Source organism: Haliotis cracherodii, unplaced genomic scaffold, assembly GCF_022045235.1.
Source record: "Haliotis cracherodii isolate W230 unplaced genomic scaffold, xgHalCrac1.p SCAF_23, whole genome shotgun sequence".
Taxonomy (NCBI): Eukaryota; Metazoa; Mollusca; class Gastropoda; order Lepetellida; family Haliotidae; genus Haliotis; species Haliotis cracherodii.
Window position 1 is genome coordinate 3,102,893 of NW_027266279.1, and position 288,358 is coordinate 3,391,250.

Below are 288,358 nucleotides of genomic sequence, written 5' to 3' on the forward strand. Positions count from 1 at the left end.
ATGTCTGAACTACCCAAGCTATATACAGAACTAGCTTACCTGTGAATTAGTAGATTTGTGCAAGTGCTGAAGTTAACACAAGTATTTAGGAACATATATGTTAAATATTTAGGTTAGCTTATTAATTTAATTCATGTTTGGTTACTATGATGATACTTTAAAATCTAACAATATTCTATTTACAAGCATACTGCTACATACACACAAACACACACACTACACACACAAAAACACACACTACACACACAAACACACACACTACACACACAAACACACACACTACACACACACTACACACACACAAACACACACTACACACACACTACACACACAAAAACACACACTACACACACACTACACACACAAAAACACACACTACACACACAAACACACACACTACACACACACTACACACACACAAACACACACACTACACACACACAAACACACACACTACACACACACACAAACACGACACACACACACACACACGACACACACACACACTACACACACTTACAGCAGCATACATTGTCATTACACAAAGTTGCCTGAGGACTATTATTAATCATCCTAAAAAATGTCGCAATCAGACTGCCGTGAAGCAACACGGTTGAATTTGCACCAAACAGCATAACTAATAAACTTTCCAACCTGTGACCAGAGAGGGTTGCACTTGCAAATATATGCAAGTACTCAGTCTTTGGTTTGGTACTTATACTGTTAATAATAAATATAAACATTGTATTAATATCTCTTTTTTAAACGGGGGACAAGGGTGGCCCAGTCGTCAAAGGCGTTGCGATTCGCTCAGCCTGGTCCCCTGGGAACCAGGCTGCAATTCGCTGTGCAGAGTTGCGTCCCTTAGGCACGCCAGAAACCCATGATTGTGGGTTCAAATCCCAATTCGCCCCGATTATGTTTCTCGGTTTGTCAGCACCATACCCGTGCTCGTTGGTTTCACCAAAGTGGTAAACGTCTGAAACCTGCATACCTTCGGGCTTTCCTCCCACAGAAAGCTGACACGCCGTGATATTACTGAAATACTTTTCAAAGCGGCGTTAAACCAAACTGACTCCCATGTAAACAATTTATCCTGATGGAAAAGTGAACAGATGACGCAATTGGCGAAAAATGTTCACTGTCGTGTCCAATAATAGTTTTCTTTTTAATAAAATGTAATTACATCAAATTGTGGTATCTGTTGGGTTAACTTTCAAATCTTGCTGCATATATCCGGGTTGATTACCCATGTTGCTTTGGTCGCTTTTTCCTTTCTCGCAAATTTTCATTCCTGTTGATGTCATTAGTGTGTCAACATTGAAATACATTTGGTACATGGTCTTTTGGTTCTCTCTTCAAACGAAAACACGGACATAAAGACAGTTTATCATAGAAATAGACATACAAGCGTGAAGATCCGGGGTAGAATAGGTATTCAGCAACCCATGCTTGCCCTATGCAATATTCCAGCTATATGACGGTGGTTTGTAAATAATCGAGTCTGGACCATACAATCCAGTGATTGATGCGATGAGCATCGATCCACGCAGTTGGGATACGATGACATGCATCAACCAAGTCATTGAGCCTGACCACCCGATCCCGTTAGTCGCCTCTTCCAACAAGCATAGTCGCCTTTACAAGTCTAGATGTCACTTACTAACATGTGACCCAAATACGTCAGAATAGTATTTTCTTTCTGCACTCGACAGCAGCACAATATCCAGAATAAACGTATCTCGCAAAATAAACAAATAATTGAGTAAACATTGTATTCTGTCCTGTGTACTGTCCTTTGTATATAAATCATCCACTCAAGCCGCTTTTGAAAAGGCCGGTTGATGACTACCTTTAAGTATATATGCCGTGATAAATCAGTTCCACTGGTAGGAATATGGCATTTCCATTACATTACAATTCCATCAATTACACAAAATGTCATATAGCAAGTACTTTATATACATATAAACAATCAGAATTGTCTTGTATTCCAGGTGTGATGAATAAAAGTTAATTAACATTCTTCATCTGTACATGTACACAGATCAGAAAAATAAAGTAATATATATATAATAATCTAATCTGGATTCAAGGAGTGGATCATTCCAAACAGCTGTTCGTTACATTATTTTGCATAACCAATTGTCTCGCGTTTCTGTGCGATGATTAACCGACCAGAAATATCTACTACACGCATTAGCGAAGCCAACAATAACTCAGGTAGAAGTGTATCTCATTATAGTGAAGCGAATCGGGGGCTGCCCCTTAAATTGGTGATATTGATCCACCTAAATTTGAAGACAATTGGTAGGGTGAGGTGAAATGGGGGTATAACGTCGCGTTATTGCACTTACACTTCGCAACGTGTGTATGCGCGCGCCCGATCTGTTTGTACTAGTCCGGTACTAATACCGGTTTTATAGTACTAGCCTATGAGGTATTATGCCGCAGTCTCTCTTCCCGTGACAAGGGAGTTAGCTGACTGGAAAAGTCAAGTTTCCACCCTTACCGAGCTTGGCTGGAGTTTCTGGACTCGATCGTAGCGCCACCATTGGCTATTACGAGTTATGTCCCTTCTGTACATGTCCCTCCTATTGACCAATCAGATTCCACCTCTCCTATCACTTGCTTTGCTTCAAACAAACTTTAAGACGATCTGTTCGATAATCAAGATCTATATTGTTTTAAAAAGGGTCTTACATCGCGAAGTGCATCAAATCATGTGAGCACCTTGATTAAAAACATGATATGATTGGGAAAATATCGGTTGACGCTAAGTTGACGGTACACATGCTTTGCAAATCCTCGGATGTCGATATCGTTTCGTGATTGTAATTGGACTATGGAGAAACTCGTTAGTCCAGCCAAAATATAACTCCATAATTCCAGCCTAATTCGGCAAGGGTGGAAACTGGACTTTAATAGTCAATTAAGTCCCTTGCATTGGGAAGATGACCCCACTCAGACACAGTGTACAACATCGAGCCGACCAGGTTTTGTTTTACCCCCTAACTGCAGATCTCTAGGCAGGGGAACAACAATTACCATGTTTTAACGTCTTTTGATATGACGCGACCGGGAATCGAACCACCGACCTTCCGCTCTCCGGGCAGACACTTTAGTCAATAGACCTTGGTGGCGATCCATTATCGGAAGCAGGCATCAGAAGGGCACCATGTCACACATCACCCAGGAAGCCACAGAATGTTCCGGGAACTCAAGTCTTTAATTATTTAGAATTCAGGGTCCCTTTCCACAAATTTTACCGCTCAGATAATAGAAATTCCCAGTCTTTAACACAGACTTACGATAGTCGTGCTAAATTCGGAATTCTACATGTTCGTCCGAAATCATTAGATATTATTCTGTTTCTGTATCCCCTGTTTATAAGATAACATTTTAACATTCAGGATATTTCAGTTCTCAAACACTGCAACAAAGACAGTAACGTGCACCAAATAGGCCAATCTATCAATAGATTATCCTTGTTAAAGTTCTCGGATTCGATCTAGTATGTTTCAAATCGGAAAGCAAAGCCATTCCCGAACGGGGGGAATGTATAGAATAAAAACAATGACGTCATAAATGATAAGATCATAACAGGGCGGAGGGGTGAGAGGTCATTTATACGTCAGATCAAGGTTCGTGTATATCCGTCGTTACGTTTCACAGCCGGGCGAGCAGGTCCGCCTTCGGTGATCAATAGCTCAACACGGCACTATATTGCACTTCATGTAATAATGAGGAACAAGCTCTTTGGGGAAAGGAGGGGTCTATGTGGCTGAGCCCTGCCAGTGTGTATGCGTGTGTCTGTTTATGTGTCTCTGTATATGTGTGTCTGTTAATGTGTATGTGTGTGTGTGTGTGAGAGAGAGAGAGAGAGAGAGAGAGAGAGAGAGAGAGAGAGAGAGACAGACAGACAGACAGACAGACAGACATAGACAGAGACAGAGAGACAGAGCGTGCGTGTGTGTACAGTGTGTTCGTGGGGTGGGGTGGGGTGGCTGTGTGAGGTGGGGTGGGGTGGGTGGGTGGATGGATGTGTGATTACGGTGGTATAAGCACCATCAGCACGTTGGAAATGCACCAAGGATGAGTTTCACAACCATGTTGGGAATCGAACCTCAGTCTTTGGGCGTGACTGCTTACTCCATAACCCAACCAAACCACCATTAAACCAAGTATGGATCGTCTCCGTCAAGTTAACCTCTCTTACATTGACGATAATTATAAAAACTATCGTTGTCAGTCAACTGTGACGTCATAAAATGCAACTGATCGTTCGTGTAAGAAAGAAATTCCCATGTATGTGTTTCCGAGCGGGCATACACGAAAGAATTGAATGTGTAGTGTTTTATTTCTTTGCATACAATGAGACACATAGCTTTTCAAACCCGGGAACATTCCAGGCGCGAGTGGATTCCCGCCTCCCGCGCGTATGGTAAGATACGATGATACAGGTGATTCGGTGGTCATAATGGCTGTCCTGAAAATCACCTGTCAATACCAACTCTCAGCTGTGACCTTAACACCATTCGGCTGTCTCTGACGCGAACCGTATTAAACTGTTGTTTATTGTTTCTATTTGTTTTTGCTATAAAAATGCATGTAATTTCTGTTAAGCATCCAATAACTTGTCTTCAAAAACTAGCGTCATGTTATATAAACTTTATGTGGCAGCATCTGGTGTTTACGGTAAAATGCAATATCCCTTTTCCATTTGCTGCCAGAGGTATAATGTGGGTGGCAGTGTGTTGAGCTCAATATAAATTCGTCTGTGCATTTACATATGCAGACATTCAAATATAGTTATGGTGTCTATTTATTCTATTCAAATAAAGGAGTTTGCTACGAATCAGAATTAACTTCTAACTGGAAAAGATGTTTTCCTGACGTTTTGAGACAGATGGGCGGCATTACGTATGCTACCAGGCCTTCCAAATTGTATTGGACACAGTTCATAATAACACGCGTGCCTGTAACCACTATTGTATAATTTGATTGGGTGGCTATTCCTAGCGTCGTGTCATTCGAACTGGACTTTGGTGTCGAATGGGTCAAGGGCCCCGTTCCAAGCGCTGCGACAATCCCCCGTGAGGATCGGGGTGAGAATAGGTCTTCAGAAACATATGCTTGCCCTTAAAGGCGACCGTGCTTGTCGAAAGAGGCGACTAACGGGATTGGGTGGTCAGGTTTGCTGACTTGGTTGATGCATGTCATCGTGTCCCAATTGCGTGGATCGATGCTCATGATATGAATCACTGGATTGTCTGGTCCAGAGTCGATTATTTACAGACCGCCGTCATATTGCTGAGTGTGGCATAAAACAACAAACAAACTAACAAATAAACGCAACGACTATCGTAAGCCTTTGTTGAAGTATGGGGAGCTCAGCCTTAGCGCTAAGGTCACTTTGTGGTTCGAGGCCCAGGGTACTTATCATAATGGAATGGACATATGATTCGCTGGATAATCGATGAATTGTTTACCAGCTGTGGTATATCATATAAATATTCTTATAGATTATTTTTATGTATTCGGAACATATCCGTGCATCTCGAACTGTGTATGATACATTTCAGAACAACAAACTCAATTCTTTATGCAGATAAATACAACAGCTTTTCTAGGATAAATAAAATTGCTTACAATGTATATTTCGCAAATATAGTACTACTTGCTTTTGAACGAGCCTGTACTTATCGGTGAAGCATGCGTGTGACAACACATGTATTCACAGGTAAAAATGGTACTTAATTGTGAACTGCACTGTACTTACCGACGATGCGTAAAAAAACATTACTGCAAGTACTACTGCATTATAAATAGCAGACACTAGCTTGAACAAGTTGGGGAGGCAGTCAACAGTAGTCAGGTGCTTTCCTCGTCAGCGATGGAGGCACAGACGTTCATGTTGTGGTTTCAGTTGGACCGGGAGAGACTTGCAGATCACGAGAACGGTAGTGTACAGTTATATATCCATTGACTCTACTTTCACTCAATAACTTCACATCGATTGTCTTGAACACTACTTGGATAGCAAGCCAGCGTGACATATTATATGTTTCTGTGTTTTCATGTCATTGGAGTTGAGTTGGACCAAGCCCTTATTATGGTGGGTGGTGCGCGGTGATGAATGATTAGATGCAATGCCTGAGACGCGTGTGTGTGAGTCTGGGTTGTAGCTCTCCCTGGGGTGTAGTAATATGGATGAAAGGTGGAGGTTGAGTGATGCAGACAGGGGCGTGGCAAGTTGTGGTTCTTGTAAGGGTGAAGTAGGGTGGAGGTTGATGCAGACAGGGGCGTGGCAAGTTGTAGCTATTGTAAGTAGAGTGGAGGTTGATGCAGACAGAGGCGTGGCAAGTTGTGGTTCTTGTAAGGGTGAAGTAGGGTGGAGGTTGATCCAGACAGGGGCGTGGCAAGTTGTAGCTATTGTAAGGATGAAGTAGGATGGAGGTTGATGTAGACAGGGGCGTGGCAAGTTGTAGCTATTGTAAGTAGGATGGAGGTTGATGCAGACAGGGGCGTGGCAAGTTGTAGCTATTGTAAGGATGAAGTAGAGTGGAGGTTGATGCAGACAGGGGCGTGGCAAGTTGTAGTTCTTGTAAGGGTGAAGTAGAGTGGAGGTTGATGCAGACAGGGGCGTGGCAAGTTGTAGTTCTTGTAAGGGTGGAGGTTGATGCAGACAGGGGCGTGGCAAGTTGTAGTCCTTGTAAGGGTGGAGGTTGATGCAGACAGGGGCGTGGCAAGTTGTAGTCCTTGTAGGGATGAAGTAGGGTGGAGGTTGATGCAGACAGGGGCGTGGCAAGTTGTAGTCCTTGTAAGGATGAAATAGGGTGGAGGTTGATCCAGACAGGGGCGTGGCAAGTTGTAGTCCTTGTATGGGTGAAGTAGGCTGGAGGTTGATGCAGACATGGGCGTGGCAAGCTGTAGTCCTTGTAAGGATGAGTATGGTGGAGGTTGATCCAGACAGGGCCGTGGCAAGTTGTAGACCTTGTAGGGATGAAGTAGGGTGGAGGTTGATGCAGACAGAGGCGTGGCAAGTTGTAGTCCTTGTAAGGGTGAAGTAGAGTGGAGGTTGATGCAGACAGGGGCGTGGCAAGTTGTAGTCCTTGTAAGGGTGAAGTAGAGTGGAGGTTGATGCAGACAGGGGCGTGGCAAGTTGTAGTCCTTGTAAGGGTGAAGTGGAGTGGAGGTTGATGCAGACAGAGGCGTGGCAAGTTGTAGTCCTTGTAAGGGTGAAGTAGGGTGGAGGTTGATGCAGACAGGGGCGTGGCAAGTTGTGGTTCTTGTAAGGGTGAAGTAGAGTGGAGGTTGATGCAGACAGAGGCGTGACAAGTTGTAGTCCTTGTAAGGGTGAAGTAGAGTGGAGGTTGATGCAGACAGGGGCGTGGCAAGTTGTAGCTATTGTAAGGGTGAAGTAGAGTGGAGGTTGATGCAGACAGGGGCGTGGCAAGTTGTAGTCCTTGTAAGGGTGAAGTAGGCTGGAGGTTGATGCAGACAGGGGCGTGGCAAGTTGTAGACCTTGTAGGGATGAAGTAGGGTGGAGGTTGATGCAGACAGGGGCGTGACAAGCTGTAGTCCTTGTAAGGGTGAAGTAGGCTGGAGGTTGATGCAGACAGGGGCGTGGCAAGTTGTAGCTATTGTAAGGGTGAAGTAGAGTGGAGGTTGATGCAGACAGGGGCGTGGCAAGTTGTAGTCCTTGTAAGGGTGAAGTAGAGTGGAGGTTGATGCAGACAGGGGCGTGGCAAGTTGTAGTTCTTGTAAGGGTGAAGTAGGATGGAGGTTGATGCAGACAGAGGCGTGGCAAGTTGTAGTCCTTGAAAGGGTGAAGTAGGATGGAGGTTGATGCAGACAGAGGCGTGGCAAGTTGTAGTCCTTGTAAGGGTGAAGTAGAGTGGAGGTTGATGCAGACAGGGGCGTGGCAAGTTGTAGTTCTTGTAAGGGTGAAGTAGGATGGAGGTTGATGCAGACAGAGGCGTGGCAAGTTGTAGTTCTTGTAAGGGTGAAGTAGGATGGAGGTTGATGCAGACAGAGGCGTGGCAAGTTGTAGTCCTTGTAAGGGTGAAGTAGGATGGAGGTTGATGCAGACAGAGGCGTGGCAAGTTGTAGTTCTTGTAAGGGTGAAGTAGGATGGAGGTTGATGCAGACAGGGGCGTGGCAAGTTAAAGTCGCTGGATGGAAGTTAAAGGGGAGGTTGATGCAGACAGAGATGGGCCCGGGGAAGTTGTAGTTGAAGATGCTGAATGTTGTGCAGGTTTATAACACCCTGGCAGGTTCACGAGACTGTGTATTGTGGTAAGGTGAGTCTTCACTTGGTTGACGTGGCTGAGCGGCTTTATAGTGCAGAGCAGGTTGACATTTTTGCTTGTTACACCTTGCTGTGAGACACTCTCATGGAAAACAAGCAGGCAAGGCTATGGGTAGAGATGGGCGTGCAACGACTTGCATTGTGATATTTATCATACAAAGAAACGTGCGTGTGGTGAGATCATGTGTAACGCCGCACTTTGCAATATACAACTATATGGCAGCGGTCTGTAAATTATCGAGTCGGGACCAGGCAATTCCATGATTGACATCATGATCCACGCATTAACCAAGTCAGCGAGCCTGCCCACACGACCCCTTTAGTCGCCTTTTATGACAAGCATGGGTCCTCACATACAACCCGCATCTACACCGGGTGTGCTGGGATCAGCTGCCTCACGAGGATCATGTCGATAAAACTGCTTCAATTATTCATGCATGTACCCAAGTAAACTCATTCTTGAAGCTTCTTCATATACTTACTCCAGGTTAAATGAGACCCCGGGGATACATAGTTTCATTTGCCATGCTTCGTAAAACATGTCGTTACTCATATAAATCAGTGCACACTTACTAGTGAGTGAGTGAGTTTGATTTTACGCCGCTTTGAGCAATATTCCAGTAATATCACGGCGGGGGACATCAGAAATGGGCTTCACACATTGTACCCATGTCGGGAATCGAACCCGGGTCTTCGGTGTGACGAGCGAACGCTTTAACCTCCAGGTTACCCGACCGCCCCGCACACTTACTAAATATTAAGCTTAAAGAGAGTCATCGAGTCATACTAAAACCTGTGAGACCTAAAGTAACACGTGGTCTAGAAATATAACTTGACAATCGTTTTTCGAAGGGCTTCACCAGCCCTTGTGAGGGAAACCTTTTCCCAGCGTCTTGGAGCTCGTTAACACGAGCGGCCCAGACTTATGTTCGCGAGTTTTTATTCAGAAACGATTACCACTTTAGAGAAACCCACGAGCACGAGTATGGTACTGACAGACCAAATAACATAATCGGGGAGAAGCGGGATTCGAACCCACAATAATAGGTTTCTGCCATGCCCAAGGGACACAACTCTGTACAGCGAATTGCGGTACTGAAGACGACTGGGTCACTCGTATGTGAGAATGAACTTCCTGTAGTAAACAAAATATGTTATATTGTAATAATCGCAGGTTGTACAGGCCCTTTGTAAGCAATACTTCGACTTATGATGAAGTTACAATCATGTCTTCTAAGAAGGAATGCATCAACCTAACGTGCCAAACTACCTGTACTGTATATAACGTCTCAACAGTATGCATTCTCATAATGATGCATGTTTGTAACTCAGTATACTCGGCCTCACATACAATAAGCCCATTTCTGGTGTTACAGTCGGGATGTTGCTGGAATATTGCTAAATGCGGCGTAAAACCACACTCACTCACACACTCACTCACTCACCGACCCACCTTAAACTTAAACTGGGGCCTTCTTTCTCCTATTAATTTCAATGTCCTAGATTAAAAGAATCTTACACTGTCACACAACCCCTCCCCCACCCTTCCCCTTACACACACCTGATTGTGTGTGGCTTTATTTGAGTGCTGAGTTTATTATATGGCGTTTTATCCAACTTGCAGACTAAATATCTCAATTTGTGAACTTATCCATACTATTAATACAGTTCCTACACAGACCTGTGTTATATATGTTGAAAATATAATGCTGACATAATGAGATGTTTTTCATTTTGTTCCGCCTATCGATAGTCTTGAATTATATCGATATCAGCAGTGCAATTGAATATGGACGAGGACAATACTTCAAAGAGAAGTGAACGACTCAATAATTGGTATTGATATCTTGCAAGACTATCGATACTAACTATTGATTCGTTTACATCACATTGATGTGTTACCCTCGGCCTATGTTCAGTGGCACTGAAGAAAGTTGGATGAATCACTGCGCCCCTCAGTACTTTGAACCCTTGTTCCTGTTTCTTCTCTAGAGATATTATCTCGAGTCAAGACGCTGCCAGGGTTGTTTTGGACAGGGACGTGGACGACAGCGGCGGAGAAACATCTCGACGCCGGTGGCGTCCTGTACACCACCGTCAACAGCGATGGAAGGTACGTCATTTGCAGTGTGTCTACCAAAGTTGTGATGAGTGTTGTTCGAAACCGCTATTTTGAATAAAAAGTGAGTTCGGTTTAACGCTGCTTTGAATAGTATTTCAGTAATATCATAGGATGTCAGCTTAACGTTGGAGGTAAGCCCGAAGAGATGCCGGTTTCAGCCAGGGAATGGTGCTGACAAACCGAGAAACAAAATCGGGGCAAAGCGGGATTCCAACCTACGATCAGAGGTGTCTGGCGTGTCAAGGGGACGCAACTCTCCCAGCTAATTGCGGGCGCCTTGGCCGACTGGGCCACCGGTACCCCCCGATTCAGGATAGATGTGTTACCTGCAGAATACCGAGAGGCCAAATTTGCTCTGATCATGAACAATTATTGATAAGTGACTAAAAATAAACACATTGCTTGGCTTTACAGCTTACCCAATGCACCGCGTGGTCTTGTGGATAGAGCGTCTGCCCGGGCAGTGGAAGGTCGGTGGTTCGATCGGCCGTGTCATACCAAAAGATGTTAAAGATGGTACTTGTTTTTACCCTGCCTGATGCCCAGACATAAGTCCGGACAAATATAAGGAGACACCCACATGTATGGGTTTATTTGTGTGTTCGGGGCGGTCGGGTAGCCTTGTGTTTAAAGCGTTCGTTCGTCACGCAGAAGACCCGGGTTCGATTCCCGACATGGGTACAATGTGTGAAGCCCATTTCTGGTGTCCCCCGCCGTGATATTGCTGGAATATTGCTAAAAGCGGCGTAAAACCATACTCACTCACTCACTCACTATTTGAGTGCTGAGTTTATTTGGCGTTTTATCAAACTTGCAGACTGAATATATCAATTTGTGTACTTATCCAGACTATTAATACAATTCAAAATGTATTAGAAAAACCAAAGAACATACTTATCAGAGATTAGCCTGGGTAGGAGTACCAATTCTAAACACATGTAAAAATAGAAGCACTCATAACATTCAAGTTTCCATGCAACGACGTGTTAAAACAAAATTTCAGCGTTGACAATAAGTGTGTTTTATCTCACCCTTCAAATAGGATTGGGGTAGAATGAACAACCTGATGATGGCAAGGTGATTAATCCGGACGCACAAACTGGAAGCTCATTTGATGACACCTGTTTCATACCGAAACTAGTCACGGCCAAATGGGGTCACCATTTTTTTAACCATCGGTTAATAGCATAATGAATGACATAGGTATATATGTTGGTTATATTCTGGTTCCCTGATTACAGTCAAGTCCCGTTAATCCTACATCGATGATTGCATATGATTATGTCGGATTAACGAGTATGTCGGATAAACTAAATTAAGTTGTATCAACGTTCGTGATCGAAAATCGGACAACTACACGATAGATATAAGGATTCAAACACGTAATACAAAATATAAAATAAATATTCATATTGCTATGTTACATTGTTGGCGGAATATGTTTTCTAATCAAGCAACCTCAAAGGTTTAACACAAAACAACTGTTACGGACTGTGTGTCTTAATCAAAATACTTGAAAAGGCATAGTATTTAGTTAAATTGAAGGCTATATTTGCATCTTTTTCGTGATGTATTGTCTGGACGCTGCATGTCTTATTTCAAGCCATGTTCGAGACGTTATACTGCTGTGTGATTTTGATATGCCGAGTGAGCGAATTGTTATTGTTTAATGCCGTAGTCAGTCTGCAAATGACCTAGTCTGGACCAGGCAAACCAGTGAAGCAACGATTAACGCTGTCGATAAGATGATATGCAAACTACAATCTAGCTTTGTCGATCCCCAATTTAGCCTTTTACAGATTATTATCGGAATAAACCTGTAGATCCTGACAGAACAAGGGGACATAACTCTACGCAGAGAGTTGAGGCGCCTCAGACCACTGTGCTGCTGATGTGTATGGTATATATTTGGAATCACGTTTTAACCTGAAGGTGTACTTATTATTAAACTTTGTAAAGCAGCAATAGTCATTTGTAGTTTGAAATGTATAGTATCACTTTAGTCTGTGAATAATAAAATCTGGACCAGGCAAACAAGTGACGAAAAACATGCGCAACAAACCTCACAATCGGAGCATGATGGTACTTTATAGGGCCAAGCAATGGAGAACCCTCCACTTTTCATCGCAAGTCAAGACGGCCTCCGTCGTCAAGTGGTAGAGCGTCCGCCCGGAGAGCGGAAGGTCCGGGGTTCAATCCCCGGCCGCGTCATACCAAAAGACGTTAAAATATGGTACTTGTTGTTACCCTGTCTGGCGCTCGGCATTAAGGGGCTAAAACAATGACTGGTCGGCTCGGAGTCAGTATACTGTGTCTGAGTGGTATTTACGAGTCGTATGTTAAACTGTGGCATGGTATCTCAGTGAGCTTGCACTGAAAATCGGCATCAGTCGGGACTAGTACACGCAGCCACACAAACACACACACGTACATGGACATCGCTATATAAGTGCAATAATCTTGGACGCAACTCCATTTCACCTGAAACACAATGCATGTTTCAGCATTACCTATTGTAGACAGATCGTTAACAGTCCGTACTAAATATAATTTAGATTGGATGGAACAACCGACGTGACATAACTGACATATTATGCCGCGTCGCGTCGCGTCGCCCCGCACCACTCCACTCATTTGGGCGTAGTGTCCATATGGTTCATTTAGTTCCTTTGGAAGAAATACAGTAAACTGACATAGCTACCGTATGTAAAATACATGTTCTACCAGTTCAGTTACCCTTTCGCGGCATGTGACTAATCCGATGTGTTTCATATAAACAGTTCATTGTGACTGTTCATTTATGTTCATTTATAAACTTCAATACGTACATGGCGAAGGTATATAAAAACATGTCTGTGCAACCCAAGACAATTATCTTGCATATACGTTCAAAAGTCATCTCAAGAAACCGGTCCTCTGAATAGGCTGCTGCATGAGTTTATACATTTTCACATAGAATAACCGAGCCATTGAAATTAAAGCAAGATATTCACTTCAATAATTCGATAAAACAGGGGTTGCCGAGGTGTGTCGCTATCTGCATTTAATTTTCGGGTATTTTCTTCATCAACATGTTTGTTAGGCCTCAACAAATAAAACATTTGTTCCGCGGACACGAATTATTTTGAACAATTGATTCTTTCTGCATAAGGGGCCGACAATTTGACATCATGTGTTTAGGTTTGTTTGTTTGTTGTTTAACGCCGCACTCAGCAGTATTCCAGCTATATGAGGGCGGTCTGTCAATAATCGAGTCTGGACCAGACAATCCAGTGATTGATATCATGAGCATCGATCCACTCAATTGGGATATGATGACATGCATCAACTAAGTCAGCGAGTCTGACCACCCGATACCGTTAGTTGCCTCTTATGACAAGCATAGTCGCCTTTGACGGCAAGCATGGGTTGTTGAAGACCTATTCTATCCCGTGTCTATCTTCACGGGTATATGTGCGTTGGTTGGGAGGGCGTGGGATCTGTGATTTTATCCCAAAAAAATGTCCCAGAATGTACTTGAGGGGGAGTATGCTCGGGTCAGTTGAAAGGCCCAGTAAATTTTGATTCAAGTTATTTTGAGACTGTTTAGTTGCCTGTGTCCAAGGGCGTAAGTTTCGGCCCTCGGATTGTAGCTCAGGGTGATGACGGAAGACAAAACTCAGGGGTGAAGTTTTAAGACGACAGCAGCCATGTTTATTGTTGATGGTTTGGAATAAGTCGAAAAGGTACATGTTGACGATAACGTGACAGAACGCACACCGGGACCGAGTGGCCAATGTTCCCGGGCGGAGACTCGCTCTGTCACTTACCTTCTGGCTGTCTCCCTGACTGTTGTTGTTGTTGCATTAGGTGTTTAAGAGGTCGCCTTCTGCCTAAGCAATTTCGGCTGATCTGTCCCTCTTTGGGACTCCAGTGTGTGAGAAGGGTACACATATCTATTGTGAGTTCGGTGTTCACATAATTTCCGTTTTTGCATTGATATGATTTCTATTTTCTTATATTGATATGATTTCATTTTTATCCTTGGCTGCTCTGTTTATATACGTTCGAGCAGCTGTCCATCTCTCAGAAATAGAGTTAGTTTGGCCTTCGCTATTGCATCTCTTGGCTTTAGGAGATCTAACTGCAATTCTTGTTTTAACCTAGCCCGGTCCCTGACTGACCATGTCTGTCTGTTTTGTAGAGCGAGGTAGTACGTAACGTGTGGCAAGGTCATTGTTCCACGTGTCTGTATATACGTAACATCCGGCGACGTAAGGAGGTGTCAATTGAAATTTATAGATAGCGCTGGAGGGGCTTATGATGAGAGGGGATACGCCGAAAGTTTGCTGAATAAATTAAACAGTCAAAGGTCATAGAATTTCGGTGCACTTGGAAACATATTGAACCAGTAAGGTATTTAGATAAATGAAATGTTAAATAAGTATTGAAATGGTCTGCACTATTTTAAATAAAATAATTGAAATGGTTTGCACTATAACAATAGAAACCTCACATTGTATTATGCATTTCCATCTCGCCCATCATAACCACAATTCAAGCGTCTAGATCTAGACTTAATATGGACCTCCTATCGTGAAGGACATTACTTTTTTAAGTTACCAAGTTGGTAGATGAATACTAAAAGTGCGTTTCTATTCTTCAGAGCCTTGGCGAAGTGATCATACGAGTTGTTGCACCATCACTCGGAGGAGATGTGGTTTGGGGCGCCCCGCGTTAAAACCTAACGAGGAACGCATACAACCACATATATCCCGAGTGATGCTAATTCAACGAATTTATCCTGCCGGCATGTTTCAATTCGCCATTGTGAAGGAATTCAAACGATGTGAAAGCTGTGCGATTGAGTTCAGATTAACGACACCGTCTGCTTTCGTATACAGTGCAGTTCGCTTTCAATACTTTCAAAACAACTTTATGCACCAGTGATTCAATTTATTTCAAGTTTACTGAAAGATAAGGTGAGACGAAGCTTAGGTTTGTAGATATATACATCATATAGCCAGAGAGAAGAGCTGGGGTTTTAAAAAAATAATAATAATAATAAGTTTTTGGAAATGACATATTTCTCATTAAAATATCAGCTAAATGCTATTAAAACGAGGCCAAGGTTAAACGTAGATGTATTACGTTATTGTAAGCCTTACATTTACGTGGATATACATGTACTCATTTTTTGGCTTCTAGTTCCCTTTTCAGAACCTTATTTTTCAGGTAACAAAGGGGGAACGATTTCAAAGAATACACTGTGACACGTGACAAGTTTATTTGCATTTGAGGCCATCTGTCCCTAAGTGCTGCATATACAAACATGCGTACAGTGCGCTGTTTCTTAACAAATATATCAATAAGGTGCTTACCTAATTTATCAAAAGAAGGATTAGTATAATAACAGGGTGGCAAAAAGAATACACTTTCAAATATCGTGATAAAAAACCTGTCCCATCAGCATTATTTCCGAGCGAATACTTCATTTTTATATCGTGTCTTTCCTCATTAATAGGGGCGGTGGCTAAGAGGTTGAAGCGGTCGCTCGTCACGCCAACCGCCGCCCGGGTTCGATTCCCCACATGAGTACGATGTGCTAAACGTCTTTTCTGCTGTCCCCTGCCGTGATTTTGCTGGAATACTGCTAAAAGCGGTGAAAAATCAAACTCACTTGCTCTATCCAATTAATCTGATAGGCCGTGAAAGAACTGATGCACCATCTTATTTGTCAGAAAGTTTACAATGAAAGAAAATTTGGTCAGGAGTCGTCGGTTTGAGATTTAGATAATTTAGTCAGATGTACTTCGTTGAAAATAACCCTGTGCTTTGAGAGAGTATAGTTTATATTCATCACACATGTTGCAGCCACGCCGTGATTAGGCTGTTTCCATCCGGGCTCCTCACACTCGATCTGCAAAGACTCTCAGCAATACAGCTTCCAGACAGGCCGTACAGTTCGGTGAGTAAGTGAGTTGGCGAGTGAGTGAGTGTATAGGTGAGTAGGCGAGTGGGCGAGTAAGGACTAAGTGTGTTAGTGTGTGGGTGAGTGTGTGTGTGTGTGTGTGGGGGGGGGGGGGGGGGGGGGGGGGGTGAGTGGTAGGTGGGTGGGCGAGTGGGTGAGAGGGAGACTGGAGAGAGTGGATGGATGGGTGGGTGCGTGAGTGTGTGAGTGGGCGAGTGAGTGTATGGGGGAGTGGGCGAGTGAGTGAGTGTGTGGGTAAGTGGTGAGTGGGTAGGTGGGTAGGTGGATGAGACAGTTGGTTGGTGGGCATGTAGGCGAGTGGATGGGTGGGGGAGTGGTTTGGTGAGTGAGTGAGTGAGTGAGTGGGTGGATGGATGTTTTTTGTGAGTGGATACGTGAGCGGTTGGGTGAGTGGCAGGATGGGTGAGTGAGTGAGTTAGTGATCGAGGGGGTTAGTGAGCGGGTGAGTTGGTATATGTGTGTTAGTGGACAGGTGTCATGGTGGGTGAGTGAGTGAATGTGGGAGTGGGGTTGTCTGTGAGTGGGTGGAATGTATTCATGAGTGGTCGAGTTCAACGAGTTCTGAAAATGTTGCATAACGGATTAAAGAGTTTTATACATTTGTTTGTCATCCGAGCTCAGTTCATGCACTATAAAAGAATATCGGGACATCCCCAGCACTTGTATTGGCTAAAAATAGATTCATCGGAAATAACTATGTGGTTCTGTGTTTCAAATGTTCTGTATGATAATAAGCTTTTCAAGAGGAAACGTGTTCGATATTATGGCAGCTTGAGACTTTCATGTGCACATAAGATGTAAATTCATGAATGATTACTTTAGGTGACACAAGTAATGTCTTTTGAGCGTGTGACTTAAATAATATTATCACATCGGCAATATTTCCGCCATATTTTGAGGACCTTTGCTCTTGGACCTATATTAATAAAAAAAACTTCCCTCTCACAGAGACTGAACTAATATTTCGCAATAAAACGACGATATATATGACATTTTCCGACGTTCGGGTAAATTCCTAGAGTGGATCTGAACCGGAATTACACAATATCAAGTGAAGAACGGATGACCTGACCGAGTCTGTTATCTACCCTCAGGCGCCCCATATCTGGAATATTTCTGACTGTGGCGTAAAACTACACTCGCTCACTCTTCACGTGCCCTTATTCAGTATTGTGCACTGTATGACCGTTTATGGTTTGTGAAACAAGTCGTTTAAATGCTTCAGGCCTGCTAGTCTATACAGTATGTAAAAGGTTTATGTGGCATGCGTTCTGCGTTAATAAGCGACACAGTCAATTAAACGTAACGCTGCATCAGGAATGGCAGTGAGTTTTTCTGATGTACGGATCTGTTACGGTTACAAAGAATACAATCGTATTCCCTCGACATTCTATAGCGTTCCCGCGTTAAACAACTGCCTATTCTTACTATGAGGTGGTTGGGTAGCCTAGGGGTTAAAGCCGTTCGCTCATCACACCGAAGGCCCGGGTTCGTTCCCCATATTGGTAGAACATGTGAAGCCGATATCTGGTGTCCCCTGTCGTGCTATTGCTTGAGTATTGCTACAAGCTTACTCACTTGCCATACCAGGTGTTTGCTCACTCGCGTTCCCTCGTTTCAGGTTAATGGGTGAGACTGGTTTAACTCCGCTTGGAACAGTATTTCAGTGATGTAATTCAGTTCAGCTTCATGTCTGAAGCAAGCCGCAAATGATACAGGTGCTGACAAACCCAGAAACATAATAAGGGCGAATCGGGATTTGAGCAAGGATCACAGGTTCCTGGCATGCCAAAGGGCCGCAACTTTACACAACGAATCGCGGTGACTTAAACGACTGGGCCACCCGTAATCCGCGAGGGAATATTTTTTTGATAGAAGCTACCCTTAACAGCATCCCCGTACCCATGTTTGTGAAAGTTCCATTTATTGACGCTTTTAACAGTGTTTCAGTTATATTACGGCCTGTCAGCTAAATGGGACAGGAAAACCCAAAGTGATGCTGGTCTTAGATGTTTACCACTTTGTTCAAACCCATGAGTAGGGTGCTGACAAGCCTAGAGACCCGTGAAGATCCGGGGTAGAATAGGTCTTCAGCAACATATGCTTGCATTAATAGGCGACTATGCTTGTCGTAAGAGACGACTAATGAGATCGGGTGGTCAGGCTCACTGACTTGGTTGAAGCATGTCATCGATCCCAGTTGCGTGGATCAATGCTCATGATATCAATCACTGGATTGTCTGGTACAGACTCGATTATTTACAGACCACCGTCATATAGCTGGAATACTGCTGAGTGCAGCGTTAAACAACAAACCAACGACAAGCCTAGAAACATACTTGGGGCAAACAGGGATTCGAACCCACGATCATAGGTTTCTGGCGTGCCCAAGGGACGCAGCTCTGCACAGCAAACGTGTTATATGAAGTTACACATTGAACTTTAACACGTCTAACGAACGTCACATGACATTTTATTGGAGTTACTGGGCTCCTTAATAAGCTTCTCAAAATAACACGTTCGATCGTCACACCGAAGCCCCGGATTCGAATCCCCACGTGGGTATACTATGTGTGAAGCCCATTTCTAGTGTTTGCTGGAATATTCATTTGCTAAAAGAGACGTAAAACCATAGTCACCCACTCTCACAATAACAAAAGGCATTGCCGAAATGGCGACTGCTCTAATTACTCTCAAACTAAACAAAATATAGCTAATTAAAATCACATGTTTTGTTTCAGGCTATAAAGCTACGGTTGGAGCGGATGAAAAAGCATCTTGGCAAATATTGTCTGTTGGCCAAAACGTAAGTGATCTCTCACCAGCTTTACACCCGTGAAGATCCGGATTAAAAAAGATCTTCAGCAACCCATGCTTGTCATGCTCACGTTCGCTGACTTGGTCGAGGCATGTCACCGTATCCCAATTGCGTGGATCGATGCTCATCATATCAATCACTGGAATGTCTTGTTCAGAGAAGATATTTTACAAACCGTCGTCATATAGCTGGGACCGCCTCCGTCGTCTAATGGTAGAGCGTCCGCCCGGAGAGCGGAAGGTCCGGGGTTCAATCCCCGGCCGCGTCATACCAAAAGACGTAAAATATGGTACTTGTTGTTACCCTGTCTGGCGCTCGGCATTAAGGGGCTAAAACAAGGACTGGTCGGCTCGGAGTCAGTATACTGTGTCTGAGTGGAGTATTCATGTTAAACTGCGGCATGGTTTCTCAGTGTGCTAGCACTATAAATCGGCATCAGTCCGAACTAGCACAAGCAGCCTCACAAACACACACACGTACATGCACGTCGCTATATATGTACAATAATCTTGGACGCGACGTTAAACACCATTTCACCTCACCTCACCTCATATAGCTGGAATAGTGCTGAGTGCGGCGTTAACAATCAAGCAAGTGAAGCAAGTAAGCAAGCAAGCGAACAAACAAACACACTTACAAGCTTTACAATCACAGTTAGGGACAGGTTCCCCGAGAAATTGAAAGAGCAGCAATTCGCTGAGCATGATTGTGTCCCTTAGGCTTATCCGGATCCGCAGAAGTTGTATTTGATTACTACTTTCTCCCGATTCTTTGTTTGTTAGATCGATGACATTGTTCTCATGGGTCGTAAACATATCCGACAAATCGGGCTTTCCTCACACATTTATCTGCCATGTGCTGATGCAACTAAAATAATGCCACGTGACACCCGCTTGACACCCGTAACCTTGGTGAGATGGATGTGTCTCCCCTTAAGGAATCTTGGGGATGCTTCTGGATTCATTTAAGCCATGTGCCCAATTTCCACTCAGATTCTCTGCTTCAGCGTGCAAACCATCACATTTTCATCATACAGGTCATTCTGTTCAGGTCACATACCTGTGTACAATCCCTTATTATTTCAGTGTGCAGTATACACTGTTTAGGCATACAAACCATCAGTTTCAGCACCAACCATCACTGTTTCAGCACCAACCATCACTGTTTCAGCATAATACTTCATTGTTTCCGAATGAAAACCATCTTTGTTTCAAAATAAAAAAGAACCCATCAGTTTCAGTACAATCCATCACTGTTTCAGCATACAATCACTGTTTTAGCATGAAAACCATCATTGTTTGAGCCTAAAAGCAATCCTTGTTTCAACATAAAACATCATTCTTCCAGAATAAATAAAACATATTTGTTTCAAAATAAAGATCTTCAGTTTCCAAATACAAAGCAAATCATTGTTTCAAAATAAAAGCTAGGTCTATCACAGTTTCAAAATGACCATTTTATCACCATTTCAACACAAAACATCACTTCACGAACAAACACAATTAGCATACACAATTTACACAATTATTTCATACAAAACATCAGTGTCAGCAAACAAACAATCACTGTTTCAGCCTCACATTCCTGATTGTTGCAGCATTCCCGTCCCAGTGCACAGAAGCTGCGAACCGCCATGGCCGTACATGATAACGGGAGACGAGAGAATCATTGAAAGAGATTTCACAGAACTGGTGTTTGAAACTAACTCCCGTTGGCAAAACATAAAAATCTTCAAGTCGAAACAATGCGGCAACGTGCTGTACCTGGACGATGACGTCAGTAAGAGAAGATTGTTAGCATCTTGAACAAACAGCTTCTTAGGCCATCGCCTCCGAGGCCTAGTGGTAGAGCGTCCGCCCGGAGAGGGTCCGGGGTTCGATCCCCGGCCGCGTCATACCAAAAGACGTGAAAAGATGGTACTTGTTGTTACCCTGTCTGGCGCTCGGCATTAAGGGGCTAATACAAGGACTGGTCGGCTCGGAGTCAGTATTCTGTGTCTGAGTGGAGTATTCATGTTAAACTGCGGCATGGTATCTCAGTGAGCTTGCACTATAAATCGGCATCAGTCCGGACTAGTACAAGCAGCCACACAAACACACACGTACATGCACGTCGCTATATAAGTGCAATAATCTTGGACGCGACGTTAAACCCCATTTCACCTCACCACCCACTCGGGCAAGGCAACGTAACTTCAGCACTCAGCACGGAAGGCGATAGCACTATAGAAAACGTTTTCTATTTTATTCCAAAATAGTCATGCGCATGTTGTTTGTGGGATATCCAAACATTGTTGAGGGTTTAATTCCCCACAAGAATACAATGTGTGAATCCCATTTCTGGTGTCCCCCGCCGTGATATTGCTGGAATATTGCCAAAAGGGGCGTAAAAACAATACTCACACTGTAAACCACAATACATGTTTTCACTCATTCTTTATGTGTATCACCTGTAGGCGAAATTATTTTTTTCAAGCATTTATTGGAAAATTATTTTTTATATAATATTTCCCTCACCGTGTATGCTACCCGTCGGCTTGTACTCGCAATGCATCGATACATCTCTCACGCCTTGTCGTGTTCCAGTGATAGGCGAGAGCGACTTGGTGTACACAGAGACAGTGCTCGGCCTGGACAGAAACGACTTCACCGGTAAGACGGTCCTCATCCTGGGGGGCGGGGACGGGGGCCTGCTGCACGAGCTCGTCACGAGGACCAGACCAGCCTTCGTCACCATGGTAGAGATATCCTTGTTGTGGTTATTTAATTTCGCTTATCCGACATTATCCATGGTAGTGTTGTCCAATTTCAGAAGCTTTCTGAATCTTTATTGATCGTAATTGTTAACGCTTGTTGAACTGATTTGCCTTGACTTTAACATATTGACGAAGAAGTTATGAAAGCATGCAGGACGCACATGCGCAGTATATGCGGAAGTGCATTGGACCAATACGAAGGAGAGAATTACAAGGTAAGTCAGTTACAGGTCGTTCTGTTACTTAGTGGGAAACTTTTTGGAAGATAGTACTAGTAGTCGTAGTAGCAATAGAAGTAGTAGTAATAGTAGTAGTAGTGGTAATGATAGGTGTAGTAGTAGTTACGGTAGTAGTAGTAGTAGTAGTAGTAGTAGTAATAATAATAATAGATTTAGTTGTAGTAGCAATAGAAGTAGTAGTAATAGTAGTAGTTGTGGTAGTAATAGCTGTAGTAGTAGTAGTAGTAATTGTACTAGTAGTATCAATAGCTGTAGCAGTGATAGTTATCGTAGTAGTAATTGTATTAGTAGTAGTAGTAGTAGTAGTAGTAGTAGTAATTGTACTAGTAGTATCAATAGCTGTAGCAGTGATAGTTATAGTAGTAGTAATTGTATTAGTAGTAGTAATTGTAGTAGTAGTAACTGTAGTGGTAGTAGTAATATTGTCTTTTGTTTCGTAGTACCCATGTCAGGGTACCATGACATCCAATCAGCCTCATTTGACTGCGGCGTAAAACAACTACAACGACGACTGTGACTTCAGTAACGTCTCCTGAGCACTGCGCGTCGTTATTGTATGTGAGTCAACTACAACGACGACTGTGACTTCAGTAACGTCTCCTGAGCACTGCGCGTCGTTATTGTATGTGAGTGAGTGAGTTGGGTTTAACGCCGCTTTTAACAGTATTCCAGTTATATCGCGGCGTGTCAGCTTAATGTGGGAGGAAAGCCCGAAGTGATGCAGGTCTCAGACGTTTACCACTTCGCCGAAACCCACGAGCACGGGTATGGTGCTGACAAACGTTATTGTATGTTGCAGATCGAGATAGATGACTGTATCAATTACATGAAACGTGCTACCGAAAGGAATGCTACGTTTGACTACGTGGTAAACGATCTCACCGAATTCAGCGTCGACAAGGAAAACTACGGTACAGTAAAAAGCATCTCTACAAGGCAACTTGTTGTAAATATCGTTTTCGGGGGCACGGGTGGCCCAACCGTCGAAGGCACCGTAATTCGCTGTTCAGAGTTGCGTCACTCTATTTCGTACTGCTTGTAGAAAGCTATTTATGTTCCCTTGACATTTGATAGTACTTGCCTCTCCTATAACAAAATAGTTATTGAACCTGGTCGTATATGGGTTAGAACCAACCCCCGTGCAAACATTGTAAATCTAAACGCTGACATTCACTTGAAAATGAAATGCAGGTTTCACTTGTCAGTGGGGATTTCTCTGACAGGATAAACTTTATACATGTATCTAAGCTTGTTAAAGAGCCGTAAACCATTCGTACATTTATTAATCAAAGAGAACAATGGCGTGGGTGCTGTATGTATCACACCTTATATTTACACCAAGAAGACAAACTGAATACTAGAAACCATTAATGTCAACTGCGACCCGTAAATCATTTGCACTGAACGTATTTTGGATTGGAGGTTTGTTTATTTGCTTGCTTGTTTGTTTAACGCCGAACGCAGCAATATTTCAGCTATATGACGATGGTTTGTACACAATCGAGTCTGGACCAGACAATCCAGTGATTAATATCATAAGCATCAATCTACATATTTAGGATACGATGACCTGCATCAAACCAAGTCAGCGAGCATCCGATCCGGTTAGTCGCCTCTTACGGCAAGCATAGTCGCCTCTTGCGGCAAGCATAGTCGCCTCTTGCGGCAAGGATCTTCACAGGTCTCTGATTTTAATGAAATACTGTTCGAAGCGGAGTTAAACCAAAAGTCAGTGGAGGGTTTACAGCTTTTGGATCTTCGAACCGAATATTAACACAATATTTATTTTACCCTCTCTGTCTTAATCACCTACCTCCAAATTCGCTTCTGGGTGTCATCAAAAGTGAACTGGACCAAAATGGACCAAAAACGAAAACCGGTAACGGTTCGGAAATCAATTTGGCGGCCCCAAAAGAAACGAACTATTTCTGTGATATGTAACATTGTCACTTCATTGACTTATCTTGCAGGGTTTGACTACGATTTCGCCACCTCCAGTGTGAATCTGGAGTTGAGCATCAGAGTTCTCTCCCCTGAAGGGAAGTATTTGGCACGGGTAAGTACTTTGTCACTATTGAAAAGAGCAAAGAAAGATATTTTCGATCTTGAATCCTTATGCAAAATTCCAACATGGTTTAGGTGAACAGACTGTATGTCGTCTGTCCCCCAGACTCTAGAGCTAGAGAATAAAATATAATGGAATCCAACCCAAGTCTATTGTTCCGGGCTCCATTTTGAGTTTACTTTATATTTTGAAGATGTATATTTGTAAATAGATAACCATAGTTATAAAGTATACTGGGTGCTATTTCAATTTCTTGTATTAAAACAGGGAAACACGACCAGCTGCACAACCTACGTGGCTGAAACCAAGAAAAATCTTCAACGACTGGGCCTGGTGTTCGACGTATTTACAAAATATGTCCCATCATTTCAAGAAATGTATCCTTCAAACAAAACACGGCCGGTATCAATCTCATAAAAAAATCAATCTTAATTCTAGTCGCCACTAAACAAACATCCGACAATCAACAATCATAATTAATCTACCCTTAAACGACCACCAATAGGGTAACGAGGACCCTGGTTTATTCAACCAGTATGTTTATCAGTTTCTGGTTTCATGACAATGCTACTTCTCCAGTTCAGGTTAATACGGGCTGCCAAAGCGCCACAATTCGCTACACAGAGTTGCGTCTCTTAGGCAAGTTCGTATCCGATAATCGATAGTTCGAATAACAGATTCCCCCCAGTTATTTTTCTTGTGATTCAGCACCATATCCGAGTTCGAGGGTATCACCAAAATTGTAAACGTCTCGGACCTGTCTCACTCCGGGCTTTCCTCTCACAAGCTGGCATGCGGTGATATAACTGGAATACTGTCCAAAGCGACGTAAACCCCGACTCACTCACTACAAAATTGTACTAATGCCTTAACTCTAAACAGCTATTGTTTCTTTGAAGCGTGGAAAGAGAAGGCTCCATCTTAGACGGCGCCGAGAAGGTTGTGTTGGTTTGTTCCACATAATAATGAAAAAGAACGTCCCCTGTAATACCTCATACAACGAAATCTGCAAAATCCCCGCACCATTCGTGGCGATGTTGGGAGCTTGCGCAAAACGCGTTAACCCTTCCGGTCATCCCAGCCCTGACTGCTGCGCATCGATCTATGCGCAGCTGTCATTCCAGGGCAAACCGGAAGAGCATAATCGGAATCATTCCATTCAGAACCATTCGTGTTATATTCGTTTAATGTGTTTGTCGTTGGGTGAGTACTTCCGTCAATTTACGCAAAGGGCGAACAGTGATGAATAAATGTTATTCTTGTGATGTACAGACAAGACCTGAATGTCTTTTGATATCACGGAGTCGATAAAGGTTTAAAACTCCGAGGATGGATAAACTGGATCAGTGTTGATATCAGTTTATATTCGGGTTGGATTGTAATTATCATCCAAAATCATTCTTCCATCTCTTCGGTTTGTAAACAGTGATAACCAGTTTATGAGTTAACTGGTACAGCTAGCCGGCTTCAGTGGCAGAAAAATCAGAGATGTCATTTGAATATGACGGCACAATGGTCTGCAATGCATTGTGATGCAATTTCATTGTAGCAGTATCTCACCAAAGCAATATCTCTTGTGGTCGCCCGTTTGTGAATGATAGATGATTCGAAGAATAATTTCGTACTGTGAATAACAAGTTTATCATTTTATTGGCATTCTTAGGGTTGGTATTAATAGCTAGACTAAGTTTATTTCTAGACCTTTGGTCGATATAACACCTTCGTATACCCCTCGTGTTATTTCGGTTATAGACTTCCATTGTTAAGTTGATTACAGCGTTTATACCTTGATGTATTAAAGGATTATACCTTAAAAATTAAATTTGATATGTTCTACCGTGGCGTTGAAAAATACCAGATTCCAGTTGGTCAAATGCCAAATATGTCGACCACACCACCTTTCATGAATATTCGCTTGACACATATCTGTATATTTCAGCGTAGCAAACACTCACAAAACATTATGCACAGAAGTATATAAAATTAAACATTGGGTCAAGTAATACTTATTCAGGTAAATGAAATACCTTTCTCGCAGACGGGCACCTGCCAGTGTCTCTTGCTTGCCTTTATCATAGCGGCACTAATACAGAGTGTATAACATTTTTTTTCAATATAAGCAAACACACTAATATAATATTTGCAACTTTCTTCTGCGCACTCGTTTCAAAATTCAGTTTTTCGCCGTCATATCAACAGGTGACAAAGGCCAACATTAGACGGCGGCATTCGACGACTTTTCTAGTGCCCTAATGTCCAATGGGAGCTGCCCCTAACGTTCATTCTCCAGATACAGAACCAGTGAAAATAATATATTTTTAATGAGAGCTTCCACTTTAAACATCATCATTCCTTTGTTGAATTGTGGTGCTTTAACAACCTTTAGTTGTTGAATTTCTTCTTTCACCATATCTTTGGTGATTTGAAATATAGTAGTTATATTTTACCGTTTGGACGGTGGCTGCTTCGTCTAGTGTTATCGACGCCCATATTGCCTACTGTGATATAACTTATATATATCACGTTTTGTCTACCTTTTCTATATTTCCTTATTATTGGTTATGAACAATAAACAGTTTTCACGTTAAATCTGCATGTTATTATTTTCAAGTGAGGTGAGATGAAGTGGAATAACATCGCGCTCAAGATTATTGCACATGTAGCGACGTGTGTGTGTGGCTGCTTGTACTAGTCCCGACTAATGTGGTTTTATAGTGCTAGCCAAGTTTTTGTTATATCACTTAAATGCCCAACACCGGGCAGAGTAACAAGGAGGTCCATCTATTAAGGTCTTTTGGTTTGACATGGCCGTAGATCGAAGCACCGATCTTCCGCTCTCCACGAGACCACAAAGGCTGTCTTCAAGCGAGGTTTTCAGTTAAGGGGTCTCAGTCGACAGCTGTTAACCAGAGGGTTTGATGAGGGAGCTTTTACCCCGCTTTTAACCCCGCTGCTGCAATTTCATAGTGAAGGACACGATAAGGTCTTCACACAATATGTACATTCTCGGTGGTCTATATATTGACATGAAAAAATCACAATATAGATTTTGTTTACTTTGTTGAACTTGCCTTGAATTATGTCAGTTACGATCAAAGACGTCTTCGTGTACAAGGCCCAGAAAATACCGCAAAATAATGCCCCTTTTTTATCTCCCGCCGGGCCAGAATGGCCGAAGGGGGATTATGTCGTGGCGCAGTCCGTCCGTCCGTCTGTCTGTCCGTCCGTCCCACAGAGGGTACTAAGCTTGTGAAATCAACTCCTCCTACAGTTTTCAGGGAATATCCCTGACACTCTACACACAAGATGTCGACATGTTGATGATACGCATATCGCAGTCCCGTTACGTTTCGACTAATTTTGACAGAGTTACTGCCCCTGTTTTACGGAGCTTCATTTGCCTAATTGTGAGAGAGGGTACTAAGCTTGTGAAATCATCTCCTCCTACAGTTTCCAAAGAATATCCCTGACATTCTACACACAAGATGTTGACATATCGCAGTCCCGTTTCATTTCGACTAATTTTGACAGAGTTACTGCCCCTGTTTTACGGAGCTCCATTTGACTCGTTAGAAAGATTCATGCGGGGGATGTTGTGCTCTCAGAGCACTCTTGTTCTTAATACATTTACAAGGCTGTATTTCAATACATACATTCGGTCGCGAATGAGAGCTACATTTTCAACCCCGACTCTCCACTGTAATTATCCAGGTTAGAATTGATCTTGCGCAACTCATACTTGTCGTTAGAGGCGAGTATCGGGATCGGGACTTGGTTGTCTGGACCAGACATCCCAGACATCACGAGCATGCATCAAACATGTCACCGGGTCTGACCACCAGATACAGTCAGTCGGATCTTAAGTTTTTGCTATATTAAAGCTATTATGACGGCGGTCTGTGAATAAACGAGTCTGGACCAGACAATCCAGTGATTGACATCATGAGCGTCGATCTACGCAGCTGAGATACGATGACATGAATCAACCAAGTCAGCGAGCCTGACCATCCGATCCCGTTTGTCGCCTCTTATAAGCATAGTCGCCATTTACGGCAAGCATGGGTTGCTGAAGACCTATTCTAACCCGGATCTTCACGGGCTATGTACATGTAAGAACAACAAAAGTACAAGTTTACCGTCCTTTTGGGTCCGAATTCAAACTGTTTTTCAAAGCTTTCTTCGTCCAGATGCCTTTACAAAATCAAATGTTTCTCAGGTCTCTTAAAATAATTCCCTGTACAGTTGACAACAATAACGATAGTATTTTCTTCAATTTCTTCTTCCAAACGACTTTTTCTTCGAAATAAGAGGCGCGTCACGGATCCCTCGTCAACAGGATACCCATGGGTAGATAAGACAACATCCTATACAACGGCAACTCTTCACATTCAAAGGAGGATGCATCACTTATTGAAAATATACCAATCCCAATCCGGTTTTTGATAATTCTTACTAATTCTTTGAAAATGTGATGTGGAGCGAAAACGTTGGAAGGCGACAAAGGAGAAGTGACGAATCGGTTTTTGTGTCGCTGTACAAATGCTATGTCACAACCAAAGCCCATTTGCCTGTAACACGGATATTACAACTGCAATATTTAAACACCGTGACCTCTGGTGCTATAGTTTATACTCAGAATAAAAAAAAACTAAACTAAGCGATGAGGTGCGATGTGGTGTTAGATGGGTTCTAACTTAATTTTTTTTTGAAAATAAGAGCGTGTGGTATTGGTCTTATGGTACACACGTGCACGTCGCTATAAACCCCATTTGGACTTCACAATTTAGTATGCTTCAGAAAGGGAGGTCCATTGCGGTACGGTACGGTGCGGTGCGGTGCGGTGCGGTGCGGTGTGGTGTTAGATGGGTTCTAACTTAAAATAAGAGCATGTGGTATTGGTCTTATGGGATGTATATATTTAAGTCAGTGATGTGCGTGTGTGCGCATGTGCGTGTGCGTATGAGTGTGCTGGGGAGAAATTGTCCTAGAAAAGGCATTTAAAAAATAATTAGTCTTCAGCCTGTTCAAAAAAGGAATTAGCTGCCACAACAAATACATTGTTGCTTGATGGTTTTAATTCTTTTTATTTTATTTTTTTAAGGTTTTAATCTAAGAATATCTGGCCTCCATCTAGTATGATTTGTACATTTTAGGTAAATAAAAGCCAAGAGGTGTATAAAAGTCAACTCTGATGATGATATCAACGTGTTTCGCAATCACCCGATTTATCCGGTATTTACCACAAACAGGATTTAACTCGGAAAATGTACTTGAAACTTCTCGCTGTCATCGTATATTGAATATGATAAGCTGAAATTTGAAACCACCTTGATCTATTGTGTGCCATGAGTATATATATAAGTCTCACGCGTAGAATTTACACAGCACGGAGAGGGTTTCAAGGTAGTCGAATCGTGTCCAATATTGTATTGATATGGGTATCGTTCATCTCATAGCGTTGTTGGTTATTGCTGGTCAGGCGAATGTCATCAGTTGCCATGGTTACATGTTTGATCCCCCTGCACGTTCAAGTATGTGGCGGCAGAACATCGCCGGTGCCGTCGTCAACTATAACGACAACAGTTTGTTTTGCGGAGGGTTTGGGGTAAGTTGGGTTTTTTTCATTATTATTATTATTTTATTTTTAAGGGGACGTTGGTATTATTTCTTAATCCATGATTTCTGGGGTAGATTGTGGTCCGAGACAGTGAACAGAATCCACTTGGTTCGTTATATCACTGCGTGTCAGTTTTCAATTAGGGGTAATTAAAGGTGCCAACCCTATTTTGGGAGGCGTGATACCGAACTCGGTATCCACCCATTTGTCATCTTCCCGAGGCAAGAGTGTTAACTGACTTTAAAAGTCCAGTTTCCACCCTTGCCGAACTAGGCCGGAATTCCTGATCTCGATCGTAGCGCCACCAGTGGCTATTACCAGTTATGCCACTTCTAAGCCTCTCCTACGGACCAATCAGATTCCACCTCTCGTATCACTTGCGTTCGCTTCACACAAAATGGTGGGACCAAGACAGGGCGATCTGATCGATAATCAAGACCCATATTGTGATAAAACGGGTCTTATATCACGAAATGCATCAAATCACGTGAGCACCTTAACTATAAACATGAAAAGATTTGCGAAATATCTGCTGACAACGAGTTGGCGCTGCACATGGTTTGCAAATCCTGCAATCGACCAAAATCTGCATGACACTCTACGAACCGGATTTCGTTTTCGGTGCACGATTTGAATTGGACTATGCATAGACTCGTTAGTCCAGCCAAAATGTAACTGTAATAATACCAGCCTAGTTCGGCAAGGGTGGAAACTGGACTTTCATAGTCTGTAAATGCCCTTGCCTCGGGAAGATGCCTATTTGTTAGACAAACAGTGGTTAGACGGCTTAAAACAACATTTCCAGATGTATGTACAACTAAGTACTCACCTGTTACTGTAGATAGGTAATGGGATAACATAACGCCGTCTTTGTCTGTATCTTGTTTTTGTGCTCTCAATTCTATACTTTGAGATTAAATAGAGTTTCTGTCTGCGAGGGTTCATATTCTACTTTGCGTAACCATGCCATGCCGATACGATCAATTTCATAGTTACCTTGTTCTTGCTTTAAGTGTTTAAGAGGTCGCCTTCTGCCTCAGCAATTTCGGTTGACACGTCCCTATTTGGGACTCATGTGTGAGCACAGGTACACACATATCTAACATTTCTGGGTTTTTTATTGATAATATTTCTTTTTTCGCTGGAAACTGAACTTTGAAAATCAGTTAACTCACTTGCCTCGGGAAGATGAGATATCTAGGACAGATAACGGATCAAACTGCAATTCTTGTTTCATCGGAGCTCTGGCTGGGGCATGGTATTCACATTTCAGTAACAAGTGAGCGATGGATTCAGGTTGATTGCTAGATGGGCATACCTTATTATTTTGCTCTTTTTTTACCGAGTCTGAGGCGTGAGATAACTCCTTCAACATTCCTTTCATTTGAGTCAATCATCAGTACCATCAATGTGGTTGTGTCATCATTGTATGCTTATGTGCAGGATGCTTCTTTAAGTGGCAAGTAGAAGCTTGTATGATATTCATGAGCGATAGTTCTATATGGGTGTGGGGTACGGGTGGCCAAGTCGTGTTAGGCGCCGCGATTCGGTATGCAGAATTGCGTCCCTTGGGCACGCCAGAAACCTATGAATCCCGGTTCGCCCCGATTATGTTTCTAGGTTTGCAAGCACCATTCCCTTGCTCGTGGGTTTCACCGAGGTGATAACGTCTGAGACCTGCATCACTTCGGGTTTTCCTCCCACATTAAGCTGACACGTCGCGATATAACCGGAATACTGTTAAAAGCGGCTTTAAACACAACTCACTCACTCTATATGGATGTACTACTTGTTTATAACCTAAGTTTTGTTAATTTCAAAAAATTACTCAGGTTCGCATCAATTTCTGGCAAGCTCTCCTCTCACTAAAGCGATCCAAATAGGACTGTCCCACTACAGCTGCGAGTGTTGTCTTACCTGATCCACATCTCGACGCGTGAAGATCCGGGGTAGAATTGGTCTTCAGCAACCCTTGCTTGCCGTAAAAGGCGACTATCCTTATCGTAAGAGGCGACTAACGGGATTGGGTGGTCAAGCTCGCTGACTTGGTTGATACATATCATCGTATCCCAATTGCGTGGATAGATGCTCATGATATCAATCACTGGATTGTCAGGTCCAGACTCGATTATTTACAGATAGCCGTCATATAGCTGGAATATTGTTGAGTGCGGAGATAAACAACAAACCAAACCAAACCACATCTCCACTGTCTAACAACTGGCTGTCTAACAAATGGGAGACAACCCCGAACCCTGGCGAGTAGTATTCCGGATGCCGCAGTGCTGTACGCTTAATGCCATCAAATGTTTGTTTTTTCTGGTACGTTCATGCCAATGTTTCACCCTCTCTGGAGGAAGTGAGTGCACGCTGATCATGTGTTCAATATGCAGTGTTGGTAGCCACGCCCATGCTTGTCATAAGAGGCGACTGCGCTTGTCGTGAGAGGCGACTAACTGGATCGGGTGGTCAAGACTTGGTTGATGCAGAGACCATATACCGAATATGATCTCTGGTTGATCACTGGATTGTTTGGTCCAGACTTGATTTAGTGACCACCGTTATACAGCTGGAATATTGCTGAGTGAGGCGTAAACAACAAACAAATGTATGAATTTTGGGCCTTAACGCGGGGGTTCGATCCCCAGGCCGCGTCATACCGAAAGACGTTAACAGATGGTACTTGTTGTTACCCTGCCTGCCATTTACTGGGAATCTGTTCTACTCGAGAACAGTGCGAGAAACATGAGATACTCCGCCTGGAAGACTTTCTCGTTTACATCGTTCATGTCTTGTTTTACCCCTGGTGCACAGTACCCAATGTTTGTCGTAAGAACCAATTTAAACATGCACCTGAAAAGATCAATTCGCTGCCATCTGTTTCAGGTACTGTGGAATGTCAACAACGGCAAGTGCGGTGTTTGCGGGGACCGCTGGGATAGTTTTCCACGCGACAACGAGGCTGGTGGCAAGTTCGCCAAGGGTATAATTGGACGGAAGTACACAACCGGAAGCAGCGTCGCGGTAAAAATTAACCTGACAGCCAATCATAGAGGGTACTTCGAGTTCCGGTTGTGTGAAAGCAATGACGTCACCAGCCCAGCAAGTCGTGAATGCTTCGAGCAACATTTATTAAAGATGGCGGACGGAAGGACGAGATATCACCTTGACGCTGGCACTGGTGAAAAGGTCATCCAGGTGTCTCTTCCGGCTGGGGTCAGATGTCAACAGTGCATATTGCAGTGGAAATATAATACAGGTAGAATATTATTTAGTATAATTACCGTTTGCAGCTTCTTATGTTACGTCGTAATAAAATAGGTAATAATACAATCGTGTACATTTTTTGTAAGAACCAAACGTATATATACTACTCAAAAGAAGTTAAGGATCACCCGATTCTGTCTTATTGCTAAAGTTAATCTGTCGTGAAGATCCCGGTTAGAATGCGTCTTAAGCAACCAATGCTTGTCGTAAAAGGCAACAACACTTGTAAGAGGCGACTAACGGGATCGGGGGGTCAGGCTCACTGACTTGGTTGATGCATGTCATCGTACCCTATTGCGTGGATCGATGATGGTGATATCAATCACTGGATTGTCTGATGCAGACCCAATTATTTCAGACCGTCGTCATATAGATGGAATATTGCTGCGTTAACCACCAACCAGACAAACATGTATTCGTGTACCTGTTCAGGGGGTGTCGACGGATATGGATTTATAACATCCATTTCGTGTGTTGTAATTTTCACATGTGTGAAAATCTATAACCGGTTGTGCATGACCTTTTCCCATGTGTAACTGTTCCTGCCCAAATGAACCATACATGATGTGTTGCAGGGAACTTCTGGGGGTGCGATGCTGCGGGGTGTGGCCTGGGCCGGGGCAGACAGGAACAGTACTACAACTGCGCCGACATCGCCATCGTATAGTGGCCATCAGGGATATATCAACATCGTATAATTGTCGCCTGGATATATCTACATCGTAGTGTGACCATCTTTGATCTATCAACATCGTAGAATGAGTGAGTGAGTGAGAGTGAGATTGGTATAACAGCGCTTTGAACAGTATTTCAGTTATATCATGTCAGCTTAATGTGAGAGGTAGCCTGAAGCGATGTGGATCTCAGACATTCACCACTTGAAAACATGACCTAGGGATATATGAACATCGTATAGTGAGCATCTGGGATATATCAACATCGTATAGTGACTACCAAGACTATATCTGACGTTTCAATGCCATGAGTGCGGCACACCGGGATAGCCAAAGGTTGTAACAGTCACAACCAATAAAACAAAAAGTGTCTCATGTATGCGATGACCTTGTTTGTTGTTTTCTGTAAACAGTGTAGTAATTAATATTGAATATCCGGTTTTTGTATTTGAACACTTCAAAACGAGAGTGAAGAATCTCACTGACCGAGACAAATAAGATTATGTTTTATAGTGTTGCTTATGTTCGCATGCAAAAGCCGACAAAGAAGATGCGATCGGTAGGCGATAAGGATGCAGGATCGTTTCGCGATAGAGGGACGCGATCCGTTTGCGATACAGAAACGGAGACGGAACACAATAAAAAGTCACGATCGTAAACCGTTCGCGACAAGAGGCGCGAACTTTACGCGATAAAAAGCTTCGATCTGTATGCGATAGATAGGCGCAACAGTTACGTGACAGAAATTCAGGAGATATACCTTAAAAAATGGTGTTATCGGAAATATTAAAGAAAACATATATACAATTGTCCGGGTTCTTTACAAGTTACAATACAAGCAACACACACTATAACAACCAAATCAAATGGATTTATATAAATATCAATGCCTCGTGAATTGAGAGAATTCAAGAAACACGCATGTCAACACGTATACTTGTTGTTAAATTAAACTTTTAAGTACGCATTCAGACACCACGGAGGCGGTATGTCCTCAATAAATCTTACCGTCCCCTTGCTGTTTGGATGTCTAATGAATAACGTGTTTACAGTTCAAGCAATTTTAAGGTGTAACATTGATAAGAATTTGAATGACTTCATGTTCCCACGAGCGTTTTAACATTTATAAATCAGCAAATATGACATTAAGCTTGAAAGAATAAATGCATTGACTCACCTCGACAGTTTGATGTCCTCATTGAATGTTGCCGCTCCCAGAGTGTCCGAATCCGAGCCTTGCGTCGCCGTCAGTTTCTTTGAACAAATATAATTTGAATGAAAAACAGTTTACAATAAAGCAGGTTTTCAGAAATTAAACTGTTGTGAATTTGAATGTATGACTATTTAAGCCATTTGATGAATTTGAGGGAAGGCTTCTTTTCCAAGAATAAAAGAAAATATTTGAATACGCATGCATAGGACTTGAAGAGGCACTTCGTATTCGCAAAACGTTTTTACATTTAAAAATAAGTAACCATGCATTTAAATTTGACCTGGAGTTACGCATTTACACACCTCGAGGTCACTGTAACACACAATCTCAAGTGTTGTGGAGTCATCGTTGCACCTAATCCCCAATGCTCATGGATTGTCTGGTCCAAACTCGATTATTTACTGGCATCCGTCATATAGACATCTTCCCGAGGCAAGAGTGTTAACTGACAATAAAAGTCCCGTGTCCACCCTTGCCGAATTAGACTGGACTAACGAGTCTATGCATAGTCCAATCAAGATCGCGCAACGAAATCGAAATCCGGTTCATAAACTGTCGTGCAGATTTCGGTCGATTGCAGGATTAGCAAGCATGCGCACCCCCAACTCCTTGCCAACAGATATTTTCCAATCCTTTTCATGTTTTTGATCAAGGTGCTCACGTGATGCACTTTGCGATGTAAGACCCGTTTTATCACAATATGGATCTTGATTATCGATCAGATCGTCTAGACTTGGCGCCGCCATTTTGTTTGAAACAAATGCAAGTGATACAAGAGGTGGAATCTGATTGGTCCACAGGAGAGGTTTAGTAGGAACATAACTCTGATGGCGCTACGATCGAGCCCAGGAATTCCAGCCTAGATCGGCAAGGGTGGAAACTGGACTTTTAATGTCAGTTAACTCTCTTGCCTCGGGAAGAAGTAAAATAGCTAGCAAAGAAACAAAACATATTATACTCCAATGCAAAATTGAATTCAGATGGGGCCATTTGATGATTTTGATGAAAATTAATGTGGTCCTGCTGTTACCGGCCCTGGTTTGGCTAAAGGTCTTAAATGTAATTTGTTCATGATTAACTGACATATTATGTCGCCTTCGTTTATTCTCTTTGATTTCCACATGTTGCAAAGATTTGAGGGGGGGGGGGGGGGGGGGGGGGGGGTGGTTAGTGTGTGTTAGTTAGTCGAAGAGCTAATTTGCAATAGGAGTCTTGAAATTCAGTAACGTAGCTCGCCAAGTGTTCGGAAGGTTTTATTCTGTTGGTTTGATGGTCCGGGGAATGTTTCAGGCTTTTGTACAGCATAATTTTGATATTAGTTTTCAGTGTTTCTGTTGAGATATGCTCTGAAATGGTGTTTAGATTGGAGTTCGTCGGTACGCACATTTTCTTTTGTTTGAATGCTTCTGCAACTTGCGATACAAGAATTTAAAAGCAATTTCCCTCCAGTTCAGAAACAACAGCGGGCACTTCCGTCCCAACTACAAGCCCTTTCGGCCAATCTCGCCCATTTCCGTAACCGCAAAGAAGATTTTTCACGTATGTTCTATTTTTGCCGATCGTGTTCAGATGGCCACAATCCCTGTTACCAAAAGAAGCGTCCCACAATCACCAGCGTCATCAGCATCATCACTTTCTTTGATGTGTCAATAAAACTACAGTTTTGCCCTAAACCTTGCGAGGCTTTACCCTACGATAAGTTATTATATCCAAGGTACAATTTAGCCCTTAATTACAGGTGTTAATTGGTGTTAATTAACCGGAGTGTAACAGTCGTTACCTCCTCACCTGTACCACGGTAATCCCCTCGTTCTTGGTGCTGACAGACTGGGATGTTACGAGAGGTACAAGGTCAGTACCCGAGGGCCTTGGATGAATTACCGTAGTTCTCCCAATGAGCACAAAGAGTTTTCTTTCGTTGATGGCTGTTTATTCAATCACCACAAGATTGATCACCAACTTCTGGTCACGATGGTTTAAGGACTTTAGCCGCAAAGCTTCAGCCCTGGCCGAAATACTGGAGGTGTAAACTGGTGTTTTTCAGAGTCAGGTCGAGATCGTGGTGCTCAATTGGGATCCTCCAGTCTCCCGAACCTTGGGTCTCCCTGTCTTTTTACCCCCCAGCCTACGTCAAGGTTTTACCCATTTTTTCCTATTTCATTGGTCAAACACCTTTCCCCCCTTACCTTAGGTCGTTCTTCCCCACTCTTCTCTAATAACCAGAACCTTATTCGGACTTACTATCATGTAACTCCTCACCCTTTGGAATTCGGGCTATTTCCACCCCCCAGACCATATATGTCCAAAGTCCCTGACGTTCCCGTACCTCCCAACTCTATTTTACCCCTCTATCTATTTTTCATCTGGTAATCATTTTTCGTTAATGTATATCCCTCGACCTACTGCCCTCATCCCTGGATTCTGTAGCCCTCGACCTACTGCCCTCATCCCTGGATGCTCGTGGCCAGGCAAGCTCCCGTAGCCTTCAACTAACCAGAGCTGCCTGTATTATACATATACATATTCCCGACTTACCGACCCCAACTCTCCCTCTTGATCTTTTATAGAATCAGAATGTATCTTAATGCTTATTACTTACTTTAATTATTTGTTAATTATCTAAATATATATTACCATTTTATGCCTATAATAATTATACCCAGGAAAGTACGGACGGGGAGTTTATATAGTCTTGTATTGTCTCACTAGTATGGGTATACATATTCCATACCCCACCTCGAATAAACATTTAACTTTTCCATTTGATGTGATGTCAAGGTGACCAAGCGAGCAGAAATGACACAAGCTCTTCACACATGTGCGTCCTTTAAACTTAAATAGGTTCCAAATGCCCAGGAGTCATGGGGGGCGCAGTCGTCTAAGGCCAGCAATTCGCCGTCCCTTTGGTTTAGCAGAAACCAGTGTTTGGGGGGTTCGAGTGAGTGAGAGGGTTGGGTTTAACGCCGCTTTTAACAGTATTCCAGTTATATCAGCGCGTGTCGAATCCCGGTTTGCCCCGAATATGTTTGTCAGCACCATACCCCTGCTCGTGGATTTGAAAGTGGTAAACGTCTATGACCTGCATCTCTTCTGGCTTTCCTCCCACATTAAGCTGACACGCCGTGATATAACTGGAATACTGTTCAAAGTGGAGTTAAACCCAACTCCCTCCCAATGATCATGTCTCCAATGCAGCCATGAAAGTATCCTGACAACAGGGGCTATTCGGGGGAGGTTCAAGATCGATGCCTTGAAGTTTTACTTTTCGATCTACCTCCCCTGACCTCTACCAACTGTGTGACGCCGCGATATGACTGGAATACTGTTAAAGCGGTGTTAAACTCAACTCACTCACTCACTCTATCAACTGTACCTGAAGAAGCTTCCCCAACTAAGACCGAATTAGATATCTTGAACCAGTTCTGACTTATGCACCAGTGTGTTTTCAGAGATAAATATATCAAACGCGAGTATATGTCTGTTTTGAACCACATACCCGTTTAACAGTGAACTGATTCTGTTCCCCGATATCCAAGAGCAGTCAAAGCGAACAAACTTAGGGTCTGTTCGTGTCAAATTAAAATGCTACATACTCTCGTGTTTTCACGCACTAAAAAAACGCACATAAAAATGTTTTTCGTGCACATTTTTCTCAAAAGTGATATCAGGTGTATAATATATATTTTTTATTGAAAACAAAATTGATGCGGGAGGAACGCTCTTTATATACAAGACACACACACACACACACGCGCGCGCACACATAAACACCAAGAATATCAATTGGGCACCCATTGAACTCGACTCTTTAGACACTTGCTGTATTGCTGATCCTCGGACCTCGGTGACGTCATTGGTTGAAAATGCTCTCAGTCACTGGTTTGTCAGATCCAGACTCAAATATGTACACCCACGTGATGTAGCTGGAATAGTGATGGCTGCTGAGTCCTGATGCTGATGACAAAGTATTCTTGTCTCCGATCTCAATGTGTTTTTTTCGAACATGCATTGGTTTATTAAGAAGTCATTTATCTTTTAAGCAATGGTTCACGTTCTTTCTCGTGAGAGCTACAACCGTATACATGGATCATATTGAAGACAGGTTCGTATAGCTTTACGTTCGATATGAACGCGGACTTAACTGTTAGTTTCGATTGGCTTCGGCTTTATTGGTAAATACTAATGGGATCAAATATGGGAGCACGCGTCAATAATGCAGAATTGATGTGTGCAATACCATTGCTTCTTATCAACCAAATAGATCACAGGGATCAATATTCGTGCGTATTTTCAAGAACATTGTCAAAGAAAGTTGTCCATGGGAATTCCGGGGTAGAATTTAGCCCCAGAATCCTATGTTTATTGAATTTATGGATCGGGTAGTTAGGCTGCAGCGGAGTGAGGTGAGGTTTAGCGCCGCGTTCAAGATTATAACAGTTACATAGTGACGTGCACGCATGTGTGTGTACGACTGTGTGTCTGCTTGTACTAGACCAGACTTATGCCGGTTTTATAGTTGTAGCCCATTGAGAGATCATGTCGCAGTTTAACATGAGAAAGTGTAAGGACTCCGAGCCGCTCAGTCTTTGTTTTATCCTCTAATGCGGAGCGCCAGGCAAGGTAACACCAAGCTCTCCGTGTAACACCAAGCTCTCCGGGTAACACCAAGCTCTCCGGGCAACACCAAGCTCTCTCCAGGCAACACCAAGCTCTCCGTGTAACACCAAGCTCTCCGAGTAACACCAAGCTCTCCGGGCAACACCAAGCTCTCCGGGCAACACCAAGCTCTCCGGGCAACACCAAGCTCTCCGGGTAACACCAAGCTCTCCGGGCAACACCAAGCTCTCCGGGCAACACCAAGCTCTCCGGGTAACACCAAGCACTCCGGGCAACACCAAGCTCTCCGGGTAACACCAAGCACTCCGGGCAACACCAAGCTCTCCGGGCAACACCAAGCTCTCCGGGCAACACCAAGCTCTCCGGGTAACACCATACTCTCCGGGCAACACCAAGCTCTCCGGGCAACACCAAGCTCTCCGGGTAACACCATACTCTCCGTGTAACACCAAGCTCTCCGGGTAACACCAAGCTCTCCGGGCAACACCAAGCTCTCTCCAGGCAACACCAAGCTCTCCGTGTAACACCAAGCTCTCCGAGTAACACCAAGCTCTCCGGGCAACACCAAGCTCTCCGGGTAACACCAAGCTCTCCGGGCAACACCAAGCTCTCCGGGCAACACCAAGCTCTCCGGGTAACACCAAGCACTCCGGGCAACACCAAGCTCTCCGGGCAACACCAAGCTCTCCGGGCAACACCAAGCTCTCCGGGTAACACCATACTCTCCGGGTAACACCAAGCTCTCCGGGCAACACCAAGCTCTCCGGGCAACACCAAGCTCTCCGGGCAGACGCTCTGTCCACGAGACAACGGAGGCGATTTCAAAATTATGAACCCCGTTTTAGACTTCTGAGTAGAAATGTTATCATTAGTCTATGCTGCATGGTTGGAAGAAGACAGGTTCGCTTTGTGTGACTGGGTGGATTGTTAGCCATCATGCATCGACGGCATGGATTTGCCACGTCCAACCAACCACCGATTTGCCAGATCCAGACTGGATTATTTCCAACCCGCCGTGATATTTGAGTGAGTGAGTGAGTTGGGTTTAACGCCGCTTTTAATAGTATTCCAGTTATATCACGACGTGTCAGCTTAATGTGGGAGGAAAGCTCGAAGTGATGCGGGTCTTAGACGTTTACCACTTCGATGAAACCCACGAGCACGGGTATGGTGCTGAAAACCCAAGAAACATCTATGGCTAAATGCAGCGTTTAACATCCTCTCGCTCACTCAAAATTATGTCATAATTATGTGATGTCATTAAAATGCATGATTATCACCATTGGTTAATCTGCATGGTACTTCTGTTATTTTGGTTTTGCTTGTTACTTTAATCCCCCAACCTAGATCTTACCCCGTGGGGATTCCGGGTTAGAATAGGTGTCACCGAACCTTTGCTGGGCCCACTTGCACAAAGTGGTCTTAGCGCTTAGATGATCGTAACTCCCATACTTTAACATAGGCTTACAATAATCGTAGCGCTAAGATCAGATTTAAATCAGAACACATCGTCACACACCCCTCCAGAGAAGGTCCAGGTTATGCCTGTCGTAAGAGGCGACTTACGGGATCCGGAGGTCAGACTCGCTGACTTGGTTGTTGCATGTCACCGTATCCCAAATACGTAGATTCGATGCTAATGATGTCAATCACTGGATTGCCTGGTCCACACTCGATAATGTACCTTCTGTCGCCTTATAGCTGTAATATTGCTGAATGTGGTGTTAAACAAAAAGCAAACATCGTTCAAGGACAGCGTGGGCTTGTGCTCATAACATCAATCAGACTCGATCATCTACATACTGCCTTTACATAGCTGGAATTTTGCTGACTGCGGAAATGCGTTAAGGAAGAAACAAAGAAACAAACCACATATCATCATCAATATCAAAGAATAGATAGAAACAACAGACAAACAGGAGTGTGAAAGTTTATTCAATGATATAATAACAAAGCAAATTGAGACTTCTCTGCGATACCAACGTGACATGACAAAACTAGATTAATGAATATTTACACATCTCAGTTCCTGGCTACTGCAACCTCCGACATATGTCTGAAAGTGACACAACGCTGCAACTACAGTTTAAAAACAACTCTCACTATCAGAACAAAATGTTTCTTGTGTTTCTTGTGAAACTTAAGTGATCAACGTGCATATTACTCTAATTTACTTATATATCCTAAAATGTGTAGTGTTTTGCTGTGACGCGCAACCTTTCAAATTGGTTAGGGGTATAGAAATCTTCATGGACCGAAGCAACCGATATGATGAAGAAAAGGACGAGTTTCGTATTTCAGGGTAGACATGTCACTTCGATTTGTTTGTTTTACAATGTCATACAATATACTATTTCTCATCACCTATTGTTTTGTCAAAACTGATTAAATTTTCTGAGTCATACATTTTACAACGTTTGTTCGTAGCCAAAATACAAGCGTAAGTTCACGTGAATTTGTCGTGTTTCAATGTCAATATAATTGTCGGGGTGGTGGCATTAAGTGCCCTGTTTTTTATACGCTGCAGTCTTACACACAGCTCACACCTGGCCCTATGCCTAAACATGGTCATAATTAACCGGTGTGCACACTGTGTGATTTCGCGACACAAAGTGTGCACACCGTTTTTTACGACTACACTTCCATAAACGCAAAATAATATTGAAGTGAGTTCCTATAAGCAAAAACCTTAACAGTAATAACTTCACAGACTTATTTACATAAACATTAAAAACTGTAGACCACGATACGAAATTTAAGCCCCGCCTACTCGTGAATCATGAAACAGTTGTCCGGTCGTAGGCACGGCAGCCTAATTTTGCTCAGTCTTTTGGAAACATCTACGCAAAACCATTGCTTCGTTAGCCAACCAAATGCCATTTAATGATTGCAGTTTATCAGTTACCGTTTGTTTAGGATCTGGCCATTTGGTATTGGGGTGGGGGGCTCTCTTCCTTACTGGAGAAAATAATTTTGTGGAGGACGCGAGGTCCTTGTAAACCCGAGGGAGAAGTCTGGGAGTGGTCGCGTTTGATCCTACTCATGGACTGTAAATGTACACCGTTTTTCAATAACGGCTGTCTGCATTCGAAACACGGCGAAATGTCGAGAAGCTCCTGATCCACAATAATTCTGCACCTTTGGCACGTGCACGTAAGGTCACGTGATAAGAACCACATGGCGTTTGAAGCAGCGTTCCGATAGAAAGCAGTCACACAGAATGTCCGACGACGAGGGTATGTTTTTGACCCAATTTGTGCCGACTGACATTACTGAGCATGACCGTAACTTAGATGATATTAATATGCGTTTTCGGAATCCGATTACAGGGAAAATTGGCTAAGCGAGTATTGTTTTGAGGCGCCTTCAACAATATTCCAGCAATATCATGGCGGGGGACACATTGAATGGGCTTCACACATTGTACCCATTGTCTCAGACCCAACCCCGCACCCGAATAATGAATAGTTTGTCAATATTCTTTATTCGTCTTATTATCAACCTATGTCGTATCAATGGTATCTTCCTTGTACTATCAAATGAAACAGCCAACACCCAAAGAACGTAATTGATTGACACACACTAAACAATCCGTTATGACCGAATAACTAGACAATCTGATCAAGACCCACAGGGTAACCAGGGAAAGTTTGTTTGATTTTATTAAGTTCTTAACGCCACTTAGAACAGATACATAACCGCGTTTCAGCTTAAAATGAAAATGCCCGAAGTAAGACAGGTCATAGACGTTTATCACTTTCGTGAAACCAATTATAGGTTTCTGGCATGCCTTCGGGACGCAACTCTGCACAGCGAATTGTTGCGCTTTAGATTTGTTTGTTTGTTTTACGCCGCACTCAGCAATATTCCAGCTATGACGGCGGTCTGTAAACATTGTAGTCTGGACCAGACAATCCAGTGATTGATATCATGAGCATCGACCCACGCAATTGGTATACGATGACATGCATCAATCAAGTTAGCGAGTCTGACCACCCGATCCTGTTAGTCGCCTCTTACGACAAGCAGAGTCGCCTTGGTGCTTTAGACAACAGAACCATTATGTAAATAGTTTGACGCATGCCTTTTTCGGTTTTGCCGGTGTCGTTAATCTGCCAATTGACATTATAATTCGAAAAGTGTAGCCAAACAGACTAAACATGACCATCATGTATTCTTCGAATATTCATTTCTTTTTTCCTAAAACTTCAAGTGACACAATTACGAAATAAATAAGAGACCAGAGAAATTGACAAGACACCTCAACATGAGGTATGGTAACGAGAAGGCTCAATGTATATACTACATATGGAGCTGATACCCACAGATGACTGAAGGTAGTTTCTGCACATCTAAGTAAAAACAAAATATCACAAAGCCACAAACAAGATATAAACAAACTTTCATTTTTGGCTTCGTATTTCTTCTAATATACACAGGACGTCAAAATGGAGACCGGGTCGACTAAAACAATAAATGAATGCTCCCCATTCACAAACCATATAACTAGTCCCTATTGTACCGGGAGGAAAGAGGTGGGGTCCCGCTCCACAAAGCGATTTTAGTGTTAAGATAACCATTACTCCAATACAGATCGCTTTGTGGAGCGGGGCTCTTGTAGGCATCAGGTCTCCAATCAATGACGGAAGCGCCTATTAGAGGAAATACGACAAACAATTTTCATCATATTTGTCTTTCATTCACAACACACGCTATCTGTCCTCTTTTCGGCCTGATCTGAAACTTTCCCAGAAAGGCAAAACATGAGGCGTTAATCTTTAAACGTAGGAAATAAGGAATTTGTCACCCTGGTCACGTGATGTGCGCAGCTCTGGTCACATGACCTGCAGGATTTCGTTGCAGATACGAATGTTGACAGTTTGTGAGCCAGTTTGTTTTAACCTTTGTCATGGTGCTACAAAGTCACGTATGCTTACAGTTACGTATAGTAACAACTTTTTAAATCAAGACACGCTGCACACACTAAAACACTTAGTGAATATTGCATTACGCCGTCTCAACAATATTACAGCTACTCACGGCCTCTAAAACAGACTCTCTTTAACTCAGTTCCATTGTGGACGAAATGAAAATTAATCATCTCTAAAAGAAATTGAAACTGGGGTGAAGTTTTTGCAAGTATGAATAGTGCTCTGGTGAGTCGCCCCATTGCCATCGATTTGTCAGACTCATGCTCTGGTTTCAAAGTGGTAAACCTAAGGTCACTCATGGAACTGACATGTCGGGATATAAATGAAATACTCCCCCATGCAGCGTTAAAACCAACTAAACCACTCACTCACCCATCGGGGAGAAACAAATGTCATTTGTCTGTGTTCTATTTATATCTGCCAAGAGGAAGGATCAACGTTGATTATAATTTTACTGTTTTACCTCCCCGCCCACCAAAAGAAACCCCAGAAAAACAAACGAAAACAAAACCCACCCCTTCTGTGCAGACAACCTCCCCAATTCCTCGTGCTTGCCACAAGAGCCCACAAACGAGTATTGGGTTGTGATAATGTATCACCTTGCTGACTGGGTATCTGAAGCTGGTTCCTATCTCCCATGCTGTCGAACACGGGTTTATCTGGCCCTGAATTCATCGTTTACAAGCCGTGGAAGGATATCGTTGAGTGTGGTGTAAATATTCACAATCTCCACGTCAACGAGGCCACACAGGAGATACCCCGAAATCAGTTCGTTATATATTCGAAACACCCATGTAAAACATAATACAACTTTTAGAGGATTGGAATCTGCTGTGTGGAGTGAATGAGTGAGTTGGGTTTTATGCCGCCTTGAACATTATTTCAGTAAAATTACGGCGTGTCAGGTTGAGTGAGAAGAAACCATTAGTTGATGAGGGTCTGCGATGTTTACCTCTTGAAACCCACGAGGACGAATACTGACAAACCGAGAAACACAATCGGGATGAATCTGGCATTCGAAACCACGATCATATGTGTTTGTCACGGCTTAGAGCCGCAACTCTGCACAGACGACTTGGCCACCCGTGCCCCACTAACGTTAGGGCTGCATATCATTTTCTGTCACTACCTACACGGATGATAAGTGATGTTAATCCCACAATCCTGATTCACACTGAAATATCAAATAATATGTCCCTGCAAGACTAGAAACACAGCAACCAACGGTTTACCCTTGAGACAGAATTCCCACGAGCACCTCTCATCCTCAGCACGACATTCTCTAAAACCATGAAAACAGTAACAATGACGAAGAATAGAAAAATAATGTCACAAAAACGTTGTTTTCTCTTCTTCACATGACGTCAAGAGTTTGGTGATGGTAGGCGGAGTGACCTCGGTAGATGTTTCTCGAGACAATTCACCACTCGATTGAATATTTGTGTCTTGTCCACAACCAAAAAGCTCACGCTTCGCTTGAGCCGACATATTCTGTTGAGCAGGAGGAACACAATTTTCCGATTGTTCTGAAGGTTTGGGGTCACTTATGTGTCCGAGGACTGGAAGATCCGATGCAACCTCTCCAACGACGGAATTTGTTTTCATAAGCCGTCTGTCCCTCCTTCCCATGGGTGAGGAGTCCACAAGCGACATGCTTCTCATCATAGAGTGATCTCCCCTTGATGAGCCCGCTTGGGCTACCGTTGATGCAGCTATTCTGTCAGTGTTCGTACCACTCCCGTAATCAAAGGAGTTTTCGGAAAAACTGCGAAGGGATGGCATGGGAAGTGGATTCAGTCGGGGATTTCTGTGGGATGGGGTATCATTGAAAACCTGGCCGTGTATCATAATTTCCTCAAAATGGCTGAGGCCATTGGAATACTCCGTTTGGTTTCCATAAGCGTATGCCGGATTGTTTGATGACAAGCTGGAATCTGATTGGGTCAGTCCAAAGTTGGATGCCTCAAATCCAGCATTTTCATTGGTGGTTGAATCTAATGGGATAAGCATAGTTGCTTCATTGGTTCCGGGAGAAAGTTCGGGTGATTGGACAGGTCTCGTCTGTCCATCGGCAGTTGAAGACTTAGGGGCGTTGTTGACTAGGGCGTCTCGGGCTTTCTCTCTTTCAGTGATAGGTACATTATTTACTTCTTTAACCTTTGGACAAGAATCTTTTACAGGGAAGTCCTTGACGTTTTCACTGTCACCATTTACCATTGGTGTTTGTTTATCTAACGGGCCTTTGTTATTGAGTATTGTTTCAATATACCCTTCATCGGAAATTTGTCCAATGTCTATATGATTGTCGTCACTGTTCACCAATAGGGGACTATTTTCCTTGTCGTCTTCGTTGGTAATGGGTGGTTTGGCATTCTGAAATATACATCATAACATATTATAAAGCAGGGTCATTTTGTTAGAGTTATCAGATTAATAAAATATCAATTTAACCTGTTAAACACAACATACAACTCAAAATTTAATTTTAGATTTTGCACTTTTATAACTGATATAAGACAATAAACACATAATGTAAACGGACGTTTAAGTATTACAATCCATATATGACAAAACAGTACCAACATTTTCTTAGAGTTTTACGACACAATGTACAACACTGCAAAATGAAACTGCAAGATTCTTAAGAGTGTTTTCAAAGGTGAATCCTCGATTAACTATCTATTTTTTCAAAGTTTGAAAATGAATTTGATTGTTATTATGATAGTTGACAAAGACATTATTTTGTTTTGCAAATGTTTCAGCAGGTTTCTCTGAGAATGGCCATGGTGGTTTTGCGTTTTCGGCTATATATTTTGGGATTGTTTACTTTTATCTGTATGCTATTTCTGGCATCTGGTCGTTTTGATTTGATTCCGCACATTAAACACTAACTCTTTCCGATTTTTGAAATTTGCGTCCCAGAGCATAAATAGTTTTGTAACAATCTGTAGATACAATAAACGGGATACAAATCCTGTGAAAACACTCATTTAAAACATCAAACTGAACTCAACATATAAAATGTGGTGCACAAACCGAACAAAACTGTAGATGTGACTTAACTGAAAATACATTTCAAGATGGGTTCTAAGGCTGAAAGAATATCAAGGTCTCCGTCTCTTGTTGCATATCAAAACCTGTCAATAAGATAATAAACAAATAAACAGATGTCAAGTTTAAAAAACACTTATCAAGCAAGTCAACATGGGTGCAGAAATACGAAAATCGTCACCAAAGATGCTTGTCTGAATTGATAATAATGTTGGAGGATTTTATACTAGCGCTTCCGGAATCCCCGATTTCGCACTTCAGTTTATTTTATTTTAACGTTCCATTTGTATGGCGCTTTTTTCCAAGCTGAATATCATGTACAAAGCTCATTACTACCCCAGTCAATGGATCAGTGTGAACTCCTATTTCATCAGCTCTCTGGGGAATAATTAAATTTTCGTTGTGTTCATTGAAATTTCTGCATTTTGATTTGCTGAATTGGTCACGTGTTATTGCATTCATTTCCCAATGAATGTAAAAAATTAAGCCACGCCCATCGAGGGGCACTACTTTTATTACTGTGAAATGTCGGGGAATCCCAATATTACAGTCGAGGGAATTCCTTTTCTGCTAACGTGTATCGTCATGCACAGGACATTTAACGACTTTCATGCATATTCATCGAAAAACCGATGTGCAAAACTTTGTAAGAATCCGCTACGCGGATTCATTCAGTCTGCACATCGGTTTTTCGATTCATACCTCAATGAACCGAAAAAATACACAGTCAATCCTTTAATATACTATGAAAAGCTGCCTTTGAGGCGCTAGAAGGTGAGCAGCCACGTTGCTATCTCCTCCTTCCCGATACCATATCATTTTCCATGGAATAATGCCACCGGCCACTTATGACAAAAAGGAAAAGGGTTAGGCAGCGCCTCGTCTTAATTTTCTTATTTCCAAAACTTCCATGTATGTTTTTGTAAATATCCCCATACGATATTGATCCCAGTTTGATGAACGTCTTAAATATCACCATTATGTACTCAGTGAAAGGTTAATACGGGCACTGTATTTCCCCCCTGAAGATTGCCTTATCATATGATGCAAATCAGTGTAGAAAGGGTTAAATAAATATTGCCGTGAAACAGTTACAAAACATATTATGAGATAATCGATCTCTGTTTTGAATTTCAAGTTGCGTAAGGCACTTTGTAAACAAATTTGACGTCACAAAAGTAATACAAGATACGATTTTTATAAAAGAAAGAAAAGAAAGCCATTTTATATGGAAATACTTAATAAGAGGTGCTGAACATTTTTCCCAGGTGGATTCGTTCGCGGTATCCAGTGCTGCCATCAACGGGGAGGAGTTTGAAGGTAACAACTGTAAGTCGTATCTTTGATCACGAGTTATGTAAAATGTGTTAATGCTTGAAGTGAAGATAAGCTCCGGCAAATAGTTCTTGTCCACAGACAACTCAAAGGCAGTCATCAAGGCTGTTTTTGACAAAAGCCTTCGGTGTTATGTTTGTAAAACAGAACACGGGCCAGTAGAATATTTAGTCGAATAAATTGTCTGTTTTGATGGAGTTACATTGTGATGGTCCACTCTCCTACCCAGAGTTCAATGCGACCCAGAGTTCAATGCGACCAGCACAGTACCTGTTTCAGGCAAGCGCCATGTGACGATTCGTCACATCTTACATAGATACTGTATGATACATATATAAATTAACATGTCACAGAATGGTTAACTTTCATTGAGAAAATATCCTAAATCGTTAAAAACTATTTCCATTTGCGTAGTTATCCTGTCTTTACATTGGTTGTACGGCTCCACGTGCTGTCATCGAAGCCCTATGGAGAGCTAGCGATACAGTCACTTTGATGTGTAAATATGTATTGTCATGCAACTCGCTGTCGCAGTGGTAGTAGCATATTTACATAATTATGCAAAACAATATGCAAAGCCCCCCTAAAAACTTGCATTTGTCCCTTCTTTTCTGATTTCTGAAACGCATTTGTTTACAAACAAGTGAAAAGTCCGGTCACGTGATATGCAAATTAGCCTGTGGCAGCGTTGTAACCACTGCGCCGGGTTCTGTGTGATGTTCCTGGGCCATGTGATACTTTTGGTCTTCTATCCGTTTTGTACAGCCCAATGACTATTTTTAAGTTCTGACTGCTACTTCCAGGGCATCGAATGTCAACACCCATGTCAACTATTTAAGCAGCACACTTGATAAAATTGTCAATCGAAATGAACCAATTTAGACAATATTTTCGTAAAATGACAAAACCACGCCCTAAAACGGGTTGACATGGATGTTACCTGGAATTCATTGCAAGGAAAATGGACATAAATCGATTCAAATGATAAACGCTTAAATATATCTGTGAACTGATTCGAATAATAAATAATGTGCAGAATCCATTTTCCCTTCCGTTCTAATGATAAAATATGATCGTATTTTAGCGTTAATCTTAAAACATTGAATTTGAGGAATGAATCTAGGTACATCTCAAAACGTGAAATTGTATCTCCAGTCTCCATCATCTATCTCCGTATTAATATGTATATTCAAACATGTCAGACAATATTACAAGTACAATTACATCTACACGACTATAACCCTCATTGTCATTGAAACCAATATTTCAGTATCATAATCTTTCTTTAATTTCTGTTCATGATTATCGTGAGTTTTCTTAAATTTCAAAGATCAAATCATTTCTTAAATATTTTTAAAGAATACACAATTTCATATTTCTTAATGTTAATAATAATTTATCAGTTTGAATTTATGTTTTTTTAATTTACAAAACCTGTTCAGGAATACAAATCAGCCAACCGTTAATAACTATACCGTTAATTGTTTCTTCTATGAATACTATTGGTAAAGGTTAACATACCCTCAATGACATTTTGGAGCTTCAGATCAATTTATTTCAAAATTAACCTGGTCATAAAATTACCTTTTAAGGGAACCCTAACAAAAACATGGTAATAGCTACTCATCACTGTTGGTCCGTAATTTCTTTTACCCATGCGGATACAATATCTGAAGTCCTGCATCCCTTTGTCATACAGCAAAGTAATAAACGTCAAAACGGTCATTGAGAAGCTCTCGTAAAATCTCCAGAAATGTCCCAGCATTGAAATTTCCGCAAGACGTTCCGTCCAGACGCATTTCTGTCACTTGTAATCGTATTCGACTTGAATCATATGTCTCGCGGCTCAGCTGTGACCTTAGACTTGCTAATTCAACTTGGGCCTGTCTAGTACGGGGCTTTAGGTGTATACCCGACCCTCGTCTGGCTTGCAGGAGATTGCGGCAACATGACACTGCTTATGCTGCAGACTGTGTAATGGGGGATAGAAATCGAATTATCAATATGAAAATCAGAGATTAATATCTGACGATTGTCAGGATGGTCTCCTACTGATGCAGTTCCTCGAGGCAAACAATTTCAAACTTTCCCTCAGAGTTATCATAAGGAAATGAACAGCTAAAGTTTTGAAAACTAAATTTGTTGATGTCTGGTCCTAAGTTCTGTGAGGACTGTCAGTGTCCCAGGCTACGGCCAACTAAAAATGGGATTGGCTGGTCACAATGGAAGCTGAAATAACAGTACAAGAGGCCTGTTTCAAAAAAACAATCTCAGCGCTACTGTCCAAAGTCTTTGTAGGCCAGTGGGAGTATGGTCGGGGCTAGGACTATCTGACAGTCACACTGATTCACTAGACAAATGACCCTATGGGCAATATAGTCAAACCAGGTATGCAGTACATCATCCTTGTCCTGAGAGTCAACTGAAATAGGGATTTGGTGGTCATGCTTTGTGACATGAGTGATTGCATGTCACATTACGCTGGCAACATGGGATGTTGCTGTTGCTTTAGTCACTAACTTGGTTTGTTTGTTTGTTTGTTTGTTGTTTTATGCCGCACTCAGCGGTCTGTAAATAATCGAGTCTGGACCAGACAATCCAGTGATTGATATGAGCATCGATCCACACAATTGGGACTGATGACATGCTTCAACCAAGTCACCTAGCCTTGTACAGCAAGCATGGGTTGCTGAAGACCTAATCTAACCCGGATCTTCACAACTTGCTTTGGACAGAATTAATTATTTACATGTTGCTGTGATAGGCTGGAATAAAACTGATTGTCGAAATAACAACTGTCACTATACACAGGTTTTTAACATTCTTTGAGAAAAACAACTATATTTAGAACCCAATATAGTGGCTCTAGCTATCTTAGTTACCAAGATATCAAGATTCTACCTTACAAATTTCATCCCTTCTTGAAGATGTCGAACAAAGTTCACTGCACAATTGCCAGGAAATATTCGTCAGGACCAGTAACTCAACCTTAGACAACTTGCCTAACCTAGCCCTTACTAAAGTAATTAGAGATTATTTAAGACAGCACATTGTCTGTATTCTCATAGAAAAACTTAAATTAACAATGAAATATTTGTGGTCATACCCAAATGTTCACACATTAGTTTCAATGACAACATAAAAAATATGTGCTTCAATCAACGACAACAGTCATTAACAACTACATCTACTACATCTACAACATTGCTGATGATGGGGGGCCATGTGACCTGTACCTTTCTCCTTGAAGGGTCGTCTTCTGGACACTGCAAGGATGCTTGGGATACCGTTGGTGTGGAGGCGTTGGTGGTGTCTGACGGAGACGTCACCACCAGCAAAGGAGTTTTATCAGCATAAGCTTTTGGAGAATTATTCCTGGAATTATCGCGAGAAGACTGGCTGGCAGGATACTGGGTACCCGTGCCTCTGCCTGTGAAGTTGCTCTGTGAAAACAAAGAAAAAAGGGTCAAGGCTGCAAGACTGTCCTTTTGGGATTCTGGCTAGAATCATCCATGATTATATTTCTAATTTGAAAAATACCCTGGCCCCAATACCCACTACGCCATCTTAATCAGGATGGAATGAGCCAATTCCAAGAAAGCCATCCAATCAAATTACACCGTTCTTTCATGATTGAAACAAGCAGCGGTAAAAGATGTATTCCAATTCATCTGGGAATGTCTTGAGGCATAAAGACTTCACTGCCAGGATCTATTATTTGGAGGTTCAATTCCAAATAAATATCTTACTCTGTAAGAACCATGTTCATGTGCATGGGTTTCAACAACCTGGTTGAGATCATTGACATGTGCAACTGAAAACTGTTCAAACTGCAGTGTTATCCCAACTCACTCACCAAAGTGGTTAATATCGGTACTTCGGCACTCTTTGGCCTTTTTGCCATAATTCAAGCTGACATGCTAAACAAATGAAATATTGTTCAGGGCAGTGTTTAACACTATTCAAGCTGACATGCTAAACAAATGAAATACTGTTTAGGGCAGTGTTTAACACTATTCAAGCTGACATGCTAAACAAATGAAATATTGTCCAGGGCAGTGTTTAACACTATTCAAGCTGACATGCTAAACAAATGAAATACTGTTTAGGGCAGTGTTTAACACTATTCAAGCTGACATGCTAAACAAATGAAATATTGTTCAGGGCAGTGTTTAACACTATTCAAGCTATCATGTTGACTAAAATACTGTTTAGGGCAGTGTTTAACACTATTCATGCTGGCATGATGACTAAAATACTGTTTAGGGCAGTGTCTAACACTATTCAAGCTGACATGATGACTAATATACTGTTTAGGGCAGTGTTAACACTATTCATGCTGGCATGATGACTAAAATACTGTTCAGGTCAGTGTTTAACACTATTCAAGATGACATAATGACTATTATTGGTCTAGATGCCATGCTATGATCACTGAAGTTTTGTTCAGGGCAATGTTACACCCAACACATTCACCAAAGTGTACTTCAGCACTCTTTGGCCTTTTTGCCATTATTCAAGCTAACATGTTAAACAAATGAAATACTGTTCAGGGCAATGTTTTACACTATTCATGCTGACATGATGACTAAAATACTGTTTAGGCCAGTGTTTAACACTATTCAAGCTGACATGATGACTAAAATACTGTTTAGGCCAGTGTTTAACACTATTCAAGCTGACATGATGACTAATATACTGTTTAGGGCAGTGTTTAACACTATTCAAGCTGACATGATGACTAATATACTGTTTAGGGCAGTGTTAACACTATTCATGCTGACATGATGACTAAAATACTGTTTAGGGCAGTGTTACACCCAACGCACTCACCAAAGCGGTTAATGTCTGGACTTGAGCACTCTTTGGCCATATTGCCAATATTCACGCTGATAAGCCGTAATAACTGAAATACTGTTCAGGCCTGAGTGTTAAACCCAACACACTCCCACACTCACGTGACCAGGGTATCCCAGGCTGGGGTGACATCGATGACCATCACTAGCACTACTGAGGTTGACCCACCTGGACTGAGCTGGATTTACTGAGGAGAGAGTCCCTGTGGATCTGCTCGTTGGAAGGGGTGGAGTTACGCAACGCTACACTACAGCTACGGAATGTGGGTCGACTTGCCTGTCTCTGCTGCTGGCGGTAACGCTTGTAGTAGTTCCTGAAATGTGGATAAGCTCTTTATTACGTGCCCGTGAAGAGATCAATTGTTTAATAAACATACAGCTGTATTACACATTGTGTGCTTATGTACTCTCGAAACATGTTACACGAACAAATATTGAAAGCTCTCAACATCCCTTGGCTTATTTAATGACATTGCTTGTGGAGATGATAGATCGCTGAGAGGAGCTTATGCAGGCTCGATGACCCCAGCAACCTTGTCGCTAGGCTGACGTCATATGGCAATGTTTCGATCTTGCAACAAAATTCCACAAATTACATCATCGGGTATTGTGACGTGATTGTAAACTTTGAGGTGCAAGGCCCCGTTCCACAAGGCGATCGTATTGTAGCACAACGACAGTCGTTAGTCTCAGTCAAAGTATGCGACTTCCAATATCCTTAGTGCTACGATAATTTTGTGGAACGGACGCCTGAATTCTAATGGTGAACCGTTGTATGGTATTAAATTCATTCGTTTCAACTTTTGATGGGTTTGAAGTATTATTCTGTTAAACTCGATTGGATAATGCTGTGGATCGTGAAGGTGTCGGCCAATTCACACTCAACAGTATAATTCTCAAAACTTTATAAATGGCAAGTAATAAATATAATACTAAACTTGCTCCCATGTAAAACCAATTTTATGAGACTCGTGAATAGTTGTGGTATCTGATGAGCGTTCACTCGTCAGATACCAGAACTATTCACTCGTTTCATAAAATTGGTATTACACAGGAGTTCGTTTAGTATTCTATATTTATCATGTAATGGATAATGTTATCCATGCTTGCAGTAGTTCCTGGAATGTGGACAAACTCTTTATCATGTAATGGATAATGCATCTCTGCTTGTAGTAGTTCCTGGAATGCGGAAAAAATCTTTACCATATACTGGATACCGGTAATGTTATTGATGCGAAAATTTTGGCATCATGATCCAATAAATATGCAAATGAGGTCACTGAGCAGGAACTACTTTTAAGCCCCATACATCAACTCATTGTCTGCTTGATGTTGTTGTTACTGTTCCCATTATGTTAAGGTAGGGGTTTCCTGATGTGGGGGGATTCTGAATTAAGACAAGCATTGCTGCAAATAGTTTGGCACTACATAATTAACGGGACGATTCACTCAAACATTGGATTCATACACGGTTTCTAAAGTTAATTCTTTGAGTGAAAATAAGTCTTAAACATAAACTATTGGAATGATATTATATGATAAAGAGATTATTTTCCTCATGGGTCTCCATCTCGTAAATATCATATATCAGAAATAAGAGATGTATTATGATCGCCAAAGGCTCTCATGATACAATATTTATTCCTAACACATGATATTTGAAATAAGGAAATCATGACAAAAAATCTCTACTTATAAACCTCATTTGATACAGATAGTATTTATTATGGACTTATTTCCACTTGTGTTACTAAGTACCCAGTATTTAGAAAAAGCAAAATACCTCAACGCTGACAAGATGTCATGCTTAGTTTTATGTATTTTAGTCTGTCACTTGAAATAAGTATTGATGACAGAAAAGAAACATGCCAAATCCAACAAAAACATATGATATACAACTAAAAAGACACCATTTCTTTCATACAAGGCAGATTAACTGTTTAATCTGAAAGAATCGGGTGTTCTTCTGAAAAGTGTATATTGAACAGCTTTGTAATTCAGACAAGCTTAATAGTGGACATGATTTCTTCAAAATTTCTTAATCAGGCACTTTAATAACATTGTAAAAGATACCCCAAAATATTTTTTAAATCCTGTCAGAAGATTTTAACAAATTTGTATTTGAAAAACTTGAAAAACAAGTTACGACAAGTTATGATCCAAATTTCACATGAATCCTGTACCTGATACTTGTACCAAGAGGGCAGATGCATCGGCAAAACATATTTGTTTATCAAAGAAAATAATCACCAGTGATAAAAACTAAACTTAAGGTCATGTCAAGATGCGATCACTGCAGTTCAACCTCCTCGTTAACAAGGGCTGCAGATGGCTATTTGTTTCTTCAAAAACTTCAAAAGCACGGTGGTATGTGATAGAAATTTCAAGATGGCCGATCCAGAAAGTTGAAGAGGATCATGATGAGAGGGCTTTGTTTGTTTGGGCATCACTCAAGTACGAACTGTTTCATCCAAAAAACAACTTGATACTTTTCAAAATTATCTGATCCAGAAGGAAAAAAAGAAAACAAAATGTCCCCAGGTTTTAGCAAAAAGAGAAATTGTTCTCTGGACATGATGGCTGTTCCTCTATTCAGTGACAGTGACCGAAAATATATCCTTTAAAAATTACCCTAGCCCTATGATGCCAGTGTGGGTCCATTAAGGGACTGGGAGGTAGCAGAGTGGATCAAGTATCCCCATGCCGAAGACCATGCAGGGTTTGATTCCCCAAGATCTAAAGTCTTTTCCTAGTTACTCATGCTGTCCTACTGTGATTTCCTGGAATATTGCTGAAGGGGTGAAAACTCTCTCACCTGGCGTTTTGATTATTGCATTACTGTAACAGATGTAAATACCATTGAAAGAGCAGGTCCAAACCAATAACCATGACTGCAACAACACTATGGTTAGTTTGTTGTTAAGGTCACAGTCAGCAATATTCCAATATTCACAGCGGCCTGTTGTTGTTGTTGTTGTTGTTGTTGTTGCATTAGGTGTTTAAGAGGTCGCCTTCTGCCTAGGCAATTTCAGCTGACCTGTCCCTCTTTGGGACTCCTGTGTGTGAGTAGGGTACACATATCTATTGTGAGTTTGGTGTTCACATAATTTCTGTTTTTGTATTGATATGATTTCTATTTTCTTATATTGATATGATTTCATTTCTTTCCTTGGCTGCTCTGTTTATATACGTTCGAGTAGCTGTCCATCTCTCAGAAATAGAGTTAGTCTGGCCTTCGCTATTGCATCTCTTGGCTTTAGGAGATCTATGACAGATAGCAGATCTAACTGCAATTCTTGTTTTAACCTAGCCCGGGCTGGGGCATGGTCTTGACATCCTAGTAACACAGCAGCCTGTAAAGAACTGAAGTATTATGGGCAACAGCCCATGGGTTAATTGACAAGCAGCCCACCAAGTCACCGAGTGTGACCACCCAGCTAGTCAGTTGTCACTTACACAACAAGCACAGGACACGGCCCATATCAATCGAATGCCACTTTTGTCTGTAGCATTGTATGTATGTTGCTATCTCATTGTAACCTCGTGAGAGGTACTACTTTCAAGTGAGACCTGCTGAAAGGTTTTTCATTTGGATTGTAAACCTGCTTGGAGGTTTTACCTTTGAATTGTAAGACCTAGGTTTTACAGTTGAAGTGTATCAACTGCCTTATAATATGCATGTTATGCTGAATTTTGACTGGTTAAAAGTCACAATCTTTTTCACAAGGAAATTCCATGATGTAATCCACTATTTTCCCACAGAGCCACTGGGGCAGGTGATGAAAGGGTGTTCAATCTTACATGTCTGCATGCTGCACATAGTCTTTTTCTTGCACGCTGTCACCAAACTTGTTTTATACTATGACTACAGTATTGTTTTACTATTAAGCGTCCTGTTGCTTTTTCCTTCTTTCTGGTATTTCTTGCATGTAGACATTTTATAAGTTAGTTAAAACACTCTTCAGTTTTAGCTAAAAATGTAAAACCATTGCAATATCCTTTGATGCTAAATCCACTTAGCTGTTGTTTTAACTGGGGGACCATCTCATGAGCGATGTTACCATGAGAGTGGGTAAGTTTACCAACTTAAGTAAGTGATGTTTCATATTAATTAGTGAGCGATGGTATTTGTCATGTCACTCATATCAGTTAATGTCAAATTGGTATGTACTTTAAAAGGAAGTGAGTCGTGATACAGTTCATTCTCTTGCTGAAATGGGGGGGCACGGGTGACCCAGTCGTCTAAGGCGCCGCAATTCGCTGTGCAGAGTTGCGTCCCTTGGGCAAGCCAGAAACCTATGATTGTGGGTTCGAATCCTGGTTCGCCCCGATTATGTTTCTAGGTTTGTCAGCACCATACCCGTGCTCGTGGGTTTCACTGAAGTGGTAAACGTCTGAGGCCTGCATCACTTCCTCCCACATTAAGCTGACACACCGTGATATGACTGGAATACTGTTAAACAGCGGTGATAAACCCAACTCACTCACTCACTCTCTCAGTTGCTGAAATGGCAGACGCACAACTATAGGTGTACGCTTTCTGACAATGCAGTGGCAGATATCTGTGTTGCAATGGCTTCATTAATAAGAGAAAAGCTGATGAACTGATACAGTGCTTAACTATGAATGTATAAATAACATGTATGAAGAATTTGACTGTATGTACCGTATTCGACGTAATAAGCGCCCCGCTCTAATAAGCGCCCACTGCGATATTTGCTAATTTATTGGCAAGTGAATAATCCCAATTAGCATCCCTTCCGATTGATCAATGTACACAAGACTTATTCATTCATGTATAATACGCACTCGTGTGTTATATGCACCCTTAATTATGGGCAATTAAATTCTCGAATATAAATTGTCGTATATAAACAGTTCAGACTGTCAGCATAAACCACAAAATTTATCTTTTAACTCTGTTTTTTCCACCAAAATAATATTCTAATAAGAGACCCCTATTTCTAATTTTTAGAGTGCCCTGTGCGCTTATTACGTCGAATACGGTAGTTTGCAAAACATAATAATGAAATAATGATTGTACATCAATGTATACGCCCATGTATGGTACATAACAAAACATCAAATTTGGTAACCTTTAAATATTTACTATTTGCTTTTGAGACGACCCCCTCTTAATCCAGATCAAGCAGGACACCTGCATGACTGATTTAAAAAAAACATTGGAGGGGATAAGTGAAAATTCAGTTGATCTACATCCAGTGAAATAACCCTTGGAGGCCCCTTGGGGTCCACAGAAGTATTATGATTGACAGTGGATCTGGTTTAATGTGGTGCTACCTACCTCACTCGCAGGATGCCTGCAATTAGGAAGAAGGTGCCGATAATGGCAGAACATGTGGATATCACAACCAGCTGTGTCCGACTGATACCTGAAACAGAAGTGAAATACTTGTAGTGACATCATCTGAAATGCTGAAGTCAACAGTTGGAGTGACATCATCTGAAATGCTGAAGTCAACAGTTGGAGTGACATCATCTGAAATGCTGAAGTCAACAGTTGGAGTGACATCATCTTAAATGCTGAAGTCAACAGTTGGAGTGACATCATCTGAAATGCTGAAGTCAACAGTTGGAGTGACATCATCTGAAATGCTGAAGTCAACAGTTGGAGTGATATCATCTAAAATGCTGACGTGTAATTCTTGGTGAAACATAATGCTTGCAGTGATATCATCTGAAATGAAGAAGCACAGTACATGTACTGGTGATATTGTAATTGCAGTATTCTAGCATTGATAATATTGTAAGAAACTTATGTGAAAATCAGCAAGACAAGTTAAAGTCGTACACACATCTTCTGGCCTTGATGTAAACAGTGCACTTTGTGTTCAAATTGTACATATTTGTCTCCAGGTATAACCGTGTTAGTGTACTGTGTCACTTCAGGCTTAAGATTTACAGATTGTGGGTTCGAATCCTGGTTCGCCCCGATTATGTTTCTTGATTTGTCAGCACCATACCCGTGCTCGTGGGTTTCACCGAAGTGGTAAACGTCTAAGACCTGCATCACTTCGGGCTTTCCTCCCACATCAAGCTGACACGCCACGATATAACTGGAATACTGTTAAAAGCGGCGTTAAACCCAAGTCACTCACTCACCATTAAGATTTACAGGCCTACTTCAACATGCATGTATTGTACTGCTGAAAGGAAGTAATGAACACTAAATAGTTTCCTATGATTGATAGTTAGTCTGTCATAGACAGGTCAACATGACGAAAGTCACATGAAACATTGGGATGTTCTTTAACTTCTTTCGATCTAACTGGTAATTGGTTACTTTATCTAAATTTTAATGATACAAATATATATAAAAGCTCCTGTTGTGAGCTTTTAACAAAGTATATTTTGAAAAACTCGAAACACAAGTTGTTTTAAATTTGTCAAAAATTTGATATAATTTTAACATGAATGCTGAATCTCATGCTGGCTGGGACCAAGAGGTCAGAAGTATCAGCAAAACAATTTTTCCAAAAACTTAAATGCTGTTCAAAGGGCATTAAACCCATCTCACTTTCTCTTCACAATATCTCAGGTTTCATAACACAGAAGTGTGACCAAAGTCAACTAATTTGGAGAGTAGTGCTGGTCTGATTGATTGATCTAATCAATGTCTGGTCGCTACACGTCCCCGATCGATTAATAGGGATGTCTTAGGATTGAGTTGGGTTCAGACGGAGAAGCAAGTGTGTCACATGAATGCCACCTTTCCTGTTTGTCACGACAGTTTATGTTACTTTGGTGATAAAATAGCAACAAGACAATAAATTTTATCAATCATTGGTTGATTGTGGGGACTCTGTGCACTAATGAAACAGGAATACAATAAAGATAATTGTATCCACTGACTGCTGGCTGGTTGAATATTTACATGCAAGAATGTGTGTGCTGTGTGCGTGTGTGTTCGCGTGTGCGTGTCATGTGCAAGTGCATGTGCATATGTGGGGGTCACGTGCGTGCATTTATGGTGAGTGTGCATGTGTGTACATGTATTGTGGGCATGTATACTGTGTTTGTGCTTGTGCATGCATGTGTGTGTGCATGTGTGTGTGCATGCAGGTGTGTGCATCTGCATGTGAGTGGGGGGACTGTTTAGTGGAGTTTCTCTTATAGACCTCAGAGCATAGACCTGGAATCTTGTTCAAAGTGACCTTACACCAACTCACTCACTCACTCACAGCTCCAGCAGCCTGTGCCCATCCACTTTGCACCTCAAAGCAAACGCGAAGAGAGTTGAAGGTTCCTTCCAAACTCATGGGTTCCCTTGTACAATGATTTTGACACATACAAAACTGTATTTCAGGGACTAAATATTACTCTCGTTGGCAGAGATGCAGCACATCAGGGCATACCATTTGGATGGGGCAATCTGTAGTCTATTGGTAGAGCATCTGTCCGGAGAGAGAAAGGTTTCGATCCCCGGCAGCGTCATACCAATAGATGTTAAAAGATGGTACTTGTTGCTACCCTGCCTGGCGCTCAGCATTAAGGGTCTTAAACAAGAACTGGTCGGCCCAGAGTCAGTATACTGTGTCTGAATGGAGTGTTCAGCATAGTACCTGAGTGGTCTAGAACTATTAAAATCGGCATTAGTCTTGACTAGTACACGCACACACGCACTTGAACATATTCACGCACACAAACTTGAACGGGACATTAAACCCCATTTCACCTCATCTCACTTACTATCTTGGAGAGGGGGAGGAGGAATGATGCCGCCTAATGTCAGGCTTCACTGGAATTGGGATGAACATTCACTCACTAGATCAGCACCATTTGACAAACTCTCTTGTTGTGGATGGTGGTGTTTGTATGTGGCGTTTAATGATATCCAGGAACTTGTTTGCAGAGTAACTTAATATGAAATAGTTTTTGCACTGAGTAACTTTTTTGCAAATCTAATCAAGCATGATTTCATTTAAATATTTTACCCTTTTTTTTTCAGGTAGCTATTTTTGTACAGAATTATCATCTAATCCACCTCAAAATGGAGCAGGCTTGCAAATAAAACATTCAGCTTTGGTCATCTCGATTCAGTTGATCCATGAACCGAAAACTACAGAAGAGGGTCTTACAATGAAGCCGTCAATTTGTCTTGGCTGGGGGAAAACTGGTTGTTATGATACTGAGTTACTCGTTTACAGTGAGTTAAACATGCACAATTGGAAGCCATCCAGAAATAGAAGTAATATCATGGTAAAATGTTAATTACAAATTCTTTCTGCAAAATGAAGTTAAGTTTTCCCTGTTTGCTTTAAATGTCCATAATTCACCAGAATATCAAATAAAAGCAATCTTTGTCAAATATTGGTGAAAAACAAGACCCTAATCTTCCATTACCGGATCACCCATCCCTGATTTGAAACCCAATGTTTTAAATGAAAACAGAGCATCTCATCCTCCCACAGGCTTTGAAGACCTGGTGATTGACAGGCTTTGAATAAACGAGTCATCTTCACAGTCCGTCCTGAGATTATTACGAGACAAAACAAACCGCTTTTGACAAAGGCATTCAAATTCAGATGGCAAAAATAAAACGATATCAACTTAACTGTCGATAATGCAGCTGATTAATTTGAGGGGGGCTGCCTTTGATCCTAGTTTGATTGTGATGCGTTTCGACATTGGTTCGGCAAGTCAGTATTGATGGAAGCTGGCACAGGATCTTGGGAATGTATTTCCATCAATAAATGATGTGATACTTATCATTTGGATGAATATCATTCAATCCAGCCTGAAAGTATATTTAGGATGTTCTGTAATTTGTTGAAATTGAAAAAAATCGTCTGTGATGTAGTACAAACTGTTTGTAATTGACTTTTGCCTTTCATCTTCAGGGACAAATTGAGGCCCCTTTAAGCTGTTTTCATAACAGAATATTATTAAATGTTTTCGTATTTGTGTCTTCTATCAGATGTTTGCTAAATATACACCATTACCTTTGATGCTGTGCATACATTGACTGCAGTGCTGGTTTCCTGATGAAACATTTCAAGAAAATATTCATCTTTGTGCTTTCATTCAAATATTTGGATTAAACCATAAAAACAATAACGTTGGATTTGGGATTATCCTTCTATGTTCTTGTAGCAGCTTTAGAACCTTCGAAAGATTTATTCTCTTTTGTTTTATATCATGTAAAGTTTGTAACTACAATTAGTTCCAAGGACAACATCACTAAGTGAAGAAGAGAGATATAGCCCTGATATTTGCTGTGTAAAGAGGCATGGTTCAAATTCAGGATGTATGTTGCACTGGAACAACACACAGAAATCTTTAGTTTGTTTCTTGTAAACGACATCACACAATGCTTGATTTAATCCTAAACTAAATTTCAAGAAATCAGGAAGTGGTGTTTTATGTACACTTATATTTCCAAAAGGTAATTTCCAAATATTTGTCTCTAATACATCACCATCGAATAACCATTTCTTGTTTGTTTCATTTTTCGCTGTCATCAAACATGGACGTATACTTTCAATGCCTGACAGTTCAGTTGACTTATTTAAACAATACGCCATCATGTCATCACAGCATCAACTCTCCTGCTCATGGTTGACCTTGGCTGATCAACCTTGACCTAATTATATACATCACTGAATAAGTCATCAAGCTGAACCATATTTCAAAGCCAGAAATCTATCTCATTTGACACTCACACAACGGTTTTACTCATCACCATAAATATTACATCAGGCCGGTGACAGTGACATTTATAAAGACCCAAACTGCATACCATTGTATTTGCCTCCACCAGTCACAGACACCTTTTGGATCAGCCATTTATATTGCTGTGGGGAGTCTAGAATTTTGGCTAGAAATAGAATATTTTTCCATCATTGCTGTGACGTACATTGTTCTTGAGAAGGAGGATCAGGACAAACAATTGTCTTTGGACCACAACAAATGTTTTCAGGACAATTGTATTTTTCATAATACTTAGGGAAAATTATTTTTTGGCCGTACTTTCTGGAACAAATTGCTGATATCTTCAAAAATATCCAAGGAACTTCTGCTTCCTCTGAAAACATCAAATTGACCATCCCTTAAAGTACAGATCTGAACTTTGGACAGGATTCTAAACCCTGATGACTTGACATCGATGTGATGACTGTTCCTGGTGTAAAGCGAACCCCTTGCCATGTCTCCCTAATGGTAACTTTATCTACAGAACTGTCAAACATCAGCCCTGAGGGACACATGGCTCAATCATGCTGTTGTAGCGTGTGAAGCGTAATTTCCCTGTTACAAAATGAAAGACATGAATTTTGTATGAGTTCCGGCATCATGTGCTTCTCCATTTGCTGGTCCTGAGGCTGAGCTTGTGGAAATCACACAGGACATGAAGAGATTTCCATCTATAAAGCTCCTGAGTCCAGGTTGCTCAGCTAATCTGGTGAAGATAATGCCTAATTAATATTGTTGCTCAAGTCATTTTGTTCAACACATATTTCTCAATCAATTTTGTTCAGCACATTTTGCTTAATTTTGTGAGGAACATATTGTTTAATTAATCTTGAAAGATCATGCTTAATTGATATTGTTTCAAAGATGTAGCAGGATGTAGCAGGATTTATATTGTTCAACATAACTGATATTGTTCTGTGCAGCAATAAGTTAAATATCACAACAACCCGAAATGCAAAATTCTTAAAATGTTTCCTGATTGGAAAGGTGTTGCTGCATTGTGGACTGCCTTGTGAAGTGGACTTAATAAAGGTCAGTAAGCCAGTCACAGAATTTGTTTGTTTGTTGTTTAACGCCACACTCTGCAATATTCCAGCTATATGACGGCGATCTGTAAATCATCAAGTCTCGACTGGACAATCCAGTGATTGACATCATAAGCATCGATCCACAAAATTGGGAAACGATGACAAACATCAACCAAGTCAGCAAGCCTGACCACCTGATCCCGTTTACAGCGAGCATGGGTTGCTGAAGACCTCGTCACACAGAGTCATTGCATCAAATAAAGATGGATATTTATCAGATGTCTATTTTGATTTAGGGGGTACGGATGTCCTTGGGATTGAATGCGCCTGAATTATGTCCCAGGTGAAGTCCTTGTTTTTCTGGAATACTGGCAGTATTCTTACAAGCATGGGAGTCATTAAGGGCAGGTCGGTCAGAGGAGCTGGCTGTACTTGTAGTATAGTTTGTTTGTTTTTCTGGAATACTGGCAGTATTCTGACAAGCATGGCAGTCATTAAGGGCAGGTAGGTCAGAGGAGCTGGCTGTACTTGTAGTATAGTTTGTTTGTTTTTCAGTTTAACACTGCAGTGTTCAAGCGATATGACTGCAGTCTACAAATAATGAAGTCCAGAACAGACAATCCAGCAATTGTCATTGTGAGCAACCATGCTGCAAGGGTAAAATGACATATCAACCACATCACCAAGTCTGACCAGCCAATTCAATAGGTTGCCTGTTGTGATCAGCAAAGGATGCTGGGGAATAATTCTAACCTGGCTGATTGTGTATGATCATATCCCCATGACATGGATCACTGCTTACAAAATCACTGAATTGTCTGGTCCAGATTTAATTATTTACTGGGCACCGTCTCATACACTACTGGGGGAATATTGCTGTTTGCAGCATTTAGCAACAAACAAACCAACATAACAGGCTGCAGTAAAGTCGCTGGAATATAACTTACCATACTCAGTGAAACGAAGATGTTACGACATCTTGGAACATAGAATATCTTGGTGCAGGTGAGGTAAATAGCACAAACATGTTTTTGTTGACAAGTTATTGATTATTCATTCATATGCAAAAATAACTTATAAATGCCACACATGAATGTGTAAAAAAGTAAAATAAAATGCATCCATTTTCTACGTGACTGCATAGAAAGCCATTATCGACAGTCCTTTTCATGGAGCCTTGTTCAGCAAAGGCATGTCAGGCTATCTGCTTAAACTTGTTGTCAGTCCTTTGAAGTCGTCACAAAAAGACTGTCATGGGACTCTGACATCAAATTACAATTTCCACTTCACAAAAGAAGAAGCGAGCAGCAGAAAATTTCAATTGTAAAACACTGTCTCTTGAGACATGTGCTTGCTGTAGTCATTTAAGACGACAGATGACTTAAGTCTTGTGGAACATGGAACATCTGAGGGAATATGGTCTGGCATCTAAATGAGTTAATACATTTTTACGATGCTGCAATATTCAAGCAGTATCATGATGTGGGACAAAAAGAATAAATTTTGCTCATTGTACCCACGAAGGGTCTGTCTGAAGTGACCCCCCCAGGACTATTCTCCCCGGTCAGGTCCCATGGCAAAGCTCCCCAAGTCAAAAAGGATATTTAAGGAAAATATTGTAAGCTCAAGAATGAGCATATCTTTTACCGAAACCTAAATTCATAAAAGATATTTGCTGAAGAGCATGAGAGCGTGATTTTTGCTCCAAAGGTGTGAGTCTAACGCCAGATGCACGAGAGTTGACAGGTCTGCAGCTGAAATGTGAACTGGTGGTCAGGCCCTGTGACTTTCTGTTCGTGTGTCATTGCACTCTGAAGGTGGCGGTTGCTTTCAGAAACTAGTGTGCCTGGTCCAGATACATGCTGCAGAGATTTTAAGTTTGGTGCCAAGTTGATTGAGTGCACGTCTTCATACCCTGACAATAGTCGCTGCTCATTATATCAACCACTTATTTGTCATGGCCCAAGCTTGAATATTTACAGGATTTAACTTGAATATACTTATCACTGGTGCAACAAAATTTGTCAGTCATGATTCTTGGTATGTCAATGCTTGCCATAAGAGGGCAACTGACGGGATCAAAAAGGCGACTGTGTTTGTCGTAAGAGGTGACTAATAAGATCGGGTGGACAGACTCGTTGACTTGGTTTATACATGTCATTGTATCCCAATTACATGGATCGATGCTCATGATGTCAATCACTGGATTGTCTGGTCCAGACTCAATTATTTTACAGGCCACCATCATAAAGCTGGAATATTGCTGAGTGCATCATAAAACAAACAAACAAACAAAACTGATAGCTGAATGTCACAGACAGTATAGAAAGTCATGTTCTTACAAGTTTCAAAAGTCAGAACTTGACCTTTGGAAATGATCACCAGAAAATGTTTCAAATGATAGAGCACTGTACACTTCATCAACACACGAGGCATTGGGGATCATGGTGGTCGCAGTGGGATGATCTCGGAGCAAAATATTACACTCACAAACATGTGCTAGAGGAGGGAAAGCACTTAAGCAGAGAATCTATTATGGTAAAGAGCAGCACTGTTGCCCAGAACACAATAACTCTGATTACAGCCCCAAAGATCACTTTGATGTTGCTTCTATCTTAGAGGTGGAGAAAACTCAAGGACTGTCATCGTAGAATCCTATTCTATTCTGTTAGATCAAAACAACCCACTGTACTGGATTGTCAACTTAGGCCTAATATACTACTCAAAACAAGTTAGGGAACACCCAATTCCTTTATATTACTGTAGTAAATCTGTCATGACAACATAAATATACAAATATAATTTAAAAGAATCAGTTGGTCCTTAACATTGTTTTAGTAATATATTTTTTAAGTTGATTTTTTGGACTGAATAACCCCAAAGACAATTATTTCCTTGGTTTTACAACTACAATTTTACATAGAAGTAGAATACTTAGTAGTTTTTTAGCTAAAAAAGAAGATAAATAATAATATCAGAGGTGTAATGGTTCATCAAACTGTCAATGGATTGTGATTGTCCAGGACGTTCTTACCCTCCCTTTTAAAAACCAAATGTAGGATGTTGTAGGCAGTAACATTGACTGAGAGAGGATTTTGACATTTTAAAAATGCTGCATCCATCCTTGTCATCCTCATTGATACAGATTAAAACTCCTTGACAAACCTCAGACTTTTGATATGAAAAGAGGGTGAGATTCTCTACCAGTCAACATCAAACAATCCATACAGTAGATAATGAGTGACAGTATTGGGATATACCAGGAATGGTACAGTTGTGAGAACGAAGGGCAAGATGAACTTACATCTTTGGTAGTTTTGTAGTAATTTGTTTCAAATCCATCAAAGATCAAATCCGGACAAATCTGTACCCCGCAAAATTCTTAAAGTAGGGATACATTGTATCTTGATTTGAGTGGAAGGCAAACCAGTAGACTTGCACAAGTCTCTAAGGCAATAATTATTTGTTTGATTCACAATTTCCATATCATATAAACAATAGGAACAAGTTGTCACTGTAAAAGATCTAGACTTGCCTATTATAAGGAGAGGATTATTATACATCCATGGACATATCATTAAGTATAGCCTTGGAGTAAGGCTAGCCAACCCGTCGCCTCATTAACTGGACAGCCACAGAGCCAGCAAACATGGGACATGGATGAAGCATGCACTGTTCCCATGAATCCCCTGTGAATCCCAGTGAATCCCGCTACTTAAGCTAATGGAAAAACTAAATCTCCCAGCTACCCAAGCAATCCATAATTCCAGTCATGACCATAAGAAGAAATTTACTTTGACATTTTTCACTCGAAATTATTAAGTAATAAATTCAAAAATAATCCTATGCCCTGACCGATCTATATGAAGGACAAGCTTCTGCCATAACGTTCGTGATGCTCAAACTTAAAGATATTGACAGGTGATATTTATCAAAGATGACGAAAGAGCAAACAACTGTTGATATTATTTTTTGTCTTTGCATATTTGCCTATCAAAGAAGGGACGCCAAATCAAGAACTGTTTTCTTCTATAAAGCTGACCATAAAATGTCATAAGTGCTTCTGTATAATTCTTGAAAACGAAATTCTTATTTTTGGCACCAATTCTCAAACTCAGTCTCAATAAGTATCTCTTAGAAAAGCTAACTTCAGTAGTTTCTAAGAAAACTGACACGTGAAGATTTCGGGGTAGAATTGGTCTTAAGCAACCCATGCCTGCCGTATAAGGTGACTATGCTTGTCGTAAAAGGCGACTAGCGGGATCGGGTGGTCAGGCTCGCTGACTTGGTCGATGCATGTCATCAATCCCAATGGAGTGGATCGATGCTCATGACATTAATCACTGGGTTGTCTGGTCCAGATTTGATTATTTACAGATCGCTGTCATATAGCTGGAATATTGCTGAGTGCGGCGTAAAACAACAAACCAACCAACCAAATCTAAGAAAACTTGTCCCTGTTGCAGACACAATTCACTTTGTAAAATAACATGGCCATAATTGTGTATGCTCAAAATGTAAAAACATGTCACAAGGGAAGTAACTTTGTTCGAAACTTGGTGCCCTAAATTATTTTTTACCCAGTCTTAACAAGTATCTCTTAAATAAGCACGCAAGCTGTCGTTCATGTAAGATGAGTTGTTTCTGTGAAATGTTTTCCACATTGCAGACACAATGCACTTAGTTGAAAACCACAGACAAGGGCCACAACTCAGTAAAAAATAATTTATGGCTCCAATTTTCAAACAGTCTTGACAAGTATCTTAAAAAAGCACGCAAACTTTCATTCATGTAATTTTCTAAATTTGTTTTAGAAAATTTGTTCCCATTTCATGCACTATGCACAAAGTTAAAAAGCACGGAACAAGGGCCATTACTCTGTAAAACCTTAATTTAAGACACCAATTTTGAAATCATTTAAGATCATGACTAGCAAATTGTCAGTGAGTAAAATTTTATCCCAATTGCCTGGATTGATGTTCATGAAATTAATCACTGGATTGCCATGTCCTGACTTGATTATTTACAGACCGCTGTCACATAGCTGGAATATTGCTGAGTGCGGCGTTAAACAACAAAGAAACAAACATACAAACCTGGTCACAACACAACACACAGAGTTATCTGAAGCAATAAAGACATCACATTACCCAACATTGCTGCCTTATCTGACAAGCAGAATAATGCACTAAAAATCAGTGTTCCCAAGGATAAATGATAGCGATTTCAGCCCGTCACGTTATATCAACTCTCAGTTTCCAAATGATGCATTTACGTTTGTCTGACAAGTGACTGAGGATCAATATCCGAGACGTAGATGGCATCGCATGATGGCTGAGACCTAATTTCTGTGTGTATGTTGTCTGACAGGTGGGTGAGTGAGTGGATGGGTGAGTGGATGGGTGAGTGGATTGGTGAGTGGATGGGTGAGTGAGTGAGTGATGTTTGATCCCTGTTGGATTCTGGGGCAGAATAGGTTCCCAGTACCCCATTTTTGATCCCTGTTGGATTCTGGGACAGAATAGGTTCCCAGTACCCCATGTTTGATTAATTTTGGATTCCGGGGCAGAATATGTCCCCAGTACCCCATGTTTGATAACTGTTGGATTCTGGGGCAGAATAGGTTCCCAGTACCCCATGTTTGATCCCTGTTGTATTCTGGGGCAGAATAGGTCCCCAGTACCCCATGTTTGATCCCTGTTGGATTCCTGGGCAGAATAGGTCCCCAGTACCCCATGTTTGATCCCTGTTGGATTCCTGGGCAGAATAGGTTCCCAGTACCCCATGTTTGATCCCTGTTGGATTCTGGGGGCAGAATAGGTTCCCAGTACCCCATGTTTGGTCCCTGTTGGATTCTGGGGGCAGAATAGGTTCCCGGTACCCCATGTTTGATCCCTGTTGGATTCTGAATCATATTAGGTCCCCAAGCTCCAATAACCATGCAAATGTTAAGGTATTAATAAACAAATTAGGACAAATCTGTGATTTGAACCCATGATCATAAAAGATTGACCCCTGCACAGCTGGGCCACCCTTGCCCCTTTAATTCATGAGCTCACACAACGGCACCTCCAACTTGCTGTAGTAACACACCATAAGCTTCATGTCTTGTACGTTTTTATGAATCCTGTCTGAAGAGTTTGTTGTTAGAATTATTGGACATGAATTGTTCCTTCATATGCATTTTCAAAGGTAAGACATATATATCATATCTATAATGAATTTACAAGAGTTACGCACAAAAACAACAACTGAAATTAGAAAATAAGAAAAAAAGTGACATCTGACAATGATTCTTTAGGCCAACTCTGTTTTACAATTACCTGAAATATAAAAAAACACCAAAAGCTCTTTCTACCGCTCTTCCTAAAAAGTGGTGAATAATATGTATCAAAATCTTTATTCTAAAAATAACCACAATCAAATATCTTCCGGTGTGTTGCCATATTAAACTTGTGAATTTCATGGTTGTGTATTGCTTACAGCAAAAGTGTAGGGGTAGTCGTGCAATGATCATCTTGTTGTATTTTGTGACAGCACTGTGTGATATTGGATATTGAGGGCAAAACGTAATTATGCAGGTGTTTTATCCATTTGCTGTTTTGTAGGATGTTGTATCCAGATATGCATCCAAATCATTTTAGTCTTTTCAGGGGGGGTTATGAAAAAATATGCACGGACATGGGGAGGGACATCCCAAAATTTGACAAGCATTACAGGAGGGTCATTATTGTCAGTATATTATCGCATCTAAAACCTATTCCAAAACTGCCATATTCAAGGCTTTTTCAAGCCTGTGCAAACCTTGTAAAACACATGGCACATTTATGATGCTCTTAGCCTAGACAGTCTGAGACATTGTCTGTGTTGGTGAGGATGTTGTGTGAAATGAGAACCTTGGGACAATCCGAGACATTGTCTGTTTGTAGCATTGGTATCATCAACTGCTAGATTGATAAGCCAATATCAGTTCCTGACTAACAATATGGGTTTTGAATAACTTTAATTAAATGTGCTTGTCTGCCTTTAAAGGGCACCTGCTTATTATCCACATGGATTAAGAAAGGGAATAATAATATTATGCCTGTGACAAGTACATACTTCATTACAAAATTAGGAATGATGTTGAAATGCCATCCAAATGTCAAACATAGAGTGACAGCTAATTAGGTAATACATCCACTTGTTTGACATTTGTAGTCCTGGGCTTGACATTTTTGAATAAATGGAAAATATGATTGATACCACAACTTTTGACAGGATATAGCCCTATTTTCATGGAAGGGACTTCTTGTGACTGAAGGCTTGGATATGTTGTCAGACCAATAGTATTGAATATTAAATATCCATGACAATGACATCTTCAGTTTCATTCTGTTGAAGTGCACACTTAATATGTTCTTGAGTTCTGAGTTTCACGATGTTATGAAATATCTTTGTACCTTGTTAAGTATTTCCACTTCCAGCACAGCTCAGACTATTGATCTGAACACTAATCTTCATTCCCAGACAATTTACAAAAATGTTCTTATTTTCAAAATGACGGCAAAAAAATCTTCACTTGATGAAGAAAAACTCAAAAATATTTAATGGAAATTTTAAAGTGGCAGTTTATGATGCATTTGTCAGACGTTCTGTCTATCAAACATGAAATCGGAGTAACTGCAAAGACAAGGTACAGTTCAACTAAAACAAAAGAGAATACATTTGGAAATATTTGTAACATCTTGAAGCATTCAACAAAACATGATACATGACACAATAAGTTTAGATTTTTCTCAATATTGCAAGAATTTAACATCCATCATTTCTCCCTGTTTGTTATTTTATCTATCTAAGCTTGGTCCTTCTTCAATAGCATCATGGAAGGCATGTCAATATTAGACAAATTAGACACACTATCATAAGCCAAGAAGACTTTTTATTCTGAATCCCATTTAACATTTTTCAATCAGTCAGATTGCTGCACACATTCCCATTTCTTTTAAAATTCAAGACAAGACAAAGTTTAAGTTTGTGAAGGAGCTCTTGAAGATTTTCAGCTTTGTAATATGTTGCATCTGTGCAATGTATCTTATAGCCTAGCCTTATATATGCTTGTTCTAATGTAAACTTTCAGTTCTGGTGTTGAAAAACAGTAATTTGATAAGAGTTGTGCAACCATTTTCAAAGTGTGATAAATCGTACTTGTATCTATATTCTAATTTTGCAATACAAAATTACCGAGACTCGCTGTCCTAATATACTGGTGTGTCAATTTTCACTGACAGCCCTCCTATTAAGTCTCACACAGGAAGAGGAAAACTTGCACCAACTGGGACGTTATACCTCATATTTGTATATGAAAAAAATGGCTTTACCAATTCAATTACCTCGACCAATAATACATATTACAGCAGTACCATGAGAATTCCATTTTGATGGATTTCCTTATCTGTTCCCAAGATCACCTCTAAGAAGTCGAAGCATTATTGCTTCCCCATTGAATTATCATGTCAGATTTTCACTAAAACAGTGATCATGTATTTTTATTCACTTGCATCCCTACATCCGTGTATCGCTGCATCAATACTTTCTGGCACAGTTACGTATTTCCCTGTAAAGAGGTATCTGTGGCACTGAGATGGGGCAGCATTGTTTATACAGTGATCTGCGTCAATACCGTAACACCTGTTTCTGCAGTCAATACGGGAGGTTAGTGGTCAAGGTTGCTATTTACATGGAATACTTGTTTTATCCGATGCTGCATGATAGAAAATGTCAGATGTACGACTGCAGTGTTTATGTCTATTTCTGTTTCTGTTCTGAGTGATGCAATGTCAAATCTAAGAAACAGATAGTGAGTGTGCTTAGACTAACATCATGTCTTCGAAATCAACATAATTTTCATAAAAAACTCAGTTGTTGAATTATCTTAATAAAGTATAATAAAAAGGTGCCAAGAGACTTCATTTTCAGAACTACAGAAACTGCCATAGTCTAGACTTGCCAATATTATAGACTTGCATGGGCTGTATTAGATATATTTGTTTAAGGGTCTGCATGACAGACTTTCTGTGTCTCTGTAGCTCATTAAATGATATTAATGAATTAAATCATAAAATTCATTTCCAAGCTTAAGTCATATTTAATACAGATTACGCAACGACCCTTTGGGTATTACAGAGCACAATAGATCCCCATTACTTCATATGAATAACACATGGACGAGAGTTGTATCCTAACAAGTTAATATTACATAACCTTGCATCATCACCAACTATATAGGTCATGATAATGCAAGTTCATGAAGAGACCAGAATAAGCACCACACCTAATTATGTCATTACAATTATTTTAAAAATCAACCATTTCAGCACGATTCTTTGATCCAAATAATAACTTGCTGATTGAGAAATGACTTTCCTCATGAAAAAAGTAGTGTAGAAAAGTGTTCCACATGGTTTGGGGACATCAATAAGTGTGTGAAAGACCAAACTACATCGTGTGGTAATAAAATCATATCTCATCCTGATATAAGAAATAAAACTCAAGTTGGTAGGTTTAATGGCTCGTATCACACAGAACACTGACTCCATTGGGAGGGAGCTTCCAAACAGGGTGATACACTCTATGGCTTAATTAGCACTTGCTTCCCCTGTATGAGGCTTGATATCATTCTCATTACTAAATATTCCTTGCCAAGCTTTATGAGAAATGCCAACCGTAAATGTAATTGAAGGTGGCATTAATGGAATTATAACACACTGTAGCAGATTTATGCTATCAATCATTTTGGAACAAGACTTGGATTTTTACAGCTTCACATAAAAGATAAATTCAATAGGGATCACGTCTCTAACCCTGGCCCTTGGTTTATCATGTGATTTGAAATCTTGCCTGAATACCTCTGAACATGGATGAAGCACCCCTTTTAAGATGACAAGTCTCTTCATCTTGCTCAAAGAGATATAGATAATACCGGTTATATTTTAAGGTTTACAGATGTTTCTTTATACAGTTCAGGCAATACGTTTTTATAATGTGGTTAACAGATCAATTGATTTTACAAAAATCTAAAGTTACCAAACCATCCCCCAAAATACATGGAGTAAATTGCAAGACTGTTTAACCCAAATCACTCGCTCACAGATCTGCTGCCCAAATTTTAACAAATCATTCACAGAATTGAACAGACAGTTTATTTTGTCTGTTTACCATAATTTCAGAACTGAAAATATCAACAAAATTAGAAAGTTCGGGAAGGGAAGTAACTCATTGAATTTTCTTTTTCAATTTTATTTTTTATTTTATGTTTTCTAATTTGAATATGGACAATTTTACACATGAAGTTGCTTTACAAATACTTTGTCTTTGAGATGGTTTAAGTATATTGTTCTTTGTGGAGAATTTGAAATAAAAGTGGCGCCAGTTCTGCGGATTGTCAAATAAACTAACCAACTTAAATTGACCAGGTGGTCAGACTTGGTGATGAGGGTGGTATAGCTTGGCACCATAGCCATATGGTGTGGGACATAGCTCACTCATTATCAACTCCTGTTTTTGTCTGGTCTATGGGATGTTGCAATGTAGAGGGAACAAATAAAAGTATCTGTTTTTATTTTAACTATGTAGATTTGAAAAATATATTAACCTGAGCAATTCCTGAGTTTCAAGGAGTACCCAAAGTAGTGAGTGAGTGAGTGAGTGAGTGAGTGAGTGAGTGAGTGAGTGAGTGAGTTGGGTTTAATCCAGTTCTATCACTGACAGTCAGCTAAATGTGGGAGGATTTAAGCCCAAAGTGATCCATCCAGGTCTCAGATGGTAACCACTTCGGTGAAACCCATGAGCATGGGTATGATGCTGACAAGCTTAGGAACATCATTGGGCCAAACCAGGATTCGAGCCCACTATCAAAGGTTTCTGTGACTGCCTGATGCAACCTCTTGGCCGGGGGAGTCTTCTGAGTCTGTTCTTGATGCCGTTTGAGATGTTCAAGCTTGGTCAATAACACAGTCGAGCACGTGTTAAATAGAGACTCCCTGGACAACTTCTGTTTAGAAAACAATTCTTCCAACATACTGATGGAGACACTAAAGGGGTCACCTGTGGCTGGGAAGGTGTCTTTGGAATGTCCCAGAAGCTAACGGCTCACACCATGACGGTCTTAATTGCCACGTGGAGATCTAGGTGGTCGGGAGTTTTGACTGGGTACAGCTGCTGCAACCATGGCTACTCCCTGTTGTTGTCTTGCCGTGTGCCCCATACAGCATCCGGATTGACTTTTGGATGATGACAGACAAGGCTCGTCTTGAGCCTGTCGCCCATGCGGCCTCTAAGCCAGGGGATTCTGCTGAGCCTGTTCTTGTCAACATCTTCAGAGTTGTTGGTTTGGGTGACAGCAGGATGAGAGGTATGGCAGGGACAATGGACTTTGCCTTCTTGATGGAGTCTGTCATCTTGGTGCAGGTCGACTTAGAGTGGGAGACACATTGGTAACAACTACCGGGGTATATTCCTCTGTACATCTCACATCACAGCACTTCCAGCAAGAACCATGAGGATACCCCGATCATAAACTGACCATACATCTTCCACATGGCAGGCAGGCCGATGACGCCAAGCCGGATTCACAACACCACCCAGCTATATTCTTATGAAACAATAAACCTACAACTGGGGATGACTTTCTAATTTAGTGGTATTACTACAAACAAGAAAATACTGAAAACAAGCTTGTCTACAGTGTAAAAACACTACCAAAGTGCAGGAGAAAACGAGACTGAGAAGTGAGGTTTTCTCACCATGGCAAAGCTGTGAGCTGCTTGAAGCTATTGTGGTGACAACAAATTATATATTGTTGACAGTGAAGGGGACTTTTGATGAAAATCTGGTGTTTTAGTTATAGTGTGATTGCAGCTAAAATACAGCAATTTGGCAATGACATAATAGAGGCTGAGGATTCGTAATATTCATAGGTTTCTGGCATGCCCAAGGGACGCAACTCTGTAGAGCGAATTGCAGCACCTTACACGACTGGACCACCTGTACCCCCTACCCAAAATAATATATGGAGTGATTCTATTCAGAATGAGGTGTAATCACACAATTTCATATCAGGTTCGCGTTATATCCATATAATGCCACTTGAATCAAACAAGCTAGGACAGCCAATAGACCGAGCTTGAGCCCCCTTTTAAGTTCACAATTATTCACACATGTGTAAGTAGCTGAGAACCATTTCTGGGTAAAGGTGATGGGATCATAATCCTCTGGGGTCACATTTTCTACATCAGTGTTACAGATGAGAAGTGGCTCCGGTAGTAACAAGCGTAAATGAACTAGAATACTGTTTGTTATTACTTGAAACCAAAACTATTACAGGACCAAGCTATTACATCCTCTCCATCCAAGGTCGTCTGTACCAGGTGCACTTAGATACAGTGACCTACATACGGTGAAATATGGCCACTTGTCGATAACTTAAACACTACGTCGCTAAAAAAAAGTATCCACGTCTTGCTCATGACAAGGTCTCCACTGCAACCTTTGACTTTATAAGATCACTCACAAACATGGGACTTGATTCAATTGAAGAGGACAGTACTACACAGTTTGACATGCTCTTTTGTACTGTTAAACAAATTGGTCTGATTTGAGTTTGTGTCAAAACCGTAGATAGAGTAAAAAGCCTAAAGTCTATATCGACCATGTCTAGGGGGACACTTTTAAAAACCAGTGGTTTATAGTTTTCACAGATCCTTATAAAATGAAAATTGTAAACCTATAGAAAGTATGTTCTGTGTTGTGATTGGCTAATTTGGGTCACATGACCAAATGTCAAAGGGTGAAAATATGATTTGCATTCCCTGAAGCAAGCGACCGAATCACTCACAATCACGCATGTTTTTTTCTAAATAAAACAATAGGTTTACAATATTGATAAATACTATGTGTGTGCCTAATTCCGGGATTTTATCGAGTATTTGCATCTTGGAAATTTTCATTTGAGCCCCTCAAGCTAACAGTTTCGGGTCTCGAGATGAATTTCCAAGATGCAAATACTCGATAAAATCCCAGAAATAGACACACACATAGTATTTATCTTCTAAAAGGACCCCCAAAGCACTATTTTCTTATTTCTGGAGAATGAAAACTTTTCTCCAAACCACAAGCAGTTGTGCATACAACAAAAATAGTCTCATCAAAGAGTCAACAGGAGTCGATAAAAGTTTCCAAGGCTTGCCAAACGGTTTTCAACTTTTATAAGCGATTGTTCATAGGTTTCATATCAAAGACACAAGGGGGAGATTCTAAATATCATCCAAAATCTTTTTCAATATGAAAACAGAAACAACTAAGGCCTTGAGTGTGAAAACTGGGGTGTGTTGCATAGCGCCAATCACTTGCAAGTGATGCACAGCGATTCGCCTTACAACTGGGTGCTAACTTTCAGCCGGTTGCAATCCTACCAATCACTGACTGACATCGCTACCTCCTCAAACCAAACTTTGATGAGTTTGACAGCGGAACAAGAACTGGATCAACGGGGAAATGAGAAAAGGCAGCTAACACCCCATCATCCTCAGTCTGCTCCACATCTTCAAAGTAGTCATAAATTTCATTGGTTCGTCATCGGGCCTCTTCTATAACGTTCTTCATTAGGGCAAGGCAACCAAGCGGTAGTTGCGCCACCATATAAGAAGAGTGTGCAAGCGCTTTGAGATGTTGCAGACGCTGGGATGAGCGATTAATTTGCAAACTCTTAGCGATTCAGGGCTTGCAACGGGCCCCTACGGATTATCAGCTTCAATGGCTCAGAGATAAGTGATGTCATTTGATTGTGATGTCATGGAAACTGATGATATGACAATGACCTGCAAAGCATTGTCATGCAATTCATTGGAGTGATAACTACCGTGAGACATTGCTTGAAGTGTTATTAAAAAATAATTGTGTACGCAGGTAGAACAATGGTGTATGAATGACGATGTTGCCCATTGTGGTGATATGTTAAGAAAGGAAGAGGGTCGAAATGGGCTCAATAAATTGGGAGTGTACCAATGTTACAAACAAGTGTATGGGACAGAAGACTGTGTTTTAAATAACATGCCCAGAAACTACATTATGATATTTCACTCGACACATGGAATATCCTTTTTATTACATATTTTTGTGTAGTTGTCTACTGGAAAATTTAAATTTCATTACAAATGCAAAACCTTGAAACATAAATTCTTCTGGTCAAGTAACAAAAATGGGGCTTTGCGAAATGAACATTCTTGATTGACGAGTTAAATGAAGGAAACATTTTCAAGAGAATAACAAATGCCAAGAAGCGATATTAACTCTATAAACGACCGTCTATCATTATTTTGCCTTGTCAATGTGGACCTAACATAAAAAGAAAGTCAACATGCAGTTTGTGTACAGGCTAGTCAATTACGACAAAGGGAGACAATTTAAGGGGAGGTAACTCTTGTATGACAAAAGTTCTGTCAAAGTGTTATGTTCACTGCTGTGAAATATCAAGTGTTATGTTCACTGCAATGACAATATCACATTTCTCAACTTCGGAAACTTTCACACTGAAGTATATCATCAAGATCAGCACTAGCCAAGGTCAGGTGTGGCATGGCTCCTATTTGAAAGGAAACCAGTCGGTATGAGGGTATACCTGTCCAAAATAGAAAGTGTTTTCATTGTTATGACAGCGTAACTCTCTTTAACAACTATATTGTTCAGTCTCAGAATCTGTTAGATAAACCTGATATTGACAATCTTTGTTTTATATTCAGTGATACCAATGTGTGTTTTATATTCAGTGATGCCAGTGTGTGTTTTATACTTACCAAAGTCTGCTTTTTAATTCTTAATCGTAAAAAGCATCTTTTAGATTTTACTGTGTCATCCTTATAGCATATCTGTACAAATTTTATGATAATTTCTTTATCTCTCATGATTCTATTGAAAGCTATACAATCTATCAATGCTTATTGGTACAAAGTTGTTTTATTGATGTAGAGAAGTGAGACAATTATAAAGTATTGTCTGTCTGTGGACATCAGTTTTCGATGATAAAATACCGGTAGGCTAAATTGCTTGATTATCATGAAGATTCAGGTTAAATTCACATTAACAAGAAAAAGTATTCTGATCAGCGACACAAAGATCCTATAAATGTAATTATTTTACTTTGCAAATTCGTAATTTTTAAATATAGATATTCAAAAAAGGTACCGAACTTCCAGTTTCTTAAAAAAGAGATTTACAAATATTACATGCTTACAAAATACACAGCCCTCATAAGTAATAGTATTGATAAATTCTACAAGTTTTGGTCATCTTGTCATCTTTTGTTTCCCACACAATAATTCTGTTCTCAACTTGTGTTTACTGCCTATGTATTACATTGTATAGCCCATGTGTAAAAACGCAACAGTAATAAAAGGCTGAATGAAACCAACACTGCACACATAGCAACGTATTCATACAACTCTGGAAGAACAAAGCAAATAGTCCTCAATAGATTTATCATTATATTAAGTGTTACCACCTACCAACCAGGAAGTAACATCACGATCTACTTTTCCGTTATCAGTAACTTCCTGCAGAGATGCTTCTCCACATGTGAGTGATTTGGTTGAGTAGGTTAGTTGTCCATTGTAACGATTTGGAGAATGTGCTGTAATCTGATTGGTTGAAAACATTAAATGTCACTGGATCCCAGAAATCTTTCTGACTTTTCACTCAGTATGTTTTCTTGATATATATTTTTTCTCAAAGCCAAATTTGAACAACATTTGCCAATCAGCTTTGCAAAATGGATATCAGTTAAATATAAAGTTTGATCAATATTTGTCAGAGCGACTTCTTTTAAATTGTGTTTTTTCAGTCTGTTTACCAGGTGGGTTCAGTTGTCACTGAAGCATGTGATGTTATTTATTGTATGGGATTCCACAGTGAGGCCATGCCAGTCTCAACTTGGACTTACACAGTGATGTCATGCCAGTCTCAACTTGGACTTACACAGTGACGTCATGCCAGTCTCCACTTTGACTTACACAGTGACGTCATGCCAGACTCAACTTGGACTTACACAGTGACGTCATGCCAGACTCAACTTGGACTTACACAGTGATGTCATGCCAGTCTCCACTTTGACTTACACAGTGACGTCATGCCAGACTCAACTTGGACTTACACAGTGACGTCATGCCAGACTCAACTTGGACTTACACAGTGACGTCATGCCAGTCTCCACTTTGACTTACACAGTGACGTCATGCCAGTCTCTACTTGGACTTACACAGTGACGTCATGCCAGTCTCAACTTTGACTTACACAGTGACGTCATGCCAGTCTCCACTTTGACTTACACAGTGACGTCATGCCAGTCTCCACTTTGACTTACACAGTGACGTCATGCCAGACTCAACTTGGATTTACACAGTGACGTCATGCCAGTCTCCACTTTGACTTACACAGTGATGTCATGCCAGTCTCTACTTGGAGTTACAAAGTGATGTCATGCCAGTCTCTACTTGGAGTTACAAAGTGATGTCATGCCAGTCTCAACTTGGACTTACACAGTGATGTCATGCCAGTCTCTACTTGGAGTTACAAAGTGATGTCATGCCAGTCTCTACTTGGAGTTACACAGTGACGTCATGCCAGTCTGAAGCTGGAGTTACACAGTGATGTCATGCCAGTCTCTACTTGGACTTACACAGTGACGTCATGCCAGACTCAACTTGGACTTACACAGTGACGTCATGCCAGTCTCCACTTTGACTTACACAGTGACGTCATGCCAGTCTCTACTTGGACTTACACAGTGATGTCATGCCAGTCTCTACTTGGAGTTACAAAGTGATGTCATGCCAGTCTCTACTTGGAGTTACAAAGTGATGTCATGCCAGTCTCTACTTGGAGTTACAAAGTGATGTCATGCCAGTCTCTACTTGGAGTTACAAAGTGATGTCATGACAGTCTCTACTTGGACTTACAAAGTGATGTCATGCCAGTCTCAACTTGGACTTACACAGTGACGTCATGCCAGTCTCTACTTGGACTTACACAGTGATGTCATGCCAGTCTCTACTTGGAGTTACAAAGTGATGTCATGCCAGTCTCTACTTGGAGTTACAAAGTGATGTCATGCCAGTCTCTACTTGGAGTTACAAAGTGATGTCATGCCAGTCTCTACTTGGAGTTACAAAGTGATGTCATGCCAGTCTCTACTTGGAGTTACAAAGTGATGTCATGACAGTCTCTACTTGGACTTACACAGTGATGTCATGCCAGTCTCAACTTGGACTTACACAGTGACATCATGCGAATCTCTACTTGGACTTACACAGTGATGTCATGCCAGTCTCTACTTGGAGTTACAAAGTGATGTCATGCCAGTCTCTACTTGGAGTTACAAAGTGATGTCATGCCAGTCTCTACTTGGACTTACACAGTGATGTCATGCCAGTCTGAAGCTGGAGTTACACAGTGATGTCATGCCAGTCTCAACTTGGACTTACACAGTGATGTCATGCCAGTCTCTACTTGGAGTTACACAGTGACGTCATGCCAGTCTGAAGCTGGATTTACACAGTGACGTCATGCCAATCTCAACTTGGATTACACGGTGATGTCATGCCAGTCTCTACTTGGACTTACACAGTGATGTCATGCCAGTCTCAGCATGGACTTACACAGTGACGTCATGCCAGTCTCAACTTGGACTTACACAGTGATGTCATGCCAGTCTGAAGCTGGACTTACACAGTGATGTCATGCCAGTCTGAAGCTGGACTTACACAGTGATGTCATGCCAGTCTGAAGCTGGACTTACACAGTGATGTCATGCCAGTCTCTACTTGGACTTACACAGTGACATCATGTCAGTCTCAACTTGGACTTACACATTTTTTTTAAAGTTAACTCTTAATTATGTTCCCATTTCATTACAAAAAGTATATCAGATTAAGAAAACGTAATTAATCATTTTTTTACATGTACACTTACATTTCATATGCAGCAAAGTTGACATTAGTTTCACTAAGTGTAATATATTACACAGCTCTGTCACATTGTGGCACTTTGTATCAAAGAGTTAATCAGTTCTTCAGCCCCCAAATAACATTTATTGAAAGATGATAAATTAGATATCATACATCCTTGATGATCTTATGTATCAAATCTCCATTTTATTTCGATAAATCCCCTGGACCCATTCATCAACAGGGCTTCATTTCGTAAGTGACACCACCATCTCCTTAGTTCTTCAGCAACCCTTGCTTGTCGTAAGAGGACGAACAACGGGATAAGTCAGGAATAATATGCACCATTCATTATTCATCATGAATTCTATATTTAGTCATTGAAGTATAATATTATGCATTTGTATTATTTATCATCTTATATAACATGTCATATTTGATTCCATAAACAAAAAAATACAAAATACAATACAGATAAAAAACAAAAAATATTGTTCGACTGTCATGTGTTTATATACTAGAATATATGTATTATCAGTGACATGGCATCTTTTGATATAATATATCCATCTAAATCATACAAATGACAATACTACAAATAAAAATATATAATGAAATTATGACGGACATAAAATTTGCAGTGTCTTGTAAATAACACACTAGGGCTGGGACGGGTAACTCGGGTACTCGGGTACCCGGGTCGGGTGGGTACTGAGGAGGACCCAGGTACCCACAGGACTACCCGGACCCGTGGTTAGTCACATGATATATTGTTTTATGACAAAAATTATCTTGAAAATCTATGCTTACATGACAAGTCACTAATGTTCGCATTTCTTTCTGACTATGTTCCCATTCCTTCTGACTTAAGCTTTTCTTTTAGCTGCTGATAGTAAATCCTTGTGAGCAGAATCTGAATGCTATGAGTCAATATTTCTAGTTTTAAGAGATTTTTACTGTATTACTATTTATCTCCCCTCGACAAGAAATGGAATAACGCCTATAAAATCTACAGTTTATGGAATCTGAAGATTTTATTTTGGCTGCTGATAGTAAATCCCATTTCTAACTTGTGAGCAGAATTACTTAGTCACATGACTGAAATATGTTTGAACAAAGCTAATAAAACTTCAGTCAACTTCAGTGTATATGCATGACCACATCGTTTTATACGTGTATCTAAAAAGCAGGTGATATATTGTTCAATGACAAAAATTATTATTATACTCTTATTATACTTACACTACAAGTCACTAATTTTAGCATTTCTTTCTGACCATGAACCCATTCCTTCTGACTTTTCATATGGTTGAATAAAGAGATTACTAAAGTCAACAAATTCCCAAGCGGACATCTTATATCTCTTGAGACCTACAGGGGGTACCTGGGTAGGGTCAGGTAAAGGGGTGTGTGTGTACCCAGGTAGGGTCGGGTAATGGTGTGTGTGTGTGTGTGTGTGTGTGTGTGTGTGTGTGTGTGTGTGCCTGGGTAGGGTCGGGTAATGGGGGGTGGGGTTACTCAGGTGGGGTCGTGTAATCGGGGGAAGGGTACCAGGGTAGGGTCGGGTAATGGGGGGGGGGGGGTTACCCGGGTAGAAAATGTAGACTCATTCCAGCCTATTGCACTCCTGTATCAAACATGTCCAGGTCCTTAATTGCCTACTCCAGGGTGATAATCTGAAATCTGACAATGACAGACTACTTTCCTGATTGTGATTCATTGATAAGTTTCTCGTGCTTCTGTTGAATTCAGTGTTATAGTGTTTAATCAATGTTCTTTGATCATATCTACTTTGTATTATCCCTACTGCCTTGATAATCCACAGATATGGTCATGTACTATTTACCTTACAACTCGTTTCAAAATGTATCTAACTTGCCTTCACTCGTCAGATGAGTTTTGAAACAACTCATTTTGACGCAAATAGTATCTGAGATCAACTGATGGAGCGATCTCTATTTCAGTGATGAGAAAAGAATTTAAAAGTAGTTTCATCGAGAGTTGAGTCCCTCGGAGAACTGTTTCATCAAAATATGTCTGCTATTCAAGTGATGAAAAAGCTTGGTCATATATGGAAATCATTTTCAACTGAATGAGAGATAATAAATATTGTTATCTAAAGATTGTGAAAAATAATATTTGCATACTGGCTATCAGGTTTTGTTTGACAACTCAATAGTCATTCCCTGATTGCAAATAAAAAAATCAAAGTCAGCTACTAAATATCTGCAAATACAGGCTTTGTGAAATACACGTTACTGGCATAAAACACACCAGAAAAGCCAGCGCCAGTTAAATGTTTAATGACTGCAACTTTTAGACGAACAAATTACTCCATATGGAATGCTGGAATATCAATATTCAGACACTCATTTCTCCAATAATGTCTCATGGTTTAAATCTTATTAGAAAGCCAAGAATACAGTGATCATATTCGGTACAAATATTGACTTGCCTCATTCATTGCTTCTATTCCAAGATACTTTGAACATATTTATGAAGAAATCATAGCTATAGATGTCTTGATGGATGTCACTCAAATATTAAAGACAATTAAGTGGGTTTATTACACATTTATCTTATTCACTGTGATAAAAGACATGAGAAATTGACGTCTTAAACAGCAGATCATTCATCATTTCTTTGATGACTTTTTGCAGGAGACGTCTAGAATCTTACATCATTACACGTACTGTGCAACAACCTTCTGAAACCTCTGCTTGCGTTTTCATGGAAACAGTCTCATTAAATGTGATTTTCTTTTCAATCGTTTTGTCTCTTCAGACATTAATTATCAATGGTTGCATGAACTCTCCAATCACTGAAAACCTGCCTTGTGATTGAAACTTTATGAACTGTTTTTTGAGTATAATTTTTTTCAAATTGTGGTGAATGTTAATAAGTCTCACAAGCTGTCTACCGCCTCCATGGTCTAGTAGATAGAGCACCTGCCTGGAGAGTGGGAGGTCGGTGGTTTGATCCCCAAAAGAGGTTAAAAGATGGTACTTCTTGTTGCCCTGCTTGGTGCTTGGCATTAAGGGACTAAAACAAGGACTGGTCAGCTCGGAGGTAGAATATTGTGTCTAAGTGCGGTATCCATGTAAAACCTGAAGCATGGTATCTCAGTGGTCTTGCACTATAAACTGTAATTACTCACGCATGCATGCACCAACACAGGCACCCACATCCCTGTAGCAGTGCGAGAAACCCACCTCACAAGTGCTTGCTATGTGATATACCGGTTGACTTGAAATTTGGGTTTCTTTAGTAGGGAACTACCCATCCTTGATTAATTAGTGTACTTTTGTCCATTCAATATTGATAAATACCCCGGACCTATTCACCACCATTGTCTCATTTCAGAAGTGACTTCACCAACTCCATCACTGTTGTCTCTTACTTCCCATAGAATTTCACAAACCGACGAGGGAATTTCACAAACTGATGAGGGGGTTTCACATTTCTGAATTTTATGAACTGATAAGTGAATTCACACTTCTGAATTTCACAAACTGATAAGTGAATTCACATTTCTGAATTTCACAAACTGATGAGGGAGTTTCACATTTCTGAATTTTACGAACTGATAAGTGAATTCACATTTCTGAATTTCACAAACTGATGAGGGAGTTTCACATTTCTGAATTTCACAAACTGATAAGTGAATTCACATTTCTGAATTTCACAAACTGACGAGGGAATTTCACATTTCTGAATTTTACGAACTGATAAGTGAATTCACATTTCTGAATTTCACAAACTGATGAGGGAGTTTCACATTTCTGAATTTCACAAACTGATAAGTGAATTCACATTTCTGAATTTCACCAACTGTCGAGGGAATTTCACATTTCTGAATTTTACGCACTGATAACTGAATTCACATTTCTGAATTTCACAAACTGATGAGGGAGTTTCACATTTCTGAATTTCACAAACTGATAAGTGAATTCACATTTCTGAATTTCACAAACTGACGAGGGAATTTCACATTTCTGAATTTTATGAACTGATAAGTGAATTCACATTTCTGAATTTCACAAACTGATGAGGGAGTTTCACATTTCTGAATTTCACAAACTGATAAGTGAATTCACATTTCTGAATTTCACAAACTGACGAGGGAATTTCACATTTTCTGAATTTTACGAACTGATAAGTGAATTCACATTTCTGAATTTCACAAACTGATGAGGGAAATTTGAATGCAGGTTCAGAGCAAAGATGTAGCGGACAATGGGTCCAGGCTATTTACCAAAGTAGAATGGAGATGTAATACGCTGGATATTCAAGGATGGGAGCCACCTGTTTTCCATTGTTATTTTGCTCGAAGCCAAAGCAGTATTTTAGGAGCCAACACAATTCCACCAATTCTAAATGCAATTCTTCCCATTCATGTATCTCTCATACAAGAGTGGCAATATTATTACCGAGTCTAAACATCACGGCATGTTATCCTGTGGGGCATTTGCCAAGTTTGGGAGACCAGAATCCTCAAGTCCACATTGCCCCCAGACAGGGGGCGCCAACCGACATGCACCACGTGGGTCCCAAACCAGTCTCAACAATGGTCATAACGCACCTAGTGGTTTAAAGCGTAGATACTGAGGTTTGGTTTTCATTATGTAGTAGTGTTTGAAATAAAACAAATTGCAAGGCTGCCACTAGACTAACCTCTAGTTCCTGAAATGAACATATCGTACAGAAAAAACAGTTATTCAGTTACCTTAATAAAGATATAATAAAAGGGAGCCCAGTGACTCTCTTCATTTTCAGATACTGCAGTAATCTAGACTTGCCAAACATTATAGACTTGCATGGGCTGTATTTGATATATATTTGTATCAGGGTCTGTAAGACAGACTAGGCTGCCACCTGGACTCACAGCCTTCAGAAGCTGTAGGGGCAGTCGGGTAGCCTAGTGGTTAAAACGTTCGCTCGTCACGCTGAAGACCCGGGTTCGATTCCCCACATGGGTACAATGTGTCAAGCCCATTTCTGGTGACCCCCGCCATGATATTGCTGGAATATTGCTAAAAGCGGCGTAAAACCATACTCACTCACTCACTCAGAAGCTGCAGACCCTGCAAAACTGTGACCCATACCCATTTAAACCTTTGGGCTGAACACAAGATCTACCTGCCACAGGCCTATGGGCAGGCGCTAATTTCGAACACTGCCCTCTCTGTCGTCTAGGCCCTGCAATGTGCTGCACAGAATCTTTGAAGACATTCAAATACTTGGAAGTTTGATATTTGATTGGGTATACCAAGAGTATTACAACACTATAACAAATTTATTTGCTGATATAATAATATTATGATTCTGGTTCAAACTAGATCACTGCTTACGTCTTTGTGATCAGTCTCACGAGAGCTTCACATTCACAGGAGTCATTTCCACTTGACTTATAAGTATTCCATGAATCTCCTGTTGGGGAGGAGAGGGGGTGGGAACTTACAATAGCGAAGTCCCCTCCAACATTAAGATGAGGTTCAGCCTACCCCAGAACTTAAACCATAATTGCAAACTACTAAGCAGACTGTGTATTCGGACAGGAGAGCATTCTGCGTGCAGGAGAATTCAATGTATCATCCCTAGGGAGCTGAGAATGCAAATTGTGTGTACACAGATCCATTGACCAGGGTAATAATGTGACACTTTGAGCACTCTTTGCGGCGTGGATTTGGTGCATAATATTCACATTATTATTCCATTGAACAGAGGACTGCGGTGGACCGTGACGCATGGAGTTCATTCTGTAGATGTTTTCATCACTGCACCAGGGGCACAGTCGTCTAAGGCACTGTTATTTGCTGTGCAGAGTTGCATCCCTTGGGCATGCCAGAAATCTATGATTGTGGGTTTGAATCCCAGTTCACCCCGATTAGGTTTCTAGGTTTGTCAGCACCATATCCGTGCTCGTGGGTTTCATCGAAGTGGTAAACGTTTAATACCTGCATCACTTCAGGCTTTCATTCCACATAAAGCTGTCATGCCACGATAAAACTGGAATACTGTTAAAAAAGGCGTTAAACACAACTTACTCACTCACACATCACGTACTGCACCATTTGACCCATGAACAAACATTCAACCCTTGAGGTTGTCCCCGACTACATGAATTATGCAGATCCACGGGCTCAGTTGTTAGGTCATCATTTAAATTTTGTTTGTTTGTTTGTAATACTGTCATATCGTCCAATTTACGACAACAATTATCTGAATGAAAATTTAATTCCAAAGGCTAATTTCCCTGGAGACATGACATCTATGTGCCTTGAAACACTTAATTGCCTTTATTCATAAGATGCTCATCCCAATTGTTAATCCCCTTTGTATTGTACATCGACTGTCTGCCATCCTGAATGAGATGTGCAAGTATGTCACTGATGAATTACTGTTGTTTATATTTATGACTTACTAAATGTCAGGTGATCTTGACCATATAAGCCTTGGTCCAGAGACGAAAATCAGAGGGAGAAAAGAAAGGTCTTACCCTTAGCCTATCTAGGGTTAGCCTGGGTGCTCCGGGGCACCATGACAACAACCACTTCTACGATGTGTTAACGTGGCACATAGTGTGTTTTGTATGTATATATCTACATGTATAAAGTAGAACTGTATATACCCCAAGCCATCGTCTCCTAGTTGTCGGGGCACAGGTGGCCCAGTCGTCTAAGGCCCAAACTCCTGGCCCCTTCCCCAGGAAATCAAATGGTTGCTCCCTTACTGTAGGCTGGACCCCCCCTGCGTCATACCAAAAGATGTTAAAAGATGGTACTTGTTGTTACCCAGTCTGGCGCTCGGCATTAGGGGGCTAAAACAAGGACTGGTCGGCTCGGAGTCAGTATACTGTGTCTCAGTGGGGTATTCATGTTAAACTGCGGCATGGTATCTCAGTGAGCTAGCACTATAAATCAGCATCAGTCCGGATTAGTACAAGCAGCCACCTACACACGTACATGCACATCGCTATGTAAGTGCAATAATCTTGGACGCAATGTTAAACCCCATTTCACCTCACCTCACCGACTGTAGGCTGGAGATATTTATTGGTACATTGTACTTTTGTAGAACTATCAGTCCACCTGATCAGCAACAAGTTTGATTTATTTCTAACACTGCAATGAATTTTTTCCTCAAGTGGAAACTGTGGGATTACATGCGCTTGAGGAAATTCTTACAGGAAAGGCATTCATTGTTACAGTTCCATGTGATTGATGATAATTACGAGTATTTTCTGACATCACCATCTTAGTTGTTTTTATGGCACAGATAAAAGATTCAAGTATGAAGCGAGCTGGGTTTAACACCACAGTATTACTTGATAGTCTGTATGTCAGTTTACTTCAAGAAAAGTTCAAAGGAATGAAGGCACATGCTTAGTAACGGTACTTTGGGGTAACATGAGCATGTGTATGGTGCTGACAACCCAAGGAACGTATTTAGGGCAATTCTGGGATTTGAACCCAGAATTATGTCTGACTAACATGACAGGTGTGATATGCACTGACAGACAAAGGAATAATGAAGGTGAGTCTGGAATTCAAACCAATGGTCAGGGGATTCTGACAGGGCTTAGGGACACAACTCTTGTTCCCCTCTGAAATTAGTACACAAGGGTGAGGTGAGTTGAAAGGGGGTTTCACATCACGTTCAAGATCACTGTAGTTATATATAGCGACTGATGGCACTATTATAGTGCTAGCCTACTGACATACCATGCAGCAGTTTAACATGGATACCCATGTCAGACACCGTAGACTGACATGGAGCTGGCCAGTCCTGGTTTTAGCCTTTAAATGCTGAGCATCAGCCGACGCAGACAAGAAGTACCATCTTTTAATGTCATTTGGTGTGACGTGGCCGGGGATCGAACCGCCGACCTTCCACTCTCTGCCCACCACTGAGGAGGTCACGAATATGAGGACTACACAGGAGGTCATGTATATGAGGGCTACAGAGGAGGTCTTGTCTATGAGGGCTACAGAGGAGGTCGGGTATATGAGGGCTACACAGGTCATGTCTATGAGGGCTACACAGGAGGTCTTGTATATGAGGGCTACAGAGGAGGTCTTGTATATGAGGGCTACACAGGAGGTCATGTATATGAGGGCTACACAGGAGGTCAGGTATATGAGGGCTACAGAGGAGGTCGGGTATATGAGGGCTACAGAGGAGGTCAGGTAAATGAGGGCTACAAAGGAAGTCTTGTATATGAGGGCTACACAGGAGGTCATGTATATGAGGGCTACACAGGAGGTCATGCATATGAGGGCTACAGAGGTTGTCTTGTATATGAGGGCTATAGAGGAGGTCATGTATATGAGGGCTAAACAGGAGGTCATGTATATGAGGGCTACACAGGAGGTCATGTACATGAGGGCTACACAGGAGGTCATGCATATGAGGGCTACACAGGAGGTCATGTATATGAGGGTTACACAGGAGGTCATGTATATGAGGGCTACACAGGAGGTCATGTATATGAGGGCTACAGAGGAGGTCATGTATATGAGGGCTACAGAGGAGGTCATGTATATGAGGACTACAGAGGAGGTCATGTATATGAGGGCTACAGAGGAGGTCATGTATATGAGGGCTACACAGGAGGTCATGTATATGAGGGCTACACAGGAGGTCATGTATATGAGGGCTACACAGGAGGTCATGTATATGAGGGCTACAGAGGAGGATACTCCAGAACTTTATCATCAGGGGAGCATGAGTGGATGATAACAACCAAGAACGCAATCAACCACACACTTGAAGGTGACGATAATGATGCTGAATAGGATGGCCCCCAAAACTAAGTACTGCTCCTTTCATTACTCAAATTTCAGGTTGGTGTCAAAATATTTTCACATTACTTTCAAAGAAAATCCTTCAAAATTAATATGCTGTAAATATTATTTTTGTTAGATATTTGAAAAAATGTAAATAAAAATAGGGTCATGTACTACCGGGGTATATATATTTTGCTTAAAATAAGGCTTATATAAAAATTTACATAATTTTTGTTCAAGCAGAGTAGATCTGGGGAGGGTCGTAAAAAAAAACTGACAGTGGTAGGAAGGTCCCAAAATCGCAAATTGAAATTGAACTTTTGTGGAAAAAAATAAACAAACCCCTCTAAATATCAAGGCTGATGTGAATGTGTGAATGCCTGATCAAGATATCTCGTCTTTAACTTGTCTCAAATCACAGTCACTATCCACTAACTCTATCTAAGGTGGATCTTTCAATAAGCTGATCCACAAATGCAATGTGCAAATGGAATAAATAATCAGGCAACACTGTTCGTACAGTGACATGTTGATCTTATGGGACATATCTGAAATACAATCTCCACAGATTAGCGAATCTGCAATTGGTGCTCTTGATGATGGGTAACAATGTCTCATGTGGTAACAATGTACATTTGGTAACAATGTGCATTAGGTAACAATGTGCATTAGGTAACAATGTGCATTAGGAAACGAAGTGCAATGCGAACAATGTGCAAGCGGAAACACAGTAACAAAATATGCAACTGGGAACACAAAGTGCAGTGTGGTCACAATGTACTATGTACCATGGTAACAATGTTCAATTTGGTAACAATGTGTCTTGCAGTCACATGATAGCAATGTGGTAATAATATGCAAAGTTACACTTATCCATGATTATCCAGTGTAATACTTCTCGATTCTATTCATTTATTTATGCAAAATACCCTTGACAAATTTACCCTGGACTTGCTTTATTTATATCCACGCCCTGCTACATACTCCCCCGTCAACAGAAGGCACGCCCTGGGCCGCATAGTAGGGTACTGAGGCTTATTTTGCTCAAATTTAATATGAACATGCTCAGCCCCAGGTTGGGCGCCAATGTAGCGGCCACAAAATTCTGTGATGGGATTCGAACCACGGACCGTCTGATCCGAGGTCGAACGCCTTGTCCACATGACCAAAGAGGATAACCCCATCAGCAATCTCACAAGGTAAGGATGTCATCTGTGGGATGACTGTACGCCCTGCTACACATGCTAAACATAAAACCGGAAAGTCATACAGCGTAGGGAATCCCTCCCCTTGCCTCTGTATTCAGGAAAACATCTTTTGTGAGTCCTGTGATTCGTTCAAACACTCGAGGGGTTGCTTGGATGAGGTTGGACTTCGAAAGTAGATTGTTGTCAAACTTGCATCCAGAGGAGGCATTTTGATTGGTCGTTGATTCCAAACTGATGGAAATTCTATGCTTGGTTAGTGATAAGAAAGATGGATCTCTGGTGATGTCACTTCCAGAACAAAATGATGGCGGTGAATGTGTGCGGTTTATGTCATAATAGAATGGAGATAGGAGATAACAGAGGATGAATCACAGGTTTGGTTTGGTTGGTTAACACTGCAATCAGCAATATTCCAGCTATATGACAGCGGTCTGTAAATAATCCAGTGATTAACATCATGTGCATCGATCCATGCATTTAGGATCGATGACATGCATTAACCAAGTCAGCGAGTCTGACTACCCGATCCAGTAAGTCACCTCTAACGACAAGCTTAGTCGGCTTTTACCGCAAGCATGGGTTGCTGAAGACCGATTCTACCCTGCATCTTCACGGGTCTCATGCAGTGTAATAACATGGCAACTTTGTGAAAGGTGAACAATATACAATGTAAACAGTAACAATGTGCTGCAGGGTAACATGGTAACAAAGGAACAATGTCATGACATTGATAAAGTAGTTTAAGAGAACATGAAGATAATTGTTGTTATACCATGCAAATAAAATCAACAAAACCATTTCCATATTCATAAGAAATCTCTGCTTGAAGAAGAGTCAATTATGATTCTGACTATATTGCGAGCATGTGTTCAGGAATCACCATAAAATAGTGATCATACCAGGTGTTTGCAAAAAGGTGAGCGTACCCTGCCACACTAGTTGCTCCCATCATAAACACATGCAAGCCCATGAACACTCATAGACATATACTAAAGTCTCTTTTCACTCAATGAAGGAGAGCAGTTATTCTGACACACAGTGCAATACATAACATCTTGATAAATACTGTTTATCATAGACAAAATCAAATCAAGTCTACCAAAACAATTGAAGATGCAATTGTTCAGACACCAAATTTTGTAACGAAGAACCCTTGGTTTAATGTAGTGCTCAAATCTGTCGAATCTGTATCAAAGATACCTGTACTCTAAATGGACTTTAGATTCTTACCTGTAATCGCTCCTTCTGTGTTTTCGGAGTCGCTGTTACTATGGGCGCCAACGATGACGCTGGTAACAGTGTTATTATACTCCGATCCCGATGCGCTGCGGGATGCGTTCGCAACATCCTGCTGCCTCAAAAGGGAATGGGCGTCCATCATCACAACTTTAGATTCCGAATGACACCGCACTTTATGTTGGGAACCACTTTGCTCCTTAAGTGAATTATCCAAATTTGAATTGGGAGATAACTCTCTTGAACTTTTCACACTATCATCTAAATTATCTCCCCACTGGGAACTCTCCTGGAAATAAAGATAAACTCCAATGGTGCGAACACTCGCCGTTTCATCAACATGCAACACTTCACGTGTAATTTTGTCGAATTTTATACACGAATGGGGCAGAACATTAATCTTCTCCAACGCTTCAATCACGGAATTGTAGAAATGCTCTGACGACTGGCTGCTCGAGACAACCTTCGTGGTATTCACCCTCCTATTGTCTGTGTCAGGAAACCACAGCGGTGACTGCCTAGCAGTGCTCTCCGGGAGCTCGTTGATTTCCGTGGGTTTAGCTGCTGATGCTATGACTAGCATCAAGATGGGCAGTTCATACAGTAGCCTCCTCATTCTCAGGGCTTGGAATCGCCATTCGATATCGCTACCTGAAAACACAGTAATTAAAGCCTGTCAGATAGCATAGCTGCAGTTGTCATGCCTGTTGGACTGTTGGACGCCTCTGCTGTGGTAAACATCCACAGGTCATAGCACTGTATGAAATGGTACATGTTATTGTACATTTGTCAATTTCATCATCGGAGCATAGTACATTAACCACACCCAGTTGAATTTACCCTCGTCCATGAGAACAGAGAGTCATTAGCGTGATGCAGTAGTAGTCTATTGACTCAGGGAGACTGCAGTGTAGGATGTTCGTAGTAGTTATTGATGCGGTAATGGAGTAACGGCTCCATGGGAGACACACCATTACTACTATTTGTGGAGCAGTTAGCTTAAATATATCTGCCTCTAAACTAACTTGACATTCCTGGGCTCCATGTTATTCTCCAAGAGTCAAACTTGGTTATATGTTATTTTCTCTGAGGTAAAACATGGCTGTATGTTATTTATCCAAGGTTAAACATGGCTATATGTTATTCTCCAAGAGTCAAACTTGGTTATATGTTATTTTCTCTGAGGTAAAACATGGCTGTTTGTTATTTATCCAAGGTTAAACATGGCTATATGTTATTCTCCAAGAGTCAAACTTGGTTACATGTTATTTTCTCTGAGGTTAAACATGGCTGTATGTTATTTATCCAAGGTTAAATATGGCTGTATGTTATTTATCCAAGGTTAAACTTGTCTATATGTTATTTATCCAAGGTTTAACATGGCTATATATTATTCTCCAAGAGTCAAACTTGGTTATATGTTATTTTCTACAAGGTTAAACATGGCTATATGTTATTTATCCAAGGTTAAACATGTTGATATGTTATTTTTCCCGTTTTCTTTTTAACATGGCTATATGCTATTTTCCCAAAGGTTTATCATGGCTAAATGTTAATTTTTTCAAGGTGAAATATGGCTACATGGGTTTTTTCCATGCTAAACATGGCTATAAAGTTAATCACATCCTCCATTTTGTTTGAAAGTAAACTTAAAGTCTTGTTCAAGCAAATTAATACACAATATTTGCTCAACAAAGTGTTGCTCTGGTTTTAAGGCATATCGCCCATCTTGACATACAATTATCACAATAAAATCAATGTTTGTACAATTACAATATGACAACATGTTCTTCATGTTTAATAAATGAGCCTGCTTTAAATTGAAAATTCAGAAAAAAAAGTCAATTTGATAAAAACAGATTGAGTTAAGTTCAAAATATTCTGATTTTAAAGTCTGCTTGAACATATTTTGCAAAAATAAACAAGCAGATTTATCATAAAAATGAGATCATGAATTTTATGTTGATGACTTTACATATTTGTCTCTTTGAAAGGCGTTTACATCATACCTGATCAACTTCAAACGTAACATTATATAAGAAAGAAATTTCATCTTACCTCAAATTTTAACATAAAAAGATTGTAGCATTGTATCTCACAATGCCAACAAGATGTGTTTATGTTAGTGTTTTCTCAAATAATAAAAATATAAAACATGTAATTACAATTAACTTAATTAACTTTTCATTAACTGAAAAGTTGCCTCTTTTCCACTGAATGAAAACAAAAAAACTATCTTGAGTAGATTTATTTCCAGCTGGAGGGAAGCCCTCTGGATAAAGTGTTGGCTTGACACCTGAGGACCTGAAACTGACCCCCTCATGGGTACAGTGTGTGTTTGTTTGTTGTCTAACACTGCGCCAGGCCCTACAGCTTCCCAAGACAGCCTAATAATCAGTAGATGTACCAAACATGTCCTTCTCAACTCTGCAAGGGGAATATGGTAGATAATGGTCTTAAAACTTAAAGAAAATCATCGATCGAAAATACCGTATTCGACGTAATAAGCGCCCAGGGCGCTCTTAAAATTAGAACTTGGGGGCTCTTATTAGAATATAATTTTGTCGAAAAAAAACAGAGTTGAAAGATAGATTCCGTGGTTTATGCTGACAGCCTGAGATGTTTATATAAGAGAGATATATTTTTTCAGAATTTAATTGCCCATAATTAAGGTGGCATTTAAAACACGAGTGCGAATTATACGCGAATAAATAAGTATTGTGTACATTGATCAATTGGAAGGATGCTAATTGGGATTGTTCACGAGTGAATCTATTTGCAAATATCGCCGTGGGCGCTTATTACGTCGAATACGGTACATCTATTTTCCAACCCGTTTAATGGAAGTTCAAATGGTGTTGATAAGCTTTAATTATTCATGCATAATTCCCTTATACATGTTATACAGGAGAGAATATTTTTACATCAGCATCACAAATAACTTATATAAAGTTATTTAAGACAATTTTCTTCTTGGTATGGTCCCTTGTGGTATAGAATCTTCCATAATCCTTGTGCCACTTCTTGCTAAATGCTGACTGAAAGTATCAGATGTACTTCACATGGAAGTATTCTTCTGAAACATTCTAACTTCACTGAACAGCCAACAGCTTATTCATTCTCTTTGAAAGACAGTAAAAAATGACTGATGTCAGTTTAATGTTTCATGTTCATAGATTAAAGACAATGAACTCTAAAAGGATACTCAACGACATACAGTGACTTTTTATCAAAGAATTCGAGAAATTATTCAGGGTTGAAATCGTGTTGGTGAATTTCACAAGAAGGTGGCGTCTTGAATATTACTTTCTAGTCATAATGTTCCAAGATATTGTGTTTTTGAGAAGTCTCATTGATCAAGTCCACAACAAGCTTTTCTTACTAAATGGGATATTGCAGTGGGAAGGGGCATTTTGAAATATTACTTTCCAGTCTACAGTTACCAAGCTTTATAAAACCACCCTGATATTTATTACATGTACAGCTGATCAAATCGATGCAGCACCTGTTTAACAAGTGGAAACAAGGGAGATCACTCTCAACTGTTGATTGGCACCATACGGTGCAGATAGATGCATGCAGCATGTGGACGTCTGCCAGCAAACTGTTTCTGATGATAAAGAGCCTAGACAATTAAGATGATATATTGTTGAAAAAAATGTTATTTTTAACATTTTTCAATTTATTTCTTCAGGGGTCATTGGGTGGGGAGCCTTCTGCTTACATCGTTCACTCCTCACTTCAAGGCAGGTATGGATGCAAGGTGTGCAGCCTGTGTTGCAAAATCAGATCCTGATTCAAGAACCCAATTGGAACAGTATTAGGTCATCGACATTTGTCTTTCGCAAAATCATCTAAGTCAAAATGCATCCCAACACTGTACCGCTTCTCTAACATGTCTGTGTTAGAGAGGGGGGCATGGGTGGCCTAGTCGTCTAAGGCGCCTCGATACGCTGTGCAGAGTTGCGTCCCTTGGGCACGCCAGAAACCTATGATTGTGGATCCGAATCCCAGTTCGCCCTGATTATGTTTCTAGGTTTGTCAGCACCATACCCGTGCTCGTGGGTTTCACCGAAGTGGTAAATGTCTGAGACCTGCATCACTTCAAAGCCTCCCTCTCTCCAGCTCTCTCTTCATATTTCTCTCTATATATGTCTCAACATCTCTCTCTCTCTCTTTTTCTCCCTCTCCTCTCTCTCACAATTATGGGGCGGTCGGGTAGCCTAGTGGTTAAAGCGTTCGCTCGTCAAGCCAAAGACCCGGGTTCGATTCCCGACATGGGTACAATGTGTGAAGCCCATTTCTGGTGTCCCCCACCATGATATTTCTGGAATATTGCTAAAAGTGGCATAAAACCATACTCACTCACTCTCTCTCTCACAATTATGACTGATCAACAGAGTTTTCAGTTTACTGTAGCATCAGTCAAGAGTTGACCCAGTCAGTCAACTGATTCCTACATAAGGCTCCTAATTATGGATTCTGAACATGAAGCCCAACTTCACCCCTCAATGATAAAATGATTTCTGCCACGCCCAATGCCACTGATCCAGGAAACGTTTCAATAGCCTGACCACAACAATCAATAACACACTGGACATGGTCTCATAGAAATCTATTGATCATGTTGACAGGACACATCCAAATCTACCATTTCCATCAATACAGACCATTAAAACATGACTAATTAATCTCCAAAACCTTGTGGGAAAATACCAAGCTAATCAACGCTTGTTGATCTGGTCGCGAGATGCTTTGACATGCTTGAATACATAGCAAGTCTATACTACATTGTGCGACAGCCACAGAAGCAGACAACCATGATGATGAAGATGACAAATCTCTTTAGCTTTAAGACCACGAAAGTGGCTTAACTGGAGATTAAGCTGCCTTGTCCGTATCACATTTAGCCCACGCACCAATCACTGTTAATATTTTGGTAATAATGAAAGGACCATTGAAGCTAATTTCATATTGATAGCGAAATAAAGTAGATCACAGGGAAACAGTTTCGTGTAATGTGTTCTATGTTACCCAACTTTACAAAGGGATATTCTGAGCGTCCATGCAGTGTAAAATGAGCACTAGCCAGCTGGGCTAGATAATGTTTCACAAGCCAAATTCAGATTAGCATAGCCATTTTTACCCCAACTTATACAATGAGAAATCTGGAAGCAGAGAAAGAAAAATGATTTTAACCTTCAACAAGTTTAGAACTACAATCTGAGTCAATATCAATTAATTCACCAATGGACCCGTGATGATTCTTGGTTAAGATAGGTCTTCAGCAACCCATGCTTGCTGTAAAAGGTGACTATGCTTGTCGTAAAAGGGGACTAACAAGATCGGGTGGTCAGGCTCACTGACTTGGTTGATGCATGTCATCAATTCCAATTGCGTGGACCGATACTCATGATATCAATGACTGGACTCGATTATTTACAGACCGCCGTCATATAGCTGGAAGACAAACAAACAAACAAACAAACAAACAAACAAACAAACAAACAAACAAAAATTCACCAATGAAAACACAAGATACTTATGAGTATGGGATGCGTTCAGTAACTGCTCGCGAACATATTTTATTGTCCACAAAGACATTTCTTTTTGAGATGAGGGAAAAAGGTTTATACATTGTAGCTCCTCAGGTCGAGAACTCAGTCAGGCTTTCGGGCTACCAAGATTTCATTTTCACAATTTTCAGAAAGTAAAAAAGGTAGCCACAGGCTACTGGGCAGGTGTCCAAATGGAAACTGATGTTGATGATGGATGTAGGTTGTCACATGAATAGTATTTGACTTTGCCTTACAACTGACAAATTTCTGCTTTATTTCAGGATATAATAAACATAACTCCCTATTTAACATTGTTAAAATTGAGTTATATAACCGTATGACTATTTCAAGATCCTTGTCAAATGCTGAGCAGTATATTAACGTAAATGATGATGTCACTGCAATAAATGCCTGGAATTGCAGAATGATGAGACAGAAATTGTGTGGTTATATATGGGCTTCTAGGGTAATGAGTTTCATAGAGTCATCAAAAACTTGGAAAATGGATCCAAACAAGATCTTGAAATAGCGACGATGTCGGCCATTTAACGAGAATGGGATGCAAATCCTCCCTGCAAATATCGTTGTGTCAGTTTCAACTTCAGCAGACCCCAATAGAGTAAAGCTTTTATTGACAAAATGGACTAAATCTTATGGTTGGTTAATTTATGCTGTAGTTATCTCCATTTGATATAATAATGGTAAATGAATGTTATAAACTGCCTTATTTATACCGGAAGTATTTGCATGATCTTACACAAGGACCCGTGAAGATTCCGGGGTACAATAGGTCTTCAGCAACCCATACTTGTCGTAAAAGGCGACTCACGGGATCGGGTGGTCAGGCTCGCTGATTTGGTTCATGCATGTCATCAATCCCAATTGCGTGGATCGATGCTCATGATATTAATCACTGGATTGTCTGGTCCAGACTCGATTATTTACAGACCGCCGTCATATAGCTGGAATATTGCTGAGTGCGGCGTTAAACAACAAACAAACCTTACACAAGTGTTACCCTATTCAGTGGATGCCAGTGTTCAATCAGAATACATTCTCAGCTCCCTAGGGAGTATATACAACCCGAGCTACCTGTTCAGTGTTGGAAGATTGCATTCACAAAACTATCCCATCCTACTGGGTACCCATTCACTGCTGGATGAACAGAGGCCAGTTTCTGCCGAAGGGAGCACGACATGTTTTACCACATTTAACAGCGGCTGACTTGAAACTGACAATATTACAGCCAAATAGTGACAAACCAGATACCTGTGAATTGTGAAATTAATGTGTGGGTCGACCCCTGGCTTAAAATGTGAGTTGCTCTACCTTCAAACTTTAAGAGTGTGTGAGTTGGGTTTAACGCCGCTTTTAACAGTATTCCAGTTATATCGTGGCATGTCAGCTTAATGTGGGAGGAAAGCCCGAAGTGATGCAGGTCGTTTACCACTTCAGTGAAGCCCACGAGCACGGGTATGGTGCTGACAAACCTAGAAACATAATCGGGGCAAACCGAGATTCGAACCCACAATCATAGGTTTCTTGCGTGCGCAACTCTGCGCAGCGAATGAAGGCGCCTTAGACGACTGGGCCACCCGTGCCCCCTCAAACTTTAAGAACTAATCAACAAACGATAACACCAAGACTGTAGACTTTGAATCCATGCAAAGTAGGAGGTGCTAGGTTGTTGTGCAATATTACCACAAACTTAACTTCAGCTGATTAACATCTGATCTGACTTCCATGAAATCAAAAGCAGGAAATTAGGTCAGGTCAACAACAAAGATTGAACAGGTTCCAAGTGTTATTACAGGAGTTAGCACAATCCTTTGAACGTAAATTGTATTCACCACGACTCCTGTTTCTGTATTGGACATGTTCACCACGTGGACGAGCAGTGTTTTCCTTGTAATTATCAGATTGTTTTATGAGGTTACCAAGAACAAAGATGGCGCCATACACGGCTGGCAACTGTCATAACTGTTGGATGAACTTGTATAAACAAACTCACCATACTTGACACTGAACTTAGTGAGAAGCACTAAATCTAGCACTCAGTTACATTGTTTCCTGTGAGCTTTGGTATGTATGTCATTGTTTTCTGTGAGCTTTGCTATGTATGTCATTGTTCCACCCAAACAGAGTGAACCTGACATGGCAATAAACTCCAATATGTGGAAATAAATGTGTCACTTTATTTGTGTGAACAAAGGACACGCATATTTTGCATTAAGTTCATGATTTAAAGGGGCCAAAACATCGGCGGTTCTCGTTAAATCTCCAATATAAGTAAGTAAGTAAGTGGTTCTCGGCTTTTTTAAATCATGCATCAAATAATTTCTGAGTGTGACGTCACGCCATTAGTTCATGCAAGATTCAATTCTTAACCAAAACAATAAACCAGAAGCTCGCAACCCAAGCACTGCACAGAATAACTGGCTGCGGTCATCTTTTTATCTGAAGCAACTTGAAGAGAAATCTCTGTTTCAGGTAATCTTTATATTTCTTTGAGAATATTTTCAAAAAACGTGAAAAACTATTTGTATTTGTGTATTTATCCTCAATGTCCTGTCAATGGAGCCCTATGGAGAGCCAGTGATATGGTCACTTTGATGTGTAAAGCAATATCGTCATGCAGTGCTGCATGAAAAAAAATGTGAACATATGGTACAAGTCAAACAGGAAAATTGCATCGGACATAATTTTTGTCACTGATGCATCAAATTTGGAAATGTTCTCCATACGTCGGCTATAAAACGTTTTGAAAGTTTCCCTGAGGGCTTGAATGTTGTAACCTTGATTAAACAACTTCTGAGCAAGAGTCGTATACACTCTTTGAAATCTTTGTAGTAAGAACATGGTCGATTGTACATCAAAAGTTGTGAAATGTAGGCACCAAGGGCTGGAACTGCAGGAGTATTGCTCGACATAGCATAAAGGGAAAATTGACATCTGGAAAGTCATCTCTCTTGTCATAGTCTTAGTGGAGAGTGTGTTATCACTCTGAATCCTTATACAAATATATAAAAATGAAACAGCGGTCTCACTGGTCTCCTTTAAATCTAGTTCAGGTGGGTAAGTCAGTGGTAGGGAATTAGCTATCTGATGGTTATTGAACGTAGCAGATCATCGGTATACCTGAAGCTTAACTTAAACTTCTTGGCCAGATTACCTTGTTTTGCCTTTGACGATCCAAGTAGAAATTCTGATTCATATGCACAAAGAAACAGATCAACAAGAAGGGGAGCACAGTTGGTGTTCATGCTACTTCTTGCCTTAATGTTTTACCCCCAAATTTTACATAGATGTTAACTATAGGGATGTCCAGCATTTCACATATTCTTTTCTCAGAAAACTTCAGATGGCATTTGCTTTCAATTTTGACATATTGATCTGAACCTCTGAAGAAAGGGATGTCACAATATCTATGGCCACCACATTTGGTAACAAAAACCCATGGACCAAGGAATAAAGGTTTCCCCTGAGTTTGTCATGTGGGAAAGGGATTACAAAGTTGAAAAATCAAATGTTTTTACAGAATTCAACCTGGTTGTTTTCTGATATTGTAAAACGTCAAGCAAATCCTTTGAGTTTTTGAGAATCCAGATGGTATAAATTCCACTTGTCTCAAATACTTTCTGTGAATATAAACAAAGTCCTTCTTTGATTGTATTCATGATTATGGTTAATCTTTGAGACAGGGACTTGGTGGTACATATGCTGGTAAGAATCCAGTACAAAAGAGGAATTCAGGTTTTAGAGTCAAGTCCAAAGTTGATAGTACTGATGCATGGTTTGGGCACATTCCTTCCTCAGTTAACATACTGACCTTATATGTGGCATAATTATTCCTCATACCAATTTCTTTGATCCAACAATTAGTGTAGTGATGTTTACATATAGTGGCAATGTTATTTGGGGCCAAGTGGGAAAAACGTTTCATGTAGGGCAGCAGACTTTGGATGAGGTGAGGTGAAATGGGGTTTAACGTCGCGTCCGATTTATAGTGCTAGCTCACTGAGATACCATGCCGCAGTTTAACATGAATACCCCACCCAGACACAGTATACTGACTCCGAGCCGACCAGTCCTTGTTTTAGCCACTTAATGCCGAGCGCCAGACAGGGAAACAACAAGTACCATCTTTTAATGTCTTTTGGTATGACGCGGCCAGGTATCGAACTCTGGACCTTCTGCTCTCCGGGCGGACGCTCTACCACTAGACCACGGAGGCGGTCGACTTTGGATGACAGCGGGCTCGGACAGAGTGTCTCAGTTTTGTTCATTTCTGTTTCCTCATTTTCAGTTTCTGCATTAGGCCCATCTGTTCTTATTTCTGACTTAAACAGTTTGTTTACAAAACAAAAGAAAAATCCAGACACGTAAAAAGCCTATGCCAATGGTGTGGTCACTGGAGCAGAAACTCCTCTCACGAAACGAGACAAACATTGCTTCATAACGGTTGAAATACTGGCCTTTTGATAGTGTTAGAAGTTCGGGATAATATTTGGTCGGTTATAATGAACCAATTTATAATACCCAGAAGCAATAATTAATTTTACAACTCAGGTAAATATCAAACCTTTGATATAATGAACTGATTTAGCAACTCACAAGTACTAAATAGTCACGTTCCGAATGTCACCGCAATTACCCTGTCATTCAACGAACACAGTAATCCACATGGGAGATACACATCACAGAAAGGCAGAAATGTTTACACAATCCATTTCTGACAGTTTGATGACACTCTCTTGAGATTTATGAAATACCTAATTCCGTTCCAAAAGAATGTGTTTTGTTTGTGGTATTCTGTGACTGCAGTTTTCCAATGGGAGGACGATTGCAGTGGTAAGTGACCTTTATTAGATTTGAAATACAGACAATGATGATCAATACTCAACTGTCACAATCAGTCTATTCTTCCCTGCAGCTCTCTGGATTTAATTAGTTCAGAAGTTCTACCAGAAGGTTTCTCAGGGGCTGAATTGGTCCAAAGTACTCTGTGCTTAGAAATGGCTTTACTAGGGATTGGGTGGTTATAATATGTCACCTGCCATCACACCTGGTGGATTTTTGCCGTTGATATCAGCCGCTGTTTTGCCTGGCACAAAGTCAGTTATGGCAGGTCGACATTATAGTTTGAATGTTGGTGACAGTGGAATAATTAATTATGCCTTTCATTCAACCTGTGTTTCATTTTCACCAGGTATGTTTGAATTACCTGCCTGTGATTTGCTTTTTTCCTGTGTTATCACCTGCAATGCATTATGATAAAACATGGTAACGCCTCATTATATCTGGCTTAAACAAGTTTTTTGTTTGTTGTTCAAAGCAGCACTAAGCAATATTACAGCTATATTGCATCGGTCCGTAAATAATCGATTCTAGACCAGACAATCAAGTGATTGACATCATGAGCATCAATCTATGCAATTGGGATATGATGACAAGCGTCTGCCAAGTCTGACCACCCCATCCCATTAGTCACCTCTCACGACAAACATGTAGTTGGTGAAAGCCAAATTAACCTAGGATCTCATGTGTTGAGAAAATGGTCACATCTTGGTTTCGTCTTTTCAGTCCTTCTAGTGGCTGCAGGAGGACTTCAATATCATGAGGTACTTTTTTTAATTACCGGATACATGGATCAATACAAATGCAGTCAAATATCTTTTCCTATTTATTTATTTTTTCTTCCTGCTGTGTCAATTTCAGTAATAAAAAAAAGTAATGTTTGCCAACATTGAAAAGATAGTAACCTTTTGTCCCCAAGAACATTTTTACTTTCACTTCATGATTTCTGAGATTCACAATACTTTAATGTGATCACTGTTTGAAACGTCTTTGTTTTCACCACTGACCCTACTAGTGCTTAAAATCTACATGTTCATAGCATGTATATATATTGAATATAACAAGTTAGGGATCAAAAATATTTTGATATATGTTTTTGTTGTTAAGTGTTTCTTCATATATTTCACGATCTCTAAATTTTGTTGTTGAGTATACATTTCTGTAACGTTCATATTTCTTGCAAACGACAATCACACACTTTTACCCTCAAGGCAAATACTTGACTGAGGGAAAACAAACTAAAGCTCGTCACCTAACTTTTTGGACACTGTTTTTCACAACTATCTAAAGCTTAATTTAGTTAATTTAATTAATTCTAATTCATGTAACCTTATTTAAACACAACGAAGTATATTCCTGTGCCTTAATAGAAACCAATTTTTAAAACTTTCTTGAACACTTGTGAGACTTGTGATAATCTAGGGTAGAAAAGGTCTTCAGCAAAAGGCGACTATGCTTGTCGTAAGAGGCGACTAACAGGGTTGGGGGGTCCGGCTTGCTGATTTGGTTGATGTATTTTATCGTATCCCAATTGTGTGGATCGATGCTCATGATGTCAATCACGGGATTGTCTGGTCCAGACTTGATTAATCAGAGACCGCTGTCATATAGTTGGAATATTGCTGAGTGAGGGGTTAAACAACAAACCCACAAACAAACAACAATGAACACTTGTGAAAGAAGTTAATTACCTTTTTAACTTTCATTCAAATTTAATGTTTGTTTTGATGATAACATTCAAGATGTAATAGTAACTGATGGTATGTTTCTTTTAAGGCACAGACCGCCCCCATGGTCTAATGGTAGAGTGTCCGCCCTGAGAGCGGAAGGTCCGGCGTTCGATCTCTTAAAAGATGATACTTGTTGTTACCCTGTCTGGCGCTCGGCATTAAGGGGCTAAAACAAGGACTGGTCGGCTCGGAGTCAGTATACTGTGTCTGAGTAGGGTATTCATGTTAAACTGCGGCATGGTATCTCAGTGTGCTAGCACTATAAATCGGCATCAGTCCGGACTAGTACAAGCAGCCACACACACATCTACGTGCATGCACGTCACTATATAAGTGCAATAATCTTGGACGCGACGTTAAACCCCATTTCACCTCACCTTTTAAGGCACAGGCAAACATTTTGATGTGTGTAAATACAATTACATGAATCTGAATTAATCTGAAGATAATTGAGAAAAGCAGTGTCCCTAAAGTATGGTTGACGGATTATACTTAACACGACACAGTTTTTAATATCAAACCCTGCCAGTTAAAAACTCCTGCAACAAAATGTATTTGGAAAATAGCACAGAAATATATTGCTTGAGACAACCCGTATTACAATAAATTACAACATTATCTTTCTACATCACTCAGTCTCTAAAACGTGAATGCCCATCCAACATCTTCAATAAACTTCACATTTAACACCTTGATAACATTATCATAAAAACTTTATACTCAAACAATAGCACCAAAACCTTTTAAACTATTTAGAAAGGATGAAGCCGTGTCAACATGGCGATCCATGGCTTTACTCCGCGTTCTTTACAGTGTGTCATTCAGCAGAAGCAGCAGGTGAGAGGGCCTGTTTAAGACAAACACAATCTGATTGGTTGCACAACCTTGTTAAAGGATTTGAAACCTTGTAATCCTGTGGACTTCACACTGCGTATAAGTATGGGTTAGAGCGCGTGGACCTGCTGCCTAATCATTGATATGGTCAGTTAGAGTCCGAAGTGTTGAATACTGAGGGCTCTATTTCAACGGTTAAACACCAGGGCCCCGAGTGTTCTAACCTATTTAAACCATGGCCAACATTCCAAGAACCTCAGCATCCAGAACGTTTGAACAACATTGTTTTGATAACTGTATTTAAACACAATATTCCAGAACTCTGTTTAACTGTGAGAATACTATGTGTTGTTGCTCTGTGGTGTACAGAAATATGTTTCCTGTGCCTTTGTACATCTCACTTTGGCGACTTGAGCTATGAAATGCATGTCCCGAGTTTTCAGTTCATACAGGACCAACTTAAGCACAATTAAATCACATAAATATTATTTGCCAATGTTGATGGGCCTGTTTTGAGCAAACATAGGTCTCCTCATGAAAAGCGTAACATACTATGTTAAAATACCGTTCATGAACAGATTAACTAGTTGTCCTGATGTCAGTATATATGTCATGCGTAATTCTACATGTTGCCATGCCAGAGGACTTATAATAGTTGTCAGCCCTCGGTTCAAATCACGCAGGCGATGCACGTTTTTAATGATATTATATCAACAAGGTAACTTAAAGGGAGAAAGACGTTCCCTCATTGTCAAAAGGTGTTGAAGTAAGTTTTATAGTTTGTACATGGTCAAAGACAAAGGAGCAATGGTGAAAATACTTTTTCAAAAACATTGCAAACCAAAATAGTCTTGTTTTTCAATATTGATAGATTTGAAGTTCTTGTGAAGAAGAATTTTAACATTTGAAACACTCTCTATTTCATTATTATACCCAAAACGGACTTCCACATGCAGAGGGTTTCCACATGTACAGAGAGTTTCCACATCTAGGAGTCAGTGAGTGGTTTAACTTTGAATAGTATTTTCAGTTGTATCACTGTGTGTCCTATTGACATGGTGGGAAAACCAAAGTGATTCATGACTCAAATGATGACCACCTTGGTGAAACCGATGAGAACATGCCTAAGGTACGCAACTCTGCAAAGCAAACCTTGGCCCCCTGTGCTGCTGCTGTCTTCTTAGAGGGTGACAGATGGCCCAGTGGTCTAAAGCACCACATTAGCTATGACGGGATCTGCTTGTTATGGGTTCAAATCCAAGATTTGCCAATAATGTTCCTTCTGATCATACAATTTTTTTGGATTTCACTAAGTGACCTACCTTGAGCTTTCCTTCCACATCAAACTGACACACTATGATATTACTGAAACATTTTCAAAGCGGTGTCAAACCAAAATCAGTCACTGTCGTTGGAATATCTCTTGATGGACGGAATTCAGTGACGGAAACTATCCACAAATGTGAAATGGATAGTTCGAATAATACAAATTATGTATGCATTTGTAATTTAGCAGTATTTCAGTGTAGCAAATGTATGGTGGTCCTAGTGAATTGTCAGCCTTGTTATGCTTAAACTATTTCATAGTCCAATGTAAAAGGTGACAATGCTTGTCGCAAGAGGCGACTAACGGGATTGGGTGGTCAGGCTCGCTGACTTGGTTCAAGCATGTCATTAATCCCAATTGCGTGGGTAGATGCTCTTGATATCAATCAATAGATTGTCTGGTCCTGATTCGATTATTTACAGACTGCAGTCATATAGCTGAAATATTGCCGAGTTCGGCGTAAAACAACAAACCAACCAAACCAATCATAGTCCAATATGGCTGCCATGGTTGCTGTATTGGAGGATAAACAAATACAAAAATCTCTGCAAAAGTTTCAGTTGAGGACAAACCAAAATGTGAGATGTTTACACCCTTGACAAAATGACTGGCTTTGACATGAAGCTGGAGGATTCTGGGAGGTATGCCAAGAAGATTGCATACGTTTAGGTACTAGAAATGTGATGTTTGTGATCTCGGGATCAAGCATGTTGGAACTAAATTACTGCAACAAATATAAGTATGAGCAGATAGAAATAGTTATTGTTCAATGAAATGTTATAAAATATGCTTTGCCTTTAACATAGGAGCAATGCAGAAGCTGGGACACTCACAGTAGGTGCACCTTTAAATAACGTATGCACTTTCTTTTGTGTGGCAGTTTATATTGATACTGTTTTGACAAAACTGAGCCATGTAACTCACTTGAATTGTTGGTTACTTAATATTACAATTTCAAAGAACCTGACACAACAGGATCAGCAAACTAACATCCACGGTCTGGTGATGCCACAAATACTTCTTAGATCTGAGTGAGTAAGTTTGGTTTAACACATTTCAGTTAGATCACTTCAGCTGAATGTAGGAATAAAGCCCAAAGTGATGCAGGTCTTAGACGTTACTACCTCGTCAAAATCGAAGAGCAAGAGACAAACCAAGAATCATAATCAGATTTGATCTGGTAGGGCTGGGACGAGTCCAAATTTACTACCCAGGTACCCATCCCCCTATTACCCTACCCTACCCGGGTACCCACTGTAGGTATCAGGAGATGTCCGATGGGGAACATTTTGAGCATAGCCCTGGCAAAACATATTTAGATACACATATTAAACAATCTGGTCATTCATACACTGAAGTTGAATTAAGTTATATCTTTATTCAACCAGATGAAAAATCAGAAGGAATGGGTGCACAGTCAAAAAGAAATGCGAATATTAGTGACTTGTAGTGTACCCATCATTTTTGTGATTAAACAATATATCACGTGACTAACCATGGGTCCTGGTAGTCCTTTGGGTACCCGGGTCCTACTCAGTACCCAACCAACCTGGGTACCCGAGTTACCTGTCCCAGCCCTAGGATCTGGGTTTTGAACCCACAATCATACGTAATTTCTGTGAATACCATATCTCTATTACACCATTGTCATAATCCAGTAATATACTACTTAAGAGAAAGGGGCGGTCGGGTAGCCTAGTGGTTAAAGTGTTCGCTCGTCACGCCGAAGACCTGGGTTCGAATCCTGACATGGGTACAATGTGTGAAGCCCATTTCTGGTGTCCCCCGCCATGATATTGCTGGAATATTGCTAAAAGCGGCGTAAAACCAAACTCACTCACTCACTCAGTATTTTGACTGTCATCACACTTCAAATATCTTTTAGATTTTCAACAGAAGTCCTCTTTACCATCAGCTGACCTGAGCTATTTTTGTAGATAAAGGTTTTCTCCCAGCTCTGCAGATTCGCAAGGTGAGAAGACCTCGCTTCTTTCCAATAATCCCACATCTAACAAGATGCAGATAATTGGGAAGGTGGGTGGGATCACTCCTGATGTAATAGAGGTGGTATTCTTAGAATTATTAACAATGATAACTGTTGTTAGATTTCTGGCACGCTGAAAGGATGCAAGTCTGCACAGTGAATTGCAACACCTCAGACAACTCAGGGCCACCTGCCTCCCTTCACAGATCTGAAGGTTTAGAACAACCTGAAACATATGGGCCATTGCAGCATACCAACTCTAACCACTCATTAAGCTTCACACTCGGTGGTGTAATTTTTTTTCCAGATGAGCACAATTTTACAAAGATTTTACAAAGATTTTACAAAGATTTCACAAAAATGGTGTCATCGCAAAACCTAAAGTTATGTCTCATTTTGAAAATGTTGTCATCTTCAAAGTTCTTGGAAAAAACCTTTGTTTCCAGGGCAACGGTGTAATGATTCATTTGAACCATCACTCAATAAGGGGTCTACAGGAAATTATCATCAATCCTGACACCTACAGTCATCCTGTAACTGGATTGTGGTTTTTATGTTACAATGTTTTACAATTTGCTGCTGCCATTTTGTTTGATCATCTTCCTGTGATGATAAATGAACATGACATCCTCAGGCACTGGTGTTCCGGACTTCGGAAATGGGCAAAAAGAAATATATAATATGACATCGTCAGTTCTAATGCATCTTCTGCTTTTCACAGAGTTGAGTTAAATAGGGATTGGATGGCTGTTGATTTTGGCTAGTGTCTTCTGGAAACCAAAGGAGAGACAGATGTAGACTGGTTGAAGAAGTGGAAGCAAATAGGTCAGACACAGCCTAAGTCATCTTTAAGATCTAGTTGATCATCCATGGCCAAAGTCATCCCTAAAACCTTGCAGACCATCCAAGTCATCCTTAAGATCTAGTAGACCAACCATGGCCAAAGTCGGCCCTAAGATCTAGTAGTCCATCCATGGCCCAAGTCGTCCCAAGTAATCCCTAAGATCTAGTAGACCCAACATCTCCCACCAAGTCATCCCTAAGATCTTGTAGTCCATCCATGGCCCAAGCAATCCCTAAGATCTAGTAGTCCATCCATGGCCCAAGTCAGCCCCAAGATCTAGTAGCTAAAACATCCATATCCCAATATGTCCCTAAAATCTGTCCAATCCATCCATATCCCTTATCATCTAGTCTAAGTATCTCATTCCTGAGATATGCCAGTAACATTTGATCAAGGAATTTAATCCAAGATTTTCGGGTTATGTTCCTGGGTTTATTAGCATAATACTATCACCAAACTGATAAACATTAAACATCTGCATCACTTCAGGCTTTCCTCCCACATGTATAACTGTGATACTCAAAGTTACAGTAAACCAAGGCCTCCACTGGGTATTGACCATAATATATACTACTCAAAAAAGAAGTTAAAGAACACCCAATTCTTTCATATTATTCTTGTTCATCTGTTATGACATGACAGATTAACATGACAGATTAAACTATGTTACTGTAGCATCATATGTTCCCTAACTTCTCTTGAGCATTTTTTATGCAGCTTCAGAGAACCACATCACCCCTAAATATCTCGGCCCCAGTAACTTTCCCGAAGTTGGCCCTAATGTGTAGGGTCTGAAACTGCTTATACTTCTGGCTGCATACAGTAACATACTTTGATTTATAACCTACGAGGGCAAACATATCAGGGTTCATAAAAATCATATGTGCCCTAGGGTCATATCACATGTCAAGAGACAACAGTGTATTGTTTCCGCCATCCGGAACCCATGAAGATTCTGGGATTGGATTGTTGACGTCATTCGACAAATTGTGGTTTCGCTGCAGTTTTGACTTGCTGTCCTTATAGGTAAACACTTAGATTTGTCTCTGTATGTAGACATCTTCTTGGGTGATAAATAGAACATTATATTTGTGTTCATGTCATACTATGTTATGACACTCGTGCATAGATTCTGGAATTTCCCTTGCTTTCACTCGGAAAATACTGGAATTTAGTCAGTGGTGTCGTAAACATAGTATGACATGAACACTCATCTAATATCCCCTATATAACATCACATTTCATCTGCCAGTTTTAGTCCTCTGAGCCCAACAGACATCGGTGACCTCAAAGAACTGATCCAGATACAGGAGACCTCCGAGTTGTGACCTCAATGTGAAACCCCATTCACTCATGTGTCAGCATGTGCCACATACAACCCTGGCTACAACATTATTTCCAACCATTTGACATTTAACGATTGCACATATCAAGTTTATCGCTGATTTTGCATATAATGCTGATCCTGCAATATTCAATCGTTCACTCAAGCATGATTTCAGTGACCTACATCTCAACAATATGGCTCATTGTTTTCATCAATGTTGGTTTTTTATCTGGGTCTACATTAGCATCAGAGTTGTGCATGGATTTGTTAATTCGTAGAATCGATGAAACTTCAAAGTGTTAATGACCTGAGCTCTTGACCCACATATCGCTGTTCATTTCCTTCAGGGGTAGTTACATTAGATTCTTTGTCATTTCGCACCAAGAGTTAATCCTAAAACAGCCCTTCCCCTCAGGACATCGATCAACAGAATAATTAAAGAGTTTTATTCAAAGAATCTGCCAAATGTTTTCTACTAAATTTGTCCTCTGATTTAGACAGGAAATCAATTCTGTCCCGTAAAAATTATCCCTAAACTAACAATCAACAAATCGCAATCAACATGTGTTCATTGCAATCAATTTCAATGACACAACATCGATGCTATTACACTCACATAAAGCTCGTGCCACTCATCTCCCGCTGTGGTGATAAATTGACAACATGTAGCAGTCACCTCATTTAAACACAATGTCAGAAATCTCCCAAATCCTATTGTTGGTATCGGCTGGTGTAACATGGTGGCTGTCTGGCCAGCATTGTATGGGCGGTCGCCAATCAATAGTCACATGAAACACTGCTTATTGCACCAGAGATACTACAGTTGTGGCAGGACAAATAGCAGGTTTCTAGTGTTTCTAGTGTATAGAAAATATTTGACAGTATCAGAATATTGATTCTGTGGAGATTATCTGATTCGTACAGTTATCCAATGACTTGCATGGTGATATTATCATGATATAACATTTATACTAAGTTCTCATATAATAATTTGATCCACAGCATGTGCTTTTATGAGTTATCATGGTGTAGGATTTATACAACATTTCATATAATTAAGGTTTAGCAAGTAATACATATCATCAGGTAAAATGCATATACAAATTATCAGTAGTTTCAGTCATAGCTTTTTAGATAGATGCTAGTCTGAGGTAACGAGAACACATCTCCTAGACATACTATTCAATAAGACAAAAGTTATGTCTTCATTGTTTAATAGATTTAAAGCTTTTAGATAAATACTAGCCTAAGGTATCAAGATCCCATCTCCCAGACATAATATCCAATAAGACAAAAGATATGTCTACATAGTCTTATAGATTGCCTTGATCACCTATATTAGAAGAACATTCAGCAAATACTTCAATTTAGACTCATTAAGGATTAGCCCCCATAGAAGCTCATCTATAGTGCCAGGCCAACAGGCCTAGGATTAACAGGATTAAGTATTCCCCTCTGTCTAGCCATTCATTAACCATAGAGGACACCCCATCGTGTATCAACCATTCATATTCCTTTTTATTGTTCTAATTTTTGTTAAATACATACAGAAGCAAAATGTTAAGCAGAAGGGATTTGACGCTCATAGCAAGCAGACCTCTCTCCCACAGCCCAGAGGGTTGTACCGACTCTCTGTGGCACCCTCAGCTATATTCTGAGATATTGTAAATTGTTCATTGTTAATTGTTTTTGTAAATAAAATTGTGATTAGTCTCCTGTGACTCCGCCTCTTTGCTGACTAATTCACCCAAGAAAACCAGCACACCATTTGCAAGGTTTTGTTCATCCGAACAGAACCATAATAATATTGTTAAATGATTATTTTTGTGGAATCTGTAATTTGAGGTTTTAGCAATAATTGTCCATCTATTTTAGCAAATAAAGCAATATCATGGCAGAGCTTCACACTTTGTACCCATGTGGGGAACGAACCCGGCCTTTGGTGGTGATGATGATGGTTACTTCTACAAGGCTTTTAAAAGTGATACTTTGGATATGTTTGTGTTTCAAAGTGAAACAGAGTCCATCAAATGTTAACAAATGTAAGCGCTGTTTTGTCAAGTTGTAAAGCCTTGTATCCTTGTACCAAGTGTGTCATTTGCCTCATTGACTGCATGACACCTCCTGTCCATGGAACCAAGAAGTCTGCAGATGACAGGGGAACAGGGGCCATTCTTCCTGAAGAACTTGGTGTCACTGCTGCAGATTCTGTTTGACCTTGACATAAATGTCAGTCTAGATCATCCCAGAGATGCTCAAATGGGGGGATATCCGGTGACCAAGATGGCCACGACATTATGTTCAGAGCTCTCAGGAAATCATTACTGCCTCATGTTGTGATCATTGTCCCACTGAAAAATGGCGTCTGGTGCTTGCAAAGGCTGGACATAAGAAGACAAAAAATCTGTTAAGTTGCCCTAGATATATAAGATCTGTTCTTCATGCAAAAAAGGTAGCTCCCCACATCATGACACTTCCTCCGCCGAATTACATGAAGCAGGGCGTGGAGTCATCCAATAGATGACATCCTTACCTTGCTGATAATGTTAATAATAATGTTTGGTAACGTGGACAAGGCATCTGACCTTGGATCAGAAGGTCCCTGGTTTGAATGCCATCATGGGACTTAGAAGTTTTATGGCAGCCACACACAAAAGGAAATGGGATTCCCCCAAACCAAATGATGCCACCATTGGGGTAGCCAGTGATGGTGTAATCAACACCACCGCAGGTGTGGAAGTCGTGCAACTCAGGCTTGCAACAGTCTTGAAACACAGTCGTCATCTCAGGAGTAAGCAACAAGCCTGTACATCATGCTGGTCTCATTTCCTAGTTCTGCAACATGACTGCAGGGTATCTACTTCTAATTTAAACAAAACCAAGATGATATATAAATATGCAAGACTATCTATCTATGTCCTCATCAGCAAAACATTATAGAGAATTATTGAGGATTAAGAGATAGATTTCATAGATCCCTAGGTTGCCGACCTTTCCATGATATACATAATGAAAGCTGCACACTGTACACACTTTCATTACACAGCTCCGTGGAATCTACACCCAAAGCGGAGTACCATCGATGGAATATTTGTGTACACCGAAGATTTTCTCTTGTAAAAAACATTTTGATAAAAATCAAGGTGGTAAAGAAATAAAGATAAATCTTTTTAAAATTCTGACGTTTTGATTGTCGCTCAAGAACCCATATATCTTTCATTTTGATTGGCCAGTCAAAGTTTACAAATGATTTACAAGATTCAAACTCCTATGGAGGTGTCATCAAATCTTCATCCAGAGAGGTATCGAATCGAATGGGAATAAAAATCAGATATTAATGAGGTTCCAAATGTATGGTTTTTTTTACTTAAAATATAGCTGAACCCTTACAGTTTCATGGCGATATGGAAAACTATTTGTTTGACAACATTTCCCAACATACATTTTCTGTCCCCACTCTGAGACTGCATCCCAATGGAAAGTTGTGTGGTATATCATTTTGGCTGCAACATTCATATAATTCTAGCTGAACCCTTATTATGCTTTAAAGAGCTGCAAACTTAAAACATGTTGAAAATAGCTGATAGTGGTTTTCAGCAAGCATTTTTCAAATATTGAACATGAGCATTTGTTGATTCAAGCTAATTTTCTTTTGACATATGAGGAAGTGAGTGAGTAAGGTTTTACTCCACTTTTAGCAATATTCCAGCAATATCATGGTGGGGACACCAGAAATCGTCATCATACATTGTACCCATGCAAAGAATTGAACCTGGGACTTTTTGTGTGATGAATGAGCATTTTAACCATGAGGCTACCACCTTATTTTGATACATAGAAAGAGAGAGAGAGAGAGAGAGAGAGAGAGAGAGAGAGAGAGAGAGAGAGAGAGAGAGAGAGAGAGAGAGAGAGAGAGAGAGAGAGAGAGAGAGAGAGAGAGAGAGAGAGAGAGAGAGAGAGAGAGAGAGATTTTCTATTGAAGATGGAAAATATATCCTTTAACAACAAGTCTTAAGTACTTGATCTTGACAGCAATACAAAGCACACAAGTGTAAGAAAGACAAAGGCTTGTTGTCATACAACCATACGGGCATTTTGGATAATTGTCATACCAATTGTTTTCCCCAAGTTTTCTCACACTTTAGACAGAGACATTGCCACAGAAAGTGCCTCATCATACCACTATCATCCTTTTTTGTCATTTTTTCCCATTTTTTTAAACCTTAACGTTTTAGATATTCTGTTAACGTCTCAAAAGTGCCTAATAAACTACAGTGTGTTCAGGACATTGACCTCAGGCAAGGTAGTGGTGTTATTCATAAACTTTTCCTAATTTTATCTTTGGTAATATAAACAGCCCACTAAGCACTCAACAGATTATTTTTCTCCCCTGAAGTAATGAGGTAAGTTCTATGCCAAGACTCTAGACTTAAAACATTAATTCGGTAAGGGGAGATAATCTGTTTCCTCGTTGCTCCTCATACCATGTCTTAATGGTGTTTCATAGACTAACATCTAGTCCCTGAAATGAACATAAAATATGGAAAAAAACAGTTGTTAGTTATCTTAATGAAATATCAATAAAAAGGAGCCAAGAGACTCTCTTCATTTTCAGAAACTGCAGTAATCTAGACTTGCCTTGTATTATAGATTTGCAAGGGCTGTATTGCATGGATATATCATATGTGTTTCAGGGTCTGTATGACAGACTTGGTGTTTAAGTAAGTATGTATTTGTCAGCCATTTATTCAGAATGGCCTTGAGTTGGTCATTGATGACAATGCCAGACATTATTGTCATGGTAAAGATTTGTCTGTTTGTTTGTTTGTTGTTTAATGCTGCATTCAACAACATTTCAGCTGTATGATCAGAGCCTGTGAATAATCGAGTGTGGCCGAGAGAGTCCTGTGATCAGTATTGTAAACAACGGTCCACACTGTCGGGGAATGATGACAATGAAGTCGCCGAGCCTGACCCCCAGATCCATTGGGATGCCTCTTTCAACCACCAGAGGATGGTATGAACCAATCCTTACTCAGAATCACCACAGGGCTCTTCGTAAAAAGGTCAGTTTTTCAAGTACTTGTGGTGCCAGACCATTTCATTTTTATCCCAAACCCCAACTGTTGGGTCAGTTTCTTGATTTAGGACCACAACATGTTAAAATGGGCGGGGGATATAGATGACTTTGTCGACTATACGCAGGTTACAATTTGTGTTGCTTGGATCTGCACCAAGCACCCCTTTCTGAACAAGAATAAAATTAGAAGACTAAAACCCAGGGACAAATTCCAAAAGATTATCCTGCTGATTAGGGCAAATGAATGCTGAAAAGCGACCTCGAGAACCTGAAAGAAGATCACTTGGCACCCTGCAAAGATCAAATGGCTGGTCACTTAAAGAATATCCTAGTTTAACAGCATATCCAAATCTTAGAGCATATCCAAGTCATATGTAATATCCAAGTCCAAGAGCATAACCAAGTCTTAGAGCATATCCAAGTCTAAGAGCATATCCAAGTCTTAGAGCATGTAGGGTGAGGTGAGGTTTGACGATGTGTTCAATATTATTCCACTTATCAGGTGACGTGGATGCACATGTGTGTGTCTGCTTGCACTAGTATAGTCAGCACTAATGCTGTTTATATAGAGCTAGCCCACTGAGATACCACGCTGCAATTTCACATGGATATCTCACTCAAAACATCAAACTGACTCCAAGCCGGCTAGTCCTAATAACATATTTTATCCCCTAAATGCAATGGTTTATGTATTCTTCAAGTCTGGGCCTACGTCCTGTATATGAGTTAAAGTCACACCTATTTCTGGTGTGTAACTATCTATTTCTACAGCAATATATATTTTTAGAGAATAATCAACAGGTTTCTCACAATTATGTCTTTTTCATCCCGTGTAAATGAAAGAAGAAAGCCCTAAGCCTTTTTATCCAAAGATTGCATTTAAGAATGGCACCTGTGCTCACCACAGGAGCTTGAAAAGATCATCAGTGTGTGGAGCTTGCTAACCGCTTGCTAATCACTTTAGTGCAGTATTTGATTCCAAAACCCTGGACAGCCCTGGTGAACTGACCAAAAGTGTGATCCAAAATACCTTTGACTGACCAATGTTATCCCATTTTAACTGATGTACATCAAACCTTGGTGGACCAAAGTTGCCCATACCCACTGAACGAACCCCAGGGGTGTGGCACTCTTGCTAGCATCCTCAAAATGACCTCATCGTCAAATAAATCGTTCATTTATTGATTCAATCATGAATAGAAGCATTTAAATGAATATAATGAACTAGATATTGATAGTATATATTAGGGCCGGGACAAGTCCAAATTTACCCCTGTACCCACACCCCTATTACCCAACCCTGCCGAGTACCCACTGTTGGTTTCAAGAAATAGGTACAAAATGTCTGATTGGGAATAGTTTGACAGAAGCTTGAGAAAAATGTATTTAGATACACGTATGAAACGATCTGGTCATGGATATTCAGTGAAGTTGGCTGAAGTTTTATCTTTATTCAAACATATATAAGTCAGAAGGAATGTGTTCATAGTCATGGAGAAATGTGAACATTAGTGACTTGTGTAACCATGCGATTATTGGGATTTTTTGTCCTGAAACAATATATCACGTGATTAACCATGGGTCCGAGTCCGAGTCCGAGTAGTCCTGTGGGTACCCGGGTCCTGCTCAGTACCCACCCGACCCGAGTTACCTGTGCCACCCCTAGTATATATGTATTCTGATATGTGTCAGGTAGATTTAACTTTCCATTGTTGATATTAATACTTGCATTCTCATCATGTTTGGTTGGGGTGTGGGGTGAGAAATGAGGGGTGGGGGGAATGTGGGAGTATATATATGTTGATAGGATTAAACACACTGGTATGGGTTCAAATTCACTAGGGAGAATCATCCTGACACTAGAGAATTTCATCCCTGGGATATAAAATGGGGTAGGATAATATTCACTCTCACAACCTCAGTCAAATTTTTACTTGATCCATGCATATTTTCACCATCACTGAATATTGCGTTTAACAACAAACAACAGTGAATGAATATGCAGTAAATAAACCTTTTCTCTTAATCAGAACTTGTCCACATCTCCTTGCACAGAATGATTGAGCATCTCATCAGTCACATGAAGAAGCTGAGATAGAGATGTAAAATATCTGATAATGAAGAAACCTGATCCACAACATTTAATGGCATTCCAAAGGAAAATTAATTTGTCGATATAATTTGTTGAACTGTGTATCTCATCTTCAGAGCTTGATTTCATTAATCTGTGTCGGTTTTGAGTGAAGTGCTACAACTGCCACATCAAAGTGAGAAAATAGGATTAAATGTCGAGCATCTCCTTGTTACACACTTCTAATTTCTAAATGCCATGCCATAGACAAATTACCCGAAGGGATTTCTATCAAAACAATTTGTCTGATCTGCTATAAAGTCATAAAATATGACACAAGAATGATGAATTAAAATAGATTCTTGATGCCCAATAATCATTCACTCCCCCTCTCTTCCTGTCTCCCTAACCCGTGAAGATCCGGGGTAGAATAGGTCTTCAGCAACCCATGCTTGCCATAAAAGGCGACTATGCTTGTCGTGAGAGGCGACTAACAGGAATCGGGTGGTCAGGCTCGCTGACTTGGTTCATGCATGTCATCTATCCCAATTGCGTGGATCGATGCTCATGATATCAATCACTGGATTGTCTTGTCCAGACTCGATTATTTTAGTTTTTTATAAGTTTAGAATCCTTCAAAAGAGGATTGCAGGTTACCATCCGGTCTCACTCAGTCCCCACATGGAACAGTAGCCCAGAGATGTTGTTACAAGCAAAACAGAAGTTGTTATCCACAAAATTCTGAAAATGCTCATTTTCCTAGTGAGTGAGTGAGTGAGTGAGCGAGTATCGTTTTATGCCGCTTTTAGCAATATTCCAGCAATATCACGGCGGGGGACACCAGAAATGGGCTTCACACATTGTACCCATGTCGGGAATCGAACCCGGGTCTTCGGCGTGAAGAGCGAACGCTTTAACCACTAGGCTACCCGACCGCCCCCATTTTCCTAGATATCAAAACTTAAAGTAATATGTCAGGACACAACCACAGGCCATTGTTATGTGATGCATTTGGGAGTGTCTTGCACTGAGTTATCTTCCCTTATGTTTCCAACAATGGAGCCAAGACACTTACATCATTTCCTACATCAAATTGCCACAGGCACCCTCAGTCAGCTCCCTCATACAACATCTCATCCCTTCATGATGGCCCCCCTGGACAATTTGCAGATTGTTGTATTTGTCATCAACAGATATTGTATAACCAAACTGCACCCAAATCAGCATGTAAAGGGAGATAATTGAAGATTGAGTTGACATGATCATTTCCCCAACAATTCTTGATGTCGTTTCCATTTCCCAGAGAATTCACCAGGCAAAAATGTTGGTTTGCAATTATATCTAAGGAGAATGAACCATCTGACAGGAGGGGAATTCATCAGTGGGAAGTTTGCTGCAGGCACTCGGAAATAATTCACTTGCGATATCTTTTCAAATGATTATTGATGAGAAATGGACAGGAAGTGAACTAATCCATGCAGTGAAAGACTTAGCGCTCAAGGTGGACGCAACCTTTCCTAGCTGGTGAAAATAACATCCCATAAAAACACCCTTGTCTTTTGCACCCATAAGCTCAAATGTCGATCTTCTGTACTGCAAACTTCCGCGTCTGTTCAGCATCATTCATCTAATTGCATGATTATTTCCGTTAAATGTTTTATAAACATTCTCTAAATATTTTCCTTTTGAATTTTATGTGCCATTCTAAGAACACTCATTGAGTGGAGATGTTATTCTGGCACTTAACAAATTGAAATATTGCATGTCAGATGCACTACTTGGCAAAAGAAAATCTTAAGAATATCCATGAATCTAATTTTCTTAGATCCACTGGCTTTAAGGAAAAGTAAAATGGAACATGGATATCACAAGGGTTTAATTCTTTAAATATTCAATAGAAATGTGGTATCAATGTCAACTAGTACTCGCCCCGATGCAGCTCTGGTGACCATACATAATTTACCCTTGAATTTTTTTTCCCTATTAAATGTGCACCAAATTGTTCAGTGTCAACAACCTAATATGTGAGTGAGTGAAATGTGTTTGAATGAGTGAGTGAGTGAGTGAGTGAGAGAGGGAGGGCTCTTTGAACTATGATTGAATGAGTGAGCATGAGTGAGCTGATTTTGCGGTGCTTTTACCAATATTCCAGCAATATCATGGCAGGGGACACCAGAATATAAATTTAATGGATGAGCCCACTGTAAAAACATATACTGTTGCAGTGAGTATGTAATAGAAAGTTTTGAAAACTTTGTTTCAATTTTGCCATAACATTCTATTGAAAATATTGTTGAGAAATTAACCTCACATCAGTTCTGACAATATTTTGTCCTGTTATATTTGCCTCCTGCAACTGTTAATAATGACCATGACAGTACCTTAAACGACAATGAATGAGTTTGGTTTAAAACTGCTTAGAACAGTATTTAAGATAACAAGTTGTTGACTTTTGCCATTTTAATGAAACTAAAACTGAAGGTTAAGATGATGACAGGCCAAGGATCAAAGTCAGAGAACATTTGGGATTCAATCCCACGAACGTGATATCCTGAAGTGAACCTGAATGTGAACCTGGTAGTTAACCAGGGAGTGAACCTGGAAGTGAACTTGAATGTGAACCTGGATGTGAACCTGGTTGTGAACCTGGATGTGAACCTGGTTGTGAACCTGGTTGTGAACCTGGATGTGAACCTGGTTGTGAACCTGGTTGTGAACCTGAATGTGAACCTGGATGTGAATGCTGGATGTGAACCTGGATGTGAATGCTGGATGTGAACCTGGATGTGAACCTGGATGTGAACATGGATGTGAACCTGGATGTGAACCTGGGTGTGAATGCTGGATGTGAACCTGGATGTGAATGCTGGATGTGAACCTGGTTGTGAATGCTGGATGTGAACCTGGATGTGAACCTGGATGTGAATGCTGGATGTGAATGCTGGATGTGAACCTGGATGTGAATGCTGGATGTGAACCTGAATGTGAACCTGGATGTGAATGCTGGATGTGAACCTGGTTGTGAATGCTGGATGTGAACCTGGATGTGAATGCTGGATGTGAACCTGGATGTGAACCTGGATGTGAACCTGGATGTGAATGCTGGATGTGAACCTGGATGTGAATGCTGGATGTGAACCTGCATGTGAACCCTGAATGTGAACCTGGATGTGAACCTGGATGTGAACATGGATGTGAATGCTGGATGTGAACATGGATGTGAGCCTGGATGTGAACCTGGGTGTGAATGCTGGAAGTGAACCTGGATGTGAATGCTGGATGTGAACCTGGTTGTGAATGCTGGATGTGAACCTGGATGTGAATGCTGGATGTGAACCTGGATGTGAATGCTGGATGTGAACCTGGATGTGAATGCTGGATGTGAACCTGAATGTGAACCTGGATGTGGATGCTGGATGTGAACCTGGTTGTGAATGCTGGATGTGAACCTGGATGTGAATGCTGGATGTGAACCTGGATGTGAACCTGAATGTGAATGCTGGATGTGAATGCTGGATGTGAACCCTGAATGTGAACCTGGATGTGAACATGGATGTGAACATGGATGTGAATGCTGGATGTGAACCTGGATGTGAACCTGGATGTGAACCTGGGTGTGAATGCTGGATGTGAACTTGGATGTGAATGCTGGATGTGAACCTGGTTGTGAACGCTGGATGTGAACCTGGATGTGAACCTGGATGTGAATGCTGGATGTGAACCTGGATGTGAATGCTGGATGTGAACCTGGATATGAATGCTGGATGTGAACCTGAATGTGAACCTGGATGTGAATGCTGGATGTGAACCTGGTTGTGAATGCTGGATGTGAACTTGGATGTGAATGCTGGATGTGAACCTGGATGTGAACCTGGATGTGAATGCTGGATGTGAACCTGGATGTGAATGCTGGATGTGAATGCTGGATGTGAACCCTGAATGTGAACCTGGATGTGAACCTGGATTGGAATCCTGCACTTGAGCAGCCTGGTGCAGAGAATGCGGAAAAACTGTACCTTCGACAACTGGGCCTCACTGTTGTTGATCCAAATTTGTCAACCCTCAATGGTCATTGACAGAAATGTAAGGTAGCCTGTACTCTGTGAGGACACGATATAACTGCTCTTGAATATCATGGCTGCACAACAAAACCTACTCCCTATACAAGAAAAATAACTAAGTTTTGGATTTGAGGTTTTTGCAATTTTAATTGGATTTTATTTCGAAATATGCAAAATCTCAACTGTCAATGTTGATACCTTTCAAAAACATAAGGCTTCTTATGGCAACTAACATGTAAAGTTTAGGATTATTTGACTGAGCAGATACCGAGGAAAGGGAGAAAACATGTTTCAGCTTCATAATTTTTAGAGCCAGGCAAGGGTCAGTTGAAAAGAGCCATTATGACACCCTGAGGAAACCTTGAACTACTTATCGTCTGAGAAAAATGTTTTTAATCCTATCAAATTTTTTTTTCTACTTTTGACATTTTATGATATTAAACCTCTTATGTGTCAAGCAAGTTTCAACATGTTCAGCAGATCTGTCTTTGAGAATAGAGGAGAAAGCAAACTTTGCATTCTGACCACGATGCCTTGTTCTTTTTCAATTTGAAACCTTTATTAGTTTCAGGCCCTTGTATGTCCACAAGTTGACTTCAATCAATCAAAAGTGGAAACTGGAACATGTCATGAACAATTAATCATTTTGTTATATGAGGAAAGTTGCATGGGATGCATGGAGTTTGTATTCTGTGTAAGAAGCTAGTGTAGTACAGCTACTCACATGACCAAACATGGCAACGTCCATGGGTTCATGAGCTATCATTCATTAGTGTCTGTATTCTAAACTTGGTATGTTGTAGGTACTGGTAACTCTGGTGAGGTAGTTGACGATGTGAGAGATGATTGCCGTTCTAGGTGCAAGTGGTAATATGGCGATGTTGTAGTAAAGACTGTTTAGAGTGATACGAAGTGTTTGTTGAAGTTCTGAGTTGTCACATGATCACAATGCGAGGCGAAGATATAACAATTACTATATACAGACAAGTCTCGTTAATCTGACACTCGTTAATCCGACACTAATGATGGGAACTGATTAAATCAGTGCTATTTAGACCCGTTAATCCAACAGTCTTACACTCCAACTCCGACTCCAACTCAGTCACTCCTAATTTGCTACAAATTACCGAAATCACTCATTAATCAGTCTCATTGATTCTACACAGTGATCAGCATACTCCGTGGTCATCTGCCCGCGAGTACACAGCCTATGTTTTGATGCTAGACGAGTCGGCTGGTAGCTGCATATTACGAAGCTGCAGAGATAAACTTTGCTTAACAATAAACAATTTATGCTTTAAATAAAGAAAACAGGATTAATCACATGCCTCAATCTCATTAAAATCAGATACAAGTTCATGCTATCGCCGAGGACATCCCATTATAGGTCACGTCAGAAGAACCTTTCTCGAACCATGACCAACGAACGTTGGTACTACTTAATTTGGTTTATCCGACATACTCGTAAAGCCGACGTAATCATATGCAAGCAGCCATTAACAGGACTTGACTGTATACTACTCAACTTTTGAGAGGAATAACCAGGAATGTCTTTCTATTTAAATATACACATGACACATTATGAGAATCAATTTCGTGTATCATGGAAAGATATAAATATCCCTATCAAAAGTGGAATACCATCCCTGTAAACATGGCCTTTGGAGACAGATGAGGTAAACATGTTCTAAGGCAAGTTCTGTGTTGTAATTAATGCCTTGTGTCAGGGCCATAGCTAGGGAAATTTATAATGTAAGTGAGTGAGTATGTTATTTTGCCGCTTTGAGCAATACTCCAGCAATGTCATGGCACGGGATACCACACACATTGTACCCATGTGGGTCAATCGAACCCGGGTCTTCTGTGTGTTGAGTGTATGACTCAACCACTAGGCTGCCCCATTGCCCTGCGATGTAAGCCAACATTTAGCAGTATAGTTTTTCATATCTTTTAACTGCTCATTTGCTAGATAATGATATTATTTAAAAAAGGTTAACCAAAGCTGAATACCTGTAGTCTGATGCTCCAAATGAAAATGATGTGATCAGTGTAACAAGTTCTCACACATATTGATGCATGCAAGCACCCGCACATGACACCGCACGCACGCACGCACGCACGCATACTCACTCCTTCCCCGACTCAAACTTCCACACCTTCTCATGATCAGCAGATCCTGGTATCTAAGAGATGCACCCTGCTCAATGATTTGATTGAATGCATTTACCTCAGCTTTGAAAAATATTTCAGATATATCATTTCAAATCAGATAAATGTCCAAAGCAACTTCTGGTGTGGTGTTGACTGATTATTGATTATACAGTCATAGGATCCAGGCATTCCTAAGGGACACAACTGTGCGCAGAGAAATTTGAAAGGATGGAAATGCACCTTAGACTGATGGGTCACCCCTGCCCCTGTATGTCTTGGAAGTAATGAGTTGTATCGTCTAAACTAGATCCCATCTCCAGAGGGGCTATTGCTCACCAAGCTGAATGCTCCCCCTGCTTCTGCCATCAGTAATCCATAAAGTCACTGCACCAATCACAGGAATAAAAAAAGCCAAAAAAATGAACACCAAAAAACAAAACACCCCACCCCACCCCACCCCACCCCACCCCACCGAGCTATTTTTTTAAATGGAGTTTGCTCTGATCTCACATTGCTCCTTTAGTCATACTTAATCCTTGTACTGTTTCAACTGTTGTTCTTTTGTTCTATCAATTGTTCTAACTATTTCCTGTCATTCTACATGTTCTATTCTTATGTTTTTGATGTTATTATTATTTTAGAGAACTGTCAATTTTTGTTGTTGTTGTCTATTGCTAATCACCTGTCAGTGCCAATCATCTGTTGGCTTCCCTTGTTAGTTTCCACCTTTACTTATCTTATTAAGTTTGTTGTCCTTACATGTACATATATATGCCCTCTGTCTCATGGCATTCATTCACCTGATGTACTCTGAAACGTTGTGTTCTCATAATAAAGAGGTTGCCATCCAAAATTCTCTTCCTCAAACTATAGTTATCACAGAATGGATAGACCCTGAGTGACACTGACAGATTTTTCTTGTTCACAATATACGTCATTATTAAGAGGGAAATAAAGAATAGTTTGCTCTATCGGTCAGTTGGCTACACAGAGTCCACTACACACAGTCAGGACTTTTGAAAAAGTTTGTCATATCCGTTTGTTCACGACATACATCTTCATTATATATGTCAGAAAAGAAACCCCTGTTCCAGAATTCTAAACTTTTTTTCCATCTTTAATGCTTAACTTTCTGAACTATTTTTGTCTTTTGAAAGTCTGTAAAAACTCTTCAGATGTTTCACTCTGCAATAAGAAAACTTTTTTCCACATTAATCCTGTAGGAGAATCAAAAGAGGAGAGACAAACAAGGGATTTTCAATTGTAAAGAAAAAGTTTCAATAAGGATCAAGTCTTTCATTCCTCAGTTGCACTAGTGTTTACTTTGGAATCCCAAGTGTTTCTCAACTCTTTAAACTTACAATAATTGCAGTTGCAAGACACAAGTGAAACTTTCGTCAACATCATGGATATCTTTTTTCCTCTTGGGTAAATCCTTCAATTTTACACAATTTCTCAGTTTTGACGGCATTATACTTTTCTGTTTAAGCCTTCTCCTTTAAACTCCTTGAAACCCTTTGCAGCACTCTGTCATACTGTGTATGGGTGAAAAACCAAAGCAGTCCAGCCAAAAGACCCTTTCCTAGCCAACAGACCCTGCCCTAGCCAACAGACCTCCAGCTACAGCAGACCCTGTCCTAGCCAACACACCCTGTCCTAGCCAACAGACCCTGTCCCAGCCAACAGACCCTGTCCTAGCCAACAGACCTCCTCCAGCTACAGCAGACCCTGTCCTTGCCAACAGACCCTGTCCTAGCCAACAGACCCTGTGTAGCTGACAGACCTCTTCCAGCTACAGCAGACCCTGTCCTTGCCAACAAGCCCTGTCCTAACCAACAGACCTCCTCTTGCTACAGCAGACCCTGTCCTAACCAACAGACCCTGTCCTTGCCAACAGACCCTGTCCTAGCCAACAGACCTCCTCCAGCTACAGCAGACCCTGTCCTTGCAAACAGACCCTGTCATAGCCAACAGACCCTGTGTAGCTGACAGACCTCTTCCAGCTACAGCAGACCCTGTCCTTGCCAACAGACCCTGTCCTTGCCAACATACCCTGTCATTGCCAACAGACACTGTCCTTGACAACAGACCTCCTTTAGCCACAGCAGACCATGTCCTAGCCAACAGACCCTGTCCTTGCCAACAGACCCTGTCTTAGCCAACAGACTGTCCTAGCCAACATTCCCTGTCCCTGCCAACAGACCCTGTCCTTGCCAACAGACCCTGTCCTTGCCAACAGAACCCTGTCCTTGCACACAGACTCTGTCCTAGCCAACAGACCCTGTCCTTGCCAACAGGCCCTGTCCTAGCCAACAGACCTCCTCTAGCTACAGAAGACCCTGTCCTTGCCAACAGACCCTGTCCTAGCCAACAGACCCTGTCCTAGCCAACAGACCCTGTCTTAGCCAACAGACCCTGTCCTTGCCAACATACCCTGTGTAGCTGACAGACCCTGTGTAGCTGACAGACCTCCTCTAGCTACGGCAGTCAGTGAGATGCAAGAGGTTGAAGTCAATGGGATGCAAGAGGTTGAAGACAGTGAGATGCAAGAGGTTGAAGACAGCCTCCTCCCTGTATATCGAGTTGCTTCATTAACACCCCTTATGAATTGGGCCATGTGAATCATTTGCTCATTTTAACAAGAAATTATCATTCTAAATTAGCACAAAAGACAGAAATGAACTACTGATTCAGAGCATGGACCTGAATAATTAGTCCATGTTCAGAGTTAAAACTAATTTACATTTTACCTTTGCTGAATATTGATTTTCAGTACTAAAAAAGTTTTGAATTCTTCAACAGCTATGAACAATTATTGTCTCTTGTTGCATCTTAAAAGCATTTTAACTGTATTCAGAGAACGCTTTGAGCCAATGATTTAACACTACATTAGCAATCACTGAACCAGTTGGAGAGACAGTTGCCTCAATAGGATGTTTCTTGCTACTGAGGATAAAAGTTTCAGTTAGCCTTAAGAGTATCACAGCAACTGTATAATACTCAGCACCCAATTCTTGTCTCCCTGTAGGTTTGACTGGAAATTCTTGATACCAAGTACCCCATGCTTCTGAGACTCCTTCAGATTATTTTGAGATATATTTTGGTCCCCAGTACCCCATGCTTGTCTCTTGTTGGTATTTCAGGACATAATAGGTCCCCAGTACCCAATGCTTGTCTCTTGTTGGTATTTCAGGACATAATAGGTCCCCAGTACCCCATGCTTGTCTGTTGTTGGTATTTCAGGACATAATAGGTCCCCAGTACCCCATGCTTGTCTCTTGTCGGTATTTCAGGACATAATAGGTCCCCAGTACCCCATGCTTGTCTCTTGTCGGTATTTCAGGACATAATAGGTCCCCAGTACCCCATGCTTGTCTCTTGTCGGTATTTCAGGACATAATAGGTCCCCAGTACCCCATGCTTGTCTCTTGTTGCTATTTCAGGACATAATAGGTCCCCAGTACCCCATGCTTGTCTCTTGTTGGTATTTCAGGACATAATAGGTCCCCAGTACCCCATGCTTGTCTCTTGTCGGTATTTCAGGACATAATAGGTCCCCAGTTCTCCATGCTTGTCTCTTGTTGGTATTTCAGGACATAATTGGTCCCCAGTTCTCCATGCTTGTCTTCTTGAGGTTATTAAACTTTCATCCCAAGTAAGGGGCTCACAGCACTGTTTACTTTCTGAGGCTAGCTTACATTTATGAACACACAAAAAATCTTGTTTTGCAGGTGATAAGTACAAATAATGAAACAAATAATCTCAGAACTCAGGATAGTATTTTGAAATGGCTTCAGAAATTGTACAACTTAACATTTAAAATATAATAAACATAAACTAAAACAAATTATCATAATAATAAAACTCCTTACATTTTTCCAGCTTCAAAACAAAATGTTGTTTATGAACAAAACTGCCAAGAGAGGACAGTGATAAACAAAATGTTTTTCAAATTGTTTCTTAAAGATTATAGACTTGCTTTGGGCTGTTCAGTCAATAAGGTTACAAATTACCATGGCAACAAGAAGCACCGATCTGGTCTATCAGAACTTCTGTTTAACAAGGCAAAAGAAGAGGAGCTACAAACTGAAAAGTCTACACCGAATTGGTAAATGTGCCTCTCGCAAAGTGTATATACACTCCTCAGATTGGAAACCTAATATTGGCAGCTGAGTAGAGACCATCGGTGGTGCCTTAACGATGTGGCTTCTTTGACAGACAGCGTGATCGATTTCCAGACGGCCGTTTCATTAAGTGTGATACATTTCAGAGGATTCTCCGGTTGCCAATAAGGAGATTCACTGACAAAAAACATGTCAGTATCCTTTGTAAAATAGACATTGACAATTTGAATTGAAAACCGCTGAAACGGCACCATAAGGAATTGGGATGCATCAACACCATAACTTTTGGTCAAAGACGCCTTTGAAAGTGTCACCTTATGAGATCGACAATTTCTGTACCTCCAGCATGGGAAGCGCCACGATGATATAGTTTTTCTTTCCTTGATATCCAAGATTTTAATTGCCCTTGAAATGTTGGATCGTCTGTGCATCTCTCATTGAGTAGTTTTGTGTTCTGCTTTTCATCAGCCTTTGAAGCCTGAGAGACCCAAATTGCCAAACAGTTTTCGTCAAAGGATGTGAAATTATAGGCCATATGATACTACTGATTTCAAATTGTTTTCAGCTTTTTTAAAATGGAGGTTCTTAAAGACACATATTTTTCTGACTTGTGATAGACAACAGTAATGATGGATGTTTCATCAGTGTGATGTGAGGATTGCTCAATGAGATGGCGTTTTTAAATATGCATCTGTATTTTGATGACTTATTTGTGTAAAGAAGTTCTTACAAAGTGAGTAATCTACATAATTTAAATAGAGGCGGTTGGGTAGCCTTGACGTAAAAAAAAAAAAGCGTTAAGCTCATCACGCCGAAGATTTTTGTTCGATTCCCGACATGGGTACAATGTCTGAAGCACATTTCTGGTGTCCCCCCACCGTGATATTGCTGAAATATTGCTAAAAAGTGGCATAAAATCAAACTCACTCACTCATAATTTAAAAGAAACGAAAATATATATTCATTTAGGTACACAGAGCCCTAAAATATTCGGTTTTAAATGGCATCTCTGAACAGCTGGTTTACTAGTTTTCAGTCAAGGTGAAAGGGTTTTGCTTCTGTCCCTTGAGATTTGCTGGAGAAATCATTTTCCACAGTTTTTTGCTGATTTAAAAAAGGGAAGCAATTTCAACAAAATTTCAATTTGTAGCTTAAAAAACCTGCAGCAAGGGTCAAGTAGCTCACCTATCACAACATACAATGTGGTCTGTGACCTTATCATTTATGTATGATACTCATACCCAGTGTGGTGAATTGATTTAAATCTGTGTCTGTTGATGCTGAAAATGCTGGTTTTGCAACATCCTGTAAAATTGAGTGACAGTCATGAAGCAGAAGCCTAAAATAACATTTTATCATTATCACTGCAATCCCCTGAAATTTGTGCTTTCCGAGAAAAAAGATCATTATACTTTTTTGTTCACAGTCATATGTCACAGATAACACTATTCCAGCTACAGCCTTGAGGCAGATGACAGCATGCATGTCAAACCAGTGGTGGACAGCATGAGCACCACCCCAAACTGTATGGGGCAGACCATGCAATATTCTGACGTTAATATGTATTCGGGGCTTGGATGTTTCAGCTGGAGACAAATATGTTTTCAGTAATTCGTGTCATACAGTTTCTTTCTTTTAATAGCAGATCGATAAAAGAATTTATGTTGCTGATTTTATTCAGGTGTTGTGAGACAAATTATGTTTTTCTGTGATATGGTCGTCCTTATTTTTGGTTTCCATAGAACCACGTGTGAAACATTATTATATTTCGGGGAATGAGCTGATATTATCTAGGTAGACTTACATGAAACGTAACCGGATCACTTCATGTTGTGATGTTCACAGCTGTCCTGAAACAGGGAGAAACAAATACATGAACAACTGCAACAACAATGTCCTTCATGACCTCACTGGCCTGTGAGTGAGTGAGTGAGTGAGTGAGTGAGTGAGTGAGTGGGTGAATAAGTGGTTGAGTGAAGGTGTGAAAGTGAGGAGTCAAGGAGTGAGTGAGTGAGTGAGTGAGTGAGTGGGTGAATAAGTGGGTGAGTGAAGGTGTGAAAGTGAAAGGAGTCAAGGAGTGAGTGAGTGAGTGAGTGAGTGAGTGAGTGAGTGAGTGGATGGATGGATGGATGGGTGATTGAGTGGGTGAGTGAGTGAGTGAATGAATGAGTGAAGGTGTGAAAGTGAGAGGAGTCAAGGAGTGAGTGATGGAGTGAGTGAGTGAGTGAGTGGATGGATGGATGGATGGATGGGTGATTGAGTGGGTGAGTGAGTGAATGAATGAGTGAAGGTGTGAAAGTGAGAGGAGTCAAGGAGTGAATGATGGAGTGAGTGAAGGACTTAAAAATGAATAAGTGAGCAAGTGAGTGGAGGAGTCAAGGAGGGATGCAGGGACGTTTAAAGCTGCTTTACAGAATACCAGCCTAATGTGCAAGCAAGCAAACAAGCCAAAGGAATCGACAGAGGTGACAGATGTTGACAAAGGATCATAACTGGGGTCAATGTTCGAAGGCTTTGAAACTCTGACACCTTGGGATCCTGTTACCAAAGGGACACAACTCTGCATAGTTGTGAAGATTACTTCAATTTTTTAGGGATATCTATCACTGCATAGTATCCCAAAATTATAGTTATCAGACCAACATATAAACGACACACATTGTTATACACATTCAGAGACCTCTGGATAGGGGTGCTGCAGAGGTGCAATTTCTCCTTTTAGAAGAATGAAAAACATTTCCTGGGAAGCTGACATATGATCTGGTAAAAACATTTTTGGGGGAAAATGTGATCACAAAATGCAACCTTCCACTTTCAAAACATCCTTGCTTGATACATTTTATATGGTTTAGCTGAGACATTTACTTACATGGATTGCACTCAAAAAAGTGTCCGAATTCTTTTATTTGTCACATATACCACTAATAACAAACCTTATTGGCATCAATAAGCCCAACTCCAACACAATCTATGCATTACCTCTCCATACATAGTGTTAGCTGTGTGGATAACACTATTGACAAAACACATGTGACATATGTGTCTGGGACACTGACAATGATGGACACTGTGTTTCCAGATCTGGTTATACTATTGTGTATACCCACTTTGAGAAGGATGACTGCAAGCTTGGATATATCTTTTCAGAAAAGAAGGGTGCATTTCGCGACCACAGCCCGTGTAGCATAATACAAGAACGCATATAAAGCTTCCATGAAACTGCAATAATTTCTTCACTTCACATTATTTGTTAATCCTGCAGAGCTGCCCTTTAGAAAAATGCACTGATCACGACCTCCATCGTAGAAAAGCTCAATTGTCGAATGACATCAACAATCTTCAGCTATGATGTCATTTCCATTCTGATGTCATTCCAACCTTATGTTAAAATTCAAATTACCTCATCAATGCCGTTTGGATGAAGGAAACAATACACTGGTGTGTGGGATTTATATTTGCACTAGTGCACATAGGATATTTATTTGGTAATTTCCCCATGGGCGATAAACTCCATTATGGCACCTTTCGGCATGAAGATCTGAAGACACCTCCAGAGAAGGTCACATCAGCTTCATTTCTTTACCATCTTGATCTGGTAATTTTGATTATGAAAAAAGAAAACCCAAACAGGACACAGCTATTCCTTTAAAAAGTACACCCTTTAGGGCTCAGAAAAGAAAGGGTAAATGAAATGTCCACAGCCATTAAAGGCCACACATTTTTGTATATTTTCATGGGCCTGCCGCCCCTACGAAAAGCAGCCGGAAAAGAAAGAAATCAAACATCAAAAGATTTATTTTTGTTATGTCTCCCTCAAGTAATATAGACCCTTTTACACAATATAAAATGTTATGTATAAATTTCATGTCGACATCAGTAATTCAAGAAGCCAATCACAGTTTTAATTCCATGTCAGAATGACTTGTGTGGATAAGCTGGAAAATATCTGTGAAACATAAAATTAAAAAAGAGTGGCCTAATGGCACAGCTTTTATTAGAACATTTAACAAAGGTTGTTTTACTCTGCAATACCCCTCACGCTGTACACACTAAATTAGCACAGCAAAAGGCATACAGCTCAATGGTCCAGATCTTAAGGCCAACTACGAGGCCGACCATGGTCTAACTTTCCAACATCTGTAGTGACCACAGTCTACCTTTCTAACATCTGTAGTGACCACAGTCTACCTTTCCAACATCTGTAGTGACCACAGTCTACCTTTCCAACATCTGTAGCTAGCTGGTGTTATCAGTTTTATCATGAGGCAGGAGACACCTTATTTCCATGTTTCAATGAGCCCTGTCAACTCCAGGAATGGCACTCCTTAAAAGTGTCAAGTAATGGTCCCTTTCTAGATTTTTGCTTCTATCAAGAAGAGAGTTTGATGACTATGTGAATGCATCACAACTTAAAAACCAAAAATATGAATTCTTAATGGGCATATATAATACCCAATATTATCTATAACACCGTCACTTATGAAACCAAATATTTACTTCTCTAATGAACTTCATTGATATTGATGACACATGTCCCTATAAAGGCTATTGTTTGCTGAAATGACTATTTAGGAACAAAAAGATGCAAGATGTCTTTTAATAGTTGATGATTATCTTAATGTCTATCCAGCACCCATTCCTCTCCCAACCAAAAATCAGTGCTAGGCAGGTCCAGCAATTTAAGCTGATGGGATTTCAGGTGAGGAAAATAACATAAGCCGTTTTCCATAATACATGGTTGGCCTTTTGTATTTGTGTTGTCTTGCCTTGAACATATTTATTTGCCATATGCTTTTATAATGCTATTTATAATAAAACCAAATGTATACATCTTCAATATGATTCAAACTGGGGATTCAGGGTGCTGTGTCACTGTAACACATTTTCCCAATATAGTATCATTGCGAAGGGTGAGCTTCAAAACCTAAAGCTCTCATATTTTTGAATTTCCTTTAAATGATGCATCCATCACTTCAGGGGAATTAGAAAACGATGTTAAATGCCTGTTTTTTAAACATTCAAAATGTTTTGTTTTGTAAAACAAATTATCACTGGAGCCAAACAGGTTCCACTACTTGTGGATCTGACATTTTTTCTGCAGTTTGGAAAATTGCTTCTTGATATATCTGCCATGACTGGAATACAAAATGTCAAGTCTCACAGGCCACCAGGAGACAGGTGTCAATCTCACAATTAGAATCTCCAGAGTTCTGGTCCACAAAGGATCTAAGCGTAATGACCATCATACGTCTATGTCAAAGTACGGGACTCGGGACAGTGGGAGAACAGAGATTGCTTTTGGAATGAGGTCTTGGAGTTTCTGTACTTATAATGACATGAGTGACAGACTGAATCACAATGGGTGGGTGAGAAATCGAGTGTCAATTTGGTGCTGGGTTTGGATGGGCTCAACTTTGGTGAAACCAATGAGAATTGGCATGGTTGTGACACATCACTGTCTGTATCAGGTTAATGACTTTTACTGGTGTAAGTTTGTTTGTTGAGCATCATCATCAGCGGTCTACGCAACTGGGATATGATGATGTCCATCACCCAAGTCAGCAAGTCTGACCACCCGATTCCAACAAGCATAGATTGCTGAAGACTAATTCTAACGAGGATCTTCACAGGTAATTTATGTTTTAAAAATACCTCTATGGGAAGTCTGGGAAATTCATTTTAGAATGAGTTGTTTAACGCCACACTCAGCAAAATTCCATATGGATGATGGCTGTCTGTAAATATATAAAATCTGGACAAGACAATCCAGTGATTGACATCATGAGCATTGATCCATAGTTTGGGGGATATGATGACATGCATCAAACAAGACCCATTTTACGATATGTCGTGTATTGATACGACAAAGGTGAAAGGGAAGTTGTGCCATCACGTTCTTTAAACCCTGACCACTGCAATGTAACATTGATGTGTGACATCATACATTAGCCCTGTATGGCATCATCAATGGATTGTTACACTTCAGAAAAGTTACAAGAAAAACATAATGATCAAGGTTATTATATTAACTATTTAAAAAAAGTTTGACTATTATGTATTCTCTATGTGTGAAACCATGAACACAGTGAACGACTTCCCAATACGCCTAAAAAGTAGACCCGTGAACATCCGGGGTAGAATAGGTCTTCAGCAACCCATGCTTACCATAAAAGGTGACTATGCTTATCGTAAGAGGCGACTAACAGAATCGGGTGGTCAGGCTCTCTGACTTGGTTGAAGCATGTCTTCAATCCCGTTATATAAGTGCAATAATCTTGGACGTGACATTAAACCCAATTTCACCTTAGCTCTTCCTTTCATTGGGACAATAACTGTACCTGACAAAGATATTACCAATACCTATCTCAGTTAAATTAATTATCACCCCATTTTTTTCATGTCACTACTCAAAAAAATAGTTTCGGATCACCAGATTCTTTTTATCACAACAGTTTATCTGTAATGGCATGATAGATTAACTAATGTAATTTGAAAGAATCAGGTGTTCCTAAACCTTTTGCAGTAGTATAATTAAATTGTTCTATGCTGTCTTCTTGGCAGCAGTGATTCCTATAGTTGCAACCATGCTCATAAATATATTGAGTAGTCATGGTGTAGACATTATATTGCTCACTCACATGATGGTGATATGTTCAGTCATCTCTGCTTGGCCCCGTATTGTTCAGCTTCGAAAAAATCAATAGATTTAACCTATATTTTACACATACATCTCTCATGAAAAATATTTGCCAAGATTGACTGATGTCTAAAAAAACTAAAAGAATCAGTTTCAACATAGCTAGGGACACTGGAAGCACAGTAAGAGTGTGATTGATGTCTGTGAAAAAACAACTTTCATCACAGCTACTGGGGACTGATAATATAAAATAGGGGAGGGGGGGTGCCAGTAAGATTAGAGGAGGGGTAGGGGTTGGGGGAAGTCATGAAAAAATAACAGCAAAAGAGTGGGGTCGCCAAAATATTTCCTAACAATGGTGGTGGGGCTGGTTACAATGTGTGAAGCCCATTTCTGGTGTCCCCCGCTGTGATATTACTGGAATATTGCTATTAGCAGTGTAAAACCATTCTCACTCACTCACTCACTCACCCAACAATGGTGGGGGACAGAGGGGGTAGTTGTGTCATAAAAATGACAGAGATCTGTTTTTCTGGTAATTTATCAGGTGTGGGGGTGGGGGCATTTGGGGAGCTAGGAAAAAATGTTAGAGAAAATAGGGGGAAGTGGTGTCTAAATATGATACAATCTTTTTAAGGTCAATCTCACGATGAAAGATCAAAGTTACAAAGAAGCACTTCTTTTGCAACCCCACCAGGTTAGCGTTTGTTTTGTCATTGTGATACGGTGGAGTGAAGATAAGCCTGGTGTGTTTACAATTTACAGGTTTCAAACTTTGATTTGATACCTGTAAATTTTTCAAAGCATGGATTGTTGCGCTTGATTATATACAGGCTTTGGTGGTACAACTAGAATATTGTTGACATCCACCCAGGAGATCTAGATAAACCTACTGTGTTTTGAAATTTGAGGGATCTAATCTATAGTTAGTTACCTCTTATTTAATTTGGCACTGAGCGTTTTATCATGTTGTGGCCGACGAGTGACAAAAACATCTGCTAATATTCCGATATCAAATGCATACATTTCTAATGGGTTATCGGCAGCCATTATTATATGCATCGATCAAAGGCCATCGATAAATCTATATTTTCATGCTCAATTTTGAGTGTGAAAAGACATTTTAATTTTCAGGTATTGAATGGAATTTGATTCCTGATTTTAATCTTATTTTGATCAATCAGAATGAATATTTCTTCAGTGTCAAAGTAGAATAACTACTTTTAGCGATGCAACAAAAACAGACACAAATATTGCCAGACTAACATATTGTCCCAGGAATGAAGTCATGTATAATTACTTCTATAGGGGACCTCCCAAGTATTAAGGAACCCTCAAGTCTCATAATTTCAAGAGCTGAGAATGTGATGGGGGATGGAATGGGGTGGTTGTATTTTTAAATATATGTACGAGAGTCTGTAAAAGAGATGAAAATACTGCATGTGATGAGGCTTTCACTGCCGCACCTGACATGTTCATCACATAACTTTGCAACAAATCTGTGTTCACTCAAAACCATGACATCAATGAATGACGGTAGGTGTGTTTTGTGTCAAATTATACATACCTTGAGGTTGTAGAAAATCTTTTAAACATTCAGGGCACAGTTGAAATATTTCAGTTTATCAAAAAGTACATGTCTTAAAAAATAGCAAATCTCATTTGACAACTCAACCCGAGAACTAATTTACAAATTGCTTCACAAACCTGACAGCCACACCACTAAACACACTTGTCATCAAAGACGGAAATTGCTTGTCAGTCCAGCAATGGTCCTTACTCATGCCTTGGTATTTCCAGGTTCCTGAACACTTTTCACAGACTATTTAAATTCTGTGTTTAACTGCTGTTGGGAAAAAACTATTCAAGCTTAAAAGCTTATACAAATTGCCCTAGTTTTTCAAAGGCAGTCTGAGGTATGATAGCATGCTGCAATCAACATGGTCTCAGGCGGAGCCCTTCTCTTAAGTCAACACTATCTTCAACTACTTTAAACTTGAAAACATAATTTAGAAATATTTACTCAAGATTCTTATCAACAGTATTCGACTTTACTAGACAGACATTCAGAACTGTGTTATAACAGAAAAAATAAACACGATCACGCTATCTTGGATCTTTAATCAGACCTGAGAATGGCGAGAACACAGAGGTGGCTAGAAAGATGTTGGCATAGCACAGATGAGGTGGCTAGAAAGATGTTGGCATAGCACAGATGAGGTGACCACAAAGATGTTGGCATAGCACAGATGGGGTGACCACAAAGATGTTGGCATAGCACAGATGAGGTGACCACAAAGATGTTGGCATAGCACAGATGCGGTGACCACAAAGATGTTGGCATAGCACAGATGAGGTGACCACAAAGATGTTGGCATAGCACAGATGAGGTGACCAGAAAGATGTTGGCATAGCACAGATGTGGTGACCAGAAAGATGTTGGCATAGCACAGATGGGGTGACCAGAAAGATGTTGGCATAGCACAGATGAGGTGACCACAAAGATGTTGGTATAGCACAGATGAGGTGACCACAAAGATGTTGATATAGCATCAATGAGTTGACCAGAAAGATGTTGGCATAGTACAGATGCAGTGACCAGAAAGATGTTGGCATAGCACAGATGAGGTGACCACAAAGATGTTGGCATAGCATAGATGAGGTGACCACAAAGATGTTGGTATAGAACCAGTGAGGTGACCAGAAAGATGTTGGCATAGCACAGATGCTGTGACCACAAAGATGTTGGCATAGCACAGATGAGGTGACCACAAAGATGTTGGCATAGCACAGATGAGGTGACCAGAAAGATGTTGGTATAGAACCAGTGAGGTGACCAGAAAGATGTTGGCATAGCACAGATGAGGTGACCAGAAAGATGTTGATATAGCACCAATGAGGTGACCAGAAAGATGTGGATATAGCATCAATGAGGTGACCAGAAAGATGTTGGCATAGCACAGATGAGGTGACCACAAAGATGTTGGTATAGAACCAGTGAGGTGACCAGAAAGATATGTTGGCATAGCACAGACGAGGTGACCAGAAAGATGTTGGCATAGCACAGATGAGGGGACCAGAATGATGTTAGTAAGCACTCACCAAAAGACCTGACACATTCTCTTGAGGACATGTAGTTGTCCAGCCATCAATATGTTATGTACTGCTCAGATTTTACTACATAGCTACCAATACCTCCACAGTCACTTTGTTTTTACAGAGAAGTGAACTTAAGGTTACAACACCAACCTATACAAAAATAGACAAATTAGAAAATAAATCACATGACTCTTCTGAAGATTGGTGCAAAATCAGCATCAGAGTCACGTTTCACAAAGCAATCTTAGCGCTGAGATGACTGTAACTCTCATACTTTAACATTGACGAAAGACAGTCGTAGCACTAAGATTGCTTTGTGAAATGTGAAGCAGCATATCACTGTCCCTAATTAAGGAGGGACTTGTAGCCAGTAGACTGTGAGTTTTGGTTTTGTAGGTCAAACGAATCAATAATTCAATGCCATCCTCACTCAGGAAACTCAATACACCCAAGTGGTGCCTTGTAACACGATCTTCCCTTTGTTTACAACCCACCACAAACATAATTTTCCCCCTAATGCTTCATTTAGTCGATCATAACCAGTGATGATCAAATCCTGTAGGAACTTCCTGATTTTAGATCCATGCCCTAATATAGCAAACCTGATTTTCTGTTCATCTCTAAATGACATTACACAGGCCAGCTAGCACTGCTCACATCTTATCAAAGATCAGTGTAATTAGATTAGAATTGCCATACAATAATTTATTTTATTATTCTGTCATATTGAATTTTGCTTTTCATTTCCAAGGCCTGTTATTCTATGAAAGGAAGGTAATGATGCTAATGACTTTGATCTCTTTTATCAAGGAGAAAACTCTCAAACGGTAAGAGTAATGGAGTTGGTCCAAAATGTGGAACACAATTTTATTTAATCCATGAATGCACAATGAGTAAGAGTGAGTGAGTAAGTTGGGTTAAAGGCCGCTTTTAACATCTTCCTGTCATAGCACGGCGTGTCAGCTTAATGTGGGAGGAAAGCCTGAAGTGATGCAGGTCTCAAACATTTACCACTTTGGTGAAACCACAAGCACGGATAAGGTGCTGACAAACCCAGAAATATTATCAGGGCATTTCAGTGACACAATACAATGAAACCTTTAAGAACATACATACATTAGAGGAAAGATATTTTTCAACATGTTCAATGAGATACACTCAAAAGTGTCTGTTGATGTTAATACTTTCCTTCACTTGATGATCATCATGGCCAGCAAGGGTGGTGCGTTGGCTTTCACACCACTTAGGATGTTAAATCAATATGTGATTCATGAGTTTTCTTTTAAACATTTTACTTATTACTTGTTAACAGAATGAAAAACAACTGCTTTTCAATTTCGTTAAAACAAATTCACATTTTAATTTTTGGAAGTCTGAGGATTTGTAAACCAAGTTTTAAAGTTTGGCATTTATGTTGAAGGAATGAAAGCCCAAAGTGATGCAGGTTCTAAACCTACATCAATAAGGTTGGTGTAAGCCACACCCGTGGGTATTGTGTTGACAAGGCTCATCCACTGAGGAAACTGACACTTGAACCCATGCATGGACAACCAATCCTTGCACAATGAAGGGACACAACTCTGGTAAGTGAATTGTTGTGACTTGAGACACAGGGGCCATCCTTGCACACCAATCTACTGAATAAATGTGACAAAACCCTTAACACATTCATAAAAAAATTCTGCCTAAATCATAGTCAATTATACGATTCTGACTATATCATGAGCATGTGTTTATGAATCACTATCAAATAGTGATAATACCTGGGTCTTTGTGGAAAGGTGAGTGTATCCTGCACTACCAGTGGCACCATCACAAACCCATTCAAAGGCAAGTCAATTGTTCAACTGATAAAACATGTGAACATATTGGTACGGGTCAAAATAGGGAAATGCGTCAAATTTGGAAATGTCCTCCACATGTCCACCAAAAAACTTTTTAAAGTTTGTCTGAGGCCTTGAATGTTGTAACCTTGGTGAAACAACTTCTGACCAAGCATTGTTGAAATATTGATACAAAGAGCATGCTACATATGACTAGATTTCACAGCAAAACATTCATATGATGATCAGGTTATCAATGATTATTGGTTTAATATATATATTTCATGCATTATTCTTGTTTGCTTGTTTTTGTTGCTGTTTTTTTAACCCTGCATTCAGCAATACTCCAGCAATATGATGACTGTCTGTTATTAATCAAGTCTGGACCAGACAGTCACGTGATTGATATATGACCATTGATCCTCGCATTATTCTTGTTTGTCTAAAATTAATAATTTATCTTGGAATTACAACTTTAAATGATTATATTTTTCAGCACTTGACAAAAATTAATTTGTCAGAAACATGGAACAAAACCCAATTTTCCATCACTTCTCAAGACTTTTTTGTTTCTTGGATAAATCCATCACCTCCAGAAGATAACATGGTTACTCCTTTACATAACAGATGGTTGGAGAACACAGCTGTGATCATTTTCAGATATACTGCGGCTTTTTAATCAAATGGTGCTGCTTGCTTCATCTCCCAGTGGACAGTCGATACTGCCTTTTTTTCAGATTCATTTATTTTGTCCTAACAGAACAGAACATGTAAATTCAGAGACACCGTTCAACTCCAGACAATTTGTGACCTTGAGGTCCTGTAAACCAGTGCAACAACTGTATTACCTGCTTTCATCCTCATAACGTCCAGATCAATACAGCGCCAAGTCAACTGTTAATTCTGTGAGCTCTCTGAAGTGTTCTTTGAGTGAATGATAATTTTTGCTCAGTCAGATATATTTCAAATGATAATGATCAGTGATGAAACCAGTGGTCAACGGTGTGAGCACCAGTTAAATGAGTTGGAGTTTACAATGACTCACTTCAGCCTGGTACAGTTGGGGGAACACACCAATTACATTCAGCCAAAAGTTCCACTATCAGTCAGCTCTCAGTGACGCCTCTGCTTCCCTCTCCTGCTGACCCCCTCCAGCTTTGTCCCTTCGTTTCTCTATACACTTCCTGCTTTCCTCCTCTTGCTACAACCTCCCACTGCACACTCTCACTGTCCTACCAATGACCCTTTCCTACCACCCCTCCCACTGTCCCCTCCTGCTACCCTCTAGTACTATCCTGACCTTGCTACCCCCTCCTGCTAACACCTCCCCCTGTCCCCCTCCTGCTACCCTCTAGTACTATCCTGACCTTGCTACCCCCTCCTGCTAACCCCTCCCACTGTCCCCCTCCTGCTACCCTCTAGTACTATCCTGACCTTGCTACCCCCTCCTGCTAACCCCTCCCACTGTCCCCCTCCTGCTAAACCCTCCCAATGTCCGCCTCCTGCTACCCTCTTGTACTATCCCGATCTTGCTACCCCCTCCTGCTAACTCCTCCCAATGTCCCCCTCCTGCTAAACCCTACCAATGTCCCGCTCCTGCTAACTCCTCCCACTGTCCCTTCCTGCTAAACCCTCCCAATGTCCGCCTCCTGCTACCCTCTTGTACTATCCCGATCTTGCTACCCCTCCTGCTAACTCCTCCCAATGTCCCCCTCCTGCTACCCTCTAGTACTATCCTGACCTTGCTACCCCCTCCTGCTAACTCCTCCCAATGTCCCCCTCCTGCTAAACCCTCCCAATGTCCGCCTCCTGCTACCCTCTTGTACTATCCCGATCTTGCTACCCCCTCCTGCTAACTCCTCCCAATGTCCCCCTCCTGCTAAACCCTCCCAATGTCCGCCTCCTGCTACCCTCTTGTACTATCCCGATCTTGCTACCCCCTCCTGCTAACTCCTCCCAATGTCCCCCTCCTGCTAACTCCTCCCACTGTCCCCTCCTACTAACTCCTCCCAATGTCCCCCCCACTGTCCCCCTCCTGCTACCCTCTTGTACTATCCCGATCCTGCTACCCACTCCTGCTTCCCCCCTCCCATCATCCCCTTCCAGCTATCCCCTCTTGACCCTTGTCAGCTTCCCCACCCTTCCCAATGACTGTCCCCCTGTCAAAGACAGAAAGACACCATCTCATCACCTATTCTTGGTCTGTAAAAAACAGCAGTCACCTAACAAATGGCTTGCACCCAAGGATATCTCATCGATATATAAGAAATAAAAACTTCAGCCAGGCAATCAACTCCTTCCCAAAAGCATCAATTTGAGCTTAATCAATTCACAGAACCCTTGGCGATATTCTTTCATTACTGGAAATGCCAATGCCTAACTTATTTATCTTCTTTCATTACCTAAGTGTTACAAAGCAACATGTCTATCATTGTCCTATGTAACGTGACTGCCACCGGCAAGGTGCTTTAATCAGGCAGTAATAGTATGATAGGACCTCATAACACACCAAAGGGCATGGTCTTTAAATATCAACCTGCTCCATGAGGGCTCCAGTTTCAGGTGCATTATATCAATCATTATTCTGTTTCTTCTCTTAATATTTCATTTAGATTCTGGATATATACTGAACAAAAAAAGTTAGGAATCATGAATATTTCGGGGGATATTTTTGGGGAGTGAAGACTGAGCTAACAATTTCACAAAAATATCCCTGAAAATATTCATGATTCTTTATTTGTTTGTGAAGTATATAATCAGGAGGGATGAGGTTTTATTTGAGCAATGGTGGAAAAGTTCTGAGCATTACTAAGATGAGCTGCATTGATTAGTTTGTTCAGCATATCCCCTCTAAAAATAAGCCCCCTCTGGACAAGACACTTTACCCCGAGCCCTATCTATTAAGGTCAGTTAACACCTCACATCGCCGGATCTAACATATGTACATGTACGTGGGTCTCCGACCTTGCTCCTTGTCACACATGTAATACCTCTATCTACAAAAACTGAGTGACATCAATGAATCAGGGAGACGGGCCCATCAACGATAGAAGCGGACGGATTGTATGGTGAATCATGGCGTCAGTCAAGGCTCGTTTTACTCGCCGCTTTAGATCAAAATATTACTTTCTGTCCATCATGTTAATACGCCAATGAAATATATGCATCAAGTTTGTGTTTATTGATTTTAGGAAGGGTATATTTGTTGTACATTTGACAACCTTATTCATATTGTCCTGGTGAATACAGAGGATGTTCAATGAGTTCAAACCACTGAGTCATGCATTGCACCCATGGCAACAGCAGACTTGTGCACAGGTACATTGTCCTGGTGGAACACACCTGTAGTGAGTTTTCCGTGACATTTAGCCTTGATATTCTCACACACTAACTGTAGTCTAAAGCAGATTAGCAATATAAAGGCCATTCAAGATCTGACCTTTTGGGAGGCGGTCCACCAGTAGGATTCCTTTCAAATCCCAGAAAACTAAAGCCATCACCTTCAAGGAGCTGGAACTGTCTTTGGAATCTTCAGAGGAGGCAACAGTAGATGTCTCCATTGCTTTGACTGTTGTTAGTCTCTGATTGTAGTGAACGCCAATCCCATCCGTGGTTACAAGTGGCTCCACATAATCAGCTGGGTCTGCCTCAATATGACATACATTCTCACAAGAGCACATTAACCTGGCACGTTTCAGATCAGGGTGAGTTAGACGACTTGGAACCTCAATGTGCTAAAACCTTTGTCAAGCCCAGTTCATTGACATTCTTGACAGATGCCTACTGTTTGGTAATGTGACATCTGGTGCATTGTTGATCATTCACAATGATATCATGTATTTAATCAACACCTTTCTCAGAGGTGGCAGTTGGAGGTCTTCCTGATCTTGGATCATCTTCGAGGCTCTCTCTTCCCTCTAGAGCTCTGCTGCCTACCAACAGTGGCAAAGGAAGGAGCCTCCTCCCCTCAAGTTGACATCATGTAGGCATGGAAGGCTGCTGGAGTTAACCCTTTCAGTTGTAGATACTTAATACATGCAAACTGTATGTATGTAGTTAGGCTCAGAACTTTTCAGCCACCCCTTGTAGAAAAGTGGTTAAAGTGTTGACTTGCTACATTGGAAAACTGAATTTGATTCCCCACATTGGTATAAATATGTACCATTCATAATGTTCCCTTCATGATATTTCTAGAATGTTGCTAAAAGCAGAATACAACCTTCCTCACACACTCACTGTATTGAAGAGCACTACAAGGTTTTGGTTTTGGTTCGGTTTGTAGTTTAACGCCACACTCAGCAATATTCCAGCTATATGACGGTGGTCTGTAAATAATCGAGTCTGGACCAGACAATCCAATGATTGACATCATGAGCATCGCTCCATGCAATTGGGACTGATGAAATGCATCAACCAAGTCAGCGAGCCTGACCACCCGATCCTGTTAGTCGCCTTTTACGACAAGCATTGTTGCTGAAGACCTATTCTACCCCGGATCGTAATGGGTACAAGGAGTCAAATGAGGTAAATCTGCTGACATTTTGTACATAAAAAAATTCAAGTTGCTATTCATTCTTAACATGTGTTTTGCCCACACACATTGTAATAATTACTTTCTGAAGATCCACAATTTGGCGATTAATGATTGTCATGGTATATAAACTCTTATGTGAGAAAAAGTACAAGGTGACACAGGTCAAAGACATTTTCCACTTTTCAGCCCCATGACTACAGATCCTGGCACAGCTGAGGGAGTGTGCTCTGCACAAAATGTTTCAGGGTAATCGGTACCTGGACTACTTCTTCTCCACACTTCTTCAAAATGCTTCATCTCTGCACAACACCTCTTCAAAATGCTTCATCTCTGCACAACACCTCTTCAAAATGCTTCATCTCTGCACAACACCTCTTCAAAATGCTTCATCTCTGCACAACATCTCTTCAATGTGCGCACTGCATTTGTCGTTATCAAGCTGATCTGGGCAGCTCCACAAATCTCAAAAGCATACCCTGTAAATGTTTCATCAACATGGTGCCAGATTCTGTTTGTTCAACCTTTCGTACAGTTGGTTCTTGGTACACAGCTTATTTTCTTCAAAGAGGTTGTGTAAGTCAGATCAGTGGACTCTTTTGAACTCATAATCTTGGCAAAATAAATGCATCAGAAGTGATCCCTGGCTCAACAAGTCTACTTACAGAACCTTGTGTCACATAAATAGCACCATAATCCCCGAGCCCTGATGGACAGCCATTCTGAAGCCTGACGATGGCAGCTTGTTTGGGAATTGATGTGTTTTCAACACCAGCAAACTTACAACCCTGGATTTGCCTGCTCAGTGACAAAGTTGGGGATGATGATGGGTTGAATGCTGAAGTGAATGCAACAACTGTTGACTGGGTCGTGGGATGACCACGTCATCCATGACACAGATCCTCATCCGTGAATCTTAAGATGCTAACTTCATCAGCTCACTGACGAGGTAAGCTCTGAACCAGAAGCTGTGCCAGAGCTCTAAGTGAGTGAGTGAGTGAATAGGGATTAACTTTCTGTTTGTCAACGCTACTTCTGTGTCATGGTTTTTCAGTTGGTGAGCCTAAACCGTCATCAGACTGGTGCAGGGTTTTACCAGCTTAACGATCATGCATACCAGTAGCACTATGCTTCATATTACTTGACTCGTCATCTTCATTAATAATATCAGTTTTTAAAAGTTGTTTGCAAGCAAGACCACACTTCATCTATAAGATAATTCCGATGGCCAATTATTGACTTAAGACACCACAAGAAATTGATACCGTATTCAACGTAATAAGCGCCCCGCTCTAATAAGCACCCATAGTGATATTTGGTAACATATTGGCTAGTGAACAATCCACTATGCACCCTTACTTATGGGCAATTAAATTCTGGATAAATATATCTGTCGTGTATAATACACAGACTTTTATTTTGTAACATTTCAGGCTGTCAGCATAAACCACAAAATTTACAACCTTTCAACTCAGGTTTTTTTTCCTCCAAAATATTATTCTAATAAGAGACCCCTATTTCAAATTTAGAGAGCGCCCTGGGCGCTTATTATGTCGAATACGGTATATGCGAGTCTGTGGTGTAAGAAATGCATCTGTTTCATTCCCCTGTACCAGCCATGTACAAGATAGATGTCAATTATATTGTCCAATCACGTCCTTGTCTGGGCTGAAGAGAATAACATGAAGGATAGCTGCCTGGCATGGAATCCGCAACAGTGAGACATCACCTCTGAGCTTTAACTCCACAAACAATGGTTTGTAATCTTGACACATTTGCCAGTAAATATACGCCAGGTTTTCTCACTTCATGTTGTGTGATATTTTGTTGTGATTGTTCACAGAACATCAATTCGGGGAGGTAACAGAATGGATGAAGCGTTATGTACCAGACGATGTTGTCTGTCGTCCTGATTGATGGTGTCTTGTTGGCAGAGAATGAAATCAGGCACAGACCATCCTCATCCCCACAATATGCATCGCGTTTACAGCAATCTTACGCTGCCATGAGAATTAGCCAATGAGTGGCAACATTGCTTACCCTGAAGAAATGAGCAGAGATCTATCTCCTGAGACGTAATGTATTTTAGTGTTTATTAGAAGCATAGCCAACGGTTCACTCATTTTCATGGAGTGAGCGAGTCACTTAATTAATGCCTAAGGCGGCAATATGTCCACCTATGCCACTGCCCAAAATATATACAGGCAAACTGTGGGTTGATAGCATGAGCAACAATCTACATCATCATGTGAGATGACACAAGGGCAAGAAGGTCACACTTTGTAACCATCCAATCCTCATTTGAGCCAACTCTTATGACTCTCTTATTGCCTTTGTAGCCCAACAAGGGGTCATTGTCACACAGGATCATTGTGAGGAGGACAAGATATTCTATTGGTGATAATGCCAAATCTTTTTTAATTTTAAACATGACAATGACTTTATTAAAGTAATATCATTACTGATCCTTGCCACTCCAGAAAGGTCCACAGACAGATCCTAAGAGGGGTGCAAGTGTGAGATCCCCCCTTTTTTAAGCATAGTAATCACGTTGTTGTTTATAAAAAACATACAACTGAATCATTTGGTGACATCTTTTTAGCAAAAATAACAATTGTTGGACCCATTTTTGGTTTTCAAATGAAAATTGAATCCTGAAATAATTATTGGCATTCATCAGGTTTTTTTTTTCGTTGTTAGAACACCACCTATTTTTAAAAAGACATTTGCACCCACTTTAAAAAAAATTATCCACTCACGTTTCGAAACGTGCACATATCTTAACAGAAAATGTCTGGACACTTTAAAAAAATAAATAAAAATAATGGTATCCCAAAGGGTTAGTGCTTTAAAATCAGCAATAGTGTCGACGAGTTCAAATACACACTGACATTCAGAGGTGTATGTACATGCACATCCCTTGCAACATTCTTGAACTTCAACCTCATTATCATCATCATTATTATAAATATTTTTTATCCAGATCAGCAAAAGAAAAACAGGATTTAAAAAAAAAAAAGACCTTTGAAAACTTCATGTAATCTTCCCTCCCACTCGTATATGGAACAGACAATCTTGTTCTTGAAGCCTGATACTGCCTGACACTGATATTTGTGTTGTCTGCAGACACATGTTATCTGTATCGATCACAATGTTTCTCTTCAGCTTGCAATAACTTTTCGAAAACCACATTCCAATATGTATGTTTTCATAAACAAAGAAAAAAATCCATCTTCACATGTAATTTATCTTTCTGTTCGAGATTGAAAAGGCAAGAACGGTTGAAATATTAAATCATATTTTGATCTTTTTTACATATCCTCCATGTATGCCCCTGGCGCCATTCTTATAGAAGACACAAATCTCTGCCACTTGGACAAGCTAGACTGATGAAATTATAAAAAACAATACCAAATCATGTATCCCCTCAGTTTAATATAGCAAAAACACTTCATCATCTGCATCAAGATAATATAATTGAAAAAACTGTTGCTTTACACAACATCAAGTATGTGAAATACCAAATACTTCTCCAATTTGTCAAAAGAAATCTTTGCTTAGACCCTATGAATCTCCTTTTGAGGATTCCAAAGTCACGAACATGTCAGAAGAAAACAGTCTAATCTCCAAAGAGTCTGATCAAGACGGATGACCTTGACGCAGACCTGAAAGTGTATTCCACCCTGAAACCAACTGTGACGACTGTTATTCCACTGCACTCAGAGAGATTAGCATATTAACTCCCTTGAGAATGACACGCCACGTGACAATAAAAACCGATGATAGATCCAACTTTCAAAATAAACCAAGGCTCCACCACTGTAAAATGCTTTGCATGGACCAACCAACCATTTGATGTTCTGAGGGAAAGGGGGAAAGGGGGGGGGGGGCCTGGGATTTTATGGACAAAAAATATATTGTGCCAGATAATGCTTAGAAATAAAAATTATGTTTCAGACTGTTGAAAAAGAAGAAATTGTCTGCCACCAAAAATGCATTGTTGGAAGATGGTTATTAATTTTATTTAGGCACACAGAACTAATGAATTAGAAAAATATTTTGTTTTGCAGCTGAAGCTTAAAAGATATCTTGTCTCCATGCAAAATCCCAGTTGTAAGGGAGCCATGGTGACACCCAATCACCAGTATTGGTTTACCTTGCAAGTGGTCAGGGTTTGATTCTCCTGAGAACACTTGAACCATTTTTCTTCCACCTAGCCTCATGCCTATTCATGTAAACTACAATACATCTAATGCTATTATGCAGTCGATTCCACTATTTGCATACCCCATTAGTCAGAATAACCATATTCAGCTGTGGTTATTCCAGGGACTTACTTAGCATGATAACTGATGATATGCACCTCTTTACCATAATTTGGCTTGTTGCTGATTCATATGCATGTTATGTGCATAAAATGTACGTTGCAAAAAACTTTTTAAATAAATCTTCAGAAAATATTCTGGAACTTCATTGTGATGCAGAATTAGACATTAAATAACTACATTTCCCTGTTAGTGAAACATGTAGCTTAAATTGAGGGGGAATGTATTAGAGGTCTGTAAGAAAGGTTGTAAGGTGTATGCAAATATATGGCCCATCATATTTATGTTTGAAAGGATCTCACCCATTGGACAAAATCTTAACTGACAATTTCAACACTGTATCTCTTTCATGGGACTTAACCCCAGAAACATCAACACTTATCTTGAAACGGCACTTAACCCCACATTTTCAACATTTAATCCCATTAATAAAATACAGCTGTTTTTGGCACTTTACCCAACAATTTTGACTGTGGTCACAATGTCAACACTTAACCCTGATAACAGCACTTAATGCACAATATCAACACTTAACCCTGATAACAGCACTTAATGCACAATATTAACCCTGATAACAGCACTTAATCCCTTATGTCAACACTTAACTATCCAGCAACAATGTCAACACTTAACCCTGATAACAGCACTTAATTCCTTATGTCAACACTTAACCCTGATAACAGCACTTTACCCACAATGTCAACACTTAACTATCCAGCAACAATGTCAACAGTTAACCCTGATAACAGCACTTTACCCACAATGTCAACACTTAACCCTGACAAGCCACATGGACAGAATCAGGAACCCTACAGGGGATGCTGTACACTGATGATGAGCACCATGGCGATGCAGTCCACTGACAGTGTGCAGTGGGGCAGAAAACTCCCAAGTGAAAAATTTAATCCTGTCAGGAGAAGCCAGCACTGAAGGGTCAATAACAATATATTGTAATTCTTCTAATCACTGGGGCACAGAGAACCCATACTTAACAGAACCTCTACAAAGGAAATGTCGGAAGAAGCCTTCAAACAAATCTTTCCAAATCTCTTTACAGTTGTCTTCAATCAACTTCTAAAATCCTCAACTTTTACACTTTCCTTACACAAAGCACGCTGCAGCAAAATAGAACCTTACAGGCCAAAGTTTAGAACTTTGGTGGAATTTCCTTCTGCGAATCAATATATATAGTTCAAGGATATCGATCTCCACCAGGAACCCTCATTGTTCGCAGATTGCACCCTGATACAAAGTGTAACACTTCTTTCATCTCGTTACACAAGGAACACTCTTTAACATCTCTTGCCGCCATTGTTGTGTTAATCAGTTCTAAGAGACGTCTACCATTTGGTCGTGGGTTGTCAACTCAGCTGAAGTGCCGCAGTTCACCATTAACCATGTTTCAAAGTGCAGTTTTTATTGGTTTTGAAAGCCCCATAGATAACTGGTTTTCTTTTTGTGTCATAACTTCAAATGCTTTTTAAGGATAACACACACTGCATGTAAATAAGTGAGATTAAGACTGTGCTGGAAAAAAAGGTAACCTGGCGAATTTTTATCACTGATTTTTCTTTTCCCCACCAAGAATACCACACTCAACCAGGCACACATCAAACTTGGCTCTTTAGTTCAATGTCTGTTGTCAGCATGGATAACAGAGTCTGCTTCACATGACAATGGAAATTGAAAAGAAAAATAGTATTGGCAATAAAAATGATTTAAAGTTGATTCAGAGTGACACAACGATGTCCAAGGAGTGAGTGAGTCAGTGAGTATGGTTTGACACCGCTTTTAGCAATATTCCAGCAATATCACGGCGGGGGACACCAGAAATGGACTTCACACATTGTACCAATGTCGGGAATCAAACCTGGGTCTTCGGCGTGACAAGCGAACCGCCCCTACGATGTCCAAGGAACATTTCTGTGTGTTTATCTAAGTTGAGATCTGGATTTATTTCACGTACAGATCCAGGTATTTAGGAAGTGGAGTGGATTGAAATTCAGTGATAAGAGTTTAAGTAAAGTTAAACTTAATTACAGACACTCTTTTTTCATTTCATTGTATATATATATATCTTTTGCTAACCACATTAACTTTGGTCTGTCAGACAAAAGTAAATTATTTAGCATAAATGTGTTCAACTTTGTCTGTTTTGTTAGAAAAATGAATGCTAATTCTGTTAAAAGTGCAGGATATTAACATTTTCACAACATGTACATATATCACATGATTAGTTACTTGCATAAAAAAAGTGTTTGTTCTATTTATAATAGGGTTTAATATCAATCAGAGACCTGTGAAGATTCGGGGTACAATAGGTCTTCAGCAACCCATGCATGCCGTAAAAAGTGACTGCTTGTCATAAGAGGCGATAAACGGGATCAGGTGGTCAGGCTCACTGACTTGGTTGATGCATGTCGTCGTATCCCAATTGTGTGGATTGAAGTTCATGATGTCAGTTACTGGATTGTTTGGTCCAAACTCGATTATTTACAGGCTGCTGTGACATACCTGGAATATTGCTGAGTGCGGCGTTAAACAACAAATAAACAATAAACAAACGTAATAGTCAGAAGTGTACAATGCAAATGAAGAAATATTACTTTTATACAATACTTGTCAGGTATTTATAGCTGTTGTTGGATCAGTGCAAGAAAGTTGGCAAACAAAAATAAGATTAAACTTTTTTATATTTGTCTGATTATAGATTCTGCTTCCTTTCAGTCATTAAATTGAAAAACATAAAAAGTTAATTTAAACTTAAAATGTGGGAGACATTCTTATTTGTTTGTGTAGATTTATCTGTAGCTCAAAGTGTTGACCATAATAATAACAAGGAGTCTTGAGTAACATAATGATATAACTAAAACAGCAATGGTTCACTGAACAGAAAACAGAAAAATCCTCACTTCTAAAAATGGAGGGGCGGTCGGGTAGCCTTGTGGTTAAAGCATTCACTTGTCATGCTGAAGACCAGGGTTCGATTCCCTACATGGGTACAAAGTGTGAAACATATTTCTGGTGTCCCCTGCCGTGATATTGCTGGAATATTGCTAAAAGCGGCGTAAAACCATACTCGCTCACTCTAAAAATGGAATGATCAGCAAAAGCTTGCACTACAAACATTGCAATTACCTCGTTTAACAAGAGATCATTAATAAATCCTGAAGATAGTGTTTGTGATATTCTTTCATAATGTTCAAGAAGAATTAGTATTCAGTGGATTATTTTCAATTATTTTAACAAACAGGAAAAAAGGTTGAATTTATTCTTATTAATCTTTTCTCAAGAGGTAATATATTTTTTATGGAGCAAAGGTCATTCAGAGGGTTAATTATATAGTTACTTTTAGAATAAATACCAACTTCCAAGAGAAAGAAATGGTCCTATCCTTACAATGGAAAGTGGTTGTGGATATCAGTGGCAGAGATTGGAAATGAATCCTTGTATCTGTGGAGTAGGACTTCCTCACTGTGGGGAGAGACATGACAAGTCTGTTTATACAGTCAGCAAACAAGCTCACACCACCACAAACAGAGCCAGTCATTTGTTAAACCATTCTTCAATTTCCATGTCAGATGAATATCAGATCAGAAGATTGGGATCTGAAGGTCATGTGAAGGTCATGCGATGATCTGGCCAGTTGTCGGCATTTGACCACTGTGGATGATCTGGTGGCTGCTAAATATACCAGCATCTTTCATCTCCTCATCTGGACTGTGTGAAGTTCCCAATCAGGACCAATCAGTTTTGGTGCTGTTAGGTGTAGATCTACTTTGGGACCTGGGTTGATGTCAAGAATGACTTTGCAGTTTATTCTATGATGCTCTACATCAGTGATGCAGGAAAGGTCGTTGTGAGACCAGATACTGCAGGAGAGTACCTCGGTTATGATTCTGCAAACAGGAGGGTGCCCAGATGATAAAAGGCATCCATGTTTCCAGTGCTGTACCCATGGCCATCAAATATACATAAAATGTCAATGCCAGAGAAGAAACAGTCTCCATTATCTGCCAAAAACAATTAAATTTGAGTAAAAGGCAAAATGGTGATAAAAAAATTAAGAATGGATCAATGAAATTCGTTGCTGACACCAGGTGTTTGCTAAAAGGTAAACATGTCCTGCCCTTTCAGTAGCACTGCTCCTCGCAATTCCTCCTAAATAAAAAAAACACATGCTTCTAAATTAAAAATAGAAAATATTTCTGTTCAATTTATTATTGTGTTGTGCACATTCCACTATGATGGAACCAGCTGATCAGTAAAAAGGTAAGTATGGTTATTGATAACTGATTGAACAGATTGATTTCAATAGGTTATTTTCAAACTACAAAATGTTTTTCACAATTCTAGATATTTGTACATGTGACCGTGAATGGTCAGGAAAATTCAATGACATTCAAGAAACCTTTATAATGATGATGATGATGATTATGATGATGATGAAACTGCAACAAATGGGTAAATGCTATCCATGCAGAAGTTTGCCTCACTGACATTATTCCTACTCAATGCCTTTTCAAGGCAGAAATTGAAGAACCTACTTTCAAGGACTACTGAAGTCTATCTGAACAAGGCTTTAAATATCAACAGTTGCAGACAAACACAGTTGCCCACGAGGAAACACTGTTTGATGCAGCACTTGGCAAAAATAGTGATTCATGGGTGTAACAATAATCATAGCTTAAGGCTTCTGTGATTAAGCAATTACTTGACTTTGACAGGGGAAACAAAATCTCTTTAGTGTACATCTATGAAGCTGGGAGCTACTGCCGTCAAATGAACAATCAGATAATCTTCCTCTTGAGTGGTCTTCCCCTTAGCTGAATTTTCACGTTCCACAGATTCATGATTACCTCGATATTCATTCAGCCATGCTGTGACCATGCATGCAGAAGAGTCTTCACAAGCTCTTGTTGATAGTTAGGATCATATTAATTTTGTTTGGTTTGTTGTTTAACGCCGCAGACAATCCAATGATTGACATCATGAGCATCGATCCACACAATTGGGATACGATGACAAGCATGAACCAAGTCAGCGAGTCGCCTTTTAAAACAAGCATGGGTTGCTAAAGACCTATTGTACCACGGATCTTAACACACCATCTGGGAAGATAGACATGCAGTCTGGCATGTCGCAGCCAAGTGAACCAGCTGAGTGAACCAGGCAGGTGAACCAACCAAGTGAACCAAGCAAGGAAGTGAACCAGCCAAGTGAACCTAGTGAACAAGCCAAATTACACCAACCAAGTGAACCAAGCTAGCAAGTGAACCAACCATGTGAACCAGTCAAGTGAACCAACCAAGTGAACCTGCCAAGTGAACCTTCCAAGTCAACCAACCAAGTCAACCAAGCAGGTGAACCTGCCGAGTGAACCTGCCAAGTGAACCTGCCGAGTGAACCTGCCGAGTGAACCTGCCAAGTGAACCAGCCGAGTGAAGCAGTCAAGTGAACCTGCCGAGTGAACCTGCCAAGGGAACCAAGCAGGTGAACAAGCCAAGTGAACCAAGCAGGTGAACCTGCCGAGTGAACCAGCCGAGTGAAGCAGTCAAGTGAACCTGCCAAGTGAACCAGCCGAGTGAACCTGCCGAGTGAACCAGCCAAGTGAAGCAGTCAAGTGAACCTGTCAAGTGAATCAGCCAAGTGAACCTGCCAAGTGAACCAGCCAAGTGAACCAGCCGAGTGAACCTGCCGAGTGAAGCAGTCAAGTGAACCTGCCAAGTGAACCTTCCAAGTCAACCAACCAAGTCAACCAAGCAGGTGAACCTGCCGAGTGAACCTGCCAAGTGAACCTGCCGAGTGAACCAGCCGAGTGAACCTGCCGAGTGAACCTGCCAAGTGAACCAAGCAGGTGAAAAAGCCAAGTGAACCAAGCAGGTGAACCAGCCGAGTGAAGCAGTCAACTGAACCTGCCAAGTGAACCAGCCGAGTGAACCTGCCGAGTGAACCTGCCGAGTGAACCAAGCAGGTGAACAAGCCAAGTGAACCAAGCAGGTGAACCAGCCGAGTGAAGCAGTCAAGTGAACCTGCCAAGTGAACCAGCCAAGTGCACCTGCTGAGTGAACCTGCCGAGTGAAGCAGTCAAGTGAACCAGCCGAGTGAACCTCCCGAGTGAACCAGCCAAGTGAACCAGCCAAGTGAACCTGCCGAGTGAAGCAGTCAAGTGAACCTGCCAAGTGAAGCAGCCAAGTGAACCTGCAAAGTGAACCTGCCGAGTGAACCTGCCAAGTGAACCAGCCGAATGAACCTGCCAAGTGAACCTGCCGAGTGAAGCAGTCAAGTGAACCTGCCAAGTGAACCTGCCAAGTGAACCAGCCGAGTGAAGCAGTCAAGTGAACCTGCCAAGTGAACCAGCCGAGTGAACCTGCCAAGTGAACCTGCCGAGTGAAGCAGTCAAGTGAACCTGCCAAGTGAACCAGCGGAGTGAAGCAGTCAAGTGAACCTGCCAAGTGAACCAGCCGAGTGAACCTGCCGAGTGAACCAGCCGAGTGAAGCAGTCAAGTGAACCTGCCAAGTGAACCTGCCAAGTGAACCAGCCGATTCCAGACATGGGTACAATGTGTGAAGCTCATTTCTGGTGTCCCCCGCTGTGATATTGCTGGAATATTGCTAAAAGCGGCGTAAAACCATACTCACTCACTCACTCACAGCATGTTTGAAATGCCTCAACATTGTGTCTCATGTTATCATCACTGTATTATTTCCTACAGATTGTACTGTGTTAATTTGTTCTGTACTTGGCCCCTTGTGGGTGTATACGTACAATTTATCTCATTTATCTCTGATCTGATCAAACTTTAAACAAGTGTGACAAGTACGCCACCAGTGACCCCCTCCCCTCCCCTCCTCTCACCCCATTTCAAGGAACAAATGAAAGCAAACCTAAAGTTTCAAATAGAATCCAGTTCATGCCAATGACTTAATTAACAAGTATGACTAGATAATAATCCCAAGACAGTCCCAGACAGCCCTAGACAGAACCAGACCATCGTAGACAGCTATTAGTATGACAGAAAACTTTGTACCTGCCAACTGAAACTGTGGCATTTGAAATGTCTGATTGAAAAATGTAGGGGTTATTTACTGTTTCGTGACACAGATGACAAGCCAAGCAATGAAGAGAAATGTCAGGAGTTATAGGATTCGGTCAGCGCCGGTGGCGGCACTGACACAAGTAGCACGGATCAATAGGAAATTGATATAGTCAATAGCTAATTCTCTATTTCCCCTGGAGGTAAGTGCTGCTTTTGCTGGAAGGTCAACTGGCTGACAGCACAGCAACAGTTAGATTTGGCAACAGTCGTCGCATGTGAGTTAATCTGTATATTACCTAGATGACACAGAATATGAGCATATGTTTGTCATATCTGAGTTATGTTAATCTCCACCCTCTCTGATTCCCTCTGGACCCCCCTCCCTGATCCTCCCTGGACCACCCTCATTGATTCTCACTGGACCATCCTCCATGACTTTCCCTGGACCACCCTCTCTGATTTTCCCTGGACCACCCTCTCCGATTCTCCCTGGACCACCCTCCCTGATTCTCCCTGGACCACCTTCTCTGATTTTCACTGGACCACCCTTTCTGATTCTCCCTGGACCACCCTCCCTGATTCTCCCTGCACCACCTTCTCTGATTTTCACTGGACCACCCTTTCTGATCCTCCCTGGACCACCTCCCTGATATTCCCCGGACCACTCTTTCTGTTCCTCCCTGGATTATCCTTTCTGATTCTCCCAGGACCACCCTTTCTGATCCTCCCTGGACCACCCTTTCTGATTCTCCCTGGACCACCTTCTCTGATTCTCACCGGACCACTCTTTCTGTTCCTCCTTTCTAATTCTCCCCGGACCAACGTCTATGATTCCCTCTGGACCAGCCTCTCTGATTCTCTCTGGACCAGCCTCTCTGATTCTCCCTGGACCACCCTTTCTGATCCTCCCCGGAACAACCTTTCTGATCCTCCCCGGACCACCCTTTCTGATCCTCCCCGGATCACCCTTTCTGATTCTCCTCGGACCACCCTTTCTGATCCGCCCCGGACCACCCTTTCTGATCCTCCCCGGACCACCCTTTCTGATTCTCCCCAGACCACCCTTTCTGATTCTCTCTCTGACAAAGATAATATTGGACTTGAGTTGACATGGGATCCTCTTTCATCCACATCTCAGGTGTACAATCAGATCAGCCTAAATGACCAGGATAGTTTCAGTTGCATCAACTTTTTAAATGCACTCTCTATCTTTAGCACTAAGTATAGACAAGAGGCCATAAGCTGGCTATGTTCTCCTTCAATACACTCTCTACCTACAGCTCTAAGCATAGGTAAGAGGTGAAGAGCTGGCAGTGTACCTGGCTATCACAGCTCAGCAGTTGGTTTACGTTGATCACATAGCCATCGACACAAGTCCCACAGCCAGTATTTAACCTGTTGCTCTGCTCACAATGTGGACACAGTGTAATCTCATAAGGCGTGGTCAACATGCATCACGCATATGTTACCACAAGCGGTATTTTCTGTATTGATTGAATGGATTTGCAATGGAAGCAGGCAGTATTTTAAACTTTCATAACTTATAACACATTATCTGGACAAATCTGAACATGGAGGCAGTGATAGATTGAAACATATAACAACTTTATATATAACATTTTAATAATGTCTCTGTACATTTGATATCACTGGATGCTCTACTTCATCATCTTTTGTCTCAGTATCCTCTTATTTTTATGGAATATGGAGCCATACACAACTGTTTTGGGAGTATGCAGCCATACCTGAATGTATATGGAATGTGGATACAAACCTGACAGTAAGGAATATGGAGCCATACCTAACTGCATGGGGAATATGGAGCCATACCTAACTGCATGGGGAATATGGAGCCATACCTGACTGCATAGGGAATATGGAGCCATACCTGACTGCATGGGGCATATGGAGCCATACTAAACTGCATTGGGAATATGGAGCCATACCCAACTGTGTAGAGAATATGGAGCCAGAAGAGAACTGTGTAAGGAATATGGAGCTATATCTGACTGTATGGGGAATATGAAGTCATACAAGAGAGTAGGGAATATGGAGCCATACCTGACCATACAGGGAATATGGAACATACCCATCTGTATGGGGAATATGGAGCAATATTAGACAGTAGGGAATGTGGAGCCCCATCCAATAGTATGAAGAATATGTAGCCACAACTAGCAGTAGCAGTATATGGACCTAAACTTTCCAGGTATGCAACTTGAAGGGAATACAGATGTATATCTCACAGGAATGAAATATGGAAGCAGCCTAATTAATAGTGAAGAAATTGAAAGGGATTTGCATTGTGAATCAATACCTATATGGTGAATGAAGAGCATTGTGTACTACTTTGAGTATAATGTGACAGCAGCGGTGACTGGTTCAAGGTTCACTATCTACCGGGAACACTTTGCCTGTTTCTGTTGCCTCCAAGACAAGGAGTTAGGCAGGATAAGCAACCCTCAGTCTCAAGCAATTACAGGGGCCGCCATCTCTCTGCATGAGCTGGGCATATCCAGACACCGTGTTGATGTACGTGCCCACTAGTACCTGCTATTATACAGGTGTGCACAGACCTCCTCTATCCACCTTCAGAGTTTGTTGTTCAGGTCTGCTGCCAGCTCCACAGAGTAGGGAAATACCTGTTTAAGGTGATGCGGCTTTCATGTTTTGGCTTGGTGAGATTGGCCAAAATAAACATTTATCAAAAAACACAAATAGTTTAATTTAATTTAATTTGCTTGTCTGTCTGTACTGGATAAGAAAACTCAAGGATGTAACAACAACAAAACATCACATAAAATAGTGAGTGAGTGAGTGAGTTGGGTTTTACACCGCTTTCAGCAATATCACGGCGGCGAAGATCAGAAATGGGCTTCACACATTTGTACCCATGAACTGAGGTCTTCAGCATGACAAGCGAATGCTTTAACCAGTAGACTTCCCCACTGCCCCTAACATAAACTAATGCAGCTTTCTAAATAATAATTGATGAAACACCTTATAAAGGAAACAAATACAAGTGCATGTTATTGTAAAAATATAAGACATTCTGTATTTATTTGACATTTCTTCATAATCACCCCTGACTGATGAATCAAATGATGACTTACATAAAATCCCCAAAGGTTTAATGACACGTTCAGCAATCTCCCACATTACAATGATTGCGTCATTTTGACGTCATGTACTTGATGTAAATGTTTTACAATGCATGTTTTTTAACAGATATCCCATATTATATTTCCCATCTTGTGGTGATATTATTTAAATCTAGTTGTTGTGACCAAAGTACAAAAGACCACTTCAGGCATACCTACGCTCATGTCCTCTCTCCTTGTGAGACCCGTAAAGATCCGGGGTAGAATAGGTCTTCAACAACCCATGCTTGCCATGACAGGTGACTATGCTTGTCGTGAGAGGTGACTAACAGGATCGGGTGGTCAGGCTCACTGAATTGGTTGAAGCATGTCATCAATTACATGGATCCATCCTCATGATATCAATCACTGGATTGTCTGGTCCAGACTCGATTATTTACAGACCGCCGTCATATAGCTGGAATATTGCTTTTGGCGTTAAATAACAAAACCAACCAACCAACTCCCCTTGTGAGGAACCATATTATTCCAAGATACAGCTGGTTATTGTGTGGCTGTCAGCGTAAACATGAAGTCACACATACGAAATAAAATTGTGTCTTCTTCCTTCAAGGTTTGAAATTCTGATGATTAGATCTGACAATCGCCTTGTTTGAATTCATTTTATTATGAGTTGAGTAAGGGCCAAACATTGTTACATCGTTACAAGCTATGACATGAAAGTCAATTAAACGCAGTCATAGTTTAAAGAACTTGGTGGTGCAACTCTCAATAACTTTTGCCATAAACAATATGTTACCTTTCTTTGATACCGGGTATATACAACATGTCTGTGACCATTTGACCTCAGGCTATGATTCTCGGTTGCACCATATCATATTCGCAACAAATTCACTCACAAGTGTTGTCAAAGGACTCTTTGACACATGAGTAATTTTCCCAGTGAGTCTTAATGGCAACCGCTGTGGTATTTGTTACATCACATCAGGCCAGACAGTCATTAGTGTCAACAGTATACATGTAAATACAGTGAGTTTTGTAACATCATTTCAAGAAGCAAAGGTCACAAAATTGAATTCCAAAATGTCAGAGATCGAGCCAGTGATGAACCTGTCATTAATGATTCATTCAGTATGTGAATGTTAAGGTCAGATGAAATGGGGTGTAATGTCGCGTTCAAGGTTGTTGCACCTATATATAATACATAACAATGTGTGTGTGTGGCTGCTTGTACTAGGCTGGACTAATGCTGGTTTCATAAGGCAAGCCCATTGAGATACCATGCCGCAGTTGAACATCGATACACCTTACAGACAGAGAATACTGACTCCAAGCCAACCAGTCCTTGTTTTATCCCCTAAATGCCAAGCGCCAGGCAGGGCAACAACAAGTATAATCTTTTAACATCTTTTCTTATGATGTGGGCGGAGATCGCACCACCGACCCCGGCCATACTCTCTATCCACCTGACCACGGAGGCGGTCCTGAATGTGATTGAAGCCTCAGCTAACACCATCATCGGTGGGGCCCCTGCAACACTGGCGAGTGTTCCTGATTTACGTTCCTGTTTACCTACCATGTGGCAGGTGAAATTAAGCCTCACTTTATTACCAGGCCCGACACCATGGCTGGTGGTACTGAGGTATTTGTTTTTTATTACTTTGTTTACTGGAACCACTGAACCAAAAATGTCGAAAAAAACATTGCATTTGCAACAGGTATATCACTGGAAGAAATAGTTATCATAGCAAAAGCCAATAAACCATTTTACCATGAACTGGCTAATGAAGATATCATCTACTGCTGGAGCTCACAATATGGCTGAAATATTGCCGATGTGACTATAAACCTGAGCTAACTCACTCACTTACTTCTGGAGCTCAGTGACCTTGACTCAATATGTACATAGTTCTTGTTTACTTGAATTTATGTTTTGATGTCATCATATTAAACCTTTGGTTTAGTACAGAAAGTAAATGGATGTGAGCATGAAGGAGCATCTATGTCAATGTTCAATTAAAATAAAGAGTCCATTATATCCACACCTCTCATTCATGACCAAATTGTGTTATTCCGAAACAAGCTGAAAAGTGACTTGTGCCCCTCTCGTATCCATTTTTGCGACTGGGTTTGCTCAGCGCAAACGGGCATACCTAAAACAATTGTCAACTCGTTGTGTAACGGTTCACATATATTTCCCCATATATTATATATATATTTCAGATGCAATTTCGAGCACACCGGGAGATGCTGAATCAGGCAGTATCATTGAACACATTCAACTGTGTCTTGGGTATATTTTTAGATGCAAGACAAACGTAAAATCAAAAATTATTTCTGAGGGATTCTTTAACGAAGAACTTGCGCGCATTCTGATTGGTTTGTCATATTTTCGCATATAACATTCATCGATAGGGTACGAGTCTTCTTGCAGGTTACGGAAAGGGGCGAGTGGTGATGAATGCATACCTCTAATATTAATTTTACTATTTGTATCAACATCCAAACTCTTGCTTTAAGTCATTAAATAACATTGCTTGTGTTTTTTAAAGCTGTCTGTATATCTTTTCTTACTTGTGCCAGGCACCGTGCAACCCAGGGTGTCTGTGGGGCCTGCACAGAGCGATCTTAGCGCTAAGGTGGTCGTAACTCCCATACCTTAACATAGACTTACCATGCTCACGGCAGTCGAAGCGCTAAGGTTGTTTTGTACAATGGTACCCTGGATTCAAAATACAATATAAATTAAAATAACTAACAATTGTGGAATAAAATTAAAACAATAAAAAATCTTTGGGCATATAAATCTGATTGCAGGCTCAAAAATATTTTTGCTATTGACACTAACATATGCCATCTTTTTATTATTTCAATGATGTCAGGAGTGATGGTGCTGTTTGCATGCATTTTGAACAATAGTTCAATAAAATGTCACATCAGCTGTGTCTAAAGTAATGCAGGTCTCAGATGTTTACAACAATGCTGAAAGCCATGAACACTGCTGCAGCACAATCTCATTAAAATCTTTTACTCCGATACAATTCCAGTCAACTCCATCGGAGAGGCATTGTATTGGAGTTTTAATGAGAGTGGGTGCTGTAAAACCTTTTGCCAAGTATCATTTTCAAGGTAAACCTTGGCTTCGAACCAATGACAAGCAGATCATGCAACGGCAAAGAGACAATGCGTGTTGAATTGTGGCACCCAGCCCCACTGGGTCACCTCACTTGTCGGCAGAGATTAAAATGATCAATAAAACCATTATCTTGTCAACTTATTAAGTGATGATTACCAACCAAAAGTCATAGATTTCACTTATGAAACTTCTTCTTCATTTTTGGATTTTTCTACCACAAAAATGAACATTCTCTGGAAGTGAAACACTGCCACTTTGCAATGAAGCTGTTTTTCTGCCCTAGAATGTAATTCAATAAGAGAACATCTATCTGCCCTGTGTTCAAGACCTGGGTTGCAATTCGACTTGACAAGTCATTAAACCGACGAGGGGCACTACCAGTTTCCAGGAGTTTTTATGATGTTGACTGGTGAGGACTTGTGAGCCTCAACCAGCAGGAAGGAGGGGCTTCAGATGCTTAATGACAAGGTAGAAGAGAAAACACATGGCCTGGTTGTTTAAGTCATAGTGTGAGTGTTTTGGACTGCTGCATAGGTGGGTAGGGGCAAGAAGAGCAATGTGTGGGCAAGGGAAGGCGGTGTAATGGTTGCAGGATGAAAGAGGTACAAGGGTGTAGTGTAGGGTGGACAAGGGTGTAGTGTAGGGTGGACAAGGGTGTAGTGTAGGGTGGACAAGGGTGTAGTGTAGGGGTTGACAAGGGTCTAGTGTAGGGGTTGACAAGGGTGTAGTGTAGGGGTTGACAAGGGTGTAGAGTAGGGGTTGACAAGGGTGTAGTGTAGGGTGGACAAGGGTGTAGTGTAGGGGTTGACAAGGGTGTAGTGTAGGGGTTTACAAGGGTGTAGTGTAGGGTGGACAAGGGTGTAGTGTAGGATGGACAAGGGTGTAGTGTAGGGTGGACAAGGGTGTAGTGTAGGGGTTGACAAGGGTGTAGTGTAGGATTGACAAGAGTGTAGTGTAGGGTGGACAAGGGTGTAGTGTAGGGTGGACAAGGGTGTAGTGTAGGATGGACAAGGGTGTAGTGTAGGGTGGACAAGGGTGTAGTGTAGGGGTTGACAAGGGTCTAGTGTAGGGGTTGACAAGGGTGTAGTGTAGGGGTTGACAAGGGTGTAGAGTAGGGGTTGACAAGGGTGTAGTGTAGGGTGGACAAGGGTGTAGTGTAGGGGTTGACAAGGGTGTAGTGTAGGGGTTTACAAGGGTGTAGTGTAGGGTGGACAAGGGTGTAGTGTAGGATGGACAAGGGTGTAGTGTAGGGTGGACAAGGGTGTAGTGTAGGGGTTGACAAGGGTGTAGTGTAGGATTGACAAGAGTGTAGTGTAGGGTGGACAAGGGTGTAGTGTAGGGTGGACAAGGGTGTAGTGTAGGATGGACAAGGGTGTAGTGTAGGGTGGACAAGGGTGTAGTGTAGGGGTTGACAAGGGTCTAGTGTAGGGGTTGACAAGGGTGTAGTGTAGGGGTTGACAAGGGTGTAGTGTAGGGTTGACAAGGGTGTAGTGTAGGGGTTGACAAGGGTGTAGTGTAGGGGTTGACAAGGGTGTAGAGTAGGGGTTGACAAGGGTGTAGTGTAGGGGTTGACAAGGGTGTAGTGTAGGGGTTGACAAGGGTGTAGTGTAGGGTTGACAAGGGTGTAGTGTAGGGTTGACAAGGGTGTAGTGTAGGATGGACAAGGGTGTAGTGTAGGGTGGACAAGGGTGTAGTGTAGGGGTTGACAAGGGTCTAGTGTAGGGGTTGACAAGGGTGTAGTGTAGGGGTTGACAAGGGTGTAGAGTAGGGGTTGACAAGGGTGTAGTGTAGGGTGGACAAGGGTGTAGTGTAGGGGTTGACAAGGGTCTAGTGTAGGGGTTGACAAGGGTGTAGTGTAGGGGTTGACAAGGGTGTAGAGTAGGGGTTGACAAGGGTGTAGTGTAGGGTGGACAAGGGTGTAGTGTAGGGGTTGACAAGGGTGTAGTGTAGGGGTTTACAAGGGTGTAGTGTAGGGTGGACAAGGGTGTAGTGTAGGATGGACAAGGGTGTAGTGTAGGGTGGACAAGGGTGTAGTGTAGGGGTTGACAAGGGTGTAGTGTAGGATTGACAAGAGTGTAGTGTAGGGTGGACAAGGGTGTAGTGTAGGGTGGACAAGGGTGTAGTGTAGGATGGACAAGGGTGTAGTGTAGGGTGGACAAGGGTGTAGTGTAGGGGTTGACAAGGGTGTAGTGTAGGGGTTGACAAGGGTGTAGTGTAGGGTGGACAAGGGTGTAGTGTAGGATGGACAAGGGTGTAGTGTAGGATGGACAAGGGTGTAGTGTAGGATGGACAAGGGTGTAGTGTAGGGTGGACAAGGGTGTAGTGTAGGGGTTGACAAGGGTGTAGTGTAGGATGGACAAGGGTGTAGTGTAGGGGTTGACAAGGGTGTAGTGTAGGGGTTGACAAGGGTGTAGTGTAGGATGGACAAGGGTGTAGTGTAGGGTGGACAAGGGTGTAGTGTAGGGTGGACAAGGGTGTAGTGTAGGGTGGACAAGGGTGTAGTGTAGGAAGGACAAGGGTGTAGTGTAGGGTGGACAAGGGTGTAGTGTAGGGTGGACAAGAGTGTAGTGTAGGGTGGACAAGAGTGTAGTGTAGGGTGGACAAGGGTGTAGTGTAGGGGTTGACAAGAGTGTAGTGTAGGGTGGACAAGAGTGTAGTGTAGGGTGGACAAGGGTGTAGTGTAGGGTGGACAAGGGTGTAGTGTAGGGTGGACAAGGGTGTAGTGTAGGGTGGACAAGGGTGTAGTGTAGGGGTTGACAAGGGTGTAGTGTAGGGGTTGACAAGGATGTAGTGTAGGGGTTGACAAGGGTGTAGTATAATGGTTGACAAGGGTGTAGTGTAGGGGTTGACAAGGGTGTAGTGTAGAGGTTGACAAGGGTGTAGTGAAGGGGTTGACAAGGGTGTAGTGTAGGGGTTGACAAGGGTGTAGTGTAGGGGTTGACAAGGGTGTAGTGTAGAGGTTGACAAGGGTGTAGTGTAGGGTTGACAAGGGTGTAGTGTAATGGTTGACAAGAGTGTAGTGTAGGGTGGACAAGGGTGTAGTGTAGGATGGACAAGGGTGTAGTGTAGGGGTTGACAAGGGTGTAGTGTAGGATGGACAAGGGTGTAGTGAAGGGGTTGACAAGGGTGTAGTGTAGGGTGGACAAGGGTGTAGTGTAGGGGTTGACAAGAGTGTAGTGTAGGGTGGACAAGGGTGTAGTGTAGGGGTTGACAAGGGTGTAGTGTAGGGGTTGACAAGGGTGTAGTGTAAGGGTTGACAAGGGTGTAGTGTAGGGTGGACAAGGGTGTAGTGTAGGGTGGACAAGGGTGTAGTGTAGGGTGGACAAGAGTGTAGTGTAGGGTGGACAAGGGTGTAGTGTAGGGGTTGACAAGGGTGTAGTGTAGGGGTTGACAAGGGTGTAGTGTAAGGGTTGACAAGGGTGTAGTGTAGGGTGGACAAGGGTGTAGTGTAGGGTGGACAAGGGTGTAGTGTAGGGTGGACAAGGGTGTAGTGTAGGGGTTGACAAGGGTGTAGTGTAGGGGTTGACAAGGGTGTAGTGTAAGGGTTGACAAGGGTGTAGTGTAATGGTTGACAAGGGTGTAGTGTAGGGGTTGACAAGAGTGTAGTGTAGGGTGGACAAGGGTGTAGTGAAGGGGTTGACAAGGGTGTAGTGTAGGGTGGACAAGGGTGTAGTGTAGGGGTTGACAAGGGTGTAGTGTAGGGGTTGACAAGGGTGTAGTGTAGGGGTTGACTAGGGTGTAGTGTAGGGGTTGACAAGAGTGTAGTGTAGGGGTTGACAAGGGTGTAGTGTAGGGGTTGACAAGGGTGTAGTGAAGGGGTTGACAAGGGTGTAGTGTAGGGTGGACAAGGGTGTAGTGTAGGGGTTGACAAGAGTGTAGTGTAGGGTGGACAAGGGTGTAGTGTAGGGGTTGACAAGGGTGTAGTGTAGGGGTTGACAAGGGTGTAGTGTAAGGGTTGACAAGGGTGTAGTGTAGGGTGGACAAGGGTGTAGTGTAGGGTGGACAAGGGTGTAGTGTAGGGTGGACAAGGGTGTAGTGTAGGGGTTGACAAGGGTGTAGTGTAGGGGTTGACAAGGGTGTAGTGTAAGGGTTGACAAGGGTGTAGTGTAATGGTTGACAAGGGTGTAGTGTAGGGGTTGACAAGAGTGTAGTGTAGGGTGGACAAGGGTGTAGTGAAGGGGTTGACAAGGGTGTAGTGTAGGGTGGACAAGGGTGTAGTGTAGGGGTTGACAAGGGTGTAGTGTAGGGGTTGACAAGGGTGTAGTGTAGGGGTTGACTAGGGTGCAGTGTAGGGGTTGACAAGGGTGTCGTGTAGGGGTTGACAAGGGTGTAGTGTAGGGGTTGACAAGGGTGTAGTGTAGGGGTTGACAAGGGTGTAGTGTAGGGGTTGACAAGGGTGTCGTGTAGGGGTTGACAAGGGTGTAGTGTAGGGGTTGACAAGGGTGCAGTGTAGGGGTTGACAAGGGTGTAGTGAAGGGGTTGACAAGGGTGTAGTGTAGGGGTTGACAAGGGTGCAGTGTAGGGGTTGACAAGGGTGTAGTGAAGGGGTTGACAAGGGTGTTGTGTAGGGTTCACAAGGGTGTAGTGTAGGGGTTGACAAGGGTGTGGTGTAGGGGTTGACAAGGGTGTAGTGTAGGGATTGACAAGGGTGAAGTTTCAAGTCTTAGTCTTCTCCAGTTGGAACAAAACCATGCACCCTGAATCAGTCCCCTGTCACAAGGATGTATTCTTGACATCAATGTCACACCAAGAAAGTTCAGCACTCTGATAGTAAAATCCCAGGAGTAAAGAATAAATCTGTGATTGGCAGAAAAGAAACAACTAATACATGAAGTGATGACACCCCACCAAAGCCTTGTTGTTTGAAGTGCTTAGTCTATCAGCACTGCGGCAACACACTGACATCAATGGCTGCACACAAGACAAATTCTGTCAGATTTCTAAGAGTCAATATTTGACACACAAGGAGAGATGGCCTCCAAATACTGAAATCTTGTTAGACGTCTCACAGTAATTTGCGAGTGCTCTCAAATCTGTAATGCTTTCAATCTGGTTAGCCCATGATTGGGTTAGTTCTGCTAATCCTCTGCCTAATGTTGCCTAATAAAGGACCCGGAGACCCCCAGTTGATCTTTGATGATGCCATTGAATTTTTATGCTGCTTGGCCCTGATTTGCACAAACTTCATTTTGTTTTGGAATAAGTGTGGACTGTGATTAACCAAGCCTGGTGCTGAACTAGTGAGCATCATTGCCTCAGTGGGTAAGTGAGGAGTATTTGAAAAAGCTGCTTGCCACAAGCCAAATGCCATTGACTATTTATTTTGGCTTGAAATATTTCCATAAAGCTGGCCCGACTGTCTTGTTGAAAGTTCTATTCGATACACATATATCTCTGAGAATCACCAAGTTAGCTAAGGCATCATTTAATGTCAAAGTCTGTTGTTATTTTTTTTGTTTCATAATTTATGGGAAACCCACACGAAGTAGTGAACTAGGTTTGGGCTGAACACTGATTATGACAGAGATACATGTACATGCATTATTAGCAATGCATTTGAAAGTCTTAGAACCATCACAACCATCAGAAAAATGTACAGTACCAAGCAATCAGCTTTGCCTTTGTTTAGTGTAATGGTCTCAAAACGCACAAAACACATTTAGGTTATCACAAAATATGTAGGCTGCAGCCATAAAGCAGTGCTAGTAAAATGAGGGCTTGCAACATTTTTTGTTAACAAGTCATCCATGCCAGTAAAACTAATTTGTACACTGTGAGTCACTTTCTGTAGATGTGAACTGTCACAGTTGTCATACAGATGTGATGTCACTCTGGAATTCAAATGCTGTGACGTCACCCTGGATGATGATGACATCAACATCTAATACCCCCATTCCACTAGGCGGCGATCCACGGTGATCTACACGATCTGAAGGAGCGCCATAGATCGCCATATAATGAGGCGATATGGGGGTACTTGTGATCCGATTGCGATCAGATTGCGATCAGATAGCGATCCAATAGCGATCCAATATATGATCTGATAGCGACTTGATGGCGCTTGATCGCCACCCAACCGCCCCAAACTGTGGCGATCTTGCACGATCAGTTCCCCTCTCCATTCGCGATCCGATGTGATCAGGATGCGATCCGATGGCGATCATTGTGATCTATGGCGCTCTTCTCTGATCCAATAGCAATAGAGTGCAATCTATGAAGATCCCTTAGGGCTCAAGTAGCGCTCTAGGCGATCCGATTGCGACCTGATCGCCGCAAAGGGGCCCGATCCTATAAAAACCTGTGGCATTCAGCCGCGCTCTTCAGTTCTGTGCTTGGCAGCAGACGGGTATCACCATGAACCATAGCGATGCTGCCATATTACAAGTGATTTACAATCTCGTGAACCATGCCATCGTGAACCAGCAGATTGCTATTCTGGCCCACCAGCCTCGAAGAAGAAGGAGAAGGAAGTTTTTTTGGGTGAGACCCTGGAGCGCCTGTCGGAGCGCCACAAAGCGCCACTCCAAATCGTGAACCAAACAGTGAAGCACAATCAGAGCGCCATCGGAGCGCAATCAGAGCGCCAATGCATCTCTGAGGAGCGCCATCAGATCGCCATTGAGCGCCGTAGATCGGTAGGCCACCTTTTGTGGCGATCGGCGGCGCTCTATGGTGATCCGATAGCGCTCTGATTGCGACCTTGGCGATCAAGTAGCGCTCCGATTGCAATCTAGGTGATCAAGTAGCGCTCCGATTGCGATCTAGGGGATCAATTAGCGATCTGATGGCACTCTAGGTGGAGCGCCACATATCTTTGTGCAGGGGAGTCAACCGGCGGCGTCCTTGGCGATCATGGAGATCAGTTAGCGATCTGTTAGCGCATTTGGCGATCTCTCACGGAGTGCCATGGAGCGCCGCCTAGTGGAATGGGGGTATTAAGGATGATGTCATGTGCTCCCATGAAATGACCCAGCTGGTTAGCAGAATGTGAAAAAATAAATAAATCGAAGTTCTCCTGAAAATATTGATCCAAATATTTAATTAACATGGTATCCATTTCACTACGCCGAATTTCACATTTTATTCATATTTATGCTATATTTGGAAGAGAATGAAATGTGCCTCATTGTCATTGTTGACCTTTCAGAATTCAACACCCGGTGGGTGACTGTGGTTGAGGTAACTTATCTGGGAACCTCCCAGGCAAATAGCGAGGTATCACCTGTCTGTATATGCATACAGATTTAACTGGAAAACTTACTTGTAGATTTCCGTAATCGTAAACTTACCACCATTTATTTTTACTCACAGGACAATGGAGGAGAATTTTTAAATTAATGAATAATGCTCTTTGCGGGAGAAATAGTTTCTCATGTGGGATACTGGGAGATTTCATCAAATTGCAAGAGTCTCCCACAAAATGTGGGAGGGTTGACAGGTCTGACAAGAAAATTGTTCATGAACAGTGAAGAGTCCAGGAGATTTCCGGGCTTCGAATCCAATCTTACCATCTTTTTCAACCAATCAGATTGCAGAACACACTTCCACGTGTAAAGCCGATTCTTGGTGTCCCCGCCATGATGTCCATTACTTTTATTGGTCTAGACATTGTTTCTGATCCTTTATATTTTACCAAAATTCTTTTCAATTAATATAAATGAATAACCAAAATGGGGGGTTGTGACCTGGATGTAGAATAGAAGTTGAACATGCAGGTGACTTGCCATGACAAAAGGTTGCACTGCTCTTCCAGCAGTCCTTTGACAGACATTAAATGTTATCTCATTATAAGACAATTAAATTGTTCTCTTGCATATATTGTCCTTTCATGCTGTGCTTAATTCTTGATCGCGACCCTGTATTGACAGGGGATAGACAATGGAAGAAAATCTTGGCGTCTAAAACCAATTATTGAAGATAATTAATTCCTTAATTGACAGTCGCTGGAAGTGACAAGCTCCAATATAAGTTGGGAAACTGGGAAGACTGTGGGTGTGCAGACAGTTGGAATCACACAAGGACTGCAGCATGCTACAAACACTGTCCTTTCATAATGTGGGAAAAGTGTCTAGTTTTTTCCCAAACATAGATCTTCAAGTTGCTTGACCAATGCAGAAGATAAACCAGTGTTCTGTGGCAAATATTTTAGATTTATTTTTGCAAGCAGTCAATTGCATTTGCATATCAGTACAGAACATTTTTAAGGTTTCTCTGACTGAAAGTAGGTATAAAATTCTTCAAAATAATTCTTTTGTTTTTCTTTTGTAATACCACAGCAGGCTACACTTGGGAATTCCAAATTACAAAATATTGGTCCCCAGCAACCAATGCTTGTTGTAAAAGGCGAAAGAGTGGATTGGGATGTGAGGCTCGGTGACTTAGTTGATGCCCATCATTGTATTCCACTTAAGTTGATCAATGTTCCTGATGTCAATCAGTGGAATGTCTAGCCCTGACGCAAATATTTACCAATCACCATCATATAGGTGGAATATTTAATCTGTTAAACAACAATGAACAAACAAACCATAGCAGGGAAACCAAGAAATAATGTTCAGCACTATTTTGCCATTGATGCCAAATGGAATCTGTTTCGCCGGAAAATCCAGATGGGTTATTCTCTGGCATTGACATTTTGTATTCAGATATTGTACCTATGTGCACCCATGATGATCCGGGGTAGAATGGGTCTTCAGTAGCCCATGCTTGTTGTAAGATGCAACTAACGGGATCAGGTGGTTAGGCTCGCTGACTTGGTTGATGCATGTCATCATATCCCTTTTGGCGCTCTTCTCTGATCCAATAGCAATAGAGTGCAATCTATGAAGATCCCTTAGGGCTCAAGTAGCGCTCTAGGCGATCCGATTGCGACCTGATCGCCGCAAAGGGGCCCGATCCTATAAAAACCTGTGGCATTCAGCCGCGCTCTTCAGTTCTGTGCTTGGCAGCAGACGGGTATCACCATGAACCATAGCGATGCTGCCATATTACAAGTGATTTACAATCTCGTGAACCATGCCATCGTGAACCAGCAGATTGCTATTCTGGCCCACCAGCCTCGAAGAAGAAGGAGAAGGAAGTTTTTTTGGGTGAGACCCTGGAGCGCCTGTCGGAGCGCCACAAAGCGCCACTCCAAATCGTGAACCAAACAGTGAAGCACAATCAGAGCGCCATCGGAGCGCAATCAGAGCGCCAATGCATCTCTGAGGAGCGCCATCAGATCGCCATTGAGCGCCGTAGATCGGTAGGCCACCTTTTGTGGCGATCGGCGGCGCTCTATGGTGATCCGATAGCGCTCTGATTGCGACCTTGGCGATCAAGTAGCGCTCCGATTGCAATCTAGGTGATCAAGTAGCGCTCCGATTGCGATCTAGGGGATCAATTAGCGATCTGATGGCACTCTAGGTGGAGCGCCACATATCTTTGTGCAGGGGAGTCAACCGGCGGCGTCCTTGGCGATCATGGAGATCAGTTAGCGATCTGTTAGCGCATTTGGCGATCTCTCACGGAGTGCCATGGAGCGCCGCCTAGTGGAATGGGGGGTATTAAGGATGATGTCATGTGCTCCCATGAAATGACCCAGCTGGTTAGCAGAATGTGAAAAAATAAATAAATCGAAGTTCTCCTGAAAATATTGATCCAAATATTTAATTAACATGGTATCCATTTCACTACGCCGAATTTCACATTTTTTTCATATTTATGCTATATTTGGAAGAGAATGAAATGTGCCTCATTGTCATTGTTGACCTTTCAGAATTCAACACCCGGTGGGTGACTGTGGTTGAGGTAACTTATCTGGGAACCTCCCAGGCAAATAGCGAGGTATCACCTGTCTGTATATGCATACAGATTTAACTGGAAAACTTACTTGTAGATTTCCGTAATCGTAAACTTACCACCATTTATTTTTACTCACAGGACAATGGAGGAGAATTTTTAAATTAATGAATAATGCTCTTTGCGGGAGAAATAGTTTCTCATGTGGGATACTGGGAGATTTCATCAAATTGCAAGAGTCTCCCACAAAATGTGGGAGGGTTGACAGGTCTGACAAGAAAATTGTTCATGAACAGTGAAGAGTCCAGGAGATTTCCGGGCTTCGAATCCAATCTTACCATCTTTTTCAACCAATCAGATTGCAGAACACACTTCCACGTGTAAAGCCGATTCTTGGTGTCCCCGCCATGATGTCCATTACTTTTATTGGTCTAGACATTGTTTCTGATCCTTTATATTTTACCAAAATTCTTTTCAATTAATATAAATGAATAACCAAAATGGGGGGTTGTGACCTGGATGTAGAATAGAAGTTGAACATGCAGGTGACTTGCCATGACAAAAGGTTGCACTGCTCTTCCAGCAGTCCTTTGACAGACATTAAATGTTATCTCATTATAAGACAATTAAATTGTTCTCTTGCATATATTGTCCTTTCATGCTGTGCTTAATTCTTGATCGCGACCCTGTATTGACAGGGGATAGACAATGGAAGAAAATCTTGGCGTCTAAAACCAATTATTGAAGATAATTAATTCCTTAATTGACAGTCGCTGGAAGTGACAAGCTCCAATATAAGTTGGGAAACTGGGAAGACTGTGGGTGTGCAGACAGTTGGAATCACACAAGGACTGCAGCATGCTACAAACACTGTCCTTTCATAATGTGGGAAAAGTGTCTAGTTTTTTCCCAAACATAGATCTTCAAGTTGCTTGACCAATGCAGAAGATAAACCAGTGTTCTGTGGCAAATATTTTAGATTTATTTTTGCAAGCAGTCAATTGCATTTGCATATCAGTACAGAACATTTTTAAGGTTTCTCTGACTGAAAGTAGGTATAAAATTCTTCAAAATAATTCTTTTGTTTTTCTTTTGTAATACCACAGCAGGCTACACTTGGGAATTCCAAATTACAAAATATTGGTCCCCAGCAACCAATGCTTGTTGTAAAAGGCGAAAGAGTGGATTGGGATGTGAGGCTCGGTGACTTAGTTGATGCCCATCATTGTATTCCACTTAAGTTGATCAATGTTCCTGATGTCAATCAGTGGAATGTCTAGCCCTGACGCAAATATTTACCAATCACCATCATATAGGTGGAATATTTAATCTGTTAAACAACAATGAACAAACAAACCATAGCAGGGAAACCAAGAAATAATGTTCAGCACTATTTTGCCATTGATGCCAAATGGAATCTGTTTCGCCGGAAAATCCAGATGGGTTATTCTCTGGCATTGACATTTTGTATTCAGATATTGTACCTATGTGCACCCATGATGATCCGGGGTAGAATGGGTCTTCAGTAGCCCATGCTTGTTGTAAGATGCAACTAACGGGATCAGGTGGTTAGGCTCGCTGACTTGGTTGATGCATGTCATCATATCCCTTTTGCTTGGATCGATGCTGATGATGTCAAACACTGGATTGTCTGATCCAGACTTGATTATTTACAGACCACCGTCATATAGCTTGAATATTGCTGAGTGCGGCGTTAAACAACAAACAAACACACCTGTGTCAATATATGCAAATTGTTCCAGTTACTCCCCTGACAAACCTTTTAGAACGACAAAGGAGGGGGATGCAGATCTAAGGACCACTTTGGTGAAGCCTGTAAGAATGGATAGTGTGCCGACAGACGAAGCGTGTAAGTTTAACCCCGCAATGAACAGTTACATGAAATTGATGTAGGAGAAAAGTCAAAAGTGATGATGATCTAAGAAATTTACCACTTTCTGACACATTCAAGATCATAATCAGGGACAAGATGGACTGGAATTCACTGAACAGTGAGATATAATCCTGCATTTCAAAGTAACGCCTCCTCATCTCAAAGTACACTTGAACAGGAACCCTCTTGGACATGAAAACTAATGAGATGATTTACATTACAGTTTTTTGTGCCACACAGGAAAAAATACAAGTTGTTCCTGAAACCCCTTAAGGATCATCTCGAAATGGTGAGGTGAAATAGGGTTCTGTGTGCGTGTGTGTGTGCGTAGGCGCGCTTGTACCACAATGGACAAATGCTGATAATATAGTGCCAGAGATACCATGTCACAGGTTAACATGAATACCCCACTCAGACTCAGAATGCTGACTACGAGCTGACAAGTCCATGTTTTACCCCCTTACTGTCAAGTGCCAGGCAGGGTAACAACAAATACCATCTTTTAACATCTTTTGATATGACGCGGCTGGGGATCATACCCTTGACCTTCCCCTCTCTGGACAGACGCTCCACCATCAGACAACAGTGATGGTCCAACATGATGAAGCATTTAAAATTAAACTTTCTTGGAGACGAAAAAAAATAAAATGTTTTTTTTATTCCAAGACAAAAGGAAAGAGAGAATTTAAATTTCTTTTGAGTTTCTGGAACCAGCTTTTTCTGAATGCCCAAGGGGTTGGAGAAATGTTGTTACGAAGCCTCCAGCTCTGATACACACATGTATGTACAAAACCCTGATTTAGCCTCTAAAAAATCAGTAGCTTCATTATGCCTGGAATTCCTTTGACATTACCCAGAGTGCCTCAGGACAGTTACCATTTCATTTTTTCAGCCCATCACAACAGAGCAACCCATTATTGGCTGAATGGAGAGTGAAGGAACAGAAAATAAAGGAAAGAGGGCAGCAGGGATGAATAAAATATCCTCCTGTATCTCTGAGCAATCAAGTAAAAAAAACACAAGTCCACTGGACAATTATAAACATGTGACTAATGATGATGGGCTTAAGATCTCAATCAAGAGGAAGAAAATGTTCATTTGTTTGGTACAGCAACAGGACTGTTTCAGTCTGGGGAATGGGACAATGGTAGATTAGAATAACAAACTGCATTGTCTATATCAGAATTAATAGACTTACAGCAGGCTTGGAGATGGTCTCATGCTAGCCAAGAATCAGTCGATATGGCGTTTCTATCTATCTCAGATCCACTTTCCGAGGCACTGCTGTAGCTCTCTGGCATTTAGCAGCTGCACAAGGTAAGGCCTTGGGTGTTTTCTTCTCACAGCTTTGTTGAAAACAATTTAAAAAGCCTCACGTCTTTTATCTTAACAAATGTCAAACGTCAGGGCAGATCTTTTTAATCGCATCAGTGAGTGAGGTTGGTTTAAAGCAACATTGAACAGTATTTCCGTTGTATCATGACATGTCAGTGTAATGTATGAGGAAAGGCCACAGTGATCATCTCCAGGTCTTGGATGTTTTCCACTTTGGTGAAATCCAGGTGCTGATAGACCAATGATCTTAATCTGGGCAAATATGGGAATCAAACTCAAGATCCTCAGATAATGACATGACTAAGGGACGTAACTCTTCACGGTGAGTTGTGTGCCTTGGAATACTCATCTTCCCGAGTCAAGGGAGTTGACTGACTTTAATAGTCCAGTTTCAACCTTGCCGAACTAAGCTGGAATTTCCAGACTTGATCTTAGCGCCACCAGTGGTTATTACAAGTTATGTTCCTTCTATGTGCCCCCTACTGACCAATCAGATTCCATCTTTCATATCAATTGCTTCAAACAAAATGGCAGTGCCTTGTCAAGACGATCTCATTGGTAATTAAGATTTTTACTGTAACAAAACAGGTTTTAAAACAGGGTTTAAGTGTATCAAATCAATTGAGCACCTTTATTAACAACATGAAAACTTTGGGAAAATATCTGTCAATGCCCAAAAGACGGTACACATGCTCTGCAAATCCTGTAATCGCACAAATTTGGCATGACCATTGCATATTATTGATGAACCGGATGTCGATTTCTTTGCGGGATTTTTATTGGACTATGCATAGACTTTTTAGTACAGCCAAACTATAATTACATATTTCAAGCCTCGTTAACTCCCTTGCCTCTGGAAGATGGGATTCCCATCCCCTCTTTAATTGAAATGAGCATAATGACCTCCTTAAACAGTATTTCAGTAAGATCACGGCATGTCAGCTTCGTGTGTGAGGAAGCCGGAAGTGATGCAGGTCTCACATGATTATCACATTGGTGAAACTCCTGAGTACGGGCATGGCATTCTGTGTTTGTACAGGGCGTCATGTCAAAAAGGAAAATGACTTCAACTGTATGAAGAGAAAGAAAGTTAATACTGTAAGTTATTGAGAGTTTTTGCCCCAGAAACTTGCGGTTGATAGCATGAGCAATGTGAATCAAGGCACAATGACACACGGACATCCAGGTCACATCATGTGACTATATGAAGAAAGTAAATTGTGCCAGTAAATGTGAAAAAGAAATTCGCCTCTGGTTTTACACACCAAAAATTGGTTGCCGGACATGTGACAGTTTAGAATAAAAATGGAAATTGTTCCACAGTTTTGAAACAGAGACCGTAAGGATACTCTATTTCTAACAAAACATCACCCCTAGAATATCAAATGGATGGTCCCATAAAGTGTGCCAGTTCCATGTGTTGTTGGTGGGTTGGGTGGATTGGTGTTTGGGTGGGTTGGTGTTTGGGTGGATTGGTGTTTGGGTGGGTTGGTGTTTGGGTGGATTGGTGTTTGGGTGGGTTGGTGTTTGGGTGGGTTGGTGTTTGGGTGGGTTGGTGTTTGGGTGGATTGGTGTTTGGGTGGGTTGGTGTTTGGGTGGGTTGGTGTTTGGGTGGGTTGGTGTTTGGGTGGATTGGTGTTTGGGTGGGTTGGTGTTTGGGTGGATTGGTGTTTGGGTGGATTGGTGTTTGGGTGGGTTGGTGTTTGGGTGGATTGGTGTTTGGGTGGATTGGTGTTTGGGTGGGTTGGTGTTTGGGTGGATTGGTGTTTGGGTGGGTTGGTGTTTGGGTGGGTTGGTGTGTGGGTGGATTGGTGTTTGGGTGGATTGGTGTTTGGGTGGATTGGTGTTTGGGTGGATTGGTGTTTGGGTGGATTGGTGTTTGGGTGGGTTGGTGTTTGGGTGGATTGGTGTTTGGGTGGATTGGTGTTTGGGTGGGTTGGTGGGTTGGGTGGGTTGGTGTTTGGGTGGGTTGTTGTTTGGATGGATTGGTGTTTGGGTGGGTTGGTGTTTGGGTGGGTTGGTGTTTGGGTGGGTTGGTGTTTGGGTGGATTGGTGTTTGGGTGGGTTGGTGTTTGGGTGGGTTGGTGTTTGGGTGGGTTGGTGTTTGGGTGGGTTGGTGTTTGGGTGGGTTGGTGTTTGGGTGGGTTGGTGTTTGGGTGGGTTGGTGTTTGGGTGGGTTGGTGTGTGGGTGGATTGGTGTTTGGGTGGGTTGGTGTTTGGGTGGGTTGGTGTTTGGGAGGACTGGTGTTTGGGTGGGTTGGTGTTTGGGTGGGTTGGTGTTTGGGTGGATTGGTGTTTGGGTGGGTTGGTGTTTGGGTGGGTTGGTGTTTGGGTGGGTTGGTGTTTGGGTGGATTGGTGTTTGGGTGGGTTGGTGTTTGGGTGGGTTGGTGTTTGGGTGGATTGGTGTTTGGGTGGGTTGGTGTTTGGATGGATTGGTGTTTGGGTGGATTGGTGTTTGGGTGGGTTGGTGTTTGGGTGGGTTGGTGTTTGGGTGGATTGGTGTTTGGGTGGGTTGGTGTTTGGGTGGGTTGGTGGGTTGGGTGGGTTGGTGTTTGGGTGGGTTGTTGTTTGGATGGATTGGTGTTTGGGTGGGTTGGTGTTTGGGTGGGTTGGTGTTTGGGTGGATTGGTGTTTGGGTGGGTTGGTGTTTGGGTGGGTTGGTGTTTGGGTGGATTGGTGTTTGGGTGGGTTGGTGTTTGGATGGACTGGTGTTTGGGTGGACTGGTGTTTGGGTGGACTGGTGTTTGGGTGGGTTGGTGTTTGGGTGGGTTGGTGTGTGGGTGGGTTGGTGTTTGGGTGGGTTGGTGTTTGGGTGGGTTGGTGTTTGGGTGGGTTGGTGTTTGGGTGGGTTGGTGTGTGGGTGGGTTGGTGTTTGGGTGGGTTGGTGTTTGGGTGGGTTGGTGTTTGGGTGGGTTGGTGTTTGGGTGGGTTGGTGTTTGGGTGGATTGGTGTTTGGGTGGGTTGGTGTTTGGGTGGGTTGGTGTTTGGGTGGGTTGGTGTTTGGGTGGATTGGTGTTTGGGTGGATTGGTGTTTGGGTGGGTTGGTGTTTGGGTGGGTTGGTGTTTGGGTGGGTTGGTGTTTGGGTGGATTGGTGTTTGGGTGGGTTGGTGTTTGGGTGGGTTGGTGTTTGGGTGGGTTGGTGTTTGGGTGGATTGGTGTTTGGGTGGATTGGTGTTTGGGTGGATTGGTGTTTGGGTGGGTTGGTGTTTGGGTGGGTTGGTGTTTGGGTGGGTTGGTGTTTGGGTGGGTTGGTGTTTGGGTGGGTTGGTGTTTGGGTGGATTGGTGTTTGGGTGGATTGGTGTTTGGGTGGGTTGGTGTTTGGGTGGGTTGGTGTTTGGGTGGATTGGTGTTTGGGTGGGTTGGTGTTTGGGTGGGTTGGTGTTTGGGTGGATTGGTGTTTGGGTGGGTTGGTGTTTGGGTGGGTTGGTGTTTGGGTGGATTGGTGTTTGGGTGGGTTGGTGTTTGGGTGGATTGGTGTTTGGGTGGGTTGGTGTTTGGGTGGATTGGTGTTTGGGTGGGTTGGTGTTTGGGTGGGTTGGTGTTTGGGTGGGTTGGTGTTTGGGTGGATTGGTGTTTGGGTGGGTTGGTGTTTGGGTGGGTTGGTGTTTGGGTGGGTTGGTGTTTGGGTGGATTGGTGTTTGGGTGGGTTGGTGTTTGGGTGGGTTGGTGTTTGGGTGGATTGGTGTTTGGGTGGATTGGTGTTTGGGTGGGTTGGTGTGTGGGTGGATTGGTGTTTGGGTGGATTGGTGTTTGGGTGGGTTGGTGTTTGGGTGGGTTGGTGTTTGGGTGGATTGGTGTTTGGGTGGATTGGTGTTTGGGTGGGTTGGTGTGTGGGTGGATTGGTGTTTGGGTGGGTTGGTGTTTGGGTGGGTTGGTGTTTGGGTGGATTGGTGTTTGGGTGGGTTGGTGTTTGGGTGGGTTGGTGTTTGGGTGGATTGGTGTTTGGGTGGGTTGGTGTTTGGGTGGGTTGGTGTTTGGGTGGATTGGTGTTTGGGTGGGTTGGTGTTTGGGTGGATTGGTGTTTGGGTGGGTTGGTGTTTGGGTGGATTGGTGTTTGGGTGGATTGGTGTTTGGGTGGGTTGGTGTTTGGGTGGATTGGTGTTTGGGTGGACTGGTGTTTGGGTGGGTTGGTGTTTGGGTGGGTTGGTGTTTGGGTGGATTGGTGTTTGGGTGGGTTGGTGTTTGGGTGGGTTGGTGTTTGGGTGGATTGGTGTTTGGGTGGGTTGGTGTTTGGGTGGGTTGGTGTTTGGGTGGATTGGTGTTTGGGTGGGTTGGTGTTTGGGTGGGTTGGTGTTTGGGTGGATTGGTGTTTGGGTGGGTTGGTGTTTGGGTGGGTTGGTGTTTGGGTGGATTGGTGTTTGGGTGGGTTGGTGTTTGGGTGGGTTGGTGTTTGGGTGGATTGGTGTTTGGGTGGGTTGGTGTTTGGGTGGATTGGTGTTTGGGTGGGTTGGTGTTTGGGTGGGTTGGTGTTTGGGTGGACTGGTGTTTGGGTGGACTGGTGTTTGGGTGGGTTGGTGTTTGGGTGGGTTGGTGTTTGGGTGGATTGGTGTTTGGGTGGGTTGGTGTTTGGGTGGGTTGATGTTTGGGTGGATTGGTGTTTGGGTGGGTTGGTGTTTGGGTGGGTTGGTGTTTGGGTGGATTGGTGTTTGGGTGGGTTGGTGTTTGGGTGGGTTGGTGTTTGGGTGGATTGGTGTTTGGGTGGGTTGGTGTTTGGGTGGGTTGGTGTTTGGGTGGATTGGTGTTTGGGTGGGTTGGTGTTTGGGTGGGTTGGTGTTTGGGTGGATTGGTGTTTGGGTGGGTTGGTGTTTGGGTGGGTTGGTGTTTGGGTGGATTGGTGTTTGGGTGGGTTGGTGTTTGGGTGGGTTGGTGTTTGGGTGGATTGGTGTTTGGGTGGGTTGGTGTTTGGGTGGGTTGGTGTTTGGGTGGATTGGTGTTTGGGTGGGTTGGTGTTTGGGTGGGTTGGTGTTTGGGTGGATTGGTGTTTGGGTGGGTTGGTGTTTGGGTGGGTTGGTGTTTGGGTGGATTGGTGTTTGGGTGGGTTGGTGTTTGGGTGGGTTGGTGGGTTGGGTGGGTTGGTGTTTGGGTGGGTTGTTGTTTGGATGGATTGGTGTTTGGGTGGGTTGGTGTTTGGGTGGGTTGGTGGGTTGGGTGGGTTGGTGTTTGGGTGGATTGGTGTTTGGGAGGATTGGTTTGAAGGATGGAAAGGGGAGTGGATTGATTTAGGGTTTATGAGGGTTGATGAATGGGTCGGATGGATGGAAGGGTGGAAGAGTGGATGGAAAAGCATAGCGTGGACTAACATAAAGAGAATCTCACCCGAATTTCTTTTGATATCATATACATGATTTTTGTTTGTTTTTGCCTGTCCTGTTCATCTGTTCTCAGTTGTGAGAGTATACAGCTTAACTTGCATATCTAAACAACGAAGTTCCAATGTATATTTTAGGTCTCTCACGTTTACTCAAGTCCAAGCAATCAGTTGAGGACCTATTGACATGTGTTTATTCTGACTTGAGATGAAGATGAAAGTATGTCAGTTCGATGGCAATATCACACACCACTGGTATGAATCGCCAATGAATGGGTCACATGAATCTGTTATGAACCTGTGAATCTTTGTCAATTTTTTCTTGAAATGACAGTGAATCCAGGGCAATATTGGACACCACATTGTATGACCAAGCACTCTCAAACTCAGGGAAAACAAAATTTACAGACGTGTGTTCTTAGATGAAGCTTAAAGTACATCAATTCATAAGCATGACAGAATACTATTTGTATGACAACAGCCCCCACCTGGACAACAAAAATATCCCCATCAAACTTTGAGTGATACAACATGAACTTTTCTAATACCCTGCACATGTTATGATCTGCAGGAAATACAACAATAATTCTTCCCATAATTATCCCCAATTCCAAGATTCATGTTGCAATTATGTCTGCCAGATACCAGTTTTTATACAAACCCTGTCTACTTCTGAATCTTGTCGGCATTGCTTATGTAATTGGACTCATATGTGTTATTTAATAACAGTTTTTGTACTCTTTAGGGTTAATTTCTTTGTTTAATAGACAGATGAAAAGGAACAGGACAATATTATGAAGAATTGCGCTTACAATGAACAAACCAAGTTGGTGCAATTTCAGAAAAGACAAATTACCGTATTCGACATAATAAGCGCCCCGCTCTAATAAGCGCCGACGGCGATAATTGCTAACATATTGGCTAGTGAACAATCCCAATTAGCACCCCTTCCGATTGATCAATGTACACAAGACTTATTTATTCGTGTATAATACGCACTAGTGTGTTATATGCACCCTTAATTATGGGCAATTAGATTCTGGAGAAATATATCTGTCGTATATAAACATTTCAGGCTGTCAGCATAAACTACGAAATTTATCTTTCAACTCTGTTTTGTCCACCAAAATAATATTCTAATTAGAGCCCCCTATTTGAGAGCGCCCTGGGCGCTTATTACGTCGAATACGGTAATTCTTTTTAGATTTTTACAGTAATTATCCTTTTCCCCTCTTTAACTGTTAACTAATAAGAAGTATTGATTAATAAAACTCTACTGTATCTTTAAGTTGAAATTGGGTTCAACATCGCATTTAAGATTATTGCACTTGTGTGTGTGGCCGCTTGTGCTAGTCCAGACAAATGCTGGTTTTAAGGAACTAGTTCAATGAGATACCATAGTTTAAATGAGATCTATTATCAAAACTTTCTAAAACATGTTAAATCGTCTTACAAAGTACATATTTACGCCAAACAAAGAGTCATATGTGATTTCATTGTTATCTTGAAAGCAACAAACAGCTGCCCTGATCCCAGAAAGTATACATATTGCAATACCAGCTAGAGGCTGAGCTGTAGCTGTGACGTCATAGTGGAGATGTCTGCCATTTTGTTTTGTTACAGAGCATTAATGAGCATGACAATGAAGTGATTTTTCATTATTCTCAGCGTATTGAAGACACAAAATTGGGTATTGTGTGGGTGTTGGGTGTACTATTTCATCAAACAAAAGTACCAAGTGTCATTTCTTGAAATTTCCAGGCGAAAAGGCTGATTTATGAAGAAGGAAGTTTGGATTGAGTGATAACATTGAGGTGGAAAATGGAAACCGACTTGATATGCCTCTTTGTGTTTCTTGCATTATGAGGCATCTGTCTATGACAGAGATCCACACAAACTAAACAAACTTGGTTATGAATTTTTTTTAGCATTCATTGTTACATGTAATCCATGACTGACAACCCTCGTACAATTACAAATGACTATGTACATTCATCAGATGGCTTGCTAAGGTTTAATATTTGGCACAATTTTGGAGGACATTAAATTCACATATTCAGTTCATGATCTTGCATACTTGAAACCCTTGTCTGATTCTGCAATAAAGGTCTCTCTTATTTTATTCATAAAACGTCTTAATGTTGAACAATATGCACCAATGTTTGGCCAATGGCATGGCAAGGGGATATGACCTTCCACTCACTGACAGCAGTATCATGCCCCATGCCCCATGCCCCATGCCCCATGCCCTACGCCAGTAGAAGACCCAGTGTAGGTTTCAAAAGGGTTTTTTGCAAGACCAATTCTTTTTTGCTTCACAGATGAGCTAGAGTGGCCAAGTACAAAAAAGTTATCTTGTAAGAAAGTCCACTTTTCCAGAATGAATGTGGCAGATGAAATTGGATATATTCTATTTGCTTCAGAGAATATTAATCTTGTAGGTATTTAGATGCAAAACTCTCAAACAATCTTAGCCCAGAATTGACAATTGATATCAGTCATTTGTGCACTGAGCTCAAGATATGATCTTTAATACAACAGAGGGAGCTGAACCAACAAGAAGAACCAACAATGTCTGATTTTGATATTTGTGTTGTGCATGATTGATTGTATAATCATATATTTTTGGGGAACAGTCAAATATTTTGTTAATAAGGATATATCAAACCTTTATTCCTTTCTTAATATCCGTAAAAGAACCTGGAATAAAATAGCCTGGTTATCTCAACAATTCAATACAATTAACTCTCCATAGAGATACTGATCTGTTTAGAAAATACACCAATCCACATTGTAACCACCCAAAACACATTGTGACTACCAATCCACATTGTGACTACCAATCAGACATTGTTACCACCCAATCCACATTGTGACTACCAATTACACATTGTCACCACCCAATCCGCATTGTGACTACCAGTTACGCATTGTTACCACTGATTCCACATTGTGACTACCAATTACACATTGTGACTACCAATTACATATTGTTACCACCCAATCCGCATTGTGAGAACCAATTACACATTGTTACCACTGAATCCACATTGTGACTACCAATTACACATTGTTACCACTGAATCCACATTGTGACTACCAATTACGCATTGTTACCACTGAATCCACATTGTGACTACCAGTTACGCATTGTTACCACTGAATCCACATTGTGACTACCAGTTACGCATTGTTACCACTGAATCCACATTGTGACTACCAGTTACGCATTGTTACCACTGAATCCACATTGTGACTACCAATTACACATTGTGACTACCAATTACACATCGTGACTACCAATTACACATTGTGACTACCAATTACACACTGTGACTACCAATTACACATTGTGACTACCAATTACACATTGTGACTACCAATTACAAATTGTGACTACCAATTACATTGTCACCACCCAATCCACATTGTGACTACCAGTTACGCATTGTTACCACTGAATCCACATTGTTACCACTGAATCCACATTGTGACTACCAATTACACATTGTGACTACCAATTACACATTGTGACTACCAATTACACACTGTGACTACCAATTACACATTGTGACTACCAATTACACATTGTGACTACCAATTACATATTGTTACCACCCAATCCGCATTGTGAGAACCAATTACACATTGTTACCACTGAATCCACATTGTGACTACCAATTACACATTGTTACCACTGAATCCACATTGTGACTACCAATTACGCATTGTTACCACTGAATCCACATTGTGACTACCAGTTACGCATTGTTACCACTGAATCCACATTGTGACTACCAGTTACGCATTGTTACCACTGAATCCACATTGTGACTACCAGTTACGCATTGTTACCACTGAATCCACATTGTGACTACCAATTACACATTGTGACTACCAATTACACATCGTGACTACCAATTACACATTGTGACTACCAATTACACACTGTGACTACCAATTACACATTGTGACTACCAATTACACATTGTGACTACCAATTACAAATTGTGACTACCAATTACATTGTCACCACCCAATCCACATTGTGACTACCAGTTACGCATTGTTACCACTGAATCCACATTGTTACCACTGAATCCACATTGTGACTACCAATTACACATTGTGACTACCAATTACACATTGTGACTACCAATTACACACTGTGACTACCAATTACACATTGTGACTACCAATTACACATTGTGACTACCAATTACAAATTGTGACTACCAATTACATTGTCACCACCCAATCCACATTGTGACTACCAGTTACGCATTGTTACCACTGAATCCACATTGTTACTACTGAATCCACATTGCGACTACCAATTACACATTGTGACTACCAATTACACACTGTGACTACCAATTACACACTGTGACTACCAATTACACATTGTGACTACCAATTACACATTGTGACTACCAATTACACATTGTGACTACCAATTACAAATTGTGACTACCAATTACATTGTCACCACCCAATCCAAATTGTGACTACCAATTACATTGTCACCATCCAATCCAAATTGTGACTACCAATAACATTGTCACCACCCAATCCACATTGTGACTACCAATAACATTGTCACCACCCAATCCACATTGTGACTACCAATAACATTGTTACCACCAAATCCACATTGCGACTACCAATTACACATTGTGACTACCAATTACACATTGTAACTACCAATTACACATTGTCACCACCCAATCCACATTGTCACCACCAATTACACATTGTAACTACCAATTACATTGTCACCACCAAATCCACATTGGGACTACCAATTACATTGTCACCACCCAATCCACATTGGGACTACCAATTACACATTGTCACCACCCAATCCACATTGTGACTACCAATTACAAATTGTAACTACCAATTACACATTGTCACCACCAAATCCACATTGTGACTACCAATTACACATTGTCACCACCAAATCCACATTGTGACTACCAATTACAAATTGTTATCACCCAATCCACATTGCGACTACCAATTACAAATTGTAACTACCAATTACACATTGTCACCACCAAATCCACATTGTCACCACCAATTACACATTGTTACCACCCAATCCACATTGTCAACCCATGTTATGAATCACCATATCCATGTTATGCCAAGAAACTCTCTTCGACATGCATAGGACAAGATTTTGGCCTATTCTACCTTGACGGTGCAACACTCAAACACATAATAAACCTACAAGCTGTCAACCAGGTAATGAATGACAAATATTTCCTGAACACAATTGTGATATGTTACCTTTAAAAATATATTCATGTTGTGGACTGTTGATATTGATCGAAACAAGTCGAACAGTTCCCCACAAATAGACACTCGTGTGCACAATGTATTTCACAGCTGCACCTAATGAATAGTAATGCTATTGAAATGACATAAAATAAATTTTGAGCCATCATCAGGTTTTAGGCTCCATGAAAGTTGATCTGCTGCAGCAGCACATATAGAAACTGTATCTGCTTATGGTGATACACCTATCACAAACAGCCAGACCAGCTGAGGCTTAGTTTAATAGTGCTGAGTTCTATCTCTGATATGCTTGCTTCCTTGGTAGACATACACCTTGAAAAAGGTAATGGCACCTCCTACCATATATTTCCATATAGTAATAGCCAATTCCATGTGTAATTGTATCCTGCATTAAGCTTCTGATGAAACACAATTGTCTTTTACTTCAAAGTGATAATTATGTTAACATGCAAAAACTGAAATTCATCATATCATCACATGCTGTGCAACTTTTCCACAGCAAGGATATTTGACTTTCAATGACATCCTCTGCTTCGTCACATCACATGATGACTCATTCGGTGACTGACATTCTGGTGGCATCTGGAGAAACATATTAACACACTTTTCAACTGGTTTCAGTGGTAACTTAGGTATTTATGAAAGAACATATCAGTGTTATATAATGATGTTTTAAAAAACATACATGGATGGTCTAAATCCAGTTGTCTCAGACTCCTGGGGAACAGTAGAACAATTTTCTGGGGTTTGTCACTTGACCTTACTCTGGTCTGACCTAGCCATCAGACAAAAGGAAAAGTACATTCTAACTTGTGCAAAGTTGTGTGTTTCAAACCTTTGAATTCATGTCAGTGAATTTTGTGTTCATGAATACTTCTCTGTTTTTGTGATGAGCATGCACATGTGTGTGGCTGCTTGCACTTAAGTCCAGACTTATGAGTGCGGGACCACTGGGATACAATGCCCCAGTTTAACATGGATTCCCCGCTCAGATTTTTAAAACTCACTCCGAGCCAGCCAGTCCTTGTTTTATCCCTTAATGCTGATTGTCTGGCAGGGAAACAACATATACCATCTTTTAATGTCTTTTGGTATGAGGCAGACAGGGAATCGAACCACAGACCTTACTTTCTCTGGGCATATGCTCCAAGCCAGCCAGTCCTTGTTTTATCCCCTTAATGCTGATTGTCTGGCAGGGAAACAACATATACCATCTTTTAATGTCTTTTGGTATGAGGCAGACAGGGAATCGAACCACAGACCTTTCTTTCTCTGGGCATATGCTCTGAGCCAGCCAGTCCTTGTTTATCCCCTTAATGCTGATTGTCTGGCAGGGAAACAACATATACCATCTTTTAATGTCTTTTGGTATGAGGCAGACAGGGAATCGAACCACAGACCTTTCTCTCTCTGGGCATATGCTCTGTACACAAGTCTGAGCACTTGGCCCCAGGTATATTCAATCAGAAACATATGTGCCAGGTAGGCATGCAATGGTAGTGCCATGAAGCACAAAGTCGGAACAAGGCTTTACAGTAAAGGGGAACAATGTCAATGTTTTTAAAGGATTTCGTTCAGTAAAGTGGTAAACATCTGAGACCTCCATGACATTCCTCCAACATGAAACTGACCTGTGATATAACAGAACTACTCTTCAAGGAAGTTTTAGACCAAAACCACTCACTCACAGCAAACAGTAAAGTTTAGGATGATTGGTGAGTGAGTGAGTGAGTGAGTGAGTGAGTTGGTATGATATTATGCTGCTTCATCAATCCATCCATACCTCAGCCATCCTTGATTACCCAGTGTATTACATTGTATAATGTTCAACAATACCATGACTCATTTGTCACATTGGCCTCAGTTTGGAAGGGGGCTGGGGGGTGGCGGGGGCTGTAACCTAGTGGTTAAAGTGTTTGCTTGTCGTTACCTGATTTTGCAAATGGGAACAATGTGATATTGCTGGAATGTTGCTAAAAGTGGCGTAAAACCATGCTCACTCACTCATTATGGGAGGGGCATCTACATCTCCCACATCATCAACTTGGCACAGAATTCTCTCACTCATGAGCTTGAATCAACAACTAATACAAATCACTGTGAAAAAGAGGTTGGCATAGATCTCATTTATCAAACATGACCTTGTCAGAGCAAGCCCACGAATCCCTCAGTTGAATCAGGACACAAAATGATTTATTGGAAAAATGATTTTTCTGTGTGTTTAGAAAGGGGGATTGAAGTCACGACAGTCTACTGCAAGATGTTTTCCCAGTTGTATTTGAGATGTGTGAAGGTGAAATACTGGTGACGTCATAGACTGTCTCACAGCCCCTGAACCATATTATTTTCCCATCCGCCAAGCCCTTACCTTCATGCTATAGCCCTATATTAAGCAAGTCTAAATTTTCCACAGGTTCAGGTTTCTGAAATTCTCATCTCACTGGGGTTCCTTTTCAATGTGAAAGTATTTGCTTGCTTCTGTTAAAGTTATATATCATTTAGAGACCTTAGTCTAGTGATGTCACTGCTCGTTTCAATTATGACAGAGGAGGTTAGGTTGATAGGATAGATACTTTTGGATCGTGTCATTCATCCAGACCCAAATTAGACTAACATTTAGTCCCAGAAATAATGGTAATTCTTACTTAAACATATAAATCTGCAAAAGAAAAAAAAATGATATGGAGCCCAGAACAATGCTCAATTAGAGGTGAGGCAATTTAGACTTGCCCATCTATTCATTTTTTAATTTATTCTTCAGGGTCTGGGAGAATGTATCAAAACAGAAAGGAGTCCTAATACACTGGACACTCAAGGACGTATCACAGAGATGCACACCAACAGTAACTGAACCCATGTTTGACATGATCAGCGATTGACTTTAACCTCAAGGGACCTGTTCCACAAAGTGATGCTAGAGCTACGATGATCATTAGTCCATGTTATAGTGTGGGAATTACAATAATCCTGTACCAAACTCTGTGTGAGGAAACTCACACCACATGGATCATGTCCAACTCAAGACTTTCATCTTGTCTCTGAAAAGAAAATTCCTACAGAAAAAACAGTTGTTAAATTATCTTAAAAAATATGGAAAAAGGAGTCCATTGTATACTTTTATGTGAAAAACTGACTTTTTCAAAGTTGAGAATAGTGATATGTTCATTGCAGTAAACATAACACTTGAATTTCTTATTTAATTTGTCAATCGAGACTGTTCGAAATGCAAAGTGCCATTTTTGTGATTTGACTATTCTTTCACTCCCAACAGCGGTCTTGTAGTTTTCAACAATATTTTTTGTTAAAGTTTATTTTGTATATAATCATATCTATATGTATGAATCAGAATTTTCGTGACCCTAAATATTCTTTGTTGTTTTTGTTTATATTTGTTTAAGACTTTGCAAACACAAAGCTACTCTTTTAGTCACAAAATACAAGGGGTGGTGAACCGTCCCTGGGTGTTGGGTAGGGAGAATTAACATTTCAAGGTTTTACATTTGTAAAGAAATGATTTAATTTTCCGGTAGACAAAAAGTATATAATAAATAGGATAGTCCATGTGTCTCGTAAAATATGATGTTTCTCTCATCTGGTGATGAGGGGGGAAAGAGATATGTTTTATGAGTGGTGTAGCCAAGAGTGAAAATATCTCCTTTCCCTTCGTCACTCGATGAGAGAAATATGATATTTCACGAGACACATGAAATATCCTCTATTTGTTATTTTCAGAGACTCAACAAATCTTCTATAATTGCTTGGAATTTCACAGAAACTGCAGTAATCTTGACTTGCTAACTATTCTACACTTGCTTGGGATGTTTTGGATATGTTTGTTCCAGGGTCTGTGTGACTCAGATTAGGCTAGTTCTTAGACCAGCTCATAACTGCACATTTAAAGTGATGAATCTTGTCATTGCAGTCAGAGGTGGCAGTTCCTATCAACTCTCTTGACCAAATGTACTTCCCTGTCTGTATTGAAGGTGAAAGTTCTCATTGAACTAAAAATACAATCCTTGTAGGTAGGGTTTAGCACTATCCATTGCCAGTCTAATCGGAAACCTCCACTGGGAAATAGGCAGGACAACGACAGTTCCTAGTCCCTGGTCTCCATAAATCACACAGGAATGTGCCTAGGCATCATAATTACCTCAGCAAGAAATTGGACATAACCTAACAGGAGGCTTCCCTTTCTGGAGGTAACCACTGTCAAGTGAGGTAAGCACCGAACAGTGAGGTAACCACCGACAAGTGAGGTAACCACCGTCAAGTGAGGTAACCTCCGTCAAGTGAGGTAACCACCAACAAGAGAGGTAACCACCGACAAGTGAGGTAACCACCGACAAGTGAGGTAACCACCGAACAGTGAGGTAACCACCGTCAAGTGAGGTAAGCACCGAACAGTGAGGTAACCACCGACAAGTGAGGTAACCACCGACAAGTGAGGTAACCACCGTCAAGTGAGGTAAGCACCGAACAGTGAGGTAACCACCGACAAGTGAGGTAACCACCGACAAGTGAGGTAACCACCGTCAAGTGAGGTAAGCACCGAACAGTGAGGTAACCACCGACAAGTGAGGTAACCACCGACAAGTGAGGTAACCACCGTCAAGTGAGGTAAGCACCGAACAGTGAGGTAACCACCGACAAGTGAGGTAAGCACCGTCAAGTGAGGTAACCACCGTCAAGTGAGGTAACCACCGACAAGTGAGGTAACCACCAACAAGAGAGGTAACCACCGACAAGTGAGGTAACCACCGTCAAGTGAGGTAACCTCCGTCAAGTGAGGTAACCACCGACTAGTGAGGTAACCACCGTCAAGTGAGGTAACCACCGACAAGTGAGGTAACCACCGACAAGTGAGGTAACCACCGTCAAGTGAGGTAAGCACCAAACAGTGAGGTAACCACCAACAAGTGAGGTAACCACCGACAAGTGAGGTAACCACCGACAAGTGAGGTAACCACCGACAAGTGAGGTAACCACCGTCAAGTGAGGTAAGCACCGAACAGTGAGGTAACCACCGACAAGTGAGGTAAGCACCGTCAAGTGAGGTAACCACCGTCAAGTGAGGTAACCACCGACAAGTGAGGTAACCACCAACAAGAGAGGTAACCACCGACAAGTGAGGTAACCACCGTCAAGTGAGGTAACCTCCGTCAAGTGAGGTAACCACCGACTAGTGAGGTAACCACCGTCAAGTGAGGTAACCACCGACAAGTGAGGTAACCACCGACAAGTGAGGTAACCACCGTCAAGTGAGGTAACCACCGACAAGTGAGGTAACCACCGTCAAGTGAGGTAACCACCGAACAGTGAGGTAACCACCGACAAGTGAGGTAAGCATCGTCAAGTGAGGTAACCACCGACAAGTGAGGTAACCACCAACAAGAGAGGCAACCACCGACAAGTGAGGTAACCACCGACAAGTGAGGTAACCACCGTCAAGTGAGGTAACCACCGACAAGTGAGGTAACCACCGTCAAGTGAGGTAACCACCGACAAGTGAGGTAAGCACCGACAAGTGAGGTAACCACCGTCAAGTGAGGTAACCACCGACAAGTGAGGTAACCACCGACAAGTGAGGTAAGCACCGACAAGTGAGGTAAGCACCGACAAGTGAGGTAACCACCGAACAGTGAGGTGACCACCAACAAGTGAGGTAACCACCGACAAGAGAGGAAACCACCGACAAGTGAGGTAAGCACCGACAAGCGAGGTAACCACCGACTAGTGAGGTGACCACTGTCAATGGCAGAGTGGTACAAGAGATGGGTGGCTTAGCCAATCCAGGATTTCCTGGTCATGAGTTTGAATCCAGAGTTCTGAGGGAGACATTGATAGCACAGTGGTACAAGAGTTGGGTTGCTTTGCTGAGGTCAGGATTTCCTGGTCATGAGTTTGAATCCAGAGTACTAAGGCAGACATCATTGGCACAGTGGTACAAGAGTTGGGTTGCATTGCTGAGCCAGGATCTCTTGGTCATGAGTTTGAATCCAAAATACCAAGGGATACATTGATAGCACAGTGGTACAAGAGTTGGGTTGCTTTGCTGAGCCAGGATCTCTTGGTCATGAGTTTGAATCCAGAGTACTTATGGAGGGATGGATGACACAGTGGTACAAGAGTTGGGTTGCTTTGCTGAGCCAGGATCTTTTGGTCATGAGTTTGAATCCAGAGTAGTAACGGAGGGATGGATGACACAGTGGTATCCAGGGTTGCTCTGTCAAGCCAGGCTTCCCTGGTCATTGATCATTCACAGATTTACTTTCAGCTTATGATTCTTGGTTTGTCAACACCAGTACGCTTTAGTTAGATTCTCTTTCTCACCTGTGTGTCACTTGGGGATTTCAACCACACCAAGTGGACACGCTACAATATCTAGGACAGAAGCACTGCCCAAAATAACAATAACCAGAGTTATTAAATGTAATATTACCCTGAATACTGTTGCAATCACCTTGTACTCATGAAGAAACAAATAAAACAATGTGGATTCTGAACCAATTCCTCTGAAACCAATGTTTCATCCATCAGTATCAGACACGCATGGACATATATCCGGCCAATCCATCACCTAAATTCCCAATCGATAAGATTTGGCCATCAATTCAGTTAGCCTCTTCTTGTCACAACTGACCAGACGAGCCAAGACACAGACCATCACTCAGAGTCTCCGCCCCTACATATACACTGCAACGGCAGTTCAAACGGCTACTGTGCAATTCAATTACACCCTTATCTGGTGAGCAAGGCTTAACCAAGTGGTAGGCCTCTGCAGGGTAGTGACTCTCGCTGCTCTCGTGTCGATGACTGTGCGATTTACATCCATAGATTCTCCTAATCAGGCTGGCTTCCCGAACATAATGACCAGTTTTACAAAAGGAATTTGTTTAAATTAAGCCACTCTGGTCATATCCTCGCTCCGATAGATCCAGGATTTTGGATAAGGGGGAGCACACTTGTGATGCCCCAAATAATGAAATTAACACTGGCATTCTGCATGTTTGGTTTACAGACACACGAAACATAGGGGTCGGAGTATGGTTCTCAGTAGGAAGTGAAAACATGGATTTTTTGTTTGTAATCAAATCTGTACCAGTGATTGATATTATGGGCATCAATCTAAGCAATTGGGATGCGATGACATGCATCAACCAAGTCAGCGAGCCTGACCACCCGATCCTGTTAGTCAACCTAACCTAACCTAACCTAATGGTCGCCTTTTAACATGGGTTGCTGAAGACCTGTTCTAACCCTTATAACTCATCACTATATGGCTGAGATACTGCCGATGTGACGTAAAACTCACTCACTCACTCTCACCCTTATCTTCACGAGCCTTCAGTAGAAAGTAACAACATAGAGTTGATAGCTTGCAGTATATACAAGATTGCTTTATACAGGTCAGCACATAGTGGTGGTGTTGTTGGTGTTGATGTTGATGTTGATGTTGGTGTTGGTGTTGTTGGTGTTGGTGTTGGTGTTGATGTTGATGTTGGTGTTGGTGTTGGTGTTGTTGGTGTTGGTGTTGGTGTTGGTGTTGATGTTGATGTTGGTGTTGATGTTGGTGTTGGTATTGGTGTTGCCTCAAAGCACCAAGCCTAACCCATGCTAGGTTACAGGTGAAACCTTATTTTTCGTCTCTATGAACAAATTGATAAGAAACTTATTCTCATCATATCCCTAGGTCAGAGGCACAGGTTGCGCTTGGAGGTCTAAAACCTGAAGTTGGCAGAGTTGCATCCCTTTGCAATGCCAGGATCCCAGGATCTAAACCTGTTAGCATCATACCCTGGATTGTGGGTAAACGCCTTGTCTTTCCTTTTGCATGAGACTGACAAAGTATTTCTGAAATACTGTTCAAAGCAGCATTAAAGCCAATGCACTCGTTCACTTACTGACAATATCTAAGAGTCGGTTTTGTACACAACCAATCTATAACAAACAATACATACAGTACAGAAATTGCATTTCATTACTCCTTGCTGTAGTAATCAATTTTATAAGTTTCATAGAAAGAAAAAAACTTTTTAATTAACCAAATATCCAGAGTTATCTTGAATGAAAGGAAAATAGATTTTGACATTATTTTCAAATTAATGCTCAATGGCTTATTTGTCAAATCATAAATCCATAGCCATGATCAGAAGCAGGCCTCCCAAGGGTGAAGCTTGTAGCATCACAGCTGAGAGGCAGTCGCCATGTCTTTGCCACCTGATTGACTTTAACATTACAAATTAGCATTTGCAGAGGAGTCTCATTAACATGCTTCATATTACTGAAACACGGCCTTGTTTGAGGCCTACACTAGAGGGACTTACATGATTGTTACATTAGTCTGTCCCAGGACAGTTCTGACAGTCTTCACTGTGGTGCTGGAGACGTTGAAATTGTTTACCTATTTAGTGCACATTTTAACCTCTTGGCCACTCAAGCACTGACTGCTAAGTAAATCAGGAAAGCAATGAAGATTTTTACTCATTCATATCTCAAGAGTCAGTAAGGTGAGGGGAAGATGGGTTAAAACCTTGCTTTCAAGATTATTGCACTTCAAAAGCAATGTGCGTGTATGTGAGTGTGTGGGTGCTTATCCAAACTTATGCCAGTTTTATTTGCTTGCCCATTGAGATACCATGCTACAGTTTAACATTGATAGTTATCCCTTTACTATTTCAACGTCCCTTTCTAAAGGATTAAATTTTGTGGACACCCCACTTGGACACAGTATACTGACATGTTAGCTTGACGTGGGAGGAAAGCTTGGAGTGATATTATCATGAGTAGCAGATCCTGGAATGGTGAAGGGATGCAACTCTTTGCCGTGAACTGAACTCTATCCACAATTTATTCTATTCCAACAATACCCTGATGAGGAATTACAAAAATGAACTTTGTACCCATTTTTAGAATCAAACTGAGGTCTCTGGCATGGGGCTATCCATGTGACTACCTTACACTAACAGCCAACTGCACATGACAGTCTGTTTGATTGTCCATGGTTTCCAACACAATTTAAGTTTGGAATCCATCAGTATTTTAAGAGTCCAATAACTATCACATATGACATTGCCATGGGAATACCATTGGAATCTCAGCATCCTTGGCTGCATGCAATTTTATCATTAAAAACTGTGGATTAATCAAGCACCTCTCTCTTGAATGGGACCACTGAATGCACTCAATGGGATCCCTGAAATCAATGCATAATATCAGAAATTTGCTATTCACATGAACAATGGCGTTAATTACCACTGCTTTGGGTTAGCGCTGTATTCGTTAAAGTCAACTTTTCATTATATTGAATTTCGTTAAATCCTGAGATGGTGGTCCCCTATCAACAGACGGCAATCGTTTGTCGGTGATTACATTGCATGTATTAACAGTGGCTATGCACAGTCCCATATTTGGAGAAGTCGAAGTAGAGATGTGAACAACAAATGTGATCAAATGTCTACTTGGCCTGTGAGTGAGTGAGTGAGTGGGTGAGTGGGTGGGTGGGTGGGTGAGTGAGTGAGTGGGTGGGTGGGTGGGTGGGTGGGTGGGTGAGTGAGTGGGTGGGTGGGTGAGTGAGTGAGTGAGTGAGTGAGTGAGTGAGTGAGTGAGTGAGTGAGTGTGTGTGACATCACTCTGACTCTGTGTGACATCACAAAACCGTATGACATCACTCTGACTGTGTGACATCACAAAACCGTATGACATCACTCTGACTCTGTGTGACATCACAAAACCGTATGACATCACTCAGACCTTATGATGCTTGTTAAAAATTATTTTCTAATATTACACCAATTGAGCTAATGCTCAACAGATGTGTCCAGAAAGTCTACACTATCAATTATACTAAAGGACACGGACAGGACTAGCCTCATAAACAAAAGAACAAAAATCAATATCTTAAAAAGCAACAGTTGAACATTAATATCTCACAGATCCACAACAAATCATGAAACTGCCTTCAAGGACTATCGCTCCTAAAAAACATGACAACTCATCATATATGATCTCATCATTTGAATCACCCATCTTGTCTTTCCTTCAGCTTTGATTTTGCCAAAAGGGTTTTGATAAATGTCACAGCAGGAGTATACAATATTTATGTCTCACCATCAAAGATGTCGTAGATGATGATTCATATCAAGATATTTATTTCTGTGATGACTTTCCCCCAGATCCGACTTCTTCTATATCAAATGGGAGATGTCTGGAAAGAGAAACAGATCCGATTTTGATTACACTGTACAAACTGACTAATATGATATACGAGGGTGAGTAGAGAATTCTCTGTGTCTGGGTATGTCAACAATTTGTAATAGATCTATCTGGAATCTTGGAGAGATGGACTCTCCGTATTCAGGACTTAGGGTCAGACTACTGCTTTGATCAACTGATGTAATTACCAAAATCAACATATTATTACTCCTTCCCTACTAACTGCTTCACTTTCAGGATAGAAAAATATTAAATTGAAGATAAACTCAATCACTAAAAGTATTTCTTTTATTGACTCACCTACCAACCAGTCACCACTAACCCAACATCCCATGCCCTTACGATCATATCTCTCCCCCTCCCTTATTGCCACTAGTAACTGACTGAGGTGATAGACCCACCTACCACCCGGCCCCACTCCCTCCAACCACCATATCTCTCCCCCTCCCTTATTGCCGCCAGTAACTGACTGAGGTGATAGACCCACCTACCACCCGGCCCCACTCCCTCCAACCACCATATCTCTCCCCCTCCCTTATTGCCACTAGTAACTGACTGAGGTGATGGACCCACCTACCACCCGGCCCCACTCCCTCCAACCACCATATCTCTCCCCCTCCCTTATTGCCGCTAGTAACTGACTGAGGTGATGGACCCACCTACCACCCGGCCCCACTCCCTCCAACCACCATATCTCTCCCCCTCCCTTATTGCCACTAGTAACTGACTGAGGTGATGGACCCACCTACCACCCGGCCCCACTCCCTCCAACCACCATATCTCTCCCCCTCCCTTATTGCCACTAGTAACTGACTGAGGTGATGGACCCACCTACCACCCGGCCCCACTCCCTCCAACCACCATATCTCGCCCCCTCCCTTATTGCCACTAGTAACTAACTGAGGCGATGGACCCACCTACCACCCGGCCCACCTCCCTCCAACCACCATATCTCTCCCCCTCCCTTATTGCCGCCAGTAACTGACTGAGGTGATGGACCCACCTACCACCCGGCCCCACTCCCTCCAACCACCATATCTCTCCCCCTCCCTTATTGCCACTAGTAACTGACTGAGGTGATGGACCCACCTACCACCCGGCCCCACTCCCTCCAACCACCATATCTCGCCCCCTCCCTTATTGCCACTAGTAACTAACTGAGGCGATGGACCCACCTACCACCCGGCCCACCTCCCTCCAACCACCATATCTCTCCCCCTCCCTTATTGCCGCCAGTAACTGACTGAGGTGATGGACCCACCTACCACCACTCCCTCCAACCACCATATCTCTCCTCCTCCCTTATTACCACTAGTAACTAACTGAGGCGATGGACTGATGGACTTTTAACCAGTCATCAAACACAATTGTATTCACAACAAGAGGCAAGTTTATAAAACATTAATTGTAAAACCTAGGTATTACAATTGAAATGTTGACATCAGGTCGATATTGCCTGCCTTTGAGGTTTATCAACATTTAGAAAAGCCTTCTGTTACTGTAGTGTGACGTCATCAGATGTTTATAAAAGGGTACCCAAGTAGGGTCAAGAATAGGGGGTCGGACACCCTGGCATTAAATTTGGACTCATCCCAGCCCTTGTGTCAAATATTGCTCAGTTTCACATTAAAGAAAATATATAATGATAAACTTAAGGGAATAATAAACTGCTCGGCGTGAAGGGCATTGTGTGTGTTCACCTCGGGTGTTTAAGTCAACTCTATAGGACCACAGGTCATGGGTCTCTGACCATCCTGGTTACAAAGACACATCACAGGGCTGCTATTGGACCACGGGGATGCTGTGTCTGGGACAAAGCATAAGTTATTTCACCTGGGCTGACAGAATGCTGTATAACATCCACAAGGCACATGTATATGCAGCTGTATCACCCTGTTGACTTGGGAGCTGCTAGTCATCTATTATTCATGTCACAGTCGCCCAAAGACAAATGCTGGGTAATAAGGCATATATATGCAGGAATATTTTACAGATGGTACATTAAAGATAAGCATCAACCAACGATTCCTTCAAGCCACTTTGCTCTCTGTGATAAATGATGTTTAAGTATGGAGGCATATATGTGTAGAACACATGAACTGTTACGAATCATGGTTATGTATGTTTCAGAGCACTCTGTTTCCAAGGCAACCAAATTTCTTTATGGATATGAGAAATATGAATTTGACCATTTAACACTGCGTGATTTTGTATATTGGTGATCATATATGGTTCATTATAAGAAGTTAAGTGAAGAATATCGAACAATGGTAACCTTGGTAACCAGATTGCAATAAATAGAGAAAATCTTGCCAAAGTTTCCACTTGATAGAGTGTGTGAATATGGGTGGAATATAATTATGTTTCTTCAATGTTATGAAACCTGTGGGTCGTTTTGTCTTTGTTTAGTCAATTCAATAGATGCTGTATCCCTAACAAAAAGGTTCATATTATAAAAGTTGATATATCATGCCATGACAGACTAACTGTAGTAATATGAAAGAATCAGGTGTACTTTAACTTCTTTTGAGTAGTAAGGGGGCACGGGTGGCCCAGTCTTCTGAGGCATCAAGATTCGCTGTGCAGAGTTGCGTCCCTTGGGCACGCCAGAAACCTATGATTGTGGGTTCGAATCACGGTTCGCCCCGATTATGTTTCTAGGTTTGTAAGCACCATACCCATGATCATGGGTTTCACCGAAGTGGTAAACGTCTGAGACCTGCATCACTTCAGGCTTTCCTCCCACATTTAGCTGACACGCCGCAATATAACTGGAATACTATTAAAAGTGGCGTTAAACCCAACTCACTCACTCTTTTGAGTGGTATCTATAAACCTGTGGTTAATAGTGTGAGCACAAATCAGCTTGATTCAGAGCTGGGTGGTATATCACGTTGGCCACAATCAAAGCATTAATTATACTTGGTCGTCATTGGAAATGCATGGCCATGCTGGAACCGATATAATCTGTACATGGAAAATCTGTTTATGTGAGGGGATGTCGGGTAGGCCAATGGTGGAAGTATTTGTTTGTTTCACTGAAGCCCCAAGATTGATTCTCCACAAAGGAACAATGTGTGATACCTATGTTTGGTGTGCATGACATGATGTCTCTGGAATATTGCTGAGCACCAAAAACACACAAATACTCACAAACTCAATCACTGTTCATGTGATCCAGTTAAACATTCATAACACATAAAATACATACAATAAACTAATAAATAAGCTAGAATGTATTAACATGTAACATTGTCATTGGAAAATAGTGGAATCTCAACATGGGTCTCAGCTAAAAATAGATTCATCAGAAAAGACTGCAACAAGAAACTCCCTTACAGTTTGTTTAACATTAAAAAACAACAACTAAGTGGGAACTACTGAAATATTTACCCAAATGAATATGTGAAAGTAAAAATAAACAGAAATAGAAAACAAAATGTAAATATGATCTTTCTTACATGAGTATCTGAATTCCTGGTGCAGTTTCAAGAAGTATATCAACTGAATCCTGTTTAGGCCATAACAAATTAATAATTTTCATCCCACCTGCCGCACAGCCACACTGACTGACCGGGTCTTAGGTGTGGCGAGCGAACGCTTTAACCACTAGCTGACCCGACCACCCCACCTGCCACACTGCCACACTGACTGACCCGGTCTTAGGTGTGGCGAGCGAACGCTATAACCACTAGCTGACCTGACCACCCCACCTGCGACAGATTTTATTTGAAAATACAAAATATGACAAAACTAGAGATGTTTGCAAGTACTTGCCAAGAACAGAAGCAGCCCCGTCTCTGGCATTTCCCAAAGCTTAACATACTATCATGTACATCCAGTCAAAAAACATTACTTCCAAACCATGACCTTATTAAGAAACCCCATTAAGTGAAAGTGCAACAGTTACCCAAGTCTCAGGATTGTACAAGTGAAAGTGCAACAATTACCCAAGTCTTCAGATTGTACAAGTGAAAGTGCAACAGTTACCCAAGTCTCAGGATTGTACAAGTGAAAGTGCAACAATTACCCAAGTCTCAGGATTATACAAGTGAAAGTGCAACAGCTACCCAAGTCTCAGGATTGTACAGGAGAAAGTGCAACAGTTACCCAAGTCTCAGGATTGTACAGGAGAAAGTGCAACAGTTACCCAAGTCTCAGGATTGTACAAGTGAAAGTGCAACAATTACCCAAGTCTCAGGATTGTACAAGTGAAAGTGCAACAATTACCCAAGTCTCAGGATTGTACAGGTGAAAGTGCAACAGTTACCCAAGTCTCAGGATTGTACAAGTGAAAGTGCAACAATTACCCAAGTCTTCAGATTGTACAAGTGAAAGTGCAACAATTACCCAAGTCTCAGGATTGTACAGGTGAAAGTGCAACAGTTACCCAAGTCTCAGGATTGTACAAGTGAAAGTGCAACAATTACCCAAGTCTCAGGATTGTACAAGTGAAAGTGAAACAATTACCCAAGTCTCAGGATTGTACAAGTGAAAGTGCAACAATTACCCAAGTCTCAGGATTGTACAAGTGAAAGTGCAACAGTTACCCAAGTCTCAGGATTGTACAAGTGAAAGTGCAACAGTTACCCAAGTCTCAGGATTGTACAAGTGAAAGTGCAACAATTACCCAAGTCTCAGGATTGTACAAGTGAAAGTGCAACAGTTACCCAAGTCTCAGGATTGTACAAGTGAAAGTGCAACAATTACCCAAGTCTCAGGATTGTACAGGAGAAAGTGCAACAGTTACGAGCAATAAATGATACCGTCATGTTTCACAATAACCTTGACCTTATAGATGTTCATAGCAGCAACAATAGATGTAACCATGAATCAGATATGACATAACCCTGTTCCATAAAAAGCAGAAAGCTGATCTCGATTTTTGTTTCATTTTATACTAAACCTATCCAAAGCAGTGCCCCATCCAAGAGAATGTATATACCAAGTTTAATGATAATTGCATCAATACTTTTTTTAGAAAGTGTGACCAAAAGCTTTTCAGGAAGCTTTTTTTTCTACTTCATGACCTTGAGCTTTGACCGTTTTATGACAAGTGACAAAGAATTACCCAGGGCCATTTGGAAGAAGTCCATGCAAGAATAATCTCTCTCTAATGTCAGTAATTTTTGTCATTAGAAAAATCACCAGCAGCAACAGTCAGATTTATTATAAAAAAATCTGAGAACAGTCCTGTTTCCTGCAGCTGCTGATAAAATGTTTCCTGCCTGACTTTTTTTCATAAATTGAGATGAGATTCTTATAATTAATATATTGTTGCCACAGATAACATTTTTGTGATGCTTTGGTTTTTATTCAACAATGTAAACTGTTGTGTGTTTAGTGACAGATGCATGGACATTTGATGATGACAATGGCGGAACAATATAGCTGGGCATCCAGGTTAGATAATAAAAATTGAGATATCAGTCTTTAAATGTTGCCATGAATAATATTTCAGTCATATCACTGCCTGCCAGTTTAATATGTGAAAAAAATGTTACTGGTCAAAGATTTTTATTGCTCTGGTGTAACTCATAGAACCAGGTTCATAACAATGGCTGATTATGGGATCCTGGCACGGTCAAGGGATACAACTCTGCACAGCAAACATGAAGAGATACAAGTCATAGACATTTTCTAATATGATACGATGCTGACGGACAAAGGTGAATCTGGTATTCTAACCAACAATCAGTAAATCAGCAGATTCTGGCAGTGAAAAGGGAGGCAACTCTCCACAGCCCAAGCCCCAGATTTTGAAAAATATCCAACAAACCACCACCCATTTGACTTTCAGCTCCAGGGAACTGTTTGTACCAGGAGGTGGCAATCCTGCTGTGTCGAGGGTAATGATAATATGAATGCTGTGTTGACACTTATTTGAAAGCAAGGAGAATGAAATGCATCACAAATGAATGTTGCTGAGAATACCTCCTGACATAATCCATACTGAATTGATACAGTGACTGTGAAGCCATCAGTCTCTGTCAGACTGGGCTTTACAGGTGAGATTCATCAAAAGGACAATCACATTACTTGAGGCAAGTGTCATACAATTTGAGTTTACTCATTTCAATTTTATGTCTTGCCATTCATTGCTGTCAAAACATAGACTTTAGAGTCTTCAGAACACTGACCGTTGCATGAGTCTGCACACACGATGTATTTGTTTTGTTTTAATGTTGCTCTCAGCAATATTCTGGTTTGATGATAACATACAAATAATCATATGTGGACCAGACAAACCAGTGATTCATGTTATGACAATCACAGGCTGTCAATGCCTGATAACACACAATCAAGAGCGAGAGAGATAAAAATATAACCTTGGCACATATCCATCATGGATGTCCTGAAGAGGCCATTATTTCCTAATCTGTTAGGGCAGTGGGGTAGCCGAGTGGTTAAAGCGTTCGCTTGTCACGTCTAAGGCCCAGGTTCCATTTCCCCACATGGGTACGATGTTTGAAGTCAGTTTATGGTGTTCCCTGCCATAATATTGTCGGAATACTGCTGAAGTAATATCAGGTATTGAGGATCTATTTTCCAAAGAGACATTTTAGCATGGGGGTCTGAAGACCTAATTCTATATGGGAACCCCACTTAAAACAAGCATGGGGTACTGGGGACCTACTTCTATTCCAGAACCCCACTTTAAACAAGCATGGGGTACTGGGGACCTACTTCTATTCCAGAACCCCACTTGAAACATGCACTAGCCTATAAAAGAATTATTTACTCCAAATGTTCATTTTTTTATCAATTATTTCATTTTTGTATGATTTGTTTTATTTTCATTTTTATAAAAATGACATGGTCAAAGATGAAGTTTGCATTTAAATCATTTTTTATACAATTTTCATGTTATTTTTTTTTTGCTTCTAGCTTAAGTCAAATATGTGCACGGATGTTAAAACAAATGCAAGCAATACCACAATTTTTTCAACAAAATACACTCCCAACAAAGTAATAACATGATGGGTTCATTCTAATAATATTATTTCAATCATTAAATGTCATCAAGAGTCACAAGAGACCTGCTGTGTGTCTTTAAACGGTTAGTTAGATCAAGAGTGATCCCATTTCAAGATCCACAGCACAAATAATAGGGTTATGGGAAAAGCAGAGTATATGGAACCCATCAATACCATTATTCACTGAGCAGCTATTTGATATGGAGAATAATCACCACCTCTGTACTCTCGGGACTTCTGGATAGAAGAACCTACGATGGGATCTGTGGACAAAGGAGTCATCGTGTGGGTCTCTGTGACCAGGATATGACCCTGCATATTCGTTGGTCAATACACAGAGGCGTGAGTGATGGTCGTTGGCCTCAGTGTATTGATTGATAAATGCAACTTGTGTTTCTATGCTCAGATGTCTTTAAATTGTGTGCAATTTATCATCTGTTCAGCATTAAAGGAACATGGAAGATTTGAGGTTTGTTTCTGTGATGGATTACATAATGAGTGAGATTGGCTTGGAACTATTGACTGCCTTCGTTGTGTAGTGGAAAGAGCAATTGCAAGTTTAATCCCTGGCCGCATCACACCGGAGACGTTAAAAGATGGTACTTGTTGTTACCCTGCCTGGCGCTTGGCATAATGGGCAAAAAAGAAGGACTGGTCGGCTCGGAGTCAATATACTGTGTCTGAGTGGGGTGTCCATGTTAAACTGTGGCAGGGTATCTCAGTGCAAAAATCTTGAACAAGATGTTAAACCCCATTCAACCTCACCCTGTAACTATTGAAGTTATGTCATTGTGTCTATGGGCGGCCATTTGGTCCAAAAATACAAAGTTGTTATAAAGGACAAATGTATGCAATAATAGTCGAATGTTATCAAAAAATAATGAATGTTACAAATAACGGCCCTTATTTACATACGAATAATGAACTCAAAATACAAACTAATACCAATGAACAACTCACAGACAAAAGACGTCATATGAAAAGAAAGAACAATGTGTACCAAAGAACGTCATTGCACAAAAAGGACAACGTTGACAATAAAGAATGCTGCAAGTTGAAAGTTGTATATGATAAATACATGACGAAGTGCTCCACGTATTACATGATCCCCAGATGTTTGCACTTTCTTGTTTATTTGTTCTTTACCTCCTCACTGAGCAATATTCCAGCTATATGACACAAGCCTGTAAATTAAATAAGACTGGACCGACCAATCCAGTGATTGATACGCTGAGCAATGTGCCACGCCATGGGGGTACACTGACAGTCAACCAAGTCACCAAGCCTGAGCCAGGAACCCATAGAGTCACCTTGACAAGCATGGGTGACATGGAACCTATTATTACCCAAACTCACAGGGGATCAATTTCATAAATGCAATCAACCTGAATGTGTTGCTGATGAGAGGCCGAGAATCATAGGCTTTACAGGATGCAGCTTTGCAAAACAAATATCCTCAGCACAGACAGCATGTTTTCTCAAGAGGACTAAAAAATCATATTTAAACGTAATGAAAATTTGTTTTTTCAAAACACTGGTATGGTTTTTCGAGAGAGCAACCAATCTGGGGCTACACATTTAGGAGATAACCATACTGTGTGTTCAATGCAGAGCTAGGTCACCTGTAGATTTCACCATGCTGAATTGAATTTGGAACCCAACGTGCAGCATGGTATGGTTATCTCCATTCTACCATGACTAAATAAAAAGCGAACTCTTTGGTGTTAGCAAATATACTGAGTGCAGCGGCATGGGATGAGTCCAGTGTTTTGAGTGGGTTATCGATCTGAATTACAGAATCAGCGAACAAAATTTGTCGCTGTATATACACAAGCAGTTTGTTTACAACGTAATACTTCACTCGACAGGCGTCGAAGGCATATAAGCACCGCATCATGGTAAACTAACATGAGGTGGGCATCCCTAAAGAAATCAAAGCAAGCTTTGCAAGGCTTTTTGCTCTACATCGCAAGTTATCATTATGCCATTATATCGCTCATTGTGACGCAAAAGATATGACATCAGTTATATATAAAATAGCGCCAAACTTCCAAGCTCTCTGTTGTCTCCAAAATGTCAATATGTTCCCTTTTCAGATTTCTATCGTGTTTTCTGCACGAAATGTATTGCCACACATCCTTTGAATATTGTAGTAACTGCATTTGTGCATTTTGTAACCTGTAATTGTAGCTATAATTATTTAAACATGCCTACCGACAATGACTGAAATATTACTATTCTATGAATATTAGCTTTCGCGATGATGTGGCTCAATCAGAGTGGGTTTGTTGTGATTTAATAGCCTCTGATTGACCAATCAGAATTGAGTAAATTCCAAATTCATGATAGAATATCATTTATCACAATGTTTTTCGCTGGTTTGTATCTTTCTTAATGATTTTAGTAAATTCTCTATCGTGTCATGACGATCCTGCATCATAAGCTTCGGCCAACAAAATGGAAGGCTTCAATTTATACAATATGGCTTTCCCTGATCTAAGGACACAATTCTGCCTTATTTACATATATAACTTTTGAAGATATTAATCTATAAACATGGCTAAATATTCATATATGTCCAGCAGTCCTCGGAGAAAAAGGAGCAATTACGTTTCAATAAGTTTTGGCCATAGAAAGGGTATTGCTACATTACACAGCTACTGGGTCACCTGTGTCCCTGGGTTCACTGTGCCAGTAAATTTGGTTAAATGCTTCTTTGATTTTAATCAGAGTTTGAAATTCATGCTAGCCCACTAGCCTGAGACTACAAAATTGTGCTGACAAGTAAAAATCCAATGATGTGGTCCTCATAGACTTGTAGCATTTGAGGGCTAAAATTCTGAACCAGTTCTCAATGTTTCAATTTTGCTACAAATTGGAACTGAATAAAACTGACAAAAACGTAAACAGTTTTGTCTTGTTCAAGTAGAACTTGTTAAATACTCTGAGGACTGATGAAATAAAGACTCATCATAAAATAAATATAATGAGTAATTCACCAGCATGTCAGCTTGATGTAGAATGAAAACCTGAAGTGATGCAGGTATAAGATGTTTAGCCATTTGGTGAAACCCACAAGCATAATCAGGGAAAACCTAGGATTAGAACCCACGATAAAAGGTTTCTGGCAAGCTAAGGGACACAACTCTGCAAAGCAAATTGTGCCATCTCAGATAACTTGGCCCTTGGTACCCCTTCTCTGGGGTTTAAAATGGATTTGGCAGAACCTGGGACTTGATAATCAGCCATAATGCTTGCAAATATACAATAAAACTGTGGGGTTCAATTTCAAGAAAAGAAGACACTATTATTCAAACAAAATTGATCTTGGCAGTCATACTTACTTTTAATCCACATCAAACATAAATGCTTCAGGTGAATCACTATTTTGTCAATGAAATTAAGAATAAATAATTTCATTCAAACATTAACTTTAATGTGATAGTTTTGATTGAATAATCAATGCTCACCATCAGGCATGGCTGAGCACAATTATTGATCGTGTTTACTTTTTGACACTTTCTCGTATATATTCATACACAGATTTTTCACTTTATTTAGGCATCTGCTGATTCCAAAAAATTGAAATGTGAAACGCAGAGGTCTCTTTTTCCAACCAATCAATGGTTCTTATCAATATAAATAAATGATTTAAAAAGCCTATTGAAAATTTACCTTAAAAACTCCTGCCCCCAATTTATTTTTCAACCTACTTGACATTTTGAGTAAAAAATATTATTTGACCTACCAACCTAAATATTTGGGCCCAAATCCATAAAAAAACCAACATCCGACTTAATATCAGGTGAGCTGAATGTGCAAGCTGCAGGGAGTGGGTGAGTGAGGTATTTTCATCTTTTTGATGTAACAAGGTCAATTAGGAGGACACCAAATATAGATTTTACATTTTGCCAAACTGACCAAGACATCCTGTAAAAAAGAAGAAACCAGCGTCAGAAGTCAGTAAAATGTGGCGCCACCACTCAGTCAGTCGAAAACACACACAAATAGCAGACAGGGGTCAAGTTGAATCTAAAATGTGAAATCATCTCAATGCAAATGTGGTGTAAGTCTGTCTGTAGGGAGACATTGGGGAATTTAGTTCTTCTGTTGTTTTATTGCAGCAATTTGTGTTTTGCAACCACCAAACTGACTGGTTTTGTTGTGTCGTTAGGACTAGTTACATACAACTTTTACTAGATTTAAGCATTATGATAAACAGTGACGTTTTAATTTACATTGAGCAGGTTTTTTTGGACATAAAATTATTTTTTTTCAATGCAAATTTGACTCATGTTACAGTGGCAATAGTTTTAAGGTTAACGGTATACCCAATCAGGACCCTCCAACAATCACTGTCTTCCATCCCAGCCTTGAGACTGAATCAATTTCAAAGAACAGTGGGACTAACTACCAAAGGACTGACCACAAGGACACTCTGAACGATGAAAGCATTTATCCGTGAATGGCCTTGGTTGACTGGCACACATTGTTTCAAGGGTGTCCATGTGGGAGCCCCAAAGCCTCGACGCATCCCTGAAAACCCCAACGATGTCGCTCTTATTGGAAGAAGAGAGTAACATGGGCAGTTGTAATATGCTTCAATTCTTATCGGAGGATCATTGGCTCTTAAGTTTGTCTGTCGGAGATCAAGTTGTCCAAAACTTCATTGTCTACAGTTGCTCCAGCACTACTCAAGAAATGAAATTTATGCATTCCAGACAAGCATGCCTAATTATCTCTGTAAATCTGTTGAGCATGAGAGAGTTCCAGGTGCCTGTGGTTAATGATATTGATTGGCTGAGCGGAGTACTGCATGAAACCCAGATTGACCAGACGCCTTTAAATTAGCCAGAACACTCTCATTAAAGATATTTCCCTCCATTGTTTCAAGAGGTGCTGGGCAGCTTATTGGTTGAGACGTTTGCTTGTTACGCTGAAGGATTAGGTCCTTTTTCCCACTTGGGTACAATGTGTGATACCCATTTCTGGTGTCTCCTAATTTGATAAAGCTGGAATATTGCTAAAAGAAATATAGGATACTGGGGATTTATAATTTCAAGGAGACAAGCATGGATTCTGTAGAACTACTCTATCCTGGAATCCCCACTGGGAGACAAGCATGGATTCTGTAGAACTTTTCTGTGTCCTGGAATCCCCACTGGGAGACAAGCATGGGTTCTGTAGAACTACTCTATCCTGGAATACCCACTGGAAAACATTTGCACTTGGCCGGAATTTACACAATTTGTGGAATATTTAAAGAACATGTTCACAGGAAGACAAACATGGGTGCTGGAGATTACTCCCCACAGGAGACAAGCACAAGCGAGCATCCTAACAGTGATATTCAGTAACAACTCCTCATCCGTACACCCAGACAACAGAGCATACCGCTCATGAACGGCAGCTGTCACCCATTCTGCATCTACATTCTTCATTGTGTTCTACATATTTCACTTTCATCTCAGCGGTTGTCAGTTTCACGCCTGCAGGATCTCCAATGTATAGATTTTTCAATCCATAAAGTATTTATATCCAAGTTTACATATTTCTGTTTCTGACTACCATACATCTTAAAAAAACATTGAGTTATTTCACTTTCATATCAGGAGTTGTCATTTATTTCAGGTCTGCAGGATCTCAGATGTATAGATTTTGCAATCCAAGTATAAATTAATTCTGTATATGTCTACTATATAATCTTTCTAAAGGCTAAATTTATCATTTAATTATGAAGCTATGTTTTTTCATTTATGTTAATTTATCATCACCAAATTAAATTGTTAAAAATGACAGAGAAATGATCCCTTAAAACATCATTGGCAACATCATTTCAGAATATTTTTCATATGTTCTTTATTTTCCCAGGGGATAAAAGGCAGAACATCTCCCCCCGTATAGGATGGCTCAGATAGTTATACCACACTGTGTGACGAGGCTGATTGTGTGTCAACCCACTTTAGTGAGTGAGTGAGTGAGTAGGGTTTAACGCCGCTTTTAACAGTATTCCAGTTATATCACGGCGTGTCAGCTTAATGTGGGAGGAAAGCCCGAAGTGATGCAGGTCTCAGACGTTTATCACTTCGGTGAAACCCACGAGCACGTGTATGGTGCTGACAAACCTAGAAACATAATCGGGGCGAACCGGGATTCGAACCCACAATCATAGGTTTCTGGCGTGCCCAAGGGACGCAACCCTGCACAGCGAACTGCGGCGCCTAAGACGACTGGGCCACCCGTGCCCCCCAACCCACTTTAAAGCATGGATCATTGTTCATAGTCTGCCAACCTCTGTATCTGCCGGCCAGACATCGGAGGTAACCAGGAGACACTAAGACCAACCCTGTACCTCGGAAGTGAAACACAGCTACAGTTACAACTCTCTAGCTCACTTAAAATTTGCTGGAATATGTCAGATAAAGAAAACTCTTATGCGGGGAAACGAGAACTTGCAGAAGTTTCTACACAACAGATGATCCTCACTGCACATAAAGTACACTCTGGGAAGGGTTAACTCTGAGCCAACACTCAAACCCAGTCACCACTGCTTTTATATTGTTAACCCTGGGGTGACACTCAAAGCCAGTCACCATTACTGTTATATTGTTAACCCTTGGGTGACACTCAAAGCCAGTCACCATTGCTGTTATATTGTTAACTCTGAGCCAACACTCAAACCCAGTCACCATTGCTGTTATATTGTTAACCCTGGGGTGACACTCAAACTCGGTCACCATTGCAGTTATATTGTTAACCCTGGGGTGACACTCTAACCCAGGCACAATTGCTTTTATATTGTTAACCCTGGGGTGACACTCAAACCCAGGCACAATTTCTTTTATATTGTTAACCCTGGGGTGACACTCAAACCCAATCACCATTGCTGTTATATTGTTAACCCTGGGATGACACCCCAGGGTTAACAATATAACAGCAATTGTGCCTGGGTTTGAGTGTCACCCCAGGGTTAACAATATAACAGCAATGGTGACTGGGTTTGAGTGTCACCCCAGGGTTAACGATATAACAGCAATGGTGATTGGGTTTGAGTGTCACCCCAGGGTTAACAATATAACAGCAATGGTGACTGGGTTTGAGTGTCACCCCAGGTTTATCAATATAACAGCAATGGTGACTGGGTTTGAGTGTTGGCTCAGGGTTAACAATATAACAGCAATGGTGACTGGCTTTGAGTGTCACCCAAGGGTTAACAATATAAAAGCAATGGTGACTGGGTTTGAGTGTTGGGCTCAGAGTTAACAATATAACAGCAATGGTGACTGGGTTTGAGTGTTGGCTCAGAGTTAACAATATAACAGCAATGGTGACTGGGTTTGAGTGTCACCCCAGGGTTAACAATATAACAGCAATGGTGACTGGGTTTGAGTGTCACCCCAGGGTTAACAATATAACAGTAATGGTGACTGGGTTTGAGGGTCACCCTAGGGTTAACAATATAACAGCAATGGTGACTGGGTTTGAGTGTTGGCTCAAAGTTAACAATATAACAGGTGACTGGGTTTGAGTGTCATCCCAGGGTTAACAATATAACAGTAATGGTGACTGGGTTTGAGTGTTGGCCCAGGGTTAACAATATAACAGCAATGGTGACTGGGTTTGAGTGTTGGCCCAGGGTTAACAATATAACAGCAGTGGTGACTGGGTTTAAGTGTTGGCCCAGGGTTAACAATATAACAGCAATGGTGACTGGGTTTGAGTGTCGGCTTAGGGTTAACAATATAACAGCAATTGTGCCTGGGTTTGAGTGTCACCCCAGGGTTAACAATATAAAAGCAATACCCAGCAATATTATTGACTGGGTATCAAACACCCTTGAACTAATATTTCTGCAAAATCAAGTTGGGACAATTTAACCCAGGCCTAAGGCATGACAAGTTGATGCTTCAACCGACCAACAGGGCTACAAAAGAGATGTGCAATACTCCCATATCAGACATATAACATCGTGATCCTATAGGGAAATGCAGGATACCCGATAAAGTTCAATTTGCTTGGTGACTGACGGATTGTCAAAATTATATGTGTCCCCCCCATGAAGATCTAGGTTAGAATGGGTCTTCAGCAATCCATTCTTGTCATAAGATGCGACTATGTTTGTCATAAAGTCGACTAACAGGATCAGTTGGTCAGACTTGGTTGATGCATGTCATTGTATCCCAATTATGGACTGATGTCATATAGCTGGAATATTGCTGAGTCTGGCATTAAACAACAAACAACAGAGATATTTTTCAAATTTGGTCATGATACAGAGGAATGTCCTTTCAAGAATTAACAAAATCATGAACATGTCTGAATGCCATTTGTTCTTCCAAAATGAAAGTTTTTGATTAAGAAGATTCTGTTACCTAAACCATGGACTCAGACTAGTGATGTATGTTCAAACAGACCCCGTGCGTCTTCCACGACGTCACTATTTGTTGGAGGGATTTAGGTCATGACATAATACTTATCTGCAACTCTCCACTATGTAAATGAATATTGTCTTATTTCCAAGCCCTTCGTCACAGTACTAAGAGCTTAATGTCAGCTATCAGCAAATTTCACAGCTTTTCATTCCCAGATGAAATAAGAACATGTGACCTCATTACTATCTGTCACACTTTCCTTCTCCATCGACTAACAACTAGAGAAATTTACGAGTCCTCGGATACATCCTCATCATCTTCATCTCAACGGGATTTTCCAAGTCCAAACATTACAAAATTACACCGAAATGTACTGACCAGTCAAATGGTGATTATCTTATTATCACAGCTGAATACACAAATTAACAAGAGTACTTATCTGAACTTCAATCTTGTTGAAAAATGAGGACACATGTAGAAACATGTGGAAACGTTTCAACAGGATGACCTACCTTATGATGCAAGTCACTCAGTGACCATATTCTGTAATTAGGCGACAAGTGTTTGTGTACAAGCATGGCCAGTTGGGTATTGATTCTCTCCAGCTGTTATTCCCTACAGCTGTGGGTGTTGATATGTTATTGATAGGAGGGATGTAGACTGGATGCTATATATGACATGTACGGTATGTAAACTTGCATCATCATTGGTAGATTGACATTAACAGATGGTGAGTGGGTGGGCGAGTGAGTGAGTGGTTGGGTGGTTTTGTTGGTGAGTGAGTGAATGAGTGGATGGGTGGGTTTTGTGGGATGATGGGTGAGTGGGTGGGGTTGTGGGTTGATGGTGAGTTAGTGAATGAGTGGGATTGTTTGTGAGTGAGTGAGTGAGTGGAAGGGTGGTTTTGTTGGTGAGTGTGTGGATGTTTTTTTGGGTAGGTGAGTACGTGAGTGTGTGGGTGTTAGGGTTTGTTGGTGAGTGAATGGATGGATGTGATTGTTGGTGGATGCGTGAGTAGGTGGGTGGATGGGGTTGTGAGTGTAGGTGGTTGGATGGGGTTGTTGGTGGGTGAGTGAGTGGGTGGTGTGTTTGTGAGTGTAGATGGGTGGATGGGGTTGTGAGTGTCGGTGGGTAGTGTGTTTGTGAGTGTAGGTGGGTGGAGGGGGTTGTGAGTGAGTGGGTGGTGTGTTTGTGAGTGTAGGTGGGTGGATGGGGTTGTGAGTGTAGGTGGGTGGATGGGGTTGTGAGTGTAGGTGGGTGGTGTGTTTGTGAGTGTAGGTGGGTGGATGGGGTTGTGAGTGTAGGTGGGTGGTGTGTTTGTGAGTGTAGGTGGGTGGATGGGGTTGTGAGTGTAGATGGTTGGATGGGGTTGTGAGTGTAGGTGGGTGGATGGGGTTGTGAGTGTAGGTGGGTGGATGGGGTTGTGAGTGTAGGTGGGTGGATGGGGTTGTGAGTGTAGGTGGGTGGATGGGGTTGTGAGTGTAGGTGGGTGGATGGGGTTGAGAGTGTAGGTGGGTGGATGGGGTTGTGAGTGTAGATGGTTGGATGGGGTTGTGAGTGTAGGTGGGTGGATGGTGTTGTGAGTGTAGGTGGGTGGTGTGTTTGTGAGTGTAGGTGGTTGGAAGGGTTGTTGGTGGGTTTTGTGTTCGAGTGAACGGGTGGGAGGTTGAATAAGTGGGCTACAGTGGCTGTGAGTGAGAGAGTGAGTGGATGGGTGAGTGAGTGACAGTTGTGGAATTCAAAATGTGCACTGCATATATCTGTCAACCAGTTTCAAACTTCTTGAGGGGGCATGGGTGGCCCAGTCATCAAAGGCGCTGCAATTTGCTGTGCAGAGTTGCGTCCCTTGGGCATACCAGAAACCTATGATTGTGGGTTGGATCCCGGGTTCGCCCCGATTATGTTTCTAGGTTTGTCAGCACCATACCCGAGCTCATGGGTTTCACCGAAGTGGTAAACGTCCGAGACCTGCGTCACTTCAGGCTTTCCTCCCACATTAAGCTGACACACCACGATATGACTGGAATACTGTTAAAAGCTGTGTTCAACTCCTCACTCATTCAAACTTCTTGAATCCTGGTAAAACTGATGCTAAGCACACTATGTAATCTCAGCATCTGAATCACTGCAACTGACATGTAATATACATGTAGGCAAACCTTAATTCACAACTGAAGCTGGGTCTATAACACACATATGTAAACATAAATTCCATCTGTATCAATTTCATGTTCCACAAAAAAAATTCATATGCAAGTCTTTTTTAAAGGATATACTTCAGCTGTTGTCTCCCCATGTCCATACTCATCATGTGCTCATTAAACTTGTTTCTCAGTCGAATTTAAGAAACAGTGTCAAGGGATAAGCAGTGACACCAGAACAGCTGAGTAAGCATCTAAATCATGGGGTCCTGGGCCCCTAGTCATACACATTCTCAGAATTTTGTTCAGAAAACTCATAGTTAATGTTCAACTGAGGAAAGGAGAGCTTTGTAATAGCCCTGAAAATAATTTCAGCTGATGGCAAAGTGAAACTCCGAGAGTAGCTCTTAGAGGGAATTTCCACCATATCTGAAGTAAATCCTCTGCTAATTATAGAAATATTAGTACTCTTTGAGGGAACATTACATATCATGTGATGTGTCATGTGACTCAATTTCTGACCAGGAGCTTGTTATTGAGTCACATGACTGATCACAAAAAAAGACAGGACTATTAACTGATGATGTGGTCAGCTGACAACTTAGTTATTTACACAAACTTATTTGTCATTAAGCCTTGTCATACTGTGTCATGGAGCTTACCTGAACATAACGTTATGTACAAAAGATCAGTGTTCAGACAACTAAGATGCAGAACACTTTTGAGGAGGTAGTGAAAAATGTAAGTTTTCTTCCCATTATGTTAAAGAATCAGTCATGCTTATCCATTCAATAACTGACTTCATTATGTGGTTATTAGTTTTCATTTTTGTATCACTGAAATATTTGAGGAAATAGATTATATATATTTATTTACCTGAGTTCTGTTATGCTCATCCAAACTTTGTATTTATGTTTAATCAATCGTTTATTTATTTAATTATACATGTACCTGAGTTATGTGATGCTTATCCAATATATATATTCATGTTCAATCAATAATTTGCAATTCTATGAAAAGGCTTTTTTTTTAAATAACTCAAAGATTCAAATAAGATGACATTATCTTTTCTTGTTGATTCAGAAGAACCTAATGTCATCATCATTGTCAATATGTAGTTTATTGTGATCATATTTAAGATCAAACTTCTGCACGAAATGAATAAATGGCATTGGTCTCTTTAGTGTTTGTGTGTGTGTGTGTGTGTGCACGCGTGTGCGAGCGTGTGTGTGCGCGCGTATGTGCGTGTGTTTGTGAGAGAGTGAATATTTGTTAAAATGCTTTCAAATTTTCTCAACACTGTTAATAAATCCTCTCAAATTAATTTCTTTAGAAACTTACAAAAAACACAAGAAATACTTACCGGTAATACTTTGTTTTATGTTAACAATAATCATAGTTCACAGAAAATGCAAGTGAATTTCCCAGTAACACTTAAACTAGGCCATACATCAACATTGTGATGCCAGTAGGAAAATTGTAATTTGAGAATCAAAGTCAAAGGATTTCAGATTTAGAAGTGAATGTTTCATAAAGCTGACATGACAGCGGTAAACAATAACAACAAAAATAATTGAGGAGAACCTCATGGAGAACTGAGGATTAGTGAGGATCTGATCTGGGTATAAATACTGCCAGCCCTCAGCGAAAATCAAAATCATTGCCAAAAGTGTAAGAAGAAAGTGCAGATCATATGCCACAATTAGCAGTCCAGAGGAACCTATCAATGAATGAACAAAATTTCTTAACAGAAAATAAACTTAATCACTGCAGATTAGGGCCGGGACCAGTCCAAGTTTTCTGTCCGTGTACCCGACCCTCTGTTGCCCGACCTTACCCGGGTATCCGACCCTCTGTTACCCGATCTTACCCGTGTACCCCACCCTCTGTTACCCGACCTTACCCGGGTACCCGACCCTCTGTTACCCGACCTTACCCGGGTACCCCACCCTCTGTTACCCGACCTTACCCGGGTACCCCACCTTCTGTTACCCGACCTTACCCGGGTACCCCACCCTCTGTTACCCGACCTTACCCCGGTACCCGCTATATAGGTCTCATGAGATGGGTACAAGATGTCAAGCGCTCTGGCAAAAAGTACTTAGGTACTCTACAAAACGATTTTAAATGTCATGCATACACTGAAGTTGACAGCCTTATATTTATTATAAAATATATGTCGAAAGGAATGCATGAATAGTGAGAGAGAATAGTGTTACCTGTTGTGTATTCACAGAGTTTAAGATATTTTTGAAATTAAACAATATATTATGTGACAAACCATGGGTCCAGGTAGTCCCATGGGTACCCAAGTCTGGGTAGTCCCGTGGGTACGCAAGTCCGGGTAGTCCCGTGGGTACCCCGGTCGGGTAGTCCGGTGGGTATCCGGGTCCGGGTAGTCCCGTGGGTACCCGAGTCCAGGTAGTCCCGTTGGTACCCCAGTCCGGGTAGTCCGGTGGGTACCCCGGTCCTGGTATAGTCCCGTGGGTACCCGGGTCCGGGTAGTCCCGTGGGTACCCGAGTCCGGGTAGTCCCGTGGGTACCCGGGTCCGGGTATAGTCCCGTGGGTACCCGAGTCCAGGTAGTCCTATGGGTACCCAGGTCTGGGATGTCCTGTGGGTACCTGGGTTCTACCACGGACTTGTTATATAGGTCTGTGGTTCTACTCAGTACCCACCCAACAAAAGAACCTGTCCCAGCCCTACTACAGATTTGTGTTTATAGTTTTATTTTTCCAAAATTTGTTGTCAATTTCACCAAAATTTGGAGCCATTTATTCAAATTGTCTTGGGACAGTTTTGCATGGGGCCATTTTCTCTCCAACCCCATCCAGATACTAGTCATACAGAGTTGTTGTCATTGCCATTTAATAGCATCAGTAATGATATGAACATAGCAAAGCTCCAACGATTTGTGTGTGAGTCTATGGCTGAATATGAAATGATTGTCACAGATTGTGGGGAAATGAATAACTATCTTGCAGTCACTTTATTCACTTCAGATACCGACCCATGAAGATCCGGGGTAGAATAGATCTTCAGTAACCCATGCTTGCCGTAAAGGCGACTATGCTTGTCGTAAAAGGCGACTAACGGGATCGGGTGGTTAGGCTCCCTGACTTGGTTGATACATGTCATCGATCCCAATTGCCTGGATTGATGCTCATGATGTCAATCACTGGATTGTCTGGTCCAGACTCGATTATGTTACAGACCGCCATCATATAGCTGGAATATTGCTGAGTGCGGCGTTAAACAACAAACAAACAAACAAATACACTTCAGATACCACAATATACTCCTTGAAAATAATCAGGTGGAATGCCCCTTTCTGTGAATGGTGGCTGTTTTAAAGGGTTTAGACTTAGCACTGCAGCTGTTTGTTGTTCATGCTGCAATATTCCAGCTATTTAATGGCACCCTGTATAAAACATAGTTTTAGACCAGACAAGTGACTGATAGAATGATCAATGTCCACACCAGGGATAGACATGGTCACTAGTCTGTCCAAGGCTAGTAACAATCTACACGGTCCAGTTATTTTATAAAAAATCTCATTATTTGACATTACCTCTTTTCCGAAATGAGCCGGGGACAAGGTGCATCTGACCGGTGGCTTAGGCCCCTGCACACAATTGGCCGAGTCACCGAGTCTGACCATCTGATCCATCTTGTCACCTTGGACAACAAGCACAGGGTTCAGGGGACCTATTGTAACCCCATACCCCATGTTGCCATCAAACAACATCTGCTTGAACCAATGACTACTAATGCCTATAGTTCAACAAATATCATCATCAACCAACCAAAATCTGCTTCAACCAATGTCGTCATAAAGCATCCAACATTTGCTTCAACCAATGTCGTCATCAACCAAACAACATCTGCTTCAACCAATATTGTCATCGACCAACCAACATCTGTCTGAACCAATGACTGCTCCAACTAATGCCTATATAGTTCAACCAATATTGTCATCGACCAACCAACATTTGCTTCAACCAATGTCGTCATCAACCAACCAACATTTGCTTCAACCAATATTGTCATTGACCAACCAACATCTGCTTCAATCAATGTCTGCTTCAACTAATGCCTATATAGTTCAACCAATATTGTCATCGACCAACCAACATCTGCTTCAATCAATGTCTGCTTCAACTAATGCCTATATAGTTCAACCAATATTGTCATCAACCAACCAACATCTGCTTCAATCAATGACTGCTTCAACTAATGCCTATATAGTTCAACCAATATTGTCATCAACCAACCAACATCTGCTTCAATCAATGACTGCTTCAACTAATGCCTATATAGTTCAACCAATATTGTCATCAACCAACCAACATCTGCTTCAATCAATGACTGCTTCAACTAATGCCTATATAGTTCAACCAATATTGTCATCAACCAACCAACATTTGCTTCAACCAATGACTGCTTCAACTAATGCCTATATAGTTCAACCAATATTGTCATCAACCAAACAACATCTGCTTCAACCAATATTGTCATCAACCAACCAACATTTGCTTCAACCAATGACTGCTCCAACTAATGCCTATATAGTTCAACCAATATTGTCATCAACCAACCGACATCTGCTTCAATCAATGATGTCATCAGCCAAACAACATAAAGATTAACACACGTCTACCAAAAACTATTCAACTATCAAGCAATCTCCATCAATGGACGATATGTGCCTGGTTATGCAGAAATTACTATAACAAAGAGCATGTACATCTGACCAGTATGAGTAAACAGGCTTTTACTGTCAGTAAACATACCTGTGAGTGCCACAGGGGCGTCACATCCATGACACCACTCTGAAACCATTACTGGTTTTTGCCGTCTCTTCCCACTTTCCATTATTGAGTGTATGTTTTGCATATATTGGGAAATGTATACGCAACATTGAATGTCACACCATTAACTGTGTATACATAGGAATCCTTTTGAAGCTTGAATCACAGAGCCAGCTTCCAGAAATAGTCTGTTGAAGGCAGTTGTTGGTTCAGTGACCTGTGAAGATCTGGGTCAGAATTGGTCTTCAGCAATCCATGCTACCAAAAAAGGTGACTATGCTTGTCGAAAGAGACGACAAATGGGATGAAGTAGTCAGGCTCACTGACTTGGTTAATACATGTCACTGAATCCCAATTGCGTAGTTTGATGCTCATGATGTCAATCACAGGATTGTCTGGACCAGACTTGATAATTTACAGACCGCCATCATAGAGCTGGAATATTGCTGAGTGCGGCGTTAAAGAACAGAAAAATAAGTTGGTTTAGTTGTACCAACATGACATTATGAAAGTACTTGCAGCACAACTGATTGTGAGACTGTGGAAAGATTATAAACTGAATAGTATCAAACATAGATGAAGTGAGTGAGTTTGTGTCAGTGAGCATGTGAGTTTGTGTCAGTGAGCGTGTGAGTTTGTGTCAGTGAGTTTGTGTCAGTGAGCGTGTGAGTTTGTGTCAGTGAGCATGTGAGTTTGTGTCAGTGAGCATGTGAGTTTGTGTCAGTGAGCATGTGAGTTTGTGTCAGTGAGCGTGTGAGTTTGTGTCAGTGAGCATGTGAGTTTGTGTCAGTGAGTGTGTGAGTTTGTGCCAGTGAGCGTGTGAGTTTGTGTCAGTGAGCATGTGAGTTTGTGTCAGTGAGCATGTGAGTTTGTGTCAGTGAGCGTGTGAGTTTGTGTCAGTGAGCATGTGAGTTTGTGTCAGTGAGTGTGTGAGTTTGTGCCAGTGAGCGTGTGAGTTTGTGTCAGTGAGCATGTGAGTTTGTGTCAGTGAGCATGTGAGTTTGTGTCAGTGAGCATGTGAGTTTGTGTCAGCGAGCATGTGAGTTTGTGTCAGTGAGCATGTGAGTTTGTGTCCATGAATTTGTGTCAGTGAATGAGTTTGTCTCAGAGAGTTTGTGTCAGTGAGTCAAGAAGGACTCCATGAGCTTCACACATTGTACCCAAGTGTGGAATTGAACCCACAAGTCAATCCCACCATTAAACATGAAATAATTATGTACAAACCTGTGGTAGATCTCGGATCTCATTTCAGTTAGTTTGTTCACTACCCCTTTTCTCTGAAAACAGATTGAAGTGGTTGTGCAGTGACCCCCTTTTTAATTTCCTTTTAACCAAGGGCAGATATTACAACAAGTACAGTAAGCTTGATATGAAAGTGGAATATTTCCAAAATTGCAACAACAAGAAAAATGAGAACATAGGTCACATATAGCAGAAAACAAGGCCTTTAATAAAAAAAATAATCAATTTGTTGTGGCTAGATTATAGCAATACTAACTGTCCTATATGATTTTTTACTTCAAGACAAGATCCGAATCAATGTGAGGGCATTCAGTTCTTGACTGACTTGCATGATCAATTTGATTTACGTGAGTTCCCGTAGTAGATTACGGAACAGGTCTTAACTACACGAGGAAATTACATGTGATGGGCACAGTGATTGTATTAGACTCAGTCTGCACCTTCGTTGATCAGACTAGAAAACTGTGCATTTCACTCTCTGAAACTCACCAAGTAGACTGTGAGATTTGATTTGGTTTGGCAATGTCGTAGGGAATGTTTCATGTTGAGCCAAAACTGACCAGCTGATGAAGAGGCAGCGAAGCGATTTGTAGCCACGCATAGTGGTTAGTGATTCACCAAACATAAATCAGTGGACTCTGAGAATGAGCTTTACACATTGTGAAGGGTGAGTGAGTATGGTTTTATGCTGCTTAAAATAAATAAGCCAGCAATATCACGGCTGGGGACAACAGAAATGGGCTTAACACATTGGATCCGTGTCAGGAATCAAACCCTGTGTTCGGTGTGACAAGCTAACGCTTGAACCACCAGGCTACCCGACCACCATAGCATAAGTGAAGAGGGAGGATAAAAGGTCAAAAGTAAAAGTGGGAGGGCTTGAGAGATGTTGGTCTGTGGAATTGGGATGTAAAGGATAAAAGTGATTGGAGGGTTGGGAGAGGTTGGTTCGTGGAATTGGGATGTAAAGGATAAAAGTGACGGGAGGGTTGGGAGAGGTTGGTTGGTGGTGTTGGGATGTAAAGGATAAAAGTGACGGGAGGGTTGGGAGAGGTTGGTTGGTGGTGTTGGGATGTAAAGGATAAAAGTGACAGGAGGGTTGGGAGAGGTTGGTTGGTGGTGTTGGGATGTAAAGGATAAAAGTGACGGGAGGGTTGGGAGAGGTTGGTTGGTGGTGCTGGGATGTAAAGGATAAAAGTGACGGGAGGGTTGGGAGAGGTTGGTTGGTGGTGCTGGGATGTAAAGGATAAAAGTGACGGGGGGGTTGGGAGAGGTTGCTTGGTGGAGTTGGGATGTAAAGGATAAAAGTGACAGGAGGGTTGGGAGAGGTTGGTTGGTGGTGCTGGGATGTAAAGGATAAAAGTGACGGGAGGGTTGGGAGAGGTTGGTTGGTGGTGTTGGGATGTAAAGGATAAAAGTGACAGGAGGGTTGGGAGAGGTTGCTTGGTGGAGTTGGGATGTAAAGGATAAAAGTGACGGGAGGGTTGGGAGAGGTTGGTTGGAGGAGTTGGGATGGGAAGGATAAAAGTGACGTTGGTTGGGGAGAATGGGTCGGCGAGAGTGGAATAGGTCAGGGTAGGCTATGGTCATATATAGGGGACCGAAAAACTTCAGTTACTGTTGTAATATTAGTGATGATTTGATTATTAACTTTACAGTATGGGAAATGGAATACAGGGTCATATTTTATGAAAACATAAACAAAGGCAGACTGTTTCCAAAGTATGTGCCAGAATTTTTGTAATTGTAAGTGCACCTGCCCATTTACAAAACGTTGTTCACCAATCTTTTCAAAAATCTGTGGCCACACTTGAAGGAACAACAAAATGGGGCAAAATTTCTGACTATGATATGAAAATGTAATCACTCCCCCCATTGTCATGTCATAACATGAACTGAATTCAACACATTGAAGCACCCATAAAATACACATTCTAAATTCAACTTTCATCACGGTAATCTCATGACCAAATGCAGTCACACATGTTCTGACTCAGTCCATGATTGATGAGTGGAAGCCGGGCTCCCATATTAGATCACTACAATGCATACTTGATTAATCAGGCTATCCTTGATCACTGCCTTAAAGATTTCACAGGAAGGCAAAATTGGTTTCTTCATTCAATTTTTTTTTTTATAAATGCATTCAAGGTAGTTGACCAAAAGTATCTGTTGAGTTGAACATTCTGAACGACACAGCTTGAATTGGAACATGTTAATTTTGATGTTTTCAAATAAAATATTTTAATTCTGAATAAAATAAATAAACTATGATAAAGAATTTTAATGAATAAGGTTTATTATTTAAAGCCCCATCTGCGGTAGTAACAACCGCACTCTAGTGGGCGGAGCTTATACAAGTGATCTGACACGTCAATATGATGTCATGATAACACATACATTTCATTGGTTGATGCATTGAATGTGTCACATGTACACATGACCATGTGCTTTGCTATTTATAGCGCAACCGTAAATAAGCTCCGCCCACTGTGATTGATGCAGACGCCAAAGACGATCAATTCGATTTTTTATGATAAAACTACAGAAAATTTATTGACTTAGATCTTGATATGGAGCCATTTGTTGTATCCATGGTTTGTCATTCAAGTTGATACGAAGTTTGACGGTCAATGGTGATCTGGTTCCCCTATGGTTTTCAAAACATTTCTCCCGACACTCGGTTGTGTTTCCATTGTCAGTCATTGTTCGAAACTGAAACACCGCCACCTTGCGGGCTATTTATAGTCAGGGTGGGGCTTTAAGTTCTATTTATTTCCTGAAAAGTGAGGAAAAGTGGAAAAGTGTGACCTTCCATGTATATCACTAAGAATCTCAGTCTGTCTCAGACAATGAAGGATGTCATGATATGCTAAAATTACATCGGTGCTTGAAACTTCCAACACAAAACCTTGACCTGTAAGTCAGACATCAAATGATGGAGGCACTAGTGACACATCTCGCTCACTGTACACAGGTATTCTCTGCTGAACCAAAACATAAAACTGAAACCACATGTTTGAACCGAATGTACTGATCTGTAAGGCCAGTTTAACATAACAAATTGTCAAAAACAAATTCCACATTCAGCTGACGGTGTAATGTACTTCAACACTTTTCAAAGCGGAAAGAAAACCCAACTCACTCACTCATCCCAGAACTGTGACTATTGATTAACAATTTGTTTCCAACCTTCCATTGAGATCATCACGTTTCAACTTGATTGACTCCTGAAAATTTGGGAAAGGGTTGATAACATCTTGTACAATGTATCAACTTGCAGATCAAAGGTTCAGAAGATCCATCCTCATCATTCACTGATACTTTCATCCTCAGCGAGCAAACTTTACAGTCTTCAATTTAATGATTATCCTAAATCTTAATTCGAAAACTTAATTTTTCCACATGACAATTTTAGTTTTGAGGAAGAAGCCATCAGTGACTCAGGCTACTTGGTAGTTTCGCATGTATGCGTAAAATAAAAAGCATTGCATAAATGTTTGAGATACTTTCAACAATAAATAGGCATCTCTAATTGACATTGCATACATTTATGCTCACAGCAAATATTTTATACTGTCAGAAGCCTTAGAGACGAACATGGAATGGTTCAAGTGAAGAAGGCATGTTGTAAATGTTAATCTTCTGAATGGAATTCCCCAACAAGGAAATGCACATGCAATGTGCTACATTCCATAGTTAATGTGCACCACATGTGCATCTGATGGACAGCCCTATCTCCAGCTGTCTGACTGTCTGACCCTGCAGGGAGCTGCTGACTGCCTGACCCTGTGAGTGACCATGTGGGAAGCAGCTTTGGAGTGTATACATTCTTAAACTACTTTGTACCACTTGCTTAAATCAGAGACCATATACCGATATACGGTCTCTGCTTAAATGTTGTCCAACTGTTTACATATCTTCCCACACACAATGCATATATTCTGAACAGTTTTTATTTAAAACTCCTTCCTGTTGACAATATGGGGTGTGATATGAGCAAATATACACCTGGAAAATATTATATTTTCGTATATCTCTAACTTCCATGTATGTTTTGGAAATATCTACACATGATATTGATTTCATTTTGACAAATGTCTAAGACACTAGTAACTGATGCCCCTTGGGCAGGTGGTACAAGAACACTATGTTTTATCCAGATGGTTGCAGGTACTGGGTCATATTTGAGGTGAAGAAGCTGATGAAGCGGTTGAAAGGGTGGTCAGATATTGCTGGGTAACAGTAACAAAACATGCTTTTAGAAAATCAATTTCTCTTTCTGAATTTCAATGTGAAAAGGATATTAATTAAAAAAATAACAGTGAATTTGTGACTACCTTAGAAATAACTTCTTCTTAGATATAATGAGATACCATGCTGCAGTTTAACATGAATACCCCACTCAGACATAGTATACTGACTCCGAGCAGACCAGTCCTTGCTTTAACCCCTTAATGCCGAGCGCCAGACAGAGTAACAACAAGTACCATCTTTTAACGTCTTTTGATATGACGTGGACGCGGATCGAACCCCGGACCTTCCGCTCTACCACTAGACCATGGAGGTGGTCAGATTATATTTGAAGTCAACCATACTTTGGACTGATATGGTGACATGTGTTTTAAGGCACCTGACCTGGCTGTACAGAGTTGCCTGCCTTTGTTTAGCCAGGATTCACTGCTTTTACGTGTGGATTTCACCCAAGTGGTTAATTAAAGTCCATCACCTGGACACGTTTATTATTTCACCCAAGTTAGGCAGATATAAGTGAAGTACTGTTCAAAGCTGCCTCTATCGTTAATGCACTCTCCGCAAATTGTTTTTGTCCAGTTCTTTCTCAGATGGTTCTCCCTAAGAAGATCATAACCCCATCCCATAACATGGACTTTTGATTATCTCTGGGCTAAGATTGCTTTCTGGAACAGGGCCCGCATGTCGTTGTAATGTTGCAGTGATTCTTGAGTGTATCCTGTAAGTTTGTTTAGACATTGTTCTGGCAGAAATACAAACATGGACCCCAGGGCTACATACTGCTTGTCAGACATGTATATATTACGAAGCTTACTTTCAGAGAAATGATGTCAAATTTTGAAAATACAGTGACTACATGCTATGCACCTCATACGCAGCTTGCATTGTATACTCCCCAGGGAGCTGAGAAGGAGGATTGAGTACACACTGATCCATTGATTGGGCTTTTAAAAGTGCTTTATTATTATTATTATTATTATTATTATTATTATTATTATCTTTATCCCATGGGTTCCATTATTGTCACAAAAGGCCACAGAATTGTAGATCCATTAACTGTTGCCAGTCCAAAACATGCTGAATACTATGACGAGCAGATTACATCTCTGCATCTGTGTACCAATGGGTTACCATGTCAGTACCGGAAAACCTTTCACAGACCACTAGGTTGTACAGTATGCCCCATATTAAGCTCCATGCCCCATTTAGCACCCCCCAAACCAGCTTCAAGACCAATCTGGAAATAATCTTTGAGGAAGCCCCTTGCTAAGATGGAAAATTTAGCAGCATAGGAGGGGTATTTAATTGCCTTGTACTGTATTTGATGCATAATACTGGAAAATTCCAAATTTCTGAATCCCTTAGAGTGAGGTGTGTAGTTTGCAAGATAATATGGTAACTAATATCATCGAAAATGTTTTAGTTTCATCAACTTGTGTTGACTACCCTAGCTCTGAAAACAAATGTAAATCATTGTTTAAAGTTTTAATAAGTGTTTTCGTCAAATATCTAAGTGTTTAAGGAGCTTATTGTAGCAAATACTAGTACTGTAATTGATTTGATGCTTTGAATTCAAGCTGCAATATCCGATAACAAGTTATCAAAAAATATTCTTTAACACAATGGCATTATCCTGTCTTTGTAAAGATATTTGGATTAGAAATATTTGGATTAGGAAACTGTGATGTAAACTGCTGCGCAGCCGAAACTGTGATGAAAACTGCTGCGCAGAGGAAACTGATGTAAACTGCTGTGCAGAGGAATCTGTGGTGTAAACTGCTGTGCAGAGGAAACTGTGATGTAAACTGCTGTGCTGAGGAAACTGTGATGTAAACTGCTACGCAGAGGAAACTGTGATGTAAACTGCTACGCAGAGGAAACTGTGATGTAAACTGCTGCGCAGAGGAAACTGTTATGTAAACTGCTGTGCAGAGGAAACTGTGTTGTAAACTGCTGTGCAGAGGAAACTGATGTTAACTGCTGTGCAGAGGAAACTGTGATGAAAACTGCTGCGCAGAGGAAACTGTTATGTAAACTGCTCACACAGATACAGATCAGAAACAAGCTTATTGCTCACACAGATACAGACCAGAAACAAGCTTATTGCTCACACAGATACAGACCAGAAACAAGCTTATTGCTCACACAGATACAGATCAGAAACAAGCTTATTGCTCACACAGATACAGACCAGAAACAAGCTTATTGCTCACACAGATACAGATCAGAAACAAGCTTATTGCTCACACAGATACAGATCAGAAACAAGCTTATTGCTCACACAGATACAGATCAGAAACAAGCTTATTGCTCACACAGATACAGACCAGATACAAGCTTATTGCTCACACAGATACAGACCAGAAACAAGTTTATTGCTCACACAGATACAGATCAGAAACAAGTTTATTGCTCACACAGATACAGACCAGAAACAAGCTTATTGCTCACACAGATACAGATCAGAAACAAGCTTATTGCTCACACAGATACAGACCAGAGACAAGCTTATTGCTCACACAGATACAGACCAGAAACAAGTTTATTGCTCACACAGATACAGACCAGATACAAGCTTATTGCTCACACAGATACAGATCAGAAACAAGCTTATTGCTTACACAGATACAGATCAGAAACAAGCTTATTGCTCACACAGATACAGACCAGAAACAAGCTTATTGCTCACACAGATACAGATCAGAAACAAGCTTATTGCTCACACAGATACAGACCAGAAACAAGCTTATTGCTCACAAAGATACAGACCAGAAACAAGCTTATTGCTCACACAGATACAGACCAGAAACATGCTTATTGCTCACAGATACAGATCAGAAACAAGCTTATTGCTCACAGATACAGATCAGAAACAAGCTTATTGCTCACACAGATACAAACCAGAAACAAGCTTATTGCTCACACACATACAGACCAGATACAAGCTTATTGCTCACACAGATACAGACCAGTATGAGGACTGGGTGGAGATATAATATGTTTTCAGATGTACAGCAGTTTCAAGAAGAGTGAATGTTTGAAATCATAATATTTTACTCCAATAAGATCTTAAAAACATCCCAAAGGACTCAAATCTCTCTTGCGTTGGTTGTACACACCACTGAGGACTGACCAATTTTAAAATCATTGTCATCTATCTCGTTAAAATTAATATTCAGTTTCAGTTCATTTTATTGTCTAGTTTAACAGAAACACGCATTCGGACTGACGTCAATCAGTTAACGGCTTTCACTTCAAGTGCCTTAGCAAAGGATGAACCACCTCTCAGTAAAATATTACTGTGTAACACTGCCCCTGACCGTGTGCAAGGAGATTTGTTGTAAGGGAAGATATCTTTCCTTGTGTGATCCACAACACCCATCTCCAATTGATCCAATTTGTCTTGAACATAATCATAAACAAACTCTCTATAAGCAAATAGTATTGATTTTAACCTGTCCAGACCCAAACTTTCATTTTATTAAAACTGTAGAACTCTTCATACATAATTTTTGAACAACTTGACAAAGCTGTGTAATATTGATTTTCAACAAGAGAAACCGACATATACAACACTAACAGCTTTTTGGGACATCAGACCTTTTCCAAATACTTCCTTTATCATAAACACAAAGTCATAGTTTCACTCACTAATTATATTGATAAATTGTCTAATAATGGACAAATTCATAATCTTCATATGGGTTCAAACTAATATTCATAAAATGGTTTTATTTAAATCTAGACTCCATAACATGCAAAATTATGTCTTTTGACATTACAATTTCAAAATATCCATATTTGGCCTCAAGATGGAAACCAAATATTCATATTTATATTAAATTGCGTCACATGACTGTTGACAGTGCACACCGTGATAGCACACACTAAGACGGGGAATGTTTCCTTCTGTATCTGCTCTGAAGGAACATGTGGAACATGTCACAGTGTTCTGTCAACAACACACATTTCAATCTCCGACAGTGGAACCACAGCGGAAGGTCCTTTACAAAACACAATATTCTTAAATATGCACTTTATGTTCGAATGTCTTAATGTCAAAGGAACTATTAAAACATACAGTTTTGACATCTGAACTTTCAACAATTACAGTTATAAACAGTTATAGAAACATCCAAATAAACAAACTAAACAATAGTGCCAGGAGGCTGGGAAGGTCTAAGAAGATAGCTCCAGACTTTAGGCGACACCATCTTGATACAGGCATCAGGTTCTATCGCCACGACAACACATTCTGTATTCACTTGCATCGAGGGAATATTTCATTCATACTTACTGGATAATGAATAGCATCCAGGGACTGTGTTCCAACATGTGTATATCAACGTGGGCAGCTCTTTGTGCCAGTCATTTATCATTGTAAACACATGTATGTAGCCATGTACAACATATCCTCCTGTGTCAGTCCCCTACATGAGGCTGTTGTGTGACTGGCTACTGGGTGCAGAGAACCATTTCTCCAGACCTCATTCTTTCAGCAGTGACCCTGATGAACTCTAACCTTTGACCTGGCTGCTGTATCACAGATACCTCATGGTTATGACATTGGGGGAGGGAGTGTGTGTGTGTGTGTGTGTGTGTGTGTGTGTGTGTGTGTGTGTGTGTGTGTGTGTGTGTGTGTGTGTGTGTGTGTGTGTGTGTGTGTGTGTGTGAGAGAGAGAGAGAGAGAGAGAGAGAGAGAGGGAGAGGATGGATAACTAGATTGAGTGATGGAAAGAAAGAGAGGTAGGATGGATAACTAGATTGAGAGAGAGAGAGAGAGAGAGAGAGAGAGAGAGAGAGAGAGAGAGAGAGAGAGAGAGAGAGAGAGGGAGAGGATGGATAACTAGATTGAGTGATGGAAAGAGAGAGAGGTAGGATGGATAACTAGATTGAGAGAGAGAGAGAGAGAGAGAGAGAGAGAGAGAGAGAGAGAGAGAGAGAGAGAGAGAATTGATAACTAGATTGAGTGCAGAGTTATTGTGAAGGAAACCGGTTACCGATAAGCAGTCATAATGAAATCACTCCTGTGTTTGCCCTGTTTTGGTCTGAGGGTGATAATCTTGTTCAAGATTCATTCTTGTTGTTGAATCTTACTGAGAAGCTTTAAGAGAGCAACAATAGTGCAAATCAATACTGACATAATAACATCATCCTTTTCCAGAAACATTTCATTCAGAAGTAGTGTGTAATAAATATTAAACTGATTGGTTTCAAAACACTGCATTCATCAGAGATTATATTGCTGTGACAAACAACACTTGAAAAAAAAATTAAAATTTAACTTTACTTTTCAACCTCCCCATGAGGCCTACAACATATTTTATTATTCTCACATGGAACCAGTGTTGGCAGAATCATCTTTCCTAACTTAAACAAGAACATTACAATGATTTTAGAATCAAAACAAGATATTCTTGGTGTGTGTGTTTGGGGGAGGCATGGGGGAATGGCCTGGAGGAGTGCCTGTTATGGGGTTTTGTGAGACCTGATATCTTTTTGCCACTGCTTCAAAACACTTCTTATTGTTCTACCACACATTTTTTCTTTTTCAGGCCATTCAGCATATCCAGGGAACAATTAAAAAACAAACAAAAGTGTTTCTTTCAGACTTTGTCAGACTTACCAGAACCTCATTGCTAGAATATACATGGTCAGTTCTATATTTTCCAAATATATGCTTTGTATTGTGAGGTCTTGGGACGAGGCTGGTCTCACTTCACATAGACAATGGTGTGGGGAACATGGCCCCAGCTCACAAAATCAATACACTAGCAGTGTTTTATTCAACGACCGCGAGATCCCTCACCTAGTCAGCATGAGCAGCTTAAATCGGAGACCACTTTTTGTACACTCAGTGTTTGATAGCCTTTTTATCCATGATGGATTCTGTCAGGCAAAGAAACATTTCAGAATGAGAGAGGCAGAAGGGATACAAGGAGACTTTAATATAGGTTTCAGTCCTGGGTTTTTCTGCATGTGGTATCGAAATGATATGTTTAGTTTTTTTATCACCTCATTATTATCTCATGACGTCATACTAGATGCATCATTTAACAAACAGACTCTCAAATCAGCTGAAGACAATTTCAGATTGTTAAATGTTTTCTTTTGGATTAAAGTTTCAAATGAACCTGTCTGTGTGTTGCACATACATGTTTGTGTGAGTGTGAGTGCGAGTGAGTGTGAGTGTGTGTGCGTGCACGTGTGTGTGTGAGAGAGAGAGAGAGAGAGAGAGTGTGTGTGTGTGTGTGTGTGTGTGTGTGTGTGTGTGTGCATGCATGCATGCATGTGACTATGTTTGCATATGTGTGTCCGTGTCTGACAAGATCATATTTAAACTTATTGTTGCACATGCTACGTGTATGTCTGTGCATGTGTGTCTCTGTGTGTCTGTGCATATGTGTGTGTGTGCATGTATGTGTGTGTTTGTGTGTGTGAGCACATGTGTGTGCGGAGGATGGATATCAAGATCAAGTAGGAACTTCAAGAGAAGGAATATGATTGAGCAGTCATAATGAAATCAGTCCAGTGTTTGGCCAATTTTGGTGGGCGTGTGATAATCTTGTTTAAGACTCATTCCAGTTGTTGAATCTTACCGAGAAGTTTTAAGACAACAGTAGTACAAATCAATATTGACATAACAGCATTGTTGTCCTTTTCAAGAAACAAATGATAGAACTTATCATTCAGGATACCAAGACCACAGGTACCACATACAGCGAAACAGGCGGTGGGTTGGCCTTGTGGTTAAAGCATTCGCTCGTCATGCCAAAGACCCGGGTTCGATTCCCCACATGGGTACATTTCTGATGTTCCCCCGTGATATTGCTGGAACATTGCTAAAAGTGTCCTACAACCATGCTCACTCGCTCGCACACTCACTATACAGTGAAACCTCATTAGTCTGGACCCCTTTAATCTAGACACCTCACCTTCAGGATGGTCTTGGTGGAAATGTCTATCTGTATCAAAACAAATATCACATCGTACCCATGATTTGTTAATATGGAAATTTGTTCATCCCGACGATTTATCACCTAGAATGGTGCCATCCGGATTAAAGAGGTTCCACTGTTTGCTGTTTTAAGTGTCTCAGGTGCTTAGAAAAATACAAAAGGGGGGTACTTGTTTAACATCACACAGCATGTGAAATTTGACGTCCGAGAATGAGAAAGAATATCTCTTGAGGAAGATTAAACTTCTGGGAGTCTAAACAATGGACAGATGCTGGGACCTATGCTATGACGAGAAATGAAATGAAATGAAAGTGTAACACAAACACTGATAAAAAGATTGTAAACATATTTTCAATTAAGTCGCCATTTGTTTTTTGAACTTTGAAAAGTTTTGCACATTCTCATCAATATAATTCTAGTCTTGTGGTTAATTGCAAGGTCAAGGTCACTGTTTCTGTTATTTCTTTCGTTAGGTCTCCGTGCAGGGAAATTCAAATGAGAGGTGAAAAGCTGATGCTTTCTGTGCCTCTGATGTTTAGCTAAATTGATCTGGATTCTTCCACCAATTCCGACAATGCATAGAGTATTTTCACTTGTGCACAGTTGTCGATCGTCTAGCAGACGGCAACATCTTTCCCTGAGTGAGCCTGATATGAATTGTCTATATCAGTTCCGAATTGTATCTATTTGCCATTTGGCATTCAGGAGATTACCGACAGTTTCTAAAATGGTTCATTTGACCTTGGTACTGCCAGATCAACAGCTGTATCTGTGACAAATAAATATATTCAATTATGACTCGCTTGAAACAGCATTTCTTAAGGAGATTTGCCAGCATGAGGTTAGTACTATAAGGAATTATTGATGATTTCTGAAAATATCTAAAAGAATAGTCGTGCCTGTATGTTATTTTGACGTAACAGTATTATCTATTCAGACCAATTACAGTCGTTCCCTCTATTCTGAACAGCAGCAGTGAAATTGCCCCTTTTTCAAATTGGCCAAAATCTTATGAATTTTATCAAATGTGTATAAATGAGAACTATATCTTTATTCATTTCAAGATTTACATGTTTTGGACTTATACTACTCAAAAGACGTTAAGGATCACCTGATGTATTCATATAACTTTAGAATTGAGTGGCTCATAACTTTTTTTAGTGGAATATGATTACACAAAATGCAAAGGAAAGGCGAAAGAAATGTGCAAAAAATGCAGATTTTGGAGGTTTCAGGGACTGTTTTTGAAAATGAGCAAGTCTGGGACGAATGCTGATTGTCATAAAGACAGTACAAACATTAAATATTTCACCTTAGTTGACGGACTTGCTCAGGTTATATTTTCTGTTTGAATGCTTCCTTTGAAATTTAACATTTCCTGTGAGTCAAAATGTCCTCAAAATAATCTCATCACTCATCCTTCCGGATTAATGATTCATGGGTATGTAAGAAAGTCTCTTCACTTACAAAACACTTTAGTATTCATCCAGACTTTCTCTACCAAAAGGGTCCATATCCACAAAGTTTTTTGCGAAAACCTGATGTCATCCCTGATTTTCAGTGATCCATTCATATAATTTTAACCTCTACTTTAGCTTTTTCGACCAATGAAATTCATTTTGGCAGACAATCGAGATTGGTTATTTTAGGACATTGATATTTTGTATTTATTGGGTATGCATACCATGTCAACAGAATGTAAATCCAACACCAAAGTTTAAAACTTGAATAAACAGAAAAGTAGCTTTTCAAAAGTTTGAGTGTTGATTCAGTCAAAGTGCCAAAAAAAAACCAATGTTTTGCTTAATATATCTTTCCTAGTTTTCTGTCCCATTTAACACAGTATCAAATTCTCTTTGGGTGTTATAATGTAGATATGACTGAGTAAACTTAACTTGTTTATTTCCCATCACTTGTCGCACAGTAATGCGGAAAGTAAATGCTTTCGTTGCTTTTTACTGAACTATTTCATGGTAAATGATAAATTTGTATATTTTCTTTGACAGATATTTATTATCTTTGATGATAGAATGAATAAAGTTTCATGATTGTATGTAGTGTCAGTCTGTTAAGATGGACTTTTATTTATTGTTTTTTGATGAAAGAATATCATGCAATATTTACTTGAGGACAGGCAAATTATTTTCTTTTTGTTTTTATTTTTGTTAAACCTAGCTTCCTGAGGTTTTCTTTAGAAAATTACTCTCCAAGAGGGATGGATTGGTGAGTGAGTGAGTGAGTGAGTGAGTGAGTGAGTGAGTGAGTGGGCGGCGGGTGGGCGGGCGTGGGTGTGAGTGAGTGAGTGAGTGGGCGGCGGGCGGGCGGGCGTGGGTGTGAGTGAGTGAGTGAGTGAGTGAGTGAGCGGGCGGGCGGGCGTGGGTGTGAGTGAGTGAGTGAGTGAGTGAGTGAGTGAGTGAGTGAGTGGGCGGCGGGCGGGCGGGCGTGGGTGTGAGTGAGTGAGTGAGTGAGTGAGTGAGCGGGCGGGCGGGCGTGGGTGTGAGTGAGTGAGTGAGTGAGTGAGTGAGTGAGCGGGTGGGCGGGCGTGGGTGTGAGTGAGTGAGTGAGTGAGTGAGTGAGTGAGTGGGCGGCGGGCGGGCGGGCGTGGGTGTGAGTGAGTGAGTGAGTGAGTGAGTGAGCGGGCGGGCGGGCGTGGGTGTGAGTGAGTGAGTGAGATCCACTTTGAACAGTATTTCAGCTATTTCAGTGCCAGCATAACGTTGGAGGAAAGTCTGACCTGATGTGGATCATTTATCGCTTAGGAGAAACCCACAAGCACGGATATGATGCTGACAAACCTGGGCACATAATCAGGGAAAATCTGAGATTTCAACCCATAATTACATGGATGATGATGATGATGATGATGATGATGATGATGATGATGATGATGATGGATAACAACTGATTGACCATAAATTAATAGGATAATTTTTAAGTCCCCCCTGTGGATTTGTAATATAAATACATCCACGAGGGAGAGATCACCAAGGAGTTGTCCATGAGTTATTGTCTGAGTAAATAATGTTCCATCACTCCAGATGAAGGAGTGAGTCAGATTACAATAACCCATGGTGTTGTAGATAGCAGCAGTTAAACAGCCCCACAGGGGGCACCCTCACAGGGAATCACATACTGTGCCCATTAGGCTGCATGTAGCCACTGCTGCACCACTGCTCTGAGATAATAAGCACAGCGATAGGATATAATACACTTCTTTCTGCACCAATCCTTTTACAAATTATCTTGACATTTTTATAGACGCAAAATGAAAAAAATATTTTAATAAATGACTTTGAATAAAATACTTTTCTTTGCATATACTCAAGCATTTTACAATGAAGTAGACACACAATTTAAGACAACAACCTGTCCCTCTGGGTCTGGGAGAAAACGTGTCTGCAGGTGATTGCAATTTCCAGCTTAGTTTCAGTGACAATTACACATAGTATTATTACATCATGAAAGTATGGTTGTCGCAAATTACACATTTTCATTTACCAAGTTTCCTGTTTGTGAACCTGAGGAAATATGATGTAGTTTTTGACTACCCACAAAAAATCTTGAAGTACTTGAAAAATCTATTTTTTCACCATTACTGCATTATGCTTGGGAGTGCACTATAGTCGAGAAGATGTGGTACTGTTTTACATGGAAATATGCAGTAAGCAGTGCTTAAGCTTTTTCCAGGTGGATACATTGTGACTTCAGGGTCTGGTTCAACCCTGTAGTGCCTCCCTTGTGGCAGTGGAACCTGGTTCTCCAGTTTGATGTGAAAACACTACAGTAACCACCACAACTTGGACACTGGTCAGAAAGACCAAGGGTGAGAACCACGGGTGTGTTGGGTAGGACAGATAGACTGAGGGCGAGGACCACGGGTGTGTTGGGTAGGACAGATAGACCAAGGGCGAGGACCGCGGGTGTGTTGGGTACGACAGACAGACTGAGGGCGAGGACCACGTGTGTGTTGGGTAGGACAGATAGACTGAGGGCGAGGACCACGTGTGTGTTGGGTAGGACAGACAGACTGAGGGCGAGGACCGCGGGTGTGGTGGGTAGGACAGATAGACCAAGGGCGAGGACTACGGGTATGGTGGGTAGGACAGATAGACCGAGGGCGAGGACCGCAGGTGTGTTGGGTAGGACAGATAGACCGAGGGTGAGGACCACGGGTGTGTTGGGTAGGACAGATAGACCAAGGGTGAGAACCACGGGTGTGTTGGGTAGGACAGATAGACTGAGGGTGAGGACTACGGGTGTGTTGGGTAGGACAGATAGACCAAGGGTGAGAACCACGGGTGTGTTGGGTAGGACAGATAGACCGAGGGTGAGAACTACGGGTGTGTTGGGTAGGACAGATAGACCGAGGGCGAGGACCGCGGGTGTGTTGGGTAGGACAGATAGACTGAGGGCGATAGACCGCGGGTGAGAACTACGGGTGTGTTGGGTAGGACAGATAGACCGAGGGCGATAGACCGCGGGTGAGAACTACGGGTGTGTTGGGTAGGACAGATAGACCGAGGGCGAGGACCGCGGGTGTGTTGGGTAGGACAGATAGACTGAGGGTGAGGACCGCGGGTGTGTTGGGTAGGACAGATAGACTGAGGGTGAGGACCGCGGGTGTGTTGGGTAGGACAGATAGACCAAGAGTGAGAACCACGGGTGTGTTGGGTAGGACAGATAGACCGAGGGCGATAGACCGAGGGTGAGAACTACGGGTGTGGTGGGTAGGACAGATAGACTGAGGGTGAGGACTACGGGTGTGTTGGGTAGGACAGACAGACTGAGCGCGAGGACCACAGGTGTGTTGGGTAGGACAGACAGACTGAGGGTGTGGACCATGTGTGTGTTGGGTAGGACTACCAGACCGAGGGTGAGTACCACGGGTGTGGTGGGTAGGACAGACAGACTGAGCGCGAGGACCACAGGTGTGTTGGGTAGGAAGAGGGAGCGATTGAGTGTTTACGCCACATTTAGCAATATTCCCGCAATATCACAGCGGGGGACACCAGAAATGTACCCATGTGGGGAATCAAACCCAGGTCTTTGGCATGACAAGCGAAAGCTTGAACCACTAGGCCACCCCACCACACTTGTATATGAAGAACAAATACAGTATAAATAAGGCTATTCATAAGTTAATTATCATATCTTCATCCAAAATGTTCAAAAGCATGAGACAAGATGAATTTACGATTATGTATATTAAATGTTGACAAACTTGATTCACACGAAGCAAGACATGTTTTTCTATGTATACAGTGTTTACAATATAATGCATAGTGTTATCGATGTGATAAAACAATCTGATGCATCAATAAAATGTCCACTTGCTCAATAAACCCCCATAATTAGTTTAGATAGGTGTTTTTCGAATGTGTGGATGTTTCAGTACACAAACATGGCTTCAAATCATTGGGACTATATGATACTTGGGGCGGTTCACTCTCACATTGTATTCCTACTCATTTTCTAATGTTTCTTCTTGAATATCGATTACTTTAAAAATGACATTTTGTGCTGACGAGATTATTACCATCATGTTTCCGCAAAGGCTTGCATCATATCATTTTTAATCCTCATATATGATGTTTATGATAGGAAACACTCAGCTAATAATCTCTTTGTTTCATCAAGTAAAAAAAAGAAAGGACACAGAAGGAACGTCCATAGCCATTTTCTTAGTCTGAAGGTAACTGGGGAGAATAAAATTATATGAAGCAGGGAGTTTGGTAAAGAGGCTGGTGGGGATGAAAATGTAATAATTAATATATTATATTCATAACCCTTTTTGATATTTTAAAAATGAGTTGTTTGAGGAGCTGCAGGCTGAGGCAATGTGCACAGTGGCAGTCCCTGTGTAATGGTGGTCATGTAATCTGTTCAGGCATATATTTTTTCAATTTGGTTGATTTTGTTCAAATACATTTATTCACAAGAAGTGAATGTGATTGGGGGACAAGTTCTTCCAACTTAGATTGCCCTCTCCCTTGTACTTCTATAGTGATTTAGTTTATGAAACTGTCCAACAAAAACTTGAAATTAGGAAAAAAATATAATGACTTTTGCCCAAAATATTCTTGCAGACTGTTTTACAATAAGTTAGAAGTTGTTTCATATGCAGAGATTAAGATTACCATGTGTATTGTCTTGTAAACTAAGCCAGAAGCAGCAATCAGCTGAACACACGTTTTCTTGGAATCTTCTGGTGATTTTGTTAAAAAGTACCCAATACTATAATGAACACTCTTTATAACCAGACAGTGTAATGACATGATTAGTTTGCGTACTTCAGTAAGGATTTGTTGACATGGTACTTCTGGTGTTACGAGCTCACCGTAATGTCTTTGTATTGAGGAAAAAAACATCAAAAACTCTCCAACCCCGCGAATAAGACGACCCCTTTGAAAGCCTCCTAATTCTAGGTCTGAAAAACTCGCCTTATACACAGCGATACATGGTCGTGAATATGCAAAAAAATTATTAGGATCATCCCCAGGATATTCATGGTAGTGAATATGCAAAAAAATTATTAGGATCATCCCCAGGATATTCATGGTAGTGAATATGCAAAAAAATTATTAGGATCATCCCCAGGATATTCATATCACTATAGTTAATCTATCACGGCATGGCAGATTAACCACAGTAATATGAAAGATTGGGTGGACCATAACTTTGTTTGCGAAGTACACAACTGTCAACCAGTGTACGCAAGGCTGTTTGAGTGCTGATTAGCTGATCACTGGAAGTCAATGAGCAGCGATCAGTTTATACAATGACTTTATCGTAATGTCTACGGAACATGACTCTTGGGATAGAGGAAGTGCATCGAGTTATCAGCAACTCTCCTCAAACATTTCTAGTTATCAGGAATCTAATGATGATAAGCAAAGACGTACTTGGCCAGAATCCAACAAATTCAATTTTTCTAGTTAAAAAAAGTCAAGTGTATGTTGAATTGTTGTCATCAGATAGTACATTAAAGCTGTAATATACAGAACATTGAAACATTTAACGATGATTACTCTTTGGCATTTCATAACATGATGTAGGTCTCTTACTGGAGTAAAGTGGCAAGTGAGAGTGAGTTGGGTTTAATGCCGCTTTTAACAGTATTCCAGTTATATCGCGGCGTGTCAGTTTTATGTGGGAGGAAAGCTCGAAGATCTCAGACGTTTACCACTTCGGTGAAACCCACGAGCACGGATATGGTGCTGACATACCTAGAAACATAATCGGGGCAAACCAGGATTCGAACCCACAATCATAGGTTTCTGCACAGCGAATCGTGGCGCCTTAGACGACTGGGCCACCCATGCCCCGGGCTACTGAAGTGGCAAGATATGTATGTAGTTGTATCTGGGCAATCAGCAGGTGCTTGGGCCTACCAACCCCACATGTTCATCTTCCTACCCTCACTGCATCACTACTGAGACCACATGGGTTCATGATGATCACTACATCTGTTACAGATACATTCTTGTGGGTAATGTTGGCCCTTTGGCCTTCTAGTGTCAGGTCATTTTCAAAACTTTTTGTAGGATCATCTTAAAATATCAAACAAAGGCAAAGTTTTTCTTGGAACAAACAGTAAGTCAGCATCCAAGATGATGACAAACCTAGAAACATAATAGGGGCGAACCGGGATTCAAACCCACAATCATAGGTTTCTGGCGTGCCCAAGGGATGCAACTCTTCACAGCGAATCGCTGCGCTTTAGACGACTGGGCCATCTGTTTCTAATACCTCATACTACAATCGGCATAAACATTCAAAGATTCTTCCAACAATACCTTGTTCTCTGAGACTGTTTATACTATAAACTTTATAGTATGTGCTATAGAGAGTAAGGTCATTGGTTTGAACCCCATCCTCGTCATACCCAAAGACTCCATAACATGTTATCTTACCCTGCCTGACACAGCTGATACTGATATAAGGACAGGTCAGCTTGTATCTCAATGGGCTAGTACTATAAAACTGGCAGTAGTCTAGACCAGTACAAGCAGTCACACACACACATGCATGCACGTCTCTATGCAAGTGCAATAATTTTCAGGGCGATGTTAAAGCCCCTTTCACAGCACCTCACCATGTATTCTTGGCTTTAATCTATGAGGGTAATGAAGGTGGCGTGCAATGGGATGGAGCTTCATTAGCATCCTCGTCACGTTCCAAAGCAAATATGCCAGCAAGGGGAGAATGTTCACAAATATTTGTTTAAAGTACATGATATATTTATGATATGAAATTCTTGTTTTGTCAAACACCCCACAGCTGTGTGTATAGGATTCTTGCCGCATTGGCTCAAGTAAGAACACTAAGGTGAACAAGTTATGGTTTTTGTAATATTTTCTTCAATTCTTATTTTTGGAGAAAGTGATATATATTATACTCATGAGACTAACTTTACTCATCTCATGAATAATCAACAACACAGAAACCTTAAGCCGAGTGAGTGAGTGAGTGAGTGAGTGAGTGTAGAAACTCTGATTTTGAAAAGACAAGCTAAAGGTATTTTACAAGACCTTAAAGTGCAAGTATCAAGTAAATAGTAAAAGATTTTTTTTATATAATTATGTACCCAGAATGATGTACAACATGATGGCCAAGACAACCCAAACAAATCTTAAAAACACTAACGAGGAGATGTCCGTTAATTAGCATGACCGACAAGGCCTGCAAGCTAATTGGGAGTGACCACTAGCCGGGTTCAGAATATACATGATCATTTCATTAGTTGTGGGGAGACCTGTAATGTATATGGACTCCATGAATGTCAACAGTATGGCTCGTGGGATGTGTCTAATAACCTTCATTTAATGTGACTGATATAATTCTTATATTGTAAGATATATTTCTTTTCCATTGTATGAGTGCTGGTTCCACCTGCTTTACTAGTTGTTACTCTGGCTCTGCCCAGATGTACTACCGGTAAATTGTTAACTGTTTTATATATTATTTTCAATGGACCATTGTCCCCTTTATGTCATGAAAGATATGATAGTGTCTGTGTCTCACAAAAATACCAAGTCTAGACATAGACGCAGAACATAGTCCCTCTTCAAACCCACACATTTTCTTCAAAGTTATTGAAAAATGAAACGTTGCTTAACAATCAACTTATATACACAAACAATATACATTCATTTGTCCTGAATTGAAACTTAGTTTCCATGGAAAGCAAATTGGAAGGAAAAAATGACATCATTTGGTCCAGATTGGTATCTTATTTATTTCCTTATATTCAGAAATAAATGCAATCATGTAAAACTAACCATTAAAGCATCTTTTCTGTTCTACAATCATGAAATAAACATAAATATTAAAATATAAGTTACCTTTGCAAAGCTAAAGAATTAGTTCAGAGAACATGAAATGGGAAATATTTTATTTTCGATTTAGGATCTTTTATCAACATTTGACTATGGTTCCAAATATAGACCTCTGAGAAGCCTGGATCCTCCTTGGAATATGTGGAGTGGGTACATCCCTGGAGTGGAGATGTGACAGATGTTCCAACACAGTCACATTGCCCTCAAGTGCTTGGCAGGTGCTTCATTCTTCAAGAACCTGAAGAGTTTGGTTATTGCTGTAAAGAACGTCATGCCGCCTCATTTTTTGTAACATAACATAAATGTCACCTGTTATCATAGTCACCATCTGTTTCCGTTATCTGCAGTTGATCTATTCCAGCTTGAGCATAAGCATTCTCAAGTGAATATAATTGACTACCATGGCAATAGTCCGAAGCTGTGCTGTTGATAAATGTAAAGCTAGGTCAGTTTTGCCGCATATTTGTTCTGAGCATTCAAAAAGGATGAGGTAAATGAGCTAAAATAAATCACTGATTTGTAATTATTTTGTTTACCTTGTTTTGATTTGCCTTGACCATATTTGTGGTCCAGACAATGATAAAAATAGAGAAGTAAAATAATCTAAAACTTGTTTTTTTGTTAAATGGGAAATAAAACAAAATGACAAGGCACTATAACTCACCCAGAAAAGTCGTTTTCTTTGACACTATTTTCTGCCTAAAATTGAGAACTAATTGACTTATATGAATATTTTACATTTAAAAATTCGGCAACAATGAATGTAACATGTCATATTATATGACATTGTTGCAAAATACAGTTAAATGTCCTTAACACGAAGTTTCAACTCTGAGCATTATATTCTCTGGAGAAATTTGTTTATACCCTATAGTTATTTTCCACCTGTTTCATAAAGAGAAACAAATACCACCTTGATGGCTTTCATCAAACACAACATCATATTGATGACAAACATCCACATAAAGTATCAGAATATTTCATTCAGCTATCTGAATAAATGTTTCAAATTGAAGTCTTCCGTCATTTCTTGCAAACATCTTGGAAGCATCCCTGTCACCACCTTTCCCTTGTGACCTTGACCTTTGACTAATCTTGACCACACCCATTTCAAAGGGTTCCAGGAGTACTTCAGTACCAACCGTGCCATCAAGTGGCTGGCTGGCCATAATAAACAAAAGTTCGTATATTTGACAAAAGTCATTTCTAATCTTCAATATTTAATGAGAATTTTTTAAAAATTAAAAAACAATTGGTCTTTGTAAGCATTAAATGTAAATTTTTAAAGACAAAAAATTTGACAAACGTCATTTCTAATCTTCAATATTTAATCAGAATGTATTATAAAAATTTAAAAATTTAAAAAATTTGGTCTTTGTAAGCAATAAATGTAATTTTTATAGACACAAAATTATATAATGTTGTCTTATACATATAACAGATATATGTATCAGTTAGCACACTCTTCAAGAGCGATATGGACTTTCAACGCTCAAGGCTTCTGCCAAGAGCATCGAAGTCCATATTGCCGGATACCACATGGTCCACGAACCTTTCAGGTGACGATGCAAAATGGCGAACCAAGGCTTGTTCCCCTCTCATCTGAATCAAATCATCCAGCCATGGCAGTTGCACGAGGAGGGTTGTTACGAAGAATAGCCACCTGCTGAACAATGGTCATAACACACGCTAGCGGTATAATTAACACCTTGATTTCTTCCATTATTACCCTCATACAGCCTTGCTGACAGTACAGGAAGGACAAACATGTGATGAGGCTATTGATATATCTTGTATCAGGAACAATATGGATTAATTTGTCCTGTTCTGAAAGCCGTAAAAGTGCACATGTTTATGAAACTAATACTATCAATAACAGGGACACACAGTGCATTGTCAGAACAAGGTTGTTATCTCAGATGAGCTCATTATTTCTAGAATGTGATATGTTAATGATGACTGATGTCAAGGACACTATAAGTTGATGACCTGTTGTGATAAGAAATATTATACATACGACTCAAAGGCATGTATTGACAACCCGATACTTTCATATTGCTATAGTTATATTATAATAATAAATCTTAATACGTTCATGCTTTTTGTGACAAACCAGATTGGTAATCTGATAGTCAGAGTTTAGTTTACTTCTTTATTTATGATATGTCAAGCCAAAATTAAAAATAGAGCTGTAGCTCACCTGGGTAAAAAGTTAACTACTGTGGTCAACAGTTTTGAATGTCAACAAAGACAGTCATATCAACAAAAGAAGAGGGACAGACGGACCAGATGATGACTCTATCCCCCTGCATTATATGCCATGGGGATACAGAGGGGATGTCAGCACTGGTTGTCAGATACTTTCTGCATACATTCTGACGACAACAAAGTAACAATATCGTCCTGATGATTGTGTCATCATAACAAAAATCATATGCAAAATTTCCTCTTCTTCAACCTGGCAATTTCAGAGGAGAAGTTACAGAGCGAAATATGCATTTTAAGCAAATTTGAGAAAATGGTAAGAACACAATAAAGGTCAAAATTTAAAATATTGCAAGGAAATGCAACTTAAGTGTTGAATCCCACCACCAACTTTACATATTAATAGGATATTTCACAAGCTTCAATATAATACCAAGTTTATGTCAAGAGTGAAATCATTTTTAGTTAGCCCGCGTGACATAAACGTCACGTGATATTGAAGTGAGTGTAATGTTCTATTTGTAACCACAAATGTAATGCAGAATCAACAAAAACAGTTTGAGCACTGTCTACCAGTACCAGTATATTGCAACAAAAACAGTTTCAGCGCTGTCTACCAGTACCAGTATATTGCAACAAAAACAGTTTCAGCACTGTCTACCAATACCAGTATATTGCAACAAAAACAGTTTGAGCACTGTCTACCAGTACCAGCATATTGCAACAGAAACAGTTTCAGCACTGTTTACCAGTACCAGCATATTGCAACAAAAACAGTTTCAGCACTGTCTACCAGTACCAGTATATTGCAACAAAAACAGTTTCAGCACTGTCTACCAGTACCAGCATATTGCAACAAAAACAGTTTCAGCACTGTCTACCAGTACCAGCATATTGCAACAAAAACAGTTTCAGCACTGTCTACCAGTACCAGCATATTGCAACAAAAACAGTTTCAGCACTGTCTACCAGTACCAGCATATTGCAACAAAAACAGTTTCAGCACTGTCTACCAGTACCAGCATATTGCAACAAAAACAGTTTCAGCACTGTCTACCGGTACCAGCACATTGCAACAAAAACAGTTTCAGCACTGTCTACCAGTACCAGCATATTGCAACAAAAACAGTTTCAGCACTGTCTACCAGTACCAGTATATTGCAACAAAAAACAAGGTCAAGGTTATGTGTTTGTTGACGAAATCACACTGATGTCATCGTGCTGTAAAAATAGTTTCTCGTTCATATTTTCTCCGGTAGAGAGGTAGTTTATCGTAAAGATAACAAGTCGACTCAATAATGTTCATTGTTGATAACACACGACCTTGAAGCTGGTCAGCTATTGCGGCAAATGCCAGTCGAAAACAATAATGTCAAACAGCCTCTGTTGGTCTTCGGTGCTCTTCTGAACATTTAGAGAATAATTCCATTTCTAACATTGCAGTTTTGCAATTTGTAATTTGTAATACCTGTATGTGGGAAAACAGTCCAAGCCTCATTCTGAATTTTTCAATCATCCCGAACTGGCCCATGTTCATTCAGCAAAATAGATAACCAGCTGCATATTCATATTTAAATAAGATATCGTTTTTCTTCTGCAGTACTTCAGCATTTGATTATATAATTGCACATTATTATTACTTTAGTTTGTTTTCTTTCCTGCGGCAGTTGGGGTCATTTTGAAATCAGTCTTGATTGGGTCATGGCAGGTAGAGGACTCCAGGGGTTGAGTTTACGTGACACTAGGTCATTGTAGGAGGGTTAACATTGTGACATTATGATTGATTCATGAATGAATGTCTGTTTTGAAATTTACTAGTCCCGTTAAGATCAGGGTTCACAACTAGCCAATCAAATGCCTAAAATTATGAAAGTGATATGTGCACACTGTGCAAATATCCGAAACATGTGCACTGATATGTTTTACCCCTGTGGTAACAAGACTCACCACAGAAATGGCTGAGTAATAGCTTTGACAGTTATTTCAATATGACTTCTGTGGTCCACATGAATTCAAGAGTATTTCAATATTTTATAGATCTGCCCAACCAAATACAAGGAGAAATCTAGTAGCAGTAAAGAACAATTATTTCAGGCTTTAATATATTTAGAACTTGAGTCTGAATCTATATCATACAGATTTCTGTCACTTGCAGAACTACCACCACAAATACTTGTAATCAGAAATCAGCCACTATAAATCTGGCTGCTGACCATTTTGGCCGGACATTCCCATTTCAAACTTCATATTTGGCAGCTGTATAAAAATATTATAACTTACAAGAAAGAAAATTAAGATAACCAGTCAGGCCTTGATCATACTTTCACAAGCAAGCCTCAAAATTAAGTAATCATGGGCTACCGGGGAGGTGCATATTTTTAACACTGGTCCTAAGTTTATATACTTTTAGTTCCAATGAAACATCCAAGGTATTGTAATCATGGAGGCAGTTGTTTATTATTTCATTGTACCAATCTAACAGAATGTTTACGATCTTATTTATTTTTTTATTTTTTTTATTCAGGAGATAAACAAACTGTGTTTCAGCGTAGATTTAACGGCACTAAAATTAACACTTGATAACAGAAACTACACCCAAACGTCGCTCTTAATCGTAAAAAAGAAGTTGTTCATCAATAAATTCTTCTCCTTACTTAACAACAGCCTTCAAACAAAATATGGTGCTGAATAGGCTCAAGCAGTTTGTTTACACCATAATACTTCACTTGAACATATGACATGCATTGAAAGCTTATAAGCTCATCACAATCTTAAGCTAACATGAGGTGGGCATCCCTAAAGAAAACAAAGCAAGACTTGCAAAGCTTTCGTTCTACCGTTATGACATCATATTGCTCATTGCCCTCAAAACTTAAAATACATTCTCTTTATAGATTTCAATAATATTTTCTGCACGAAATGTATTGCCACACATCCTTTGAATATTGTAGTAACCGTAACTTTGCATTTTGTAACCTATTATTGTATCTTGTGATCATGACTCATGAATAGGGTAAATGTCAATAACCTGCATCACATTGAACTTCCTTCCACATAAAGCTGACACTAGGTGACATAACTGAAATATTGTCCAAAATGGCATTGAACTAACCTAATCAAAAGAAGGAAACAAGAGTACTCTGACTAATTACATGACACAGCAACAGGTGTCCCTAAGGCCTCAAAACAATACAACAGTAACAGGTGCCCCTAAGGCCTCAACCCAATACAATAGTCACAGGTGCCCCAAAGGCATCAACACAATACAACAGTAGCAGGTGCCCCTCAGCACAATACAACAGTAACAGGTGCCCCTAAGGCCTCAACACAATACAATAGCAACAGATGCCCCTAAGGCCTCAACACAATACAACAGTAGCAGGTGCCCCTCAGCACAATTAATACAACAGTAACAGGTGCCCCTCAGGCCTTAACACAATACAACAGTAGCAGGTGCCTCTAAGCACAATACAACCATAGCCGGTGCCCCTCAGCACAATACAACAGTAACAGGTGCCCCTCAGCACAATACAACAGTAACAGGTGCCCCTCAGCACAATACAACAGTAACAGATGCCCCTCAGCACAATACAACAATAACAGATGCCCCTAAGCACAATACAACAGTAACAGATGCCCCCTAGCACAATACAACAGTAACAGGTGCTCCTCAGCACAATACAACAGTAACATATGCCCCTCAGCACAATACAAGGGTAACAGGTGCCCTTAAGCACAATACAAGAGTAACAGGTGCTCCTCAGCACAATACAAGAGTAACAGATGCCCCTCAGCACAATACAATAGTAACAGGTGCTCCTCAGCACAATACAACAGTAACAGATGCCCCTCAGCACAATACAAGAGTAACTGGTGCCCCTAAGCACAATACAACAGTAACAGGTGCTCTTCAGCCCAATACAACAGTAACAGATGCCCCTCAGCACAAAACAACAGTAACAGGTGCTCTTCAGCACAATACAACAGCTCTTCTGCCTGTTTCTGACATAACCAGCCCCATAATTGACTCTCTGACAACTGATGCAATAGTTGGCCTGACATAACTAACATAGCCGTGTCTGGAAAAGTGGGCACTTGTGTGTAATAACCAAATGAACACAGCTGTGTAATAACAGGCAGGCTGTATCATGATTCATTAACCATTAATTCCAGTATATACACATATGCTGCCCTGGTGCTTGCTCTCAATGACAAAGGTGTTTTCTCTTCATTGCTGCAGTTACTACTGTGTTGCATGCTCATTATTTCTCATTGTAACAGTGTGTGCATGAGTCGGCCTTTTGTTATTGCCAGACTCGGCGTTGGAAACAATTGTTCTTGTTTTGTTTGTTTTTATGCCACTCTCAGCAATAATCCAGCCATCTAACGACGACCTCTAAATAATGGATTATTGTACCAAACCAGTGATTGATTATGAGCTACTTACCAGGCTGTCGGGGACAATGACAGTTGTCTGCCAATTTACTGATCTGACCACCTGGTCTGTTCAGTTGTCTCCTACCACCAGCCTGGGCTGCTTGGGACCTTATCCAGTTGGGAATCCGAGTAACTGATCAAGGGGTGTCAGCATTTCAGTAGTGAGTGTTAAACACCACAGTCAGCAGTATGTAATCTGTATAAGAGAAACCTGGAAATAACCAAGTCTGAGACAGCAAGTCAGTGGCTGATATTACACAGTCAGTAATACAAAGTTCCATTGTGGTGTGGTTGGTTTGTTGTTTAACACCACACTCAGCAAAATTCCAGCTATATGACGGCGGTCTGTAAAAAAATTGAGTCTGGACCAGACAATCCAGTGATTGATATTATGAGCATCGATCCATGCAATTGAAATCGATGACATGCATTCTACCCCAGATCTTCACGGGTGGCATGACATAAGGAAGTATATTGTACATGCGCACTGTCTACAGAAATATGATGTCCAGGTGTATGGTTATCATATCAGTAGGGTTCTCAGGGTGGCCACCCCTATTTTTTTTAAATTTGATGACATTTTGAATGCACATGGTAACATGTTGATTTGGTTGTTGAAGTTAAATTATTAATGAATGGCTGAAGTGGAACCAGCCTTTTTTAAAAAATCCTGGATCCGCCCCTGCATATAGTTTTATTGTACCACTTTATTGAACCTCAGACAGACACATAGAAAGTATTGTGTAAGTGTGTCATGCATCACTATGATATGTCTACATGAAGCAGAGTAAACTTGGTGTTATTTCAGTACCAGAACATTGTGATTTGATGGTCATCACTTTCTTATTGATCAGCAGCTGAACAGAAAGTCATAAAGCAAGGTGCACATTATTGCTGAAAAGTGTCTTGAAACATCACCATCCATTCCACTGGTTAGCTTCAATATACGTATTTCACACACACCACAGGGTTGCCCCATCACACACACCACAGGGTTGCCCTATCACACACACCAGAGGGTTGCCCCATCACACACATCACAGGGTTGCCCTATCATACACACCACAGGGTTGCCCCATCACACACACCACAGTGTTGCCCTATCATACACACCACAGGGTTGCCCCATCACACACACCACAGGGTTGCCCCATCACAGGGTTGCCCTATCATACACACCACAGGGTTGCCCTATCACACACACCACAGTGTTGCCCTATCATACACACCACAGGGTTTCCCCGATCACACACCACAGGGTTGCCCTATCACACACACCACAGGGTTGCCCTATAACACACACCACAGGGTTGCCCCATCACACACACCACAGGGTTGCCCCATCACAAACACCACAGGGTTGTGCTATCACACACACCACAGGGTTGTCCCATCACACACACCACAGGGTTGCCCTATCACACACACCACAGGATTGTCCCATCACACACACCACAGGGTTGCCCTATCACACACACCACAGGGTTGCCCCATCACACACACCACAGGGTTGCCCCATCACAAACACCACAGGGTCCCCCTATCACACACATCACAGGGTTGCCCCATCATACACACCACAGGGTTGCCCCATCACAAACACCACAGGGTCCCCCTATCACACACATCACAGGGTTGCCCCATCATACACACCACAGGGTTGCCCCATCACACACACCACAGTGTTCCCCTATCACACACACCACAGGGTTGCCCTATCACACACACCACAGGGTCCCCCTATCACACACACCACAGGGTTGCGCTATCACACACACCACAGGGTTACCCTATCACACACACCACAGGGTTGCCCCATCACACACCACAGGGTTGCCCCATCACACACACCACAGGGTTGCCCCATCACACACCACAGGGTTGCCCCAACACACACCACAGGGTTACCCTATCACACACACCACAGGGTTACCCTATCACACAGACCACAGGGTTGCCCTATCACACACACCACAGGGTTACCCTATCACACACACCACAGGGTCCCCCTATCACACACACCACAGGGTTGCGCTATCACATACACCACAGGGTTCCTCTATCACACACACCACAGGGTTACCCTATTACATACACCACAGGGTTGCCCCATCACACAGACCACAGGGTTGCCCTATCACACACATCACAGGGTTACCCTATCACACACACCACAGGGTTACCCTATCACACACACCACAGGGTTACCCTATCACACACACCACAGGGTCCCCCTATCACACACACCACAGGGTTGCCCTATCACACACACCACAGGGTTGCGCTATCACACAGACCACAGGGTTGCCCTATCACACACACCACAGGGTTACCCCATCACACACACCACAGGGTTACCCTATCACACAGACCACAGGGTTGCCCTATCACACACACCACAGGGTTACCCTATCACACACACCACAGGGTTACCCTATCACACAGACCACAGGGTTGTCCTATCACACACACCACAGGGTTGCCCCATCACACACCACAGGGTTACCCTATCACACACACCACAGGCTTACCCTATCACACAGACCACAGGGTTGCCCTATCACACACACCACAGGGTTACCCTATCACACACACCACAGGGTCCCCCTATCACACACACCACAGGGTTACCCTATCACATACACCACAGGGTTCCTCTATCACACACACCACAGGGTTACCCTATTACATACACCACAGGGTTGCCCCATCACACACACCACAGGGTTGCCCCATCACACACACCACAGGGTTGCCCTATCACACACACCACAGGGTTACCCTATCACACACATCACAGGGTTGCCCCATCACACACACCACAGGGTTACCTCATCACACACACCACAGGGTTACCTCATCACACACACCACAGGGTTACCCTATCACACACATCACAGGGTTGCCCCATCACACACACCACAGGGTTGCCTCATCACACACACCACAGGGTTGCCCCATCACACACACCACAGGGTTGCCTCATCACACACACCACAGGGTTGCCCCATCACACACATCACATGGTCTTCTTTATTATTACATCTTCAAACATGCTGTTTGACATTTTTACCACTTGCCTGCCAGCTATATAACTTGTGCAATAACCCATTTGCCTCAGAGTAAGCAGTAGCATGTTCGTCCAACCCTGACTGAGGGGAGGAAATAGCGACAGATGCGTTGATGATATGGCCGCAAATTGGCCTATTCTTGGATGAAGTTCGCCCGAAATCCAATAACTACTACTACTTGATGATGATAATGTTGGAGAGTTTACGAGTGCTTCTGGTGAAACCAATTTCACACTTCTTTAATTGTGTACTTATCATCCATATTGCTGGGACTTCCAGGCACACCAGATTCCAAGTACCTCCTACTTCTAACAAAAGCTGATTGTTATGAATTAATCAGGCTACAATCTGTGATCTGGTCTGTGTGTTATTGGACACTGGAGGCATGAATTGTTGCTCATGCTATCAACCACAGGTTTGTCTGTTGTGCTATAGCTGTAACATTGATTGTTTAATCCAACACCCACTCACAACATCCATTTATAGGGGAAACCAGCTGATATGATTCGTCAGCAAATAAGAATTATAACCACAGCTGTCTCATTCAGAGCTCCGGAAAAGCTGCGTATCTGCACCAAATGCACAACATTAATCTTGTTTACCCAATTTTGAGCTGCCTGCAAACAAATATTCATGAAATCAAAACAATAGAATAACAACACCACTATGAGTTCTTTTCCATGAATAATAATAATAATAATAATAATAATAATAATAATAATAATAATAATAATGATAATAATAATAATAATAATATCGTACTTATACTTATATCAGTGTATATTGCACTAGATTCCATACACTTGGTGCATGCTAAAAGCACTCAGCAGATCAGTATGCACTCTATTTTGATTCTCAGCTCCCAGGGGAGTATACAGGCATCACATGTGAACTGCAGTGATTAATACATGAAAGCAGTGCAACATCCAACTTATTGTTTGTTGGACATGTACATCGCTGTTGTAAGTTCTTGTGACATGTTACCCACTTGGTGCTCTGCATGCACAATGTTGTTTTGTTCAAATGTTGACTGTAGTGAAAAATAACCAAACAAATGGACCCAAGAGAATTAAAATATTGAATGCCAAAAGAAAACTATCACTATATAATGTGAATGATGGTTTGTGAGTAAATATTAAATGGCTCAAGCATCCATTTACAATTGAAACAAATTATTAAATATACTTCAGCCCTGGTCAATACCACATCTCTTGAGCGATCTATAACTAGGTCGTATTTCACTTGCACCTCTGACCTCCATAACACATTTCTCTGTCAAAGCTATGACCCCAATTGAGACCAGGGATTTGTCTTTACACTTTCTGAGGCTGATATTTGGTCCCAGACTGATTGCGAATGTCAGTAGAAATTCCTAAATTGGAAGTAAAAAATTCTTTTTAACTGTGGCAGTAAAGATAAAAAATATCTAATATTCATTTTTGCATTATCTTTGGAATGATTTCATTGAAAATACTGGAAATAACAGGTTTTGCCTCAGGTTTAACAAAGAAGCAACAAAAAATACTATAGATGCTGGATGTCTTGAAAACAAACATGCTGGGAAAATAATAACATGTTTTAAAAAATTGACTGAAAAATTATACTGTGTCTCAGTGGTTGGTCCCTAAGGTCTTCTATATTTTATACAGTCTTGTCCCCTGAACCTCCCTGTGAAAGGGAACTGAGTTCAAAGTCCAAAATTAATCCTTGTGAGTCAATGAAGGCGATGGAATGGCAGAGACTAAAGTCAAACTTAGTTTACCAACATATGAGGTGGAATGAGGCAAGAAGATTTGAGCTGTTTACAAAGCAAATGCCATGCTAAAGTTTGTTTGAAGTCCCAGACACCGCCGCCATTATTGCCCAGAGGTTTTGCCATGATCTACAAGCACAGTTGTTCAGCATTACATTTATTGCTATTTAACTTCTCGTTTGGATGCAAACTGCAACATGATAACTGCAAGAGTAAAGCCAAACTGAAAACTTTCATCTCCGACAGAGTTCAATTTCAAAACTGAAATGGAGTTTAATATCCAACTAGGTTGCCATTTGAATATTTTTAGAGACAAGATGGCTGAAACTCATCTGGAATAATATTACACATAGGTCATCGAGTGAAATGGATCTGCAATTGTTGATCACTGACAAATTCACTGATCAGGCAGTTCACGCTCAGATGTGGATGTATAATGCGCTATTCATTTCACCAAGTGAATTCTCAGGGTGCTACACTGTTGTTAGTCTGGTCATGGTGATCAGTGTAAATTCAAAATTCATTCTCAGCTTCCTGGGGTGTATGAAAAATTTGTTACGAAGCTCTCATCAATTTATCATGATGTTATGTGAGCGGATTGAGGCAAATAGCTTGAGATGATGTTACTCATTGACTATCATATATGTTAGATAACATAAAACAGTTAGATTAGATCCGAAGTGAATGTTGTTTTAATTCAGCAATAACATCATAATCAGGATTCTTGTACCAGATTCTGGCACCACACAATGTCAGGATTCTTGTACCAGATTCTCATAGCACACAGTGTTTGGATTCTTGTACCAGATTCTGATACCACACAATATCAGGATTCTTGTACCAGATTCTGGCACCACACAATGTCAGGATTCTTGTACCAGATTCTCGTAGCACAAAGTGTCAGGATTCTTGTACCAGGATCTGACACCACACAATGTCAAGATTCTTGTACCAGATTCTAGTAGCACACAGTGTTTGGATTCTTGCTCCAGACACTGCCACCACACAATGTCAGGATTTTTGTATCAGGTTCTGGCACCACACAATGTCAGGATTCTTGTACCAGACTTTAGTGCAATACAATGTCAGGATTCTTGTACTAGATTCTCGTAGCACACAATGTCAGGATTCTTGTACCAGGATCTGGCACCACACAATGTCAGGATTCTTGTACCAGACTTTAGTGCCATACAATGTCAGGATTCTTGAAGAGATAATATGAAACTCAATGTTGATTATTCTTCAACTAAGCTCTGCCATGTACTATTCAGAGCATCAAGCAGTTGTCATCCCAGCACAATGGTGAAGAGTTCTGCAGCAGACTCCAATACCCTGAGGTACAAGAATCACTGTCAATTCTGTGGTGTAAATACTTCCACTGAAGACTGCCTCCTAATAACTGTTTCTATTGCATGCCACACAAAGAGCTAAATCAATTCTATTCTGCATGTTTCAAGATACATGATATGTCTTCCTGACAATATCAAAAATCCCACAGAAGTTTAAGTCTATATCATGTATGTAATAACAGATCTACAAGACATAATAAATGGCTGAACAATTTCAAACATCAAGCAGGCTACCCCAGCTTCCTAATAAAACTGAATGTATTTTTTTCTTTTTGTTTCTGAAGAATGTGAAGCATATATAAATATGATAGGTGTGCTGTGTGTCTCATTCTCTTATGTTGCTGAATTGGCCATGCACATTCTCTACAAATCATATTGCTGTAACCTGAAAATCTGATGGGGTCATGTAAAATATTAATTCAATCTACAATGTGGTTTTAGGGGAATGACTCTCTTTGTAATGAGGCGGTCGGGTGGCCTAGTGGTTAAAGCGTTCGCTCCTCACGCCGAAGACACGGGTTCGATGAGCAACATGGGTACAATGTGTGAAGCCCATTTCTGGTGTCCCCCGCCATGATATTGCTGGAATATTGCTAAAAGCGGCGTAAAACCATACTCACTCACTCTCTTTGTTTCTTGAACTACATTATGGGCTTACATTAGTCTAGCTTCGAAATAACATGAACAGAAAACATAAACAATTACATTTTTACTGCTCATCCATTTGCTCTTTTCTGAATGCTTGTCAGGAACAGACTCATGGCTTATGTTTTTTGTTCATATGTCTCTAAACAAAATACATTCTCAATCAAGATACATTGGTGTACTGAGAACGATAGAGGTAGGGTCTTTTATCAATTCTTTTAAACAGTCAGTTCTAAAAAACATCTTCAAAACAAAAACTGTAATAACCCCAGCATCTTTCCACTAAACAACATGTTCCTACTTGGGGCCAATATTGAAAACTGAATACACTCAGCTAACCCTAGGTAACTAAAGGTTCCAGATATTGTTATGCTAAGACTACAACTACAGCAAATCTCCCAGCATGTGCAAAAATGGGATAGCATTCTTGACTTAGATATATCATGGAAGGATGTTTGTATTAGATACAGAAAAAGTACAAAAGATGTAAAATAACTTGATTTTCAATATAAATTTATTCATCGCATCATCTATACAAAGGAAGAACTGTTTAGAATGAAAGTTTTTGATGATGATTTATGCTCATTTTGTGAAACTAATACTGAATCCTTATTTTATGTACGGTATATTGTGATTGCAGGCATGTTAAGCCTTTTGGGCCAAAGTAGAATGTTTTCTGAATGCAAAATTTACAAAAAAAGTTCACATTTACAAAATGTTCTATTTTACTTGGGTACAACTGTTAACATTCTGTTAAATTACATCATGCTGGCATGCAAAAAACATATACATGTAACAAGTATTAAGAAAAACAAAAACAAGAATTTCATCGATATATTTGGGATTGAGAAAGGTGAGGTGAGGTGAAATGGTGTTTAATGTCGCGGATTGAGAAAGCAATTGCACACAAAAACAATACAATAAGACAGTTTCACAAAAAAATGGTAAATGAACTGTTTAGTTAATATGTTTCTCTTTTGAGTATGAACAATTCCCAGTAGTGTGCTGTGAGGACTTCACACTTCGTTAATGATGACCCCAATAAGCATGGCAAGTGTACCCTGCTGATTTTCCCACTTCTTAACATTATGTTGAACACCTGTATCTTGACTAGCCAATTATAATTTGCCGTCTACTCTATGGGTATGTAACCTACACCTAATAAGTATGATATTACATGTCATGTTACTTTATGTGAAAATATGTCACATCATATACTGAACTGAATCAACAATATAATTTAAAATAAATAAATACGTAAATAAATCCACAATACTCTGTTACATGTACTTGAACAGAGCTGGACAAACACTTAGTCTATGAAAATAAATAAGTTTGGTAGAAACAAGCAATTCTATTCAAATTGAAGAGGAGCCCTTGTGAGGTGGGAGATTCAGACCCTGTGGAAAACCTTGTCTTGCTTCATTCAGGTCTGCTGTCGCATTGCAGTTAGGGCCCACGCTGTCTGCAACTGTAAAAGGCATTGCAGTTAGGGCCCACGCTGTCTGCAACTGTAAAAGGCATTGCAGTTAGGGCCCACGCTGTCTGCAACTGTAAAAGGCATTGCAGTTAGGGCCCACGCTGTCTGCAACTGTAAAAGGCATTGCAGTTAGGGCCCACGCTGTCTGCAACTGTAAAAGGCATTGCAGTTAGGGCCCACGCTGTCTGCAACTGTAAAAGGCATTGCAGTTAGGGCCCACACTGTCTGCAACTGTAAAAGGCATTGCAGTTAGGGCCCACGCTGTCTGCAACTGTAAAAGGCCCTGCTAGACCAGGCTATTTCCTACAGAATCAATGTTCAAGATCAACCCAATACCCAGTCTACACCATTCAGTCCCATAAACTTATGACCAACCTCTGGGGAATACAGATCAATGGCCTCAAATCGCTCCAACTCGGAACACATGGTATAACACCAATATATCACCTGGAAGTGTGTCACTAGTACAGAAAGTTAAACTGCATATCAAAGCCCTTCAATTACTACTATACTTTGGGGGATAGAAACTTAAAACTGATACATCAAGTCTAACATTAATACACCACCAACGCCATCAATGATAGTCACTGATACAGAAAGTTACACACAAAGATATTCTGCTGAATCTAACTTGAGGGGATAAACTCTATCCAAGATGCATGTTATTCCACACGGTGAGACAAACATACAAGGCACTTATTCCTGGGAGGTCACACTCAAACCTCCCCCTAATCTAATGAGGTAGATCTCTTTTCCTGCAGACAAGCATGTCTGATGGAATTTGCAAAGCAATGACAATCATTAATAGAACACGATATCAATCCTTTAAGGTATACAAACAGCGATGTGTGTTTACTTAGGGCTGTACAGCTCATGGTCATCGATCCTAATCATGGAGAGAAATAAAAATTGTTGTCTTTGAAAATAGAACAAATAGAATTATAAAGAGTCGTTCTTGTGGTTGGTGATCAATGCCGAGGAAATTGCTCAAACATTTTAGGGTGATAGCTGTTGTATGTTCTTTGTCAGATTTGATGCACCATGGTAATTGGAGGCCAATGCAGGAGTGAGTGAGTGAGTGAGTGAGTGAGTGGGTGAGTAAGTGAGTAGGTGAGTGAGTGGGTAAGTGGGTGAGTGAGTGAGTGAGTGAGTGAGTGAGTGAGTGGGTAGGTGAGTGAGTGAGTAGGTGAGTGAGTGAGTGAGTGGGTAGGTAGGTGAGTGAGTGAGTGAGTGAGTGAGTGAGTGAGTGAGTGAGTGAGTGAGTGAGTGGGTGGGTGGGTGGGTGGGTGAGTGAGTGGGTGAGTAGGTGAGTGAGTGGGTGAGTAGGTGAGTGAGTGAGTGAGTGATAGACTGAGTGAGTGAGTGAGTGAGTGAGTGAGATTGTTTTTTTGAGTAAGCTTCTATAGCATTACAGTTACCGCCCACGCTGTCTGCAACTGTAAAGGGTACTGCAAGACCTATTTCCTACAGAATCAATATTTAAAATACAACCAACTATACACCATTCAGTCACATTAACTCAATCAATATCAGAATACAGATCAATGGCCTAAAATCCCTTAACGCCGACAAATTTGCTAGATTTATATCCGACAGCCCGAGATGTTGATGTGGCTATCATACGGAACATGCACTTCATTTCCTTCTTCCGTGTCCCTTAAACTGTACAGTAAGGCAAAACATGTATTATTTCGTAAAAGGCTATGATTTAAATTCAATTCTAAATGGTAATTCAAATTTAACGACAGTAACAAATCTTGAAATTTTGAAATCGGTGCACAGTTTTATTCTATCTTCTTGCCAATTTAGAGATTTTGTCTGAGATGTTGGCTTTGCTAAATGATACTGCGATGTTGTTGTGCTGACTGTAAATAATAATGTAACTGTAGTTATGGAAGATAATCCAGTAATTAAACACTTACAGAACAATACTTACCTTTAATGCCAATTATACAATGTATGCTATTTCTCATGTAACTTTCAATACATTGCTATTCCTATATGTATCATGTTTGGGAGAGGCATTCAGATAGCAAAATTTGCTTGTTTGCTAATCCCTCCACTTTATGGAAATAAATATGTTCATATCAAATCCCTCCAACCAGGTGGTAAAACACCATCATAGCCTCTGGAAGTGTGTCACTGGTACAGAAAGTCAAACTGCATATCAAAGCCATTCAAGACCATACTTTGGGGGATGCTTTTTGGAACTTAACATCAAAGTTAAAACATGTTAGTAAGTGAGGGTGGTTTAATGAGTTCCTGAGTGAGTTTGGTTTAATGAGTGAGTGAGGTTGGGTTAATGAGTGGGTGAGTGAGTGAGATTGGGTTAATGAGTGAGAGAGTGAGTGAGATTGGGTTAATGAGAGAGAGAGTGAGATTGGTGTATGGGTATGTGAGTGCCTGAGATTGGTTGATTGGGTGAGTGAGTGAGATTTGTTTAATGAGTGAGAGAGTGAGATTGGTTAAATGAGTGAGAGAGTGAGATTTGTTTAATGAGTGAGTGAGTGGGATTTGTTTAATGAATAAGTGAGTGAGATTGGTTGAATGAGTGAGTGAGATTGGTTTAATGAGTGAGTGAGTGAGTGAGATTGGTTTAATGAGAGTGAGATTGGTTTAATGAGTGAGTGGGTGAGTGAGTGAGTGAGTGAGTGAGTGAGTGAGTGAGTGAGTGAGTGAGTGAGTGAGTGAGTGAGTGAGTGAGTGAGTGAGTGAGTGAGATAGGTTTCATGAGTTACTCAGGTTGGTTTAATAAATGTGTGAGCTTGGTTGAGTGAGTGAATGAGTGAGATTGGTTTATGGTTGTGTGGGTGAGGTTGGTGTAATGTTCCTTTGAACAATTATCAGATGTATCATAGTCGGGGTGTAATGATTGATCAAACCATTGATGTGTGCATGTGCATGTGCAGACATGCGTTAGTGTTTTGTTTAATGCCTCACTAAGCAATGATCCAGCTATATGACCATGGCATGTAAAGAATCAGGCCTGGGCCACACAATCCAGTGATTGATATAATTAGCAACGCCATTGGGTTCGATGACAGACTATCAACGAAATCGCCAAGAGTGAAAAGCTGATCCATAAGAGGCCTCTCAGAACCAGCACAGACTCAGTAGTACCCCTGCTATACCTCAGTTATACCCCTGCTATACCTCAGTAGTACCCCTGCTATACCTCAGTAGTACCCCTGCTATACCTCAGTTATACCCCTGCTATACCTCAGTAGTATCCCTGCTATACCTCAGTAGTACCCTTGCTATACCTCAGTTGTACCCTGCTATACCTCAGTTGTACCCCTGCTATACCTCAGTTGTACCCCTGCTATACCTCAGTTATACCCCTGCTATACCTCAGTAGTACCCCTGCTATACCTCAGTAGTACCCCTGCTATACCTCAGTTATACCCCTGCTATACCTCAGTAGTATCCCTGCTATACCTCAGTAGTACCCTTGCTATACCTCAGTTGTACCCTGCTATACCTCAGTTGTACCCCTGCTATACCTCAGTTGTACCCCTGCTATACCTCAGTAGTACCCCTGCTATACCTCAGTTATACCCCTGCTATACCTCAGTTGTACCCCTGCTATACCTCAGTAGTACCCCTGCTATACTTCAGTAGTACCCCTGCTATACCTCAGTTATACCCCTGCTATACCTCAGTTATACCCCTGCTATACCTCAGTAGTACCCCTGCTATACCTCAGTAGTACCCCCGCTATACCTCAGTTATACCCCTGCTATACCCAAGTTATACCCCTGCTATACCTCAGTTATACCCCTGCTATACCTCAGTTATACCCCTGCTATACCTCAGTAGTACCCCTGCTATACCTCAGTAGTACCCCTGCTATACCTCAGTACTACCCCTGCTATACCTCAGTGGTACCCCTGCTATACCTACATAGTACCCCTGCTATACCTCAGTAGTACCCCTGCTATACCTCAGTGGTACCCCTGCTATACCTCAGTTGTACCCCTGCTTTACCTCAGTTGTACCCCTGCTATACCTCAGTTGTACCCCTGCTATACCTCAGTGGTACCCCTGCTATACCTCAGTAGTACCCCTGCTATACCTCAGTGGTACCCCTGCTATACCTCAGTAGTACCCCTGCTATACCTCAGTGGTACCCCTGCTATACTTCAGTTGTACCCCCGCTATACCTCAGTTATACCCCTGCTATACCTCAGTAGTACCCCTGCTATACCTCAGTTGTACCCCTGCTATACCTCAGTAGTACCCCTGCTATACTTCAGTAGTACCCCTGCTATACTTCAGTTGTACCCCTGCTATACCTCAGTGGTACCCCTGCTATACCTCAGTTGTACCCCTGCTATACCTCAGTGGTACCCCTGCTATACCTCAGTTATACCCCTGCTATACCTCAGTTGTACCCCTGCTATACTTCAGTTGTACCCCTGCTATACCTCAGTTGTACCCCTGCTATACCTCAGTTGTACCCCTGCTCTGGAAAGTTGTACCTGTACCCCTGCTATACATCAGTTGTACCCCTGCTATACCTCAATGGTACCCCTGCTATACCTCAGTTGTACCCCTGCTCTGGAAAATTGTACCTGTACCCCTGCTATACATCAGTTGTACCCCTGCTCTGGAAAGTCTCCCCATATTACCGTGTTGCAAGTAGGATATTTGCATCTTTAGTAGAAGGCGACCATGCATCGAGGTCTGTTTCCTTTTTTCAGTCTAGGTTCAGATGTGATTATTTGTGCTAACTCTGTAAATTAAGACATTGTATCTCCCTAATTAGGATCCTTGACTGTTGCTTAGCTACATTTCATAAAATGTGAGGCACCTGACAAACAAGTGTAATTTGACAACAATTTCCTTCCATCCATTCTTCATTTTATCTCCCTCCTACAGTAAAGACCTATTGAATTTTTGAAATTAAATTAGTGAAGCCAGATCGGATTTTCACAAACATTTTTATACAATTTGTCAGCGAGCTGGCAAGAAAAACTCCCACTTCATGAAATGTTCATGAGTGACAAGGGCACCTGCATCATATTCATGGTTACACAGAACTCACATCATCTGTGTGGTTCTGAATATTTAATATCAAAAGTAAACAAAGAGCCAAAGCCATGCTAAGCCAGCCAAATTTCTCAATTCATTTTCTATTTCCAGTTTTATAAAAACTACTGACTTGTAAGAATTTCATTAACTACTAAAACATGACAAGTTATTTCCAAATTAAATCTCCATGATCATCCTTCTCTTGAGCAGTCCTCACTGTAGCCCCATGCAGGCTTGAACACCACATGACAAATGCAGGGATAATACAGTCCTGGAGCCCTGAAGAGTCCAAGAGTCCTTGCAGCAATTCCAGTTCAAGGAAGTCATCGAAATTAGGGGGCCTGGGTGTGTTACAGGGATTCAGTGGAGGGTCAGCAAAAAATATGACAGTCAGTCTCTCAGGGAGGGGAGGTGGGGGGAGGGGAGGGGAGGGTGGGAGTAATAATAATACACATATTTGGGGAAGTTCGTGATTAAAGAGACAGTTTATCATGAAATATAAACCGCTTTTGAATTTTGTCTCTTCAGGGAGGGTCATGAACAAAATGTACAAAGATATTTTCTGTACTTTTGTGCATCAGAAAGCTCTGACATCATAGTCTTTGAATGCCATTAATCAATCACGCTTGGGCTGCTAATTTTCCTGATCTTAGTTCTGTTTTGCAAATCCAACTCTAAGTGTGCAACTTATATCCACATCCTTGTCTCCAACTCTGTCTGACTTATATCCACATCCTTGTCTCCAACTCTGTCTGGCTTATATCCACATCCTTGTCTCCAACTCTGTCTGGCTTATATCCACATCCTTGTCTCCAACTCTGTCTGGCTTATATCCACATCCTTGTCTCCAACTCTGTCTGGCTTATATCCACATCCTTGTCTCCAACTCTGTCTGGCTTATATCCACATCCTTGTCTCCAACTCTGTCTGGCTTATATCCACATCCTTGACTCCAACTCTGTCTGGCTTATATCCACATCCTAGTCTCCAACTCTGTCTGACTTATATCCACATCCTTGTCTCCAACTCTGTCTGGCTTATATCCACATCCTTGTCTCCACCTCGGAGTGTCTGACTTATATCCACATCCTTGTCTCCACCTCGGAGTGTCTGACTTATATCCACATCCTTGTCTACAACTCTGTCTGGCTTATATCCACATCCTAGTCTCCAACTCTGTCTGGCTTATATCCACATCCTTGTCTCCACCTCGGAGTGTCTGACTTATATCCACATCCTTGTCTCCACCTCGAAGTGTCTGGCTTATATCCACATCCTTGTCTCCAACTCTGTCTGACTTATATCCACATCCTTGTCTCCACCTCTGTCTGACTTATATCCACATCCTTGTCTCCAACTCTGTCTGACTTATATCCACATCCTTGACTCCAACTCTGTCTGACTTATATCCACATCCTGGTCTCCAACTCTGTCTGACTTATATCCTCATCCTTGTCTCCAACTCTGTCTGACTTATATCCACATCCTTGTCTCCACCTCGGGGTGTCTGACTTATATCCACATCCTTGTCTCCAACTCTGTCTGACTTATATCCACATCCTTGTCTCCACCTCTGTCTGACTTATATCCACATCCTTGACTCCAACTCTGTCTGACTTATATCCACATCCTTGTCTCCAACTCTGTCTGGCTTATATCCTCATCCTTGTCTCCACCTCGGAGTGTCTGACTTATATCCACATCCTTGTCTACAACTCTGTCTGGCTTATATCCACATCCTTGTCTCCACCTCGGGGTGTCTGACTTATATCCACATCCTTGTCTCCAACTCTGTCTGACTTATATCCACATCCTTGTCTCCACCTCGGAATGTCTGACTTATATCCACATCCTTGTCTCCAACTCTGTCTGGCTTATATCCACATCCTTGTCTCCACCTCGGAGTGTCTGACTTATATCCTCATCCTTGTCTACAACTCGGAATGTCTGACTTATATCCACATCCTTGTCTACAACTCTGTCTGACTTATATCCACATCCTTGTCTCCACCTCGGAGTGTCTGACTTATATCCTCATCCTTGTCTACAACTCTGTCTGGCTTATATCCACATCCTTGTCTCCACCTCGGAGTGTCTGACTTATATCCTCATCCTTGTCTACAACTCGGAATGTCTGACTTATATCCACATCCTTGTCTACAACTCTGTCTGACTTATACCCTCATCCTTGTCTCCAACTCTTAAGTGTCTGATTTATTCATGTCTCTGTGACATTCAGGTGTCTGATGACACTTTTTGAAGCAAAACCCAAAACCTCCAGAATCACTTCGAATTACAGGCGTTGAAAGCACAGGGGTCTGGGGGCTTACTGGAGGTTTAGCCATGCTTGCAGGTGTCTACAGTTCCATCAATCAATGCCTGGTGTTAGTCCAGCAAAACATCTTCCTCCATGATTTTTTAAAAGAGAGTGTCAGTGAAATTTAGAATTACATGAAATTAGTTTTTAATCCAGGGTTCAATGCATCCACTCTTCTGCTCCCTAGTGAGTTGTAAGGAGGATAGTTTTCTCTTAAAATGCACGAATGTTACATAAACACATCAGAATGAATCGTGCACTGGTGGTATTTAGCTCACTGTGTGTAGTCTTGCAAGGATTTTGTTCTGAGCTGTCAGAATGTATTTGCTACTGACACAAATGAGAATATACAATCATTGGGGGGAGACCTTGGGCTTCTGCAAATGATAATGCCCTAAATAAAAAAGTTACCCTTATTATAGCTAAAATGGATGGAATTTGTTATCAAATAAAAAGAAACAAAAATATCTGTTTTGAAACATTTACAGCAATCAACACGAATGTCACTGACCCACTTATACAAATATGGAAACGTCATAGAACAAACCAGATGACGTCACTATCCCTATCCTATGACGTCACCTAACAACGGGCGTGATCATGGCCCATCGTCAAGCAATATGAGGGCATTATCAAGTTACAGTAGCCCGCCCATTTCTGATAACATGCGGACAGTTTAATGATAATTCTATCCATTTCAGCTAGAATGTTGGATATGCAAGATGGTTGTAGATGTTTTCGTGACAATGTAAATCCTAAATTGTCTAATAACTGCTTCAGCTCCTTTTGAAATACATGCTTAAATGAAATGTTTTTAGCACAGTGTAAATCCTGAATCAACCTTGATGTGATATGTAACACTCCTTTTTTTCATTCAATTATACAAGCTACATACCCTTTCTTGTGGGTTTCACAAACAGCTAAGAGTTGCACCACTTTGGGTTCTCCTCCCAAATAAAGCTGTTGCATTAAACACAACTCACTCACTCATTCCATCACAATTGAATGTAATTTCCAAATAATGTTCAAACATGCACACACACAATAAAATCTGCACACACACAATAAAATCTGCAACACTGTTACACTTATTTGTTATTTACCCAAGTAACTCTCCTTCAACAGAAGATGGAGTAACCCAATTGTAGCGGCCATAAAATTTCCGAGTCCTGTGATAGGATTCGAACCACAGACCTTCTGATCCGAGGTCGGATGCCTTGTCCACATGACCTAAGAGGTTAACCCCATCAGCAAGCTGACAAGGTAAGGATGCCATCTGTAGGATGACTCCACGCCCTGCTGCACAATGTACAAGCATTGGCTCACTGCATCTAAGGTGATGTGAGGTGAAATGGGGGCTTAACATCAAGTTCAAGAATATTTCAGCTTGCATGCACATGTGGCAGCTTACATATATACCGACTCTGAGCTGATTACTCCTTGTTTCATCTCCTGGAAGCCAAGAGCAGTACCATTGAGTCTTTTGGAATAATGAAGACAGAACGAACCACCAATCATCCACTCTGAGGGCAGAGTGAGTGAGTGAGTGAGTGAGTTGGGTTTAACGCCGCTTTTAACAGTATTCCAGTTATATCACATCGTGTCAGCTTAATGTGGGAGGAAAGCCCGAAGTGATGCAGGTCTCAGACGTTTACCACTTCAGTGAAACTCACGAGCCCGGGTATGGTAATGACAAACCTAGAAACATAATCGGGGCGAACCGGGATTCGAACCCACAACCATAGGTTTCTGGCGCGCCCAAGGGACGCAACTCTGCACAGCGAATCACAGCGCCTTAGACGACTGGGTCACCCGTGGCCCCTGAGGGCAGATGCTCTGTCCAGTATACCACAAAGGCGATCTTGCATCAAAGACCAAGTTTTCATTTTTCACATGGGTACAATATGTGAAGCTGATTCCTTGTGTTCTCGAGGCACAAAACTAAAATAGGGCCTTCTTCCTCCTTATCCTAGTACACAGCCCCCCCTCAACAGTACCAGCGGGCCTGTGATATGGATCAAACATTGCTAGAGCAGCAAACACTTCCTCACTCACTCAAAAATAAACCAATCCGGACACACTCCTTTCATCTACATCAGATCTTAACGAACAATCGTCAGTCCAATAACATAAATCTGTTCTTTTATATTGGTCATCATGAAAATAATTGGCAGCTGAACAGAATCTTTAAACAGAAATAATACATTCCGTTAAATGTGATACTAAATTTTGGAACAATTGCTCCATTATAGTCTAATCATAATAAACCACTCACATTCCCCTCCCCAGATCACATCCGATATAAATGGACATAAATCAAATCAATTAAAAACTCGTACTATGGAAATGACCAGCCATTTGCACTGATCAAGATGCGAGACCAAACCACTGGCAAATCAACCCAATCAGGCCTCTACTCTTGAAGTCCTACTGATACGGTTCATGGTTTACAAAGAGTTACGAGGTGAATTCCAAGTTGAAAGGCAAAGGCTAACCTATAAATCAGTATGTACAGAACTAAATTATGAAATCAGTCAATGACCACACAATATATAAATAATCAATAAATTATATTAGGTTTAGGTTTACAATAAAAACAGGCAATGAAATGGGTAAATTACATGGTAGCAACACCAAGGAACAGGTCCTAAAAGTAAATATAGTGAACTCACAAGTGTCCAGAATTTTGTCCCTGTCAAAAGTCTTAAAACAGAAGTGTCTTCTTTCTTGAATCCAAAATAGTGTTGAAAACTGGCAGGAATTTGGTGCTTACCACAAGGAGTGAGTGAGTGAGTGAGTTGGGTTTAACGCCGCTTTTAACAGTATTCCATTACATCGCGGCGTGTCAGCTTAATGTGGGAGGAAAGCCTGAAGGGATGCAGTTCTCAGACGTTTACCACTTCGGTGAAACCATGGAGCGCGAGTATGGTGCTGACAAACCTAGAAACATAATCAGGGTGAACAGGGATTCGAACCCACAATCATAGTTTTTTGGCGTGCCCAAGGGACGCAACTTAGTCGACTGGGCCATTACTGTCCCCCCTTACCACAAGGAAACACAATCCACAGTTGGCAAATAGATAAGACCAGTGACCAGAAATAGAACAAATTGCCAAGCTGTTATCAGGACCCACAGACTTCAGGAGCTGACTAAACTCTGCAGGCCCTCATTTAATAAATGCTGCAGCTTACTGTGACAAATAAATTGACACCTACATATACTGCAGGCCTAAAGGACCTTCACAACTTTGAAACTACAGGGCAGGCACGAGACCTACCCGTCATGGGCCAAGAGGCAGGTGCTCTTTTGGAACATTGGATAAGACATAAGTAAGGTCGAAAAAGGCCTCAAATTGCCCTCATAGCATCCTGTTAATAATCTGGACCACACAAACCACTGACTTCTAAAACATGAGCATTGACCTACACCACGGCAGCACAATGACAAATAAGCCAATACGCAGAGCATGATTTCCTCATCAAATCTATACAATCTGGGGTACAGGGGACCTTTTCTGAATCAGGTCCCATTGGTCATCCATTTGACTAGAGGGGATACTAGGAACTCATTCAAACACAGATTTAAACTGAAGGCAACAAGGATCATGCTTGACAAACTCTCCCTCAATTACGAGTCACACTCACAGAGAGCAAGAAGATTTTGCCTAACCATTAGTGCATTAAATTATCTCCCCTTACATCTATGACCCAATGGTAGTACTGTCAACTTGAAACTGATAGAAATTCCAATCACTTGTCCTCTTCATTTCAATATGGACAAAATACTTTGTGTATTAATCCAAAATTGAAAAAATAAATTGTCCACAACTTGAAATTGTTTTTCATATTCCCAGGAGAGATTCAGTTTCCTTGAATCAATAGCTATGTAAAGAAACAACTCCACATAATTGGAAGACAAACTTTACCTCTGCACAGCAGGACATCTTTGCCCCATTCTTCAGGCTTTGACTTGTTTTTCACATTCGCATATCAGGCTTCAGCAGATGTTGATAGTCACCCATAATGCATATCAATGCATTTCCATGGAAACAGGAGCAGAAAGGTGCACTTTTAGTTGTGTTGACAGAGAGTGTGGGAGAATTATTGCCTGCTGTGAAGAAAATACACAATTTTAAGCAAGCATTCAATTAGGCCGGTTGATATCAAGGCGAGACTTAATTCCTTGTTTTGGGCAAAACAAGATCAATATTCTGTCCACTAAAACCTCGTAAATCTGGACGGTACGTTGTCCATTGAAACAAATTCTGGATTAACAAATTGTTTGTTCGGAGAAATGTTCCATCAAAAATACATACTACCCCTAAGGGTAGGATGATTGTGTGTAAAACTTTCTGATATTGTCACATGTCTATAATTCTCAATGCCGATTGGTCAATTGAAGCCATATGATGTCACAGTGCTTCATTGTTGAGGAAAATATGATAATGCAAAATTCATTCATGTTGTCACAAATTGTCCTCAGTGAAGATTCTCTGAATTGTTCCTTTATTTTCTCTTATGAAACGATTAATACATGTATTTAGAATAACCTACTCGAATAACAGATTGTCTGTCCTTTGTGAACAAATGCTGTTAGTCTTCCACTCTTACATTCCTTGTAGCTCATTCGTTATTCTCTAAGTAGATTATTATCATATTATATTTTGAGCTTGTAATGTGCACTTTCTTATTAATAATTGCTGAAATATGCTTGGACTATGATAGATCTTATTATTACCCCAGTTACAATCCAGTGTGTACTCGATTTTCATTTTCTGCTCCCTGAGGAGTATACAACCCATGCTGCCTGAGAGGTGCCATCTCCTCCTAACTGGGTGAACAGAGGCACTCTACAAAGTCATGTGCTTCAGTGGGGCAGGACCAAAGGCTTAAAACACGTCTGGTCTAAACTCTTATTTGTGTGTCTGTGTCCGTGTATGGCATGCTTGTTTGAGAGAAGAATGAGCGAGCTCCTGTAGGAGATCACTTTAAAAGATATTTTTATCATTCTATTTGTCTACTGATCCTACAAAATAAATCTGTAAACCGAAAAGGATTTTATGTTTTATTCTCAAATTAATCACATTTTCTTCAAATATTTCCTCCAACAGCTATTTATAATAGAGCTAGAACCTTTAACTCACTGAAAGTTTCTGTGCAATATCTGCAAGAATTCACCAATTTTTTAATGTTTTCAATCACGGATGAAATCAATGTCCCCTCTTCTGAAAGGATAAGAAATGTGCTGACTGTCAGCGCCTCCGCTGAGATCATCTCGCCTGGTCTCCTCATGCTGGCTTAATTGGATCTCAATAAATACTTCACAGAATAAAATACAAAAAACTTATTTGTCCTCATGGATTTGACTGGAAAAAAGTTCCTTGCTACTTTATACTACAATAAAAAACGCTTTCTTCAGGAACCATTATTTGCTTGTCAGAATCAAATCGAGACAAAATGGCTGAGTCAGCCGCCGAGTTTTTAGAAAACATCTCACATATCGGTCCTGAGGCAGAGGACTGAAGGCGCAATACCCCAGCAGATCTGCCACTTACATCCCAGAACAGACTTCCAGACAAATTGTTTAAAAGTTGTCTCACCAGAATACCAATGATGCACGATGGGTTTTGGAACAGTGACAATGAAAAGCATTCCCAGATTTCTGAGTTGTCTCCTTATCAAAACTTAAATCTTCAGTTTGATATGTTTAAAGTGACGTGACTTTTTAGGTGTGATTGTTTGAGTGAGTGAGTTATGATTGAGGACTGAGGTTTGGAGTGTGGGCTGAGGTTTGGAGTGTGGGCTGGGGTTTTGGATCGAGGGCTGGGGTTTGAAGGGAGGGCTGGGGTTTGGAGGGAGGGCTTGGGTTTGAAAGGAGGGCTGGTGTTTGGAGGGAGGGCTGGTGTTTGGAGGGAGGGCTTGGGTTTGAAGGGAGGGCTGGGGTTTGAAGGGAGGGCTGGGGTTTGGAGGAAGGGCTGGTGTTTGGAGGAAGGGCTGGGGTTTGGAGGGAGGGCTGGGGTTTGAAGGGAGGGCTGGGGTTTGGATCGAGGGCCGGTGTTTGGAGGAAGGGCTGGGGTTTGGAGGGAGGGCTGGGGTTTGAAGGGAGGGCTTGGGTTTGGATCGAGGGCTGGGGTTTGAAGGGAGGGCTGGGGTTTGGATTGAGGGCTGGGGTTTGGAGTGTGGGCTGGGGTTTGGAGGGAGGGCTGGGGTTTGGAGGGAGGGCTGGGGTTTGGATTGAGGGCTGGGGTTTTGATCGAGGGCTGGGGTTTGGAGGGAGGGCTGGGGTTTGGAGTGTGGGCTGGGGTTTGGATCGAGGGCTGGGGTTTGGAGGGAGGGATGGGGTTTGGATCGAGGACTGGGGATTTGTTCCATTGCACATCATATTATGTTCACACTATGTTTGTAGTGTTGCTCAACAGAGAGTTGTTGTATCCTCTGGCTGTAGAAGCAACTCAACATCAACAAAATTCCTCTCATACGTAGTTTGGTGTGGTTGTTGCCACCAAATTCTTTATGATTTCCATGGTTTCATGCAGCTAAAATCAGTAATTTACAGTTTCACATTGGGCGCCAATGTAACTGCCATAACATTTCTGGATTGCTGGGATCTGAACCACAAGTCTTCTGATTCAAAGAGGTTAACGCTGTCAGGAGGCACCTAACCAGATTCAGTGGTCAGGCTCACTGATTTGGTTGATGCATGTCATTGTAACCCAGCTGTGTATATCAATGCTCATGATGTCAGTCACTGGATTGTGAAGTCCATACTCAATTATTTACAGATTGCTGTCCTTTAGCTGGAATATTGCTTGGTGTAGTGTTAAACAAAAAACCAACAAATGATCTGACATATTACAACATATACACCCCTAAATTATGCAACAGATGCACATGAGATGCATTCATCCTACATGGGAACATTCAAATAAATTCAAATACTTCAGTGAAGTGAAAATGATGTGCATATTCATCTACACAACTTTCATTTTCCTATTTCTGTCAATATCATTATATAAGTCTTACATCTTTGTCATTGTTATATTCATCATCACTTTCAGATTTGTCAGCAGTAGCATCATCAGCAGCAGCAGCAGTATCAGCATGTTTGGGTAGTAACATGATAATCACCACCATTTTATATTATTGCCTTCATCATCATAAGCATCAGCACTGTCTTGGTTACCACGACCACCACCGTCATCATCATCGTCATCATCATCATCATCATCATTCTTCTTCATCATCATCATCATTCATCTTCATCTTTGTCTTGATGACCACAACACCGTCAATCAGCAACACAATATCACCTTCCAACTCCCTGCCCATGTAGGTAAGAAATTACAATCACACAAAGGCAGTGAATTTAATTTTCCTTTAACAAATCAATGAAATAGATCGACCTAAACATATTTTATTAACGTTAGAGAACGGATTCAGGAACAACTGTGAACAAATTAGCAATCCTCCCCTGAATTAGACCCTCATTTTCTTGTGAAGCACCAGGTCTGTCTCCTCCATAAGCACCTTTATTACAATCAGGTATTTTTTAGGACCATCAGCGTCAGTTGTCCATGGTCAGGTGAGCTCTGATGCGTTGACCCCAGCACACTCAATCCAGTAACAAGAGTCCTGTCTTTTTTCTCAGAGATTACTGATCATTTTTCTTAGAAATCACCAATGTAATCTCACTGGGATGCAGGCCCAGCACCTGATACTAGCCATAGACTAGTGAAAATTATCAGCTTTCTGTAAGTTCAATGGCTATCCGATGCAGCAGAAATTTCACATTTACTCCCATTTTTCAAACTGCCCCAGCTGGCTGTTAAAGAAATGTTTGTTACTGGAAGGTAGTGTCATGTAATAAGCCAGAGTTTTTCTGCGATAATTGTGGACATCCAAGACAATTTTACTGCAAGATGAACTCTCATTCGTGGTTGAAACCTACTTTTTTGGCCACAGTATTAGGACTTTGGAAGATCAGAATGGCATTCTATGAGACAAATTAACACACAATGGGATCGCACTGAGACATTAGGATCAATAGCAATCCTGCTGGGATTTTCTCCTAGAAACGATCACAGACTAACAACTACCCAAGAGAACAGCTTCATGTGGAATACAAACAATAATGCCGATAACAAGAGATGATATCAAATATGATTTGAGATGGGAGGGCAATTAAAGGGCTGGGGACTAGGCTCGGCTCAAGTGGCAGTGCCAGCAAATTTGATTCAAATCACTAAAATCTTTCATGTATACACCCGGGGCCCCCTCCACAGAGCAATCTTTGTGTAATGACTATTATAAGCCTATGTTTAAGTATCAGACTTATGATCACACGAACACTATGACTGTATGTTTACACCTGGGGCCCGTTCCACTAGGCAACCTTAATGCTACGCCTATCATAAGTATGATTTTAAAGTATGGGAGTTACAATCATCTTAGCGCAACGACTATCGTAAGCCTTTGTTAAAGTAAGAAAGTTACAACCATCTTAGCGCTACAACTATCATATTGAAGTATGATGTTATAAAGTTTGGGAGTTATGACAATCTAAGTGCAATGGCTATCATAAGCCTATGTTAAAGTATGGGAGTTATGATCACCTTAGCACTTAGATAGCCTTGTGGAACGGGGCCCTGGTGTCTGTTACTTAGACGAAATTGCCAAATCAAGGTGTTAAAGAAACAAACCTGAATCATCTTAAATTATATGGTTTCATTTCATAACCACCTCGATTCGGGAATTTTGTTTTGTAACGAACACAAATATTCCTTCAATCATACTCTCTTTTGGGTGAAGTTGCTATGCTGCTCCAAAACAACAGAGTATATAAAATATCCACAACAATATGTGTGCTTCCTTATTTCTAGACACTTTGAACTGTCATTATATTTTGGTTTGAAGATACAGAAATCTGATGGGCTGAATGCCTTGCTCACTTGTACCTGGAATTTATAACCCTTGACTAGGGCTGGGACGAGGCCAAATTTACTACACGGGTAACCACCCCCTATTACCTGACCCATCCCAGGTACCCACTGTAGGCCTCAAGAGATAGGTAAAATGTCCGATTGGGAATTTTTTTTACCATACCCCAGGCAAATCGTATTTAGATACATGTATCAAACAATCTGGTCATGCATGCACTGAAGTTGACTTATCTTTTTATTCAGCCATATAAAAAGTCAGGAGGAATGGGTGCATAGTCAGAAAGAAATGCGAGCATTTGTGACTTGTAGTGTAACCATAGGGTTCCAGTTAATTTTTGTCACTAAACATAAATATCATGTGACTAACCACAGGTCTGGGTAGCCCAGTGGGTACCCAGGTCCTACTCAGTACCCACCTAACCCGGTGTAAAGTTTGAAAGTATACCCCCCCCCCCCCCCCCCCTTCAAGGTATACCCGGGTAGATTCTGGGCCCTTCCAGAATCTACTCCGGGGTAGATTCTGGGAACTCCCAGATTATACCCCCTGGGGGTAGATTCTGGGAAAGGGAGCTCCCAGAATCTACCTGGGTATACTCTGAAGGGGGGTAGATTTTGGCACCTTACACCGGGCACCGAGTTACCTGTCCCAGCCCTATCCTTGACGCTAACTGGCAGCTCTGAAAGTGCACTTGAGATGACCGTCCCTGGCAGTGTCCTAAAAGCTGCACACAGAAAGGTATCATATCGGAGTAAAAGATCTGAGATCAGAATAAAGTTCATGTCATCTTGAGTTAAGCTGGCAGTGAGGGGGTTAATAAAAGCGAATGATACAGAATAAGGTTGTGCCTCACCCACTGATCAAGACTCGTCAGAAAGGAATAAATTCAAATATCTATCTATGCATTGAATGCGAACCTGAATGGTGGTAATTGTAGAAAAAGCCTTGTTGGTTTCAGCGATTCAAGCACTTTAATAGCTTCGCCCAAACATTAAACTGGAGTGCTCCTCATAAGTTTGAAACATCTTTGATAAAAAAATGTCAGGGATCACCATAAATAAACATTACATTTCAACGTGCGAAATAAAAGCAATAAAAGTCACATCAAGGTTCTGTGAATACGGATTGTCACAGGAGATGCCTGTTTCCCTTACTGCACATAGTGACTCTGATAACAGGTTGCAATCATGTTATAATAATTAAATTTTTGTTGTGTTCATTGATATTCCTGCATTCTGATTAGCTGAATTGGTCACATGTTATTGCATTCATTTCCCAATGAATGTAAAGAATTAAGCCACGCCCACCAAGGTGGACTACTTTCTTTACTAAGGGATGTCGCGGAATCCCAAAATTACATTTGAGGGAATTCCCTTTCTGTTTAAGAGTATCGATAGTCATGCACAGAACATTTAGCGAAATTCATGCATATTCATTGTCCAAACAACCCTTTGAGACCAAAGGCCGTGAAGAAATTCATACAGTTTGCACATCGGTTTTTCGATTCATACCTCAATGAACTGAAAAAAATACACAGTCAATCCTTAAATCGTTTTAGGTACCGGTAATTAATTCGTCTATTTGTAAAATTCAATACTGATTTTCATGAACTTCTGACAACCTTATAAGTCACAGCTCAAACTATACATTCCCATATATGAATTCTTGACAACCGGGAAAGTTTGAAAGATCCGTGTATATAGAGGTTATCACACAAGTGTGTTTGGGGATGGTAAATATCCTGCATTAGGAATAAACATTGTATTTAACGAGCCTTGGCGAGCTAAATACATAGTGTTTATTCCTAATACAGGATATTTACCATCCCCTTACACACAAGCGTGATAACCTCTTTATCATATAATGTCAGTCTTTAATTCTGTGTTTCAAAATCGCTTTCCCTCTCCCATAAACATTACCGAAACATTGCGAGTTTTCCTGGAATGCGCGCATTAATATTTATTACGTCACAGAGTAAGTGATGTGTCAGTCGGACAGTGACAGTAGCCAATATAGTTCCAAATTAAATCTGTTTCTTATAAAGTGGTGAAGCAACATATACGCAAAACAAAAATTGTTTTTAATTGCCTTTCGCGGCAATCCATCGGTCTGTCTGCTAGAGTAACTGCCCTTTGTCAAACCCTTTGCTATGAGACGTCACGGCCACAGAAGACGTTGTTGACAGTCGGTCTGTCCTGTCATAACGTTAAGAAGTGTAGTCAGATGTACACACAGCGACAAAACGAAACAAGGTAACAATTCAAACATATTTCGGCCAAATCCAACTATTTTAATTTGTGGAAAAGGTTTCAAGCCGCAGAGGTCTACAAGCACAGATATGGCTACTGATTCCGCTTGGCTAGGCATCGTGCCCTCGCAAAATTGTGTTCTCCAAAGTTGCCAAAACTTATAAAATGCCTTCGCTACGTCACAGATAGACACTGATTTTCAGTATATTAGACTGTTCTTTTGATAATGATAGCAATTATCTCTGTAGTTTATCCAGATTCCCGATGGTTAATTATGATTCAATCGCCGAATGACAAGGGCGACGCCATGTTTGTTTATAAACAGTGAAAGTAGTCCCTACTTGATCTTTGATATTTGCATCTCAATCCCCATATGACCCCTACGGATATCGTTTTAATCTGTTGGCTTTATCCTGCCGAGAAACCTATTATATGATGAAAAATATTATAAGTATAAATGGAACATGCAGTGACTGGAAGGAGAGTTTGAAACAACCAGGAATTCAACACATCCAACACAACGAGGTTCGACTGTATATCAGGTTTGCAAATAAGACAAGATTGGTTGGTTTGTTGTTTTACGCCGTACTCAGCAATTTTCAAGCTTTTTGGCTGCGGTCTGTAAATAATCGAGCCTGGACCACACAACCCAGTGATTGATATCATGAGCATCGATCCACGAAATTGGGATCAATGACATGCATCAATCAAGTGAGCAAGCCTGACCACCCAATCCTGTTAGTCGCTTCTTACGCCAAGCATAGTCGCCTTTTACGACAAGAAATATCACCTTTTATGGCAAGCATGGTTTGCTGAAGACCTATTCTGCCCCGGATCTTCATGGGTCAAATAAGACAAGAAGACATTCCAAGTCGACATATCTGTTATACTACATCAGCCTTAAAGGACAGTGCACAGCATTCTCACAACACTGAACCCAGGGTCCACCTGTAAGTATATTATTAGGCGAAAACCAGCCCCCGGCTTGTGCTATAAAACCTAGTGACGCTACAACGACATGTTTTATTACGACATTGAAAATGAATTAAATTTAAAATTCATAAGGAAACATCTGTTCGATTGAGCTGAGGTTAACGTGTGCTTTGTCACGTGACTTCCATTTGCTTGTGAAAAGCATTTGACTTTTTGCATCAAAGTGGGGTATAAGGGATTTTTCTCCAGCTTAGACATTTACTTCCCTCCCAAGACTGGATACACTATAAATTGTAGCAGGATCACGAGGGATAAATGAGGTTTTATGTGTTCTGCGTTCAGTTCTATACCACAAGCCGGAGGTGACTTGTCTGAAACCTAACGTGGGACACTCCATGTTCCCTTTGTGATCCATGTTTCCTTTGTGAGGAAATTATCCTTCCGACATGTTTTAATATGACATTGTAAATGAATTATAATTCAAAATTGAAAGAAAACAGCTATTTGATTGAGCTGAGGTTAACTTGTGCTTTGTCACAAATTCCATTGACTTGGAAAAAGCGTTTTGCTTTTTGCATCAAAGCAGGGTATAAGGGATTTTTTCACATGGAGGTATGATAAATGTACTTATCAATCATACATACATTGTATCTATGTCGGTATTGACCATAAGAAATCAGATGGCATGTGCCACGTTGGATATCACAACACAAACAGACAACCCACATCCCCGAGTAGCGTCATCGTAATCGTCTTTATGTGTATAAATCTGAATTCCATTCTAACTTGATGCAATTTTTGATTATCACACCCAGCAGCCTACCTTCCGGGCTAGATATGAGAAGATGCATTTTTCTTGACCATAAAATCTATAAATAATCATTTCAGACAGACCCCAGACATTTCTAACTGAATATGCTCAAACATATAGCCAACAAAACTTAATAACAATTGATTTGGGATGAAGAGCTATCAGCCATCTTATTATCCTTATTTAATTCTTTTAAGTGTCAGGTCGTTGACCCGGGATCTCGGTGCTGAGGGTGCATCATCTACCATCACTTCACAGAGCCATCTGTCAATTTGAGATCAGATTAGATACTGCCAGAACAGCCACAATACATTGCGATGGCAGAACAGTTGCAGAACACAAAGATGGATTCATCAATGTTTTAACAGGATATTGAAGCAAAATTGCCACATAAATTCTTGCAGCTGTGTGGGATGACTGCAGACATTGTTTTAGGAGGGGCCTGATGGGCTTACTTACAGGCGTAAAACAACTAAACAATCATCATTGTATCGTATCTAGATTAAATTTAGATTCATTTTGTAAAAGTCTAAAGGTCACGAGAAGCTTTGGTAGTTCCAACAAATGAATCAACCCGTAAAATTCCACTTTGTGCTCGTTCAATTTGATGATGTATACTACTCAAGAGAAGTCAAAGAACACCCGAGTTTTTCATATTACTATCGTTAATCTGTCATGCCATGACAGATAACTGCAGTCATATGAAAAAATGGGATGTTCCTCAACCTCTCTGAAGTAGGATACATCAATCTAACTGAATGTGATTACCGGAATTACACACACACAGTGTCTCTGATTCACACATTGTCCGGAACTAGGCAGAAAATGGGCAACAGTGTCTCCCTCTGTGACATAAACAATGATACTTGCACATAATACAAACTTAATACCGATCATGTCGTGTGCAGGAAAGATCCTGACTTTCAAAGTCACAAACATATGAAAAAGATGAATAAATATCACATGAGCAACAATCTTGAACGCGACATTAAACCCCATTTCATCTCACCTCATCCAGAGACCATATAATGGATGGTCTCTGCCTCATCTAATTTAAAAAAAAAAAAAAATCTTATACATGTACTTGTATATTATAGATTTTAAATGCCCTGAACAGATATAAGTCTTCCAATATCCTCCAAAGTTTAAGCTTCTTCCCTTCAGTCACTTTCAGAACAATTTAAGTAAAAAATACTTAAGTAACAGATGAACATCAACATGCCATACCACAAATTTAAACTCAATAGAACCTAACATCTTGAAAGAATGAAAGAAAAAGTAATTTCAGGTTGATGAAAAACCCAGGCAGCCTGTAACTATTTTACCCGGGATTTGAACCGTTACTCTGTTTGAATGATAAGATAGCTTATGGTAATGGAAACAAATGAGAGTTACCTCCCCTTAAGAGAAAAAATGCACATGGCCACATTGACTAACATATAGTCCTTGAAATCTTTTATTATACAATACATTTCTCTTCTCTAAATTTGATTTATTTTTGTTTTTATTCCTGATGCCATGGAATAGCGCTGTCAAAACTCATTATTATATTAATCAGATTGGTTTTGTTTAAAAAAATATTACACTGTATATTCCACAGTCATGGTGCAGAACTAACCACTGTTGTGAACAAAAAGTGTCTGTTAATGGATATTGATTTGACATCTTAGGGATGGGTGTACACCCAAGGTGTTTTATGATAGGTTCGGTACAACCCTTTTAATTGTACAAGAACTGTTATGAGACTATAGCCAGACTAATAAAGGGATATGGAAAACATCACTGTGAACACCCTTTACACCCTCCTTTGATAAAATGATCTCCGTTGTTGTGTCAATCGAAATGACTATACCTGGACAGACTACAAATAGTGTTAGTGGAACCTGCCGATAGTGGCATATGCCCTGCGGAGATGTAGAGGAGAACCATGAGTAGCACTGTTGTCAGTACATGCTTCTGTGGACCCTTTCCTGTATTATAGGAAGAGCAGTGATGTTTTATCCATGCATTAACTGATCCACAGGTACAGAAGCTCACCTTCATTAGATGACTTTACACTTGAGAAGTTATTGTGAATAAATTTTGTCCCTTTGGTCATACAAATGACACAGGTACAGAAGCTCACCTTCATTAGATGACTTTACACTTGAGAAGTTATTGTGAATAAATGTTGTCCCTTTGGTCATATAAATAACACAGGTACAGAAGCTCACCTTCATTAGATGACTTTACACTTGAGAAGTTATTGTGAATGAATGTTGTCCCTTTGGTCATACAAATGACACAGGTACAGAAGCTCACCTTCATTAGATGACTTTACACTTGAGAAGTTATTGTGAATAAATGTTGTCCCTTTGGTCATACAAATGACACAGGTACAGAAGCTCACCTTCATGTGATGACTTTACACTTGAGAAGTTATTGTGAATGAATGTTGTCCCTTTGGTCATACAAATGACACAGGTACAGAAGCTTTACACTTGAGAAGTTATTGTGAATGAATGTTGTCCCTTTCGTCATACAAATGACACATGTACAGAAGCTCACCTTCATTAGATGACTTTACACTTGAGAAGTTATTGTGAACGAATGTTGTCCCTTTGGTCATACAAATGACACAGGTACAGAAGCTCATCTTCACCAGATGACATGCAGAGGCAGATCAAGAGCAAGAAGTCGTAAAGTGAACTAAAATGCTCAATAGACTTTCACAGGTTGACATTATAAAATGTTATTCACTCAAGTGAAATATGGACATAATACTTGCCGATAAAAATAGTATTTCATCAATCGAAAAATAAGACATTGGGGACAGTTGGACTTTCTTGTCAACTTAAAGACCTGCCAAAGTTGACATTTTTGTGAGTGGCGTAGTCACATGTAATGTCCGCTTTTACAGGTCATGAGATGAGAATAACATGTAATTTGACAAGAAATGACAAATATTTTTCAGTTTATTATGTATTTTTCAAAACAGATTTTCATTGTATGTTACTAAGGCAATTCATTTTGTTGGTGATGGTTTGTGGATCTGTTGACATGAAAAATAGCAAAATAAGAATAAAATTAAAATGGCTTTTCTCCTATTCTTTACTCTTTATGGTATACAAAAATAAAACATGAAATATCACTCAATTTGTGCTTGTCTTTGTTTTGAACGAGAATTCATTGTGAAATACATTGCGAAGTGTTTACTGCAAAGGTTAAATTGGAGTAGACCGATATGAGTAATGGCCCTTTGATATGACATATCTGGTTGCGTAGTCGATTAGGTGGGAAAGTGGTGACATTCATGCTCCTCGTAATTATTCCATAAACCAACTATTAAACCAGAATAAAATCTAAAAACATAGCTTTTGATCACTAAAAATACTTCCAAAATACTATTAAAAACAGTAAGATGATGTTCTGCTTTATATAACCAAGATTAGAAGTGGGTCTAGAAAGGAAAAAAATGGACCTGTGCTCAGACCTATATTTCACTAACATTACATTGCCAAACAGATCCATATAAATACCATGCTGTGTGTGTGATGGGGCCACACATCCACTTTCCACAAAGCAGATAATCAATGTTGTTTTACGCAAGTCGTGAATTATCTTGGACACAAACATCCTTATTATCCTAACTGGAGGTTTTTGACCATTCAGAAATTCTTGATATCGGTTTTACTTGATATTTGCGTTAAAATGAAATTAATGTAAAACTTGAAAAACATCCCAGGGTTTATTTTTGCACATCTTTGACCATTTTGTCCCAATGTTAATTACATTAACCCTGGTCTGGTAAAATGTTGTTTTTTTTTATATTTCTGTGTTTACTGATTTTGTGTGTGAAAAAGGTCAGTTAAGGTCGGACAACAAATGTTTTCAAACACCTGAATATACTGTCCTGTGTGTTGAGTTAAACTTACTGTTTTTGATATGATCAAATATGAGTGAATTGCATTTTCGTGAAATCTTTTGTTATACATACTTGATGTCATAGAGGTATTTCAACAGATACTTCCGTCAGTTGAGTAAATTGTTTTGCAGTGACAAGTCAGTAAAATAACCTGGGGTCTACAAACTTTGGTAAATGCACAATCAACCCAAGAACTATTGTAAATGTTGTCTTGCAAGAACTTATTGTATGCGCAATGTTCTTGTGATGAACGTGTAAGTTTGCAACAGTTGGAATAAACACATTACTATACATTTTATTATTGCTTTTCAGGCCAAAGTGACCAAGGTCATTGCTGCTTACCAGGGAAATGCACATAATAAGGCACAAGCAGACCAAGCATAACAATCAGTGAGAAGGATAGATCTGAAACCATGACCCTTGCCACACGTGGTAAGTTATTTTACCTTTAACCACTGCATGCCCCCAAACATGGTGTAAGCATTATCCTAGTGGATTTTATATCAATGAATAATTTTTTAATTTGACTTTTACACGATTTACAGCTTTACCATTGGCCGAGAGTTCGGTCATATGACTGAATTTACTTTAGTGTCTGTTTGACACATCTTTAATCACCTTTCAATGATCGCCCAGTTGATCAATGATGACTAACACATGTAACCGCCACAGGTTTATTAACAACTTCGGAAATCTCTCCTGTCACGTTAATCGTGTCGGCCATTTTGACGTCTTGTAAAGGTATTAAGAAGCGTGTTGTGACTGACTTACTGAGGTAGTTCTTTACAGACCTTTCTCATCTAATGGTGATATTATTTGATCACATGTGTTGAGCAAGATGTTTACGCTCATGTCACCTCTCTTTTTGAGGAACTATTTTATTCTGCGATATAGCTGGTTGTTGTATATATGAAGTCACACATACTAAATAAAGTTTTGTTTAGATCTTTATACATCCTGTGAGGTAAGAAATTGTGATAAAAAATTATAAGAATTGACTTCTACGACATTCATATAGTTTGGCCCTCATTCTGTAAAGGTTCATACTCCAATGAACTCACACAAAGTGAAGGTCAATTCCTACTTGAATGTTCCTTTACACCACCATTCAACAGTTGCCTGTCAGTAATCATGTCTGGGCCAGGCAGACCAATGGTTGATAACAAGAGCATCGATCCAAGCTGCCAGGGTCAGTGGCATATCGCCAGGTCCAACATTGTAACCCATGAACCCTATTTGTTGTCTCCTAGGACAAACATGGAGCACTGGGGACCTACTCTGCCCCAATGTTCCCATGGGGGCTTTTATCATAGAAATTCGAACCAAGCCATATCTGCTCCTGTCAAATGCTCTCACCACAGAGCTATGCCTCGACCACCATAAACTGATGAGATCACTTACTCCTACATTTCTACGCTGAACGAGGGCTGTCAGCAATGTCCGGATGTGACAAAACACAGGGGATGAAACCGGCAATGAGATGACTGTTATGTCAGCAAATGTAGTGGATATCAAAGAGACAAAAACAAGGATCCTCATAAAGCCTCTGAATATTTATTGCCTGGCACACATTTCTAGCAATCGATAAAACCAAAATTAAAATCCAAAGAGCGCATCTTGAATATCACCACTGTGTCATAAAATGAAAACGATTGCTGAACATATGTAGGTTTTATGTGTGTTTCGGAAAATACTCATGAATCATGTAATGAATATGTCAGCTGACATGTGTAAGGAATATTAGTGCTGACAGTTATTTTGAGGGAAATGACTCACTTATCTTGCAATACCAAGGGGCCACGATGCATGGAGGTACTGTTCAGCTGCAGGTGTCAATACTTACTTGGACCGCCTCCGTGGTCTAGTGGTAGAGCATCCGCACGGAGTGCGGAAGCTCCGGGGTTTGATCCCCGGCCGCGTCGTACCAAAAGACGTTAAAAGATGGTACTTGTTGTTACCCTTGTTGACACCATTAATTTACAAAAGACTGCCTCCATGGTCTAATGGTAGAGCACCTGCCCAGAGAGCACTTTGGTTTTGAGCTGTCGTCATGTTAGGACGTACAATCATGACTTTGGTTTGATAGTTTGGATAGACAGGACGCATATTCATCAGTTTTGGTTTGAAATGTCGTCGCGATAGGACAAACATTGATCAATTTCGTTCTATAGCTCGTCGAGGTAGGACGTAGTATAACATATTAGTTAGGATAGGATGTCGCAATAGGACACAGCAATGCTAGCCAAAATAGGGCTAGACTGATAGATTGATAGCAATAGATTTTAAGAATCATATTTAGTTAATTTTGTCACATTTACATTTCTTCATTTTTTTTTAAAAGAGATTCACGTTTAGTTCCCCAAATTTATTACCTGAATGATTTCATCATGTCAAGATAGTCACGTTTAGTTCCCCTCACACAACAGTGAGGGAATTCGCATTTGTGTTAAATGTTAATATTCCACTGCGCAACACTCACAATGATCTACTTGGGCTTATGCCTGCTCACAGTGGACTGCTCGCTGTGCAGAGTTGCCTCCCTTGGGCACGCCAGAAACCTATGATTGTGGGTTCGAATCCCGGTTCGCCCTGATTATGTTTCTAGGTTTGTCAGCACCATACCCGTGCTCGTGGGTTTCACCGAAGTGGTAAACGTCTGAGACCTGCATCACTTCGGGCTATCCTCCAACATTAAGCTGACACGCTGTGATATAACTGTAATACTGTTAAAAGCGGGGGGCGGTCGGGTAGCCTAGTGGTTAAAGCGTTCGCTCGTCACGCTAAAGACCCGGGTTCGATTCCCGACATGGGTACAATGTGTGAAGCCCATTTCTGGTGACCCGCGCCGTGATATTGCTGGAATATGGCTAAAAACGGCGTAAAACCATTCTCACTCACTCACTCACAGTTAAAAGCGGCGTGAAACCCAACTCACTCACTCACTCACTCACAGTGGACTGCCTCCATGGTCTCACGATAGAGCGTCTGCACGGGGAGCGGAAGGTCGGGGGTTCAATCCCTAGCCGCGTCATACGTTGAAAGATGGTACTTGTTGTTACCCTGCCTGGCACTTGGCATTAAGGGGCTGAAAGAAGGACTGGTCCGCTTAGGGTCAGTATACTGTGTCTGAGTGGGGTATTCATATTTAACTGTGGCATGGTATCTCAGTGAGCCAGCATCAGTAATATGACCCAAATAATTGTGTGTAATAACTTTCCGATATTAGCACATGCACATTTTAGCAACGTCACTGTGCTTCATTGTTGAGAAAAACATGATATGATGTCATACATTGTTCATGATGTCACAAATTGATTACATGATGAAATTGAACAGTTGACTGCCATCAGTGAAGTTTCACAGTAGGATGGACATTTCATGCAATTTTTTCTCTTAAAATGTTCAAGAGTAATATACAGAATAACCAATTTGAAACATGCAGCTATGGTATATCTTTCTTTCATTCATACGTTGGGAATCAAACCTAGGTTTTCGGTGTGGCGGAGTACACTTTAACCACTAGGCTTCCCATTTTCCTTATTGAATGAGTCAGTTACTGCATTCAAGTACTGCTGAGATATAATGGCTATTTGATGTATATGGGATGCAAATTATAACAGTGTACATACAATACAAAATTGATCTATTCTGATGAATCGGTTTTCACCTGCCAACACTGTTGGGAATGCAATTTCTCTGTAAGTCAGTAATGAAATAAATCCGACTTACAGAGAAATTCCACCAGTGTTGGCAGGTGAAAACCAATTCATCAGAATAGATCAATTTTGTATTGTATGTACACTGTTATAATTTCACATTTTGGCTATGTTTCTATTTCATATAGAATTTTGATTAAATAATACAAATATCATCCAAACCCCTTCATACTCTTTTACTATAAAATTACAGTTTTCTCTCAAAATATCATCATTACATATGTGCTCATATTCATAATAAAATAATACTTGCTGCTGAAATCCAAAACAATACCTATAAATATTCCAAATTTGAAACCAAATACTTAATGCCCCCTTTTGGCCTCTGACTTCATAACATTAAGTATGGCTCAGATAAGATAAAACAACTATGTACATGTCATTATATGTGAAACATAGCATGTGTGCACTAATGCAGATGTTTACCAGAAATATAACCCTTCACTTGTATAAATGAATTCAGTTAGCTTGTACACCTTCCATTTCAGAAGCTATAACATAATTACCTAAATACAAGCCATCAATACAAATCCAAAGAGAACCGTACATAATTTTGAGTGAGACAAATTAATAGCCTGTAACTTTCTTGCAAAAAGAAATTCACCAAAATATTCTTAAGTACCAGAAAATAATGTGTAGTGGAACTGTAGCAGCAGAAACACTCTCCTGATGTTTTCCCTGAACTCGAGGGGCGCATGTTGAGATTGTATGCAGATGCTTCACTGGCTGAGGGTCGAGAATGTTAATACTGACGATGTTGTTGGTAATTGACTTCCTGCAACACTCCATAGATCATAATTTGGACTTGTAAGTAACAATTAAGATGATATCAATATGATACCCAAATGTTGTTATTTTTCATGAAGTATACTGAAGCAAAGAAGTAGGGGAATGCCCAGATTTATTTTCAGAAGTAAGGGAATATATTTATTTACAGTTGAGTTACAAAATGCTTCAAATTAACAAATAGAGCAATCAGGCTCTATAGCTCACCGCAATATGTTTTGAATATTTGATTATAAACATTGTGATTATAGAGAACAAGAAAACTGCGTTACCACTATCCCCTGCCATGGGACATATTAGAATTGTCTTTGTTCATATAGTAGTAAATTTTAACTATAAAAGAAAGGCAAGAAAACTGTGAGCGTTACCACTCTCTCTACCATGGGGCATACTAGAAGTTTGGGCGAAGTTTGTTTGTTCATTTAGCAGTGAAAAAAACAATAAAAAAAGAGTCCTATAAAGCCTTAAGAAGAGATAGGCACTTGGGCTGCATTAAGTCATCAGAAAAAATGATAAATGTGAAATTAATACACACAAAAGGACCCTTCTCTGGAAAAGTAACTACAGTAGTTTCTGAGAAAACTTGTGCCCATTGCACACACTGTGCACGAGGTCAAATAACATGGATCAAGGGCCATAACTCTGTACAAATACAACTGACATGACCAATTTTCGAACTCGGTCTTGACAAGTATCTCTTAAATAAGCAAGCAAACTTTCATTCATGCAGCTTCTGTATTTCTTAGAAAACTTGTCCCCATTGCACACACTATGTTGAAAAGTACCACAACAAATGATTTACTACACCAAGTTTGGAACTCATTTGAAATATGACCCATTATATCAGTGTGTAAAATTTCATTTCTCTAACTTAAATAGTTTTTGAGAAAATTTGTCCCTTTGAGAAGCAAATGGACGGATGAATGAACTCACTTCCAACATCCCACTTTGTGGCAGGGGATAATACACATAGTATAGAACATCCTCACAGTGTTCCAGCTCATTCGCATTGTTTTTCAGACAAGACGTTAAGAACGTAACTGTTTCATGAGACGGACAGACAGACAGGCAGGTGGAAGACGGAAAACATGCCACAAGTTCACTTGAATCAAGAGTTCATGTGCGATAACAATTAAAATGCAGTTGTTTGTTTCTATCAAAGTACATATTTTCAGAGACCCATGAAGATTCAGGGTAGAATACGATTTCAGGAACCAATGCTTGCCTTATTGTAAGAAGCGTCTAACGGGATCTGGTGGTCAGGCTCGCTAACTTGGTTGATACATGTCATCGATCCCAATTGCATGGATCGATGCTCATGATGTCAATCACTGGATTGTCTGGTCCAGACTCGATAATATACAGACCGCTGTCATATAGCTGGAATATTGCTGAGTGCAGTGTTAAACAACAAACAAACAAACAAACATATTTTCAGAGACTAAGCAATTGTCTAAGGATGCTCATGTGTCAGAAGTCAGTGAACCCTGACTGACCTTTGACCACCCAATCGAAATGAAGCATGAGAGTTCCTGAGCCAATCAGCTGTTAGCTTTCTAAAGTGATTTGGCTTCATTTCTTTAATTAGCACCTCATTTTCGAATTTCAGATTTTAACAAAAGGTAACTCACGCAGGACACAAATGTTCCTGCAAGGGTATTCCGTTTTGGGTGTCTATGCCATGGAACTCAGAGACAACAGGGTGCATAAAATGTCAACAGCCACAAAATGGTGCAGTCTTTCTTATGCACAAAGCCCACCTGACGTGACCTACAAATAAATGTCATATCGGAGTGAAAATCTGATAATTAAATTAAGCACTTTGCTGTCAGTTCAAGGTCATGGTCAGAAACATCACAGATGCTTAATCCTGGTATCAGAGAGCCAGTGGCAAGGAAAAATCATGACGCAATTGAAAAAGGTTTCTGCTGAAGGTCACTTTTTGAAATAATATTTTTATATACTTTTGTACAGTATTTATCTTGTGAAGATGTTACTTTATAAAGCCAGTGAGGAATGTTCAGTTCAACAAGAAAACTGGAAGAACAGATTGAAAATAAACATGAGATGCATGCACAGTATAATTCATAAAAATCTGGAGATTCAGCAACAGAAAGGATATTATCATATTTCGATGAAAAGAAAGGAAGAAGACTTTCTCAATTACAACTGCTTGTTATCTTGCTCACAGTGAAATAACATTCACTGAGGTTGAGGATGGATCACAAATATTTCTTGTGCACGCTTCAACTCCAAAGGGCACATCAAAACATCGTTGTGAGTTCTGTCTGGTACAGTGTCCCCCAAATAATACAATTCTGTCCCTGGTGATGGTTTGTAAGTAACTGATTCTGGACCTGATAAACCCTTCATTGACGGTGCAGTACAAGCAGTATCACAAGGGGTATATGTGGTTTTATGCATCCTGTGTTTCAGTTTGCCATTGTAAAGAATTTAAACATTGAAAATTGATGGAAAACAGCTGTTCGATTGAGCTTAAAGACACTCTCTTAGCAAGGTCAAGGATGAGAGGTTGGATAAGGTGAAGGCTACTTTTAGCACTAGTTTCATCAACGTCAGCCTGATAAAGTGTTCTCTATTCAGAGACGGCCATTTATAAGGTGACTTTTCATTGATTTACTGATATACTTGACTATTGCGAAAAACCGACAATCATAAAATAAAATAATTTAGTTTGAAAATATTTTTATTTTCTTGAAAAATACAAAGAAACAGCTGAAGGTCATACAACATTGAAGTAACTACACCTATAACAGTCAGGGACTTAGCCACTAGTCCATAGCCTGAGTGGAGTAAAATGTCATACATGTACTCAAAATGATGTCAAGAGGCCGGTAGTAGATTCCAAGTCTATGGCACCTGCTGCTGTTAACTTTTTAAATGGTAATTGCATTGTGTGAAGTCTCGGGCAACTACATCTCTCATAAACAGAAAACACCCTTTTCAGTAGTAGATATATTCAGATGTTTCTGTTAAAATATATCAAACATCATGCAATTTTCTTTTTCATTGCAAATTTTTGTTTTGCTTTTGGACTGAACCAAACTAATTAAGTAGCAATAATGTGTAAACGATAAACAAAAGGGCCTGAGACTGACAACCTTATTGCACTCATTTCATCCTCCTCAACCACGGTTCAGGACCCAGATCCACTTGATTTTATTAACCACAACAGCCATTCCGTGCAACCCTCCAAGCTGTCTCACAAATATCGGGATGAAATGCAAAATTCGTGGTCTGATATTGAGGGAATTCAAAGACTCAAATGACATAAATCGTCATAAATGCAGACCAACTTATAATCCTTGTTTTTATATGGATCTTCTTGGTCGATATGCCAAGAGGGGGG

The 288,358-nt window shown here is 40.9% G+C and overlaps 5 protein-coding genes across 8 annotated transcripts; 2 read left to right on the plus strand and 3 right to left on the minus strand.

The window, feature by feature from the left end:
• Positions 1-5,844: 5,844 nt before the first annotated feature.
• Positions 5,845-26,873, plus strand: LOC139471604 (spermine synthase-like). The gene is made up of 11 exons (XM_071253983.1): positions 5,845-5,963; positions 10,307-10,427; positions 16,290-16,383; positions 19,149-19,213; positions 20,823-21,004; positions 21,811-21,968; positions 22,106-22,195; positions 23,019-23,130; positions 24,190-24,275; positions 24,552-24,661; positions 25,167-26,873. Exons 1-11 carry the CDS (start codon positions 5,897-5,899, stop codon positions 25,207-25,209), a joined length of 1,128 nt encoding a protein of 375 aa, XP_071110084.1. The 5' UTR covers positions 5,845-5,896; the 3' UTR covers positions 25,210-26,873.
• A 2,823-nt stretch (positions 26,874-29,696) lies between these two features.
• On the plus strand, positions 29,697-34,163 carry LOC139471826 (uncharacterized). The gene is made up of 3 exons (XM_071254328.1): positions 29,697-29,889; positions 32,788-33,160; positions 33,744-34,163. The coding sequence occupies exons 1-3, from the start codon at positions 29,719-29,721 to the stop codon at positions 33,833-33,835; spliced, it is 636 nt and encodes a 211-aa protein (XP_071110429.1). The 5' UTR covers positions 29,697-29,718; the 3' UTR covers positions 33,836-34,163.
• A 9,557-nt stretch (positions 34,164-43,720) lies between these two features.
• Positions 43,721-229,528, minus strand: LOC139471651 (uncharacterized). 4 transcript variants are annotated; one of them, XM_071254075.1, is made up of 8 exons: positions 229,362-229,528; positions 197,164-197,260; positions 131,545-131,590; positions 93,787-94,443; positions 59,151-59,238; positions 54,123-54,159; positions 52,226-52,432; positions 43,721-46,976 (listed from the first exon to the last, which is right to left on the minus strand). In XM_071254075.1, the coding sequence occupies exons 4-8, from the start codon at positions 94,406-94,408 to the stop codon at positions 45,933-45,935; spliced, it is 1,998 nt and encodes a 665-aa protein (XP_071110176.1). In that variant the 5' UTR covers positions 94,409-94,443; positions 131,545-131,590; positions 197,164-197,260; positions 229,362-229,528; the 3' UTR covers positions 43,721-45,932. The 4 variants fall into 4 exon arrangements, with proteins under 4 accessions (XP_071110176.1, XP_071110173.1, XP_071110174.1 ...); XM_071254072.1 differs by having other exon boundaries at positions 54,015-54,159; XM_071254073.1 differs by lacking the exon at positions 229,362-229,528 and adding an exon at positions 213,130-213,225 and having other exon boundaries at positions 54,015-54,159.
• On the minus strand, positions 121,934-125,982 carry LOC139471917 (oocyte zinc finger protein XlCOF7.1-like). The gene is made up of 2 exons (XM_071254425.1): positions 125,953-125,982; positions 121,934-123,391 (listed from the first exon to the last, which is right to left on the minus strand). Exons 1-2 carry the CDS (start codon positions 125,980-125,982, stop codon positions 121,934-121,936), a joined length of 1,488 nt encoding a protein of 495 aa, XP_071110526.1.
• A 39,876-nt stretch (positions 229,529-269,404) lies between the features above and the next one.
• On the minus strand, positions 269,405-270,771 carry LOC139471918 (uncharacterized). The gene is made up of 2 exons (XM_071254426.1): positions 270,676-270,771; positions 269,405-270,007 (listed from the first exon to the last, which is right to left on the minus strand). Exons 1-2 carry the CDS (start codon positions 270,769-270,771, stop codon positions 269,405-269,407), a joined length of 699 nt encoding a protein of 232 aa, XP_071110527.1.
• Between the last annotated feature and the right edge of the window lie 17,587 nt (positions 270,772-288,358).

Excerpts from the sequence above, each read along its gene's own strand:
- LOC139471604 (XM_071253983.1), top strand. The coding sequence starts at position 5,897 with ATGGAGGCACAGACGTTCATGTTGTGGTTTCAGTTGGACCGGGAGAGA. Across the intron at positions 16,384-19,148 it reads CAGACAGGCCGTACAGTTCG|GCTATAAAGCTACGGTTGGA; the intron begins GTGAGTAAGTGA and ends GTTTTGTTTCAG. Across the intron at positions 21,969-22,105 it reads CCTTCGTCACCATGGTAGAG|ATTGACGAAGAAGTTATGAA; the intron begins ATATCCTTGTTG and ends TGACTTTAACAT.
- LOC139471826 (XM_071254328.1), top strand. The coding sequence starts at position 29,719 with ATGGGTATCGTTCATCTCATAGCGTTGTTGGTTATTGCTGGTCAGGCG. Across the intron at positions 29,890-32,787 it reads TGTTTTGCGGAGGGTTTGGG|GTACTGTGGAATGTCAACAA; the intron begins GTAAGTTGGGTT and ends CATCTGTTTCAG. Across the intron at positions 33,161-33,743 it reads GCAGTGGAAATATAATACAG|GGAACTTCTGGGGGTGCGAT; the intron begins GTAGAATATTAT and ends GATGTGTTGCAG.
- LOC139471651 (XM_071254074.1), bottom strand. The coding sequence starts at position 94,408 with ATGAGGAGGCTACTGTATGAACTGCCCATCTTGATGCTAGTCATAGCA. Across the intron at positions 59,239-93,786 it reads CACAGAAGGAGCGATTACAG|GTATCAGTCGGACACAGCTG; the intron begins GTAAGAATCTAA and ends CTTCTGTTTCAG. Across the intron at positions 46,977-52,225 it reads ACGACCCTTCAAGGAGAAAG|AATGCCAAACCACCCATTAC; the intron begins GTACAGGTCACA and ends TGTATATTTCAG.
- LOC139471917 (XM_071254425.1), bottom strand. The coding sequence starts at position 125,982 with ATGGCAGAAGCAGGGGGAGCATTCAGCTTG. Across the intron at positions 123,392-125,952 it reads CAGGGGGAGCATTCAGCTTG|GCTGCTCAAGTGCAGGATTC; the intron begins GTGAGCAATAGC and ends TCTCTGCACCAG.
- LOC139471918 (XM_071254426.1), bottom strand. The coding sequence starts at position 270,771 with ATGTTACTACCCAAACATGCTGATACTGCTGCTGCTGCTGATGATGCT. Across the intron at positions 270,008-270,675 it reads AATATAACAATGACAAAGAT|TCCTCGATCCAAACCCCATC; the intron begins GTAAGACTTATA and ends ACAAATCCCCAG.